Below are 255297 nucleotides of genomic sequence, written 5' to 3'. Positions count from 1 at the left end.
GCAGGGCTGGCCTATTTCCCACATCTTGGCCACTTGGGGACCAGAGGGTGTGGATGTCTGGAGCTTGGAGGAGGCACTGGGTTTGAATTCCAGCTCTGTCGTCTCTGGCCTAGGAGATCATGGCCCTCAGGGACAGAGGAAAGAGCCTTAAAAGATGGCCCTCCTGCCGGCCCACAGAGGAAGGATGGTGGACGGCAGACAGCCTGCCATGCTCTCCCCTGCCTAGACCTAGGTCTCCTGCCTTTCCAGTGGGGGGACAGATGGCCAGGACTTGGCCTCAGTGGCCCATATCTCTCTGGGCAGGCCCTGGCTCTGACCAGCCATTCAGACCCCTGGGCCTGGGGCTGCCGCTCACCTGGCCGTCGCTCAGCAGGTGTGGACCACAGGGGCACTTGGGATGGGGGCACCACCTCTCATTCCTCAGCTTTCTCCCTGGGCAGTCTCCCTGGGCAGCTTCTTCCTCTGGCTACATCCCGACTCCAGCGCCTCCTCCACCTCTGACACCTCTGCCTCCTGGTCAAGCCCCATCCTCCAACTTCTGAATCATAGCCTTTGTGCTGCCCGCCCTTGTGTCTGCCACTGTCCTGGGGTGGAGACCTGTGCCTTTCCTATTCTCATCCCCTCTTGAAATAAGACCAGCAGAGCTGTTCACAACGTGAGGCAGACAGTCTTGACGTGAGTTTCAAAGTAAGACAGAAGCAGTCATACTCATCTGTCTCAGTCCTGTCTGAGCAAAGACCTGCGGGAGGTGGGGAGCGGGCACGCAGCCCCTGGGGAGAGCTCCGGGCAGAGGCCCTGCAGGTGCACACACCCCGAGGTAGCCTGCCTGGCGCTCGGCTGCGGCCCCCTCTCAGAGGAGCCCTGGGCCTGTCCCTGCTTTAACCCCGCGGTTGGGCTTGGGCAAAGGGGCCCAGCTGCACCTGGGGGTCCTTGCTCCTGCTGGTGGGTGAGGCTCTTTGTGGGTTCTGCCCTGGGATGCTCCTCCTGCTCGGTGGGGGGGAGCCAGCCCCTTCTGGGAGGGGTTGTTTTGGGCACAGGCTCCTGTGCCCGGGAGGGGCAGCGGAAGGGGGGAAACAGGCAGCAGGTGCCACTTCTAACAGCCTTGACGGGCTGCCAGTCGCCTCTGAAATCCAGAGCACATCTGCGCTCATCAGTTGGCCAACAGATGGGTCCCGGTTTAATATTTTTGGATTCGGTTACACTGAGGGGCTGATATGAACCATACAGAGTGCAGGTGTGTGAGCAAAACAGCGTCCTGCAGCGGGCGGGGTGGGAGGAGATTGTCCCAGGGGTGGGGGATGGGGACTCGCTCAGGGCAAGACCCCGGAGCCTGGCTGGAGACGCTCCAGGTGCCCGTGGGCGAGGAGCCTCACTCTGCACCTTGGGTTTGATCGCGGATTTTGTTATAAGCTTCTTGCAAACTGCAGGATGCAGTAATTCCCCTGTCCATCCTGGGAGTGAGAGCGGGTGGTCAGCAGGCAGAGAGAGGCCAGGCAGGGCCAGATGGCAGTGTGGTGGCTCACGTTCCCACCAGCAACTGCTTTTGTTACTTAATCATGTCACAGGCAGGAAAGCACCCACCCACCATGCAGAGTATCTCTGGGGCCACCTTCGTGGCTGGCCCCAGGGGAAGTTCCCAGGGACCTAGATAAGGCTGCCGGATGCAGCCTTGGACTTGGAGCTCCAACCGGGACCCTGCAGACAGTGACCCCATGGCGATGTGATTGTTGCCATGGAGAGACATGGAGTGCTGTCCCAGGTCCTGGGGGACCCTGGCAGGAAGATGTCCATCCTGTGGATGAAGTCCTGGGCGAGGTAGCAGCCACCTGCCTGCCCAGCCTGAGCTCTTCCTGCAGAGACCAACTTGCTTCCTCTGACAGCACCTGTTCTCTCGGCTGACCCTGGGGAAACTGAGGCTCAGGGCAGCCAGGGAGCCTGCCCAAACCACAGCCGAGCAGGCCAGGGCTGCAGACCCTGTGAGCTGAGAGCAAAGCTGTGTGCTTCATTGGCTTGTGGTGTTGTGTCCCTCGCAGGCCCGATGGTCTTACAAAAACCAGCTCACTCTGTGCAGATCTCCTTGTCCATAGGCATCCCAGGGCCCCCGAGACTGCAGCTGGGTGTGAGGTCCTCAAGAGGTGGCACTCAGAGAGGACTCCCTGCCCTCGGGCTCTGTCCAGCTGGGAAGGAAGACTGACACATTGTACACATATACACACACACACATGTAACGAGAACGAGTGCACGCAGGCCTCCCAGACCTGGTACAGGGGAGGCTGCAGTTCACATGTTCCTTCCTTCATTCATTCTGTGAGCACTTATGGATCACCTACTGTATGCCAGACCTGGCTGGGACATGGGACATCAGTGAAGAGACAGACGCCTGCCCTCCATAAACACAAAGTCCCTATGTGGTGTGTGAATTAATAGCTAATGGAATCAGAGGACTCTTCTTTTGAAAAGGAAGAATTGAGATTTTCAGGGCAAATAATGAAAGCTAATCTTTTTGGGGGGGCTCTTAATAGGTGGCAGGCAATAGGAGGAAGGCATCCTTCTGTTGGTCTGAGGGTCCTCGTTGTACTGAGAAGGAGTAGAGTCTCCCAAGGGTGCCCGGCAGCAGGTAGTGTCCAGCTGGGGAGAAGGAAACACCCCTGGGCATCGGTCAGGGGGTGCACCTCCTCTGGCCCCTTGGCCAGGACAAGAAGAACATGTCTGCTTTGCAGCTGTGAGTTTGCTCCTCAGCCCCTGGAAACAAGAAGCAACTCACACTTTGTCTACATCCCAGCGGAGCTGTCCTGAGCCACTTGCCAGGACAGGGCCCTCGTCAGTCTAGCTGTCTTGTTCATGTCCAGGTCCAGAGAAGGGACCACGCGCTGTTGTTGAGGCACCCCTCAACACACCCTGGGCCCCACACAGGCCTGAGTGCTGAGCACCAGCAGGACCAGTCCTCCTCCCTGCCCTCCTAAACCCACCTCTGCCCCACCCTCAGGGAAGCTCCTCCTCTCCTCCTGGTCCTGCAAGCCCTGCCTCCTCTGGGCCCTGGCTGCTATCCCCTCCCTCTCAAGTGCACATGGCCAGCTCTTCCCCTCCCAAAGGCAGGGACCTCATGGGATGTTCTCAGCCTCCTTTGCATCTAGGCACAGCCACAGTTTAACCAATAAGCTGGAAGGGAAGAACTTTCTGAAAAATTTCTGAGAAAGATTTTTCTCCCTGGCTCCTTTTCTTCTTTGAATGAAGGGGTCAAAAGTTGTGATGGTTGGAGCTACAACCACCACTGTGGAACTTGAGGCAACAAGCCAGAAGCCAACAAACAAGCCAACACTCAGGACGGCAGACCATGAGGACTGGGAGAGCCGGGGTCCCTGATGATGACATCAACTTACTGCACCTAATCCAGCACCACTTTCTCCAAGTTTCCAGAGAACTAGTGCGTGCGTCTGTTAAACCACTGTTAGCTGAACATCCTGTTACTTGAAGCTGAAAGCATCCCCAGGAAATGCAAAGCATAGAAACTGTGAATTCCCAGGCTCGACCTGGTCCACTGCCAGCCCTGCTTGGAGGCCAGTGGAGAAGAGATAGAACCTGGAGATGAGGACAGGACAGCCCCGCCACTCACTGCCTGGTGACCTTGGGCCAGTACTGAAACCACCCCCACTGGGCCTCTGTTTACCCATTAAAAAAAATTATTATTAAAAAAAATTATTTTTGGCTGTGTTGGGTCTTCATTGATCCATGAGGGCTTTCTCTAGTTGTGGCGAGTGGGGGCTATTCTCTAGCTGTGGTACACAAGCTCCTCATTATGGTGTCTTCTCTTGTTGCAGAGCACAAGCTCTAACTACACGGGCTTCAGCAGTTGTGATGCTCAGGCTCAGTAGTTGTGGCACACGTGCTTAACTGCCTTGTGTCATGTGGAATCTTCCTGGACCAGGGATTGAACCTGTGTCCCCTGCACTGGCAGGCAGATTCTTAACCACTGCACCACCAGTGAAATTGGAGCAGGGCCAGCACCCAACCCCTCTGACCCCAAGCCCCCCTCCAGCATACCCCGGTCTGGAACCACTGCCCTGAGCTTTGCCAGCTCCAAGGGCTTTGCCAGCTTGAATCAGCCGTGACCCCACAACTGTAGCAGAGGAGAGCCGAGTTGGCCATAGGGAGGCAGGTGATGGCCCCTCTAGGGGTGTGGACTTCCTAAAGACTGCCAAGAGCCAGCATGGAGATGAGCACTAGGCAGCTTGATCAGGGCCGAGATGGGAGGGGGAGCCAGGAATGAGTCATGAGTGGACACCCCCACCCCTAGTCCAGGCCGAATCCTGGGAGTTCCCTGACTCCCAGGCTGCCCTCGAGCTTTGCTGGAGGAATCTGGTCTGGTGGTGGGGAGGAGCATGAATCCTGGGGTCCTCCCTATAGCCAAAGAGGCAGCCAAACCCGTCTGCTCCCACGACAGGCCATCTGGTTTACCCACAGGGCCACACCTGGCCGTTCCCCTGGACTAGGTCAGAGACACGAGTGAGGAAAGGTAACCAGTCTGCTGCCCCATCTCACCCTCAGGCCCCCACTGGACAGATGGGGAAAGTGAGGCTGGGGAGGCTCAGATGCCCCAGAGCCAGGTGGAGCCTCCCTCCCCGCCAAGTGAGGGAGGGGGGCAGCTCAAGAGGCGCCAGATGGCCCGGATTCCCGGCTTCTGCAGAGACGCCGGGAACAAGACCTCATCTCTCAGCTACTCTCGCAGCTGAAAATATTTACATCCAAATACGTCCCAGTGCGTCATATTTTTGCCTCAAGCCAGTCTGGGAGTCTGTCCCCACCACCTGGGAGGCTGTGAGGCCTGCTGAGGAAGGGTCTTGACTTTCAGGGGAGCTGATGAGTCTTACCAGAGGCCAGCATTAAGGAACAGGGGCCTGAGAGGGGCCCCAGAAAGGACCTCGGGGTTCTGAAAGGACAACCTGCCAAGTGCCCTGGCCTCGGGGTCTTTAGAAGCAGCTGGCTCTGCTCGAGGGGCTCCCCACAGAAAAGGTGGGAAGAGCCCGTGTGGATTCGAGGGTCTGCAAGGCTCTTGACTTCCTCCCAGGAGATTTGCCAACCTCGAGACTTCGCATCCTCGAAACAAGACTGTCCTCCGCGCCTCACTGCATACGACGTGTTACTTTTACTGTGGTTTCTTGTTTTGCTGTCCTTCCTCTCGAGGTGTCCTCAGACCTGTAAGGGCGGGACCTGGCCTCATTCGCCCCAGCACAGAGAGCAGCATCCAGTTGCAGTAAGTGCTTGGCAGGTGCGTGTGCAACACGTGGACCACCAAATGTGGGGCAAGCTCCTGCAGACCCTTGGCTGCAGGGATGACCAGTGAGGCGGCCATGCCTTCTGGGCTGTGCAGCAGACTGAGAGCGGCAGAACGCTGTCTCCTCTGAGTGCTGGAGGCAGGGAGGCCAGAATCAAGGTGTCCACAGGTTGCGCTTCACCTAGAGGCTCCTAGAGGCTTCTGGGCCACACTGTGTCACTCCGCATATTGGTAGGTTGAAGCCCTGAGCCCCAGTGTTTCAGAATGTGACTGTATTTGAAGATGAGGCTGCTGGGATGGTGCTGATCCAGTCTGACCAGTGTCCTTTTAAGAAGAGGGGACTTGGATGCACAGAGAGATGTGGGGTCTGCAGACACACAAACATGCACCTGGGTGGTTACAGCAGCTTTATTCAGTCCCCAAAACTTGGAAGCAACCAAGATGTCCTTCAAGGTGAATGGATAAAAAGTCTGTGCTTCATCCAGACAGTGCAATATTACTCAACACTAAAAGTAAAGGATCTGTCAAGCCATGAAAAGACAGGGAGGAGCCTTAAATGCAAGTTACTAAGTGAAGAAGCCAATCTGAAGAGGCTACAGACTGTGTGATTCCAACTCTAAGACATTGTGGACAAGGCAGAACTATGAGACTGTGAAAGGATCAGTGGTGGCTAGGATTTGGGGGAGGTGGGGATGAACAGGTGGAGCACAGAGGATTCCTAGGGCAGTGAAGCTGCTCTGCATGCGACTATAATGGTGGGTACAGGTCATTATCCACTTGTCCAAACCCATGGAATGTACCCTACCGGGAGGGACCCTGGTGTAGACTGTGGGCTCTGGGTGATTGTGGTGCAAGTCCATCTGTTGTAATCAAAGTACCACCTGGTGGGAGTGATAATGGGAGAGGCTGTGAGTGTGGAGGGAGAGGCTGTGAGTGTGCAGGGACAGGTGCTTGATTTTTCTGTGAACCGAAAATGACTCTAAAAAGTAATTTATTTAAGAGAAAAAGACCCAGCCCCACAGAACTGGCCTTCTAGTGGAGGGACAGGCAATAAACAACATGAGTGAGAAAATCTCCTCACCCAGAGATGGTGCCAACCCCAAGGCCGGAGGGAGAGGAGAAAAGGGGGCAAAGGGAGGAACAATGACATCTGTGCCCAGTGGAGTAAGTTTGATCCCAGTGGAGTTAGGACCCCACTTCACAGAGGACCCCAGCCCTCCCTGCCTCATACCTGGTCTCTGCTCCTCGCCAGCCCCCACCCTTCTCAACGGGATCAAGCCTGGACAAGGTTGTTCATCTCTGGGGATGGGAAACTGAGGCTCAGAAGGGAAGACTGTCACCTCTGCGTGACCCTAACCCTCCCGGGGACCCGCCCACCTGCCTGCAGAGCGCATCCCCTGAGTCGTGGGGAGCGGCCCACGACTTTAATTCTTTCTGGATCAAACACAGCACCAGATTTGCTGCCTCATGTCTAGTGGGCTCAGAGGAAATGCAGTGAGAGCTGAGTGCTGAGATGGGGGCGGACACGGCTTCTCTGCAGGCAGGCAGCTTGGGGCGTGGGGATGAGTGGTGCCCAGGACACGGGAAACCTCAGCCCACAGTCAGAGAGAAACCAAGACCGGACAGGGCCGACCCCACCCTCCACCTGGGGCTCCTCAAAGGGAAAGTGGCCTCAGGGAGGGGCCTTCCCCTTTGCAGCTTGGCTGCTCAAGGGAGCAGAGTGGGCAGCTCCCCACGACTCAGAGGATGCGCTCTGCAGGCGGGTGGGCGGGTCTCCGGGAGAGTTGGGGTCAAGCAGAGGTGACAGTCTTTCCTTCTGAGCCTCAGTTTCCTATCCCCAGAGATGGACAGCCTTGCCCAAGCTTGACGCTGTTGGGAAGGGTGGGGGCTGGCGAGGAGCAGAGACCAAGGGTGGGACAGGGAGGGCTGGGGTCCTCAGTGCAGCGGGGTCCTTACCCAGCCCGCTCAGCTTCCCCAGCCACTCTCCAGGTCTGACTGGACCCAGCCTGGTACCAGACCCCAGACCCATGCACCACCTGGTGATGTGAGCAGGCTGCTGAGCCTCTGGGTGACAGTGATGGTGAGGGTGCTTGGGTCAGGTGCGGCGCACACCAGGGAACTGTCTCAGCACTGAGTCAGGGTGACTGGACCGTCACTGCTAGCACTCTTGTTTCCATCCTCAGACCCTGTCCTCACTGGGCTCAGCCCAAAGCCCCCGTCCTGCTTGTTGAGCAGGCAATGCTCAGGGCAAGAGGAGCAGTATGGCTTCCCCCACTCCACACCACCTCCGGGCTCAGGAGGCCCACGCTGACCCAGCACAGGCTACTGAGCCCTGGTCCCCAAACTCAGAGGATGCTACACCATGCCTCTACCTCCCAGCACCTGAGCCTGGAGCACCCCTCTAGGGGCCAGGTCTCCAAAGGCAACCCACTAAGGTTCTTGGGCCTCTGGACCCACTTCTCCTGAACTGGTTGGACCACTGGGGTTGGAGGTTGAGGAGAGCTGGTCATTCCTTCTGTCTTCTTCATGCAGGTGGGGAATGGAGTCCTGAGGGCAGATGGAATTCATGCCTGGGAGGTTATAGAAGGGTGGGGGGCATCCAGAGATGGCATGTGCACACACACTTGGCCTTCCATCACACTCAAGTGGATCCTGGGCTGCACGCCAAGGACACAGCCATCACCAAGAAGGGTGAGGTCTCCACCCTGGGGCTGCTCTCCTGCTGTCCACGGAGGCTGGCTCACAGCAACCACAATCCAAGGTGCTAATGCTGTGATGGGGCATCCAGGACTGTGGAGGCACAGGAGGGGCGCTTCCTGAGGGCTCTGAGGGATGTGTAGGAGTTTGCCAGGGGAGGACCAGTCTGTGGGAGGAGCTGGGGAAGATCAGAGATAATGACAGCACTTTGGGGAGAGAAGCAGGTCCTATGAGAGAGACAGCTGTCGAGGGGAAAGGAGTAGAACAAGGTGGTATCCAGGGTCACCTTTGGGATTCATCCTGGGGCCTTGGGCAGCCACTGAAGGTTTATGAAGAGGACTTGGATGACAATCATGTGATTTGGGCAGATCTTCCTACTGCGGTGTGGGGGTGGGAGGCAGGAGCCAGGAGGCTGGGAGGAGGGAGGAGGTCTCTGCAGACGGTGAAAGGGGGGGACAGAGGGAGGTTGAGTAGGGGAGAGAAGCCCTCACTCCCAAAGGGCTTCCCTGGGCAGGGTACTGAGCTAGACAAGCAGAATTCTCAGGGAATCTGACTGGAACTCTGTTCAGGATGAGCTTTCTGGTGACAGCACACCCACAGGGACCACAGCCGACCTTGACGGAGTAGGATCTCCGTGGAGTGGTTTCAATGAACCCACACCACACCCTGTGAGGTGGGCTGTGTGGTCCTCTTGATTTCTAGTTGAGGAAACTGAGGCCTGGAGAGGTTCAGTAGCTGGCCCAAGAGCATCCAGCAAAGACAGCTAACATGAGAGTGTGACCCTGGGGGTCTCTGACTCTGGAAGCCTCTGGCAGGTTCACCAGGGCTAGAAGGCTCTGACTGAAGCACTGGATGGGAGGGGTCCTCAACATGAGCTGGAACAGTGGTTCTTTATTGAGAAAGAGGGGTCCATGAACTTGGATAAGGAAAAGATTACAGGGTTTTCCCTGGTGGTTCAGTGGTTAAGAATCCATCTTCAATGAATGGGATGTGTGTTTGATCCCTGTTCGGGAAACTAAGATCCCACCTACCTGCCATAGATCAAGTAAGCCTATGCTCTACATCGAAAAACCCCACATGATGCAATGAAGATCCTGCATACTGCAGCTAAGACCCAGCACAGTCAAATAAATATATATAAAAAAAGAGATTACACCTATACTTCACTAACCTCTAACCAAAGTGTAGCATTTCTTTTTACCATGAACACAGGTGTGTCAGCCATTCCTGTGAGCTCGGCACGGACAGACTCAGCTGTGTTTGTCACGTTTGTAGGTCAGCAGCAGCCAAGTAGCAGGAATTTCACAGGGTTCAACCTAGCGTCTTGTATTTCGGCTGCTGTGACATCTGATGTCACAGTTCTCACTCACAGCTACGGTAAATAGAGAAGCATTGTGTATTACTACATCAGAAAGATCTTAACAGTTTGGCATCTGTATTTGGATGAAAGGAGTTTCCTTTGTACTTCTGTGAATGTATCCGTGTTCCCAACAACATTGCTTGGAGACGAGGATCATGGGTCTCACCAGACACCAGAGGTGCCCACAGCACCAGAGGGTCGGGATGCCAGCTAAGTCTCCTCTCACTGGTCTCTGCATGGGTTCCAGCCTCTGGCCCCCAAAGACAGAGCTCCTCCTGCCAACAAGTGTGCTGACTGCCTCCAGGAGCCCCGGAACCTGGCCTCTTATCAACCCAGGATGCAAGTGGCCCTTCCCTGTGACCCTGAGTTTGCTCTATGACACTCTGACTGGGGAGTGGTGGGCCAGGGGTCCAGCCCTGGACTGGCTTCACCTGTCTTTCCTGTGTGAGCGCACCACCACCATCAGGCCACATTTCATTCCAGACCTGGAAGCAGAGGTTGGCCACCTGCCAGGCCCTGGGTTGAAGAGTGCTGGGCTGTCCTGGCTCCCCTATAGCTCACATCTCCCCATTGGGCCTTCTCTGGGGCTGTCCTGTGTCTCATATCCCTCTCTGGGAGGCTTTGTGGTTGGGAATGTCACCCCTGTGAGTCGTAGTCCCTGCTCTCTAAAGCACAGCTTACCTAAGATTTGCATAGAATTGTGTTTCCACTGGTCCATCCACCAGTCACTCATCTCTCCCTCCAACAGTCCTCCTGTGAGCCATCCATGCACCACCCACACATCCCTCCATCCACCCAACCATCCTCCTGTGATCCATTCATCTACCCAACTATCCATCCATCCTTTATCTACCCACCCATTCATCCACCCACCCATAAATCCATCTATCCACCTCCCATTGAGTCATTCATTCACCCAGCAGTCATGGGGCTCCTATAGGACAGGAAAGGAGGCAGAAATAAGACACCCATCCTAGTGACTTCCCTGCTCCCTCTGCCCAGTGGCCCCTCACCACTGGCCTCTACTGACCTCCCTCCAGCACGCTGGCCATCCTACAGAATCCTGAAAGCCTGGAGCCGTGACCACCTCAGGGCCCTTCTATCTGGAATGCATTTCCTCTCACCTCCCCAGGGGCAGCTCTGATCCCTGAGACACAGCTTCCAAATCACCTCCCCTGATTGCCCCGTGGGCCACATCTCTTAGGGGCTTATTGGTGGAACGTCTGCCTTCCGAGGGAGAGAAGGCCCCTCGCCCCCTCCCTGCCACACTGGGTGCTGGCAGCCGTGGCCCCCGGAGGGAGCGGCCCCACCCCGCTTACTGAAGCCGCTTCCTCCTGGGCGCCTTATCTCCCGGGCCGCCCAGCTCCAAAAGCCGCAACTAACGTCTGCTTCCCCACAAGACCCAACTGCCCGGCCCGGGGGGAGTGGGGAGCCGGCGAACACTCCAGAGATGGCCACCAAGGGCGGTGTGGCACCCGCTCCCCATTCGTGGACAACTTTCTTCTATTTCAACTCAACCTCTGTCAGCCCCGCTGATCAGAAAACCAGGCAGGATGAGAGGCCCCTCATGAAAGTGGAAGTGTTCCATCTGGGGTGCCCCGCAGGTGCAAGGTGCCCTGAACATCTGCCCAGAGCCAGGGTGGGGACTGCCTTCACAGGGGAGGGGCCTGCGCCTCCCTAAAACCCTCTCACTCCCCAACTTGGAGAGGTCCCACCATCTGCAGCCTGGATATGGGGTGACACAGGGCTCCAGTAGCAGTGGGGGTCACAGCTGCACCGTGGACCATGAGGCAGGCTGTGCCCGGCATCTTCCGCAGTCTCCACCCTGAGCGGCCTGGGAGCTGGGACCACCGTGATCAGGGCGCCACGCACACCAAGGAAACTGGGTTGGGGCGGGGTGAGAGAGGTGGTGGCCAGTGTGACCCTAGATCCCACCCTGACTTGGAGCAGGGCAGACCAGGAGGGGCCGTGAGGACGGCAGAGACGTCGGGGACTGGGCCTTGGCTCCCAGGACCGTCCTCTCCATCTGAACCCTGGGGACTCAGGGCAGCCCGGCCTGCAGGGGATGTGCACGTGGCGGCCCCTTCCAGGAACAGACAGGGTCTGTGCTGCACAGGCTCTAGAAGGATGCCCACCTGTGGAGACAGTGCCTCTGGGGAAAGACAGCAGCAGGGGCATGGATGGGGTTCTCATTGGCTGCCCTGCGCCCTCTGCACTGCTCGGACTGCTCCCCATGGGCAGGAATTACCTAGAAATTCAACGCAGCTTATCAAAATTCATGAGCTCTGGGGCTGCAGGCTGCACACCTCTGGCCAGTCAGAGACCCTGAGCCTACACCAAGTTTGGGTCCCCAGGGATTGATTGACAGGCCAGTGGAGGGCAAGGGGCACGCTGTCTCCTTCAAGGGGTCTTCCCACGGTGGTCACCACCTTCACCAAGTGACTGCATGCCTGTGCACAGCCTCACCTCCTCTGTGCTTGGTGAGGGGTCTGGGACACCCGTGTCTAGTCTGAGAGGTGACCGAGGGCCCTGGCATGCTTTCTGTCATCCCTCAGACTGGGGAGGAGCCTCACGCTCTCGGCAAATTCCACCTGTGAGTCTGAATTGACTGTTCCCCAAGGTGTCCATCAGGAAATGGGGTGAGGGTCTCCAAGGAGACCCCAGCCAGGAGGACAAACTCAGAGAGGGGGTTTCCTTGCCCAGCCCAGTGGGCAGCACTTTCAGGGTGGGTGGGAGCCAGGACCTCCAGGCTGCAGGGGAAAGCCTGAGTGCAGGGGGCTGGCCAGAGTGGCAGGACAAGGATCAGACCAGGGCTGATCCAGAAATCAGGTTCAAGGTTACAAGTGAGGCTCACGAACAGCTGGCCCTGGGAAGACGGCCCTGGGGGAAGTCTGGCTGAGGTCAGGAGAGGGTGGAGACCCCTGGACCACCCCAGGCTGCAGGCTGGGCCAAGCCAGAGGGGAGATAGGCAGGCCGGACTGGGCTGGGAGGCTTGGCCAGGGTGGACATTGCCCTTCTGTTGTTGATCGGTGGGTGCCCTCACGCCCCCCTGCACCACCCCAGGTCAAGGAAGCACGCCCAGCGGGCCAGGCTCAGGGTGGGTGGAGTGTCACCGGCTGGGCTGGAGGAGGAAGTTGTTGGGAAGTCAGAACGGAATTGCCGTGAGGGGAGGCCAGGCAGGGCCGGGCCCAGATGGTTCCTGTTGAGGAAGCAGTGGGCACAGCTGCACGGCTGCTCCCTGGCCGGCCGCACTATCACGGTGACACAGCTGGCTGCCTCGCCGCAGGCTGCAGGCGACCTCCCCCACCGGCGCCTCCCCAGGCCCGCCCTGCATCACATGAGCCCCTGCGGCCGCCCGCCCCTTCCCCAGGCGGCTGCAAGAAGGCCTGAAGCAGTCTGGGGGACAGAGACCTCCAGTTCAGAGGAGCCCAGGCTGACTGAGGCCTGCATCTTTCTCTCGAGGGCCCACGAGGTTGAGAAGGGCATTGAGCGTGAGGCTCACCAGGCTCCATACCGCTGCCCACCACAGGGCTGCCCACCTCCCACCTCAGCAGGATTCAGATTCCTGAACCCACCCTCTGGCTCCATGTCCCGGGCGTCCCCCGTGCTGGACAGTGGGCCCTCGGCATCCACCAGCTGTTCAACACCCCGGGGTCCCAGGAAGGGCGGTCCAGGTAAGGGGACGGGACCGGTTTGGGAGTCAGGGGCGGCGCTGAGCAGGTGGCATGAGGCAGCGACATCTCCTTGCTGTGCTTCCCGGCCTGTTGACTCATGTTGGACATCAGCACAGCCTCCCGCCGGGCACAGACCTGTGCAGCTGGGGCAGGTGGCCGGGGAGGACCAGCAGGTGCCAGGCCTACGGGTGGGTGCCAGGCTTATGGGTGGGCCCCACCCAGAGGCAGACGCTGGAGGTGGAGGCTGTTCAGTGAGCAGGGCCCCAGGAGTCGGCGAGAAAGGTGGTGTGCAGAGCGCTGGGGACCTCCAAGACTTGGAGGTCAGAGGAGGAAACCGAGGCCAGATGGAGGGGCTGGTCCAGGGCCCCAGGAGCGAGTGGTGGTCCAGGACCTGCTCCGCCCCTACTGAGGAGCAACCTGCCAGGGCTCCCACCAGCGGAGCCAGGGAGAGGTGGTCACACAGGGAGGACCTCCAGGGGCTGCTGACTGGGGGGAGTAGGAGGCTGTGGGCCCAAGCTGCAGGATCACCTGCCTGGCTCTCCCGGGACTCAGGGGCCCGCAGAGCTGCACACAGGAGGCCCTGCTCACCAGCCATAGCCACGTGGCCATGGATTATAAACACAGATCTGCAAGTCTCATTGCAGTCGCCTGCAGAGCGCAAGCAGGCCTGAGTCACCCCAGCACCCCAACCCCAGACAGCCCATCTCCCCTGCAGAGGGACCACCTGCCCTAAGCGGGTCCCCACCTGCCCCAGCCAGGGACCTGAGGGCCAGCTCCACTGGGCACTCAGCACATCCAGGACTGGGGCCCCAGGGTGTGCAAGGCCCGCCTCTCCACATAGTCACTAGCTTGCTGCGGGTGATTCAAAGATGTTACCAGGGAGGTGCCAGTCACCGGCCTGGAATATGGCCACCCTGCCCTCGGGCTGACCACAGCCTCTGGTCCCATCCAGTTCTAGCTGCAACCACACAGCTGTCCCTCCTTCCCTGGGGTGGCCCTGCCTGACCCCCACTGTCCTGGGACCACTCGTCGCTCCTCACCTGGAATCAGTCCCTCTTCACCTGGGTCTCAGTTTCCTTGTGTGCCAGGCCCCATCCTTCGGCTCCATGAAAGGATCAAGAAGCAGCTTGTCAAAGCCGGGGAGGGGAGGGGGTAGCGGCCGTGGCTGTGTTCGGATGGATGGCGGCGTGTCTGCGTGGAAGGGGTCTGAGGCTGGGAAACGTGATGCACCTGCTGAGCTCACAATGTCACTCCAGGTGTTGGGCTGCAGGCCTCTGAAGCAGAGCCGCAGCCACCCCATCCGCAGCGCGTCTCACCTAGGGGGCTTCAGGGGGATGAGGGAAAGCAGTGGGCGTTTGGCTTGTGCGTCGAGCTGGGGGCTTGCCTGGGCACGGGGTCCCCGTCCTGGGACTCCGGCTTTTAGGAACTTGTGGCCCATCTTCGCTAAATCACCTGGCCCCATGGGACAGACACAGACACGCAGGGAGACATCCAGCTCCCCATGCCCCCTCAAAGGGGCAGATGCTGGGCTCCCAGGTGCCGGACATCTCTACCACAGGAAGTGGCAGGTGGGCTAGGCTGGAGTTCATCGGAGCCTGGGGGTCCAGGACAGGCCTTGGGTCAGTGGGTCTATCTTGCAGGCTTCCCAAGAGTCTGTGGAAAGCTTTGAGATTCCAAATGTCAAGTAGCACCTAAACCATTAAAAGAATAGTAAGTAATATCTTCTGAAGCTGAGTCTGTCTGTCGGAGAACATGCATGAACTCTGTGCTGCCCTCCTGCTGGTAGGAAGCGGGGGCAGGGCCAAGGGCGGGGGGGAAGACAGACACACGGACAGACCCACCTCTGCCAGTGCGTCCCCGAGGTGTGTGCGGCTGCAGCAGACAGAAAGGAACAATGCTGGTTAGGAGGTGTTCACTGCACTCAGGCTTATTAGGTGCCCGACTTCCCTGGCAGTCCAGTGGTAAGACTCCATATTCCACTGTGGGGGCTAAGACCTGCACATGCCACAAGGTGCGGGCAAAAAAAAGAGCCATTTGTGTGTGCTAGGAGCTGAACCCCACAAATGAGAGGTGGAGCTAGCACATTGGCAGTGGTGCCTCGGGCAAAGGAGGCTCAGGGACGGTGCCTGAAGGGGAAACTGAGTCAGGCTTGTTCATGTCACCTGAGAGGGACAGGTGGGACCCAGGTGGAAGATCTGCAGGGAGACAGGGAGTGTACTGTCACCAGAGGGTCCAAGCGACGCAGCTTCGTGGAGGGCGCCATCCTGCGAGCCTTGGGTCACCTGGTCACAGGGGTGGGGTTCAGAGGTCACCACTGTCACCAAGTGGTCTTGCCCTCCCTCCCCTGTTCCCCTCCTCCTGTCCCTGCCACCCCCCACCCCCAACCACAAGCACTTCTTTGAAACATTCTCTATCTGGAATCACCCTCTCTGCTGTATTCATTTCCTGGGAAGGCTGTAACAAATCACCACAAATGGGTGAATTACAACAGAAATCTCCTCCTTCCGATTCTGGAGGCCAGAGTCTGAAACCAGGAGGGTCGCAGGGCCGAGCTCCCTCCAGAGGCTCCAAGTGAGGGTTCTACCTGTCTCTTCCAGCTCTTGGGGGCTCCAGGCATCCTTGGCTTGTGGCCACCTCCCTCCCATCTCTGCCCCCATCTTAATGCGGCCTCTACTCCTCTTCTGAAAAGGACAGTGGTTTTTGAATCTAGGGCCACCCCATTCCAGGTGACCGAGCTCCAAATCCTGTCTGTGTTCCAGGCGGCAGGACTGGGGCAAACGAGCCCAGGGCCTGAAGGGCCACCTCCGGCACAGCCAGACCCAGGGCTTGGGCTTGTGGCCTCCAAGGGGTCAGGGAGCCTTGAGGGCTTCACTCTGCAAGAGGGGAGCCAGGTTATCAGAATCCTGCGTGTTCTCTGCCCCACTGCCGGCCCGCCACCCCACTTTCCAATCAGCCGAGGCCCTTGGCCACACTTTCAGGGCTGTCAGGAGACAGTCAGCTATGGACACTGGGAGGGCCCAGGGCGTCTGGGATTGGCATGTGCCTGGGCGGACGGCAGAGTCCACAGCCCCTCTGTGCAGTGTGGGACCGAGGACCAAGCCCCACATCCATCTGCGTCTCTGTGCAAAGTACTGCGAGCGATTTGTCCTTTGACTTCTGTACCATTGCCTCACGTGGGACGGCTGTCCTGTGCCTGCTCTGCTCACATCCTGCAGGGCTTACTTCCCTTCCCCAGGCCCGTCTCCACTTCTTGTTGACCACATGGTGCTGGGGGCTCCCGTGTCAGGATATCGGCTCAGGGCTGCTGAGCCCCATGTGAGGTTGTGATTGCTATCACAGAAGAAGATACCAAGGTTCCAAGGGGCACGCAACAGGCAAGAGCAGAGGCAGGCTTGGACCCGGCTCTAATGACCCTACAGAATGGATGCAGGGCCAGATGGGAGTGGGGGCCCATTACGGTGGAAGGAGCCCTGGACACCTGCTAGATCAGTTGGTCCTGGCAGGAAACCGCTTGCATGACCACTGGGCAAGAGTGCGGACAGTTTGAAGAGAAACCACTAACACAGATCAAACAGAGTCGCCTGGCCAGCACAGAACTCTGGGGGACACTCCTTGACCTGAGGGGTGGGAAGGGAGGAGGGGAATGAGCTGAGAGAGGGGCCAGGAGAGGAATGGAGTGGGAGAGCCCTGGAGAGAGGACAGCAGGACAAAAACCCATGTGTTCCCTCCATGCCCATCTCCTAGGGCCTCCTGACCTGCCCCAGGCCAGCCTCCAGAGCAGAGGAGCAGGAGTGCAGCTTGCCCCCATCCCCCCATGCCTCGGGTCAGGACCCACCATAAGTCTGGGGAGGGAGGGCTGCACTCCACCCCAGGTCCTGGGAGGAGTGCATTACCCCCAGGGTAAATGTGGAGCACTCTTTCCCTGAGACCTGCAGTTTCCATGCTGTCCCATCCCACAAGCCTAGGGGCAAGACTTCTGGGGGCAGCCGGCAGGAGGACTCCAGCCTCCCCACACATTAGACAACAAATCCAAACTTCAGAAGACAGAGCTGGGGATAGGAGTGATACCCAGGGGACAGGGTGCAATCCAGGCCAACTTACTGAAGGAAGTGGTCCCTTGGCGGGTAGCTAGAGGAGGCAAAGACTTTCACTTCTCAAAGTGTCTTGACTCAGAAGAAAGGCATCGGTGTTAACCTCTCACATCTTCACTTCCACAACTGCAGTGGTGGAGGACAGGCCAAGGGAGGGAAAAAAGGGGCCACTGCTGGACTCAGGCTTATTCACACAGGTAATGGGGCCAGAGGTAGGGCTGCAATGGCGCTAATCAAAATCTCAGCATTAAAACCCTTTGTACAGTCCCACTGGCACAGCCAGGGCAGGCAGACATCCTGGGGCAGGCAGTGACCAGCAAAGGATGGCCCAGAATGGAGGTGGCATCCATGGTAACCCCATCCAGGGGTCTTCTGGGAGTGGGGTGTTCACAGGTGCTTCTCATGAGGCTTTGGGGAGTCAACTTGCCATTCCATTGTTTACAAGAGTGAACTCAAGAAAAGTCAGGCCGGATCACCTCTCCTCTGTGTTCACGCCCTCTGGGGGCTTCCCCTGCCCCCCATCCCGTGCCCACCCCTCTTCCTTTATCCAGCTGGTGCATGGCCACCCCACCAACACCCCAGACCCCCTCCCGCCCTGGCACTGTTCCCTCCCCATGGGATCCTCTTCCATTCGGCCCCTTCCCATCCCCTCTTCATCTTTGCTCTGGTTACCCTCCCCTCACCCCCAACACGTGTGCTCAGTCCTCCTTTCCTGCTGTTTCCCCTTCACTTATTATCTGACGAAGGAGGCAGTTCCGTGTCTATTTATCCTGTCTCCCTGGTGTGCTGGCTCTGCTGTCTGCTTGCCATGGCACTCTCAGCACCCAGAGTGGTGCTGCCAGGATGCCCAGTACTGGGTGGTGAATGCATCCCGTGTCCAGGCACAGAAGCGAGTGCGCTAATCAGCACAGGGGCCCTGGAGAGTGGCTTGTGTTGGTCTCTAGATGCTAGATCACAGCTGCTGTCAGACAGGAGCTTAGGCCCAAAGACTGGAGTGACCTGCCAGGGGTCAGACAGCATGTGGCCCCAGGGCTGAGTTGGACCCAGGCCTGGGGACAAGACCGGGGCAGCCTGTCCCAGCCCCTCCCCACGGGCACCAGCGTTCCCTCCCCCGCAGCTGGAGGCGTGGACGGGGCTGGACCACCTGCCCTCCCATCTTCTCTCCCCATGTCCTCTACAGGGGGGCACAGGGCCCAGAAAGGGAAAGGGACTGCCAAGCCACAGAACACCCAGGCAGGTGGCTTATAAACAGCAGATGAGGAGACTGGCGGTCCGAGATCACGTGCCGGCAGGTTTGAGGTGTGATGAGATCTCCCTGGTCCACTGTGCCCCACCACCACCAAGCAGCGCTTCCAGGAAAGGCCCAGGGAGGGCTGGGAAAGGCCCAGCGGCCAGAGGGGGATGCCGACTGCAGGGAGGGCAGGCATCTCCTGCCATCCCGGGGGGTCCTGTTACCTTGGAAACACTGACCTGCTAACTATCCTCCGTCCTAGGGATGGAGGAACCTTTTTGTCGACCCCCATCCCAGCACCTACTCAGCCACAGAGCCCACCCAGGCCCATTCGTACCTCACCTATCTGGCCCGGAGGTCTGTGTCAGACACCCAGGGTGCACACACTCCTCCCCCAGTTCCTAAGCGGGAGGGGGGTGGGCCAGATGTGGACTCACCCGCCTGGGCCAACGTCTGAGCGGGAATCCCTCAAACGTGGCCACCTCTACTCTGGGTGGGAGCGCTTGGGTGTCACTGCCGGGGGCTGGGTGATCCTTCTGTGACAACGCAGGCCTGCTCCTCAGACAGCAGAGGCTCGGGGCCATGACCGCAGGGACAGAGGAGGGACCGCCAAGGTTGTTCCCCAAGGACAGTCTGCTCCCTGGAGGAGGAGGCAGGATGGGGGCAGAGGAGAGGGCCGCTCCATTCCAGAGCCCTTCTTGGCCCTGGGCATGGCTTCTGCCCAGTAACTCTTCGAAGGCATTATTGACCTGGCCGCATACATGGAGACAAATCAGAGGGGCCAAGAAACCTACCGAAGGTCACACAGCAGTCCCCAGCAGGGCTGGAGCCTCCCTGTCTGCCCAGCACCCTCCCTGGGGAGAAATGCACTTGGGCGGGGCCTCAGGAAAGGGACTCCCTTGGCACCCAGCACTCCAGTGTGGGAGCCACACCTGGCAGCCCAGACCCTGGGCTGAGCCCTCTGAGAGCCCACGGTGGGGTCTGCTGGCTCCATTCCACGGAGCCCGGGGCAGGTGTTGCCGGCACCCCAGCTGACAGCTGGACAGAGCACCGCCGCTGCTAATGCCTGAGAGCAGCCCACCCCGGGCCACGGGGCGAAGCCCTGTGCTCCTTGCTGCTCTGCAACTTTCAGAAAAGCAGGCAAGCCTGCCCCAGGTTCATGCCTGCCCTTGAAATAAGCTCGGGTTTTCTGAGGGCCACTCCATGCAACTGAGGGCTCATGGGGCAAGGGGGACTCTGACTGTGGCTTTCACCCTGCAGGTGCAGCAAGGGTTCCCTTCCTGAGAGAAAGCTCCAGGGGGCTCAAGCCTGGGGGGCTTACGGCCTGGGGGAGCTGGTGGACGAAGGCACACATGTCAGACGGCAGAGGGTTGGGCCCCACCTGCTCACGGCCACAGGAGCCACACTGATGGACTGTCGTTGCGCTAGAGACATGACCAGTGTTCCCGGTGCCCTTGGCCCGGTGGATGGGGAACCAAGGCCTGGCCCTCATGCTGGCCAGGGGTCAGGGAGGCCACCCTGAAGATGCGCCCTCCAGACCTGTCTGCTCAGGTTGGACCAGGTCAGAACCAGGAGGGGAGGGCCAGGCTGGAAACCAGCTCCATCACTTGCCCAGGACCCCACAGGCCTATCTTCTCGTCTATGACGTGGGGGTGGCAGCCAGACCCCGAAAAGCTGGGGATGGAGGGGGAGGACCCCGGCACCCACCCGGCCCAGCCCACCTTTCTCACCCCTTGCAGGATCCTGGCTATGACCCCCTGTCTGTACCCGCTCCCCGGCCAAGGCCCCTGGCGGGAGTGAATAGGGGCCCTGTGTAAGGAAGTGGGGATTCACCCGCCCTGGGGCTCCCAGCGCTTCCTCCTTTCCTCCCAAATCGGGGTGCATTTTGAGTGCGTGGAAAGCCCCGACCTCACAGGCCCTGGGAGGGGGCAGCATGGTGGGAGGGAGGCCAAGCAGGAGGGGCTCTGGGACGTTTGCCTCCAAGGCCAACAGGGCCCCTCAGAAAGTTCAGGGGCGGGGGCTGTAAGGGTCTTCCCACAGCCGGGTCCTCTTTTGAAGACAAAAGGTCTAGGGTTCCAGCCTCGCTGTGAGCAGAGCGACAGCACAGACGCAGGAACCCCAACACCCAGACTCTAGACCTCAGAGAGATCACACTTTACTGAGGGGTCCCAGGGCCCACCTCCCCAGGACACTGCCCGCCACCCCAGCCCCACTGCTGACCGCACACCCACTCCTGCCAGGCAGCGCCTCGGCCTCTGGGCTAGGAGCCTCTCCGAGAGGCTCCATGCGCACAGCCCTCGCCTCTCCCCTCCTGTTTCTCAGGAGGCCTGGACAGACGGATGCACAGACAGACGCTGTTCCACCCCTCCACCACCACAGTGTTTTCTAGACCCAGGGTCAGGACCCGATATTCTAAAGCAGGTGACAAAAAACTGCAAGTCATAACAGTATCATTCCAGTTCGTAGGCCCCAGGTGCACCCTGCTCTATCCTCTGAGGCCCAGGAGGCAGGACAAGGGACTCTGCTTGGACCTGGCCCCTCGACCAGGGCTTCCTCGTCTGCAGCTCGAGGGGCTGTCCCCACCTGGGGGGCTCTCCAGGCGGGGGCTGCCGCTCGAAGCTGCAGGGCAGAGAGCACAGCTGGCTGGAGGGGAGATGGGAGCAGGCAGCTTCCTGTGGAAACCGAAACTGCCAGGTGCTTCCCTCCCTCCCCCGGGGACCAGAGACAGCTGGACGAGGTCCTGCAGCCCTGCCCTGCCCAGCCACCTCCCTTTCAGGCAAATGTCCACGGTCCAGACTCTGCTTCTCACCGGTCACTACGGCGACGCACTTCCCTGAGCCCCTGACCCGACCCTCAGCACAGATGAGACCAGGTGGCCCTGAGGCTCTGCCACCCCCTGGGGCTGCCCGTCCAGCTGGAGACACCCTGGCATGGGATTTCAAAGTCTTTGGGCAAAAGCAGGATGCAACAGATACCTGAATAATCTCTAACTTGAATACAAGTGAAAATGATAACGTTTCAAGTAGATCAGATTTAACAGATTTAAAGCTGACTTCTCTGTCTGCCAGAATATGAAACATTTCACATGCAGGCCACGTACAGTTTCTACTGCACAGGCTGCTGAGCCTGCAGGACCTGGGAGACAGAGGGACCAGCCTGGTCGGCATCCGCGGGGGGCCCCTGGCATGCTGCCTGCTCCTGCCATCGGCCCACTTTTCATTTAAATTATGAAATAATCTGCCCACATCAGGAAAGCCCCATCCCAGGCAGGGGAAGCAAACTGTCACTTCGTCCCAAAGCTGCTCCCTCACCACACTTCTTCATAAAAATGGAGTTGCTTGTAGATCCAGCGCCCCCTGCCCCGGAGGCTGCCCCTCTGCCCCCACCCTGGGAACACTGAAAGCCAGGCTGCAGGTCCCGGACCCAGTTCAGGGTGCCATGCGAGGTCAGTCCCCCAAACTCAGCTCCAAATCCTCAATGTAAAATGGGGCTCGTGTTGCATGTCAGCACCGGAGTCACCCACCTGTGGAACCGTCCAAAGAACTGTTTTATCTGTGTGTGTCTTTCCCAGATAGGGTGTAATTGTCTGTGTTTTAAATTGCTACATAGAAGTATTGAGTTCTGTGCATCTTCTGCAATATTCCTTTTTCTCCCCACGATGATAGAAAACAAAGCATCAGTGCAGTCGTGGCCGCGTTGCCTGGTGGCCCCCTGAGCCTGGCAGCCAGAGGGTGGGCTGCAAGGTGACCCCTTGCAGCTCCTGTTGAGAAAGGCCTTTTGTACAGTCACATGTCCAGTGCAATGTTGGGCATTTCAGTAGGTCATGAATCCTTGTGGCTGCTGGGGAGGCCCCACCCACAGAAACTAGCGTGGGCAGAGGTGGGAGGCAGGGGAGGGACACTGGCATCTGACCATCGAGCCGGTGGGGGCCTCGGTCCACCTGATCCGACCTTTTCGGCTGTATTTTCTCTACATCTGAACATGGGCTCAGCGGTCATCTGGGTGAGGCTGTGGCAGGGAGTCTGGCTGTTATGAACAGAGGAGAGGCTGGTGCGGTCTCCCTCGCTCTGCACCATCCCCTCCCCAACTCAAGCCCTGCTCCAGACCTTCAACGTGAGGCTTGGGTGGTGGAAAGTCCTGGTGTGGCTGCCAAGCAGCAGGCTTGAGGTCTCCGAGCTGGGAAACCCCACTCCAGGAAGCTAGAAATGGCACTCTGAGCAGCCCCTCATGACGTTAGAAGGAAGAGGTGGCTGAGGGGACTTTGGTATCTGCCTGTTGGCCGCCTGAGCACCACCCCCCGGGCCTTCCCCAGACAGCACCGCACAGAGGTGGCCGTGGCCAGTCCTGGGTGAGTCAGGAGACTGCACTACTGAGCAGACACACCCGTGCACTCCTCAGCGAGGCCAGGAATACATGACAGGCCGTGCTGGAGCCCAGGCCTGGTGGGATAGCTCCCGCTGCGGAGGGTGTGCAGATGGGCTGTTGCAGTCAGGACAGGGCCCGGGGGTAGGGGGGCATTTGTAATAATAGTGGCACATCGCCGAGCTCTCCCTGTTCCCACAAAGGAGACGTGTGAGCACCCCACTTCACTCCCATGGCCCTGCCATGTACTGGACGCCAGGGTCTGGCTTCCAAGCCAGGAGCTCTGAGGCTGGCTCCGTGACATTTGGCTGGCATGTTCCCTAAAATGTTTTTGAACAATCAAGTCCCCTATAAGGTGCTGTTTCTCACAAAGCGGCCTCACCCAGCTCAGTCACACCAGCCCTGGGCTGCTGCTTTTGTGTTGGGTATGAACAGGGGCTGTAGCCGCTACAGAAGCTTTGGAAGGTGACAGCTGGCTTCACCCCACATGCTGGCCGCGAAAAGAGTGACCTTAACACTCCTGCTGGCTAATGCGTGTGAGATGTGCGGTAGCGAGCAGGTGCCCCCACCCCTTGGGAGGAAGCAAGACGAGGTTGCAGGGGCCCAACTGGGGCCTCCGGGTGGGCATCTCACTGCCACTGCTACTGAACCAAACTTGGGTCCCCTCGCCCACAGGCTGCAGAGCCTGTCCCCTGATGCCGCGTTGTGATGAAGGAAAGCACCCTGTTTATTATAGGTGGTGAGCAAGGAGAGCGAGCAGCTCAAGCTCAAAAGACCCAGACTCGCTGATGGCTTTCAGGGAAGGGGTTTCAGAGGCTAGGTGAGGGAGGGGCTGCAGGGTGTCTGCTCAGCTGGTGCGCAGTTCTCAGATTGGTTGGCATCAAGGTGAAGTTCCGAGCATCATCAGTCTTCTGGTTTCCACCTGGTCTGGGATCTATGCACTTGTATCGGGAGGTCTTGAAAACAACTTGAGAATGTGTGTCAGCGTGCATGCGTGTGTGCATGTGTGCTCAGTCGTGTCTGACTTTTTGTGACCCTATGGACTTTAGCCCACCCAACTTCTCTGTCCATGGGATTTCCCAGGCAAGAATACTGGAGTGGGATGCCATTTTCTTCTCCAGGGGATCCAGGGATCGAATATGCGTCTTCTGAATTGGCAGGTGGGTTCTTTACCACTGAGCCACCGGTGAAGCCCATGTGTGTCAGACCTTTATCCAGATCTTTCAGGGAAGTGGGAGTTCAGTGACTCTGCTCTGTGGCTGGTTTATAGTCTAAATTGTAACCAGTTTCCAAGCCCAACAAGAATTATTTTTCTCTACATCTTCATATTTCATGATCATTCGCTCTTGAGTCAGACTTTTGAGACTCAGGGTGGCCTGGGAGACTAAAGCCAAAGTCGTTTATTTCAAAGAGCAGCGATCTTGGGGCCTGTTTGTGATTTCACCAGCATCTTCCTAAGAGTGGGCGATGGTGCCGACTGGCCTGTTTGCAACATCTAACATTGTGTTTAACATCTAACAGGTCGTGTGGTGTAGCGTGTCATGTTTTATGCTGCACATGTGCTCAGGGCTTATTTTCATGGAAACCCTGAGGCTGCGGCTGCAGGTTTAGCACCTTGATTGGTGGAAACGTTGCCCCAAAATCAAACTGTCCAGGCCCAGACAGGGAAGCCTGGCGTGCTGCCGTCCATGGGGTCACAAAGGGTCAGACACGACTTAGCGACTGAACAACAAGACTGACATTTGTCAGCTTTAATTCAAATAAGCATGTTATTAAATGACTCAGCTCGTCTCACTTTGGAATTCCACTGCTAATGTGCATGGATGGATGGCAGACGGGTGGGTAGATGGGGAGAAAACGAAGGAAGCCGGAAGGCAGGTGAAAGCAAATTCTTGAAAAGTTTCTTCTGTGAAGAGGATGTCTATGTCTGGGTCATTGCTGAGGTAGCCGGCTGGGAGGCAAAGGCGACTCAAGGGAGGATGTGGGTGATATTCCATCCCGAGAAGAGAGAATGCCGCCCTGAGACCCCTAAACATAGTCAGTGAAGCACAGTCTTTGCTATGAGCACAAACGGTTTGTAACTTGTCGGTTTCCTGCAAGTTAACACCCAACTTACAGCATCTGGGGCCCAATCGGTGTCAATAGAAAGACATCCAGGCCCGTCGCGGGATGCCCACTGACCGTGGAAGCCTGACTGGACACAGGAAATGAGACCGGCGTTTCTGTCAGAGGAAGGTGAGGAGGAGAGGAGTGTGGCTGGGTTTTTATGCCCTGAGGCAGAGCCTGCAGAAGAGACTGACTGTTCACCGGAGGAGGAGCTCAGGAAAGGAGAGGCAATAGGAGGGAGCAGACCACAGGCCTGGAAGTCGAGGACCCTAGGCCTCCCTCACGCTCCTTTGGCCAGGTCTCTGGAGAATCTTAGACGCATGTCAGTTGGGAAGACCCCAGCCACAGACCAGACCAGACTGCCTGCTATTGTGACATCAGGCTCTGCCGGGCACCTCCAGGACTGAAGGGGATGCTGAGGGCAACCATGCTCTGCGGGCCCAGTGAATGTCACCCCTGAAAGGTGGGTTCTGGAACCTGGACATATTTCAGTCCTGACGTCTGGACCTTCAGGAGCTTGGCCCCTGGCTGAACTGGTTGCAGGTCACCTGGGAGCCTGCACCCCTCTCTCAGCTCGAGGCAGGCATGGCTCATCGATCCCAGTAGCTTTCTGTGGAGCGTGGATGAGGCCTCAGCATCACTCAAACAGAGTGCTCCCAGGGCCAGTCCTGGATGGTGGTCACACACTGTCCATGGGGAACAACTGTCCCCTCATCCACAGCTGGTACTTTAGTCAAATGGGATGAAAATGTCATGACCATGTAAAACTGGGGCAGAGGCTTCCTCCACCAACCATCGCTTTCTCTTTGAGTCTTGTCTTCGGACCACATTTGGTTTGGATCGCTCTGTCCTGGGCGATGGGTCTCCTTTGCACATGGTTTTATGTCAGGTTTTAGGAAGCCCTTCATTGGAAAAGACCCTGATGCTGGGAAAGATTGAAGGCAAAAGGAGACGAGGGCGGCAGAGGATGAGATGGTTGGATGGCATCATCGGCTCAATAGACCTGAACTTGAGCAAATGCCAGGAGGTAGTAAGGGACAGGGAAGCCTGGCGTGCTGCAGTTCATGGGCTCGCAAAGAGTTGGACACAACTGAGCGACTGAACAACAACAGAATTAGGAAGCCCTAGCGTCTATGGGGTCGCACAGGGTCGGACACGACTGAAACGAGTTAGCAGTAGCAGCAGCAGCGTCCCCAGAGCACGAGGATATAGCTACGTCCCCACCCCCACACCGCTCAGGACAAACTCTCAGACAAGATGTGAAAGCTCTCTGGGATCCGTTACTTCATCCATGAAAAGTCAAATTTCAGATAAACAATATTTTCATATACGTATGTCCCAAATAATTCCTGGGAGACACTTATACTGAAAACTATTCACTGCTTATCTAAAATTCAAATTTAACTGAGCATCTGTATTTTTATTTCCTAAATCTGGCAACCCTCCCCATGAAGGATTTCAACCCTATCTCCAACAGGATTGCATTCAACTACAAAGAGCAGAAAAGCCAACAGCAGTAGAAACAGGGTTTGTTTGTCTTTGTCCATGTAACAGAAGCTCAGAAGCAGGTGGTCGAGGCTGGTGCGGCCATCTAGGACACAAACTACTTTGCTCTTTCTATTCCACCTCCACTTACTAGTGGCTTCCTAGCTGCAAAGTGGCTGTACCACCTCCAGGCATCACGTCTGCCTCCCAAGCAGGAAGAAAGAGGAAGAGAGAAGATGCAGAGGACAAAACTGGACCAGCCCCTTCATATAAGGAAAAGCTGGCTTCTGCAGAAGCCCCAGGCAACAGACTTCTGGTTTCGCCTAGGACAGGGGTCCAATCCCCAGTCTGACGCGCCTTCCCAAACCAGGGCTTTCTGACTTCTCATTTCACACCTTCTCTGCAGTTTTCAAACAGTCTCCGCATTCAAGGCTCCACCCTCTCACAGCCCGTCCAAGTTCACAGCACCTGTCGCGTGCCCTTGGAGCCTGGGTGCAGAGCCTGCCCCTTTACGGATGGGAAAGGGTGGGCCCCCATGTGTCCTCTGGGGCTGCACTGGTCTCTCCCCCTGCCCCCACCCTGGTCTCAGATCTGAGGAATGGAACTCCCCCCTACTCTCTCGGGGTCCTTCTGCAAACAAACTAGTGAGTAGTGGCCAGGGGCTCTGAAAATGTGAGTGTTCCCGTGTGAGAATCCTTGCTTGTCCACCTCTGCCACCCTCCCCTCCTGCTTCACTCCGACGCCCCCCAAATAGAACTTCTCCTTTCCCTCGGAGCAGCCCAGTTCCCCATTCGCGGCCACCACACTGCCCTCAGCTTCTCCCCGAAGTTTCAGGTTCTGAGAGCTATTTCAGGTCTTCCTCCCACCCGCCTGCACCCCGGCCCTGCCTCTCTGCATGGACTAGCCACATGGAACTCCCTTCCCCAAGCCTCCAGACCCACGGCTGTCTGTCCCACCTGCCGTGGTGGGGAGAGACTGGACCCCGGCCCTCACCTGCCCCCTCTCCTGGGAGCCAGGGGTGACTGTGGTTCAGAAGGTGCCTTAGTTCTGGGTCTGCTTTGATTTAAAAACAGCTTTCTTGAGATAACTCACATAGTATACAGTTCACCCAAGCAAGGTGCCCAACTGCAGTGGCTTTTAGTCTGATCACAGAGCTGTGCAACTGTCACTGCCATCTAATTTTAGAACATTTTCATCTCCCCTAAAAGAACCCCTGTGCCCCTCAGCAGTCACCCTCACCCACCCCTGTCTCCTCCTGTCTCTCCATCCGCCCACTCTGGACGATTCACATCAATGGGATGCTGTGATGCACTGCCTTTGTGTCTGGCTCCTTCATTGAGCGCGATGCTTTCAGGGCTCGTCATTCCTCTTTCCGGAGAATCCTATTCCGTTGTTTGGAGTGTGTGGCAGCCTGGAGAGAATCCAGCCCACGCCTACACGCTGTGTGTCTCGGGCAGGGAGAGGCTGCCCCTCTCTGGGCCTCAGCTCAGATGAGGTCCGCTGCCTGGGCCTGGTATGAGGATTCCGTGGGGGTCACAGGTGAAGTGCCCCACGAAGGTGAGAAATGACCAGCCCTCCCTGCCGTAAGCATCTGTGTTCCGCCCACTGTATTTGGATCCTGCCCACACCCTCCCTTCCCCAACACCCAACTGTGTCCAGACTCCAGGGTGTGGGTGGGAGAGGGGCCATCTCTAGAGCTTGGCCCATCCTGAGCAGGAGTGTCAAGTAGACCGTGGCTGGGGCTGGGGGGAGAGGTCTGTGAAGGACAGGGAGCACTGGTCAGCACCCCACACACTAGCTCCAGGGCTTATCAATCCCCAGCCAGCCTGGGCCCACACAGGAATGTGGGAACAGTGGCACGTCCCCGGGCCTGGGCGTGGGTTTGTCCCCTTCGGGAGCTGAGGTTTTGCCTCTTACACAAGAGGAGGGGGTGGGGCTGACTGGGGGACGAGGCATGGCCACCTTTGTCTTCCGGCTTCCCCAGGGCAGACCGGGGAGGAGGCAGCATCCCCTCATCTCTGGCAAGAAAGCCCAGCTCTCCCGCAGCGCTAGGCAGACCTGGCTCCAGCTCCATCCAGCCTCAGAGCTGTTCCCAGACCAGCCCTGTGGGCAGGAGGGAGGGCAGCCACACACCGCTCCTGTCAGACCCCTGCTGGGCCAGCCTCTTGGCAGGAAAAGGTCTTTGGGGGTCACATCCCCCTTCAGACTCCTGCAGTCCCAGAAATGAGATGGCCTGAACAGAAACAGCCAAGGGCCTGGCCTGGGCATGGTTCTGCCTCTCTGTGAAATCAGCTCCAAGGTCTGTCATCTGTATGGGGAGCCGCCTCCCCAGAACTGGGGCAGCAAGGGCCTTCTCAGTGCCCTCTGTTGAGGGTCACAGACAGAAGACAATGGGGGATGCCCCAGGACACACTCTGGACAGACTGAAGGACAGAGAGGACAAAGGGGGATCCAGTGAGCCTGGTGGGGGGAACCCCGTCTCCAGGCACACCCTCCTTGCCTCCTGCCTCATCTTCTGTTAGTGCCCCTGGGGGAAGGAGGGAGCGTTTAAGGGATGTTTAGGCACAAATGGGGAATAGGTAGGGTTTTCTCTGTGGGTGAGGGTGGTCCTCTGTCAGCTGCTTATTCAAGGGCAACACAGAAAAGCAGTGTTGGCAGAGCCTGTGTGTGGGTCCTGCATGCTCGTACCCCAAGACAAGTGGGCGCAGGAAGCCACAGCCATGAGTCAAGGGGAGCCTGCCTCCTTGAACACATGAGCAGCTGCGATGGGACTGTCATGGGGGTGCTGGAGGGCATCCCCCCAACTTGGGAAGGCTTCTCGGCAGATTCTCAGGCGGAGAGGAGCTTCAGGCAGGAGGGTCCACATGGAGGGAGCTACGGGTGTCTGAGGGGCCGCGCAGGAGGCAGACTTTGTCTCTGTCGGGAGTGATGGCACCAGGCCCCCTGCAGGAAAAGGCCTGCGGATGCCCCTGTTCCAGGGGTAATAAACACCCGTTTCAGTGGGAGATGTGTGTGGGCTTGAGATGGCCCAGCTGGGCCTGCCCCGGGTGTGGAGCCGCCGTGGGCGGGCTGTTCTCACCCTGTCAGGCACAGAGCGCAGCTGCCGCCAGCTGCTCCCAACACAACTCCCCGTGTGCACGGCCAGGGGCCAGGGCCAGCGGAGGCCAGGGCGTGCAGTAAGGGTGCCAGGTTTGCAGGTAACAGAGACCCCACCCAGGAGCTCAGGTAGGACCCAGGTGTGTTGGCTCAATAACGGGCTTCAGGAAGGATGGGGTGGGACTGGCCTCAGGGGCCCTGGGTCAGCCAGCACATGCTCAGGGCAGGCCCTCTCGCCTCTCAGAGCAGATGGCCCTGGGCAGCTCTGAGAGAGCCTCCTGAGCAGAGCAAAGAGAAAGTCCCCAGTTCAAAACATCCCAGACAAGGATCGTGACTGGCCCGGCCAGGTCACATGCCTTCCTCATGGCCCAGTCTGTGCTGCCCACGGGCCTTCTGAGCTGGGTATGGCCCTGGGGCTTGTGACCAGAGCTGGGGGTGGGCTGAGAAGCCACAGGCCTGGCATGGGGCAGCCATCCTAACCATAACCTGCAAGTGTACTGTCAGAACTAACTGCTGTTTTCCCCGACTTAAAATGCTAAGATAAATGATAAATCCAAACATGCAGATAAGAGAAAGGAAGGTGAAGATGAAACGAGAATAATGAAACCTCTCAGAGAGTGGCATGAAGGTTAAACAAGGTCACGCAGAGTCTTTCAACAAATACTCTTTGAGGGTGTGGGCCTTTCGAGGCCCTGGGGACTTGATAGTGAACAGACAGACACTCCCTGCCCCAGGGGAGAGAGGCCAGGGAACAGGTAAAACACAGGTAAACATGCTGGACTGCAGTGATGGAAGGACAGATGCCTCGTGAGTTCACAGGAGGTCCACGATGCTCCTGACAGAGGCTGGGCCTGGGCACAGGCCTGAGAGCAGGCAGCAGGGGCGCTGAGACACAGGTGTGCCCAGTGCAGGGTGCGTGCCCTGAAATCTGATCGCTATTCGTGTTTTACTGTGGTCAGACCCTAGGCGATGGAATCTAGTGCTTGGGGAGGTTTAGCAGGAAAACCTTGAAAGTGGAGAAAATTATTACATGTGCATATGCTTTTTTCGGGTGGGGTTGGTAACCACTTCTGACTTTCACTGTTGCACTGTGACGTTCATGTAGGAAACATCCTCTGGTACACCAATATGTGTGTAGGGATTGCTGGTCTGTTTACGGCTCTGGGTCATTATGGTCAAAATGTTACACGGCCTGTTTACCAGCACCCTCACCCACACTGAACATGTTTATTTTTTAAAAAATATTTTTAAAAAATTTATTTATTTGGCTGCACCGGGTCTTAGTAACCTCATGTGTGATCTAGTTCCCTGACAAGGGACTGAACCGGGCCCCCTGCATTGGGAGGACAGAGTCTTAGCCACTGGGCCACTGGGGAGTCCCTGGACATCTTCATTTTTCAATGTGGCCATTTCTCCGGGTAGGGAGCTTATCTGGCTCTTTAGCCAGCAGTCCTGAGGTCACCAGTGAGGGTCAGCGTTTTCCTACAGCCTTGGGGTCTGGAGCACTTAAGAGAAAGTCTGTGAAAACCTTCCTTTTCTGACTTCATCGAGAATCCCTCAGAGAACTGGGTGCAGGAAAGAAACTGCTGCCGTGACTGGGTCTGACCCCCACAACAAGAGCCTGCCTTGCAGCTGTGTGACTGATGTCACGCCCCCGGGCAGGATCCACATCTGGGTCTTCCTGGGCCTCCCTCGGTGCTCAGCCCTCAAGAGCCGCCTCCGTCTTGGTTCCTCCCCACAATCTGGAGGCCCATGGACCGCCCTTCCATAGCCTCCTTTCCTATGGCCATCGCCCATGGCTTGGCCAGGCTGCTAGATGGGCAGGCCACGAGGTGGCAGGGTGTGACCGGCCAGATAACAGGGCAGAAGTGAGCAAGGTAGGGCGGTGCAGCGAAGAGGGGCCCAGGCTGGAGTTGGGAGGACTGTTCTACCCCAGCTCCCCCACCACCCTTTGTGGGTTCTCAGCCTCCCTGGGTCTCCTCCTCTGCAGAAAGCTGCCACAGGGGTTGTTCCAGGGTTTGGATGAGAGTGCATTTGAAGTGCCCAGTACTGCCCTGCACAGGTGGGATGCCAGGTGGCTGCTACCCCGCCACAGGAGAGCACCTCTGGGGCCACCTGGCCCAGGCTGCACTTAGCCCAGTTAGGAACTGGGGTTTTAGCTGCCTGGATTTGCACACAGGATAATTAATGGCTTTGCCTGCAGAACTTGTCTTTCCAATTCTCACAAGGTGGCCACCATCCTGATATCTGACAAGGGTTGGCTTAGGTAAACACAGTGACCTGGAGTCAGTGCTTGTGAGTCCCCAGAGGCATCTCCCAGGACTCCAGGACTCTGAGGAGCCCTGGGCCAAGTGGAGGGAGCCCCATGGAAGAGTACAGAGTCCAGCCTGGCAGGGGTCCATCCAGCGTCTCTGCCCAGCAGGCAGCTGTCCTTGCGCCCCGCCCACATCCTCTGTCCCTCCTCGGCCCCGCCCATGCCCACGCCCAGCCACGCCCACATCCCCTTGTCCCCGCTTCTGCGCACACCAACTGGCTTGCCACCATGCGTTCTCACCACCCTCATCTGTGTTCCCTCTGCACCCGACGGGGAGGACGCAGGCGGGGTGATGGTCCCTGGAGCAACGCCGCAGAAAGGGACAGGAGCTGCCGCATAAATCCGTGTCCTCCCACCTCTCTGACCCTGGGTGGACAGCTGCTGCTGCTGGTTCCCTCCCTCCCACTCCCCTGCCCTGCCTCCTGGCCTTGACCAGACACCCTCTGGGGTTACCAAATAAGACAGTGCCCCATTTCCCAAAGCCTGTCTCTCATTCCCAGAATCCAGGGAGGAGTTGGTTTAGGCAGCCCACCTGCCAAGCTGACCCCACCTAAAGGGAAGGCCTGATCCATGGGAAGCCTGCCTGTGCATGACTTGAGACTGCTTTGGGGTCCTGTTTCCCACAGTGTGGCCTTAGGCCACCCCCAGCCCCCCAGCATCATGTGGTAGAAAGGGCAGGTTGGTAGTTGATTAATGAAGGCTGGGGCCTGCCGGCCTTTCTAATCCCACCTTGGGGAAGGAGCCAGCTACGGGGGCTCTGGAGCCTGACCCAAAGGGAGACATGAGTAATGGTGATCTCATCTTTATTTAGAGTTTTGATACTTTGCTCACACAGATTTTGTCGTTATTTCTAATATTTTAAAATATTGGGTTAGAACGTGATTTATTGCAACCACTGAGTGGGGTCTTTTGATGCCCCTTAAATTCTGCCTCTCAGGTCCCCATCCCAGGAGACTTCATTTTCACAGTCACTCCAGGTGATCCTAATGTACATTAGAGACCCTCTGCATCAAGGGTGATACTTAATAAGCCAAAGCAGCCCTCAGATGGCTGAGATCAAGACCGCCTAAAAAGTAAGGCATAAAGTCAGGTGTGTTTCATTGCAAGAAGCAGACTCAGTAAAACCAGCTTGAACAACAAAGAAGTATTATTGCACTAGAGTTCCAGAAGCAGGGTGGGTTTCAGGGACAAAACAGGTTGCTGGTTGATTTGGCAGCTGAACAATGCTCTGACTGGCCCTATCCCCTCTATCTGTCTGCCCCACCCCTGCATCAGCATCACCCTCAGTGCTGGCCATTGGGCCCCCTCCAGACACAGCAGTACCAGGAGCAAGGACACAGCAGGTTCCTCTTGGCACGTGAGAGAGAGGACAGTCCCCAGAACCCCCTGTCTGCACATCCCATTGACTGAAGTGGGTCATAGGCTCACGTCTGAGCCAAGAAGGAGCTTCTTTCTTAACCTGTAGAAAGGCTGGGGCTGGCCAGGCTGGGTCCAGTGCTGGGTGGTATCCTGGAGTCCTGGAGGGATTGTGGGCATGTCAGGACGGAGACCTAAAGTGGGAGCGGGGGAGTTGGGGTCGTACCTGGAAGGTGGAAGAGGAGGTGAGCGACAGCATTCTCCATGGACACCCCAAGAAGGTGTTTCAGACATGGTTGACAGAGCCCCTTGGTGACAGGCAGAGCTGTCCTGGGGGTTGTGAAGGCAAGCACCTCTGCCCCCCGATACAGCCACACCTGCCTTCCCTGACTGTCTGCTGGGACCCTGCACAGCTGCGCTCTGCAGACCTGATGCCAGGCACACAGGATGAGCTCCACGGCCCTCCTGCTTGGCCCTCCTGCTGTGTCTGTGTGGGGCTCTAGGTGAGCCTCCCCTTCTGCAGGAGGAGCCACCCCTGGATCCAGGTGGGTTGGGGAACTGAGAAATGCCCCTGGGTCCAGGCACCTTCCTGCTGGAGCTCAAGACTCTTTCTGCTTAGGCTCTTTCCCTGCCTTTGTGGTTGACTTAAAGCCACAGAATCTGGTGCCCACACCAGCTCAGCTGATGGCCAGGGCAGGACGCCACCCACCTGGGCCCTGGTGCAGTCCCTCTTCCCAGCTTCCTTTGCACAGTCACCCCTCTCTCACGTCCCCAAAAAAGGTCAGTACCCCCTGCTGGGCTTACCCATGATGCCTCTCTGTCTCCCTGCTTGCAGCAAACAAAGCTTCTTGCAATTCAGACTGTTTCCAGTCTTTGCAACAAAATTGACGGAGGCCCATGAATTTGTCAGCTGACAGTCTTTAAAAATCATTCTTGTTTGACTGGTCACCCTGAGGTCCGGGGCAGAAAACTAATGGAAGGAGGCCACGGTGGTGTCACTAGAGCACATGAGCCTCTCGTTATTGTTCAGTGGCTCAGTCGTGTCTGATTCTTTGTGACCCCCATGGACTGCAGTATGCCAGGCTTCCCTGTCCTTCACTATCTCCCAGAGTTTGCTCAGATTCATGTCCACTGTGTCAATGATGCTATCTAACCATCTCATCCTCTGCTGATCTGTTTACTTGTGTAACTGGGGCTTCTTATAGTTTCACAGTAAAAATCCGTATAGGAATGGGATTCGAGTTGTACTCCTTTTCTTGGAAATAAGGAATATGTATGGGTGGATACACACTGCTTCCAAAAACCTGCCCATTTATTAGGCATTTCTAATAAAAAATTTACCTTTTATGTTTAATAATTCTCAAAATGTGTAATAAATTCACATTATTTTTATCAGCTACACACCACTTGTAATTAAAACAATAACCCAATGTAGAAGACAAACTTGAACACAAGAGAATGTTTAAATCTTGAGATCCCAATGTCTTTACATACTTTTGTGTGATACAGGAATCTAAATAATTTCAAACTGAAACTAGGGCAAAATTCTGTTGGGCAGAATAGAAACATACAGTGAGGGAGGGAAGGGGCTATGTGAAAAGTCAGGCATCAGAGAAGCAGAGTCTATATATTTTGGAAAATAGTTCTTTATTGGGTGTGTGTCTTGCAAATATCTTCTCCTATTCTGTGGCTTGTCTTTTTATTCTCTTAATAGTATCTTTCACAGAAGTTTTAAATTTTAATGAAGTCAAACTGACCCAATTTTTCTTTCCTGGATCATGCTTTTGATACTGTATCTAAAAGCTCATTGTGTCAGCTTGGAAGTTGGTGAAAATTCAGATGTTAAAGAAGAGTTAGTTTGTGGATTTTTAAGTGGACAAGGATGGCTATCAAAACATTATCACTACTAGACCAGCAGATGCTCTCTTATTTTGAAATATCCATACTTAACAGTGCGGCAGATTTTATCCTCTTGGCAACTATTTAAACTTCTGGTGAAGATTTCTACGTACAACAGAAATGTATTTGAGGAAGTCCGTCATCACTCCGAATTATTTTGTCTTGTTCTAATATTTATTTATCCTGCTGTGCTGGGTTTCGGTTGCCACACGTGGGATCTTCTCTCCTCCTTGTGGCATTCAGGATCTTTAGCTGCAGCTGTAGGACCTAGTTCCCTGACCAGGGATGGAACACGGGCCTCCTGCATTGGGAGTGTGGAGTTTTAGCCACTGGACTACCAGGGAAGTCCCAGAATTAATTTTACAGACAAGTGGTCTGCAGTGGCTGGATGCCCAGGTTGAACTGGCATGGTGGGACTCCAGCTTTGCCAAAGACCCAGGGGCTGTGCGGAGGCCACTTCTAGGCTGAGAAACCAGCCCAGGGGAGGCAACAGGGAGCCCAAAGGGTAGAGGCTGTGAAGCATTCAGCTTCCACCCATGCAGCCACTCGGAGCCTCTGTCCCTCCACCTGTAACGTGGGGGCTCCAGGAGCATCTGCCTGACAGCTGAAGGAGAGTTAGGTGCTCAGCTCAGTGCCTACCATCAGCAAACCCTCCTCAGTGTGACAGCTCCTGCCATGACTCACCATGACTGTTGACGAGGTCAAACTGGCCTGGCCATCCCTCTGATCACTCAGCGCAGGCCTCAGTCCTCCCAGGCGGGGACTCAGGAGCCTTCGGGCTGGCTCCAGGCCTGAGCGTGTGGTCTCTGATTGCTGTTTTATTCCTGGTGTTTTGAGATGTGCCACATCTCCAGTGGTGTTCAATACCCTGCTTAAATCAGTGATGTTGCAACTGGTAATTTAACACAAAGAACTGACAACCATGTGCTGTTTGCAGGGGATGAGATGCAGCAGACCCCAGGCTAGGCCCAGCTTCTGCTAACGCTCTGTGAGAATTCGGTGTTGTCAGTTGGTCCACCTCCCTGCCCAGCTGAGAGCACCAAGGTGGGCTTCGGGCTGTCTGCTTGCTGCCCAATGCCCCACCTGGCCCACTGGTGGCTTGTTAACTTCTCTGAAATATAGAGGCATCTTAGGATTATAACTGGGAGAGCATTCTCTTTTCTTAATGGTGCATGAAGTGAGGAGTATCTTAACATCAGTGATGCTTCAGAGTTCATGAAATAAGGGAGCTGGTATCAGTGAACCCTGGTGTGGGAAGTCTGGGACTCTTACTTTTAGATCCACATTCTTCTGTGACCCGACTTTGCATGAAATTTTCCTTTGGTATCTCCAGTCTTCTTGAAGAGATCTCTAGTCCTTCCCATTCTATTGTTTTCCTCTATTACTTTGCACTGTTCACTCAAGAAGGCTTTATCTTTCCCTGCTATTCCCTGGAACTCTGCATCCTTTTCTCCTTTGCCTTTCCCTTCTCTTCTTTTCTCATCTATTTGTAAGCCCTCCTCAGACAACTACTTTGCCTTCTTGCATTTCATTTTTGGGGGGATGGTTTTGGTCACTGCCTCCTGTACAGTGTTATGAACCTCCGTCCATAGTTCTTCAGGCATTCTGTCTACCAGATCTAATCTCTTGAATCTATTAGTCATCTCCACACACAAGTTCAGGACCATCTGCTCCACCCTGGGACAGGAGGGGTCCACACCTGATCACATTCTGAAAGTCAGGGGAAGGGAGATGCCAGAAAATTGTGTTCCAAGTAATCCTTCACCACACTTCTCTTCTCTTATCTCCACAAGGATAGAGACGCAGGAGGTCAGGGACTGGCAGAGGCCACACAGCTAGTTGGTAACCCAGAGACTCTGTCCAGTGCCCCTAGGAGTGGCCATGAGGATGAGGCAGGGATGACTCCCTGCCCAGAGCCTTGCATTGTGTTTCCGCTGGCTTCCTTGCCCCAGTGATGGGGGTGGGGGTGGGGGTGTGGCTCACTCAAGGAGAAGGTTGTTTTTTTCTTTTTTCTTTTTTTTTATTAGTTGGAGGCCAATCACTTCACAACATTTCAGTGGGTTTTTTCATACACTGACATGAATCAGCCATACAGTTACACATATTCCCCATCCCGATCCCCCCTCCCACCTCCCTCTCCACCCGATTCCTCTGGGTCTTCCCAGTGCACCAGGCCCGAGCACTTGTCTCATGCATCCCACCTGGGCTGGTGATCTGTTTCACCATAGATAATATACATGCTGTTCTTTCAAAACATCCCACCCTCACTTTCAAGGAGAAGGTTGTTTTTTGGCATAGTGCTGTATTTTTGAACTTGGGAACTGGGGACCTTGGATCTTCACATTCAGATTTATGCCAAACAAGATGTAGATCAGGGCTCTGCTGTTTCGAGTTCTGGACCCTCTGTCTCCTAAGACCGAGACTCTGGGACCCCCAGCTTGTCTCGAGGAAACAGTCTGTGTGGGTTGGGGGAGGCCGAAAGGGGGAATGGCACCGATTTAACCAAAATATACTAACCGGGCGGATGCATCAGATATGCTGCAAAGCACTTTAGGGAAAGACGCAAATAGGTGCCGGGGGTGAGGTACGGTGAGGGCTGCAAGGCAGAGAGAAGGGGGCGCACAGAGGCCAGGGCAGCGGCTCGGCAGTCCTGCAGACTGAAATTAAACGAATGGGATGCAAATAATGCAGAGCACAGGCAAAGGCCCCAGGCCAGAGGCTGCGAGCCCGGGTCCGGTGTCCCCGCACTCCTGCGGGTAACTGGGTCAGCGTGGGCCCGAGGCCACAGGCACTGAGAGCGGGGCGCAGCGGGAGGACGCCCCCTGCCGGCAGAGCGCGGAGGCGGCCCCGACCCGGCCCACGCTGCGGGGGTGGAGGGGGGGCGGCGGCCGGAGGAGGGGCGCCTGCTGCTCTCCTCCCGCCCGGACTCCAGACATCGCGGCCGTAAAGCTGCGAGGCGGGCGCCGCCGATTGCTCCGAGGTGGGTGTGCGCGGCAGCGCGCTCCGCTCCGGGCCCCCACCCGGCCGCCCAGGGCGCGGCCTGAAGAGCCGGCGGGGGTGGGCACGGGCGAGGGGCCCGCTGGCGCGCCTCCCGCGCTCCCTGCAAGGCACCCTCACGGCTTTCCTCACGGCACCTCGCGCTCCCCGCCCACGGCACCCACACGAACACCCGCCACCCGCCCCCCCCGGCCCCCGTGCGTCCCGGCAAGCCACCCCGCGCTCCCGCACCCTCTGCGCTCCCGGCTCCGCGGCCCCCACGCTCCCTTCACGGGCATCCCGCCCCACCGAGCGGCGCGCGTCTCTCCGCACAGCACAGCGCGCCCACCCGGACACCCCGCGCACCCGCGCTCTCCCGACTCACACCCGCCCGCGCGGCTCTCACACTCGCACCCGAGCTGCTGGCCGCCGGCTGCGCCCTAGAGCCTCCGGCCCCCGCGGCTGGCCAGCGCCCTCGGCCGAGTTCTCAGGGCGCGCCCCGGGGTCCGCGACAGCCCGAGTGGCTGGGGCGGCGGCGGGCGGAGCCACTCTCCCGCGCCGGCCCCGCACGGAGCCCGGCGCCCCGGGGCGGAGCTGAGCGCGATGGGCGCCGGGCGGGAGGCAGGTGGCGCAGCGGCGGCGGCGGGGGACAGGAGGCGGAGGCGGGGCGCGCGGGGCGGGGGCCGCGGAGCCCCGTGAGACGCTCGGGCGAGCGCGCGGCAGCCGGAGCCGGCGCCCGCGAGCCAAAGGCGCGGCGGCTGGACCCGGCGCGGGCCGCGGAGGCCGGAGACCGCCCGGGGCGGCGTGCGCGCTTTGTTCCCGCGCGGGCGGCCGGCGGGCGGAGCGAGCGGCCGGAGACCGGCCTGGGGATGGCCCGGGCGGCCGCCCCGCGCGCCACGGCCCCGCCTCGCGCCTGAGCGCGGTCGGCGCCAGAAGACAGCGCGCGGGTTGCCCCCAAGTTACGGAGGCAGGGACCGAGTTCGAAGGAAAAGCCACTTCTGGAACCGGGTCGCGAGAGTGCAATCGCCTCCGGTCCGCCGGACCTCTGGACCGTAAGTGCCTCGTCCGTCCGTCCGCGCTGCCGCCGTTGTCACTCGACTCCGTCCGTGGCTGCTGTCCCGGGGTCTCCTTGAAGCAGCACAGAGTGCATAGGCCTCCTAGGGACCCCCTCCCCACTTTGCAAAGTTGGAGCCCACAGCGGGGTGGGGCCAGCCCACTCAGCGCCCGCCCACTGACCACCCCCGAGGTGAGCTGGAGCTTGACCTGCTGGGGGTGTGGTCAGACCTAAGGTGGGACCTGCGTGTGGAAGGTGAGGAGTCTTGCGGGTTCCCCTGCTTTGCCTGCGCTTCCTGACAAAGAGGGCCTGGGCCAGGTGACAGGGGACTAGTCGGGGGGGACAGTGGGTGACACTCTAAGAGATGGACGTGCCTGTGGCCTGGCTGGGGAGGCGGGCCAGAGCTCCCTCTAGCCCCTCCCCTTCTTGTTTTGATCCCTGGACATGCCGCCCAGCGCAGAGGCATTGAACATTTTTAGGGGTGAAGACTGCCCTGGGGGATGTCCTGCCCCAGCTCCCAGGGTGGGGAGGAGATCTTAAATAACAGCCTCTGGATCCTGTCAGCTCCGGGGCCTCGGGCAAAGCCCGGTGGCAGCGGTCCCACTCACAGGCTTTGGGAACCGTCCATCTGCATGTTGGGCAGGCCCAGAGCCAGGCTGTGGGAACGGCAGGGAGGGAGGTGTGAGCCGACGTGGAGGGACAGATGGCTGGAAATTCAGCCCTAGACGGGCTTACGTGGAGCAGAAGGCAGCAGGGCTGGTGGCAAGCCGCACTCTGAGCCGCCGGCTCTGAACACACAGCCTCAGGCTGTCCCTCCTTCCGGCCCCCCGGAAACTGTGTGTGTGCTCAGAGGAGTGCCAGGCCCCCGCGACCTCCCCACCAGGATAACTGTATTCCCCAGCATTGGGGCTGAGGCTGGCTGACCTCTGGCCTGTTCTAGAGGCCGGGGAGAAAAATATTTCCTTTGAGAACAGAGATCTTGTGCTACTGTGAGGGGTGATCTGAGCAACAGTCAGGCCCCCACTTTGACCGGCAGCCAGGATGCCAAATCATTATGTCTAACTGGGCGTGTGTTTCCTCCCTGGACCCAGAAACAGGAGGTTCCCAGGGCGGCCACCCTCAAAGGACAGGGGTTGGCCGGGGGCAGAGGACGGGCAGCTGTTCTGGATCCCTGTGTTGCTCTCCCAAGTTGCCACAAGGTTTGAGAAACTTCTTCAGGTTGGGCCCCAGGGGGCATCCTTTCTGGGGCAGGGCACATTCACAGAGGGCTGGCACTGCGATGGACACTAGGGTCTTGTGTGTCACCCAACCCCCACTTCTGTCCTCTGCTTGTGTGTCACCCAACCCCCACTTCTGCCTCCCCCCAGGAGGCAGAGGGTTCTGCTCTGTGCAGCCAACAGCCCGGTCCCTAAAGAGCCGGGGTGCGTGGGGCTTGTGTAGCTGAGCCACCCTCATACGTGCGAGGAATGAGGAGGGGAGGGGCGCTGAGCGCAGAAACAGATGTGGCACTCAAGGCTCCCGAGAGCTAGGCGGACTCGGGTGGGAGGGAATGTCACATTAGGACCAGTTTTCTGGCAGAATCCGGCTCTCTCTGGAGCCGCCTTGATCCGTGTGTGACTGGGGGAGGGGACGTGTCTCACAGGCCCACCCAGGGCCCCCCCCTCCCGCCAGGCCAGCGAGCTGGCAGATGTGGGGTGGAGGTCCTTCTCTGAGACCCCCGGGGGTGCCCAGGCCACCTGCCAGCCCTCCCTCTGTCACCAGGTGATCCAAGTAACTGAGTTACCACCTCCAGGAAATCTCTCTGATTTGGCTGCACATATTTTCATTTCTGCATGACTGGAAGAAATTAATTTTCCTTCCTACGCAAGGATCTGGAGACGCCGGCAGGCCGGGTCAGTAATCCGCAGGATCCAAGCCTGCAAGGCTGCCCTGAGGGCAGGGGGGGCTGGCTCTGAGTGCTGCTAGTTCCTGGGCAGTCAGGGAGGGCAGCTGGCATCCAAGGAGGCATTTCCCTACCATCCGGAAGTGCCCTGGCACTCTCGGCGGCCTCCCTCCTCTGTCCAGTTGTGTTTGGGTTGTCTGATTCCTCCCGGGCTTGCAGGATGGTGGTTGAATTCAGCTCATCTGAGTTTCCTCACCAAACAGTGTGTGTGTGTGTGCGCGCACACGTGTGTGCTCAGAATCCAAAACAGGGGTGTGCTGAAGAGCTTGCACACAGTAGGTGCTAAATGAGTGCTGTTCTGAGGAGGGAGCAGGCGCTTCCATGGGGCAGCTCCATCCTGCCTGTGGCGTGGCTCTCAGACACATGGTTCCTCTCCAGCCCCCAGCAGCACAAGTCACCCCGGGGCATTGCCTAGCCAGGCTCTGCACTCAAACTCACCACCCCGAGTCTGTGGGACAGCCCGTGGGGGGACTTTCCCTGTTTCACAGATGCCCAGGGAGGTGCAGGCTGTTGATCCCACGAGAGGAGCCCCGGTCCTCCCTCCAGACAGCAGCCTCCTGGCATCCGTGTCTGTGGGCCTGGCCCCCTGCCTGCCTGTAAGGATTCCTCCCACACCTGCTGGGCACTGACAAGGGGTTAGTGCCCCAGATGTCAGCACTGTTACCTGGACACAGACTCTGGCACGTGGGCACAGTAACAACTGACACCCAGGGCATTCCCTGGGGGTAGGGGCCACGGGGATCAGGGCCGGGAGGATGAGTACCTTCTGCCTTGTCTGGGTTGCAGAGGCCTGAGGCCAGCCCCCTCCTCTTCCCACCCCCCAGGATAGGAGCTGAGGTGGTCGGTGTCCTTTCAAGGCCCTCTGGACAGCATTGGCCATTGTCTGGCTGTTATAACAGGGTATCCAGGCATAGCATTCTGTTGGGCAGCTAGTGTCACTTCCCAGACCTGGGGGGTGGGGGTGGGGGGTGGAGGAGGAGCCTGAACTCTGAAACTGGTAAATGCAGGAATGTGGCCACGATCGAACTTACTGGACCGGACTGACCTGGAAGGTGCTTGTCACCCATGGCTGTGTCACTGGTCACAGGGTCACCCAGGCAGGGGGTAGAGTCATTGTCACGCAGCCTCAACAACACAGGCTGGCTGTAGGCTTTGCCCCTCATTTGACCTCAGAACAACCCCGAAGGTGGGCACCCTTGACATGCCATTCTCCACATGGGAACACTGAGGCCAGAGAAGCTCATGAGAGGTGGGTGCTGCTCCCGTGGCACAGGGGGTGGACAGGCCCCTGGAGCTTTCTGCTGCGTTTGGAAGATGGCCTGGCCCTGTTCCAGGACCACAATGGCAGCAAGAGCTTGGTTTCTGGAAGCAAACTCTGGGCTGGCGTCACCTTTGTAGCCTCAGTGGAAAGACCCAGGCAGAGGACTGGCGCTCAGGATGGAAACTCGGGACAAGGAAAGTGAGTCGTGGGTTCCCAGCCCTTGCTCTGAGTTCACGGCACGCATGTGGCGTGGGGTGATGGCTGAGTGGGGCCTCCGACGACCTTTGGCAATAAAACAGAAGTTGGGACTTCTGCTTGCTGTAACCGGGGACGCGCCGGGGGCCAGATGTCGGCAGGAAGGAAAGCAAAGATGCATTTGGCTGTGATAAGGAAGCTGCCTCCTGGGGCCGGGGCGCCCGCAGCCCTGATCGACTGTCCACCCGCAGGCTCCTGGCCACCGCTGTCCATCCCACTCCTTGTCCACGCATGCTTCTAGCCTCCCCGGGGCCTGGGTGCTCAGACCCCCTGCTGCCCCTGAGGCTGGAGCATGGTGGATGTGGCGGGAGGAGTTTGGGAAGGATGTCTGGCCCTGGGCGCCTTCTGTTTACTTGGGCAGAGAAAAGTCCACAGCGGGGGTAGGGCAGGAGTCACAGCTGCCGGGACAGGTTGGTAGAGCTCCCTGTGTACATGACGGCCCCGGGCCACGTGTGGGACCCACAGGAAGTGCTCACCTGGTGATCCCGACCCGGGAGGACCCAGAAAAGCCAGAGTGAAGTCAGGGAGGAAAGGAGAGGCTGCCGGCTGCAGTGGCCCCTCTGACAGGCAGGCGAGGAGTGTGTTGAGAGGCTGGAGAAGTGGGGGTGTTCAGGGCCAGAGGAGGCTGCAGCCCCCACCCAGTTTGGGGAGCTTCTGCCTTGTGTATCCAGGCTGTGGGGAGGGGGAGGGAGAGGACACCACCCAGCTTCTCTGAGCTGCTGGGATTTGGAGGCTGATTCCCCTCCTGGTGGTGGCTGTGTGACCCTCAGCACACCACTCACCCTCTCTGAGTCTATTTCGATGCTAAACACAGTCTCACTGGCTCCTCCCTCTTGGGATTGTGAGGAGGGTGGATGGTCCTACATATCTCGCCGACGGGTGGCTCTAGACGTGGTTGTCACAGGCCCTCTCTGGGGGACACACAGTGCGTCCTGGGTTTCACTGATGGGTGTGAGTGTCGGGCAGCTCCATGTCACACCCTGTTGCTCTGATTGCAGTCCACACCCGTGTCCTCCTGCCCCAGGTCCAGAGAGATGGGCTGTGTCCTCAGTGGAGCCCAGACCCCTGTGCCTGCTGACCCAGTCCCCACGCTAGGGACACAGCTCAGAGCCGAGCACAGGACCTGAGTGTCCCCAGGGACCATGCTCCACTCTGCGCTCCCCCCCCCCCCCCCCCCCCCGTTCATGGGGGAAACTGGGGCCCAGTGGGAAACCAGGTCCCATGGTTACTTGGTGGCAGAGGTGGGATTCCAACTCGGGAGCCTCCGTCCTCCCCCCACACCTGGGTCCCCAGGTGGCTGTTGTGACTTCTCCCGGGAGCCTTGGGCTTCCCCAGCCTCACCCGGCCCTGCCTGGACTCATGAGCGCAGTGAACCAGGGGCCTTTTCTCCCCACCTCCCTGCCTCTGAGGAGTCAGTGTGGGCTGGAGGGCAGCATTCCGCATCCGAGCTGGCTGCGTGCAGGGTGGTGGGGAGGGCAGCTGTTCGTGTGCTGACACTTGCACACCTGTGCAAGAGAGGCCCTTCTGCCCCTGTGGAGAACTTCGGGGCAGGAGAGCGAAGGGCACGTGGTCCCTTCCACTCCCACGAAGAGCGGTCCTGCCTTATCCCACCAAGGCCCCCGTCTCCAGGCAGGGGACAGGACGACACTGCCCTGCAGTGACCCCATCTGCAGAGCCCGCACTGGACCGGGCAGGCTTGCAGGTATTCCTTTTACCCGGGGCAGATCCCCACTCATGAAGTCTCAGGTTGGGGGTCTGAGACCCTCTCCATAAGGCCCACCGACTGCTGGTCTTGTCCCTCCCATGTGGTCTTTGCCCAGATATCTCCCTGGAGTCCAACTGTGTGTGACAGGGAGTCCCCGTGCCCTGAGACAGACTCTCTACTCTTGGCGTCTCCTTGGACCATTCAGGGGCTTTCTGCAGTTTGGAGCTTGTTTGCTTGGCTTGTGATCTGAGCAGCTATTACTGGGTGGGACTTACCATGTGCACCCTGGGACCCCCAAGACTGTGACCACAGGAGATGCTCTGAAGGGCAGTTTCTCCCAGGATGCATCAGCCTACATGGCCCAGTGAGCCATGCCCACGCAGTGCAGACATTTGCCAGTTAGGGTTGTGGCCATGTGGAGAAAAAGGAGAAAAGGAGAAGGAAACCCACATGATTCTAGTGATATGTGTTATTTAACCTGGTGTCTCCAAAATGTTGTTATCTCAGCATGTAGTTGATTTTTTTTTTTAAGTATTGAGATCTTTTTCAAAAACACTTTGAAATTCCACGTGTGTTTTACATTTGCTTTGAGTCTGAGTTCCGAACAGCCTTGCTGGTCAGCTGGTGACCACCATGTCAGACAGGGCGAGGCGCGGGCACAGGGGGTTCCCCAGTGGCGGCTCTGCCGAGGGGCGCTGTGGTGGCCCTGGGGGTGCAGGCATGTGGCTCTGAGATGTGTAGTTGGGGACGACCATGCAGAGGTGACGAACCACAAACAGGAGGGGCCGGAGCCAAACAGGAGGACCGTGGGGCTGATGGACCTGGACAGGACTCTGGCCTTTGTCCCTGGAGTCTCCAGGGCCCAGGGAAGCCCCCTGAGTGGAGCTGAGTGGTGGGAGCTGATCAGGTTTGCAGGTTTGCATTTTGAGAAGATGGTCCTGGGGGACAGGTGAAAGGGGGACAGGGCCAGGAAGAGGCAACATCCAGACACAGGCACCTCGGAGGGCAAGGCCATGTCCAGGAGAAGTAGGCGCCCCCACCCCCAGCTCTGTGGACTGAGCCTGAGTCCCCGGGATGGGTGGAGAAGCCCCCCAACCATGTCCAAAGGTCTGGGTGTTGGTAGAATGGTCTGAGGCAAGGGCACTTACTCATGAAAGCTGTTCTTCCCAGTGCCCTGCCCTTCCCTCTGCTTGGTGGTAGAGACGGGGGCAGGGCAGCTGCAGGGAGGTCCCTGGGAGGAGGGGAGCAGTTCGCTCCAGGGACCGCAGTGTACATCACCTGCCGTGGGAGCCCTGTGTGTGAGTGTGCACGTGAGGGGGTGCACATGGGGCAGGTAAGTATGTGTGCAAGGCTGTGAAAACCAGGCAGAAGGAGGATGTGTGATTTCCCTGACTGTCCCTAGGGCAGCTGCCCAGGACTCTCGTAGAGGAGCCATGTGACCCGTCTAGACGTCCACACTCTGACGGCTGCAGCAGTGCGTGTTGTCCTGGATCCCACCTACGCGTCCCAGCCCAGCTGCACGGTGACCCCGTGAGCACTTGTGAAGGGTGACCCAGCTCACACATACATAGACAAAGACTATCCCTGAATGCCTGTCACTACACACAGACAAGGACTGTCCCTAGTCACGTGTCTCTACACACAGACAAGGACTGTTCCTGACCAACTGTCACTACACACAGACAAGGACTGTCCCTGGCCACCTGTCACTACCCACAGACAAGGACTGTCCCTGGCCACCTGTCACTACCCACAGACAAGGACTGTCCCTGGCCACCTGTCACTACCCACAGACAAGGACTGTCCCTAGTCGCCTGTCTCTACACACAGACAAAGACTGTCCCTGGTCACCCGTCTCTGCACACAGACAAGGACTGTCCCTGGCCACCTGTCACTACCCACAGACAAGGACTGTCCCAGGGCACTTGTCACCACCACCTGCATAGACTGTCCCAGGACACTTGTCACCACCATCTGCACAGACTACCCCAGGAAGCCTGTCAATGCACACAGACAAGGACTGTCCCAGGACACTTGTCACCATCTGCATGGACTGTCTCAGGATGCCTGTCACTTCACACCTGCATCGCTTTGTCATAGGAGAGCCTCATTCCGGGTGTCAGGCACCCAGGTGGAATCTCAGCCCACAGGCTCACCCTCAGCTGCGGTACATTGTGTGGTTTCTTGGAGCCTCAGTTCCCTCTCTGTTAATGTGAAAACTCCTTTCTGAAATCTCCACGATTGTGATCATTCAATCCCTGGTAAGGGACCAGCACAGCTCCTGGCCCCGCTGATCAGCATGGCCCTGGGGGCTTCAGAGTGGAGGGGACAGGTGGGGTGGTCATGAGGTCCTGGGCCTGACCCCGCATTCAGGAGGCTTTTCTGTGTCTCAAAGTGGCTGAGGTCCCTTCATTGCCACCCGGACCCCTTTCTGGCTGATAATTCTCATGTCACACAGAACATCAGCCCAGTTAGGCTCCTGGTTCAGGAAGTCATTAGGGGAGACCATCCTGAGGCCCCTCTTGGCCTCTGAAGGGTGCACCTCCGGATGTGGGGTGTGCCTTGGAAGGTAGCGGGTCACCGACCGGTAGGGCCCAGCCTCACCATCTTCCTTCCTGGGCCTGCCAGCCCAGCTGGGTTGGGGTCAGCAAGGGAGTAGCTGTCCTGCCCGCTTGTTGGGCTGGGGCCCCCAGGTGAACAGATCACCACGCCTGGGAAGAGGGGCAGGACCCTTCTCGTTAGCCCTGCCTCAGGCTGGCCCCTTGTTTCTGAGATCCATCCATGTTGTCACATGTGTCACTGCTTTCCTTCTTTTTAATGACTGAGATTCAGTGACTCAGATCTGCACATTGCGTGTGTCCATCATCAGTAAAGGGCCGCTGGGCCGCTTCACCCTTGGTGAGAGTGGATAATCTGGAGTGAACCTTCCCGAGCACCTTCTTGGGTGGGTGTGTGTTTTCAGTTCTCCTGGGGTCACTCCTGGGACAGCATCTGCTGTGCTGAGCGGTCATCAGTTTAAGTCACTGTCCTCCAGATTTCAAGGAATGAATTCACATGGAAAGCCTTCTGCCCTGGTGACCTGGCTTCCCTGCATCACGCCCCTGGGTCAGCTCACCCCTTCCACAGGTGACCACACCCTGGCCTCGAGGTGGGGTGGGGAGCACGCAGTTGTCCAAGTCACTGTCTGGCAGAACGCCCCGCCAGGAGCCTGAGGGTGGTTGGGACAGCAGGGTTCCTCTGCCCACAAGCTGTCCTTGTGTTTGGTTCTACAAACACTCACTGAATCTCCCTGGCACCTGTGTCCCAGGTCCTTGGCATGAACAAGATTCTGCACCTGTTCTCTGGCTTCATTCTCCCCACTCCCCCAAACTCAGGGGAAGTAGTTTGGGGCCACCATGTGTCAACCAGAGAGGCCCCCTCCAGGGACAGAGCCAGATTGCCAGTGGCTTCGAGACCACACAGCCCTCCCCCTAAATGTTCACCCCGACCCACCTGCCTTGCTGTGCCGCCAGCACCCAGGGACTGGCAGGTCCCTCTGCCTGTGTGTCCCACCCCACATCCACATGGCTTCCACCATCCTTCTTCAACCCACCTAGCAGTCCCCTCTGCCCTGAGTGCCCCCCATCCCCAACCCCCCATGTCCCCACAGCCCTCAGCGCCCCCTCTTCCTTGCACATCACCACGTTTCCTCCCCAGGAGGTCAGGTCTGTCTGTTGGCCCTGCTGCCTCAGAGCCCAGGCGGGCACCTGGCGCACAGGAGGCCCGGGGGCAGGAACATGTGTCACCTGTGACTGCCCCACCTCCAGGCAGTGACGCCAGGGTCATGGCTGCAGGGACGCCCTCGCTGGGTGCTGGGACAGTGCTGTTTGAACAGCAGGGCCCGCCTGCCTGCAAGCTGTCGCTGTATTTGGTTCCACAAACAGCTATTTCATCTGCTTTCCAGCCCTGGAGTCAGGTCATGCGTCCTGCCTTCGTCGGGGCACAGAGGAATGGACAGCCAGGGTCCTGCCTATGTGGGGGCGTGTAGGGAGGCAGCCGGGGTCATGCCCGCATGGGAGCACAGAGGAGGCAGCCAGGGTTCTGCAGGGCCGTTCGCTGAAACCTGACCCCACTCACTCCCAAACAAAGACTCCTTGAGGGCCCACTCCAGGGCCATCTCAGAGACAGGAGACAGGAGAGGGCATAGCCCCTACTGCTCTGGCCAGGACACCCCAGACTCCACGGCACAGCCTGCCAGGTGCCGGCTCTCAGATTCTGCCCCTCCATCTGGCTGCCCAGGACTGGGGACTCCTCATGCATAAGGAGACTGTGTGGCAGGTCCGGAGCCCCAGTCCTGCAGGAAGAATTATGGAAGGCTTCAGGGTGGAGGAGTCAGGAGGCCCCTGGGAACAGAGACCCCACAGAACTGGGCCTGGGGCAGAAGAGGGGAGGGCAGTGGAGGTCACCCTGGGTCTCCTTTGCTTCAGTCTCCCCAGTTGAGATGTTCCTCCCCACGCCCGTGGAGCCACTAAGAAATTAGGTGTTTCTTTCCCAGCATGCCAGGGAAGCCGAGGCTTTGGGGTCACCGCTGAGCCTGAACGGGACCAGGTTGACACCTGGTGGTGTGCCCATCCCCCATCAGCTGACACAGCTGCTGTCCCCCTGGGCATCCCAGCTGTCACCTCACAGGGGGGCAGGGGGCCAGGTAGGGAGGTCCCTGGAGAAGGATAGGTGGACCCGCCCCTCCCCCAGCCTGTCTGGACACAGGGCAGAATTCGAATACCCAGGTGCTGGTGAGGGTATGTGAAATAATTATATTCCATTTTTCTGCACATCAGAAGACCATGTATCTCTCGATGTATGGCAGAAATTCAGTTCCTCGCTCTTCCTCTGAGCTCCTTGCTGGGGTGGGACTGATGGAAGCCACACGACCCCCAGCTGCAAAGGGGCTGGGGGGCCTGCCTTCTAACTCCAGAGGCACCGGCCACTGCCCACTCGGCTCACATCTGCCCACAGGTGCCCCTTCCAGGATGACCCTCCTTTACAACTGTTGTTTCCCTCCTGGATGAAGCCCAGGAGGCTGACCCCAGAGTAGGGGTCATTGCTGCCTGGCACAGTGCACGCCCAGCGGCTGTGAGGCACCAGCTCAGAGCTGGGTGACACTTAAATGAGATAAGCTGTTGATGAGAACACAGTTGGTTTAGGCACTTGTTCCTTTGACAAATAGCGACTGAGGGCCTGCCATGTGTCGGCCGTAATCCGGAATCCAGCAGATGGACCCGCCCTGGTGTGGCTGCTACTCTGTTTGGGGAGAGATGGACAATAAACGAAGGGAACAAGGAATGGGCAGGGCCTGGGGCTGGGAGGTGGTGCCTGTCCTTGCCAGATGCAGCTTTTCTGAGTAGGTGACATTGAGCTGAGGCCTGGAAAGGAGGCAGCCAGGGGACCACCAGGGCATAGCCCTCTAGTATAGCGGACAGCCAGTGCAAAGGCCCTGGGGCAGGAGCATGCCTGGCACATTTGCAGGCCAGCAAGGTGGCCTTGCAGCTGGAGAGGAGAAGCACAAGGGAGGAGGGCAAGGGGATGGAGGATGGCCTGGGAGCCGCCTGTGGGCCTTGAGGGCTTCAGCTGGTGGAGGTGGTGACATAAATACTAAGGCATGAAAAAGTCTGTACATTTCCTGTGCGCCGCGGGTTTGCACTGAAGACTCGTAGAGCTGATCCAGCAGGCATCCTGGCTTCCCCCAGGGTCTGCCTGATGCCCCCTCACGACTGCACGGCAGTGGCCAGTTTATCCCTGGGGGAGATCCCTGCCTGGAGCTGTGCCTTTGTAGCCAGCAGCCAAAGCCTTCATGCCGGAGCCCAGGGTGAGGGACCCAAAACCGGTCCTCCCGTTTTGCCTGCTATTCTGTGGTCCCACCACTGGTGGGCTTGGCGCTCACTCCATCCTCCTGATCAAGCTGACCACTGGCTCTCCAGCTCCATCTGTCCTGAGGCCTTGGGGGTCCATCATGCGGAAGGAGAGGAAGGAGAGTTGCTTGTCCCCTGAACCCTGTGCTGCCCGGAGAGGGTCAGAAGATGGACATTTCAGAGACCAGGAGGCCCCATGGGCATCCTGAGGGGTTTGGCAACCAAGGGGGTGGAGCCGGAATAGCCCAGAACAGAGCCTGGTTGCCGCTCGGATCAAGCCTGCTAGCTCCCTGGAAGCTTGCTGTGCTGGAGAGTTGCAGGTCTGAACTGCCCGAGCTCACGCACCTGCACCGCCGTGGGGTGTCCCCGGTCAAGGAGGAGCGAGCGAGTCCCGCACACTCGTGTGCCCAGCGCCGGGCACACAGAGGCCGCCCACAGCCTGAGGGTGTGGTTGGGGTGAGGCCTGTGGACATGGAGAGGTTTTCCATTCAAGGCACCAGGGCCTCCTTAGTCTCTCTGTTTTAAAATAAATGTCCTCGTGAAAATGTTCATACTGCATGGGCAGAAGGTGTCATGTGACTTTGGGCACTCCCCACAGCCTCTGAGGCCACCATGGTCTCCCCACTTCTCCGCCTCGGGAAGGTCCCCCGAGGGGAACACAGGAGATGAGGGCACAGCCCTGGATGAAGCGCTGTGGACTCCATGTGTGCCCCAGGGCTCAGGACAGGCCTGATCGAGCCTCCCTGGGTCAGAGGGGAAATCCCAGGGGCCAGCAGTGGCCTCGGTTTTCCCTGCCGTCAAATGGGGAGATGCCTCGCAGCCTTCTCACAGACAGGACGGGAGCCTCCGGGCAGAGCAGGCGGATGCCACGCCCCTCTGCTGAAAACCCCCAGGGCTGTTTTGACTCAGCAGGGCCCCACCCCCAGATCTCCTTGGTGAGACCATGTGGTGGAATGAGTCAAAACATCCAGAAGGTTCCGCCGGGGAGGGAGGCATGGAGCCGGCTTCCCGCTCGCCTCCCCCAGAGCAGCTGCCACCGCGGCTGTACCAGCGCCGGCCCATCTGCCTGCCTGGGGCCGTCCAAGGCGGGGAGGAGGGGCTGGAAGCAGACCCTCTGTTCACCGGGGACACAGCCCATTCTCCGGGTCAGGGCTGAGGGCTGGCGGGCAAGGGCTGACGCTGTGTGACCCCGGGCAGACTCTTGCCTTCTCTGTGCCCCTTAGAAGCGGCACAGTGATTCCCCCTTGGGGCTGGTGTTGCATGTGGACACTCTGAACCTTGGACTTCATTGACCAGTGAGCTGGCTGGTGGTTTCTGGTTTCTGCAGGACTGCCCCTTGTTATAACTGCTGCTCATGGCCTGTGTCACCTCTGAGGGGGTGGGTCCTCCATTCGCACAGAGAGGAGGTCCCTGAGGTTTAAACTCTGAGGTGCAGCCCTCCGTGGGCAGATATGGCCTCCGGGATGCAGGGTCCCTGCCCTTGACTCTGGTCATTGTGTGCCCTTGCCACAGACCTGGGGTGGGGGCTGTACCCGAGGGTTCCTGTGGCCCTTTCCCTGTGGCCGCCACCCTTCTGAGGTCCTGACCAGTGAGTCTGGGCTCCTCCCCACAGCCTGGCGGGCCCTCTGCACCACATGGGACTGCCAAGGATCCCTGCAGCTGGCTTTGCTCCTGGCTGCTCCTCAGCGAGCCCCAGGTGTCTCCGGAGACGTGGTCAGGTGGGCCAGCACGGGGCTCCTCACACCAGGCCCAGCTGCCCAGCATGCTGCAGGAGCTGCTATTAGACATGTTTTGTGGCTCAGACAGTAAAGCGTCTGCCTACAATGTGAGAGACCCAGGTTTGATCCCTGAGTTGGGAAGATCCTCTGGAGAAGGAAATGGCAACCCACTCTAGTACTCTTGCCTGGAAAAGCCCATGGACAGAGGAGCGTGGTAGGCTACAGTCCATGGGGTCGCAAAGAGTCAGACACAACTGAGTGACTTCACTTCACTTCCTTTATGGCTCGAAGTGGCTAAAAGGCCCCAGAGAGAATGGCCCAGAATCTGGATGACCAATGGATGTTGAAAGGGACCCCCACTGGGCAAGGCTGAGGTACAGGCTCCCCAACAGCCTACAGGGCAGGCCCTGACCCACACAGGCCTCGGCCTCCAGCAGCTCAGGAAACTGCCCAGCTACATGCTGGTGTTCAGCCAGGTGGCCTGCCTGGAAGGGGAGGCAAGAGGGGAGCGGTGGGCAGAGAGGCTGGCAGGAAAGCCCCAGTATGCTCATGCCGGTGCTGCGAGGCAGGGTGAGCGTCCCCGCTCTTCCAGGGGAGAATGCTGAGACCAAGCCAAGTGGAGGGACTCGCTCACAGCCTATGGCCAGAAACTGAACAATGCCCAACTCAAACCTGGAGGCTATGCCTGCCCCTGGTCTCTTGTCTGGGAGACTGGAAATCTGGAGGGAATGAGTTGGGTCCGGGCAGCAGGGTGAGTTCAGGCCATGCCTGTGCACATCTGCATGGTGGGGTCGGACCCACAGCCCTGCCCTTTCCACCGTGCGCCCCGCGGTTACTGAACTTGTGAGTTGTCCCACCTGTAACTTGGGTGTAATAACATGTTTTACATTTCACTGTTACTATTAAATAACAGAAAAGCCTCATGGGACTGTTGGAAGGATTAAATGAGCTAATAAACTTTGGATCACTTGGTACTTGCTGTTCCCCAGCCCTGCTCTGAGGTTGGGACAGGATTCCGGGTGGGGACTGTGAGCTGGGACCCAGCCTTGGAAGGGGTTGGCCCCTGAACTCTGGCCTGTCCATCTGTGGACTGTTGACCCATGTCTCAGAGAAGGCTGGTGCAGGCAGCCCCCTGAGCAGGTGCCCACAGGCAGCAGGAGAGGCAGACTGTTCTCTGTTCTGGAGCACTGTTTGTGAACGTGGACTGGATCCTGGTACCTCCCCATTACTCCATATGTGCTGCGACTGGCAGACATGGCGAATCAATCTGCACACTCCAATGGCTGTGGCAGACATCACCAATCAATGTCAGGCACACCTTTCCCTTTCAGTCCACCTGAGGCAGTGGCATCATTCTCACAGAGATGCTCTGCTGCCTACCTCTGATGGGCCAAGGGGAAACCCACCAACCACACCAGCTGGGCAGCTGTGAGGGCCAGCCAGCTCTGACCACCTCTGCTTCTGTAAGCCGTGTAACCTGGGAGGGGGTGGGGAGAGCATCTGTGGGAGGTGGGGGAGGGGGCACCCCAGGGTCCAGCAGCTCCAGCCCCTGGAGACGGCATGACTCCCTAGCTTGGCCTTGGTGATGTAGTCAGTGCAGTAAACACATCCTGGAAGTAGGGCTCCTTCTGGATTCAAGTCCAGCCCCTCACGAGGGCTGGTGTGACCATATGACATCTCAGAGGGTCCTCTCCCAAGCGAACCCTGTGCATGGGAATAATGACACCTCCTCTGTGAGCATCCCTGGATAAGGTTCACTTGGAGACTTATGTTCGGGTGCCTCCTGCCTGCCTGCCCCAGGCCGGGTTCAGGGAAGCCCGCAGGAAAGGGCAGAGAAATTACAATCTGTGGTGAAGGCTGTGGACGAGGAGCCGGGTGATGGGTGGACGAGGAGTGCTCCGGGGGTAGCTCCCAGTCCTGGTGCTCAGGGTGCCGCCATGCAGCATTTGTCGGAGCAGCATTCCCCTCCCCTAACCCCAGGCAGGCCTTCCTGGAGGGGGTGCAGGCCTCCATCTCCACCTGTCCCCCTCCCCTAGCAAGATATAGCCAAGACATGACGGACCCTCTTAAGGTCCCTCCTTCCTCTCCAGTGATGGGGGCGGAGTGGCTGGAGGAGGTGAGAGTGGGAAGGGGGAGGGCAGAAGGGCCTGAAGGAAGGGGCTTCTCACTCCCTGGAGTGAGCTGGGAGCCCCAGCCGGCCCCCATCCAGGGCCCTTGGAGGAGGTGCCCACCCGGCAGCCCCAGATCAGGGAATCCCGGCTGGCACTGCGCCACCACCTCCCTGCCACCCTCATCCACCAGGAGCCAGACACAGCCCGGATCCTTGCCAACTGGGGGGAGGGCGTGCACTCGGCTTCGCCTACTCCCAGCCATCCTTTCTGCTGCCTGCGTGTAATTAACAGAGTAATTAAAAACAGGATGAGTTAATTGGTATTCATTTATGTGGCAGATGTTTTTAATTGAGGCAGGAAACAATTTACCTGTTTACATAAACAATGGCAAAAGCAGGCTTGTAAAACACATTTTTTAAAATATTTTCCTCCCCCTTCCTAAAAAGAAGAATTGAAATCACTCGGTCTCCCCTGCGCCTCCGTGTGAGAGCGGTAGGCCCCGCCCGGGAGGTGCGTGCCAAGAGGAAACATCTGCTTAAAAGGTTTGCTTCCAGAGGACTCTGTTTGCCTTATAACCAGAGGAAGGAGGTTGTTCCCAGGTTGTAAGGACACCAGCTCAGAGGGATGCCTCTCCAGGGGGTCACTGTGGTGTCATCCCCAGGGCCCAAGGGGGCTCTGACCTCCTGGGTGGGTGGGCCAAGGCTGGGGAGACCACCCAGCAGGATGGGAGGCAGGGCTGGGAAATAGCAGGGGACCCTGTCCAGCCAAGCTGGGGGCTCCTCTGGGCAGGGAGGGGGGCTTCCTTTCCACCTGCATTTGTGGCAGCTCCGTGTTCCTCCATCACGTGGCCAGCCTGGGGACTGTGGTGTCGGCCAGCAGGCCCTGTCTTCCTGGAGTCCAACCCTTTGGCCATTGCGAGGTGGGGTCCCCAGGTGGAAGAGCAGAGTCAGCCTCATAGAGGGCCCCAAGGAGGACCTCCAAGAAGCAAGTGCTCAGGGTGACTCCTGTCTATAGATTGGCACTAATTTGGCATTTGCTGTATGCCTGACTGCCGTCTATGCTGGTTATTACTCTCCGGCTCCTGTTAACTCTGGGGGCAGGGCTCATCTCCCCATTTCACAGGTGAGGAGCCTGAGGCTGGACTGAGCACACAGCCTCCAGGTCTCGTCGGAAGAAGCCACAGCTTGTGGAGCTGACATGTAGGCGCTGTGGCTGCCCCTTCCTTGCGAGTACACACACCGAGGGTTATATTCACACGGAAATATCTAGAGGGGTCCACAGACCCGTCAACAGTGGTTACCGTGGGTGGGGGCTGGGGGGGTGGGAGTAGGCCTTTCCCACGTGACTAAAACCCCAAGCTGAGCCAGCTGCCACGCTCACCAGAGGGCACGTCGCTGACTCTGAAAGTAGGAAATAGTGGGGTTCCAGGAGCTGTGTGAGGTGATGGGGTGAAACACGTGGCCCGTGGAACTCAACAAACGTACAGAAAGCTCTCTGCAGTGAAAACGGGCTGCATGGGGCCCCAGAGGCTCCTGGCCCCCTCTGCAGGGGGGGGTCTGGGCCATGCCGTTGGGGTGACATACGATTGGAATTTCTGGAACATTTTGACGGTTCCTGGGGGCAAGAATATGGATTGTTTGGAATCCTTCAAGGAGAAGGGCCCTGGGAAGATGGTGCCCAGAGTTTGGCGCCCAGAGCTCCACACCCAGGACGCCAGAGAGGCTGAGGCTCAGTATTCTCCTTCCGCGTTGCCAGGCCTCTCCGGCATTGCTGTGGTTCAGTCATAAGAGTAACCGCAGGTATCTGAGGTGAGCAGTAGACAGAGATGCTGCAGCCAGAGGTGCTGGTGGTATTCTCAGGAGGTCCAGCCTGCACTAGTGCTGTGTGACCTCAGGTGCAGACCTCAGCCTCTCTGAGCATCCGGGAAGGGAGGCAGTGATGGTCTCCCCAGTGTTGTGAGCTTTGACCACAGTTATGACAATGACATAAATGTAAGCACCCCTGTAGCCTCCCCTTCCGCCTTTACCGAGTTCTCTGCCAAAAGAAGCGCACGTTTTTCAGGGGCCCCAGTCTCGCCCATGAAGACAGGCGCAGGAGGATGGGAGGGTCTGGGGCCCTGCAGCGATGAAGTCTTTCCTGGGCCAGTCTTGGTCCCTGGGTGTGCGGGTTGGGAGGGCTCTGGGCAGGGCCTTCCATGTCCGGGAACTGAGAGCACAGAAGAGGGGTTGGGTGTCTCTGGGCATCTCGCCAGATCCACGGGGGGGTCCGCAGTAGGCACCGAGACACACCACTTCGGGCTGACACTCATCACAGCTGAGCCACACCAGCTCTCAGGTCATCCTTATGAAAGCGGGGTGTGAGAGTCGGAGACGCCCCTGGTCCCCTGAGCAAAGCCTGCCCAGACCACCTCCTCAGCTCCCACTTCAAACCTGCTCCAGCTGGTGCCTGTCACCACTTGGGGTCCCTCTGGCGTGTGGGGAGGATCCTGCATTGATGTCTCCGGTCATGGGTCACCGGGGCCTTCACAGACCGTGTGTACCGAGGGCAGCTGTTCTGTGGCTCGGGGCTGGTGGGAGGATCATCTCGCTCTCAGGGATGTGCTCGGAGGGGCGTGCATGCAGGGTAAACCGCCAGCCCTAAATACTGCTTAGCGTTCGCAGGAGCAGCGCGAAGAGTTTATATTTTGGCAACATTCCTCTGGGGAGTTCAAGGTGACGTGCAGCCAGTCTACATGCTTTCCAACAATGAAAATGCTCTGGGACTCAGGTCAGCCTTCCGTGGTGCCTCGATGCCACCAGGGGAACCCCTAACCATGCAGCCTGGGTCTCCAGAGCCCCCAGCCTCCCCGACTGCTGCCCGCCTTCGTGCACGGAGTTCCCGCTGCCCCGACTTCCCCGAGCTGTGCCTCTGCCAGACGCCCTTCCTGGCTTCAGGCATGCACACAGGTGCAGGTTCTCCTCTCAGGAGCCTCCCTGACTCCCAAGCACCCGATCCAGATGTGTGAGCACCGACGCAGGACTTTGCGCTTCATGCGAATCTGAGCACCGATTGGCCTCAGAGGTGTCCTGGCTGAGCAGTTCCTTGAGTTTTGTCAATTCCTTCTTGAAAACAAGTGATCTGGATGAGTGTAATCTGTTAAGTGAAACTTTGTAGTTGTCTATCTTGGTCAGAGTTGGGGTGGGCACAGTGCTGGTGGGCAGCAGGCAGTTTAAGAGTAAATCAGGAATTACTTTAAGTGCCGCTGGTACAAGAGGCAGGCAGAGAGGAGAGGGTCCTGCTGCCACTCCCCAGGGGCAGCTTCTGTTTCCTTCTAGAGACACTCTGTACATATTGGATCATCTTGTATTCCAGGGGCTCCTGCAGTCTCTTTTGGGGTCACACCCCTCCCCTAGGAAATGCACGTGCCCACATCCTGCCCCGTGTTGCCACAACCCCTCGGGGGACATGTCTTCTGTTCAGACTAAGTGTAGGTGGTCCTTGGCTCTAGGAGGACTTCCCCCAAAGCACCGGGGTGCCTCCTGGGGTCTCAGGGTCCCCCACCCCTCACATCCCTGCCAGGTGTGTATGTGAGCAAAGCAGAGAGCTGGCTTAACAGGCTCTGGCCTGATCCTGACTATGACGTCGGCCCGCGTGTACAGTTGAGGAGACTCAGAGGAGGAAGCCTGGCCAAGGCCACCCCAGTGATGAGGCCACGGCTGGACTCAGGCCTGCCTGACCCCAAAGCTGGGCTCTCCCCACTATTGCTCGACCTCATGGGCTGGCCTGTGTGTCCACCACCCCCACTGCCATGAGCTCTGGTCAGGACGTCACCGCCCCCCACTCATCCACCTACCCATCCACTGTCCACCCTCCTCCCACTCAGCCACCCGTGACACTCTCTGTTCACATGCCCACACCCCTCAAGCCCACCCAGGATCCACTGTGTTTCTCGTCACAGCCCATTCACACTCGCTGGGTGTGCCAGCCTGCAGCTGAGCCACACCCCCTTGGTGGCAGGTGTGCATGGTGGGCAGGAGAGGACCCCGGAGTGCTGGGCCCAGGTGCTGGGAGAGGGGGGCCCTCCCCTCCACTGGCATCCCCCCCCCACACACACACGGCGGGCGGCCCAGATGGTGCATGCCCCCCCCAGCTCTCAGGAGCCGCTCTTGGCAGCACAGCCCCAGCAGCTGGGTGAGGAATGTGCTCCCTCCGGGCGCCAGCCGCGGGGCAAGCAGGGGACATCTGGATCACGTTTGCGGCCGGCGGAGAGCAGGGAGGGTTTCCATTCCAGTCGCTAAGCACACTCCACCCTCCCCACCTCGGAACTCTGCTCAGCGCCAGGGCATCCTGGACCCAGCTCCACGACCATCCCAGCTTGTCTAAGAAGGAAGTCCCACCCCTGCCTCACTTGTTTGGAGTGTCTGTACGTGTCTGCAGCTCTGGACTTCTTGGCCTAACCAAACCCTCAGACCCCTTCTGCAAACACAGACACAGACATAATGGCTCTGACCAGCCTTCTACCAGGAGCTGTGGTCACCTTCCGTTTCTTGTCATTTTTCTGCATGTATGTTTGTTTGCAAGATGGAGTTACATGTGTTTCTACTTCTTTTGGTTTTTATTTGAAGTACAATACACACACAGAAAAGTGCTGTGTGCATGAAGGCTCAGAGTGTGCAGGTAACAGACAACGTTCTCTGACCTGCCCCAGGCCCTGAGCCCCCCTCCCCGGTCACTGCCTGTCGCGGGCCCACCACCCTGACTGTAATGCCAGGTTCTGAACTTCCTGTAAGTGGAGACACTTGGCCCATCCTTTTTGGGGTCTGGTGTCATTCACTCAGCCACGTGTTGGTGACATTTGACAAACTGGTGCGTGGGGTTGTGTGTGTGCTTTTTCCTTGCTGTGTAGTATTCTGCTGTGTGGATCTGCCCCATGACCTCCCAGTGGGCCTCTGTGACAGTGACCAGTGAGTATTCTTATCCTTTCCTGCCGATGCTTGGCTCTTTGCTCTTCTGTTGATTCCCTGCCTGACAGCAAACCGCTGAGCCATGGGTGTGTGATATTTCAGGCTGGTGAGTGCTGAAAAATGGTTTCCAAAGTGAAGGTACCCACCATGTGATTTCAGGCTCTGTAGGGTCCCACTGGGTGGCTCAACTGGGCAGTCCCAGCAGGGCTTGCTCTTGGGTTGAGGTTGGCAGTTCTGCTGAGTGTGGCCAGGCCCTCACACGCCTGGATCCCCAGCTGAGGCAGCTGGACCAACTCGCCCAAGTGAGCCTTCCCATCCAGCAGGTTCAGCAGGACAACCAGAGGTACTGACTGCCTCATGTCCAGCTCAGAGCTGACTGCCATCACTCCTGCCTCATCCTAATGGCCAGAGCAAGTCCTGGCCAGCCCAGATCCAAGGACAGGGAATTGAGCCCATCTCTGGGTGGGAGGAGCTGCAGTCACATTGGAATGGGTATGAAGAACTTCTAGGGGGGAGAACTGAGGACATTTTCTGATGCGTCCACCCCCAGGTGGAGGGTATCTTAAGTTGCCATAACTGAACTTCACTGCTGATGGGTAGACTCAGAATAGCCCCTTGGTCCCCACCCCCTACACATGGGGGAACTGCCCACCGAGGCCACCAGTCAGAGAGCAGGTCCTGACCCAAGCTCCGCCCAGGCTCCCGCCACAGCCTCCAAGCCAACAGGCCAGGGTCCCAGATGGCACAAGGGCAGGCAGGGCCTCTCTGGGTTTCTCACAGGCTGGTCAGCACACCTGCGTGCAGCATCTCGTTGACCACCAGGTGCTGGCGCTGGTCTGGGGTTCGCAATGCACAGAAAGACAAGGCCCGTGTCCTCGTGGAGACAGGACCGCACAGACCGCGATCGCGGGTGCTGACAAGTGCTCCCCAAGAAATTAAGTGGGTGATGCAGTGGGACGGGCAGGGGTCCTCTGAGGGGGGACATTTGAGCTCAATCCTGAGTGAGGAGGGAACAGCCTTGTGGAGCGCAGGGGAGCATCCCAGCAGGTGGAAACGCCCTGCGGCCACCCGGTAGAATCTAGCTGGGTCTCCCAGCCTGGAGGCACAGTCAGGTCAGGAGAGGATGGACCCCTCCTGAGGGAACCCTGGACTGGAGGACGGTGGTGAGACTGGGTCTGGCTCGCTTTCACTGCACCTCGGTGGCGTCTCGGTGGCAGAAGGGACCTTCCTGTCCAGGGGAGTGGCTCCCTCCCATCACTGGGGGGATTCACGATCCCCTGCTGGTGCAGGGGGCAGCCTAGCCACCACGGTGTCCCCTCTGGGGCTGCGAGGGTCTTCCCTGTGAAGTGGGACATCCTCTTGTGGACCTTCCTGGCCACCCCTCTGGGGAGGCTCTGAGGGTCCACAGTGATGACCATGCCTGAGCCCAGCAGCGTCGTCAGCTGGAGCACTGGACACATCTGGACTTTGTCAGGATGAGGGGTCTTAGCACCCAGGCATATACACCACTCCCAGCAGAAGGCAGTCCACCTCAATCAGAGCTGAGCCCTGCTCAGCACCCAGGTCTTTCAGAGGAGCCTCTCGCTGGCTCGTCCCATCCCTCTGTGCCTCTGCAGGGGCTCTGCTCTTGTCCCCATCTCACAGATGAGAAAACTGAGTCCTGGGTAGAAAAGTCAGTGACATTCAGGCCAAGAGGCTGAGACAGGGTGGAGGGAGGCCAGTCAGAACCTCTCTGTTGTAGGCACCATGGTGGCCTTTCCCCTTCTGGTCCATTGTCTAAGACTACCCCTGTCACCTCCCCCTGACCTTGAGATGCAGGAGTTACGGGCCCATTTTATCAGTGGGTAAACTGAGGCCTGGGGCCATGCTGGGGTGATTTCCCCAGTTCACAATCTGTCACAGAGCAGGTTTCCTGGCTTTTGGTCCAGTGCTGTTACCACGGCGACGGGCATCCTTGGTGTTGTCACCCACAGGCCCAGGGGATCACGGGGTCCCTGGGGGCAGGAGGGCCAGGGTGGCCTAGCACTGTGTAGCAGGAAGGGTCACAGCGTTAATGGGCAGAGGGACAGCAGCCCAGTCAGACCCCAGGACTGGAAAGGGCTGGGCAGAGGATCCAGTGGACGTGGCTGGAGCACTCGTGGGGGTGGGAGAGCCGCCCGGACCAAGGGAGGGAAACACTAATCCTTGTGTGTATTATCACTGATTCATCAGGCGGCGGAGGCTGTGATTGAAACCAGATGTGGGCAGCGGCCCAAGTTCCAGCGCCTGGAACTCGTTAGGGCTGCGCCCCCCCTGAAAATTCTCATTGCTTTGCAGAGCATTGGGGATCAAAGACAAGCCGTCCCTGACCTTGGCCTTGGAGGGAGAGGGAGGGGTCAGCCTCCTGGTCAGACCCACCCATCTCGATGTGGGGGTCAACCCCATGTCCTCTGCTTCAGCCTGGGAGCCCTGTCCATCCCTTCTGAGAAATGGCTGCTTCCTGGGGTGCATGCCTGGCTTTTCCCTCCATCCCCAACACACCCACTGGGAGGCTCCAGGAGAGTCCATGCCCCTCCTTTCCCCAGGAAGTTGGCCCTCAGTTGGGAGATTGCCTGGCTTGCTCCAGAACCCCCAAGGTCCAGGAGTACATGTCCCCATCCACCCTCCAGGAAGCCTTGAGGGTGACAGAGGGTGTTCTGGAGGCAGGTCCTCCCCAAGCAGCGGTATGGAGGCTCAGGTACCCCCCAGAAATATCTGCGCTCACCCTCCTGCTAGCTCCTGTATGTGCTGGCAGTGGACCTGTCCCACCTTGCTCAGGCCCCTCAGTGGCTGGTGTGCAGTGGTCAGTGGCTCAGAGGAGGTGAATCTGTCACCGGGGGTAGGGGTGGAGGCAGTGTAAGGAGGTACTTGGCTGGGCTGGCCTTCAGGAAAGACTTGCTGCACCACCCACATCTGCCGTGTTGCTCATGACTTCCAAGGTTGGCCCGACAGTTACACGGCCAGAAACCTGCCTGGGTCCACGTGCGAAGAACAGTGTCCACCCCTCATGTGGATGCAGGAGGATCCCATTGATGCTCAGAGCTCAGGAGGGCCACCCGCGAGCCGGGGGAGCCGGCTTCTGCCTCCACACGCCGTCACTGCCAGGGGACTACGCCCGTGCTGGAGCGCACTGCGCTGGGGTCCAAGGGCCTCACAGGGTCCACCCCTGATGCGTGGGGGTGTTTCCCAGTGGGTCCTGCCCAGCAGGGATGCCCTGAAGCTACACCCTCCCCGAGCGCTGTGAGGCTTGCGTCCCCTCAGACACACCCACCTTCTGCCTCTTCCACGAGTGTGGCATCGGGCTTCTGGAGGTTCAGGGGCTGTCATAGTTAGGAGGGGGCTCTGGGGCTCATGGTGGTGCTATAATAGAAGGTCTAGGAAGAAAGAGAGGGAGAAAGGAGGAAATCTGTAGTCAGGGCTCTGCAGCCTCGCCGAGCTGTGGTCTTGGAGGAAGCCTGACTTCTGCCCCCTGTCCCCTCGATCTCCTCACTGCTTCAGCAAGTGGTGATGCCCACCTGGCCTGGGGCTTGGGCCCACAGAGGAGCCTGGGAAGGTGCTGGCACTGGAGGCCATCGTGGAGGACACAAGGTGGGGCTGTGTGAGGCCCCGAGTGCCATACAGGGAGCTGGGACACTGTGGAAGCCACGGTGGTCTCCGGACCCTGGAGGCCCCTTGCTCTCTGCAACTCTGGGTGTTGGGGTCCCTGTCTGTAAGCCCAGTGGTAGCGGCGTCTTCCTCCAGGACCGGCGAGGGCTGCCAACGGAGTCCCCAATCATGGTCAGGATCCCGGAAGCCCAGGTGCCGCCTTCACGGAGGGGCACCTCCCACGGGCAGCTGTACCCTGCCCCAGGCAGAGTGTCTGCAGGCTGGGACGCCACGATCCTCCCGGGAGTCTGGCCTGAGCAGGACAGAGTGTGCCTGGAGGCGCTGGGGACAGGTGGCCGCCTGCCCTCGCTCGGGACACCTGACACCAGCCCGCTGCTGTCCTGCCCCCGGACCTTTGGAGGACAGGGACGGGGCTCCAGGGGACACCTGACCTGATCAGGGAGGTTCCCTCCAGTCCCTGGCCGATGCTCTGGGCAGAGGAATTGGGACTGTCCTCGGTGAAAGAGCGCCTGTGGGGCTGGGAGGTGGGACCGTCCTGCCGTCCATGGGCCATCTCCCTTCTTGGTCCTGACTCCACAGCATTTATGCAGCACCTGCTATGTGCCTGGCCCTGCCCTGCACACTGTTTCACTGAGGAAGACAGTCACAGTCAGGCAAAGACGTGGGAGGTGAGGGCAGAGAGGGAACGGCCAGTCACAAAGGTCCATGAGGGCACTCAGGATGCCCGCCAAGAGGCAGGGGCTACCCGGTAATGGTCTCAGGTGACGTGTCTTAGGGGTCAACTCGCCCCTCTGCCTCCAGGAGGGTCCAGCTTTCAGCTCACCTTAGCAGGAGCTTCCGGACCTCGGCCTGCTCCCCAGCGCAGGGCGGAGGCCAGGATATCAGGGCTTGGACCGCTGGTGCTCTGTCCCCGCCCCCACCTGCAGCGGCGGAGGCTGCGGCCGGGCAATGTGCCAAGGGGCACACTGGGGCCGGGGAGCAGTGCCCCTCCTCAGGGTACAGGGCTCCCCACCAAGCCTCCATGGGCCTGGGGAACCCTGCCTGCCTGTGGGTTGGTGCCAGGAACGGGGTCTGGGCACGTCACAGGTCATAGCCCAAGACTCCACGGAGAGTGGCCTCTGGGCCCTGGGCTTCCTCATCGGCCGCCTCACAGGCTGGGGGCTGCGTGGAGTGCTCAGGTTGAGGCCGGGCTCACAGTCAGGGCCCTGCCCCCGGAGCAGGGTTACCTGTTGGTACCGGGCCCACCTGCCCACTTCCTGCCGCTTCTGTGAGGGTCAGATGAGGTGACGGCAGAGTCAGACCACAAGAGGCCAAAGCAAGCCCTGCTTCTGCAATAGCACCTGTGGGGGATGGGCTGTGCTGATGCTAAGGGCCCCCTCCCATGGAGGGTTCTAGAACCCCAGGGCTGGGAGCATGGGGCTGTGGCCAGTTCTCAGCCGGGCAGGGCGGGCTGGGAACACAGGCGGACAGGGAAAATGATGGATGGGGTGGCTTGTTCCGGCACATTCTGTGTTCTTTCCCACCAGCTCTGCTCGGCCCCGGAGAGCGGCTTCCTCTGTCAACGGGTTAGTGACATTTAGTGGGAACTGGAGCCACTGTCTGGGAAACACGCAGGGTCCCCAGGGGCCTGGGGAGCACCGCCCGGGTCTGGGAATGTTCTTGAGGGCTCGGAGCCGGGGCCATGGGTGGGGCTGCAACCGAGTAGGCCGTCCCCTCTCACCCTCTGGCTCCTGCACCGCAGCTGGACATCAGGACACCAGGGGGGCCCCCACCCTCCGGGATTGAGGGACGGGCAGTTCAAAGAGGAGCGAAAGAGGGAGCAGCAGGTCTCGGGTGGGTAGGACTCTGGGGCCACCTCCAGCCCCCTGTCGGCTGTGTGAGCTCGGCAGGTCACCCACCCTCTCTGTGCCTCAGTTTCCTGTCTGTCAGATGGAGCAGAACTAGGCTGCCTCCCACGTTGTGTGAGGGTCAGACTCCTGGCTGGGCCCTCAGCGCATCCCTGCCCCCTGAGCACACGGGGAGGGGACCCCGGGGGAGGGGCCGGCACCCCGAGAGTTCCCCCCAACACACACCAGCATAAGGGCCGTTGTTCTGGCCAAGATACTGTGCGGGCTCCTGGGGAGCTGACAGGGACCCTGGTCAGGGAGAAGCCCAGACGTGTCTTCTCCAATTCCACCCCATCTCCCACTTTTTTCTCTATCGGGTCCTGTGGCTGCCATGGCCCCTGACTGCTGATGGGGCCAGTGGAGGCCCAGGAATGCTGAGGCCACCCCGATTCTTCCTTCCTGGAGCTCTGACACCTAGGAAGAGCCTAAGGGAGTTGGGAAGATGGTCCTCGCACTTAACCTGCCGCAAAGCTGGGGCACCCGGGGCGTCACCCACTGACTCAGAGCAGCAAACCCACCCCAGCCTCAAACCCCAGGCAGCCAGCCTTTCCGTGTCTGGTCGGCCCACATGATGTTCCCCAGGGAGCACGAGGTGGCTGCAGAACTTTCTGATCTCCCAGGCGGAGGCGGAGCCTGGGGCTTGAGGCACCACCCCTGGAGAGCCCCAGGCTGGGGCCCTGCTGTCTGTCAGGCTCTGAGACCCTGAACAAGACACTTGCCCTCCCCGAGCCTCAGTTTCCCCATCCACAAATGGGCCTGATGGGGGCCCCTGTGGAGACGCATTGAGTCCTCCTGCAGGGTGTGGCATTCCGGGTTACAGTCGACCCTGGGACCCTCAGTGGGCAAGCTGATGTGCATGGGACACGTGCCAAGCCCTCGCCTGGGGAGCTGTTATTTATATGTTAATCTTATAAAAGTGAAGGAACCTAAAGCTAGACATATGTCCAGCTGCCAGGGCCCCCTCCCTGACCTGCTACGTCAGAGCTCCCTGAAAGGGGCTTGTGCAGGGGATATCCTGATTTTGGGTGGGGGCGTATGTGGGGCTGAGGGTCCCCAACGACTTCAGAGTCAGGAGTGGGGAAACAGACCCAGAGTGGGTATGGGGGGGCTGTTTGAGCCAGGAGGGTGTCCCACGGACCTGTCTCTCACAGGCAGGCACAGGGACCGATGGCGCTTTCTGGGGAGGGCCTGAGTGTGCAACGAGAGGCTGCGTGGACGTGCAGGGCACAGGACCCGGCTCCCCCGGGGCTGGGACTCTTGGGAGTGGGCCCCGGAGGGTGGAGGACCTGAGAGTGGGGGAGGGGAAAGAGCGGCCTCACGTGGCCGGCTCAGGCTTCTGGGTGGAGTCTGGACCTCACCGGGAGCTGTGCCCTGCCGACCATGCTGGCACCCTCAGGAGTCTTCACGGCGGCGGGAGCTGCCCTCCTCCTGGCCCTCAGCACCCCGCAGTGAGCCCCTACCCTGCCCCCACGACCTGGCCAGCTCCTGTTCACGCTGGTTTGTGGGCTCAGGGTCACCCCCTGGGTGGCCCTATGGGGCGGCCAGACAGTCAGTCAGGTTGTGCCAGAGCCCTTGGGGGTCTTGGGCCTTGGAAGGGGTTAGGGGCTGGTCAGGAGGCCAGCACTCAAGAGACTGAGGCTGCCCATCTGGCAGCTTGTTAGCCATGTGCCCTCAGACCGTGCAGGCCGGCAGACGGGCAGGCTTGGCTCCTCCACACACAGCTCGGGGCTGCAGAGGTGGAGAGAGAGAGCAGTAATTAATAACAGCAATGATGGTCCAACCATGGTGGGTGCCCTGCCCTCCGCTAAGCACTCTTCTCCGTCTCCTTTGACCCATGCTGCACTCCGGGAGGTGGGTGACAAGTGTGCCCATGTAGACACGAGGAGCCTGGCTTAGAGGCGGCCACTCATCCGGTGGGTGGGCCTCTAGCCCCCTCACACCCTACTGTCCTCGCTTGGCCAGCCCCAGGGAGGGCAAGTGTCCAGGGTGAGCTGTAGTTGCATCCACAGCCCCCCGGGTCGGCCCACCTTGGGGCTGGGGCAGCCAGGACCCTTGACCTGCCCCCTCCAGGCACTGAGCAGGGAGCCCCCTCCTCTCAGAGGGCTGCCCAGCAGTGACCTCACTCTTGGGTCCTGCCCTGGCCTCCAGCATGTGCACAGGTGGCCTTCTGGAAGTGCCAGCCCAGCCAGAGACCCTGAGGTGGGGGAGGCGGTGGCGGTCAGGAAGCAGGGTCGTCTCAGAGGGGATCACATTCCAGGGGAGCCAAAGACCCTCACTGGGGCACCTCTCCTGAGGACGTGAGGTCAGAGCTGAAGCCCCAGGAGGGAAGGGGAATTGGGGGGAGGCCCCGGGGAACCCCATGTGCAGTGGAAACTGCTGAGGGTTTCAGGCAGCAGAGGTGATGCCTGTGCACACCCTGATGGACTCCCCACTGCCCACCAGCTTCATCTGGATTCTTTGCATGACTAGAGAGAGGCCCGTGCGCTCCCGCCAGCGTTTGTGCTGTTCCTTGCCGTCTTCACACCACCCTTGCTCTTTCCTGAGGGCCTCCATCATGCGCTACTTTGGATCTGGGCCGAGGGCAACCTCAAGAGCAGGGTCCCAGCCCTCGCATTGCTTCATAAACCGTTCCTGATTGCATTGAGAGCTCACCATCACCCATTACAGAGGAGTAGAAAGGCTCAGAGAGGTGAAGTGACTTGCCCTACGTCACACAGCCATCAGGCAATAGAGCCAGACTCAAACAAGATTCAACATATGTGAGGCTTGCTGCACCCGTGGCCCCACCGTGTGCAGCCCAGGGACCTAAGACCCAGCGTAGGAGGTGGGGATGCACCCCCACTAACCCGCAGCCTCCATCCACCTGGGTCTGATTCCTCTCCTGCAAGGAGAGTTCTCATTGATGCAAACCAGTCCTTGAAATCCTGTGGACTTGTGTGCCCCTTGGGGACGCACCCATACGTGCTGTGTGCCCTTGGCAGATGGCTGCACCTCTCTGTGCCTGTAAAACGGGGCTGGAAGCAGCATTCTCTGTGCTGGGTTTCCTGACGATAACAGGAGCCATGAGTCATCTACCAAGTGCATGCATGTCTCCTCCATAGGTGGGCAGCCTGGAGCTCTGCCTTCAGGGCCTGTAGACACCCGAGGGATGGGTGAGAGGCTACATGCGACGCAGGCACACTCGGTCCACCCTTCCCCTATGCCCCCTGAGCCGGGGTCTCTGGTATCCTCCACTTGTGACACTCCAGCAAAGCCCCTGCATGGAAGGACTTGGAAAGGTCGAAACAGGCCATGTCCCCAGCGTCCCAGCCTGGCGGGACAGCCTGCCCCAGGGTGGCCTGGTCAGATGAAGGGCTGGCCAGGACAGGCAGGACTGCACCCCGCAGGGGTGGCCCAGGGCCCGCGGCGCTGGCCACGTTTGCCTTCTTTGGTTGTCAGTGGGGACTGGCCGCCGGCCCTGCAGCCAGGCATGGTGTTGACAGGCCCCCACAGCTGCAGCGCACGTGTGCCCGGCCGTCAGCTCCTGACAGGCGGCGGCAGGGGGCAGGGCGCCCGGCAGGGGGCGGGGGGGGCGGCCACAGCTGAGGGCACAGCAGGTGCTGTGTGGCCCGGTGGCTGCCGGCGACTGGCTGCTTCCCCCTCCGTGGGGACAGTGAGGAGGGGGCTTTCTGCTCCCACCTCAGGGGCCCTGGGGTGCTGCAGGCGTCTCCTCCCAGTATGGAGGACGTGGGGCCAAGGAAGGAGGTCTGCTCAGTCTGGGACACAAACACTATTGTCGCTGTCACTGTCCATGGAGGCGGGCGGCCCAGATCACGTGGGGCCCCTGGGAGGAAGAGGGGAAGAAGTGAATGGGTTGACAGGTGTCCAGCCCAGCCCCGTCACCCCCTGGCCCCCAGTGAGACCCCATCAGGGTTAACAGGATGGGCAGTGGCGGGGGTGGGGGGCGGGCAGGCAGCACAGGCTGGGCCAGTTTGTAACAGGCGGGGACGCCCACCTGTAATCGCAGCCGCCCTCCCAGATCTCTATGGTCGCCGGATGCTGGCTGACGCTGAGCTGGGGCCGGGGCGGGTAGGGGTGGGGGGTGGCCCAGAGGCTCGCTCCCTCCCCCAGTTGAGAATACCTGGGCAGCTGCTGCCTCGGGTTCGCGTGGACGGTCAGTCACCCAGAGGCCTTTTCCCAGGGCCTACTCTGTGGGCCCAGGGGCTCGGGGGCATGTCAGGCTGGGGTCTCTCCTTCACATCTCCACCCTGTCTCCACACCCTGGCTCCTAGCAGAGCATCAGAATCCTTGACACAGTGGGATTCTGTGGAATCTTTGACATAGAATCCAGGGCAGGACCTGCTGCTCTGTGGACCACACTTGGATGGCCAGGCCTAAAATGGCCTGAAATCAAATGTGTCCTTGGCCTGGCTGGTCCCAGGTGTCGCCTGGGCCAGGAAACGGTGAAAATACAGATTCCTGCCTCCCAGTCTCCCCGGGGAAGACCCCCAGACCTGCCTTTTAGCATCTGCTCTAGGATGGATAATGCTAGGGTGTCTCTGAGCGAGAGCTCCCCCTGGGATCCTATTAGGAATGCAGAGTCTCAGGCCAGCCCCGCAGTGGGGAGGTCATCCATACAGGCCCTCCAGAAGCTGCTGATTAAGGAAGTGGGGGCACCACAGCCTCAGGGGGTGCTCCCCGACTCCCTGGTCTGCAGTTGAGAAAACCCAAGCTCCCCAGGGTCACCCCCACAATGAGAACCCCAGGCCTGTTCTGGTGGCCCAGGTTCTTGAAGCTACGCCCTCCAGCGTACCTGAAGTGGGCTGACCCATCCTGCTGTCTGATCCCAGGTGGGTGGGATGCCAGCCACCTGTGAGCACACCTGGGGCTTCTCCGTGGCGGGCTGTGGGCAGAGTGTCCCCCACCCGGGCTCCAGCTGCTTGGGGCCTCGCCCAGGAAGCAGGTGGGCCTGGGCAGTGCCAATCCCTCCACCCCTTGGCCTGACTCACCTGCTCTCTGTCTCTTTCTCCTGGCCCTCCACCCCGGTGGCGTCCACAGCAGACAGAAAGGAGAAGGCCACCGCGATGCCCGACTCCCCAGCTGAGGTGAAGACGCAGCCCCGGGCCACGCCCCCCAGCATGCCACCCCCACCGCCTGCCGCATCCCAGGGGGCCACACGACACCCCTCCTTCACACCCCACACAAGTGAGTAACCCCAGGACTGGGTCTCAAGGGGGCGGTGGGAAGAGTCACCTCTGGGTGGGGGTGTCCCTCGAGCCATTTGAGGTCCGAACTTTCACCTGGACCTGTAAACGACCCCCCATTGGGCCTTTGAGAGGGAGGATCTCATTATGGTTCAGACCCCAGCTCTTTTACTTGGTAGCTGTGTGACTTTGGGGAAAGTTCTTAACCTCTCTGGGCCTGGCGTTTCTCACTGGGAAAGTGGGGCTGGCCATGGCCCTGCCTCACAGAGCTGCTGTGAGGATGAATGAGTTAATAATTCTCAGCGGGGCGGGCACACGGTGAGCCCTCCATCAAGGTCAGGTGCTATACTGGAGCTCAGAGAGGGACGAGGACTTCTCCGTGGTCACACAGCAGACTACTTGCATGTGGGTGAATCCTGTTTGGCCTGGACCCCGTGAAGGGGCAGTTGGAGGCGTTTCTGGCCTTGGAAGAGCCCTGCGGCCAGTCCTGATCCAGGCGTGTGGGTGGGCCAGGAACTGGGCCCATAGACCCTTAGCTGCCAGCAGCAAGGTAGGCAGACCTGACCCCAAGGTGGTGCCTCACGGGCACTGGGCCATAGTTGAGCATCTTGGTGCACACAGCGGGTGTAGGTGGGCTTGCGGAGTCCACAGCCACCCCTGGAGCCCTGGGCCTTTGAGTCGGAGCAGTTGGGAAGGAGACCCCCGGCTTGTGCTTGTGTGGGAGACAGTGTTCCCTGTCCCTAAGACCAGGGGCTCAGCAATGTGTCCTAAGTGTTTCTGGGCGACCCACGTGCCTCACCACCCACACATTCAGAGGTCAGAAAGCCCCACACTAGGGCTCCCTTCCCCAGGCTTTGGACCCAAATGAAGGCCCTCTGTGGAGCAGGAACCTCAGTTCCTCAACCTGGCGGCACCTGGCCGCCCCCAAGTTCCTCAGGCCCCACCCTGCTCACCAGGGTCCATGTCTCTTCCCAGAGCCCAGGCCCCAGCCTGGCTCTGTTACTGGTTGTGAATGGTGCTGGTGCTGCCATCAGAGGCTGGGCAGTGGCCCCCATCTGGAGGAGGGGTCCGGCTAGGTCCCTTGCTGCAGGATGCTGGTCTCTGCTGGTAAACAGGGAAATGCCACCTGCTCCCAGGTGCGGCCACCTGAACACAGGACTGTCTGGCACAAACAGTTCCAGCACCTCTCTCCAGCGGGGTCAGTCTGAGTCAGGGTCCCCACACATGATGCATGAGCCCATGTCCCCACACTTGCCTCCTGTCTCAAGACGGGGCCCTGCCGTCCACTCTGAGTGCCCGGCCTGCACTGGCCACACAGGAGGGGCCAGAGGTGGCCGGACTTTGCTCACTCACTGTTCTCCTGGGGACTCTGGCCAGCCGGTTACCCCTCCTTCTCCGGAAGAGTCAGTCCTCACCTCGGGCTGAACTGCAGGCCGATCTCTGTCCACTGACTGCAGCTGCCCATCCAGCCTCACTGGTAGAGAGGGAAGGCTCCGGCCTGGCTGAGTTTCACCCACATCCGTGCAGCCCAGGGTGTCCACGCAGCCCAGGGTGTCCGTGCAGCCCAGGCAGGAAAAGGAATTTTCCTGATGGGGCAGCAGCAGGTCCCCCTGGGATGATGACGCCCCCACTCTGTTGTCCAAGCAGTTCCAAGCAGGAGAGACCAGTGGACCCTCGGAGGGCCTGGCCAAGGGCTCCGAGCCAGGGTCTCCGATCCTCGTGGGCGTGGCTCCGTGGCCTGCCTTCCTTCTCAGTCCAGGAGCCCGTGTTCCGGAAGGCACTGGTCTGGGAAACAGATGTTCCAGGTTGCGGATGAGGCTGGGGTCAGATGCCACCGGGCCTGGTGAACAGATGTGTGGTGGCAGGGCCATGTGTGGTGTGGGGTCCATTCCCTCTGGCCAGGGTCCCAGCTCTATTCAGAGCATGGAAGTTATGAGAGAACGGGTCTTTCTTCTCTAAGCCGACACCTAGTTCCCTCTGGCCGCTGGGAGCTTTTGTCTGAGTATCAGGCTGCCTCTGGGGTGGCCTCAGGTTTGTTCCCTAACCCTCGGAATTCCCTGAAAGCAGGGTGTTAACATGAGGTTAACATCTCATCTCATCTGTGCACCTGGCTGGTGGTGCCCAGAGTAGACGGATCCTCTGCACTCCCCATGGATTCCTGCCAAGAACCTCCCCCGCTGCCCCAGGGCCGACCTGCAAGCCAAGCTGACCAGGGACTGACTGGGAGCCACGGCTGTGGTTTTTTTCTTGCCCGGTGACTGCCCTGGGCACAAATTTATTTTGGAGTTGAAGCTGTGGCATGGCCACAGGAAGGTGGCAGGAGTGCCAAGAGAACTCTGGGGAGGGATGTGAGGAGCTATTCTGCAGCTGGGAGGACCCTTAAGGGGCAAACACTCCATCTTGCTCTTACCCCCTGCGACAGGGGGCACACTCTCTGTTTTCGGTGGTACGGCTTTTCTCCTTGTGGCTTTTGTCTACTGACCTCAGCTCAGACAAATCAAATCTCTCTTCCTGTTTGGTGCTTCCCCCCATCACGGCAGCTCAGACCTGGCCTTTGTTTTGGAACCATCGTTGGCTTGACTGTCGATGGAAACCCCCAGCCCCTCAGCCCGGGCCCTGAGGATGGTGCCAAATGGGATCACCAGGCACCTTCCAGAAACAGCTGTTTAAGAGCCAGGGTGTCCCACTCATGCCCACGAGGAGCCAGAATTCCGGTCGAGCCCCAGAAGTTCCCACCAGAAGTGGCCCCAAGAGATCCCTGACCTGCCCATTTCACAGACGAGGAAGCCGAGGCCCAGAGAAGGGAGTGGACTGGGCCTAGGTGGTGACAGAGGCCCAACCCCCAAAACGCTGTCGAGAGGCAGGGGAGGGGCCGGCTGCAGACACCCCCCCCGGGCGGGGTCCAGAGCCCAGCCTCCTTCCTCACAGCGTGTTTTTCTTATTTTGCTTACAGATCGAGAGGACGGGCCTGCGATGTCTCTGCCCCATGGCCGTTTTCATGGCTGCTTAAAATGGTCTATGGTCTGTCTCTGTAAGTAAAATAACAAAAACCACTGTTCTCCCAGAGGTCCTGGCCCAGGGCCTACCGCCCTGTCTGCGCCCCCTGCATCTGCCATGCTAGGCCAGCCTCCCTTAGGGAACAAGGGCCCAGGGGCCGACCAGGAGGACTGAGCGGTGGGGTCCCCAGCCCACAGACCAGGTTCACACCCAGCCCTGCCGCCCACACACTGTGACCTTGGGCAGGTGGATGGCCTCTCTGAGCCTCCATCTCCCCACCTCAGAACTGGGCAAAGCAGGCAGGTCCCAGAGTTGCAGGATGGTAGAATGCCAGTAGCAAGTCCGCAGCCTCTCCCAGGGCAGACCCTGCTCTTACCCTTGCAGGCACTGTGTCCTCAGGCAGGGAACCCCACCTGTAGAAAAGCAGTCACAGGCCCAGCGCTGAGGGCAACGACACGGAGCCCCAGGGTGCTGCTGGTCACATCATGGGAGTCCCCGGCACACGCAGGGTGCTCCACAGGTATTGGTCACCAGTGGACATTCCCATCACAGTGCTTGGGCTGCAGCTGGTGCCATAGGGGAGGCTCTTGCAGGGCGATGCTGGGAGTGTGTCAGCCTGCACGCGCAGCGATGTAAGCCCAGGTGTGTGGCCTCGTCCGGGGCCCCGTGCGTCCATGGAGCTGCAGTACTGCCAGGCCTGGGTGCTTTGTGTGGCCAGGAGGATGGTGCCCGAGGGCAGGCTGGGGGCTGGCAGGAGGGGCTGTTTTCGATGCCTCATCCTAAGCTCCCCCCACCCCACCCAGGCTCCGGGCCTGGGGGAGCCGTGGGGGTGCTGCTCCGTGCCCCCAAAAACCTCGGCCGGGACACGTGTGGTCTATCTTAGTAACACACCTGTTGTGGGAATGAAAGCACTTGTGGCCGGGGGTTATTTTCGGCGTCACTTTAGCAAGCTGCTGAGACTGCCCGGCAGCCCGGGAGGGAACTCGGCGAGAGAGGGCAGGCCAGCCGCGGGAGGACCAGGCACCGAGGGCCAGCGGGTAAGGGCGCCACAGGGAGGCCGGGCCAGGGGCCGCCGGGCGGGGGCCCAGGCGGCAGGGACAGCCACAGGTCTTTGAAGCCCCTGGAAGGCCAGACCCCAAGTGATGGCCCAGCTCTGCTGCAACTGGCCAGGAGGCCCTGCTGTGGTGAGGTCCCCATGCAGCAGGCCACCTCCAGCCTGTCTGGGTGACCGCCAGTGGCTGTCATCAGCCCCAGTCGGGGTGTGTGTGTGTGTGTGTGTTGGTGTCCACCGAGGGATCAGTGGAGCTCTGCGGTGACAGAGAAAAGTAGCACAACTGTGGGGTCTTCTGGTCCCCAAATCCTGGGACACGGCTCGGAGGGACAGGGCCCTTCTTGTCTGTGTCTGGAGCTTACCCCTCCCCGGGCAAGAGGGAGTCCCCGGAATGAGGCACATTGTCCTCAGGGTTGTCCCTGAGCCAGAGTGTCACCTGTGGGTTCTAGAAAGAGCTCCTAGGGTCCCCCAGCCCAGAGGGGGCAAACAGAGTTCAACCTGCACTGCGTCTCCAGGGGAGGGAGTGGCAGCACCAAGGGCCCAGTGGGCCCCCCGCCTGCAGCCGGCCCTCCTCAGGACACGCCGGGGGCACGTCTGCTTTGGTGCTGACCCTGGCCTCCAATCAGTGGTTCCCAGACGTCTGTCGAGTGGGGGCTAGCTCTGGACGAGCGATCACCCAGCACATGAAAGCAGTCAGGTCAAGCATTTCCAGCCCCTTCTGGTAGGAGAGGCATGACCTGTGTTCTACAAGCAGGGGCATGAGACGGAGGGAGCCAGGAGCTGTCCTCCCGGCCCTGAGACCCCACCTCTGGCTCGGGCCAAGGGCCATTTGCAGATGAAGAAACTGAGGCCAGGACCAAGTCTCACCCCCACAGCATGTCTGGGCTGGTTTGGGACGTCCACTTCTGACCAGGGCACTTGGGGGGCAGGGCTGTGTCAGCCTGCCACTGAGGAGCGGCATGGTGCCTGGGCACCTGGGAGCAGAAGGCATGCAGGGCGCAGGGACTGTGAGGCCCACCGTCCGTGGATTAGGGGGGTGGTCCCTGACCTGCTGCTCAGTGAGGGGAGGAGAGTGTTTGCAGGTGTTGCTGCAGGCGAGGGGTCATGGAAGCTGGAGATGTGGGCAGAGCCAACCAGACAGCAGACTCGGGGTTAACAGGGTGGGCCAGTTCCAGAGCCCAGGGAATGGGGCTAGAGACAGCGGGAGCTGTGTCCCCTGGGCCTGCAGGGGCGGACAGAGCCGGTAACCGGGACCTGGAGAGCCAAGCCCTGGGAGAGCTGAGGCCCAGGGCAGAGGGGCAGGCGTGTGGTCCCACCTCACGTGCTCCTGCCCTTCCAGGCTGGCAAGGCCAAGACAGTCCGCAGAGGTCACCCCCAGAGCCAGGGCAGGATGGCAGGTCTGCGTGGTCTGGAGGGGCAAACCGACGCGCCCGCTGTCCAAGGTGGCCAAGTAAACAGCAATTATAGGTGATTATTCTGGAGGGGTCACTTCCCAGAGCCCAGCCCGGCAACGTCCCAATCATGGAGAAAAGGGTCGCTGCTCCCTCATCACCAGGGGATGCTGGAGCCTCAGAGAAATGCAGCCCTGAGGGAGCAGCAGCTCTGAGCACCCTCAGAATCCCCACCACAAGATGTGAGCTCACAGCCTCTGCACAGTCCCAGCCAGACAAAGCCTGGCGGGGTGGAGGGGAATGGGGGCAGGGCCAGGCCTGGGAACCACAGCAGAGTGAGTGAGAGGTATGCGTGTGCACATACATGTGTGCTGTGTAGGCACGCACACATGTGTGCTCTTTGGGCATGTATGTGTGTGTGTGCACCGTGCGGGTGCATGTATACGGTGTTAGTGCCTGTGTGTGCACCATGTGGGTGCGTGTGCACCATGGTGCGTGTATATGTGCACCATGCTGACCTGCACATGTTCACTGTGTGGGTGTGCCCAGGTGTGTGCTATGGGTGGGCAAGCACGCGTGTGTGCTGTGGGGCTGCACTGCATCGTGCCTATGTGCACACACAGGTGTACACATGTGCAAGTGTGTATGGGGGAGTATGCTTGTGGTGTCTGTGTGCATGCGTGGGGACATACATACATCTTTGTGCACGTGGGGTGTGCACTATGTCCACATGCACTTACATGTGTGCGTGTGTGTGGTGCATATGGGCCTGTGTGCAAGCATGTGTGTGTGTTGTGTGTGTACGTGTATTCATATGTATATGAGAATGAGTGTACATGTATTTGGTATGTTGTATGAGTGTGTGTACAAAGATGCTAAGGGAGGGAAGGCGTGGGGAATGAAGGGCGTGTGTAAGGGGGTCATGTAGGGAGGAGCTGGCAGGCAAGCACACACAGGCCGAGTATGCGAACTTGAAGGAGCAGGTTACGGAGGTGTGAATGACTGCTGAGTTTTTGGGCTGCGCTGCGGGACTCCCAGAGGTGTCCATGTCCAGAGCCCCCTCCCCTGTCATCAAGGACCCTGGAAGCCCTCTACCCCTGACCTCTGTGCAGGCTCTGAGGCCAGGAGGCAGGTTGCAGGTGGCCAGGCACGGGAGGACTCCCTGCCCCTGGGGATGGGCTCCCCTGAGGTTATGGTCCTGCCCCAGGACCACTTCACAGCACCCCAGTGTCTGTCACCCTGGGACCCACTGTGCTGCTCCTGAGGCCCTGCACAAGCTCATCTAAGACCCCTTGGGTCACCAGCCTGTCCTCTACACACAGCAGGCCCCATGGGCACACATGTCCGCCGTGCAGCAGACCCTGCCAGCATCCAGCCCAGCTTGTCCTGGGGTCCGGGCTCCCTTGGCCCACCCTGAGCCCCGTCAGCCTGGCACTGGGGCCCTCATGCAGGCAGTGGGGCCTGTGTAGGCATTGGGACACAGCCTGTGGCCATGATGACGGGTGTGAGGGTCACTGACCTTCAGGGGAATGAGAAGATGGGCCAGCAGATCCCGATGGAAGGGAAGCCCCTCCACCTGTTCACAGGAGATGCATGGGTGCCAGGCAGCTGGAGGGCCTAGGTGTCTCTGGGTGTGGAGGGCCTGACTGCACAACCCAGAGCAAGGCCGAAGGACAGCTGAGCGGGGGCACATCTGGAGGGTGGCCACGCTCAGCTCCTCCCTGCACCGGGGCCTCAGTCTGCATGTATGTAAAGGGTGTCTGTGGGGCCCATGGTGCTCTGCTGCATCCTCACCCCCTCCCCCCGCAGTGATGAACGGCAGCAGCCACTCGCCCACGGCCATCGGCGGCGCCCCGTCCACGCCCAACGGCTTCAGCAATGGCCCGGCCACCTCGTGCACGGCCGCACTATCTACACAGCAGCTGCCCCCAGCCTGTGGGGCCCGGCAGCTCAGCAAGCTCAAGCGCTTCCTGGCCACCCTGCAGCAGTTCGGCAGCGACATCTCCCCAGAGATCGGGGAGCGTGTGCGCACGCTGGTGCTGGGGCTCGTGGTGAGTCGGGTGGGGACCCGGTGGGTGACCCCAGGCCGGGCCAGTCTCGGCCTCTGCCCTCCCCTCTCCAGGCTGAAGCCAAGTGTCTTCTTCCCCAGAACTCCACGCTGACCATTGAGGAGTTTCACTCCAAGCTCCAGGAGGCCACCAACTTCCCACTGCGGCCATTTGTCATCCCTTTCCTGAAGGTACGGACCAACCCCCTTCCCTACCCTGAGGCCCCAGGAGGCCTGAGTGTATCCTCTGCCAGCTTAGATCAGCCTCACCCTCAAAACTCTAATCTCCCACCCCCTGGGAGAACAGTGCTGACCCGTCGGCTGATTGCTACAAACCCGCTGCTGGGCTGGAGCCGTCCTCTCCTGACCCCAGGCTCTGACATGCAGCTCCCAGGACCAGTCCTGTGGTTAGTGGCCAGGACACTCAGCCCTTTAACAGCTATGTTCTGAGCACCCGCTATGTGCCAGCCGACCTGTCATAGATTTTGTGGAGCTGCGGGCAGGGGGCATTTCAATGAAAAAGGAGAGCGAGGAGCAGAACCTTCCAGGCAGCAGGGAGCATGCCTGCAAAGGCCCTGAGGCAGGGGTGGGCCTGCAGAGGCCCTGAGGTGGGGGGTGTGGGGTGTGTGTGTGCCTGCTGTGTTGCGGCCCTGTGCGTGGAACACGGAGTGAGGGGATTGGGACAGTGGACAGACTACCGACTCGTAAGTGAGCAGACAGATGGGTGGGTGTCAGTTGGGAAGCCACCTGATGTGGTCATCATGGAAGATGAACAGTGGACCAGGGCCTCTCGGCAGGAGCAGTTGATGTTGGGTTGGTGGCAGCTACACCCGGGCGTGTGAGCAATGCAGGCTTCCGGGCCCCGACCCAGACCCCTGGAGTCAGAATCTGCATTGAACAAAGCACTGAGCAAAGCTTCGGCACAAAACCGGGAGGAGTGTAGATGCAGACAGCCTCAGACCCGAGTCTGCCCTGCAGGACTTCTCAGGGCCTTCGCTCCCCTGTGAGCACCGCACATCGCCCAGAGCAGGTGGAGACAAGGTGCTCCCCAAACGTATTTGACCACAGGCACCTCTGCTCTCTCACCTCCCCAGGTCAGGTTCCACAGCGCACTTGGGAAGCGCCCACCCTGAATGTGGCTGACATCCCCCACTCGGGCTCTTGTTTTCTGGGCCACAGTGATGCTCACAGCTGTGGGTTCATCCCTCCATGCATGCTGTGCGCTGGTGGGGCCTGCCTTCCAGGGGACAGGCCAGAGCAGATGTGCTCAGGTTCAAGCCCTAACTTTGCCACTTAGCCCCTGTGGTCCTGGGCCGGGCGAGTCCCACTTACGGAGTGCCTCCATGTCTGCGGCTGTAACTTGGGAGCTATTCTTGGGCTGTTGGGAAGGGTTGCAGGGAGTGATCAGGCAAAGAATTTGGCATGTGCTCCATTCATCTGGAGATTTCAGGGGTTCCACAGACAGGTATCCCCTGAAAAGCTCTTCTGCAGCTGCCCCCGCCAAGCACCCAGCGGCCCTCAGGGGGCGGCACAGACACTGCCACTGTGTCCAGTTAACAGGCAGGGAAACTGAGGCCCCCGCCCGTGGAGGGGTACCAGAATCCATTGACTCCAAGCCCCCCGGCCCGCACAGGGTGTGCCCCAGGCCCGCACCTTCCTCCGAGGGGACCCCACGTCACGCCCCCACATCCGCTGCCTTCTCTCGCCTTCCTGCCCTCCGCCCACACCCTGCTGAGCTCACGCTGAGCTGGGCCCAGGCTTCCCCATCTGGCAGTCATTTGCATTCATCAGGAGCCCTTCCCTCTCCTCCTTTCAACTTACTGCTGACTCCTCGCTCCCCATCTTTGGGGACACCGCGCGCCTGCTTCTTCTGTCAGATCAGATATTTACAGCAGACGCCGCCCCCCGTGTCAGCTGCCCATGTTTGGGAAAACACGACACATCCCTGCTCTCACCCAGCCAGGCCTGCAGCCCCCTGCCCCTTGAGCTCGGCACCCTCTGCCTCCTCTCAGGGGCACACCCAACATGGCACCGCCTGCCTCGGTGTCCCCTCTGCCCTCAGCACGGCCATGGGGCTGTCAGGACTCTGGTGCCCTGACTGCCCTCCCGGGAACAGGCAGCTGGGGTGAGGGACGAGCTGGCCACACTGAATGCCCATGGCCCTGCCCAGGGCCCTAGACCAAGGTGCTGTCAGGGACAGAGTCCATTCGCCTGCCTGACATGGGGCTTCTGGGCAGGTCAGGCCTGTTCCCCGGTCTTGTGAACAAGGCACCGGCCAGAGCCCTGCCCGGGGAGTGCCCCTCCCCTGCCCCCCATTCACTGTAGGACCCTGGCCTCTTCAGAGTGCAGAGTGCTGCGGGGAGCCTGCAGGGTGTGCCGGCCTGCTGGGGGGGTGGGGTGGGCTCGGTTTTCCCACCTGTGACCTGGCAGCCACAAGGACAGTGCCTTCCAGTGAATTGATGGCCCCCCCAGGCCCACCATGGTGCACCTGTGTGGTGGCCCCCCAGGCCATCTCCTGTGAAAGAGGCAGGAGCTGCTTCCGGTCCACCAGGCTCACACCCAGCTCTGCCCTCGGGTAATTGAAACCCCCATTTCCCAGTCCCCTCTCGGGTCCCTGGGGTGTGACCACCCACCTCCCCAGGTGGGACTGGACCAGTAAACTCATAGGAGGAATGGGAGGAGCCACAGCTTCTCGAAGCTCCAGCTGCAGGTGAGGCAGGAGTCAGAGAAGTTAAGTGACCTGCCCACAGTCACACAGGATAGCCAGGGTGGGCTGACACAGGGCACCCAGTCATGCAGGCTGTGTGTGCAGTGGAGACAATAGAAACATCATAAACCCTCACTACATGAGAGACACCTGCTCCACTGACACCGTCACCCACCGGCCTCAGTTCCCCTCTGGGAAGAGGGCAGGGTGGAGCCTTTGATCAAGCAGCAGAACAGGGTTCACATCTCAGTGGTGAGGCATCCCGGGCGCCCTGAGTCCTGGAGACAGCACTCAGGCTGCTGTCTTGGAGGGACATGAGGCCCCCGCAATTTCTACCCATTTCTTCCAGCCTGGGGTCCCCATTCCCCCAGCCCAGGTTCCCAACAGCCCTGCATCCTCTCCTGAGCCCAACACTGTGCGTGGCTGTGTGGTGGGCTTTCCAGGAGCCGGGAGATGCCACCCACCCGGCCAGCCCTCTGCCCAGGGCCACCACTCCCAGCTGGCCCCAGCTGGCCAGGAATCCAGATGTTTCCATGGGTGGCGGGCGGCCAGCGGCCAGCCGTGCTGTCCCCGCCCTGCTGTGCCGGGAGAGGAGGGGGAGGGAGGATGTTTGGCGTCTTCCGATCTCCCGGGACCTCCTTTCCCAGCTCATGCTCCTAACGTGTTCAACAGATGGCGGGCTGGCCCTTGTTCAGCTATCCAAATAGAAAAACAGGCCTGGCAGCCGGCGCTGCTTCACAAAAACGCATCGGCTGCTTGATCCATCCGGGTGGATGGCAGGCGGGGGCTGGGGAGGCAGAGGTGGGAGGGGCTGCGAGGCAGCTTGGAAACACCATGAGAAAGTTGAGGAACTGCATTTATTTACAAATACTCAGAACTCTGGCTGTCCCAAGCGGCCTGCCGCTGGGCCCCCATCCAGCCTGCACCCCTTGCCCAACGGTGGTTCTGGGAAGACCATAGAGTCCCCTGCGGCCCAGCTGGCAGGCCCAGAGCCCGGTGAGGGCGGAGGCTGGAGGACACAGCGGTCACGTCCGGTTGTCGCAGGCCAGATCTGCATTTGAATCCTGTACCCACCCCACACACACCACACCTTCCTGTGCTGTGGTGCCTAACCCACAAATGTGGAGCCAAGTGGTCGTGTCCAGACCACCCCCCTCCCCCGGGAGGTGACCACGTGTCGGCTCAGTGATGTGGGCACACAGAGCCTTCCTTCCAGGCCGGGCTGGGAGGGGAAGTGGGAAGTCAGGGGCCAGCCATCCAGGGCAGGTGTGCTGGGGTCCTGCTCCTCCATGGTGCAAGTTGAGTGTGGGGGCCGCCCCTCCACTCTGAGCCTCACTCTGTCCTCCGAGAGGGGTTCACCCAAGACCTGCTCCCACAGGTACAGGCAGTGGGTCCTGAGGAGGAGCCCTCCTCACCTTCTGATGCCAGAGCAGAAGGGAGTTTAGTGATGGGAAAAAAAACCCAAATCCCCTGGGGGCATGGTCTTGCCCTCATTCCCAAGCTGTAGCAGAGGAATTCGAGGCCCAGAGAGGTCGTGCATCTTGCCCAAAGTCACAGAGCAATGCTGGCCATTGGCCTCCCTGCCTCACGTCTGAGCACCCTTGTGCCCTGACCTCAGCCGGCAGACAGTCCAAGCCCGTCCCGCCCTCCCCACAGGCTAACCTGCCCCTGCTGCAGCGGGAGCTCCTGCACTGTGCCCGCCTGGCCAAGCAGAGCCCTGCACAGTACCTGGCCCAGCATGAGCAAGCCCTGCTGGATGCTGACGCCTCTTCCCCTGTCGACTCCTCGGAGCTCCTGCTGGAGGTTAACGACAACGGCAAGAGGAGGACCCCCGACAGGTACCTAGGGGCGCAGCAGGCAGCGCCCTCCCCTTCTGACTCCTGAGAGCTGCCCTCCTGCCGAGGCTCAGCAGGCGCCCAGTGCCAGGGCTGAGAATGCAGGTGGAAACCATGTTGTGTTCCGTGGCTGCCGCCACTGGGCTGGTCAAGTTCAGCCTTAACCGCACAGGCTGATCACTGGGAGGCCACCCTCTCTGGCCGTGGCAAGGCCTCTTGAGGACTCAGATGCCCATCACCCCACCCCGGGAGGACAAGGGAGAAGGCAGGAGTCTGCCCGACAGGAGTTCCCAACAGGTGTGCCTGAGTGTCCAGCGGCCCGAGGTCCCCAGGTGCTGGGCTGACACCCTCTGCTGGGTCACAGTGCGGGTGTGTGTCCTGCTGCCAGGGAAGGCTGTCTCTCCCCACTCTCTCCAAGAAGACCCAAGCACCCTGACCTCCAAGCCCCAGGAGCCCGCACCCCTGAGAAGCAGGGGAAAGGGGGCGCCAGACCCCCAGTGGGCAGGTCTGTCTCCCACTCGCTCACTCTGTCCACGCCCCTGCCTCCCTCTCTCCCCTCGGTCCATGGCTCGTGGTCCCTTGACCACTGTCCCCACCTGCTCTCTGGACCAGGACCAAAGAGAATGGGTCAGACCGGGACCCACTGCACCCGGACCACCTCAGCAAACGGCCATGCACCCTGAGCCCCGCCCAGCGCTACAGCCCCAGCAACGGGCTGCCCCACCCGCCGCCGCCCCCACACTACCGCCTGGAGGACATGGCCATGGCCCACCACTTCCGGGACTCCTACCGCCACCTTGACCCCCGGGAGCTGCGGGAGCGCCATCGGCAGCTGGGTGAGTGGTGTGGGCAGGGGCCGCCAGGGCGGCTGTGTGTACCTGCAGGCGGGCACCGCCTGGACACGTCTATCTGGAAGGAGGGACCTGAGAACACAATGCAGAGGAAGGATCTGCACCCCACCCCAGCTGGGCTGTGCCGGAAGCCTGAGGGACAGTCATCTTTTGAGACTCTGTCCTGGGGGGCAACCCGACATCCCCCAGACCCAGAAAGACCCCTCCCCATGGAGGGAGGGGCACCATGGCTGCAGAAGTACCTGTCCTGGGGGACTTAGAGCCTCTTGGGGTGCATGGTAGCCAGGAAACACCTGGCACGTGGGGGTCCCCAGGTCATAGGAGCTGTGGCCTCACCTCCAAGACCTGGGTGCCCCAAGGGATCAGCAGAATGCACCACTTATCACACATGGCCAGTTCTGCCCTCTAACGGGATGGGCATCAACACCAAAATACCAGATCCTTAGGAGGTGGTCCCTGAGCAGAGGAAGGAGATGAGAGAGACTGGGTGCTGGAGCCAGACCCCTGGGGGCAGGACTGCCTGGTCCTCTGAGCTCTGAGATTCCTCAGGTGTACCCCTGGGCAAGTGACGGCCCACCCCCGCCCCCCGCCCTTGGCTCCCGCACACCTGCAGCCTCTCTGCTGATTGGTCTATGAGCAGTCCTGCCCTTGGGGCATGAGGGGTTAATAGAGGGCTGGGTCCAGAGTGGGTGCCATCAGGCCCAGCTGTGCTGGTGGCAGGGTGACAGCTCTTGGTGGAAGTCTGGTTGGCACTGTATGCTTTACTGGGCTCCAGAAGACGGCACCCCCAATGTGTTCTGATACACCTGTGTGATGTGTTAGCCCACCCACATCACAGATGGGCAGACTGAGGCCCAGAGGGGTAATGGACATGCCCAAAGTTGTCTAGCAATGACAACCGGCCTTCTGAGCCTCCTCTGTGCTGGTCAAAGAGATGAATAAGACCAGCCTGCAAAGGCTGCCCCTGAGACGGAGGCCCAGAACACCAACCGGGGGCCCAGAGGCAGGGTCAGCAGAGGCCTTGCCCCTTATCAGGCCGTCTCCCCACCTCCTCCCTACGGGAGCTGCCAGGGCCTGGGCCCAGGCAGCAGGTGACAGCGTCTGGCTCCCCACAGCCGGGTCAGGCAGGTGCTAATTCCCATCCGCTTCTGCTAACGCAAAAATAAACGCCAGCTGTCAGGCAGATCTCAGCCACTATTTTGGTTGGGGCGTTGGCGCGGGCCCCAGCTCCACAAGCAACAGGGCAGGGCGGTGGGTGGACAGCGGGCTGTGGCTACCGCCTCCCACCTTGGCTGCAATTTGAGGAGGTGTTTCAGGTTTGGGGACCAAGAAAGGCCTAAGTAGACCCCAGCCCAGGAAGCATGGAACATGCTGGGTCACAGTGAGGGTGATCGTGTTGGGTATTTCAAGCAGTATAAGAGGAGAAGCTATGAGAACGCCAGATGCTGCCCCTCTGGCATGAATTTCTCGGCTCATGGTTGTTTTGTTTCTGTTTAGGGGGTGGGGGCATCCCATTGTTTCAGTCCCTGGAGCTGTACCAGCCAGTGGCTAAGAGCACAGCCCCAGCACCAGTTGACCTTGCTTGACCTTGGTCAACATGTCCCCTTAACCAGCCTCAGTTTCCTCATCTGTAAAGTGGAAATAACGACATGACCCCCTCCCGTAGAGGATGAAGCAGGGGTGAATGGGTAAAGCACTAAGTACAGAGCCCTCCTCTATCCACACCAGGGGCTCTCCCCTCCCACTAGGGAGGCAGGGAGGCTGGGAAACTGAGGCCACAGGTAAGACAAGGGGCCCAGACCCCATGGGGAATGAGTGCCAGGGCTTTTGACCTTTTCAAGCCCCACTGTTTCCCAGGAGACCACACTTGGAGCTGCTTATTTGAGACCCAGCAGATTAAGCCATGCACCCCTCTTACCAAGCGGGAGCTCAGCCCGGGAGCTCAGCCCACAGAGGGGAACAGGCCTTGCCAGCCCTGCCCTGTGGACTGACACAGTCTGCTGGGTGATTGAGAATAAGCAAGGAAGCACCTGTGATTACTAAACAACCAGAGATATACAGGGCTTAAGGGAATCTGGGAGCACAAGGCTGCTGAGGAGGAAGGAGCCTGCCACCTGGGCTTTGGAGGGTGCATAGGAGTTTAGCTAGCTCAGGAAAAGCAGTACAGTGTGAGTTGAAGCCAGGCAGCCACAAGGAGACCCTGAGCAGTGGAGACGCCCCTTAAGTGAGGTCCACTGCCATTTCTCTGGCAGCAGGGGACAGAAAGAGAGAGTGGCTGAATTTGGGGGAGGAGAAGGAGTAGTCAAAGCGAGGGATGGGGACACTGGTTTCTTCCTCTCAAGCATGAGTAGAGGAGAGGCCTGTTCCTGACCCACTCCACCCAGGGCGGTGGGCAAAGAGAGGGTCACTTACCCTAGGAGGGCACAGCCTGTGGGCGGGGCCTGGGTGGGGGCGTGAGCAGGGGCGTGGCTTGATTGGCAGGGGCGTGGCCTGAGCTTACGCTCCCTCCGCAGCAATGCACGGATCCCGGCCTGAGGAAGTGATTGACCACAGGCTCACGGAGCGCGAGTGGGCGGAAGAGTGGAAGCACCTCAATAACGTGAGTGTCCAGGCTCAGGCCACGGGATGCCGCAGCCACTCCCAGGCGCCCTGCCCAACCTGCAGAGGCTGCAGGGGCCCGCCGCTGTGCCCTCCCTCAGCCCTGTGCCCAAGCCTCTGCTTCTGCACTCCTGGCCAACCCTCAGAACACTCCCCCCTGGGCCGCCATGGACTGTCTCCCTGAGGAAGGTCCCTTGGCCATGAGGGTTGGAGCCCTTCAACACCATTTTCAGGTCATGCCCACCCCGTGTCCTTTTGGGGAGGGGAGCCCAAGAGAAGGGTGGTCCCCAGAGCAGCACTGACCCCTCTGCTCCACGGGGCAGACCACAACTCCAGGACTGCAAGGAGAGCTCCAGCTCTGGGTCCTGGACAGTCTCCCCACCAGTGGGAGCCCTGGGTGCCTCCCCAGTCCTTGCGCAGGTGCTCAGGGATCTTTCGCAGCAGCAGAAATCGGTTTTCCAGCCAACGCCTCAAGAGCTGTGGGCAGGCTACACAGTCGGGTGGACGGGGCTGGAGTGCGGGACAGTGTCCTAGCTGTCCTCCTCTGCGTGCGACTCACCCACCCTGGGTGCCCACAGCTCCTAAACTGCATTATGGACATGGCCGAGAAGACGCGGCGGTCGCTGACCGTGCTGCGCCGCTGCCAGGAGGCTGACCGTGAGGAGCTCAACCACTGGATCCGGCGCTGCAGCGACGCGGCAGAGGACAGCAAGAAGGGCCCTGGGCCGACCGCCCGGCCCCTCAGCAGCTCCACAGGCACAGAGGGTGCTCAGCTAGGTGCGCTGGGGGGCACGTGTGGGGCCGATGCAGGGGGACCAGGGGCCAGGCCATCACTGATCATGGCCCTGCAAGGAAATAGCACCCAAACCACCCCACCTGGAAAAGAAGGGTCTTCTGCTGCACTGACACTGCCTGACCTGCGGGGATGCCCAGTTCTTGGTTCCGATGGGACAAGGGCTCGGCACTGGGAGGCCCCCAGGGGCCTGATGACTGTGGAACCTGAGAGGCCATCTCGTCGAAGCTCCCAGTCAAATCCAAGGCCCATTGCCCCTGACAGTCTTCCTTCATGACATTGCCCTGTTCCCCCCTCCACCAGCTGCAGAGACAGGGTTTCCCCCATGTGTACCTCAGGAACCCCCAAGGTCACTCCCACGCCCTGCCCCCAGGGCCCAACCAGGCGAGGCCCCATCTTGTGTGTGACGCTGGTGTCCCTGTGTTTCAGACATCCACCGGGAGTTCATGCCTCGGACCCTGTCTGGCTACATGCCCGAGGAGATCTGGAGAAAGGCGGGTGAGTGGGGATGGCCTGGGGCCCCAGACTCTCCCACCCTCCCCGTATGCTGGAGGGGCCCAGCAGGGCCTTCCCAGGCCTGCTGACCCACTCTCCACCCTCCAGGGCGTGGCACTCTGCACACAGTAGAGGGCAGGCTTTGGAGATTTCCCCACAACCATGCCTGGCTGCCCGCTCCGGGGTTGTGGGCAGGGGAGATCCAGTTGGACTGGCCCACGAGATGAACAGCCCGAGGTGTCCTTTTCAGAGGAGGCGGTGAACGAGGTGAAGCGGCAGGCAATGTCAGAGCTGCAGAAAGCCGTGTCTGATGCTGAGCGCAAGGCCCATGAGCTCATCAGCACAGAGCGGGCCAAGATGGAGCGGGCCCTGGCCGAGGCGCGGCGGCAGGCCTCCGAGGACGCCCTCACCGTGGTCAACCAGCAGGAGGACTCCAGTGAGGTAGGGCCGCCCCCCTCCCCCGCCCCCAGTCCAGGGCGCCACCCTGGCTCTACCACCTCCCGGCCACGTGACCTTGTGCAGCTCCGCCCGGGGCCTCTTGACCCCACGTGGCCTGGTGAGCTGGATCCTGTGGGTGTCCCGATTGTACAGATGTGGAAACTGAGGCCTCCAGAGAGTGGCTGGCTCACCCCAGGTCACTCCCCAGGAAGTGGTGGGACTGTTGTTCAAACCCAGGCTGGCTGACACCAAAGCCCACGACCTCTCTGACCCCTGAAAGCAGAAGGGTGTGCAAGTCACCATGCTGGCGCCCGTGTGTCTGGGAGCTGGACCGGTCTGGTGGGGCAGGTGGGAAACTGGGTGACCACATACATTCTCTCCTTGTCTGAGAATGGCTCAGAAGGCAGAGAGGTGAAGAGGAGGGTGCAGCCTTCTCCAGGGGCCCCTGAAGTGTCTTTAAGGAGGGCACTTTTCCAAAATCCCCTGGGCCTGCCTGTGCTGGGCCGGCCCTGGGAGGGAATGAGGAGATGACTCCCAGTCAGGTGATGCCCATGTGCATCTCTTTTCCACTGCGCTCTCAGCTGGAGCAGACAGACCTGACGGTCTGAGGGACCAAGGGAGAGGGGACGCAGGAGGATGGCCTGTGCAGCTTCAGGCCATGGACGCGCATGGGGGGGAGGCTACCTGGGCGGGTGGGCCTTCCTGCCAGGAAGGCTCCCACGCTGCTGCCTCCGGCCTTTGGAAGGTAGAATCCCTGCCCACCTTCTGCTCACGTGGGTGGCTGGGGTCATTGCTTGTTCCACAAAAAAGGAGCAGAGGCCCAGAGGTAGGGAAAGGACTTCAGCAGCTGTGGGCACTCGCCACCCCTTTACTCTGCCCAGGCTGTGACATTCTGGTATCAAAGCCCTGGCAGTGCCAGGAGGGATTCCTGAAAGAGAGGGAAGGGGCCATGGCACACCATGAACCTGGGGTGGGCTGGGGTGGTGGGAGCCTGTCCCCCCAGAGTGGCCCAGCCAAGGGGCCATGTCTGCAGAGGGTCACCTGCGAGCCTGGGAGTGTTGAGTTTTCTTCTCTTCTTGCTCTGTGATGCTGTGGCTGGGTTTGAGCCGGTGTGTTTGGAGCATGTGCCTGGTCTGCAGCTGGGTGGGTGCTCGGGGGAAACAGGGGGTGAATCTGGGCCACCCTGATCGTCCCCCCTCACCTCCAGAGCTGCTGGAATTGTGGGCGCAAGGCCAGCGAGACATGCAGCGGTTGCAACGCAGCCCGCTACTGCGGCTCCTTCTGCCAGCACAAGGACTGGGAGAAGCACCACCATGTGTGCGGACAGAGCCTGCAGGGCCCCGCGGCTGCTGTAGCCGAGCCTGTGCCCGGACAGTCCGACACTGCCACAGGCCTGGGCCCCTGCCTGCCCCCGGCCGCTGCCAGCCCCAGCGAGGCGGGCTCCACTGGGCCTTCCCGCCCTGGCTCTCCTGGTCCACCCGGCCCCCTGGACGCAGCGCCCCGCTGACCCGCCAGGACCTGATGCCCATCGAACTGCCCAGCCCCGCCCGGCCCGCAGGACGCGCACCCAGCCCTGGGAGCCGACCATGGGAGTCACCGCTGCTACTGCTTCTCTCCAAAAGAAAACAGAACCAACAAGACTGCATCCACACGACTTCCTCAGCTACCTGACGATCACACCTCGACCTCTTCCGAATCCTCAGAAACCACCCGCTGAACTTGAGGCGGCGGGCGGACGCCGGCCAGAGGTGACCGGCTCGTCCACACCCACCTCTCCCCCCTGTCTTGCTCTCTGTCTTGTTTTTCTCTCTTTATGACTTTCACATACTTTCTCTTCAATGAAAAAATAGAATTGTTTGGTGGCTTATATTTTCACTGAAGAATTTTGGGGGACTTTGTAGCAAGAGAGCTACTCAGAAATGGACAAAGAAAACTGAGGTTTTCTCCCCTTGCCTGATTCAAAAGGCAAAAGGAAAACTGTTCTTTCATAGCCGGAGATCCAAGCCGCCAGTTCACGGAAACCGCCCTAGGGGTGTGTGGCCAATGCGGTGAGGCTGGTGAGAAAGATGTCAGACTCAAGTCGTAATTTTTCATTTCAGAATTTTTTCTCCTTTAATGTCAAATTCTTTGGCTTTAAGTAGAAATCCAAAAAGTTTTTTTAAAAAAAGAAAAAAAAAAGGTAAAGGAAGCATGCTGCAGTCCATGGGGTCGCAAAGAGTCGGACACGACTGAGCGACGGAAATGAACTGAACTGAAAGGAAGCATACCTGTAAACTACCTTGCCAGCTAGCTAGCCAAGGACGCCGGACACACCTCTGCTCCAAAGGAAATCCAAAAAACATACACAAGAAGTCAAAATCCAAAATTTTGTTGTCACTGCCAAAGGATGTTTTTCACTGTTTTCCTCCACGCCTGGGCTTGTTCCAATGTCCGTCTTTTCTCTTGCTTTGATTCTGTTTGGGGGGCGATGGGGTATTGGGGTTTGGAGTGTTTTGTCCAACAGGAAGCAACTTCTTTCTTTTCAACTCCATGGCAGCGCCTCCACTGGGGCCGGGTGGGGTGGGCAGTGAGGCCCTCGGCACCCACACGTGTGTGCAAGTGTGTGTGTGCATGTGCGCTGGGACACACCCAGCATGCATCTGCACACGCGCAGGAAGGGTATCTTGTCCATCCTCACACCCTCTGTGAATTTCCATCACATTTCATCCTTTCCACTTGTGAAAAAAGTGCTAATGTGTCCTTCCGAGAGAGAATATAATTCCGAGACAAAACTGTGACAATCTTTCGGGTTGATTCTCGACTGCTTTTCCGAGCACGAGGAGACAGCCACCACGCCTTCCACTGCTGCTTCTCCTCGTCCTCCTCTACCTCTGCCGCCCGCTACACGAGCCTGCCGCCCAGCTCGTCTCTCCGTCCCAGCCCCTGTGTTTCCTGCAGCCCCTCTCCTGTCGTCACACTTTTGCAGAAAAAGGAAAAAAAAAAAAACCCACAAAGAAAAGCAATTTGCCCTCCCTGCACCTTCTAGAGACTTGACCAGCTGTATATAACCCTGCATTTTTGTCCAGCTCTTCCTCAGGGGATGGTCTCTCTGAAGTCCCCGCCCCACGCCTCACCCTGACCCCCATCCCACTCGCTCCCCCAGCGATCTCAAGGAGGAAATAAAGGAATAAGGAAATTCTGATCTGTACTCAGTGGGAGAACAAACAGCAGACACAGTCTCTGATCGGGGTTTTACTGCATGGCTGTAAGAAGTTCCAGGACTGGAGTGCAATAGTGACCAGCTACTGAAACCGAGAGCCCAGGGGCCTGCCGAGAGGCAAGAAGTCAATGGTATATGATAATGTGAATGTATATAGTCCTTGCAGAGGTCCAAATGATGATATTCATGATGATGATAATAAAGAAGAGATGTTTGCCAAATAAAAAATTAAGAGAAACCATGGAGGTATGTAAAGCATAGGAACTAGGTTTTCAGAGAAATCCGAACTGTGGTCCTCCAGGCAGCAATGTGTGTGTTGATCACTGTTACTTTCCAGAGTTGTGAGAACTCATCCTTTGAGTACTGAGAGGAAGGACTCCTTCCAGTCGCCACAGACGAGGTGCTGTTCAAACCCCACCTGGCAGGAGTCCTAACTCTGACTGCCCAGCTAGACCTCTCACCCTCCAGAAAGCCTGTGGGCTACGCAGGGCTGCCAGCCTCTCAGAGGCTCACTTCTGTGGGTTTCAGAAGAGCAGGGGCCACGTGGGATTCAGGCTTTCGTGAGGCATCTGTCACACGTGCAGTATGCTCTCTTACAAGCGCTGAACCTGTTGGAATGGCAGTTTTGCACATGCTATGATGTAGGCCCACCTCCCCTTGGCCTCTGTTCCTATGAGGTTGCTGGTAGGCGGGCGCGGGTGGTGCCCAGGGCAGCCTGGGGTCTGGGGTGGGGGGAGTGGTTCAAGGCCCTGATGTCAGGACTACTGCAGCCCCGCGGGTGGGCTTGGCTGGCCTCTGCTCCTCTTCAAGGACAGGCGGGCACACCAGGGGTGGTAGCATATTGGCCAGCTGGTGGCATCAGTCCAGACCAGCCTGCAGGGCCAGACCACAGGCTGAGGGTCTGAGGTGGGGCAGTCCCTCCCACCCCAGTTGTTGGGAAGAGGTCGCTGCAAGCCCCCTGGGAAAAGCTATCTTCCTGGTGTGACCCTCCACACCTGTATCTCATACACCAAGACCTGCCACTGGCTGGGCCTGCAGAAGCCTCACGTGAGGGGCCGGCCACAGACCGACAGACAGAGCCCCTGCCGGCAGAGAGTGTCCACAGGGTCAGAGGGTGGTGGCCGGGTGGGCAGCACAGTCGAAGGCTGAGGCCCAGAGTGGGAGGGAGGGGGCGTTCCCGTGGGCGCCGTGTCAGCAGATCCCAAAGGTGCGGGCCGGGTCACACGAAGCAGGCCTCCTCCGTGCCCTGGGAGCCTGTTTCTGTTAGTCACTGCATTCAGGCCCTGCTTGAAGAGGCAAACTCAGAATGAGTAGCCCTGGGAGCCTGTTTCTGTTAGTCACTGCATTCAGGCCCTGCTTGAAGAGGCAAACTCAGAATGAGTAGCCCTGGTGGGAAGGGGACTGGGGGTCCGTGTTTTCCCGCAGTTTGCATCTGCGGCAGCTGCCTTTCTTAAGCAAAGAGGACGTCTGGACAGAAGGGGTCCCGCCTCTTCTCTCTGCCCTGAGGCTGTCCTGCCCCTGGGCTCTCTGTCGGTTGGTGCATGTGTGGGGATCCCCTCCCAGGAGGCCCAGGTTCGACACGCTGGTGACCCCAAAGCTCTGTTAGATGTGGCTGCTGGCAGAGCCTCCCTCCCTGCAAGTCAGGCTGAAACAGCAGCTTTACCCCCATTCTGAGGCCAAAGTAAGGATAGGAGGGCAGAGAGAGGTGGGCGGCAGCCACAGCTGCCAGCCCACCAGGCCACACCAGGGAGGATGGAAAGACCAGGGTGGCAGATGCTGGCCGGGGCCCCCTGACTCTGTGGAAAGCCCCTGGTGTGAGGCCCTTTGACCTTGCCCACCCACTGTGCTCTCTGGCTGTTCTCCTAGGATGTGTCACTGTCCCCACCTAGTGTCTGGGGGTATTCTGTTGGCAAAAACCAGTGCCCCCCATTCCCTGTGTGGACAGGCTGGCACATCCCAGACCCTGTCAGAATTAGGAGGCTTCCTATCCCTATGGCCCACCAGGACCAAAGGAAAGCCTTGGGTACTACAGGGCAGAGAGAGCTGGAGAAAGCCTCAGGGCCAGGAGGGTATGGGCTGTAGGACGGAGGAGCCGGCCTTCTGGGAAGGGGCCAGGAGAGGGGCCTTCCTCCTGGTTTCATCCCAGTGACACTGTGGAGCGAGGTCAGGACCGGCCCTGACTCCCTCCTGTTTGCCGGTTCTTCCAAATACATCCTCAAAAGGACACCAGAGTCCACCCACCTTGCCTGACCCAGTTCTATAGCACATGTGTCTGCCCATTGTTTTGCCCATCTCTTCAGGCTATCTGTAAATTATCTATTGATTCTTTTATCAGTTCATCCTTCTGACCAATCTGGTCACCTCTCTGGCCATCCAGTCTCTCACTCATCCGTCCATCCATCTGTCCGTCTGTCCATTACTCTTTGTCACCTGGTCCCCCATTCATCCTTCCACCATCCGCCCGTCTGCATGCCATGCATGTGTCTCCATCTAACCCACACAACCATGCCTCAGCCCATCCCCAGCCAGGACCCAGTGTAGCACCAACACCCTCAGTGACCCAAAGCCACCTTGGCCATCCCCTCCCAGTGCCCCTCCCATGAATCCAGGCCTGTTCCAGGGACAGACCAGGTTCCGCTACAGGCATTGTAGGCAGATTGGACCGACACTGTAGCAACAGCTCTGGCCAGTCTGAGCCCGCCTGGCAAGTGTGGTGGCCTTGGACCAGGAGAGGTGCTGGAGGCAGCCCACACAGCTGCTCAGGGGCCCTGTGACCAGGGCCATCCATCAGGGAGGCACATTCCCTGGCAAGACTTGGACACCACTGAGGGTGGATTGAGGGGGTCGGGCGCGATGCCTGCTGCTTTCCTTGTCACCAGGGGTCACTGCCCAGAGGTGTTCCCAGGAAGGGAGGGAGACAGAGCCCCAAGCTGGCTGGCACCAGACACCAGGGCTCCCAGAGCCCCTTCTCCGGGTACTCATTGTTGGCTCTACCTTCCCTCCTCGCCTGTCTTCCATCTGGGGGTCCCAGAGCTGGGAGTGAGCCCCTCAGAGCTGGAGAGCAGAGAAGGAGCCCCACCCAGGCTGATGAGGCCGGCATTCCCAGGACCCTGGAGGCCTAGTGCAGCCCCCACCTCATCTTTCCCTGGCCCCTGCGGCCACACAACTGCCTCCAGGCCCCCACGGCCCACAGGTATCTTCCAGTCCCCCCTCCCCCCACCAGATTTGTCCTGCTGGCCCAGGAGGAGGCGGCGGAGTTGAGGGGCCTGGACAGCCCACACGGAGGAGGGCTGGGGAGCCGAGTGTCTGGAGCAACCCATATGGTCCGAAGTGTTCAGAAAACTCTGTCTGCCTGCTTCCTGTTCTTTTCATTTCAATTAAGTCAGCCCCTGGGGCACCTCACCAGAGACCCCCTACAGCAGTTACACAACATAGCGGGCTCAATGGGAGCCCGACCTTAAACGTCTGAATGTAGGGCTAGGGGCCCAACCAGGCCGGCCTCTGTGGGTGAGGGGCTCGGGCAGTGGGAGCCAGGCCTGGCACAGCCACACACAGCTTGGTGGGGACAGACTGACTGTCCACGTCCTCTTCTTTTTATCTCACGCTATGTTTTAATTCTCCCAAAAGAGCCAGGCCGTCTTCCTCCGTGCTGGGCGGGGTCCTGGCAGCCACCCTCCCACACCCCCCATCTCTCTGTTCGAGGCCCCGTGGGTTCTGTGTCATGGAATAAAGCCGCCGTTCGCCAACACTGGCTCCACGTCTCCTTGAGTGTCCGGCGACTCCGTCTACGCCCACTTCACACAGATTTGTGTGGGGGCCTTCTCGGGGCCAGGCAAGAGGGACAAGACCCTGCCCCATGAGGGTGGATAAACATGTGATGCAGGGTGGGAGTGTCAGCGGGACGGGGCAGATGACTTGCCTCCTGAGTTCTGGCCAAGGGGCGCGGGGGTGGTGGTGGGGGGGGCGGTGAATGCTCGAAGGTGTGTCCTCTAGTTGGTTGGGACGACCTTGACTTCAAGGCTTCAAGGGCCCAAGCACCCCTCCCTGTGGCCATGTAGGCACCATCCACAAGCTCTGAGGGTGGACGCCGAGGGAAGGGACACCTTGACCCCAAAGAGCCGGGGTGTCCCTGCCATAGTATCCCAGCTCACAGGGCAAGTCCTGCCCAGAGTGGGTGTCCCGGGCTAGGGCTCTGGGATTGGGGGCGGTCCTGGGAGGAGGCTGTTATTAATACTCCAGCCCAGCCTGGAACATGGTGTATTCTGAACGGCGTCATTGGAAAGGCCAGCGTGGGGGCGAGCCTGTCCCCACGCCAGGCGGCTGGCGGGAGCCCCAGCGGGCCTGGTGTGTCAGCAGTGCCGGCACAGAGGGGATGACAGCAATTTTCCATTGCAGAGGTCTGAGCTCAGAGGAGCCTGCCGGGCCAGGCCAGAGTCCAGCCGGCCCTTGGCTTGGACACAGCCGCCATGCTGTCCCTCACCCATGTGGAGGTAGAGGGAGGCGCCCGGGCCAGAGCCCCTTCATGGAGTCTTGGCCCACAAGTGAGGGGAGCTGACTGCCCTGAGCTACGAGAGACCTGCGGCAGCCGCACTTCTGTCCTCATCCACCAGCCTTGGGCTGGGGCCATGTCCTCCGTGCTGCCCTTGAGGCACTCTGGCCAGCTGGGGTGGGGGGAACCTGGGGACATATGCCTTACACAGGACCAACAGAGGCCTGGGCACTGTGGCCACAAGAGGGAGCAATCAGGAGGGCTTCCTGGAAGCAGCAGCACACTGGCAATAGTACCCCGGGGGCCTCAGACATGCAAGTGCATGAAGTCATGTGCAGCCAAGGGGAGAAGAGCTGTCGCAGGCAGGAGGGCTGGGAGCTAGGAGGCCATGCCTATAGGCTGACAGCCAGCTCAGGTCCGCTCCTTTCCCTCCAGGGCCCGGGGGGTGGAGCGGGGACAATGCAGGCTTAGTTCAGCTTCTCTAGAGGTGAGAACAGAGCCAAGAGGAAAAAGGCAGCCACTGCGGGCCATACAGCACATGCCTCGTCCTCCCACCTCTGGCCCCCAAGGTCCACAGGCTTCAGCTCTCCCATCACCCAGCTCCATCCCAGGAAAGAGACCCCGAGAGGTCCAACGGGCACCTACCAGCTACAGCCTAGAGGGTGTGATATGTGCTGGGTGAGCAAACACTCAGGAGGATGCCATACCAGGGCACAAAGAGGCCAGAGCAGCTGCTGGGAGGGGAGACCGGAAACCAAGGCACCCAGGGACACAGGCCTGCAGCCGCCCTTGAGGAGAATGACGGGAAGAGGCCAAGATTTGACAAGCTGCCATCAAGCCCCTGGTATCCAGGCCTGATCTGCACAGGCCTGCGGTTTCCTCAAGGGTTCCAACCTAAGAGCTAGGGTTGAGGGGGGAGGGTCCGTGGGGGATCCATGGGGGTCAAGAGGAGGGATGTCTCTCCTCTGGCCCAGAACCCCACTCTGCAAGACCTCTGACCCCATGGTACCCAACCCCCACCTCCAGACCTTTGTTCAAGCTGTTCCCTCCACCCAGGCAACGCTCGCCTCAGCTCTGCCTGACCCAATCTGTGAAGGCTGGCTCAAACGCCACCTCCTCCGGGAAGCCTGCTCTGACCCCCATGCCCCACTTTCGCTTCTGCATACTCAGGTAACTTGCTCGTGCTGGTGTCATCCTAACGGTGGTTGACCACTGGAGGCATGACATAGCAAGGCGTGTGACAACAACCCCATAGACAACCCCGTGGACCACTCCTGCATCCTGACAGGTGAGGCTGAGCTGTGGGGGAGTAGACCTCTGAGCCCCACCTCAGCTGCACCCTCTCCATCTTGAGTGTCCCGGAGGGGCCGCCCTGCAAGGAAGAAGGGCCCAGGGTGGGGGTCTGGCCTCTAATCCCTCAGGGCCCAGAAGCCAGAGTGGAGGCTTGGCCCCAGCCAGGAGACCGCTGAAGCCTCTAGTGGAAACACCTGGCCTGGGAGGGTGGGCTTAAAACCCAGGAGGGCGCAGGCAGGTGCTGGCGTGGAGTGAGCCCGGAAGCCTGGCCTGCCCCATACCCCTGCCGCCATGTGGCCCTTCCTCAGCCGCGCCCTCTTCCCTCCCCCTACTGAGGCCTGGCTCCAGAGGGCTTCCTCAGACCCCGAGGCCCAGGGCTGGGGGGCCTGGAGCCCGGCCGAGAAGACCCGTCTGGGCCCGGGGGCTGGCGGGGAGGAGGAGGAAACGGGGGAAGCTGAGGAAGACGATGAGGAAGATGCCGGCTTCCTGCTGTCTCTCTTGGAGAGGGAGGGCCTGGCTGAGTGCCCAGTGCCTGACCAGGTAACCACTGAGTGGAACGCCTAGGGGAAGCCAGCGGGATCTTGGGCACCGGGAGAACCTGGGGCCAGGGGATAGACTGCTGTAGCTCTGCCTCCAGGGGTCAGAGGGCCACTGTCCCCCGCCTGGAGGAGGGTGTAGGGATGGACACCCGCCACACACAGGCTGGAGTGGCCTCTGTGTGTTGGGGTGGATAAAAGGGGCTTCCTGCAGGCCCAGGTCCTCACCGCTTCCCTCACCCCTCCGGGGAGCCCCCAGCATGACCTGAGGACCGGCAGGCCCATCCCCTCTGTCCTCGCTTCAGGGAAGCCTAGGGGCCGTCCCACCTCGAGGCTCAGCCTGGGCCATGTGCTGGCAGGAGCTAGAGGCCATCAAACTGAAGCTGTGGGCCATGGAGCAGGCCCAGGGGCCGGAGCCGCCCATGGTGCAGGAACTGGATGAAGGAGAGGAAGCTGCTGGGGCCCTGCTGGCCAGGCAGTTACTGAGTCCCGAGACAGGTAGGAGCCAGCGGACCAAGCCGACCACTGTCCTGAGCTGCGGGTCTGAGTCCTCGGTTGCATGGCTCTGAGCCCCCTTTCCTGGTAAATTGGGATGACTGCAAACTCCCAGGGAGAGGCTGGGGTTTCCATGAGGTCCAGCCTGGCAGTGGGGCCTTCTGGATAAGCCCCAAGGGGTGGTCTTCCCCAAGAGTCCCCGAGAGATGCGGGTGCACCTCTTCCCGGAGGAGTGAGGACTGAGCCACCCAGGTGGGGTGCCTGTCCTTAGCAGCTGCCGGGAGCCCCCTGCCCAGGACAAGCCCCTGGCCCTGAAGCCCCTCTCTCCACAGACAGCCCCCTGGAGAAGGCAGCGGCTGACCACAGATCCGTCTATGTGGGCAATGTGAGTGAGGGGAGGAGGGCAACTGCAGCCCCCTCCTGGCTGAGAGGATTAAAGGAAGGGCGAAGGGCCATGTTTCAGGGGCAGACTCCAAAGCCACACAGGCCTGAAAAGGAGAAACAGGAGGGGCGAATGATGAAGGGGCATCTCCAAGAGGGAGCGGAGACCCTCTGTGGTCAGACCCACTGTGGCCTGGGTTGGGGATCCAATGAGGGGGCATCCGCAAGACGGAGTGCGGACTCTTTGTGGTCAGACCCACTGTAGCCTGGGATTCAGGGTTTCTACGTGCAGTCTCCGGGTGAGCAGATCACTGGCAACAAATTCCACTCAGAAAAGCCACAACCCCTGCCTAGGCCAGTGAACTTGGGGAACGTTCCTCTGGGTAGCCAGTCCCCTCCTCCAAAAGGGGTGGGGGACAGAAGCCCAAGCTACTACCCCCCACACTGGGGCCCAATCAACCCCTCTCTACCAAGAAAACGTGCTGCAGGAGCCCCTGGGAGGGGGAGGCCAGCGTACAAGGCGCCCCACCATGGCCCATGCCTGGCAGGTGGACTATGGGGGCACGGCCCAGGAGCTGGAGGCCTATTTCAACCACTGCGGGGAGATCCATCGGGTCACCATCCTGTGCGACAAGTTCTCTGGACACCCCAAGGGGTCAGTGTGGGGCCTTGGGGAGGTGACCTCAAGGAAGGGTCTGGTGCCCGGGGAGGACAGCTATGCCTGGGTAAGCATTGCCCTCACTGGCCCCTGCTCCATCCCAGCTATGCCTACATAGAGTTTGCCACCGAGAGCTCGGCCCAGGCCGCTGTGGAGCTGGACAAGAGCATCTTTCGAGGCCGGGTCATCAAGGTGTGTGTCACTGCAAGACGAGGGGGTGGGGGTGGGGCAAGTGGCAAGGACACACAGCTGCCCCAGCCTGGCCCTTTGCCAGTCTCTGGTGTTTGGGCACATCTGCTGGACTGCGGCTTCCTTCCTGACCCAGACTCCACCTGCAGGGGGAGATGCTGGCTTGACTGAGGCTGTGGCTGGACTGTTGTGGCCTAAGTGGGGATCTTGAGATGACTGGGACCAGGCTAGGGTCTGATGCCTCAGGCAGCCGCATGCCCTGGGGCCACCAGGGCCTGGTGGGTGCTGGGGCCTATGTTCACCTGCTTAAGAGCCTTCAGCAGGGAAACCCCGGAAGGCAGCTTTAGTCTTCCTCTCGGCTAGGGGTGGGGAGGAGGATATGAGAACAAAGATCTCAGGCGGACTTGGCCTTTGTTTCCAGGTGCTGCCCAAAAGGACCAATTTACCAGGGATCAGTTCCACGGACCGCGGAGGCCTTCGAGGACACCCAGGCGCCAGAGTGGGATCCTTCCCCCACAGCGGCCTCCAAGGCGGGGCCCGTTTCAGACCACGAGGGCGGAGCCGGTGGGCGGGGCCCCGGGAGGGCGGGATCCTATTGGGGCGGGGGCGGGGCCCGGTGGGCGGAGCTCTGGAGGCCGCTCACCTCCCATTCTCCTTCCCGCAGGGGACGCGGAAGATTCTCACCGTGGTTTTCTCCGTATTGAAGCGAGGACGGGATTTTGAGAGTGGGGTTTGCCACTTGGTCAGGAATCAACAGCGGTGCTCCTAAGAATAACTTCCCCTCCCCCTTCATTCCGCTGGAGGACTGCCGGACCCCACCGAGGCCACCGTGCACGGAGCGGGGCACAGGGTGGGTCTGGCGCGGACGCCAGTCAGGGCTGTGGAGGGCATGGGACGAAGCTGTGGGCAGGTGAGGTCCGGGCACCACGGGGTCAGCGCCGGCTCGACTTACTCAGGGATGTTCCACTAACGTCTTTTATAGAAAAGTAGAAATACGTGTCTTATTGGTAAAGTATAAATTATTAAACTTGAATATTTTTTAAAGGCAAATGGCAACAGTGTCCCCTTTATTCGCCTCACTTGGCCGCTGTTTCCTCAGGTGCAGAGAAAGCAGTTGCTGGGTGACTCAATCTGAGACGCACGCTAACAGCCAACGGGCAGCCCCGTCACACCGTAGGGGCAAGCTGTTGCTGTGTCTTCACCCCAGGTCCTGTGGCCTCCGGGACACATGCTCGGCCCATGACGAGTGACAGAGGGAGGGTGCAGGCCCGGCCCTGGTGAGACCTGAGTGCAGAGGTTTCCATGCTGGGCCCCCTGCCTGTGCCCTGCACCTCCCCCGTCCCGCCCCCCCCCCCCCCCCCACTCTCTCCCTGTGCACTGATTACGCTCAGCTCAGAGCTGAGGAAGGAAGCTATGGGTCTGGGCTGCAGACACACATGGTCATGGCCTTAAGTAACTAAAAAACCTCTCCCTGGGCTTCTCTAAAGAAACCCTCTTTGCCTTGTAACCTTTCAGTTATCAACTACTCAAGTTTCAAACACAGCTGCTCTGGGGCTCCAAGCCCCAAAGGTCCCCAGTCCCCAGTGTCCCCTTTACAGCACCAGTGAAGGCAGCATTCTCTCGGGAGGGCAAGTAGGCCTCTGCTCTCCATCCACGTGTCCATCAGGCCAGGTTCACATTCCCCTGCTGATCTGGGATCACAATGGTCCTTATAGAGGCATGAATGACAACCCCCCAAAATTATGTCTGCATCATAATCTCCAGTGCTTGTAGATGTGATCTTATTTGGAAAAGGGGTCTTTGCAGACGCAACTAAGCGTCAGCTGCGTGGCCCTAAACCCAGTGACACAAACTGGGTATGAGACACATGGAGAAAGCAATGTGGAGACAGCAGAAGTTGCAGTGATGTGTCCATAAACCAAGGAGCCACAATGGCTGCTGGCCATCATTGGAAGCTGGAGAGGCTGAAAAGACCCTCCCTCAGAGCCTCCAGGATGAACCAGCCCTGCCAACCCCTCGGTTTCTAACTCTGGCCCCCAGAACCGTGTGAGAGAATAGATTCTATTTCTACACACGCACCAGCACGCTCACACATACACACCACTGCCCACCCCTGGAGAAGATGGGTGTGAGGGGCTGAGTGGCAGGGCCCATGCCCGGACCCTGTGCACTTATGGGGCTGCAGAAGAGACAGGCTGCCTGCACCGCACCCTGGAGCTGAATTTCATGAAGCACCAGCTCCTGCGGCTCCACACTTCAGGTCAGTGCCCTCCTTGGCAAGCAGGCTACACACTTTCACTGTGCACATTGCTTTTCTTTTTAGAAAATGTGTATTTCTTTGGCTGTGCTGGGTCTCAGTTGTGGCATGTGGGATCTGTTAGTTGCAACTTGCAGGATCTTTAGTTATGGCATGTGAACTCTCAGTTGCAGTATGTGGGATCTAGTTCCCTGACCAGGTATTGAACCTCAGCCCCCTGAGTGGGAGTGCGGAACCTTAGCCACTGGGACCACCAGGGAAGTCCCTGCAAGTTGCTTTTCTGTAAGTACCTGCTGACAGGCATCTACCCCAAGGAATTGGTCCCTTTTCAGAAGTACCTTCTTAATCCCTTCTGTATGGCCACTTCAAGGAGAATGGAGGGAGGATGGGCCTGAGGCAGCAGGGGACGCAGGCAGGTGGCCTTCATTGAGGCCAGCCTCATGGTATGAAGAAAATAGAAGTTAAGGTGAAAGCACTATCTGAGATTTCTGTTGGAAAAGGCAAGCATGTTACTTCTAACCCTTATTTTCTCAGGCTGAAAATGGAAATGCATGTGAAAACCCTTAAATGTAAAGCCATTTATGGGTTGGTCTGGCTCCACCTACAGGAAAACCCAAACAACAGTGGCTTCAACAAGATAAGGGTTTTATTTTTTTCATTAAAAAACAATGCTGAACATTCAGGACTGGTATGTCAGCAAAGACCCAGACCTTGCCTAGTTTTCTGCTCCCCATCCTTAGAGGATGAATCTTGTCTGCATGCTGTCAAGATAGCGTCCTAAGCTCCAGCCATCACATCCAAGTTCCAAGACAGAAGAAGGGAAAAGGTGAAGGTACTGCCAGCTAAATCCCTCTTTTAAGTCTCTTTCCTGCAAGTGTTTCCCAACATCATCCACTTACATGCCACAATGACCTACCCATGTGAGGATAAGGAAGTATATTTTGTCTGGCCAATTGTCTCCAATAACACTGGGGATCTATTAGTAAAGAAACAAGGCAGAATGGATGTCAGCTTAACAAACTGCAATCCCTGCTTCAGTCATTTCCTCAGGCAGGAGAGATTACTAGTAACAGCTCAACCAGAGATCTGAGGATGGACTGGGGAGAAAGCCCATGTGAAGATGGCTGCATCAGCCCCATATCTGCTGATCACACCTCTTGGCCCTCGTCTAGGTCCTGTGATTCCACGTGTGTGTGTGTGTGTGTGTGTGTGTGTGTGTGTGTGTAGGCTGGTGGTGGTGGGGAACCTGGGACTTGTGCCTTTCACATACACTCTGAGCTGACTTTTTTTTTTTTAATTTCTGTAATTATAAAAAAAATTTCATCTGTGCAGTAAACCCAAAGACAAGCGGAGCAGAATACACCCCAGATCTAGCCCTGGGCTGCCAACACTCACAGATCACAGCTTCCCCACTCCCAATGAGTCTAAGCCACCTTTCTCCTGGCCAGAGACCCCCTCCAGAGTAACTGAGGAGGCAGAAGGGGGACTCTCAAAGAGCGCTCATTTGGTGTCCACCAGCAGTTGGTGGATAAGATGATAGGTAAACCGTCTCAGGAAGGCAGCCTTCCAGGGTGGAGCAAGACCAGAAAGGGGAAGCCCCACCCCCAGGGGAAGGTGTGCAGGCCATCCCACGTGCCCCTCTAACTGGGCTCTGGGCACAGGAGGCTGACCCCTCCAGACAAGCCCACCTTCTCAGTCACTGGGGGGTGCAGCCAGGGCATTGACGCAGCAGGGTGGCTGGTCTACAGGTCTTCTGCCCCTCCCTTTGCAGCCTCTTCAGGGCTCCAAGCTCCAGGAGCTCTTGCCACCAGGTTCTCCCTGCCCGGTGGGAACAAGAGTTCCTGTTCCATCTGGTCCCTGATCAGCTCTGTCCCCTGTAAAGTCCCACGTAAACTCTTTTTCTGGGGTGTAGTACATAGATTGCAGGATCTTAGTTTCCCCACCAGGGATCAAACCTGGGCTCCCTGCAGTGGACGCTCAGAGTCCTAATCACTGGACCACTAGGGGAATCCCTAAACTCTCTTTAATTAAAGCCTCTGCTGTCTCAGAAGAAAAAACCCAAAGCTGATCTCACAAGACCTTTAGTCAACATGCCCCAAGCATGAGGCCCTGCCCCCAGCAACCCCCAGGAGAGGCAGGTGAGATGAACAGACAACTGGATAACGCGGTTATGTACAGAACCATTCCTTCCAGCCAGGGGCTGCAGAGCTCTGCTCAGCAGACCTGGATCATCATGGAAGTCACCATGCCATCGAAGGCCCTGTAGAAAGAAATAGACCAATCAAAGAGGCAGACCTACACCCACCCTCCATCCCTGGCTGGCAGAGACATCAGTCTCCCAGGTCCAGGTAAGTGAAGCCGGCTGAAGCCCGCGTGTGCATCCTCCCACACTGGGTGGTGAGAATCTGAGTCTCCTGCCTCACTCCTGTGTGACTTTCCACAGAGCTGCCCTGGCTGGGTCTCCAGTCAGGGGTGGGACCCCGGATGACCTAAGACAGTGTCACCACTGAAGGGAGGTGCCACAGGAAGGGTCTGGCTGGAGTCACCTGTTGGGAACGCAGGGAATTCCCAGGAGCAGTTCTGGAGCACATACACATGAACGCTTCTTTGGGAAACATCTTTTTTGACGTTCCAGTGTTTTGTCTGTGTTTACCTGAAGGCTATTTGGAAGATATCTGTAATTTAATTTTCTAATCATCCAAGTTCAATGTCAAAGACAAAATCAGCACTGGCAAGAGAACGTTTTCTCCCGGAAGGCTCCTGTCCACATGCCTGGGCCCTCACTGGGATCTGGGGAGGCGCCCCAGTACCTGCTGGGCGCACCTGGAAGACCAGATGGATGAGCTCTGCCCCCGCCCTGCTCCCCAACTCCCCTTCTGTTTAACATGTTGGAGATCCATGTAAGTGTTTGTTTGGGAAAAGAGGGTTCTGCCATTTCACAACAGTTGCCTTAGAGGCACAGTGCCTGTTGCTTTAAAAGACCTTCCCTCTCTCCATCCCTCTCAGAACTGCTGCCTCTCAGCAGGGCAGGGGTTACCAGAGAAGGCGCCACGCCCACCTGGACTGAATGCGGTCCCCCGGGTTATAGAAGGGGTTGCACATTACGTCTGTGTAGGAGTTGTGCAGCTTCCGGAACATCTGAAACAAGCAACAACATGTTTACTTCACACAGATGCACAGCTGCCACCATGCTGGGGGCTTCTCAGCATTTCTAAAGAAACACGGAAAATCAAATCACCAGTCCCCACACTCACACTACGGATCTCGTTGTCTCTGAGCGCTGTGTTGGAGGAATCCACTACCATGACAAACTTCACCTTGGAGTTGGTCACATAGCCGTATCTGCACAGCTGGTTAGGGAATTCGCTCATAACACAGGGACTCATCACTGCAGAGTCTGTGAGCGCAGGGCCATCTGCACATGTCCCCCAGCTCCTCAGCTGCTCTGGAGGTGCATGACAACCTGCATCACAACACCAGCCCTGGGCTGGGCCTGTCTGGCAGTGCCAGGAGGACACAGGGCCACGCCGGGTGTGACTGGACACTTGCTTATACAGTTTTCGGTGCTTGCTGGAGGAGCAGAGGGCAGGCAACTAAGGCCTATCACAACTCAAGTCCTGGGGCGACCTGCCCAAACCCTGGGGCACCTCGCCCTCTCTGTGCATCAATTCCCAGCCCCAGAGAGTTAACTGCAAAACCAGAGGTTGCACAAACGAGGTGCAGTCTGCCTAAGGTACCCACACCTCTAAAGGCCACTTTGTCTTGTGGACCAGTGGCTCCCAGGCAGTGACACTGGGAAAACTCATTACTATTAAATACTTGTTGGAATGTCTTTGAACTCCATGGGTTTTGGAGTAATTTGTCCTGGTCAAGATCTTAGAGTGACAGGTGGGGCTGAGCCTGAAAAAGAGATGAGTGAGCGATGACCCCTGGCTCAGGAGGTGGTGGTCCTGCTGGGACGGCACAGGAAGGCGTCCTTGCAGGCATGACGCTAGAGTCCCCAGTCCCTCCACAAACTCCAGGGACAAGTGAGGACTGTCACAATTCTCCAGACAACTCAAGCCTGGCTGTTCCCACATCATCCTCTTAACTAAAGAAAAAAGGGTATGAAGTCCTAATTGGTCTCAAGCTGCTCCAATTCTCCATTGGTCAAAAGCCCACATCTTTTTCCTTTCCAAGTGATGTTATAAGATGCTTTTCAAGGGAACCTGATGCTACAGTGCACCCCGTGACTGCAGGAAATCCCGACTTGAAGTCGCTGACAGACACAAGGATACACCTTGTAGTCTTCTGTAGGATAGAGCAGGCCCAGGTAGAGCTCCCTCTGGTCCACCAAGGCCTTCCCCATGGCAGAGATCTTCTCATCCACCACGTCCAGGGATGTGTGCACCATGTAGTGGAACTTGAGCTCATTCTCCGTGGGGACGCTGCGGATGTAAAGAGGATAATTCTGCAAGAAAAGGATGATGGTGGCTGAAGTGACGAAGATCCACCCTGGGTGCACAGGCCCAGAAAACAAGGCCCCACCCTAGCGGGTGCCCTTCTCCTAATCCCATGATACTGGCTGTTTCCCAAAATGCCAACTCCTGCAAATGTCACCTGGGCAGAGGCGCTGGCAGACTCATTCTAGACCCTTCAAGGCTCAGCTCAGACCTCCATCTCTGCAGAGCCATTTTGGAGCAACCTAACCCTGGAGTTTAAACAGCATCTTCCCAGGCTGCCACAGGCCTGGTGCTGCACAGATATAGTGTGCACAACACTGCCTCTACCCTGACTGATAGGGATGACATCGGGTGAAGGAGACAGTCCACAGACCCACCAACAAATAATGCAGCACGTGCTAGCACAGAGCCCAGCGTAACAGGAGCTTCACGGGAGAACAGCCTCAGAAGCCTGGTCTTATTTTTTTTTTTTGGTAGAAGCCTGGTCTTAACAAAAGGTAGTGAGGTTACCAAGGTTCCCTGTAGTAGGGGCGGGTGAATGGCCACGCAGCTCAATCGTAGGATTTAGAAAGAGCTTTCTACAGAAAGTGAAATCTATGGTGGCCTGTGGAGAGAACGGGAGTGGAAGAGAGGGAGGGAGGGATCCCAGGTGTAAAGACCCAGTGAGAGAGCACAGCCTGCCAGGGGAGCTGCAAGTAATTCCGTTGGTTGGAGTGAAGGATGTCACTGGTATGGGAGGAAAGTTATTCAAACGTGATCCTAATGAGAAGCCACTGTTGAGATTTTTAGGCAGGGGTGTGCCACGGTACATTTGTGGCTGCCGAGCGGAGAAAACCGAGTCAGTCGTCTGGGGTGGAGGGTGAGCGATGGCCCGGCCGGTGGAAGCGCGCGGCGGAGCACGACGGACCGAAGTGGACGGCTAGACTCCGGAGCAGGAAACCACAGAGCCCGCCGACGATGGCTGGGCTGAGCGGGGACCGGGACGGAAGCGGTCTGTGACGCTCTGGCAGCGGCAGGTGTAGGTCTGGGCGGCGCCTACCCCGGGCCCGCCCCGGCCACCTAGGCTCGGCAAAGTCCCAGAGCCCACCCTCTGGAGTCCCCGAGGCAAGGAAGGAGCGAAGGCGGAGAAAGAAGGTGACGCTGGAGCCCGCGTACGCACCTCCTTGGCGATCACCGCTACGCACACCGCCATCTTGGGAGCCCGACCGGCCGCGTCACGTGACGACGACGCCGGTCACGAAGCCGGCCAGGCCCCGCCCCGCTCGCCTGTCTTTCGGTCGGCCGTGACCCCGCCTTTCCTGTCACTCAGCCGACCTTGCCCCGCCTCTTCTGGTATTCAGTGGGCCTGACCCCGCCCTAACCCCCCCACTCTAGTCCAAGAGTCTTGACCCCGCCCCTCCTGTCACTCAGATAGCGTGGCCTCGCCCCATCGCCAGGCCGGAAGGACCTCTCGCTTCGCGGGTCAGGCTCCTGCAGCTTCCCGGGTCAGGCTCCTGCAGCTTCCCGGGTCAGTGGCACTTGGCCTGGTTGCCATGGCGGCGGTTGCTGTGGCGACCAGGTGGTGGCTGCTTCTGGTGCTAAGCGCCGCGGAGCTGGGGGTCACGGGCGCCCCTCAGCCCCCCAACATCCTGCTCTTGCTCATGGACGACGTGAGTGTCCGCGCGAGCCGGGATCCGGGGAGGGCTGCTGCGCTCGGCGCGGGGTAGGAGGCAGGGGAAGGGCGGCCAGCGGTGTGGGGGTCATGTCTGGCTCTTCATGAGTGAAGCTGAAGTGAGGTGGTCGTTTGCGGGCCGAACCAGGAGAAGACCTTTCTGCCCTGCGCCTCCACTGCCCCCTCCCTGCCCCACACCGCGCTGGAAGGTCTGAGCGGCAGCCCAGACCAACTGTGATGCTGGTCACGTGAGGACCAGGTCTCCAGGACCTATGCTCACCCGTTGCCCTCCAATTCTCCAGGCGTTGGTGGCAGAAAAAGAGTGCAGAGCTGACTGAGATCCCGTCCTGACTGCCCTGAAAGTCCCTTCTGCTGTCTTTGCTTACTGGACCAGCGTTGCTTGGTCTGGCTGCTCTGCCTCTGCTGGGATTTCTGGCCAAAGGTCAGGTCTTTGTGGGGTGGTAAAGAACTGAACCAGAGGAATGTCCCCCGTTGAGCATGTGTGTGGCCCCAGGTCACCCTGGTCACTCTGGTGAGCCAACCCTGGGGTTAACCCGAGCCGTTCCCAGCTTCTTTATGACTCGGTCCCTGTCCTCCTTCCCAGGAAAGCCAGGAATGTATTTTGGGTGAGTGAAATGGAGGTTTCCACACATATTTAGTGTCAGAAGAGTCACGAGTAAAAATATCTCAAAGTTCCCCCAAAAGGCCAGCAAAGACACTCCCAGTAGTCCGGGCTGAGGCCACGAGCCTCACATTGCTGCTGGACGCTCCTGGCTTGTCGGATTTGCAAGGTGCTGTGTGTGTAAAATGCTCAGATTTCAAACATCTAGTACAAGAAAAAGACATAAAATATATATCATGCAACATTTTTTATTATCAAAGTAATTCTTTGGAGTGTGTAGCTTATCCCTTCCACTGTGGATCTTCCCAACCCAGGAATCAAACCAGGATCTCCTGCATTGCAGGCGGATCCTTTACCAGCTGAGCTATCAGGGGATCCCTAATTCTTTATTACAAAAAGCTAACAACATTCAGATAAGCTAGAAAAGATCGCAGAGCCACCAATATGTAGTGGCTCCTCTCAGAGGTGAGGTAGAATGTGTTTCAGTTTAGTCACAGGTGTTCAGACACCTTGGCTCCCGAAGGGGCCCCAAAGCTCCTCTCCTTGGGAGCCCGTCTGATGGCTGGTTAGGAAACTTTGCTTCATAACCAGTACGTGGATCTTGGGAATGCTTGCTGTGTTGCGGTCAGCCTTTTCAGAGCTCAGGTTCCCAGGCAGGAAGGCTGTTTAAGTACTTAAGTCATCGAGGCTGAACCAAGCTGAGCCCTTAGTCTCTCCCACTTCTGCCTCTCCCTTCCCCAAGGTGACGGTTCATTAGTGAAGACTGACGCTGCAGGCTTGTTGAGATGGTCGTTTCCTGGATTTATGGGGCTAAAAAAAGAACCTAGAAACTTCCCTGGTGGTCCAGTGGCTAAGATTCTGCACTCCCAATTCAGGGGGCCCGGGGTTCATTCTCTGGTCAGAGAACTAGATCTCACATGCCGCAACTAAGAGTTCACATGCCGCAACAAAGAATGAAGACCCTGCGTGCTGCAACTAAGACTCGGCACAGCCAAATAAAGTTTGTTTTTTTTTAAAGATTTCAAATTATGCAACAAAGATGGAAGATCCCATGTACAGCAACTAAGGCCCCGCTCAGCTAAAACAACAAAACAGAACCTGCGCCCACACCGACTGTTTCTCTTTGCTTGTTACCGGGGCTGCTGGGTGACAGGCCTAGCGGGTGGCTTCCTGGTCTTTCTTGCATTCCTTGAGCGGTGGAGGGGGACCGATGCTGGGCACGTCTTAACTCAAGGGGGCTGACCGGGGGACTATCAACCTGGGTGCCCAGGGTGGGCCCCAGGAACCAGGAACAGCAGGCCAAAAGACCCTGGTGACCCCCACCTCTCCTGTGTCATCTCCTCCTGTGACTCTGGCAGCTGAAGCCCGGAGAAGTTGGGGAGATCTCTGTCCTGGTCAGCGAATGTTAGAAAACATTCAAAGCAACTTGAGCATTAGTGGGGAACACGGTTCTCCAGACCAGACAGGCTTCAGGCCCCCCGCAGTCCTGTGTCCTCACCCGGCCTCACCCCTCCAGTCATCAGGCCTGGGGGTGCCCCCCAGCAGGTCCTCAGACGCAGGGCCAGTAGGCTTCAGCTCGTGGAAGCCCTCAGAAGATGCTGAGTAGCTTTTTTCAGTGGTGCTGGCTCACCTCCGTTCTCTGTGGCTGGTGGGCTGGGGCAGGGCGTGGGGGCACAGAGCTCCCTCTTGCCCACCTGGACCCTAGCGCTGTGTGTGTGTCTGTTCTTTACTTGTAAAACAGGATTAAGGAGGCCCCCATGACTCCTGAAAAGTGTGAGGCCGGGCTGTATAAACACCGGCTCTGTGTCCCCACAGTATCCTGAATCTCTAGGGCCTCCTCCCATGTGTGTTGACGTGGACACACACATGTACACGCATGATCATTCCTCATAGCCGCGTGTGGCCCCTGCCCAGAAGCCCTGAATGTCCCACTAAGGAAAGCAAGGCAGAGGGCAGGAAGGGAACTGCAGGGCCGGAGTCTGGTTGACTTCTGCACAGGTGTAGGCAGGCTGATACATCTATGTTCCAGATATGGTTATGTTCACAGGTTCTCAATGGAAAGAAACTTGAGGGGGGCCTCTGTTCACCCCAGTACTGGGTGGACAGACCATGTTCTGTCCACTGTTGATCAGTGATGGACTCGGGCGTTTCCTTAGGGCTGTCGGGAGTCCTGCTGCTGTGGACATCTGCCCCATGTCTGGGTGCAGGCCGGCTCAGTTCTCTGGGTGGCAAGCTCAGGAGGGACTGCAGGTCTCAGGGCCTCACTGGGTTGGCATTCTGGGCCCTCACCGCTGTTTTCAAATCTGAGTTTGCCCCGTGGAGTAGGACAGCCTCCGTGTCTCTGTGGAGGGCAGGGGAGTCTTGATGCTGGTGCCCTGTGAGCATGTGGGCTGACATCTGCACCAGGGAAGCATCAGACTGTGTCCTGGCTGCACTTGGGGCACCAGGGGCTGCAGCTCTGGCTGTGTTCTCACCTGACCTCCACATGCTCCTTCCTGCAGATGGGGTGGGGCGACCTGGGGGTGTATGGAGAACCTTCCAGAGAGACCCCGAATTTGGACCGGATGGCTGCGGAGGGGATGCTCTTCCCGAACTTCTACACAGCCAACCCCCTGTGCTCCCCGTGTAAGTCAGGGCTGGCTCAGGCCACTGGGGCGTGGGGGCAGGGGGCACGCATGGAGCAGGGAGACAGCAGTGAGGTGAGGCAGGGTGGGGGGACCTGCAGACCAGGAGATGGGACACAGCGGGCAGGCATGGGGATGGGGCAGGGGTGTAGAGGGGCAGCCTTGACTCAGGCGTCCATCAGATCCTGGCACTGGGGAGCTCCCAGGATCCACCCCGTGAGGGACACGGGGCCACTGGAGCTGTCAGAGGTCACCAAGGGTTTGGAGCATGTGGGGACCTTGGCAGTGCCTGTTCATTCATGAAGTTGAGTTCAGCGGCTCGTTCAGAGGAGGCACTGGGCTGGGGAAGTGGTTGTCAGCCAGAGGTGCGGGGGCCCTACAGGTGAGGAGAATCTCTGATCTCAGGATGAGGAGTAATCCTGGGGGTGTTGGCCATGACCCACAGGCTGTCTCAGGAGCTGGAGAGCACAAGGCGGGAGGCTGTGCGCCCACCTGGCTCTCCAGGGGCTTCTGGGACTCAGGCACTGCAGGGCCAGCCTCAGGCTGGATGTGTGACACACGTTTCTGTTGTGTCCCTTCTGCGTAGCCAGGGCAGCTCTGCTCACCGGACGTCTGCCCATCCGCAGTGGCTTCTATACCACCAACGGGCACGCCAGGAACGGTAGGCTCCAGGGCGGGCTCCCTTACCTGTTGGGGTTTCACATGGTCCTTGGAGGTGGGTGTGTTCCAGAGACCCCAGGGGTGGGCCCTCTCCTGAGGTCCGGACCCTGCCCCCGGATGTTTGCCCGTCCCACCCTGGTAACAGTGCTGACAGTGAGGCGTAGCTGGAAGACCTGAAAAGTGCCTGGGTGGTGCCACCCCCACCAGGGCTCTGCCCCTCGATCCTCACAGTGCATGGCCTCCCTTGTGCCCGGCTCAAGGGCTACGTTGCTCCACAGCCTACACTCCGCAGGAGATAGTGGGGGGCATCCCGGACTCGGAGCTCCTGCTGCCGGCGCTGCTGAAGGGGGCCGGCTACGCCAGCAAGATCGTGGGCAAGTGGTGAGTCCCATGCCCCACCAGCCAGCTCCGTGGCAAGGCTGCGGTGTCAGCCGCACAGCACCACTGAAGCAGCCCCATCGTTGCACACACGTGCCGTCACGGAGGACACATCAGGAGGCTCCGTCTCGTAGTGAAACCAGGAAGCAGGCAGGGGTGGAGGGTCATGTGGTTGGGTCATTGGGGTGACGATTAGGTGGCTGTGAGGTGTCTCCTCTCCTGCTCCCCAGGGACGCCCCCCTGCGTGGCCCTGGAGGTTGGTGCAGAGGTCGGATGTCCTCTCTACCCTCCTCTGATTGTTGGACCCATCAGAGACCAGGCCTGCCTTCCTACAGGAAGCCTCCCTTGCTTTTCCAGACCTGACTGTGTCTTCTTTGCTGCTTCTGTGCTTCAGACCCTCTCCCCTTCAGCCCCTTGGCATGCACCTTCTCAAACACCTCATCTGCACCTCTTGGGGGCCCCTGTTCAACCCAGTTGTTATGGTGGCAGGGGAGTCTGCAAAAGCCAGGAGAGGAGACTCAGCAAGTCGGGGAGCCTGGAAGAGCAGGAGCACTTCCTCACTCCTGAGACCAAGCGGAAGCCATCCTGCTGAGTTGACGAGCTGGGAGAGGCTGGTGGCTGCAGGGCGGAGCCGAAGAGGGCATGAGGGTTGTGGGAGCCTGCATGGCCCTGGCAGAGATGGGAAGGCCTGGGGCAATGGTGGCTGGGCCACGCCAGGGCTGTACCCACAGAAGGGGAGTGCCTGTGATGACTGCTCCTCCCTGCCCAGCCTGGCAGCTCAACCCTGGTCCAGCAGTCTTCCGTTCATGGTCAGTGACTCTGGGCCACCCCAGCTGGAGGGGGAACCTGTCCCCACGAGCTCTGGAGGCAGGCGGACTCTGGAGCAGGCAAGGGCACAGCAGGGCCTAGAGAAGCAGCCGGCATGGACTCGGGGAGGTGGACAGGCTGGGGTCAGGATAGCCCTGGCCAGCGTGAGGATGGGCTCTGCAGACAGTGCTGACCCCACAGCTGCTTCGGGACCGGCTTTTTGAATCAACAGCTTCACATGAGCTGGACCTTCAGGGTTGTTTCTGTTCTGTGAAGTCCATTTGGGCTGAAGGACTCAGGCCCAGCCCTGCTGTGTAGCTGCGGCCCAGAGAGGAAGCACCTCTGCAGAGAGCTCAGGGTGGAGCCAGTGCGAGTGTCCCCCACCCCGCCCCGCACAAGGGCTGCAGAGGCTGGCAGCCGTCTCTTGGAGGCAGAGCGGGTCAGGACCCACAGTGGGGGACCGAGAGGTTTGCCTAGGCACTCAGATTCTGCTGCCAGCCAACTCAGCTCTGGCCCTGTCCTGCCCTGGTGCCCCGGCCACATGCATCCTGGCCAAGTGACCAAGCAGTGCGGCGAGCTCATGGTCACCTGGGGTCGGCCTGTGCCAGCAACCCTGCAGATGTGACTCTAGGAGACCTGTCCACTTCCCAGGGTGGGGGCACCTTGCCCCGACACCACTTCCCTAAGCCGTACCTTCTCAAGGGTCTCTGGCAGAAGGACCCAACGTGGGAAGGGGCCCTTGGGTGGGAGCAGGGGGTGGGTCCGAGCACAGCCTCAGGAAACAGCTGGGCTGTCACCCTGCAGGCATCTCGCCATGTTCTCTTGTTGTCCCCACTGGCTCCTGCCCGGGCATCGAGCACAAGCACCAGACCTGGTCCAGGCAGCCCCAGGGTGTGCTCCCCTCTGCTGTTCCTGGGTGGCCAAGCAGGGAGGGGCTGCGGCCTCAGGACGCCAGACTCAGTTCGCCCTGGGCTGGCTGGACCTTGTCTGCTGAGCTGTTCTCCGAAGGCCAGGATGGTTGCACTGTGGAGCTCCCTGAAGTGCCCTGGGTTACTGTCTCCAGGCACCTGGGCCACCGGCCTCAGTTCCACCCCCTGAAGCACGGATTCGACGAGTGGTTTGGATCCCCCAACTGTCACTTTGGACCTTACGATGACAAGACGAGGCCCAACATCCCTGTGTACCGGGATCAGGAGATGGTTGGCAGGTATCGAGCCCTGGTCTCCGCTCCACCAGCTCCTCCACACGCACAGACTTGTCCTGTGAGCCTTGACTGATAAGCGCGCCACCTCAGGGGCTTCTGACTGTCTCAGGAAATGTGCTGGGAGCTCCAGATGCTTTACTCGGCTTCTAGGGTTCAGGCCCAACCCCTGAAGCGGCCAGGGGGCTGCATTCCAGATGGTCAGCCTTGTTCCAAGCCACTGTCCAGGGGCCATCAGCTGCAGGACCACCTGTTCTGACCATCAGGCGGCTGCGGGGCGGGGTTTGGGTTAACTTCCCTTTCTTTGTTCCTTTTTATTATTTGTATCTTGTTGGAGCTCAGTACACGTCAGTGCACCACACAGCTGGGCAGCTCACCCAGCACCGCCCCCCTGCACCCCAGAGAGAGGCCCTGCGCCCGCCACAGCCCCGGGGACCCACCCCTTCCTCTCTTAGTCCTGCCTGTCTGCCAGGCAGGGGTGCAGCCTCAGCCCCACCCCGACCTGGTACCCCAGGATCTGGGACCTTCCAGGCTCTGACTTCCTCCAGATCAGGGATGGGGCTTCCCTGCACTGAAGGCTGATCTCTGTCTGGGTCTGTACTGTTTTCAGATTTTATGAAGAATTTCCAATTAACCTGAAGACTGGAGAAGCCAACCTCACCCAGATCTATCTGCAGGTGACGGCCGCCAGTGCTGCGCGGGCTCTGGGCCCAGGAGGGGGTGGTCTTGGGCGGGATGACGGGGCTGGGTGGGCTCTGGGCTGGGGAGGGGGGTGGTCTCGGGCAGGGACGACAGGGCTGGGTGGGCTCCGGGCCAGGGAGCGGGGTGGTCTCGGGTGGGGATGACCATCGTCCTTCTCCTCAGGAGGCGCTGGAGTTCATTCAGAGGCAGCAGGCAGCCCACCGCCCCTTCTTTCTCTACTGGGCTGTCGATGCTACACATGCGCCAGTTTATGCCTCCAAGCCTTTCCTGGGCACCAGCCAGCGAGGGCGGTGAGCCCTTGGCCCCAGAGACCTGGACCCCCAGGGTGGGAGCGGGGAGGGTTAGCTGTGTCTGATCACCTGCTGGGCAGAGTCACTGTCACAAGTGACCATCAGCTGTGGATGGTGAAGCATCTGTGCCTCTTCCAGGGGGTGGATGGAGGGCTCGGCGCTACCCCGATTCCACCTGAGACTGACCCGTGTGCCCCTTCCCCTCCAGCCCTGAGGTTAGGCTCCGACCGCCCTCGGGTCCCGATGCCGCTAGCCCCCACTGACCGCCCCATCCTTCCCGCAGGTACGGGGATGCCGTCCGTGAGTTGGACGACAGTGTCGGGAGAATCCTGCATCTCCTCCGGGACCTGGGCATCGCAGAGAACACCTTTGTTTTCTTCACATCTGACAATGGTGCTGCCCTCATTTCTGCACCCAGACAAGGCAGGTGCCCCAGCAGACGGGGTACACTTGGGGCCCCTCAGCCCCTGGCCCACTGCAGGCCTGCTCAGACGCCTGGCTTCCAGGCCGCTCAGGTCTGAGGCTTTTCCACATCGTGGAGGGAGGTTGTTACACCTGGTTTTTCACAGTCCCATAAGGGTTTCACACCCCTGTGGTGACGTGTCTCTCTGTCCTTTTTTTTAAAAAATGCTGGAGGCCCCAGGAGGACCTGAGTCATTCAGCTCTGTAAGGAAGGTCCCAGACAGCAGGAAACCCTCCAGGGCTGGGCCTGCATAGGGAGGCCCTGGGAGACCCTGCAGCTGTGAGTCCTGGGCAGAGAGGGGCCTGGGGATCTTCAGGGATGGCACCAGAGCAACTGGCCGAGAAGGAGCTGCGGGAGGAGGACAATACGGTGACAACCGTGTACCCACCCGCAGCTGGAGGAATGGCCTTCATCAGCCACTGGCCAGTGACCCTTGCTGGCCCTGTGCCAAACAGTGAGGGGGCTTTGGGCTGCAGGGAAGGGATGAGCCACGGGGTCGCTGCTGGAAGAGGCTGCACTGCTGTGCTCATCTCCCCATCCCCGGGGTCCCCAGGGGGCAGGAGCCTCCCTTTGTCATGGGCAGTGTTAGCCAGGACTGGGCTGACTGCCCTCTGCCCAGAGGTTCAAGGACCGCCTGCTCAGAGTGGGGCATGTCAGAAACATGGGGTCTGCACCCCTTAGAGCCCAGTGCACAGGAGCTGCTTGTGCACACTGGCATTTAAGGATCCAGCACCTGCCAGGCTTGGGGGTCTGACTGTCTCACATTTCACGTCTCACCAACAGTCTACATGCTCTGTGCATCCATGGTCGCTGTCCACAGGGGTACCACCTTACAACCACAGCTCTAGGTCACAGCCATCTCCAGGCATTCTGACCTTGAACTTGAGGCCTGAACCCCAGGGCTGGTCCTTTGTCTCCAAGGTGACCTTGGTGCTTCAGCTGTGTTACCTCTGAAGGGCCGGGCAGGGAATCAGGTGGACACAGTCACATCCCAAGGTCAAGTGCCTGGAAGGGTGTGTGTGGCCCTGGGGACTCAGGCACATGGGCTGATGGGCAGCTGTCTCCCAAGGTGGCAGCAATGGGCCCTTCCTGTGTGGGAAGCAGACCACGTTTGAAGGTGGGATGCGGGAGCCTGCAATCGCCTGGTGGCCTGGACACATCCCTGCCGGCCAGGTGAGTCAGAGTGGGCCTCGTGCCAGGCCTGCAGTCATCCTGGGCAAGAAGGCTCTGTCCCCTCCTGGCCTGCTCCTTGTGCTCACCAGGCCACACGTCCGTGTCATCGGGCAGGGACTGCCTTTGTTCTCCATGTGTGGACACGCTGCAGGATGTGACCACATGGGTCTGTGTGTGTGCACACGTATGTGTGCATCTCATTGTGCACATCTGGGCAGCATAGGGCCGTGTGCTTTGCAGGTGAGCCACCAGCTGGGCAGCATCATGGACCTCTTCACCACCAGCTTGTCCCTCGCAGGCCTAGAGCCACCCAGGGACAGGGCCATCGACGGCCTGGACCTCCTCCCCACCATGCTACAGGGCCACCTGACAGATAGGTAGGTATCCTTGCCCAGAGGGAGGTGAGATCCAGGGGACTTGGGCATGCAACGCGTGGTGGGGCCGAGAGGCCTTGCTCCTCCCCGTGGTGTCCCTCACCACCCTCTGCTCATGTCTACCTCCTGGGCGCTGTCCAAAGTCATTTTCTCCAGCTCAAGACCAGCTGCTGTTGTGCTCAAATAAAATCAGTTCTCCTGGCTGCTGTGAACAAGCATAGCTGGAGCAGGTTTATGGCCGGGAGTGGACAGCTTGCTCCCTTTTCTCTGTCTTAAAAACCTGCCATGAGAGCTTGTTACCGCAGGGGCAGGGGGTGGGGGTGCCAGCCGCCATGGTCCTCCCGGCCAGGCTACCTGCCAAGCCCAGACACCACCCCCTCACTCCGCTGCTGGCCTCCCTAGAACCAGGGATCATGGGCCTGCCCGGGGGACCTCCCTCGAAGCCCAGGGACCATTTCTCCTGACCCTGCTGGTCCCCCAACAGGCCGATATTCTATTACCGCGGCAACACACTGATGGCGGTGACGCTCGGCCAGTACAAGGCCCACTTCTGGACCTGGACTAATTCCTGGGAGGAGTTCAAACAGGTGAGAGGTCTCGGCCCCATGGAGCCATCTTGGGGAGGGCTCCATACCCCTGGCATGGTGTCCTGGGAGCCATCTGAGGGTGTCCTGGGTCAGTTACTGGGTGCTGGACTGATGGAGGAGAAGGGCTGTGCCTGCCAGTCCCCACCAAGTCCATGACCTCCCCTCCTAGGGTGTTTGATGCCTGGGGGTTGAGGCAGGAGGGAGGGTCTGTGTGTTCACAGGATCTTCTGCATTTATGGACTAAACCCACAAGGTTAGCTCAAGGGCAAAGCTCTGCTCTATCCTTCCCTCCCTCCACCCTGCCCTCCAGAAGCCAGTGCTGTGCTGGGTGGGTCTCCCCACACCCCTCTCTGCCTGGCTGGGCTGCGTGGTGGCAGTGCTCAGCTGCAATGCCCCCTGGGCAAGGCCTCCCTCCCGAGAGCAGTCGTAAGAGAAAAATCCAATGCTAATTAGTGGGCTCTTAATTAAATAGCTTATTTGATTTGCATCCAAATTATAATTTGTGTCTTCTGTCTAGACTTGGATTCTTCTCCATTAACTGCTCAGCTTTTTTACACTGAACTTGGTTGTTTCTCCCACCATTAAATCCATTTTTGTTTTCCAGCTGATCTGCTCCCAGAAGGTCAGAGGGTCACCCATTCAGGACCCACCTGGGTGTCCATGCTCACCGCTCTCAGCAGCTTAGACAGACTCTGGTCTATGGCTTGGTGCAGACAGTGGAATTTCTTAGGCTCCTGGGCTCCTGCTTTACTGAACCACAGAATACTTGCTGACTGGCTGGCCAGGAGAGACACATGGGTGCTGGGAGGGTCGCCTGTCAGAAGCAGCAGGGAGCACCACTGTGTCCCCAGCCCTGTTTCAGGATTAACATGCCCAGTCAGGACTCCACTCCAGATCCTGTAAATGATGTCCAACAGTGGCTGGAGACCACTGTCCAGCAGCTTACGGGGCCCCAGTCCTTCCGGAGGGTTGCCCTGGCCTCACCTGACTCACCCAGGATAGCAGCAGGTGGTTCCCTGAACCAAGTCAGGGAGCCCTGGGGGGCAGCCTTCCAGCCTGGGGGACTCACTGGCATAGGAACCCCATCTCACACGAGCATCAAAGGCTGAACCCAAGGGCAGAGGCCACCTGGAGGGCGTGGAGCAGGGCTGGACCCTAAGCCTGGTGGAGCAGATGCTCCAACTCCTGTTAAAGGCGGGCGTCAGGATCACCTGTGTTTCCTCTGGCTTCAGGTCTATAGTCCCTCCTCCTCAGCCAGCCAAGGGGTCTTGGACGAATGCTGGCTGCCATGTACCTCATTGCTACAAGGCCCATAGGGTGGACATGAGACGCTTTGCTCTAGAAATTAGAATGTGGACTAAAATATTTTTAAGAGACTCACCCCTCCCCACAGAAAAGTACCGAAGCCCCAGGGGACGGTGCCCGGGGCAGGTGGTGCACCTCTGGGCCGGGTGTGGGAAAGCTCCGTCTGTGGTTCTCACTGGCTGCTGCTGTCCTGTGACCTGCTCCGCTTCAAGGAGCCCCATAGACAGAGCACTCACCTGCACGCCCCCCCACCTCTCGTTTCAGGGCATTGATTTCTGTCCCGGGCAGAACGTCTCAGGGGTCACCACCCACTCACAAGAGGAGCACACGAAGCTGCCCCTCATCTTCCACCTGGGCCGAGACCCCGGAGAGAGGTTCCCCCTCAGGTGAGCCAGGGGCTTGAGGGGCCCAGGATGCTCGCACAGGTGGGGAGACCGAGGCTGGAGGTTAAAACCAGGCTGAGGTGGCCTGGGAGTCAGTGTGGAGCTGAGACCCGGCAAGAGCAGATGGCAGGCCCTGTACCTATGGGGCCTCTGGCAGCCTGACTGCCCTCTGGGGCCACCCAGAGGTCAAGGCCAGTGAGTCACTGGCCCTGCTCTCTTGCACCCCATAGTTTTCCATCCACTGGGCTTTCCCCTGAGTCACATCCCAGCACCCACTTGTTGTTCCCAATGTTTTTTCCAGCCAGGCCATGGCAGGGGTGGGGCACATGATCCCACCCCCGGCAGCCCCCAGGCCTTTAGCCCGCCTCACAGATGAGTAATGTGGGCCTCCAGGTCTCCAGGTGGAGTATAAGGAGAGACATCATCTGAGCCCCACCCTGGATGGCAGATGTGTGTGTGTGTCTGTGTGTGTGTGTGTCTGTGTGTGTGTGTGTCTGTGTGAGAGAGGGAGGGAGATATGTGACTTCCAATACAAGTGCCTATTAGATGGCGGCAGCAGCAGCGAGCCCTGCCCCTTGCTGGCTGTGAGCTGGCCAGATGGTGTCCCCTGAAATTCGAGGTCCCAGGGAACACACCTGCCACTGTGCCCCCAGGAGACCCCACCATCACTGTCAAGGTCACTGGCCCAAGCAGAGGGCCCAGCATGGATACCAGGCTCCCCCAGTGGGGAGACCACATGACTTGCATGGAGTGACTTGGGGGACAGAGCTCTGGGCAAGAAGCCCTTGGAGCTGCCGCCTGGCCGGGAAGTATGCAGGGCTGAGCACGCAGTCTCCCAGGCGTCGCCCCCGATGCTGTCACACAGGATCCTGGGGAGACGAGCTGGTGGGACGAGTGCAGCCAGCAGAGCAGGACACCGAGGGCCCAGGAGCCACGTGGGCTCGGTCCAGTCAGGCAGGGCCAGTTGCCCCAAGAAAAAGGAGTTTGGGCCAGAGGATTAAAAGAGACCCTGAGAGAGGAAAGAGCCCCCCGATTCTGGGCAGCACTCCCGGGCTTCCAACTGAGGAGCAGGTTGAAGAGTTGCGGCCACTGTCCTGGGCCCCTGGCTCTGCCCGAACCCTCATTTGTGGGGCGGCTCCCTGGATGCCCACCTCTCAGGGAGGGCAGGCAGGACAAGGTGGGGCCACAGCCCCAGCCTGTCTTCCTGGCAGGTTGCTGGATGGTGGCACCTGGAGCAGGGCTGTCCCCTCGGTCTCCCCACACCCTGATCTACCTGAGTGGGCTACAAAGCTTGCTCTGCCCTTCCCCCACCTCGTGACCTGGTGCCTCTTGCCTGCAGCATTGCCAGCATCGAGTACCTGGATGCCCTTCGCAGGATCACCCCGGTCGTCCAGCAGCACCAGGAAGCCTTGGTCCCCGGACAGCCCCAGCTCAACGTGTGCAACCGGGCAGTCATGGTGAGTGGTCTGTACATGGAGTGTGGGGGCGGCCCAGGGCCGCGTGCGTGCTGAGCTGTCTGCCTCAGACATGAGCCCCGCTTCCCTCCTGCTGCTCTGGTGCCAACCTCACAGGAGCGGCACGAGGTCTCTTGGCCTCTCTGCAGGTGCAAGACGAGCCAAACCCATGTGGGATGTGGGTGTGGACAGGCTGGGTGGATAGCCTGGGGTGCGGCCAGGCTGTGAGCCCCACTCCTCGCCCACCCCCACCAAACCCTGCTGGAGTTGTGAGGATGGATGTGCAGCTCAAGCTAATGCCTTGAGCTGGGTTGGGGAGGGGGAAGAAAGCTAAAGGATGTTGAATATATTCCCTAGTGGTGAGGAGTACCTGGGGCAGCTGGCCTTGGGGGTGGCCTAGTCACTGTGGTCCACATCCAGGGCTCACAGGGAAAGATTCAGTGCAGGGGCCAGCAGGGCCTCCCCGTCCCTTGGAAGGACACCAGGCTGGCATTCTGGCCCCTGGACTCAGCAATGGAGCAGAAGAGCCCCGTCTCGGGACCACCGAGATCCCTCAGGTCCCAGTGGCTCAGAGGCCCCTACCCGGGGTGGAGCCCCTGGTGCCCCCTCCAAGCCCGTCTCGTCGTCTTGGACACGGTGCTGTCCCCACCCCAGCACACGGTCTCCTGTGGGCTGGGTCTCCAGGTAGCGGCAGTCGCCAGGTGGCTCAGAGACCAAGGGTTCTTGGTGACAGTACCGGAGATGGGGAGGGGCCAACCTGAGGGGTGCTGCCGCCACCTCCTGGGCGCAGCCAGAACTGCCATGGCTCCCAAGTGAGTGAGCAGTGGGGGTTGGGCTCGGACTCTGAAGCGAGCACTGCCACGAGGGGTTCAGCGGCTTACACACATGTGGGCACGTGCATGTGCGCGCCAGTGTGCAAAGCGCTCCCCAGCCTCCACACTCTGCTCCACCCAGCTCCTCTGGACCAGTGAGTAGACTGGATCGTGCCCTCTGCTCTCAGGACAAGCAGCTCGCAGCCCATCTCCCTAGGGCCTCATCAGACACTCTCCCCGACCCCCAGGCACACAGGCCGGGGCCAGAATCTGCTTTTGCGTGCACCCGACCCCTTTCTCTGCCCTGCCTCAAAGGTTGGGAACTGCTCCCTTTCCTAAACCTGGCCCTGCCAGGTGGCCGTGCATCCAGAGGGGCTACCTGACGGTGTTCAGGGCAGGGGAGGCTTAAGCTGCAGTTCTCACTGGCACTGATGCTCCAATTCAGACTCAGGGTCTGAAGGGGGCGAGAGTGGGTGGAGTGACTCTGGGGAGGGCACACTTCCTGTGTCAGGGGACCCGGCAAAGCCACAAAGGCTCCCTCTCAGGGATGTGAGTATCCTGTTGCCAGGAAATCATGGCCGCACAAAGCAAGTCTGCACAAGAAGGTGCAGCCGGGCAAGCCTGCAGAGGCACCAAGGCCACCGCCTACATAGCTTATGGGGAGGGAGGAGTCTATCCCAGCCACGCCACCACCACCCGGGGGCCTGCAGAGGCCATGGTGCCAGGCAGTTAGCAGACTGTCCCCTTCAGTGACAAGCAGGCCCTGTTAATACCGGTTTGCCGCAGGGCAGTGTCTCCTGTGCCAGCCTCGGGCACAGAGCTGCTTCCAGGCCAGGTAGAGATGAGACAGGTGGTTCCACACTGTGGCATCCATCCGTCAGGGTGGGGCAGGTCACAGACCTGGGCAGGGCATGAGTCTGGACAGTACCGAGTCTGGAAGTGCTTGGAGTAACTGTATGTCCTCTTTCTGAACTTTCATTACCTAGAACTGGGCACCCCCAGGCTGTGAAAAGTTAGGGAAGTGCCTGACACCCCCGGAGTCTGTCCCAGAGAAGTGCTCCTGGCCCCACTAGAGACAGCCTGGGTTCAGGCCAGGCCCAAGCCCCAGGCTAGGAAGCCTCTGGTCTCAGGGCCCTCGGCTGGAAGAGCACCAACTCCCTCTGCCCTGCCTGCCTGCCAGACGGACGTCGCCTGTAGCCAGCAGCGGGACCTGCCCGAGCCCAGCCCTGGAGTCTCTCGCCAGCCGGCCTGGCCCGCATGACTGCTGCCTGGGGCCCACAGCAGCCCCTGAACTGGAGGCTACCTGCCTCATGTTCCCACCCTGCTCCAGCTACCTCATGGCCGCCTCGTCCAGGGCCTGAGTTCTGTCCCAGGACCCGGAGGCCACGATGCAGACCCTCGAGGATTGCGGTCCTGGTGTTGCGGCTGCCTGCCCATCCTGTGTTGCCCCTTGGCTTCTGCACAGGGCCTTCCCAGTGCCTCCCCCGCGTTCCCCATCCCCATGGTGCAGGGGTGTGGTGTGAACACGATGGGGGTGGCCAAGGGCCTTTCTGACCCAGAGCCTCCCTAGTCCAGTGGGGACTGCTGATGCCAGCACCTCCCTTAGACATCTTAGATACTCTGGGGCTTGTCTGTGCCTCAAAGGTTCCCCGCCCGCCCTCCCTTCGTGGAGTCCAGGGTGGCAAAGCTTGAAGATGAGCTTGAGCCAGCCTGTGCATAGCTTCCAGGGGACCCGCCCTAAGGGCCTGTGGGCTGCTCCCATTGGGTGGTTTCCGGTCTGCAGACTACCCTGCTAACTCTACTGTTAAGACTTGGGGAATGGTGAAGAAAACGGGTTTAGAATAAAGTAACAGGCATTTAGCTTTTTTAAAAAACAAATTCTGTTTAGGGAAGGTTGCCCCCTGGGTGCTAAGGTCGATGCTGGAATGGGCCAAATGCCTGGACTTCCACCTCTGGCTCGCCCCTCCGTCAGCCCTGAGTCTTCTGAACTGCTCCCCTTCAGGCCCTGCTCTGAACCCCTTCTTGCTCCGGTCCTCAGGCACCGGGGGCGGGGGCGGGGAAGGCCCCCTTGTATGATGCTGCCGGAGCTCAGCCGAGACTCTCTGGGAGGAAAGGAGAGTGGGCAAGGCCGGTCGGTGCGGCCACAGCTGAGCCGAAGACCTGCAGGCACTCTCGGCTCGGCCGAAACCGGGCAAGGATTTCCCCGAAACTCTGGTTGGGCCTGCGTAGACAGTGTACTCCATCAACCCGGACTCACATCTGGGCCCTGCGCGAACGTCCTTGAGGCGGGGACGCCTGTGTTCTGGGCACAAGAAACAAGCGAGCGTCTTAAAACCGACCGTACTTAACACTCGATGAAATACGGTACCTCCTGCGGGAGGAGGCGGCCAAGCTCCTTGGGGCCCCGCCCCTCCGCCCCTCCCCTCCCACGCCAGCGCGGAGCTGCTGAGCCAGCCCCTAGCGTCCGACCCCGCCCTCTGGACTCTGTTCCAACCCCGCGCAGGCGCGGAGCCGCCGAGCCAGCCCCTCGTGCCCGCGACACGCGCGGAAGTGGCGATGGCGGATCCTGAGCTGCAGCTGGTGGCGCGGCGCATCCGCAGTTTCCCGGACTTCCCCATCCCGGGCGTGCTGTTTAGGTAATGGGCGGCGGGAGGGACTGACGGGGCCGCGCGGCCAGGGCTGTCGGGGCGCGGTGGGCTCTGCGTGGGTCCGGCAGTCACCAGGCCTATCCTCGCGTGCCAGGGACATCTCGCCTGTCCTGAAGGACCCCGCCTCCTTCCGCGCCTCCATCAGCCTCTTGGCGAATCACCTGAAAAAGACCCACGGTGGCAGGATCGACTACATCGCGGGCAAGTGGAGCGCCGGGCGTCCGCTGGGTCCCCGGACCCTCCCCGAGGCTGCGCGCATCCGCCACGAGGGCGCAGTGTCGAGGGTTCTTTACTCTGGGGAGGGTTTTGGCGGGGGTGGGGGCGACCTGCCGGACGCCCCCAATGAAGTTTTAAGAACAGACCCGTTGCCCTACCCTGACTTCACAATCCTAAGTGGGGCAATAGGCCCCTTCAGCGGCCTGGGAACGGCTTCTTCGATGGCTGCCGGCGGCGGGCTGAGGATAGGCACCCCGGTTTCCTGCCCCAGCCCTGGACCGATGGGGCTCCCGGGCTGACTTTACCCAGCGGGTTTCTGACTAACTTCCTTGTTCTTTTACTGCTGCGTATGGAGCGACTGCCCTGTGCCAGGCCTTGTACCCAGTGGAGGGTTTTAGGAAAACCCAGGAGATCCGAGAGGACCCTGGCAGGTCATGTGTCTCCTTAAGAGCCCCATCCCTGACCCTCTCTTGACTCCTGAATACCCTAAGGGGCCACTGCTGGGCCTTGGGACTGGGAGGGGCTCCAGCTAGCAGAGGTGGAGTCTTTCCTCCAGAAGCCTCCCTCCCTAGCCAAAACTCCCAGGTGGGGAGGAGACCCTGAGCTCCCCCAGAAGGGCTCAGTCCATCCCCAAGGTGGCCGGTGCAGTCACAGCCTCTCCTTCTGGACTTGAAGTTCCTAGAGCAGATGCTGAGCCATCTGCAAAGGGCTTTTCAGGTACCACCAACCAGTGGTGAGCAGCTGAACTTTGGAGAGAGGTCAGGTGATTTACCCCAGGCCACATGGCTATTTACACGGCTGTGTGGAGTGGCACCTGCCCAACTCCTGACTTCTTACTTTCCAGCAAAGAGCAGTCCTGGGGTGATAGGGGAATCTGTTAACATCCCCAAAGTTGATGGGTGTTGTTGGGCTTTCACCTGGAGCCAACAAGGCCATATGTCCTGTGTCAGGATGGTTACATGTCACTATCCAACCCTAACCTATAGGGACCCCAATGCTGCTGTAGCACACGGCTTCCCCCAACACCCCAGGTCTCGCCTACAGGCCTAGACTCACGCGGTTTCCTGTTTGGTCCATCCCTGGCCCAGGAGCTGGGCTTGGGCTGCATTCTTATCCGCAAGCGAGGGAAGCTGCCAGGCCCCACCGTGTGCGCCTCTTATGCGTTGGAATACGGGAAGGTGAGAAGGCTGGGGGCTGCCTCCGTGGACCGTGCATTCCCAAAAGGAAAGCCATGGACTCCAGTGGAGCCGCCATGGTTGGAGTGGACATGGGAGCTCAGAGAGGCTGAGGAGCCGGGCCAGGCTGACACAGCCAGGAGACAGGGTGGGTCAGAACTGGGCCTAGGAGGTGGCCCTTGTTAGTTCCCTAGCTGTGTGTACCAAGGCCGTTTTGGGGACGCTTAGAGGTTACATGTCCACTTTCCTTTGCAGGCTGAACTGGAGATCCAGAGAGATGCCCTGGAACCAGGGCAGAAGGTGGTGGTTGTGGACGATCTGCTCGCCACTGGTGGTGAGGGTCTTTCCCCAGCAGAGTGGGCCTGGTGCGGGGCCTGGTGCGGGGGTGGGAACAGGCTTCAGCTCTAGTTTCCTAGGGGCCGTCTCCATGGTACCTTTCTTCCCCCACCAGGAACCATGTGCGCAGCCTGTGAGCTGCTGGGCCAGCTGCGGGCTGAGGTGCTGGAGTGTGTAAGCCTGGTGGAGCTGACCTCACTGAAGGGCAGGGAGAAGCTGGGGGCTGTGCCCTTCTTCTCCCTCCTGCAGTACGAGTGACCCCAGCCCTAAGCCACCTGGAAGAGAGGACCAGCATGGGCAGATGGAGCAACCCCCACTGGCTACCAGGGGGCACTGGCTGCCCACCTGGACTTGCTCTGTGTCTGTGGCTAAGTGACTTTCTTCAGGGTGGGGCTGCCCCTGAGGCCCTGCTGGGGCTCTGGAAGCCCTGTGGCCAGGCGCTGCCAGCTGGTTGATAATGGAATGAGAATAAATTACTTTCTAGAGCAGAGTCTCCTTCCCAGTGACTGGGTGAAAGGGCCTACTAGGCAGGCTGAGCACTTTCTGACGTTAGTGTTCGGTGGTTCTCAAGCCCCGTGAGCTGTCTGCACATACAGGGGCAGCCCAACTTGCCTTCCCCTGTTGCTGTAACTCATCACACAAACATGCTGACTTCCAACAACTTTATCTGACAGTCTAGAGACCAAATACAAGATCCAGGGGGTGGGTGGGCACAGCTGCTTCCTTCTGGAGGCTCTAAGGAGACTCAATCTCAGATTCTGCATCGGCCTCCCTCTGTGGAGAACGTGTGTGATACCGGGTCCTCCAGGAGCTCCTGTGGGCCCCTGAGAGGTTAACTCTAGCTGCTACACTACCCTCCCCCACCCCCCCCCTTTTCCCTGCATCGTATATACAAGGTAGGGGGCCTTCCACCAGAGACCCTCTAGCTCAGCAGCCCAAGTCCAGGCCAACCTGGCCCTCATGAGACTCAGGACAGGGAGATCAAAGTGCATCATTTTCCAAAAGGAAGTAAGACACAGGCCTGGCACGTGTCCACCGGGCTCACAGTGTCTCCTCCGCACGGGCCAGGCGGGCTAGCTGCTCCATGACACCTGCCAGGTCGGCGGCCTTGTCCAGCTTGACGTAGGTGTCCGTGCGGATGTGGTGGAGGCTGAGCCAGTCAGGCAGCAGCTCAGAGAGGAGCTGCAGGTGCTTCTCCATCTCCCCTGCAGAGAGAGGGGAGTGTGAGGCTGGGCGCCAGGACCCTGTCGAGCCTCCCATAACAAGACAGGAAAAGATGCTGGCAGGGACCTCGCAGCCTCGCCCAGCAGCTCGCACTCCCACAGAGACCCCACCATGGGCTGCCCTGCCTCAAGGGACCAGAGGCCTTGAGAGAACAGGCAAGTCCCGTGGGGCCTCAGGTGGTGACACCAAGGGTGCGGTGCCAACCCTCACTCTGCACTCACCAGGGCTCATGGCTGCTCGGTAGCTGCCCACCATCCTGGCACAGGCCACCTCCATGGTGAGTGCCGGCTTGCGCTCTGACACAAACACGCTGCGCAGCACCCGAGCCAGCTCGGGCAGCCGCTCGAGTCGCTGCAGCCGCTGCTCCTGCTCTGGGCGCCGTGTCATCTGTGCTAACTGCTTCTGCGCCTCCTTGGCCCGGATCTGCGGTGGGCATGGGTGTTCAGGGGCCTGTCTCTCTCTTACACACACACACACACACCCCCACCCACCCACCATGGAAACGCTGAACACTCACTCGCTCCAGCAGGGCCTGGGACACCCCCTTCAGGGCAGAAGGCGGGGCAGCAGGTGGAGTGGCTGGCTGTGCCAGGCTGGGGGACCTGGGGCTGCTAGGCTCGGCTGTGCGCTGGGCCAGGTCACTCAGGGCCTTCTCCATCTGTGACAGGTAAGGAGAGAGATCAGGAGAAGCCTCCCCCATCCAGCTGCAGGGGAGGCCCCTCATCCCATCTGTATGGAGCCCCCAGGAGCCCTGTATCCAGCCCAGGTTCATTTCAGCACATCCAGGGCCCATGCTTGCCTGCCCAGGGCAGTGCCTGCTGGTGGGTGGTGCTCCACGGTGGGAAGGGCACGTCCACCCACTCTGAGGCCCATGGCCAAAGGGGGAGCCTGTCAGACACCAACATGGGGGTCAGGCCATTCCACCCCAGCCTTACCCTGGGTGACATCAGGCTGCGGGCACGGGCCAGGACCTCTTGGGCGGTGGTCAGCTTCTCCACAGCGGGCGGCTGGGGCAGCTCGGCCGGCTCGATGTCAGGCACCCCATCCACGTTGAAGCGGGGATGCCAGCGTGTTAGCTGGTCCTCTGGCACCTCCATGGGGGGGTTCAGGGAGGCCAGGAAAGCCTATGTGAGAAGGGGGGCACCCAGTGACCCTGGGCACATCTGCCCAGTTCCTGTCCCAGTTAAGCAATGGGCAAGTTACTTCACCTCTGAGCCGCAGGGGCTCAGCTAGCCTGGGGACAAAGCAAAGAGCACCCAGAAGCATCTATGGGACTCCTCCTAAGCCTCCGGGGGCCAGAGGCTGCAGCCCTGAGTTCCCAGTTTGCCCAGCCCTACAGCCACTCACGTGTAGAAGACGGCCAGGGAAAGCAGTTAAAAGAACTCTAGGATTCAGCCTTGGGAGGAGCCCATTTCCTGTGGATCCGATGGGACTGCAATAGCAGGGACAACTAAGCACTGAGGCTGGGGCACCTGCTCACCCTGTGATGCTCCCGGACTCGGGCCACCAGGTTCTGGCTGAAGACCTGGCGCCGCTGCAGCAGGCACGACGCTGTAAGCTGGGGGACCGCACTGCCAGCCTCTGCAGGAAGAGTCAGGGCCTGAGCCCTGGGGCCAGGCCTACCCAGTCACCCAGCCCACACCTGCAGTCTCAGAATGAGGCCCACTGCCCGCCGCCTCACACCCATGCTCAAACCGGGCAGCGTCCCAGGCAGGAACCCGAGGCCTGGTACACTCACGGTGGTCCAGCAGAGGCTCAATGGTGAGCTGGTAATCGGACCTTTTGATGCCATCCTTGAAAGTGGGGACGAAGCGCTCCTGGCGGAAGTGGTAGGAGCCGGGGTACACAGTTTTGATCTGGCCCACGTTGCGCTCCTCAAAGCGTCTGTGGGACGAGGGTGCAGGGGTCAGAAAGCCGGGGCCAGAGGGAACACAGACTTCAAGGGCAGGGCGAGGCCCCGGCTCCCTGCTCACTTGCGCATCATGTCCTGGACGCCCTGCTTGACTCTGGCGAAGGTCACAGTCTCGGAGCGGTTGTAGAGCATGCCCACGATGGTGTCCATGCTGCGGAACATCTCGGCCAGCACCTGGTACTTGTAGGGCAGCACAAGGCCCGGGGGCCCCGGCTGGGCCAGGGCATGGAAGCGCTGGTAGGCTGGCGTCTGCTTTCCACTGCAGGGAGGGAGCAGGGCTGTGAGAGAGGCACCAGACCCACCCCCTCCAGCACTCTAATGGCGGGCAGAGTGGCGGGGGAGACCCCAGAGCTGGGAGTTCTGCCCCAGGATACACTACACTCCAGTTTGCAAAGCCCCAACATGCCTCCCTGGCACGACTAAGGGACAGAGACAAAAGCATGGCTTCAAACCCAGCTGTCACCCAGGGAGGTCTGCAACCACCTCCAGCCCTGGCTATCTTGCCTCTAAGAGGCATATAATAACCACATGACCTGGGGGTGGGAGACCAATATGCAGCTGGGCAAAAGGTACCCAGTAACTGGCCCCTCTCACAGACAGAGGCTGAGACCTGTGGACTATGCTGACCCCTTGGAAGGAGCAATCCTGTCCCTTTCCACCCAGCTCAGCCCAGCTTCATCAGGCCTCCCACCAACTGAGCCTTTCCCGGGGAGTCTAGCCACCCAGGCCTCACCAGGGCCCCTCCAGGCGTCCCTCATCCTCTGGTGCACTGGGTTCCCCAGCGTCCTTCTGCGCACTTGCTTTCAGCTCCTGGACCCGCGCCCCCAGCTCCTGTGCCCGCTGCAGGCACGACTTGAGCTCAGATGGGGTGACCTTTGAAGGGACCTGTGGACACAGGGTGCGTCAGCCCACCTGTCACCCCACTCCAGTCCACCTACCCTGCCCTTGGTCCAGCCTCCTCACCTTGTTCTCCTGGGCTGCCAGGCAGGGTCGCCCACCAGCTGAGCCGGCAGCCTTCTTTGTCTTCTTGCTTTGGGGAGAAGGGTGCTCTGGGGAGCCAGGGGCAGCCGGGGAACTGGGGCCAGAGACCTGATGGGGAGGACCCCAAAGGTGATGAAACCACAAGACCCTGGGGTGCACCGTCTCCCAGAAAGCGTCTCTCCAGTCCCCTCGATTAACCAGGAGACGCCCACTCACAGCCAGGTCGAGTCATCCAGGCCCGACCCCTCGCCCAGTCTTGCAGACGAACCTGGTGTTAACCAGCCCCCTGGCCCTCTTCCAACACTGGTCAGACCCGGCATCCCCGCCGTCTCTGACGTCCTCTGGGAGGACCCCGCCTACCAGGTGCACGTGACCTGGCCCAGCCCCTCCTCCCACTGGGGGTGGATCTAGGTTCACCCCGGGCTTCCAGACCCCCCGTCGGTGCCCTCCTCCAGGGCAGGTCTCTCCAACAGCCCCGCCTACTCCCCGCCCGGCACCACTCCCCTCTCCACGGGTTTCCCTCCCGTCTGTCCGTCACCCCGGCCTCAGTTTCCCCTTCCCCTCCGCGCCCCGCGCTCTCACCGCGTCAGCCGGCAGCCTCAGTCTCTTGCGCGCAGGCGGCGCAGGCTCATCGCGCGTGGGCTTGGCAGGCGGGCGGGCGCGCTTGCGGCTGCTGCCGGGACCCGGAGCTGCGGCGCAGGGCGCGGATTTGGCAGGGCTCGGGGTGCGCCACGCCGGCTTGGCGCGCGGCAGCGTGGCGCTGACCCCGGGACGGCGGCGCGCAAAGAAGTCAGTGAGGCGGCGCTGCGCCATGGCGGGAGCGGCGGGATCAGGAGCAGCAGGAGCACCTTGGTGGGCCGGCGGGCGGAAATGGAGCCGCGCTTCCCTCGGATTTTCGCGCCGCGCTCTGGCTCCGCCCCCGCCATGGGCGGGACCATCGGCACCTCGGCCAGGGGAGTTGGCGCGAAATGGACGCTCCCGGGCGCGTGCGCTCTGGTCCTCTTGCGCCGCTCTGGCTCGGGCTGCCCCTGCCGCGCATGCGCCGCTGAGAGGCCCTGAGGACGTTGGCGGTCCCTCCGCTATCTTCCAGGCCCTGGCGGGGTCTGCGGTAGGCGGCGCAGATCCGGGTGGGCTCCAAGCCAGTGCTGTCTTGGCAAAGAGGGGAATGGTACGCTGCTTCCAGGGGAAATTTATGCTAATACGGTGCAGTAAAGCTGGCTTCAGGCTGCTCGGACCTGGAGGGCGCTGTGCACGTGGGGGGCGCGTCCTGGGCCAAGCCTGAGGCTCAGCGTGTGGACCCGGACACTGAGGCAGGGGGGTGCGCCTCTCGGACCGAAACCACTGAATTGCACACTTCTTTAAGGGTGAACGTGATTATCGGGCTATCTGGCAGGTTCCGTGTCTGTGGAATTCCCATCACAGAAGAATGCAGTTAGCCCGGTCCTGAAGTCTGACCGCAGGTCTTGGAGGAAACTAAATCACAAGGGTTGTCTTTGGGAGGGGGTGAAAACTGAGACTACACTGGCGTTTTACTTTGCCATCTTTGCCAAGCTTTGTGTAAAGAGTGTGAATTGTGCCTTTAGAAAAGTTAAAGGAACAGAAACATCTGTCGGGCTGCTGTTTGCAAAATGACAAGAGTGAGAAAGTTGGGAGCCACCGAGACAGGTGGGTATAGAAGCATCGTTTCCCATATGTAATAAAGGGTGTCCACAACTAGGTCCATATTTTGTTAACAGACAGGAGCAAGCTATTCGTGGGCCGAGACTATAAGGCTACATTTTGCTACAGTTTTGTTTTGGTGTGTGTACTCTTGAGCCACCCAGTAAAAATTTCTAAATTTATTTTATTGAAATATAGTTGCTTTACAGTGTTGAGTTAATGTCTGCTGTATAGCACAGTGATATTTTACACACACACATATATATATACACCCTGGAGAGTAGGCATTTGGGGGTGACTTCAACCCTGGGGCCAGTTCCTTCTCAAGAGAACTGCCCACCCCCCTCAGTGATGGAGTGTCAGCCCTCCCCCACATGGCCCTCTGGTCTGAGGGGCAGCTGAGCCAATCAGAACCTCTTCTGGGACCCAGGACTCTGGAGTTGGAATCCCCTCTGTCTCCTCTGATGACAGAAAGTGAGATGGAGGAGGACCGCCGCCTTCACCGTGTGTGTAGAGACAGAGTAAGGGCCTTGTGGCCCCATAGAAGAGCTAACTCAGATTGTTGTTAATACTTTCCATTTTGATCTCTTGTGAGACCCACATTTTTATGAGGTAGCCTTGATTCCGTCCCACACATCTGCCTCTTTTGCTTAAAGTGCCTGGGTGGATTTCTGTTTCTCCCCACCCAAGGAATCTTGGGGCTTCACAGGTGATGCAGTGGTAAAGAATCCACCTGCCAATGCAGGAGATGGAGGTTCAATCCCTGGGTTAGGAAGATCCCCTTCTGTGACAAGTTTCCACCTGACATGTCAGGTTAGTTTGTAGGTGTGGAATACTCAGAGAGGACAGTCTGGCTGAAATGCTTGGACAGGAGAGAAACCAGATGGCAGAGAGGCCAGGGTCCTTGTCTGTGGATGTTTACCCTGCAGAAACTTGGAGATCTGGAACTGTGCCTTCAGTCATTTGATCAACCAGTGTTTACTGAGTGACGAAGGACCACAAGGAGAAGGGACTCAGGCATTGAATATTAATGACCAAAGTGTGTGTGCTTACCATGTGCTGGGTCTAGTCCTGAGAGCTTTATACATACTGCTGCATCTGATGCACACAGCTAACTAGGACATAGATTCTACAGATATGCCCATTTCATGGATATGAAGACTGAGGTCAGAGAGGTTGAGCCACTTGTTTCAGGTCACAGACCCTGCAAGAGACCAAGCTGAAATTCAAACCCATGCCCCCACTGCTGGCCAGCCCACCCATCTGAGGCGAGCCAGAGCCCGTGCCCACCCAGGTGACCCCCATTTGCTGAGTGGAGTGACTTAGTTTAGTTCCTCCACCAGCTCCTTAAGAGGCCTGTGGACTTAATCTCTGTCAGCCAGGCCTGTTCTGGATCTACATACAGGAACATCACTAGTTGTGGGCTGACCTAAACTTTCAACCTGGAGGTTGTCCAGGGGGACTCTCATGGTCTCCAATTTGCTTTTCCTGCAGAATTCCTCAGCCCAGGGTTTGGTTTCATCAGGCCACAGCTGAAGTTTACAGACTCGGGCAATCTGGTGCTGTCACTCCCTCTGTCACTGTGCCCTGGTCCCAGACAGCATCCCCAATGTGAGGCTGGATTTTCTTCATATGCTTTGACCAAAACAGCTCATCACAGCAAATTGGATGTGGAGCAGCTGTAAGAATCCAGCTACCTCCTATTCAACCAGACTTTAAAGTGACTGGCAAAAAGTAAAAGAATGCTACTCTTCCACTAACATTTTTTGTCTTGGAAAGTACAACTCATTTTCATTTTTTTAAAGTGTGGTCCATCACTGTCATTTTTAATGATCTAATACATAGGCTTTTAAAGCCTCTATTTTAATTTTTAATATGGCAAATATTGATAGCTATAACCCACATCGACAAAAGCCCCTAGGGGTCCTCAGTAATTTTTAGAGGTGTTCAGCTGGGGTCTGAATGGGTGAAGGATCTGTAGTCAAACAGCCCAAGTGGAATCTGGCTATGTGACTCCACTGGACAAGTGGCTGCACCACCCGAGCCTCAGTCTTCTTATCTGTAACAAGAGATGGTAATACTACTTGGCCCATGAGAATTACTGTGAGTGAAGTGTTCAGCACAGTGCTCAGACCACAGCCAGTTCAAGCAGATGGGGCTTGCCATCATCACCATCACCACCATCACTTTAGCCACACCCCAAAATATGAAGAGTTGCAGTAGGTTCCAAGTTTGGACCATGGCCATGTCTGACCTCCCTAGGATCCACCCAGCCCTACTGCTGCTCCTGCCAATCTTGCCACCTTAGTACCTGCATCTCTGATCCCCAGTGCTCTACCTTGGCACCATTTACACATCACAACAACTACCAGGGGTGTGTAGCCACTTACAGATTTTACCACAGTTTCAGAAAACAAAACTAGGTGGCCTCTGCTGAGGTGTGCTGTGTGCAGGCCCTGGTCCCTGTGACCGCAATGCCTTATCTGTCTCACCCTACAAGTGGAATCCCGTTTTGGGTGAAGAAACCGACTCTCCCAGCACACAGCAGGTGCACTGTGGAGCTGAGTATGTATCCCTACCTCTGCCTCTCAGTCTGCTGCTCTTTCTTCTGCAGTCAGAGACTCGTGGTGGAATTCAGGCTTCTGGGGACTCCCATGGACCTGGCCGAAAGCCCCCACTGGCAGCCACCAGGGTGTTTTTAGTGGTCTTGGCTTGCCACACGAGGTCCGTGGCCAAGTATGGAGGCAGTTTTCACCTTCAGTGAAGACATTTGGCTCTCAGCCAGGATCCATCTGCACTTGGCTCACTGTCCACCAGGCAACGTTGGGCTCCATAACAGGATGGGACAAAGTGGGAGCCACTGGCTCCAGGGTGAGTGACCCAAGAAGTCTCCCCTTCCTCCCTCCCCAGACCTGGGTCTCCTCATCCATACCAGGGGGACCTAAAGGGAACCTGGTGTCAGCAGGCTAGTGTGAGAATCATGGAAAAGGGAACTGAGCCTGAGACTCTCACGTGATGATGACAGATACTGTCACCAGCACACTTGGTTTCAGAGCAGGTCGGGGTGGGGGTGGGGGACTCTCTTGCTCCGATGTCACTGTCTACCACAGTGCTGTCCAAAAGAAATGTAGCTGGATCCACAAGTGTAGTTTAACTTTTTTAGTAGCTGCATTAAAAAAGTATAAAGGATAAGGTGACAGTTGTGAGATAAATTTTTACTTTGCCCATATTTCCAAGATGTTATTTCAACAAGTCAATATAAAATTTACTATTACCATCATCATCATCACTAAGTACTAACCACTAGTACCAATCATATAAAGTGAAGCCTGTATTTTACACTGACAGCACATCTCAATTTGGAGAATGCTAAATTATCATGGAAACACTCTATATTTTGAAATCATGAAACTGGAAGAGTGGAATCACGTGCCCAAGTTATTGTAAGTAGACTTAAATTTTTCCAATAAGGGCAAAAAGTGTCAAAAATTAGCTAAAAGTAAATGCAAGAGCAGGCCAGCGGCCCCCCACTGCGCACCGGCCTGTGGAGCCAGCAGCAGGCAAGAGCGGTGTGGACGACCAGGGGCCTGATACAAGGAAGAGACAGTGCGAGGGCCCTGCGACGCAAGAAGAGGCGGCCGGAGGTGAGGGCCAATCCCGGGTGCAGCCCTCGCGTGGACGCGCACCACCCGGGACTAGAGAGGGACGCACCCTGGAGCTGCCAATCTCGCAGGCGCGCGACTAGTGGGGGCTAGGCTAGGGGCGGGGCCTGGTTGTCCGTCACGTGGCGTTGCCCACCCAGGCGGTGGGAACCACGTGATGGGCGGGGCGAGCCCGCAGGGGCGTGGCTGCCTCCAGGGGCGGGGCCCCACGCCAAAGCGGGAGAGTTCCAGGAGCTTCCGAGTTGCCGCCTGACAGAGTACCTCAGCCGCGGCGCCGGCCGCCAGGGGGCGCCAGGCTACCTGGTCACCGCAGCCCCAGGGTCCTGTCACTCTTCGGCATGCCTCCCCTGACCACCTTGTGTCCTGTCACCTGCTGCCCTCCCGGTGCACCGTTTGCCCACCAGGGTGGCCCCACGTGGCGAGACGTCCTAAACCTGCGTGAACAACCTGAGACAACAGAGATGTTCCTGAGACCGAAAGGCTTGTCTCCGGAAGCCAGATGACCCCAGCGTCTGCCCAGCGTGGATCCTTCCTTTCCCTGGAGGGTGGCGGTGGGCACCCCTCCTGAGGTAGCCGCGGCCCGTGGACTACCCCCGAGGAGCTGTAAACGTCCCTCCTCTGACGCTTTGAAGGCCTGCCGCCCGCCGCCCCCCAGGTGAGCAGGGGGGGTGTCCTAACTCTGAGGGCTCAAGTCCAGCCGAGTGGAAGGTGAGCTGGTGCTGAGAACTGGGGCTGGAGTGAGGCTACCGTCTGTCCAGCATTCGCGGAGCGCCGACTGTGCTCGGGGTACTGAGCCCAGGGGACCTTGGGGAGCCGCCAGTGCAGAAACATACCTTGAACAAGTGTATAAAGGGGCCCCTGGGAGAGCCGGACCCAGCCGAGGTGGACTGGGTGCAGTGACGCCCGGGGGTGCTGCCGCCGTGGGCTCTGACTGGGCTGGGGGCCCCCGGAGCTCAGGCAGTGAGGGCGAGGTGCTGGTGGAAGAGGGCGGGCTTGGCCTCAGAGGGCATCTGGTCTCTCCTGAGGGCAGTGGAAACCACGTGCTGGCAGGATTTTCAGACACTGTCCTGGCTGGGCAGGAAGCCTGGGTGGACTGACTTGACGCCAGGCAGGGGTTGCTGCAGGCACCTGGGCACAAGCCCCTGGCTTTGGATTAGAGGAGTGGGCAGCCCAAGATCAGGCCACAGGCCGACTCTCCCACGCGATGCTGTGTGCCCTCGGGTGGTTGAGTGCACTGCCCAGGAGGGCATCCTGTGTGTCCACGGGGCCAGCAGGCAGGGTGCTGCCTCTAGGGCGGTGCTCGGGTGCGAGAACTGGTTGGTCACCAGCACGGGGCAAAGCTGGCACATCCAAGGACTGGATGAGGAGGGCCCGGCCCACAACTTTGGGTGCTGAAGGCAGGACAGACAGTGTAGCCAGGGCAGGTGTGACCACCAGCCCACAGAGGATGCAGAATACTGTGAACAAGTTTGAACTTCCTCCAAGGCTGGTGGGGAGGAAAGCGGCAGCAGATCCATATTAACAATAGACCATTCCATTGCCGTGCAGAGGACGTTGTGGGGCAAGAGGCTTGGAGGAGGCTGCGGCAGCCTGGCTACTGAGATCGGACAGTGTGGGAAGGGAGGAGGGGTGAGTGTGACCCAGCAGGACCTCCAACTGACCTGCTCACCTGGTGATGCTCACCTTGTCCTGCCAGGCTCGGGTTGGAGTGCCTGGTCGCTGAGGCTGCCACATCCTGGGCAGCCCCTGCCTGCTGCTTTGCCCAGGGGCGGGGGAGCTGCCCTGGGACACCCTGGTGGTCTGCCCTGGGTTCCTTTAGCATGTTGATGGGGCAATGAGAGCTCAGAACACACCGCCGTCTCCCCAACAACCAGGGTGAAGAAGACGCAGAAGTGATGAGAGACACTGTCCTCTGCCTGTTAATGCCTTACTCAGCACAGCCTGAGTGGGACCTGAGGGGACAGGAGTCCTCTGCTCAGAGAGGCCCTGGAATCCTCAAAGCCAGCCTGAGCCTCCGCTGCATCTGGGACATGGCAGTGGGGGGCAGGTCGGTGCGGACTGTCCTGGGGCCCGGCAACCCCTTACCTGAGCTCAGTTTCTTCAGGTGTTAGAAACACTTGTGTTACTGATTTTTTTTTTTAAGATTTATTTATTCAGCTGTGCCAGGTCTTAGTTGCGACCTGTGTAATCTTTAGTTGGGATATGTGGGATCTAGTTCCCAGACCAGATTTGAACATGCCCCCCCGGCATTGGGAGTGTGGACTCTTAGCCATTGGACCACCAGGGAGTCCCCAGTTTTCTTTAGAACCACAGGTGCAATGTTGACCCCAGGCGCTAATCAATGAAGGGGTGACAGGCCATCTCACTCTTGCCCCACAGTCACCTGCCTCCTCTGTTTCCTCAGTCACCTGCTTTGTGCAAGTTTGGTGCTGGACATTTTTCACAGCATCCCTACTCTCATAATCCCAAGAACTATCTGATGGTGGAAATGACCCCAGTTCATGGGGATGGTGGAAATGACCCCAGTTCACGGGGATGGTGGAAATGACCTCAGTTCACGTGAAGGGCTGTGCTTCAGCCTCGCCTCTGCCCCTGGCCACCCCCTCTCCTTCGCCAGTGCCCCCTGCTGTTTGCATAGTCCCCGTCCACCACCCTCCCAGGCGGAGCAGGGGGCTGGGCAGAGCCGTGAGTCTCAGCCATGCCTGTCACCTCTGTGAGGCCCCTCAGCCTACTGTCCCTGTTGGCCTGTCAGCCACAGGATGCTGGGCGCTGGCCCAGTTTGTCGCTGCAGCTGGGCAGTATCTGCCGCCTGGGGCCGGGCTATCAGCACCACCAGGCCATTCTGGCCCGGTTCCTCTGTCATCCTGTCTAGCTGGAGTCCTGTTTGGCTGCTGAGATGGGGGTAGGGAAACCACTGACCAACTTCTGAAAGTTGGCTTCACATGGAAAACGCAGTTACTCACCAGGCCACCTTTCCCACAGTGCGGGTTTAGTGCCCACACAATTCCTGGTGGTGGCTCGTGAAGGGCTTGTGGCCACAGGCCCCATAGGCATGTTTCTGTGTTGTAGGCGCCGATTTCCAGCCTCTGGACTCAGCTGGCCCGTGCGGTCAGCAGGCAGATTCCAGACCAGCTGGGAGCATTGAGTTCAGAACCAAGCATCAGAGCTGACTCTGGTCCAGTCATGTCCTGAGCCATGGGCTAGGCCTTTGGGGAGCAGGGAAATGGGGTTTTGACCAGTTCCAGGTGGGCAGGTGGATTGGAGGTGGCTCTGGGGGGACGTGTCCTGAAGAAGGAGCCTGGCCTGGGATCCACTGACAGGAGCACAACTAGGGCTTATTTTCTTCTGATCTATTCCTGGTCTTGTTTCCAGGAAAGGGGTCTGGGGAGATTCAGTGGGAATGTCCTCGGGGAAATTAAAAAATAATCCCCAATCTCATCAAGTCTCTGGGCAGGAATCAGGAAAACTACATCCAGAAGAAACAGACAACTTGGTAGCCTCTAGAGAAACTCCTGGTGGAGGAAGCCTCAGTGTAGGCTACAGGGAAACCTTCTTAGCTACATGCAAATCCCCCACATTAGTTGTTTAAAGTGCAAAAAATCCATAATACAAGATGTATTATTGTAACCATTTTTAAGCATGCAATTGAGTGGCATCAAGTACATTCACATTGTTGTGTAATTACCACCCCTATTTCCTGAACTTCCTCATCATCCCAAAAGGAAGGACCATACCCGTTAAGTAATAACTCCCCATTCCCTCCTCCCCTCAGCCCCAGGAACCCTTAATCTAGCTCCTGCTTTTATGAATTTGTCTATTTTAGATATAAGTGGGACTGTGTAATACTTGTCCATTTGTATCTGACTTCTTTCACTGAGCAGAATGTTCCCAGAGTTTATCCAGGTTGTAGTAGCAATAGGACTTTCCTTTTTATGGCCAAATAATGTTTCATTGTGTGGAGGGATCACATTTGGTTTACTCATTCATCTGTTCATGAGTATCTGGGTTCTTTCAGAAATAATTTGTAAGTATAGAGACAGGTAAGGATAACTGTGATCTCCTTGGGGAAAAGTTAGGCCTGAATGATGAAATCCCCTCTGATGATGCTCTTGCCCTGGACCTTCCTCTCTGCATGGGGGACCTGACAGTTCCTGCTCTTCCACGATTAAAGTACTATTTTTTAAGTTTAATTTTTATTTTCTTTGGAGTGTAGTTGATTTACAATGTTGTGTTAGTCTCAGGTATACAGTTGTCAGTTATACCTACATATACCCCTTCTTTTCCATGTTCTTTTCCCATATAGGTTATTACAGAATTTTGAGTAGAGTTCCCTCTCCTATACAGTTGGTCCTTATTGTTTACCTATTTTACATATAGCAGTGTGTGTATGTTAATCCCAAACTCTTCAAATTTATCCCCCCTACTGTGTTTCCCCTTTGGTTACCATGAGTTTGTTTTCAAAGTCTGTAAGTCTGTTTCTTCAAATAGTCTTTGTAAATAAGTTGTAACTTATTTAAATAAGTTCACTTGTATTTTTTGAGTGATACCATATGATATTTGTCTTCTTCTGTCCTGGTGTGATAATCTCTAGGTCCATTCATGTTGCTGCAAACGGCATTATCTCACTCTTTTTATGGCTGAGTAGTATTCCACTGTATATATGTACCACATCTTCTTTATCCATTTCTCTGTTGATGGACATTTAGGTTGCTTCCATGTCTTGGCTATTGTGAATAGTGCTGCAGTGAACATTGGGGTGCCTGTATCTTTTTGAATTGTGATTTTCTCTGGACATATGCCCAGGAGTGAGATTGCTAGATCATATGGTAGCTCTATTTTTAGATTTTAAGGAACCTTTATACTGTTCTCCATAGTGGTTAGATTTCTGTTTTAATTAACAAGTGTGGTAGGACCCCAAGCCATGGGGTGGTGGGGCAGAAATGGCTTTGGACTTGGAATCAGGAGCCCTCAAGGCCTGGCATGGCCTTTGGCAGCTGACGTCCCCCGTCAGGCCCCTGTGTCCTCCTCTGCAAAAGATTAGAACCTGTGTTACTGAACAGCCAGGATTCCCCCCACCTGACACTTGGCAAGTTGGCAGGTGGGGAAGTTCTTCTGCTGAGAATCTGTCCCCACTGTGCTTATATAAAATATATTGTGTGAATAGATGATACATGTGTGCAGCAAAAAAAACAAAACAAAACACACACACACACACACACACACACACACACACACACACAAAAGGGCATTTCAGCAACCTTTGTTCCTCCTATCTGATAGCAATCCCCCAAGCTTGGTTAAGGCTTGTATGCCTCCCAGAGAGTGGAATATCTGCTGCAAGCTGGGTCCCAGGCCACTGCTTTCCCCAGTTGTAACACTGTATCTTAGGGATTGTTCCATGTTGATACACAGAGAATCGCTTGTGTCTTTAACTGCTTTGAAGTCTCCACTGCAGGATACACTGTGATTTCTTTAAGGGCTCCTAACTTGGCCAGAACAGCTAGTTTTTTCCCAGTCTTGCTGCTCACAATTCTTGGAAGCATACCTTGTGCTCCTTTGCAGGCAGAGTTCTCGCTCTGTTCTGGAGCCAGACTGGAAGGTGGGAAGTGCTGTGAGCCAGGTCCCTGAAGCCGTGGTGGGTCTGGGGGCCTGCTCGCCCAGGGCTCTCCTCCCCTTATCTTCATTTTCTGAGTCCTCCTGCTTCTCTCTCAGGCTTTGCTCTTGGGACAGAGTCTAGAACCTTGTACCCCAGGCCTTAGATGGACTCAGCTTAAGGGATTGATTTTTAAGCTTTTTGTTGTTTTCACATTTAAACCCTTTATGCAGCAAGGCCCTGTGTCCCAGGTCCCGAGAGGGGCCCTTGGCGACCCCTGGTCATGCCGAGGGCAGGCCAGGCAGAGGACAGGGCTCGGGGAGCCCTGACCCTGATGCTGAGTCTGTTCTGCCCATTTCTCTGGGCAAGCCCCACTCCCTCTGCCCTCTTCTCTCCAGACCATACCCCAGGAAAGAAGGATGATGGAAGGTCACCTGGGGGTTGTTGGTGATCCCTCAGGGGTGTGTGTCACTTCACATCACTTTTATGTGGCCTTGTCTGAAATCTTCACAGTTTTGCAGCTGAGCCCCCACCCCAGCTCACGGATGTCCCCTGAGGCTTGGAGAGGTGGGTGGCCTCCTGGGCAGAAGGCCGGCATCCAGGGGAGCTGCTGTGGGCTGTCCTTCAGTTTTCTCTGTTGATGCTGGTGCTGCTCAGAGACGCTGGCCACCTCCTTGCTAAGGGACGGCTCTGGTGGCCAGGTTCCAGCCATCTCTAGAGGCTGGGAATAGGTAGCACTTACAGGCAAGCCTGGCACTCTCAGTTAGCTCAGCCCCATGTCCCCAGACTCCTTGGGGTTCTGACCTGGGGAGGAACCCTCAGGCTAAAGTCTCAAGGGGTCCAGAAAGAGTCCAGGGTCAGACATGACTCCAGGAAGGAGCAAGCAGAGAGGCAGGGAGAAATGCGATCAGCACTGAAATCCTAGATTTCATGAAAGTCCACTGAAAGTTTCTGACTTGAAGAGTGGGAGGGTCTGGGCCTGTGTTGGAGCTGGTCAGGCAGCACTGGCTTCCTCAGGTGTCCTTGGGTCCTGAGTTCTGCCCCCTCCGTGGGCTCTGCCTCGCACACTGGGTGGCTCTATTTTTTTCTCCTTTCCCAGCCCAACTCAAGGTGGAGAAGGCCAAACTGGGGTGGCCAAGTGAAGTGCCTGTGCAGCCTGGATTCAGACCCTGGCCTATTGACCCAAGGGCAGTTCTCATTTCCTTCTTATGGCAGGGCCCATGGTGGTGGTGGTGGTGACAGGCAGAGGCGCCGGTGGAAGCGGCCCCCAGTCCTCGTTGGACCTCAGGGGGCCTCCCACCCGAGCCCCAGCCCGGCTGCGGCCCTGCGGGCGGGGCCTCCGAGCCACTCCACGGTTTCCAGGGGGCGCTGCGGGCTGGGGGAGCGAGGTTTCAGCTGCTCCTGCCACCTGGGGCGCACTTGCGAGTGGGTGCTGTCCGAGAAGCCTGGGGCTGGGGCACCTTTACGGAGCGCTCCGGGCAGCGACGGCCAGGGAGGAAGCTGCCCCCGCCCGCACCCACGCGACTCCGAGCGGCCCCGCCAATGCTGGCAAGGCTGTGGGGGGTCTTCTAGGGAAGTGCGCCGAGCGGGGGTCTCCGACCCCCACTGGCCACCCCGTACCGTGAGGGCCAGTGCGGGGCGCGGGCCGCGTGGAGCCGCAGAGTGGGTGCCGGGGCGCGCCGGGCCGTCGGGGAGGCGCGGGGGCGGGCACGCCGGGAGGGCGGGGGCCGAGCTTATAAAGGCCCACGGGCTGGCCGAGGGAGGAGGGAGCCGCCGAGCCGCGTCCCGCCCTGCTCGGCCTCCGCGAGCCGCCGAGAGAGTCAAGAGCCGCGCGCAGCGCTCCGCCGCGGGGCAGGGCTGACACCGGAGCGAGCGCGGACCCCGGCCGTCCGCACCGGCGGGGCGCTGCGGACCCCGGCCCTGGGAGGAGGAGCAGGAGGAAGCGGAGGCGCTCAGGTCCCTGCTGACCAGCCGGGGTCCTGGCCGCGGCGCGCGGCACGTGCGGCGACCCGCCCTGTGCGCCATGCGCTGGCCGGGGCTCCCCCGCACCGCCCCTTAGCGCCGCGCCGGCCGACCGACCCTAGCTGGCCCCTGAGCCCCTCGGGCATGGAGCCGCACGTGCTCGGCGCCGTCCTGTACTGGCTGCTGCTGCCCTTCGCTCTTCTGGCCGGTGAGTTGGGGCGTGCGCGGCGGGCTCTGGACTGGGACGGGGTCTGCGTCCCCGCTCCCGGCATTCCGGCCGGGCCACCCGGCGAGAATGGTCGGGCCGAGGATGGTGCGCGGGCGGGCGCGGAGATTCCCCGGGACGCGCGGCCCTGGGCGCCCGCATTCCAGAAGCATGAGAGCGCCGGGCCCGCCGGGAAGGCCGGGGCCCCGTCCGAGCGCCAGGCTGGGAGGGCGGCGGCGGGGTGGCGGGCAGATGGCACTCTGGCGCCCACGAAGGCCGGTGGCGAGCGCCCCCCGGAGAGGGCGGCGGGTGTCTCGGCCCGCGGCGCTGGGGGTAGGGACACAGGGGCAGGGAGGAGGAATGTCGGCCCCCATGGGAGGGGCTGGGGCGTCGGTGAGTGGGGCACGAATCTCTTTTTCTCTTTCGTGTTAAAAAAAAAAAAAAAAAAAAAAGCGCAAACTTGCATCACGACTTCCTGACCAATCTGGGAGAAGGCGGGCTTCCTGCCTGGAGCTGTTTAATCTGGAGCCTCTGGAGCAGAACTAACGTCGTTGTGCCCTGGGCTCGGCCCCCCTCGCTCTTCCCCTTCCCGTCCCCACCCCCGGCCGGACTAGGGCAGGCCCTTGCTCTGGAAAAAATAGTTCGGGTTCCTCCCTGCTTTCCCGGTGCCCTGGCTCCTCCGCTGGGCTCTAGAGCTGCGGGAGGGGCCGGGGGTGGCTCTGAATTGGGCTGGGGGAGAGGGTGACCCTAGAAGACTCCGGTCTTGGTGCCAGAGCTGAGGTCCCCACCCGGGCATCAGTGTCCCGGCTTGTGCTGTCATCTGCACCCCTTCCGGAAAGCTCTATCTGTGGTTCTTGTTGCTCAAGGCCCCTCCCCTCTGCACCCCTCCTAGCCTCCCTGTGCCCAGGGCACAGTGCCGGAGCCTCCTTTCACCCTTCACAAGCCAGCCCTCCGTCCCCAGCTCCCTCCTCTGGGGCTGCCTCTATTGGATGTGAGCTGAAAAGTGGTCTGATTAATTCAGAGAAACAGGGAATGGTTTGCACTGTGAGTCTCTGTTGGGTGGAAATCCATCAGACCATGGTGGGTGTTGGTGGTTTTACTCTGAAAGCCTTTGCACAGCCTCTTAAATCTCTCCAGGTGGACTCTGCCCGCTTCTGTCATAGGTGGGCGTGGGCTCCAGTGGGCCAGGAATGTGGGGGCCTGGAGCAGCCAGCACCAGCTCCCACACAGACTGTTTTGATTTGTAGCAGAGAAAGGTGGTGAAACTTGGGAAAAATTTCAGGACAGGAATCAATGAAAACCATTGAGGTCAGGGAGGAGGGTCTGAGTCAGCCTTGTGTGGACAGAACAGCCCAGGATGTGCTGGGAAGAGCGCAGGGTCAGCCGGCCTGTCTTTCTCCTCTCGCCTCTGGAAAACACGCGTTAACAGGCCAGCAGAAGAGACCCAGCTGGAGGTCGGGCTCAGAAACCGGTAACCTTCTCACTGCAGGCTCGCCTCTGACGGCCCCACAGCACACCTGCAGCCTCCTTAGCCTCTGAAGACATGAGGGGAATCGGGTTGGCTTGTGCGGGAGGGGCCTCCCTCCTGAAGGGCATGCCTCCCCCCATGGTGCAGTCTCCTTGTTATAGGGTCGGGAGACATTTCTCTGATGAGCTGGATAGTAAATATTTTCACATCATCAACTCTTCTGATATTTTTTCCAGCCATTAAAAAATGTAAACACCACTCCTAGCTTGTGGGCTGCAGCAAAACAAGTGGAGCCAGGCTCAGACCGAGAGCTGGAGTTTGTTGACCCGAGAATTAATCTGTGTTCTTCGGGTCCTTGGCTGCAACTCAAGTGGGTGATGGAGTCGGGGGGAGGGTAGGTCTCTAGTTCTCTGGATGCGGGGTGGAGCTACTCAGGGTTCCCACCTGGGTGTATTGGTGTCTCCTGAGAGCTTTTCACATCCTGATGACTAATTTTTTGTGTGCTTGGCTCAGATTTTCTGTAAACCTGAAACTGTCCCCCAAAATAAAGTCTATTAATTAAAACCTGGATACCCAGGCCACACCCCACACGGATTCTGTGTCTGGGTGTAGGACTTGGACTTCCATGTTTTTTCTTGAGCTTCAGGGGAGGGTGATGTAGAGCTGGCCGAGAGCCCTGCCCAGTGACACCTGAGAGGGTGGAGGCTGGAGGGTGGAGGCCGGAGGCCAGCTCTCGGAGCCGGGTAGCTCCCGAGGAATCTTGCTGTGCTGCTGGCTGGAGGTGGGACGGTTGCCCTGCTGCCTTCTGAGCACCCCTTGCTCTGTGATGAGCTTCGGTAGAAATGGTTAGTTTGCAGTGTTTTCAAAGTGAGTGGTGGGTGCTGGATGAGGCCATCTGAGGGTTTGGGTTATCCTAGGGCACCCCTCACCTCCCAAAATCCCACTTCCACTTCCTCATTACGTCAGAGACTCCCCAGTCCCCCGTCCCAGGAAGGGTGACAGCCTTCATCATTTCACCTGTTGTCCCTGCAGCCCTGGGGGGCGTCAGGACCCAGAGCCAAAAGCTTCTATAGAGACGTCAGGACAGAACACTTTGTGATTTCTCTGGGAACAGCCCCGCCCCCAACTCTTGACCTAACGGGACAGGGGCAGCCTGAAGGAAGCACTGTAGCGGCGAGGCAGGTGGTGAGAAGGTGGTAACTGTATCATTGACTGGCAAACACGTGCAGGGCGGCAACATGGCTTCCTCCTGTGGGATGGGGCTCTGGCCTCTCGGGCACGCCCACCGCACACCACGTCACCTGCCAGCCTGACTGTCGCTGCTGTGTCACTGTTTAGAATGGGGACACTTCCTCTTCTATGTAGGGTATTCACCATCACTGTCTCAACACCGCCCTGAGGCAGGCAGGAAGGCAGTGGGAAGACAGCCCTAGGATGGGGGCCCCTGTTAGGAACGCAGACCTGAGAGTTCACCTCAGCTCCCGGGCTGCCAGGCTCTTGGAGCCAGCAGCGAGCCCAGGCTGTCCTGTTCAGAGATCCCCCAGAGCTGGGGGTGGGTCTTGCTCTCCTCTGCCACCTTAGGGAGGAGACTCGGCCTTGGCAGCCCCTGCCTGCTCCCAGGACTGATTACGTTGCAGGACTCAGGTGTCTAGCTGATGGGCCCCGAGGAATCAGTGTGATCAGGGAGGAGCTGGGGTCAGCCCAGGAGCTGAGGACAGCCCCCTGTGGTCATCGTGCCGGCAACCACCCCACCGGCATCTGTGCCAGTGGGAAGGGTCCTGCAGAGGAAGTGCTGACAGAGCGGCGGGGAGCGTCTTGGGTCCCGGCTGTGGGGCTGCTTCCCGGGCAGTGTCACTCCTCTGACACTCTCAGTGCTCAGAGAGGGAGAGGGAGAGGGGCCCCTGCTGTGTGTGCAGCCGCAGGGGACTGCCTTCTGTGGCAGGGCCACCGCAAGGGTTGAGGGTATCCCCTGGGCCTGCCCCTTATCTTTAGGGCCCAGTGTGAGCCGCCTCTTACAGGAAGCCACTCTTAACCACCCTGGTCCAATGAAATATTGGTCTTTTCTGTGTTTTCTATTTTTAGAAATATATAGACTTTTTTTTTTTTTAACAACTTAGTCTTTTATTTGCCCAAGGCCAGCTGCTGCAGGCACTGAGGCCCCAAGACTTCCAGGAGGGATGGGGGGTGGGGCGAGCCATCCTGCCCCCTGGTGCTGCCTGCCCCATCCTGCTTCCTGCAGGAGATGGGAGAATAGATAAAGTATACATTTGTGCCATCAAGCATCTCCTCAATTTTGTGTGTGTGTCAGTAGCTCAGTCATGTCTGACTCTGCAACTGCATGGACTGTAGCCTGCCCAGCTCCTCTGTCCAAGGGATTCTCCAGGCAAGAGTGTTGGCGTGGGTTGCCATTTCCTTCTCCTAGACATTTTTTATGTAGACTCTTTTGTATGTGGACTTCTCTTTTCTGGTTACCAAAGCAGTTTTCCTTCCTCCTTGGGGTACAGGCTCCAGGTGTTATAGAAGCAGGTGAGAAGGCTGCCCAGAGCACCTCCAGGAGGTGGGTCAGTGCCTCTGTGTGAGCTCCTCCCACTCTTGACCTTTGAACCCCTCTGAGTTGAGCCTGTTCTCTGGATGAGGATCATGGGGCTTGGGGGATGAGAACACTGGCAGGTTTTCCTTCCCAGGGCAAGTGAGTTGCGTACCTATTGGCAGGTGTTACCTGTGGGAGAGCCCAGAGTGGGAAGCCTCAGGGAGGCTGGGGGCTGGCTTTGTGGGACAAGCTCATGGGCGGTGCCAGCCTCCACCTTGCTTTGACTTGTCAGGCCCTCACCCCTCTTTCTGGGCCTCAGTTTCCTCACCTGTAAATGAGACAATAAAAGCTTGAAGGCCAATGCCAGGTCTCTGATCTCTTGGCCTCTGGATGGGGCAGGGCGGGGCAGCCCTCCCTTGCACAGTGTTGGGGGTGCCAAGTGGGTCTGCGGCACACAGGGCTGCCCGCTGGCCACAGGTGGTTTCCAGGGCAGGAGGTGTGTCCAGGGCCAGCCCAGCCACCCTGCCCACCTGCCTGCCCAGACTCCTGTGCTCATGTGGAACCTGTTCCCAAGTTCATTCAAGCATCGTCTTACCAGGTCTCCTGAGACGGAGCTCCGGGCAGCCTCCTAGGCTCTGATTCAGGGCCCGTGGTGGTGGGATGGGAGGGGCTGGGCCCACTCTGCTCTGTAACCAGGCTGAGGTTTCCTTGCGTGTAAAGGGAGGTGTGGATCCCCCCAGCTTCCGGCACCTTGGTTCTGTAAGTGCCTTTTCCGTGTTTGTTCATGCTGTGCTGAGTCCAGATGGGAAAGAAACATGCTGCCGTCAGTGACGCCATCCCTGGGGGTATCCCCTAGTAAATGCCATACAGATCAAGGTCCGGGCTAGGAGGGGCTGGGGGGGGCGGGGCTGGGCACCAGACAAGACCAGTCTGCCGGAGGGAGAGAGGTTGTCTGCCATGCTGGGCAGGGGGCAGAAGGGCAGTTCCAAGGTGCCAGACCAGTGCACCCAGGGCCAGGCCGTCTGTGGAAGGAGGTCAGTGAGTGGCCTGCAGATGGGGGCTCAGGTCCCCTGGGTGGCCAGTTGGAGGGTTGAGGTGGGGTAGAGAGGGAGGGGCGGTGCCCAGTGGACAGTCAGGCAGGAGGGACTTGATCCCTGCCCACGTTTTGATCTGTATTAACTGTTCATTACAGAAGTAAAGTATGAATAGTTGTCATAAAATAACCAAGAGTTAAATCTGATGAGAGTTAAGTTTCTTCTTCTTTCATCCTTTCTTCTCCCTCTCATCCAAAGCAAGGCCCTGGTCGGCAGTGAGGGCCTGAGGTTGCTGTGTCCCCACTCCTGAGGTTAGGTGGCCCCCGTGTTTGTAGCCATGGCAGTGCCCCGTGGCTGGGCTTCTGTGGGTGCCCGGGGTCGCCAGCCTCTGCCCTGGGGAGGACACTGTGAGGCAGCCCTGGAAAGCCACCAGCATGCGATGGGCAGTGCTGGCCCAGACCAGCCACCCCAGGCACCTCAGGCCGACGTGCGTGGCCTCCCCCTTCTGTGCGGTGTCTCGGGCCTTTGCCGAGTGGGGCGGGTCGATTTTTCTGGTGTGTTTTAATCACATAATTATAGGGAGTATTTTTAGTTCCCTGTAACGGCCGGCTGTTTACCAGGCTCCGACCTGCGCTGTTTGTCTCCCAGAGTATATATAGTTAGGCCTCCTCTCCTTCCCTGGGGTCAGGCTAAAGTGGGACCATGGCCACCTCAGCCGCCTCCTGTGGTTTCCTTTGCCAGTGAACAGGCGGCTGAACCAGGCCCCGTGGCTTCCGCAGAGCGGGAGGGGCCTGGGGGCTTCTGTCCTCGAGAGCAGATGGGGGTCTGTCCCAAGTCCGGAACTGCTGACCACGCGGTGGGCTGTGAGGGATGCGCCTTCTGGGCCCCATCCAGGTTCAGCTGTGAGCCTGGCGGTACCCAGGTGTACTGGCTGGCCCGTTCCCTGGCTCTCCCCACCTCCCCTGCCCTTCAGTGGCCTCTGGTGGATCCTCTGAGGGAAAACAAAAGAACAGAACTGCTATGTGCACAGATTCCTTGGGCCTGCATGAGCAGCCAAAGGCCTGTGATTGTGGCCAGGACTGCGGCCCAGTCTGAAGGGACCAATCAAGAGAGGACAGGGCCTGGGCTCCTGGGCAGGGGCCTCGGAGCAGAAGCCTCACCAGCCTCAGGCCTGAGTCTATGTCTCTGTCACCTCCAGGAGCCACCAGGCCTGTGAGCTGTTGGCTGGGCCCTGTCACACCCCAGCCTCCCCCTGGGACCCAGGCTCCTGTTCTGCCTCCATCCCCCCCTCCCCAATCTCTCCCCTTCATTCACCCCATCCCTCTCCCTCATTCACCCCCCCCCCCATTCCATCCTCTCATTCACTTGATTCATATTTATGGTTAAAACACGGAAACAACACATCATTACAACAGCATTAACAGGTGCTTTTCAAAGGGAAGCAGGGTCTCCGATTCCACTCCCCCCTCAGCTGCTTCATCCTCCCCTTCTGCCCCTCCCTGTTGATGGCCAGGGGTCGTAGTGACCAAGGGCATTCCTAGGAGCCCTCAGAGGCTGTGTGGTATGTACCTGGCTTCCCTGCTGGGGGTGTGTCCCTGGGTTGTTTCATGGGGGAACGAGTCACCTCATGGCAGAGACCCTGGCTGGCTCCCATGGGCCCAGGGGCAGCTGGGACAAGGTTTGCACAAGTTGCCTTTGTGATGTCGCAGGGCAGGTCCCCAGGCCCCTAATCCCCGTGTGCCTGTGTGGGCAGCCGGCACTGACCATCTCCTCCGGTCATGTGGGCACACAGCTCTGCATCATGTCTCTGCTTCAGTGTCCACTCACCCCCCCCCCCACCCCAACCCTGCAGCCTCCATCCACGTCTGCTGGCATCATAGCCTCTACTTGGACAGCCTTGGGGGCCTCCGGCTCCCAGCTCTGCTCCCAGATGCGTCCCATGGCCAGGTGACCTTCCCAGTCATTCGAGAGCTGTCTGCTGCCCACCATGCCCTCTCTGCTGCATTCACCTGGCTCGGGGCCCCCCAGGTTTCTAGTCTCCCCTCAGGATGAGTCTCCACTCACTTTCCTGCTCCTGAGGGTGGGCAGTAGTGGCCCTGTGTCACAGATGAACACCCAGGGCCAGAGTTCTGGCCATGACACCCCTGCCTCCCAGGAGCCCCCTGCCCCGGCACCTGTCAGCACACAGGTGACCCCTCAGTTCCTTCCTCTGGCTGCACCTCTTTCCCTGCAGAACTTCTCTCTGGCCCGCTAACTCCCCAAATCTGTCCTCACCCTGGAACCTGCCAGCTGTCCCCCTGCCGCCACCTCCCATGGCCTCCCCTCTTGCCCCCCCGACACTCGGCCCAGATTTAGGAAGCCCTGGGGTCCCCACAGAGCCCCCATGGGAGTATGGCACAGCCCACACATCAAGCTGTCCATGGGGACAGCTAGAGCTCAGGGTGAAGGGCAGACCTCACAGCTGAGGTTGGGTTGACAGTTGAGTGCAGCCACGTGCCGCCTCCCCAAGGACTGGGAAAACATTTCTGCCTCTTGCGCTGCCCGCCCCGCCCTGCTCTGCCCTCAACTTGGTTTTGCCTGCTCTGGGGGTCCATGCTTGAGGGACCCCTGGGGGCGTGTAGTGCTGTGTCTGCTGTCCCCTCAGTACTGAGTTTGTGTGATTGTCTGTGACCGTGTGGCGGTGGTCCCTTCTGGCTCTGGCTTGTCCCCTGAAAGCACTGCCACATTTGCTTATCCCGTCACCCATCCTGCCTGGCAAGTAGGCGTAGGCTGCTAGCTGGCGCATCTCTACAGACACACTCATGCATTTCATTCACTCCTGGGCATCAGGTTGCCGGGTCATGGGCCTCGATTGTCCACCACAAGTAGGCTCCGATCTGTCCTCCTGGTAGTCATCTGGGGATGTTCCAGGGCGCCCCACCCTTGCCACACGTGGTGTTGGCCTCTGATTCCAGCTGGTCTGTGGGTGTGAAGTGGCATCTCCTGAGACTTCAGTCTGCGTTACTTTGATGCCAGTGATGCTAATCACCTTGGTATCATCTCTGGCGTGTGTCTCTAAGAATCTTTCACCCATTAAAAAAAATTGGATTGTTTATCTTTTTATTTCTGACTCGGGGGGGTCTTTGTGGACGTGAAACTGTAAGCTCTTTATCACCCTTTTGTACTGCATGTGGTTTTCCCTGTCTGTGGCTTACAATCCTAATTGTCATCTTTATGGTGTCCGGTTAAGAGCTAATCATCTTTATGGTGTCCGGTTAAGGGCAAGTGTTTTTAGCTCAAAGTCCCGTGAACTCGAATGTTGCTGACTGGGACATCCTCTCCTGCTCCCCCAAGCTGGTGGCGGGGTCTCTGAGTGTTTCCTGGCGGGTGGGCCCCTCCACTCACTGGGCCGGACCTTCCTGCTTCCCCCACACCCTGCCCATGCCCTTCCTGCACCCTCTGCTCGCCCTTCGGTCCCACCCCCAGCCCCCCCGCTGCCCACCTAGGGCTCTGCCGGCTCTCAGACCTCCTCCAGGGCCTCTGTCCTGCCACGGCAGGCTCTCGTCCTGGCATCACTGCTGCCGCTGGGACCCTCACTCTGCCTGTCATGACGCGTAACCTCCCACAGCCGCTGGTTGCATGAAGTGGGTCTATTTCAACTGCTGCAGAGATGGTCTTGGCCTCCTGACCTCCAGTGCTGTGGTCCCCATAGACACGGTGACCAGCTCTTGTTCATTGGCTTTCCCTCCTGACAGTTCCCTGCCCTCCAGGATAAGTCCCCCCAGAATCAGACCCCCAAGTCCGAGGGCAAGACAGCCTCACTGTCGGATGCACACTCTGGGGTGTGAGTCTTATGTGACCCTCTAGGGAGGTGGTTGGTCCTGGGGGCCCGTCCATGTCCAGGGTGGCCGACACCCTGCCTCCTGCCTGCTCCTGCTTCCTCTGGGCCCTACCCAGCTCGGCACACACTCAGCCCGCCTCTCTGCCCTGTGTGGAGGCGCCCTCATGGTTCATCTCCACCCTTGCTGTTGGGGTGGTGCCCATTTGTCCCTGGGCGCTTGTTTCCTTGTCACTATTGCTGTGGCCTGGCCAGGGTGGGCCCGTGCCCAGCCCTGCGAGTGGGAAGTGGTTGAGGCAGAGGCCCCGTGGGCTCTGAGCCCTGCCTGCTCCAAGAGCATCCTGCTGCTTATCAGTGGTGCAGACCTTCCCTGCTGGGGAGAATTGGCCTGTCAGGCCCTAATCTCTGGAGGTCAGGGGGTGGGGGGCACAGGCAGGGGTGTGGGTGACCTAGAGACAGGGGCTTGAGGCCCTGTGGGGGCCCCTGAGTGGTCCGGAGAAGGGGCCCTGGGTTGGGCAGTGTCACCAGGTGACCCCGGCAAGGGCCTCTCTTGCCTCCGAAACCTTGTCCTGACAAATGGGCAGATAATGTGACCTCAGGAGGCAGAAGCAGCTCTGAAAGCAAAGTGCTGGGGCATCTTCTGGCCTGGAGGCAGCTCTGGGGTGGGGGGAGGGCCTGGGCCCTGGATCCTCTGTCCTGGTGTTCCCTGCTCCCTGGGGGCCACACCCCGGCTCTGTGGGGCTGTTAGCAGCTGCTCCATCAGACTACAGTCCTTAGGAACTGGGGACCTCTGGGTGGGGGGTGGCTTCTGTCCTGGGGTGGCAGGTGGAGTCTCTAGCTGGGGGGTCCTCTGTCCAGGCTTTCACTGAATAAATGAAACCTGGGCCACCCAGGGAGGGAGAAGCCTCTGCTCCACTCCCCAGGGGGCAAGCCTCCCACCTCACCCCCAAGTGGCCCCTTTGCCCTCACCATCGCCTCCCTCACACCGTGAAGACTGGAAGGGTGACCGACCACACAGGGAGGGCAGTGCGCACGCCACCCCATCCGCTCCCTTCCTCGCAAGAGTGAGGCATGAAAGGCTGGGGACAAGGGTTACTGGGGAGGGGGGCGCCCACGCTGAATGGAGGAGCCCTCACCCTCAGGGGCCTGGAGGGCACACAAGGCCGACGGAGAAGGAATGGCTGCCTCCAGAGGCGGCTCCTGGAAACTTCTGGGCTGGACAGGCTGTGTCACATTCCAGAGCCTGAAACACTTCTAGGCGTTTGGTGGGTGTGTGGAGGGGGGTCAGGGGGAGCCCACTTGTGTCTTCAGGTGAAGGGTGCCTGCGGGGGCTGGGTCTTGGGCCGGGGCGCTGGGACTTTGGAGATGAAGGGGCCCCGGGGATGGTGCTGCTGCGGAGGGGCGGGGTGGGAGCAGGTGCGCCCTCGCAGGGGTGACCTGAGGACCAGGGCCGCCAGCGTCCCCCCTCAGGCAAGGAGGCGGCAGGCACTGGAGCCACGGAGGGGGACAGAGTGGAGGCTGTTCTTTCTCTCCTGCCTGCGGGTGAGGGGCCTCGTGGTGTGAGTGAGGCTGCCAGGAGTTAGGCGTCCAGCGCCCATCTGCTGGTTCCTTGTAACTTGAAGCCGCTTTCCTCTCTGCCCTGCGTTCTCTCTGGTGGCTCCTGCCATGGCCGGGCTACCACCGTCCACCGGGCTCTCCTTGTGGGAAAGGGCCTATCATCAGCCTCCTCACTTGCCACCCGGCACTGGGTTCTGGAGTCACGTTGCTTCTTCCTCGTTCTGACCGCAGACCTGGAACGTCAGGTCTGGAGACACACGATGCTGGACCCAGAGGTAGCAGGCAGTCGTGCCACTGCTCTGCTTGGAATCCAGCCTCCTGCTGGGATGGTCCCAGGGCTTTGGGGGTGTTGATAAATGGGTGTTTGGATGTCGTCACCCCTGTGTCACTCCTGCGCATTGGTGCCCTGCCTGGTCCTGTTCTGCGTGCGGAGCGTGGGGGCCCGCCAGGGCTGTCCTGGGACCTCAGGCGGTCCCCGTCTGGTCCTGAGCTCTGTCACAGGGGGCTGCCAGGCCAGGGCTCAGGCCCCAGGGTGTGTGGCCACAGTGTGCCCAGCACCTGCCAGGCGGGACTTTAGCGTCCGTGCTTTGAGGCCGCACGTTCCTCCCTCTGCCTTCTGGGTGGCGGGTGCCTTCAGAGCAGAGGAGTGGGGTGGAAAGACTCTGGGGACAAGCTTCTGTCACCTCTCCGCTCCCAGTCTCAAGCTGGCCCAAGCCCTGGCTCTGCTGCTGGGCACCCTGGGGAAAGTGACTCAGCCTCTCTGGGCCTTGCACTCCTTACCTTTAGAAGCAGGACACACTGCTGTGGGGAAGGCCATCCAGAGCGGAGCCAGGGTGCGAGGCTGCTCTGTGCCAGGCCCCCGCATCTCTGCACCTGCTTGTCGTAACCTCTAGCTGTGAGACTAGCACCTACCCTGCTTGGCCCCACAGCCCTCGGGGTGACCTGCCAGGTGACGTGGGTGGAAATATTCAGTTGAGTCTCTGAGTGCGAGGCTGCCTGCCACCCCGCCCACACCCCCAGGTGCGTCTCAGGAAGCCTGGCTGCCCAGTGCTTTAATCAAGGTGCCCTGAGCCTCAGGGCATGCGGCGGCCTCACCAGGGGGAAATCTGGGGCAGAGTTGCTGGTGACATCCTGGCTGAGGCGGGGGCAGTGGGGTGAGGACACCTCACTCAGGCGTATGCAGTGGAAGCAGCTGGGTCTGAATAAGTCACAGCGGCCAGGCACTCCCCTGGGACAGCAGCTTGGACACCATGTGGCCGGCCCTGGGCTGCTGGCGGAGGCTGGGAGGGAATGGAGGATGTTGCCTGGAGCCCGAGCCTGGGTGGGGGCGCCTGGGGTTCCTGGGGCTGTGGCAGCTGGCCGTGTTTCCTGGTGCCCCCACCCCCCCACCAAGAGTCTGTCTGCCTCAGCCTGACCTCTGAGGGAGCGGGAGAGAGTCTTGCAGCCCAGAGAAGCTGAGCTGGTTCCCAGTCCCAAACTGGATCCTCAAAACCAGATGTCAGCCGGGCTGTGACCCATTCAGGGGGGGTGGGTGTGCGGTTGGCATCGGGGGGCACAGGGACGGGAAGTCCTGGCATCAGGTTCCTGCCCAGGCTTCTGAGGGATTCGTCTGATGAGGGTGCGAGGATGGAATTGCATACTCAGCTGGCAGAGGGAGTGAGAAGGCGCCCTGCTGGTGGGCATGTCTGTATGGGGGACCTCTCTGGCCTCGGGAGCCCCTCTGGGTGGAGAAACACTCTGGAGGGCATTGGGAGCGGGCTTCTGTGGGCCTCCTCCAGTTTTCCGGCCTCCCTGCTCTCCCACCACTGGCTGCAGCATCTGGATGGGACATAGACCTTGCGGCCTGTCCCAGTATAGCAGGTACCCCATGGGGCAGCCAGGTTGGGGGCGGCCTCCTCCCTATGATGACTGGAGCCTGCACATTCCCGAAGGCTTGGCCCTGACCCTTAGGGGCAGGTGGGCCTGGGAGGGAGTCCAGGGTCAGGGGGCAACAGCGGTAGGAGGTGACCTGAGGCTAGGTTCTGGGCCCAGGGCCCCTGGGCTGTGGGCAGGTGGACCAAGCACAGGTCAGGCCTCTGGCGAGCATCAGCAAGCTTTCTCCCTGCTGCTAGAGAACCACCAGCTGATAACCACCCATGAACCAGCCTCTAGGATGGACGGTCTTGGTGTCCCTGCCTCACAGACCCCAGCCCAAGCTGACTGGACTCCTGAGCCAGAATCCTGTGACCACGAGGCCACCAGGCCTGGGAGCTTGTTCTTGCAGCTCAGGGCGTCCTCGTCTTTTGTGACCCTTCCATCGTGGGTGGCAGCCCTGTGGTGACCATTGTCCATGTGCTGACCAGTCAAGGCCCTCTGGAGCAGGGCCAGCTGAGACTAAGGGGACGTAGACAGGAGCTGGCCTGCCCCTCACTGCCAGGGAAGATCTGTCAATCCCGGCCTCCCTGGGGAGTCAGGGGTGCTGGGATGGGGGCTCTGACCCTGGGGGTGGGGCTGGTCAGGGGTGGGTGGCCGCCGGCTCCACCTCACGCCTTGTGGGGGCCTATCCATCAGGTCCCTGGGGACCCCCGCGGATGTCTGCTGCTTGCTTTGCTGTCAGGAATTAGATTAGTTTTCCATAAAAACAGGATGTGGTGGGTGAGAGGCAGTGTTCGATCTTTTTTGTCATGCCTCTTTTTCCAGGAACTGAATGTATGGCTTTGGCCAGGACTGCCCTGTCCCCACCCGCCGCCTCCCCCTGCTCTTAAGTGGTTGCTTCTTCTCTGTCTAGGGAGCTGACTCCATCATCAGGAGCCAGCAGGGACACTCCTACCATGTGGTCTGAGAGCCGGGCAAGTTGGAGGGGGTTACCTCTCGGCCACTCTGGACATCTGGGTCTGTGATGCTGGACAGGGGGAGATGGCCTGGCCTCGGTCTCTCGCGCGACAGCACAAACCCTTGGGGGTTCCAGCCTCAGTCTGGAGGGTCCATTGTCCACAAGAGGTGGTGAAGAGCTCAGCCAGGGGTTGGGCAGGCCCTCTGTGCATGGGGAGGGGTGTGAGTCTCATGGCTAGTTCAGGGAAAAGCCCAGGGGTGGTGGAGCTGTGGGTACAGCTTGGGGGGGCTGGGGGCACAGTACGGAGCATGGACTTGTCTGTGGGTGACAGGAGCCACACAGAGGAGCTTGTGGAGCAGGCGTCGCCCTGAGAGGACCTCGTGAGAGGGCTGCTGCTTCCCGCTGCGGAGAGGCTGCCTCGTACACAGTGAAAGACCCGGCTTGGTCACTCACTGGCCCAGCAACCATGGTCGCTTGTGACCCGCAGGACTCCCTCCTCCGTGAGCAGACAGCAGTGGGCTTGTCCTGGCGCCTTGGGTGAGCGCTGACGGCCTTGCACTTGCAGAATCTGAGACCAGGGAGCCAAGGGGCAGGGGTTTCCAGCACAGCCGATCACTGCCCCGACCCCTCCCTTCCTCAGCCCCTTCTCCACAGGCTCAGAATTCACGCCTCAGGAAGCTTCAGCACGGATTTAAAAGGGGAGAAAGCCCCACACTGGCTCAACCTTTGTCGGGCAGGCTGGCAGGGTCCTCTGGGTTCTGGTCTCCTGGGAGGCAGGAGGGGAGGGGCCCCTGAGAGCCTGGGTGAGAGTGGCCCACCCTCCGTGGTGGGCCTGGGGCCTGGCCCAGGGGGCCCAGCATGCCCAGGGCTCTTTTGTTCTTTCTGGCTCAACACACCACAGCTGCAGGCCCAGATGCCCCCTTGGAAACCACCCCAGATGGAATTCCAGAGCCCAGAAGTGCCTCTTTCCTGGAAGGATATCCTGAAATTCATGCGTGTTTTTTTCTCAGGGCGGGGAGGGGAGGCCTGGGGAGATGAGCAAAGGACACTCAGGCTGAGGGTGACGATTGAGGGTGACGTGTGACCTGGTAGGACGTGCTCTGGCAGCAGGACCGTGTGACAGCCAGACCGCAGGAGCGGGAGGAGTGGAACTCACTTGTTTGTTATTTCTGTGCTTCTCCGCATCTAAAAAACTTCTGTAAAGGAAGGAAAGGAAAGTGAATGTTCTGTGAGCTGGTCAGCACCCTTTCCTGCCCAGGGGAATAGATCGCCCATTCCTGGCCTGACAGAGCCAGAGTTCAGGCCTGGGGAGGCCCTGCCCCGGGGCCATCCTGCCCCTGGGGGTGGGCTGTGTCTCTGCCCCGGGGGCTGGTGTCCTGGGGGAGAAACCAGGCTGAGCCGCCCTGCCCAGGCTGGTTGTTAGGACTAGATGGTGTTGGTTTCTCCCTCAGTGACTCTGAGCTTGTTGCATTTCCAGAGCTTGAGTGGGGCCCTGACACCCTGTCTGCCCCAGCCCTGCAGCCACCTGGGCCCAGACCTCAGATACGGGCAGGTCAGCCAGCGGCTCACAGTCTAGAATCCCGAGAGCTGGTGGATCAGTCAGGGTTCTCCAGAGAAACAGAGCCAGTGAGAGAGGGATACAGCGGTGTGGTGTCTTACGGAAGAGGCATATACATACACTCATGAGAGAGAAAGGGATTTGTGTTAAAGAATTGGCTTGCACAACTGTGAGACAAGTCAAATTTGCAGGGAGCCCAGCAGGCGGAAATTTGAACAAGCCTTGGTGTTGCAGTCTGGCATTCAGATTCTGAAGGGGCTGGAGAATTCCTTCTTCCCTGGAGGCCTCAGGCTTTACTATGAGGAGGTGTCCGCCGTCCTCCAGCTTCTGATAGACACGAGATGAAGCACCTTACAGGCCTGAGGCCCATTGCAGAAGCTCTCAGCCAGTCTGCCTCTCTAGGAAAAGAAGTCTGCATGAGCTGGTTGGCATGTGATATCTCTGGTCACACCTCCAGGCCCTTGGGCCATCCCCTGACCTCAGCACCCTCACCTGAGTGAAGAGGGTGGCCAGGTTCTCCAGCTGCTCCCTGCTGTTGGCACCCACTCAGTCACACACTTGTGGGGTGCCTTCTGGGGTCAGCACCATGCTGGGGCAGCCATCTCCTCAGAAGCAGGATGGTCATGGGGCAGAGGGCCATGAATGTCCCCTTTCATCTCCTGATCACACACACACGTATGAACAGGGCCTCCTACCTAAATGCCCAGGCATGCCCCAGTGTTGACAGCAGCATTATTTACAATTGTCAGACCATGGAAACAACCAAAATGTCCAATGACAGATGAATGGATAAAGAAGATGTAGTGTGTGTATATACAATGGAATACTACTCATCCATAAAAGGCAATGGAATTGGGTCATTCATAGAGATGTGGATGACCTAGAGTCTGTTATACAGAGCACATTGGGTCAGAGAAAGACAAATGTATATTAACGCATAATGTGGAATCTCGAAAAATGGTGCTGATGAACCTGTTTGCAACACAGGAATAGAGACGCAGATGTAGAGAACGGAGCTGTAGACACAGCAGGGAAGGGGCAGGTGGGCTGAAGTGGGAGAGTAGCAGGGCCTTATATACACTACCATGTGTAAAACAGACAGCTAGTGGGAAGCTGCGCTATAGCCCAGGGAGCTCAGCTTGGTGCTCTGTGGTGACCTAGAGGGGCGGGATGGGGGGTGGGGTGGGAGGAAGGCCCATGAGGGACGGGATTATGTATTGTTGTTGTTCAGTTGCTAAGTCATTTCTGACTCTTTGTGAACCCATGGACTGCAGAATGCCAGGCTTCCCTGTCCTTCACCATCTCCCAGAATTTGCTCAAACTCATGTCCACTGAGTCAGTGATGCCATCCAACCATCTTATCCTCTGTTGCCTGCTTCTCCTCCTGCCTTCAGTCTTTTCCAGCATCAGGGTCTTTTCCAATGAGTCTGCTCTTCATATAAGGTGGCCAAAATATTGGCACTTCAACATCAGTCCTTCCAGTGAATATTCAGGGTTGATTTCTTTTAAGATTGACTAGTTTGATCTCCTTTCAGTCCAAGGAACTCTCAAGAATTTTCTCCAGCACCACAATTTGAAAGCATCAGTTCTTCGGCACTCAGCCTTCTTTATGGCCCAACTCTGACATCCATGCATGACTACTGGAAAAACCATAGCTTTGACTATATGGACCTTTGTTGGCAAGTGATGTCTTTGCTTTTTAATATGCTGTCTATGTTTGTCACAGTTTTTCTTCCAAGGAGCAAGTGTCTTTTAGTTTCATGGCTGCAGTCACCATCTGCAGTGATTTTGGAGCCCAAGAAGATAAAGTCTGCCACTGTTTCCATTGTTTCCCCATCTATTTGCCATGAAGTGATGGGATTGGTTGCCATTTATCTGAGCTTTCTGAATGTTGAGTTTTAAGCCAGCTTTTTTACTCTTTTACCTTTATCAGGAGGCTCTTTAGTTCCTCTTCACTTTCTGCCATTCGGATGGTGTCATCTGCATATCTGAGGTTATTGACATTTCTCCTGGAAATCTTGATTCCAGCTTGTGACTCGCCCAGCCCGGGATTTCACATGGTGTACTCTACATACAGTTAAATGAGCAGGGTGACAATATACAGCCTTGACGTACTCCTTTCCCAATTTGGAACCAGTCTATTTTCCCATGTCTGATTCTAACTGTTGCTTCTTGACCTGCATACAGTTTTCTCAGGAGGCAGGTAAGGTGGTTTGGTATTCCCATCTCTTTAAGAATTTTCCACAGTTTGTTGTGATCCACTCCTGCTTATTTAACTTATATGCAGAGTACATCCTGCAAAATGCCAGGCTGGATGAAGCACAAACTGGAATCAAGATTGTCCGGAGAAATATCAGTAACTTCAGATATGCAGCTGACACCACCCTTATGGCAGGAAGTGAAGAGGAACTAAAGAACCTCTTGATGAAAGGGAAAGAGGAGAGTGAAAAAGTTGGCTTAAAACTCAACATTCAGAAAACCAAGATCATGGCTTCCAGCCCCATCACTTCATGGCAAATAGATGGGGAAACAATGGAAACAGTGAGAGACTATTTTCTTGGGCTCCAAAATCACTGCAGATGGTGACTGCAGCTATGAAATTAAAAGACGCTTGCTCCTTGGAAGAAAAGCTATGACAAACCTAGACAGCATATTAAAAAGCAGAGACATTACTTTGCCGACAAAGGTCTGTATAGTCAAAGTTATGGTTTTTCCAGTAGTCACTTATGAATGTGAGAGTTAGACCATAATGAAAGCTGAGCATTGAAGAATTGATGAGTTTGAACTGTGGCATTGGAAAAGACTCTTGAAAGTCTCTTGGACTGCAAGAAGATCAAACCAGTCAATCAGTCCTGAATATTCATTGGAAGAACTGATGTTAAAACTGAAACTCCAATACTTTGGCCACCTGATGCAAAGAACTGACTCATTAGAAAAGACCCTGATGCTGGTAAAGATTGAAAGCAGGAGGAGAAGGGGACAATAGAGGGATAAGATGGTTGGGTGGCATCACCGACTTGATGGACATGAGTTTGAGCAAGCTCCAGGAGTTGGTGATGGACAGGGAAGCCTGGCATGCTACAGTCCACAGGATCGCAAGTCAGACATGACTGAGCGACTGAATTGAATAGTCAAAGACTTCAGGATAGTCAATGAGACAGAAGTTGATGTTTTCCTGGAATTCTCTTGCTTTTCTATGATCCAATGGATGTTGGCAATTTGATCTCTGGTTCCTCTGCCTTTTCTAAATCCAGCTTGTGCATCTGAAAGTTCTCAGTTCACGTACTGTTGAAGCCTAGCTTGAAGGATGTTGAGCATTACCTTACTGGCATGTGAAATGAGTGCAATTGTATGGTAGTCTGAACATTCTTTGGCATTGCCCTTCTTTGGGATTGGAATGAAAATTGTTGTTTTCCAGTCCTGTGGCCACTGCTGAGTTTTCCAAATTTGCTGGCACATTGAGTGTAGCACTTTTAACAGCATCGTGTTTTAGGATTTTAAATAGCTCAGCTGGAATTCCATCACCTCCACTAGCTTTGTTTGTAGGAATGCTTCCTAAGGCCCACTTGACTTCACACTCCAGGCTGTCTGACTCTAGGTGAGTGACCACACCATTATGGTTATCTGGGTCATTAAGACCTTTTTTGTACAGTTCTTCTGTGTATTCTTGCCACCCCTTCTTAATTGCTTCTGCTTCTGTTAGGTCCTTACTATTTCTGTCCTTTATTGTGCCCATTTTTGCATGAAATATTCCTTTGGTATCTCCAGTTTTCTTGAAGAGATCTCTAGTCTTTTCCATTCTGTTGTTTTCCTCTGTTTCTTTGCATTCTTCACTTAAGAAGGCTTTCTTATCTCTTCTTGCTATTCTTTGAAACTGCATTCAGTTGGGTATATCTTTACTTTTCTCCTTTGCCTTTCATTTCTCTTATTTTCTCAGCCATTTTGTAAGGCCTCCTCAGACAATCAATTTGCCTTCTTCATTTCTTTTTCTTTGGGATGGTTTTGGTCACTGCCTCCTAAACAGTGTTACCAACCTCCATCCGTAGTTCTTCAGGCACCATATCAGATCTAATCCCTTGAATCTATTCATCACTTCCACTGTATAAGCATAAGGAATTTGATTTAGGTCAAACCTGAATAGCCTAGTGGTTTTCCGTGCTTTCTTCAGTGTAAGGCTGAAGTTTGCAATAAGGAGCTCATGATATGAGTCAGTCAGCTCCAGGTCTTATTTTGTCCAACTGTATAAGAGCTTCTCCATCTTCGACTGCAAAGAATATAATCAACCTGATTCCAGTATTGACCATCTTGTGATTTCCACGTGTAGAGTCGTCTCTTGTGTTGTTGGAAGACGGCGTTTGATTATGTATATGTATAGCTGGTTCACATGGTTGTATAGTAGAGACCAACACATCATAAAGCAGCTTTATCCCGATTTAAAATATAAACTGATTGAAAATAAATAAATGCACAGACAAGGACACCCTTCTCCCTCAGTTCCCACCTCATGGGAAGGGCAGGGCTCTGAAGGCACTTGTGGACCCTCTCTTGCCAGCCAGCCTGCCTCCTCCAGCCAGTAAGCCCGCCCTGACCTGCCAGCTGAGGTGGCTGGGTGGCATTCCTCAGTAGGTGCCAGGAAGGCCCTGGAGAGTGCGGGGACTGTGACCAGGCTCTGGAGCTGTTTGCACTAGCCAGACCGGAGAGACTGAGGGACTGGGGTGCTGAATCACAGGGCGGGCGCTCTGAGTCAGCGCCTCAGCCTTCAGAGGCCCCATGGCCTCGGCCCCGGCTGCTGAGGCCAGCCTCATGGTGGATGTTGCCTCCACTTGTGGGAGATGCAGGGCTCGGGGAGGCAGCTTATTGTTCTCCTGGGGGCACTTGGGGGCCACTCTTTGCCGAGATGCCAAGGGTCAGGCTAGGCTGCAGCAGGGGGTCCCACAAGTAACTGTTTTGTTGGGAGAACCACGCACCTGCTTCTTTCCATGTCTGGGTAACCTTCTCTCTGTGGGCAAGTCCCACAGGGCTGTGTCACAACATGCAGGGCTGGGCAAGCCTGGCATCGCTGCCAGATCCACAGGGGACGTGATGGGGTGGCCTGGGAACCCACTGGGAGGACCACGGCTCTGTAGGACGGGTTCTGCCACATCTGGTCACAGTGAAGAACTTTGGGGAGGATGTGGGCCGCTGGCTGGAGAGCCCTTGGAGCTCTGTCTGTGCAGGATGCCCAGGTCCAGGGCCCGCCCACCCCAGAGGGGAGGCTCTGTCAGGACTCGTGTGAGCATCACCTCCCATGGCTTCACATCTCCCCGGTTCTCCCCACGTTCTCTGTGACCTTATGACCCGTTCAGGTTGCTCGGGGATGGGAGGCCCTGGCTGAGGCTTTGAGAGGCATGCTGGTGGCTGAGGCTACCTCAGGCCCCAGTGCTGACATGCCTCAGTGCTGGCTCAGGAGGGTCCCCTGTATGGCACTGCCCCTCCTCACCCCACTCCTGGCACTGTGGACAGGGCATCTCAAGGGGACCCCATGCCAGGGCCACCCCTGTAGGAACCCCATCATATCGATTGGCTTGGGGTTCGAGGTGGGGTGGGAGTGCCCAGATCATGAGCGTCCTTGTTTATGCAGAGCTGAGTACCTGGGATGCTGTCCGTCACCACGACTGCTTCTGTCTGCATCCCTCAGGCAGGCGCCTTGTTGCAGGGGGCACATGGGCACTCTGGTTGTTGGGGGCTGCCTGTCCATCCCCTGTGAGCTGGTACATGGGGTTTGGGGTGCTCCTGGGGGCCTGGGGGACAGGGTCTGGGAGATAGCAGGTAAGACCTGGCTGAGTGGGGCTGGTGCATGGAGAAGGTGGTCAGAACTTGATCACAGGAAGAGCAGCAGGCTGTGGGAGGCCCTGAGGTCTGCATGTGGGCCCTGCTGGGCCTCAGTTTCTGCTCCTGACAAATGGCCAGCAGGAGGCCCTTGCTGGTACAGGGGCTGGCTGTCCCTGGGGAGTCCAAGAGGGCGGGAGCCATGCTCAGAGCTGACCCATGTGAAGAGGCCAGCAGAGCCAGTCTGCCCTTGTGGTGGGTGGGTTCCTCCTGCTGGCTGCTGGCCTTGAGGATGCTGCTGACCATCACCTGCCCACTGTGGCCCTCTGTGAAGCCCCAGCTGTGACCTACGTGTCTGCCAGGCCCTGGGCTCCAGGCGGTGGGGAGGGCCGCATGGTCAAGCCACATCCGGGCAGAGGTGGGAGGGGAGTCTCTGTCCTCCCTTAGTGTCCACCTGCAGAGACTGAGATAAGCGAGGTCTCCTCCTGCCCTGGGGAGGCTGGGGGCCCGGCAGGGGTTCTCTGTCCCTCCCTGTGGAATGTGGTTCCCACCCCTGGCCTGGAATCCGGCCTCTCCATTGTGGAGGGCTAGGCGGGCTGGGAGCCCTGACCCTTCCCAGCCACAGTGAATACCTGAAGCTCCAGACACAGACCAGGAGCACAGTTGTGTTTTGGGGCAGCTGTGTGGCCCTGGTCTAGGGAGGCCGGCTCATTCCCAGCAGTGCTTGAGGGTCTTCAGGGAAGGCTGAGCTCTCGGAGAAGGGGTCTGAGAAGCCTTTGGGGGCACAGGTGCCAAAGTTCCCCTTCCCCATGTCTCCCTGGCAGAGAATGGGCTGAGGGCGGCTCTCCTTTGAGTCAGGAGGCCTGCAAACAGCCAGCGAGGCCCATGACTGACCTCCAGGAGCAGCTCTCTCAGCACCCCTGACCCCCGCCGTCTCCCCTAGCCTGGGCCGTGCTGGTTGGAAGTTTGGTCACCATGCTTCCCAGAGCCCGTGCTGTGAGGAGGGGGTGGCCACCTGTGTGCTCAGGTGAGTCGTGAAACCTGGTTTCTTTGACACCGAGCTTGTTAAGCCTGGACGCGGTGGTGGTTAAACCCTCCGCCTGCCCTGGGCGCCCAGGCTGCTGGCAGGGCTCCAAGTGGGTAACCGTGTCCCGTGGCCTCTCCTGTCCCCTCGCCCCGTCCTGCACCCCTACGAGCCCACAGCTGTGTCTGTGGCCTCCTTTTGCCTGCAGCCTCAGCTTCTGCTGTGGAGGGAAGGGGACTCCTGTGAAGGTTACTGAGGCTCCAGGGCGTTGTGGGCCCATCCTCCTCAGTCCCCAGGCTGGAGGAGGCTGCCCTGCACTGCCCTCTTCCCTCCTGCCATGCAGTGTGCCCCCGCCACCCCAAGGCTGGCCGTGGAGGGGGCATCTGGATGCCTGTGTGCGACCCTCCGGTGGGCGGGCTCCGGCAGAGGTGGTACCCCAGGGGTGCGGGGTCTCAGGTGGGCGGGCTCTGGTGGAGGTGGTACCCCAGTGGGAAGGGGTCTCAGGCGGGCACATGCTGGACGGAGCATGGGGCAGTCACTGGGCAGTGGAGGAAGTGTGGCCGAAGAGCCCAGCATCTTGGCCACAGGTGGGTCTGGGCAGCAGGGCCTTAGCTCCCCTCTCCCCCCAGCTGCCTGCACACCCTCTGAGGGGCCCTGAGGTGCCACCCGCACTGGCTGTGCTGGCCCTGGGCTCCTGTCCCCTGAGGTGGGGGGCACTGGGGGCCCTCAGCCAATCTCCTTGCCCTCTTCTTCAGAAAGCCGGGTCTGATCTAAGCCTTGGTCTTCTCTGGGTTGGGGCCTGGCTGGTGGGGAGTGGGGGGGATGGCAGGTGCAGCAACTGAGTGCCGTGGGCACTGCCATGGGCGCTGTGAGGCCTGGCTGCCCATGCATCCCCACAGATGGCAGGGCACAGCCGGTGCCACTGTGTCTGTCTCCCCTTTTCTGTCTTCCTCTTCCTCCTTCGCCCCACCCACCGGCCCCTGGCCGAAGCGAGCAGGGAAGTGTTTATGGGTTTCTCCTCCAAGCCAAATAAGGCAGAATGAACAAGCTGGCGGGAGATGCAGCAGCCTGGGGGGAGGGCAGGCTCGGACGGGACCCCTGCCCTGGAGGCTGTCGTGGCCTGGCAGCGGTCCCCTGGGGACTCTGAGCCTCTGGGCCCTGCCCAGCCCTGCCCGGAAGAGCTGGCAGAGAGGTGGTCCAAGGGTGCCCATTGTCGGGTCAGGAGACCCTGGGCCTAGTCCTGCCACCGCCTGGGGACTCCAGTGACGCACATCCTCCCCAGCCTCCCGCCCCGTCTGTGACCGGGCAGCCTGGGCCTGGGGACCCACTGCTCTGTGGTGTGTCCCCCAGTCTCACCCTCTTGGTCACACTGCCAACAAGCCCAGTAACACACCCCTGAGGAAACTCTCGGGCAGGCAAGGTCCCTCCTCTGCAGGTAAACACTGGCTCCGCTGGTGTGGCTCTTCTGGGCATTTGTGACGTTTACACGTGCGTGTGTCTGTTCTCACTTAAGTTTTATACAAGGAGTGGTGGTGGGTGTGGCTACCGGCTGCGGCCTCTGTCCTGCATGGTGCCTCGGGGATTGGCTGGTTTTCTCTGCTGCCCATCTGGCTTTGTCCCCACGGCAGCAGCCCCTCAGGGGGTGGTTTTGAGCCCCACCCCCACCCCCACCCAGTGGCTGGGGAGATGGCAGCCCGGAGCGGCCTGTCTCCTGCAGGACTGGGTCTCCTCCAGTCGTTTCTCAAGGCAGAATTTCATGGTCTGGCGTGCAGGCTCTGTGCTCCTGAGCCACCTCACACCAGAAGTGATCCCCAAGCAGAGGCCCACAGCTCTTCTCCCCTTGACCTCGAGCAGGAGCTCAGCGGGGAGAGTAGGAAGGGCCAGGGAGCTGCAGCCGCCCCGGACTCTGGGCCTCACGCCCGCCCATCCTCCTCCCTGTATTTCTGGGTGCCACGGTGCTGGCCGCCCTGGAAGGGGCCTGGTGTCCCCAGCCTGGTGGAGGATATGGGAGCTCTTCCCGGGCCCTGGTTTCCCACGTCGGGCCTTCTGGCCGGGTCCCCTGTCTGCAGCTGACCCCACAGGTCTGCCAGTCCTGGCCCAGCCCTCCTGCCCCATCTGTCCACTGCTGGCTGTCCTCCAGAGCTGGTTCAGCAGGTCCTAATGCCTGGCCTGGAAGTGACCCTCACCCACCCACTTCTACACCCTGGGCCACCTAGACCCACACCATTTCCCCAGTGGGGAGTGCTATCAGCCCCTGTACCTGGGACTTGCTCTGTCTCCTTATCTCTGAAGAGGAAATGCCTGGACAGTCATGGTGGTGGCTGTGGTGTGTCCCCCACTGCTGGCCTCCAGGGTCTCTCCCAGTTTTTCTGTCTTTCCAACTTGGATGCTGACGCAGGTCTGTCATGACCTCTGAGCCTCCTCCTGCCATCCCTGCTGGCCCCCGGGGTCACCCACCCGTGCCATCCTGTGTGCGGGTCCCACCAGTCAGGTGGTGTGCTCAGGCCTCATTCATCCTGGGCCCCCCTGAAGATGGGCTGAAAGACCCCTCTGAGGATAATGATGAGGACCCTGAGGGTGTGTGCTGAGCTGTAGCCCCACCCACTTTACAGGCAGGGAAATCAGGGCTGGAGTGGGAGCAGGAAGGATGGGGCCTCACTGTCCATGTCTCTCAGCTGGCGGGGAGGGCAGGTCAGACTTGGGGTTGTGTCATGGCACCACGGGGAGACCTGTGGTCTCTCAAGTCCAGCCCCCAGCAGGGACCCCAGCTCCCTGCAGGCCAGACTGGGGGGTCCAGCTCTGCACACAGTGTCCAGGTATCTGTGCTCTCCACGCTGCCTCCCCGCCTCCCTTCCTGGCCAAGCACCAGTGAGACCAGGACTCCATCTCTTCCCCCAGGCCTCACTTGCCTCACCTGCAGGATGAGGGGCGGACATGCTGGGGTCTCTGAAGGGTTAAGCAGTGGGGAGGGGTAGCAGGGGCCTTTCCTGCCAGCACAGCCCTGCAGGCACAGCCCTCCCCCACCCCATTGTTCCTGCTCAGGAAAAGGCATATCTCCCCCATGAGGTCACCAGCCACCACCGGCAGCTCTCGAAGCTCTCACGGGGAGGTGGGAGCTGCCTGGGCAGAGCAGCCTGTCCCCCTTCTCAGAATGTCCCCACCGCCTCCCCAGCTGAGCATCTTCCTTCTCTGTGGAAGCTGGGGCCGACCCAAACCTCCCGAGTCTTAGTTGGCCTTCAAGACCAAAAGCAGTGCCTCCTCCTCCAGGCAGCCTGCTCAGATGCCCTGAGTCTCCTGGTCATAGAGTCACAGTGAGACCATGTCCTTGGCATTTAGACCAGTGACTCCAAGGGCGGGTATACAGCCAGGAGTCTGCACCCAAGTCCTGGTGTCCCATCTGAACACCCTTCCCCCTGGGCACCTGATTTTTCCTTTGAACAAGGGAGCATGCGGGAGCCAGCCTGGCTTCCCCCAAGAGGCCAGTTTGCTTCTAGTCCCTGTGTCCAGGCTGGCCCTCTGTCACTCTTGCTCTGCTAGCCTCTCGCCCCAGGCCCTGATAACAGGAAGGGGAGGTGGTCTGGGAATGTGACCTCAGCCTCTCTCATCCTGGCTCAGGGCTGCCCTGCTGGGGCTGGAGGCCAGTGGGTCCACAACCCCTGGGCTGCGTTCCCAGCTCACGTCCCCTGGGTCAAGTCCAGGGCTTGTCCGGGCACCAACTGCCTGTGGTGCCAGTTTCCTGGTGGGGCACCATCTCTCAGCCCATCTCTGCGGGGCCAGCAGCCAGCTGTACTCCTGGATACCCCAAGGTCTCTCCTCATCTGTGTTGGCAGTGCATGATGCGTGTTAAGTCACTTCAGTTGTGTCTGACTCTTTGCGACCCTCTGAATTGGCCAAGCACCTCTGTCCATGGGATTCTCCAGGCAGGAATACTGGAGTGGGTTGCCATGCCCTCCTCCAGGGGATCTTTCTGATTAGGGATGGAACCCGTGTCTCTTACGTCTCCTGCATTGGCAGGAGGGTTCTTCACCACTAGCACCACCTAGGACACTCTCTTTCTCTAGCTCTCTGCCATATCCCCATGGACACAGGACTCCCCCTGGGCCGACAGCTCTGCGTCTAATTAATGAATGACTGAGGGGTCCTTGTCCCCCGCTCCAGGGCAGGCCCTATGTGAACTCTGGTGCCTGGCAACCATCCCAGGGTGGGGCAGTGCCCGGCAGCACCCACATGGGTGACCGTGTCCGTCCTGTCTTCCCATGCCCTCCCTTCTGACCCTTCGTCTCTGATTTCCTGCTTTTGGCAGAAGGAGCTTCTAGATTCTTTTCCTTCTGCTTGGGCTGGGGAAGGGGCAGAGGCCCAGCCCCGCATGCCTTGTGGCCCCACTGGTGGCAGAGGAGGGGCGGCCCCTGTCCTTCTGGTTCTGGTCTGAGATCCTTCACTGATTTCTGGGACCATTTATTCTTTTATTTTGGTAAAATACACATAAAATGAAATTCACCATCCTAACCATTTAATTAACTGATTTAGTTATTTGACCACACCGTGCAGCATGCAGGGTCTTAGTTCCCCAAGCAGGGATGGAACCCCTGCGCCCTGCATTGGGAGTGCGGAGTCTTGACCACTGTACCACCAGGGCAGTCCCCTGCTTAACCATTTTCACGTGGACAGTTCAATGACTTTAATTACATTCTCAGCATTGTGCAGCTGGCACCACCACCTCCAGAACCTTGCGTCTTCCAGGCTGCAGCCCGTGTCATGAAGCGCTGACTCCATCTCCCCCAACACCATCCCTCCAGCTCAGGGTCAGCATCAGAGCCAGGAGCTCCCCGGGGCTGCACTGAGTTAGCCCCCCATCACTGGCCTGTGCACACCTGTCAAAGGGGCTCGAGTGCTTGCCCAGCGCTGTTGTCCCTGGCGGATCAGAACAGGAACACCTCAGTACAGAGACCACCTTAGGAGTGGATGCACCCTTAGGAGGAAATTTACCTGGTCAGATGGGTGGACATCACTTGGCTGGTGCTGTGGGTGCAGGGGGCAGAGCCCAGAGGGTAAAAGTGTGGCCCTGGAAAACAGAACAGAATGTTAGAAGCCTTTGTCATAAATGCTTTTCCCTGGTCTTCTCAGGCCAAATCAGATTGATTTTTTGTTTGTTTGTTTTTTATGCAAATGTGTGATTGTGAGTAGCTTTAGACTTTGACTGAGCCGGTCGCTATGGCTAGTGGACCTCATGGAAAGAGGCAGCTTAGTGTCAGGGCGCTCTGTGGAGTGGGAGAGCATGGTGGTGTCCAGAAAGGAGGACTGCTGATCAGAGTTCAGGGCTGCAGCTCTTCCAGTATGGTTCTCCAGGTTACCTTGTTGCTGGGGTGGTTGGAGGGCTTGGGGGCTGAACACCCCATCTGGCCCTGCTGACTGCTCTGGGGAGATGGTGTGGCCGGGTTCAGGTCAGCTAGTCTTGGCCCAGGATGTCCAGAGGGCTGTTAAGCAGAGGTCCAGCTGTTGCTGGGTTCATGGTCCCCACTTGGGGGCCTGAGGGGCTGAGAGTGGAAGTGGGATAGCACCCCCTGGGAGGCCAGTCTGGGGGTGAGTTTACCCCTGTGCCACTCTGCTCAGTCTCGATGACAGGGCCATGAAGCTGGACCATCTGGGGGTGAGGTTGTGTCTGTGGTGGGTGCTGGCACCCACAGCATCAACTCTGTCCTGGGCTGCGGGGGTGGGCAGGGCCAGGTCACTGGGGCCCAGTGGATTGAGGAGCAGAATGGGCAGAGGTGGCTCCAGGCCGGGGGCTGCTTTCAGGGTTACCAGTACCCTCTGGGCTGCTAGCTGGGCTTTCCTGGCCCAGCTTCCTCTCAGGCCCCTGGGAAAGGCTGAGAGGGCTGGTTTCTGGGTGATGAGCCCTGAGCTGGGACACTTGGCATTTCCCCAGCCTCTCCAGTCCCAGCATCTGCTGCACTCTGTCAGGATGGCGTTGGGGAGGCTTCCAGGAGTAAGTTGTGGATGCGTGCCGTGGCTTGAAGGGATGCGTGCTGTGGTTCCCCTGGGAGACATGATGGGGGACATGGCCACCGCCCCAGTGGGTGTACAAGGATGTCCAGGAAGTGGAAGTTGGGCAGGAGGGAGGAGATTTAGAGAGCTAGACTGCAAAGTCAGCCGTGCTGTGTGTTGACTGGAGACATAAAGTCTTACAAAGGAGAGAAAACAAGTGGGGAGGTTGTCATGACCTCAGTGTTGACCCTGGGCAGGGGGTAGGGGGGTGTGGGGGGGCGGCTCGGCAGGGCGAATCCTGTGACACGTGCAGCACGAGAGCCCCCTGCTTGGTGCAAACAGAGCCCGTCGTAGGTCAGACTCGGGGCTCCCGGGGCAGGTGACCCGTCCTGCACTGAGCACGGTTGCTCACGTGTGGAGGGAGGTGGGCAGCCTCCTGAGGTGACAAGCGCCGCACCCGTGGCGGGGAGGCTCGGGGCAGTGGCCAGGGTGTGGGGCTGGCTGTCCTCGCTCCCCGAGCGGCCCTGATGACTGTCCCGTCTCCTCTGCAGCCTGCCTGTTCCGGGTCAACGCTCTCTCCCTGGTCTACCTGCTGTTCCTGCTGCTGCTGCCCTGGTTCCCGGGCCCCTCCCGGCACAGCATCCGAGGTAAGGGTGGGCAGGGCTCGGTGGGGGTGGGGTGTGGATTCTGGGGTCTCAGAGCTCTTTCTCCAGATGCCCGGGGCAGGGGAGAGTTGGGGCCGTGGCTGAACTGGGCAGGGATTATGTTCTCTGTGGTTGAAGAGCCACTGGTGAAGGATGAGTGGTCCCAGGTTCATTTTTCATGGTGGACCCTTGGCTGTTTCAGATCTCTGTTCTGATCTCCTGTTGCAGGGCCCATGCCATGTTCCCCTGGCCATGGGTTGAGCCACCTTCCTGCCAGGTCCCTCCCCTGACCCCTACCCGGTCCCAGCGCTGACCTTGCAGCCCGTCTGCCCAAAGCGGCTCTGGCCAACCCTTAAGTCCAGCCACCTTACCAGCGCCCCTGCCCCACTGTGGACTCAGGCTCCATCCATGTGTGCTTGGAGCTCTATGGGGCAGTGGCTTTGCTCTGACCACCTTGTTGTCAGGGTAGCTGGGGGCCCGGTGGTGCCCACCTAGTTCTGAGCTCCTGGAGGGTGGCCTTTGAGTCCACTAGGCGGACAAGATGGGTGGGAAAACCTGTCAGGGTGCCTTTGCCCCCAGGGCAGTCTACACGGTGGGGCCCAGAGAACTGGCTTGTCTGAGAGGAGCTGAGAGCGGAGAGGATCCCCAAGTAGGAGGGCACCCTGGCCCCTGTCCTGTGGAGCAGGACAGGTCCCTGTGAAGGGGGACACAGACCTGCAGGCTGACAGGGCGGGCACGTGGTTGAGGAGCCCCTTCAGGCCGGGGTCCCACCGGCCGCTCTCTGGGTACTTCTGGGTCAGCTTTTGTTCTGGCTTTTCAGTAAGGACAGGTGCAGTGGATGGCTCTGTGCCCTGTGGGCAGGGAGGCCCTTAGGTTTCCCAGAGTGAAAGAGAGAGGCCCAGGCTTAAAAGAGGGTTCCCAGGGAGCAGGTTGTCAGTGGTGTGACCCCCACCCTATTCCTGACAGAGGTTATGGAAGAATAGCCTGGTGGGCCAGGGGATTGCCAAGACTGCTGTAGGGAGCCAGGCCCACGCCTGCTGCTCCTGGGAGGTGCTGGCAGCAGGCTGGCTGCCCGGGACCTCAGGTGTGTCCTGTGGCTGCAGAGACCACCTCACACCGAGCAGCCACCCGCAGGTCCCTGCTCCCAGTCTGGGGGTCAGAGTCCAGCATGGGCTTCTTGGGGTGAATACCGGGCTGGTCCCTCCTGGGGGATCTGGGGAGAATCTGGTTCCTGTTTCCAGCTCCTCAGCTCAGTGCCCCTTCCCCATCATCCAGGTTAGCAATGGACAGTTGATCATTACCCCCGGTCACTCTGGGCCCTCCTGCCCCCTCTCCACGGTTGGGACCCTGGAGTGAAACTGGGCCTGCCCTGGGTGGGGGTGGCCAGGAGCAGCCCCTGTTTAAGATTAGCTGCTTGGCACTCCTGGTTCCCCTTTGCTGCATCAGGAAATGTTCACAGGGTCCCCGGATTGGGGTGTGGATTCTCCTGGAGGGGTGTCATCCTGCCTCCCACAGGGTGACAGGTCCCCCTCCCCAGCCTGTGGTGTCTGGTGGGAACCCCCAGGTCAAGCTCTCTGCTCCCATGGGCACTGGTATGGGGGGTAGGGGTGGGGCGGCCTGACTGTGGAGTGCAGGGAGAATTCAGGGAGGGGCCCCACACAGGTGTAGGGCTGGGAGCCACGGGGGACCCCAGGCCACACCCGTCCACGGCTGGCTGTCCCAGCCCTTCCCCAATCCCCAGCTCAGGCCAGCCTGGGGAGACTGCTGGCAGTCCAGGCCCTCCCCTCCTCTGTGGACCCTGTTCCCAGGGTCTCAGCTCTGAGCTGTTGGTTCCATCATATTTCATGCCCTGCAGTGATGGGGAACACTTTCTTCTAATTGGCACTGGGAGAAGCACAGGCTCTCAGCCAGGGCAGGAGTCCAGAGTGGGGAAGGGTCACGGTGCTGGGAAGACATGCCTGCTGACCTTCCTCTGTCCATCTGTCCGGCCTCAGAGGCCCTTCAGGGTCAGAGAGGCTGCTGGGTTTTTCCGGGTGGGAGAGAGGAAAATGTGAGGCCCGTCCATGCCTCAGTGCCTGGCCACAGGGTCACGGTAGTGTTGCAGCTGGGCCTTGGCGCCGGCTCTGGGTGGAAGGTCTGAGGCTGCTTGGATCCCCTGTGGGTGCTGATTCCTGGCTCTATCCTCATGTGGGTGTCAGCTTAACACCAGCTCCCTGTGCCTGGGCAGAGAGGTGCCCAGTTCAGTGCGTCCTCAGGAAAGTTCCAGCTCTTCCTCAGTCACGTTGCCAGCACCATGGGCTACGTGTCCCAGCAGGGCACAGCCACAGCAGAAGTTTCAGGGAGTCCCGAGGGTCAGCTCCCATGCCCTGATTAACAGGGACTTGAGGAGCCAGCCCCTGCCTTAGAGTAACACCTGGCCCTGCAGCTGCTGTCCGGAGAGGGTGACTGCCCTGGAGTTCTGAGCTCTGCTCTGACTTGGGGGCCATGGACAGGAGGGCCTGGCAGGCAGGCCTCATTCATGTCACAGAATGGCGCACCGGGAGGACCCTGTGCTCATTGGACGAGGGGATGAGAGGCTCTGTTGTCCTCCCGAGAGCTGTGCCCTCCTGCCTGTGGGCAGACAACGTGCTAGGCATGGCAGAGCAGATTCCCAGGGCCTTGAGCTCAGGCTCTGACCTCCCCTGGCCCTGTCCCTCTCTGCCCCCCACCTCCAGACCATCCTCCCTGTGACAGGGCCTTGGACGAGTAGGGGACTCCTCTTCCCTTGGCATCCTTCACCCAGTTCATGTTGGGAGGGTGAGGTCGACCAGCAGCTCATTGTGGTGTCAGAACTGGGCCCAGGTGGGCACCGCAACCACAGGGGTCCCAGGCTGCCCCAGAACAGGGTCGTGGGAGTGGGGCTGTCTTGGAGTATTTGGAGACTGAGTGGTTAGATCAGGAAGGTTTGGGGCTTGAGCCCCAGTGCCCACTCTGGTCAGATGCTCTCTGCACCCCAACAAGTTCCCTCTCCTCCATGCCAGAAGCCCCAGCCTCCCAGCCCCATTTCCTGCTTTTCCAGAGATTCTGGTCTGAGCGGAGCCCTGGCTCCTTCAGGAGGAAATGCTTCTGTGTGACCCCGTCCCCTGCACAACAGAGGTGGGGGTTGCCTGCCCACAGAGGCAGGGCTCCATCCTTCCACCACTCTCCCTGTGCCCTGCAGGCCTCACATGACCCAATGAGTGACCCCAGATTGAGGGGAGGGGCAGGCAGGGCTTCCAGCTACTGCAGTGGGTGGCCCAGGACCCCCACATACCGCCCCACCCTTTCAGGAGCCCCATACCAGCCTGACTGCCCTCCACCCTCTGAAGTTAGAGCTGCCCCCTGGCCTCACCCAACACTGCTGTCAGCCATCCCACTACCCTCTCATTCTCCATCCATCATTCCATTTATCCACCCATCCTCCCACCTACCCATTCACTTGTATATCCATCCTCCACCTGTTGATCCATCCTTCCATCCATTCAACCACCTCTCTATCCTTCTATCCATCCATCCATCCATACCCATCCATTAATCTCTGTGTCCTCCTATCTATCCATCCATCGTTCCCACCATCCTTCTTCCCATTCATCCATCTCACCATCCTCCCATCAGTTCCTCATTTACCCATCCATCCATCTTCTCATCCATCCAATCCATTCGTCTGTCCATAATCACAGCTGCCCATCCATTTATCCAACTTCCCATCCTCTGTCTTCTCATTGACCTTCCACCATCCATCCCTTCTCTAATCTATTCATTCATCCATCTATCCATCTCCCATCCATTCCTGCGATACATCCTCTCATCCATCCAGTGTATCTTCCCCTCCATCCAGCCATCATCCATCCCTCCGTCTGTCCCTCCATCCATCATGTGAATTCCTGGGGTACAGTCGCCTCTAGGAATCTGAGGCTTTGTTCTGTGGGTAGGTTTGATAAGCCATGTGGTTGAGTGTTGGGCAGGGTCTTCCCTGCATGGTGCATGCTTTCAGCCCACATTGGGGGTGATGCATTACCATTCTGCCAGGGCCAAGTAGCAACACAAATGTTTGCTGGATACGTGACCAGATCTGAAGGTGGCCCCCAGCGTGAGGGGGCCTTTCCTTCTTGCGCTGGCTCTACCCCTCATGCCCCATGCCCCAAGTAGGGGGCGAGACTCAAGCACTGGCAGGCTGGGTGTGCTGTACTCCACTGATTCCTTGTTGTATGACTATGGGCAAGTGACTTCATCTCTCTGTGCCCATTTCTTTGTAAAGTGAGGTCGTCATAGTCCGGGACCATGGGGCAGCTGTGAGCGGTCAGTGGGATGGTATGGGAGGGGTGTGCTGCCTGAGTTCTCTGCTGACAGACCCTGGGTCCATGCTAGGCTGATGGATACAGCCTGGCTCAGGGCTGACAGCCAGGGCTGACTGGCCTTGACTGGTCTCCCCCTCCCCATACCCCCGCAGACCCAGCTGTGTGCTGGCCTTACCCCTGCCCACTCTGCCTGCAGGTCACACTGGCCGCCTCCTCCGAGCCCTGCTGGGCTTCAGCCTCCTCTTCTTGGCAGCCCACCTTACCTTCCAGATATGCCTGTATACTGTGCCCCGCCTGGACCAGCTTTTCCTGGACTCACCAAGCTGTGAGTCACTAGGGGCCTGGGGGGTGCTTGAGGGCAGCAGGCCTGGGGAGAGCCAATGGTCTCCCTGAGCCAGCAGAGGGCCTGGGCAGGGCTGGGGAGCCTCACACTCTTTGGAAAGGTCATCCAGCCTCAGGGCCACCCAGGCTTGTTCTACCTCTGAGTGTCTATCCATTGTTTATACCCAGTGCAAATGGGCCCAGGTTAACTGCCCCAGCGACAGGGGCTGGGCTGAGCACTGGCAGCACTGAACCGAGCCTGGTGTCTGGCTCACCGGACAGCCCTGGTCTTCTCAGGCCCCACCTGCTCACATCTTCCTCCTGAGCCTTTGGAGGCATAGAGGCTAGGCTGGGGGGACAGGGGTGCCAGCAGACCCGGTGAGCTGCCTGCCCACCGTCCTGTACCCTTTCACCCTGTGGAGATTCTTCTCCAACTGGCACCCAGCCCTTCCACCTCCACTGACTCCAGCACCCCAGTGTGCAGATGAAGGAGCCCTGGGCTCCCATCCCCACTGCTCAGAGAGGGGTTTCCCACCTCCATGTCCCACCTGGATTGTGGCGGGCAGGATATCCCACCCAGCTTCCCATTTTCATTCTGTGAAGATCATGTGTCTCCCACAGCTTAGAGACTGGAAGTCAGGTGCCTCGAGGGCCCTCTGGTCCTGGTGGCTCTGAGACCAGGCTTCCCATGTGGGCCCCCCTGCCTCCCAAGGAGCGGTCGGCTTTGGCCAGCAGACCTAAGAGCCCACCACAGACAAACAGCTCCCAGCTGTGCTGTGAGCCCCATTCTGCCAGGCAGAACTAACAGGCCTCTGACCTATCAGACTTTCCCTGGCTGGGCCTCAGTTTGCCCACCCAGCATAGGCAGCATTCTCGAGCATCCCTGAATACCTGGGGACCTGTGGCTTGAGGGATGGAGGGCCTCTTGGCCACAAGGAGGGGGTTTCTTGACATCCACCTGCCTGACCTGGATCCCCCACATCTCTCTGCAGGCAGCCCCTGGGACACCATCACCTGGGACACCATCTCCCGGCATATTGGGGTCACGAGGTGAGAGTCCTCAGTCTCCCTCGGGGATTTCCTGGGCCTGAGGTGGGGGTCTTCAGCTCCTGGGATGCCCCCACCAGCCCCAGCCCCCCTAAGCCCACCATGGGCTCTCCCTGCCCTCCACAGGCTGGACCTGAAGGACATTCCCAATGCCATCCGCCTGGTGGCCCCTGACCTGGGCATCCTAGTGGTCTCCTCCCTGTGCCTTGGGGTCTGCAGGCGCCTCACGAGGACAGCCCGGCGCAGCCAGCATGTCCAGGAATCGGTGAGGGCTGTGGGGCACCCCGGGTTCCAGCCATTTGAGGACCGTTGTATGTCCTCTTTCTTTCTTTTCTTTTCTTAAACAAACGTGGACATTTTAGTTGTAAAAGCCTGTATGTGCCCACTGTGGAGAGACATGACACCAGCGGAGAGGTCAAGTGCGTGTCTCAAGGGGCACTGGCATCGCAGCGCATGGTCCCAGCACCTGCGGGAGATGCAGGCAGCATCTGTCCCAAGAGCTGCTCCTATGGAGGGTCTTCGAGGCTGCAGGCCACAGGGATCAGTGGTGCTGGGAGGCCGTGTGTGCTGGCCAAGGAGCACCTGGGGACTGATGGATGGACTGACAGACGGATCTTTGAGGAGCCCCACCCACAGCAAGGGCATCGGTGGGCTTGTGGACGGGGCAGAGGCTGTGTAGCTGGAGACCTAGAGCAGGGCCCTGCATCAGAGTCCTTTGGGTCCCACCCTGGGTCTTCCCTCCGTGTCCTCTGGTTGAAGGCTCCGCTCTCCTGTTCCTGCACGGGGGCTGAAGTCTTGAGCCCTGTTTGGGTCCCACACTTGGCCTCAGCCTCTGTCCAGTAGGACCTGGTCTCCAGGACTGGGTCAGGTCTGTGATATAGGGTCCCTGCCCAGGAGGCGGTGGGGGACACAGGCTCACACCCTTAGCCCCAGTGTCCTCTGGTCAGGCTGCTGATGCTTGTGAAAATGAGGGCCTCAGTCCCCAGAGAGGGGGTGCTTCCCATTGTGGGCTGGGGTGGGGCTCAGCCTGCAATTGACTGTCCATCCCCTGAGTCCTGGGGGGCAAGGCTGGCACCCCTATTTCACAGAGGAGATGGGGCCTGGAGGTCAAGCGGCTCTTCCAGGTACTTGTGGGGGTCGAGTGGGGGCTGGGGCAGCCCCCTGACTGGCCGGCTCCCTCCATCCCTATGGTGCATGGCACTGGCGGGCACAGGGGCCAGAGCAGCCTCTGGTTTCCTCGTTAGCAGAGCCAGGGCTTCCAGGAACAGCTCCGCCGGGAAGGGGCTGGCTGGTTCCCCATGCCTGGGGCAGAGGGAGGGGCCAGCCCCCCACTCCACGCTTCCCATCACCCCTCGGACCTCAGAGCAAGGCATCACAGGCACCCAGCATTTAAGGTCTGAGGCGGAAGCAGGCACAGCGCCCCTTGTGGACGACACCACCTGGCAGGGCCATAGCGCATGCAACCACGCACATGCGCCCATCCCAACTTGGCAAACATGTATCCATGCCTGTCCTGCATTTCAGATGGGCTGCGGTGAGGGGTGCGGCCTGGGGGCCTGGGGGACTGGCTGAGGCAGGCTGGATGCTGATAGCGGCCCCCAGCACCTGTCCTTTTGCCCAGCAGCTGCTTCTGTTCTTCCCACACCCAGAAGCGCTCATTTTCCACAGCAGCTTTCCCAGGGCTGGGGCCAGGCTGTGGGTGGAGTGAGCTCAGGCCTGGCTACAGTGCCTTCCAGGGCTGACCCCGCACCCTCGTTCCAGGACATAACAGGGGGACCCTGGGTACTGCTCTGACCACAAGGCTGGGCCTCCTGCCCTGGCCTGTCCCCTCCGCACTAACAGACACGGCCCAGCAGCACTCCCTGGGGCCTGCCCAGCTCCCCACCTACGTTTGACAGGCAGAAGATGGATTCAGAGAGGTTAGGGGGCTTGCTGAGGCTGCCCAGCTGGGAGATGTGGAGCTGGGGTGTGACCAGGGCTCCTGGCTCCCCCATGCTCTCAGCCTGGATGCCAAGGGCTGCCTTGGCCATGGCAGGTGAGGCACAGGCCAGCGCCCATGTCACAGGTAGGGACCCAGGGCCTGGGCTTCCAACACAGAGGCTGTTCTTTCTGCCTCCTTCCGGCTCCCCGATTCCAGGAAACAGTCTGTTCTGGGAAACCTTGAGGCAGGGCCAAGGAGACAGGCCCTGCTGGGTCTCCGTGCCTGCGGACAGGTGAGGCCGGAAGGGCTGGCCAGGGACACCCAGGAGGCCCACCTCACTCTGCAGAGTGAGGGCAGAGAATGCCCACAGGCAACAGAATGAGGGTAGACTGTCCCCTGGGCGTGGTCTCCCCTGGCAGTATGACCTGAGTCCCCCCACCCCCAAGCCTCCATTGCTGTTCTTATAAGGAAAGTGCTGTGGGCCAGGAGTAGGGTGTGGAGCTGCTCTGTGACTGTAGAGTGAGGGGCACCTGTGGCCCTGCCATGTGTCCCCGCTGGGGCGCTCTCAGGCCAGGGGCATGGGGCACGGATGCACGAGCCTGTGGGCGGGGCTGTCCTCGGGGCCCCTGGCACAGGTGGGAGATAAGGAAGATGCACCTGAGGGGCATCTGGGTCATCTGAGTGCCAGGCCTTGGCAGGAATGTGTCACTGCCGCAGTGGGCCACCTCCAGGAAGGCCTCCAGGGCTGTGAGGCCGTGGGAAGGTGGTGGGCAGACCAGGCATGGAGGGCAGCACTGCTGGACACAGGCTGGTGGCCCTGTGACCTCAGAGGGCCAGCAGTGGGTGTGGAGGGGGGACAAGGAGATGGCCACGGGGGTGGGCTCCTCCCCCTCCCCTCTCCCCCACCACGTACCTGACCTTTGCTCTTCCCATGACCTTGGCAGGATGATGACAGTGAGGAAGCAGACGCTGGCTCCCTGGGGGAGCTGCAGGAAGCCCCTGCACTGTCCCCCACGCGGAGATCTCGCCTGGCTGCCCGGTTCCGGATCACAGCGCACTGGCTGCTCGTGGCAGCTGGGCGGACGCTGGCCATCGTGCTGCTCGCACTGGCAGGTACCCAGTGGGCAGGGGGCTGGGACCCCACCTCTGACCACCACACTAGGAGGGGTCTCAGCAGCCAAGCTCCCCACTGGCCAGCGAGACGGTGGTCAAGCCACCCTCACCAGGAGTGACCCTGTGTGCCCTTGCCTGGCCCGCAGGCATCGCCCACCCCTCAGCCTTCTCCAGTGTCTACTTCCTGCTCTTCCTGGCCATTGGCACCTGGTGGGCCTGTCACTTTCCCATCAGCCCCTTGGGCTTCAACACACTCTGCGTCATGGTGGGCTGCTTTGGCACTGGCCATCTCATCTGCCTCTATTGCTACCAGACGCCTCTCGCCCAGACCACTCTCCCACCTGCCAGCATCTGGGCCAGGTGAGGGCTCACCCCAGGCACCGCCCTTCCCTTGCCCTAGCCCTGCCCACCCGGCACCCGTGAACCCCTTGCCACAGTCACCAACATGCCTTTTCTGGGCAGGGTGTTTGGTTTCAAGGACTTCGTGGCCCCCACCAACTGCTCCAGCTCCAACGTGCTGGTCGTCAATGCCGACCATGACTGGCCCGTGTATGTGAGCCCCGGCATCCTGCTGCTGCTCTGCTACACGGTGACCTCGCTCCTGAAGCTCCACGCCTGCCAGCCTGCAGACCAGGTGAGCACCCAGGCCGGCGCCCTGCATCCCCCACCCCCTCGAGCCAGGGCGAGCGGGCTGAGCCTCACCTCTGGTCTCCACAGAGGAAGGAAGCGGCCGGAGACGATGACGCACGGGAGGTGGAGTTGACCGAGGTGGACCAGTGGCCCCAGGGTCAGGCCAGGGTTGTGGCCATCAAGGAGGAAGGGGCTGCCCAGGTGAGGGGTCGGGACTGAGAGATGGGGCCGGCACCCCCCTGCCCATGGGCTTGGCTCATGGGCTTGGCTTGTCTACAGCACACAATGCCCGCTCCCACAACACCAGACCCCGAGGACAACTGCATCGTACACGACCTCACTGGCCACAGCGCCGTCCAGCAGCGGCCCTGTAAGTATATGTAGCCATGCAGTGCTGCCCCCTGGTGGCCTTTCCGTGTCAGCCTCTCTAGCTGCACCCCTCTTTGGGACTGCCCACAGACCTTCATGGCTCAGCTGGTAAAGAATCTACCTGCAATGCGGGAGACCTGGATTCAATCCCTGGGGGGGGAAGATCCCCTGGAGAAGGGAAAGGCTCCCCTCTCCAGTATTCTGGCCTGGAGAATTCCATGGACTGTATAGTCCATGGGGTCAAAAAGAGTCGGACACAGCTGAGCGACTTTTACTTACTTACTCATTCACTCACAGACCCAAGACCCTGCAGGGATCTCCCATGCCTGTCTGCCTGCCTCTCAGTCCCAGAGTTATTTGCTGCTCTGTTTTGGGCTGGCTCTGTGTCCCCAGGGCAGGTCTGGGCGTTTTTCCTGGGTGCTTTTTCTTTCTTTTCTTTTGCCCTAAGCCTCAATTTCCATTTTACAAAGCAGGGGATGAAGCTGCTGGCCTTGGGGGATGTGGGCACTCACAGAGCTGGAGGGACTGAGGCCATCTTGTCCACCCCATCCCTCTAGAGTCTTGAAACCAAGGCCGGGAGGGGGGCGAGGATGGGCCAGGGTCCCACGATGCATTGGGAACAGGGTCAGACAGGAGCCTGGGCCCTTTTCTGCCCCCAGAGCCCCTGTGAGACTGTGCTGAGCATGGCTCCCCCTGCCCCCACCCCAGGCTGCGGCTCCAGCACTGTCTGCACTTGGGGGCTGAGTCAGGTGTGGGTGAGGGGCTCTGGCCTAATGATGTTGGAGCCTCCCCAGAGGGGGTCCTGCTTCAGCTGTGACCCCTGCCCTCACCCTAGCATACCCCCGACTGGTTGAGCCAAAGGAGACGTCTCCGCTGCATGGCCTGGGTCACCTCATCATGGACCAGAGCTACGTGTGTGCCCTCATTGCCATGATGGTAAGGGTGCTGGCCTGTACCAGCTGGGGCTGGGCCTTCCCACAGGCTCCCACGGTGTTCCAGGAGAGGATGGTGGCCTGGTGCCTTGTCACCAGAAGTGGGTGGGACTGTGGCCTGCCTGCTGGGCCACAAGCCGTCCAGGCCAGCCACCAGCCACATGGTTGTGTGTGTGTACATGTTTGTGTGGTGGGTGGGTGGGCCAGCAGGGCGGGTTTGCTTTCCTGTCGGGGGCCCCCACGCCGTCAGCCTGGGGAGCATGCGTGCAGCCCTGCTTCGCCCCGGCCCACAGGTGTGGAGCATCACCTACCACAGCTGGCTGACCTTCGTGCTGCTGCTCTGGGCCTGCCTCATCTGGACGGTGCGCAGCCGCCACCAGCTGGCCATGCTCTGCTCGCCCTTCATTCTGCTCTATGGGCTGGCGCTCTGCTGCCTGCGTTACGTGTGGGCCATGGACCTGCAGACTGAACTGCCCACCGCCCTGGGCCCCGTCAGCCTGCGCCAGCTGGGGCTGGAGCACACCCGTTACCCCTGCCTGGACCTGGGCGCCATGGTGAGTCCTCGCGGCCCTCACCTGGCTCCCAGTGCGGTGGGCATGCTGCAGCCCAGGGCCCGCGTCAGGCTATCACCAGGACCCCCTGGCCAAGCCCAGCATAGTTGCTCAGTTGGTGTTTGTCGAGTGAATGAGTGACGACCTCATGTTGCTGGGGGCACCATCCTGTGTCCTGAGACGGGCTCTGTGAGCACCGCATGTGGTCCTGGGTCCCAGTGAGTTTCTGTGCCCTCATGGTGTCCCCTTGTGAGACAGGTCACTGCACCTGGACATCCATGCCACCGCTGGCCACATGGGAGGGCTGTGGGCTACACCTCACTATGTGAGTCTACGGGCATGCAAGCATGCAAACACATGTGAGCCTGTGTTCACCTGTGGGTCTGTGTGCACACAAGATCGTGTGTGAGTAGGAGCCACCATGTAGGAGTGTGTGTGCATTTGTATGTGAACTTGTGCCTGCGAGGAGGATGGCAGGTGGGGGGACATCTTCCCACTGCAGTCTTGCCTCCGGCTCTCCTGCTTGGGCCCCTCAGTGATGCTGCCCCCCTCTCCCCAGCTGCTGTGCACCCTGACCTTCTGGCTCCTGCTGCGCCAGTTTGTGAAGGAGAAGCTGCTGAGGAGGGCGCGGGCCCCCGTGGCGCTGACGGAGGTCACCGTGGCCGCCACAGGTGAGTGGGTGGGAGGGCTGGGTGACTGGGGGGGGAGCTCCTTGCCCACCTGCCTGGTCCTGACGCTGTGCCCCACCCACTGCAGAGCCCACACGGACGCAGATGCTGCTGCGGAGCCTGGGGGAGCTGGTCAGGGGCATCTACGCCAAGTACTGGATCTACGTGTGTGCAGGCATGTTCATCGTGGTCAGCTTCGCTGGCCGCCTGGTGGTCTACAAGATCGTCTACATGTTGCTCTTCCTGCTCTGTCTCATCCTCTTCCAGGTGTGGGGACACGGGGCGCAGAGTGGTGGGGGCGTGGAGTCAGGGGGCTGGGGCCTCACGGCCAGCCTCACCGCGCCCGTTGGCCGGCAGGTCTACTACAGCCTGTGGCGGAAGCTGCTCAAGGCATTCTGGTGGCTGGTAGTGGCCTACACCATGCTGGTGCTGGTGGCCGTCTACACCTTCCAGTTCCAGGACTTCCCGGCCTACTGGCGCAACCTGACGGGCCTCACCGATGAGCAGTGAGTCTGGGGCGGGGCTGGGCGGGGGTCGGGGGTGTGGGACGCCGCTATGGGGGTCGTGCAACTGTGCTGACTCCTACCTCGCCTCCCCACCCAGGCTGGGGGACCTGGGCCTGGAGCAGTTCAGCGTGTCTGAGCTCTTCTCCAGCATCCTGGTCCCCGGCTTCTTTCTGCTCGCCTGCATCCTGCAGCTGCACTACTTCCACCGGCCCTTCATGCAGCTCACTGACCCTGAGCACCGGCCGCTGCCCGGTGCCTGCATCCCACGCTGGGTTCCTGGGTAGGCCTGCCCCCTGGGGCTGGGGGTCTGCAGAGGCTGGTGGCATCAGGCAGGAGACCTGGAATAGGGGTAGGGCCTCAGCCGTCACCTTTAGGTGCCCCACTGGGGTCACAGGGGTCAGGAGGTCAGCAGGCCCCATGCTCCCACCTGGTGGCGGCAGCACCCACAGCCGGGGTCCCAGAGCTGGGGTGGGGGAGGCAAGAGAGGAAGGGGCTACAGGGCCACCCCAGGAGTGCGGGTGGGAAGGACACTCCGGGACCCTGTCCTAGGCAGGACGCGGTGAGCCGGACCCCCCTGCTGCAGCAGGAGGAAGAGGAGGAGGTGCCTAGGGACGAGGGGCTGGGCACGGCCAGCCCCCACCAGGCCACACAGGTCCCAGAGGGTAAGTTCAAGGTGTCCGGACTTGAGCCCTGGAGCCCCATCTGCACGGGACAGAATGGCCCGGGCCCCTCCTCCTCACTGTCCATCCCTCCAACCCCCCCCAGCCAGCAAGTGGGGCCTGGTGGCCGAGCGCCTGCTGGACTTGGCCACCGGCTTCTCGGACGTCATCACCCGCGTGCAGGTGCTGGTGCGGCGCCTGCTGGAGCTGCATGTCTTCAAGCTGGTGGCCCTGTACACCGTGTGGGTGGCTCTGAAGGAGGTGAGTGTGGACATGCTTGCATACCCGCGTGGGCCCCCCGGGTGCTATGGGGGGGGAAGGGGCCTGTGGGGAGGGCGCTGATCCGGCCACCAACACCCATAGGTGTCAGTGCTGAACTTCCTGCTGGTTGTGCTCTGGGCCTTCGCCCTGCCCTACCCACGCTTCCGGCCCATGGCCTCGTGCCTGGCCACCGTGTGGACCTGCATCATCATCGTGTGCAAGATGCTGTACCAGCTCAAGGTGGTCAACCCCCACGAGTACGCCAGCAACTGCACGGAGGTACGCGCCACAGTGGAGGGGCAGGTGCAGAGGGCCTGGGTGGGGGTCCATCCCAGGGGTCAGCATGCAGTGTCCGCCGCTCCTCTCCCAGCCCTTCCCCAACAGCACGAACCTGCAGAAGACGGAGATCCGCCAGTCCTTGCTGTACCGCGGGCCTGTCGACCCCGCCAACTGGTTTGGAGTGCGGAAGGGCTTCCCCAACCTGGGCTACATCCAGGTGAGTGCAGCAGGCAGGTGGGCCGGGTAGGGGCGTTGCGGGGCGGGTGAGGCCTGACTGCCCTCGCCCCTCAGAACCACCTGCAGATCCTGCTGCTGCTGGTGTTCGAGGCCATGGTGTACCGGAGCCAAGACTACCACCGCCGCCGGCACCAGCTGGCCCCGCTGCCTGCCCAGGCCGTCTGCGCCGAGGGCACCCGCCAGCGGCTGGACCATGACCTGCCCAGCTGCCTCAAGTACTACGTGAATTTCTTCTTCTACAAATTTGGGCTGGAGGTGAGGCGGGGGTCAACCCTTGCCCCTTCCCTGGGTAGGGGCTCAGCCACATGGGTCCTTGCCACCGTCTGTGGGGCCTTTGCTGAGCAAAGGCTTGAGGGGATGGGGGGGTGGGGCGCGCAGACCATGGGGACTGGGAGCCCCAGCTGGAGGTGGGCTCGGGCTTGGGCTCAACTCTGCTGCAGGACCCCCACCTCAATTTCCCCAGCATGGAGACATATTTAGCCTCTCTGCTCCTCCAGGAGAGTGGCCTGGGCTGCTGCCCCTGTCCTGGGCACAACACCCTCTGCCCCCCAAGGCTGCCCAGAGGCAGAGCCAGGAGGAGCCCCCCCCCAACTGCCACTGGCTCACTGTGTCCTCACCCTGGCCACCCCTTTCCGCTCTGCCACCCCCAGGTCTGCTTCCTGGCGGCCGTGAACGTGATTGGGCAGCGCATGAACTTCATGGTCATCCTGCATGGCTGCTGGCTGGTGGCCATCCTTACCCGCCGACGCCGGGAGGCCATCGCCCGCCTCTGGCCCAATTACTGCCTGTTCCTGGCGCTCTTCCTGCTGTACCAGTACCTGCTGTGCCTGGGCGTCCCCCCAGCCCTGTGCATCGGTGAGCGGGCTGCCGGCCGGGCACATGCTGGGCGCCCTGGCCCCTGGTGTGGTGTCAGGCGCCTTCCACCTGCACCCCCCACTCCATGGGCTCTGTGGGCCGCAGTCATTCCAGCTCTAGGGGGCAATGCTGGCCCTTCGTTCATTGGTCTCCCTGAATCATTGTTTTCTTTTTGCCAAACATTTTATTTTGAAAAGTTTCAAATGATCAGAGAGGTTGAGAGTTTGGAAAACAGTCCAGGGAGCAGCCCTGCACTCCTCTTGGCTAGTGGGGGCTGTCTGGAGTTCACGTCCAGTATGCCCAGAGTGGAGGCCTCTATGTGCAGGGCAGTGACCACGAACGGCTGCCCATCCCTGGATGACACCTTGGTCTGGTGTGCCATCCAAGCTCAGTGGCCGCATCCTCAAGGCCATGTCCCTGGTAGCTGCTGGCTCTGAGCAGGACCTGACAGGAGCACTTGGCCATCTCCTTCTATTGCCTTCCTGTTATGACCTTTCTGGAGTCAGGCCACAGGCTGGCAGAAAGCCCTGATCTTGGAATTGTGGACTATGCCCCAGGCTTAGACACTGGTGAACACGTGGGCAGGAACAGCCCACAACGGGGGGAGTGAGCAGCCATCAGCCCTGCATGCTGAGGGGCTGGTGCTCGGTCTTGTGTGTGCATGCCCACACCTGCAGACTCTCCCTGCTGCAGGCAGGCCTGCATGCAATGGAGGTTGTTTCCGACTTCGGTTACTCCTGGCGCCCTTGTTAGTTGGCTTCTCTGTGAGAGGAGCTTGGGTTTCTCTCCCTCCTGCTGTTTCCTGTGGTCCACAGGTACAGGGGTTTCTCTGGATGCCTTGTAATGTCCTGTGCTTCCTTTCACATTTGGAGTATCTCAGCGGTGCCCATGGAGCCCCCAGGCAGGCCCTTCCTCCCTCAGTGTCTGTGGAAGGCAGATCCCTGGCCCGTGAAATGCCCCTTTTGGTTGACAGTCTGTGAGTTTTGACAGAGAACAGCAGAAGCACAACAGAGTTTGTAAACATCCTTCACTTAGTTTCCCTGATGTGAGCGTCATTCTCTGACTCCACCTGGCACAGTGACCCAAGTTAAGAACCAGAACAGGTGCAGGGCCCCGACACCAGGCAGAGCCACAGGCTGCCATGGCCAGCCGTGATGGCCCCTTCTCCAGGCTCTCTGTCCTAGGCCCCTGAACAGACCCCAAGCTGGCCCCACGGTCTTCTTGGGCTTCTCTGTCTCTTGTCATATTGAGGCTTCTGGAGCACAAAGCAGTTGTCTCTAGAAACTCTCCACGCCGCACCGTCACGGTTTTCATTAGACCAGTTTATGCGTCTTTGGCAAGAAACATGCAGCTGTGAATAGTCCATCTCAGGGCGTCACATTGGGGCCAGTGTATCCCATCGCAGGTGGCGGCCTTCCACCACCGGGCCTGACACTGCTTGTCACTGTCATGTGTGTGGTTGTGGAAGAGACCTTGGGACCTGACGAGGATCTCGTTTCCATGTAAGCCCTCACCCACTCAGGGGATCCATCCACAGGCGTGTCTGGTTTTCTTTGTCCCCTGTGATGCTCAGTTGGCATCTTCTCTAAGAGAGCTGTCCTCTCACCCTGCTGGTCTGTCCAGCTGTTTCCCTGTCCAAACAGATTCTGGGCCTTCATTCCCGGGCTTCTGCTCCTGCCTGTCACTGGGGCTTTGAGTTCACACAGTCCCTGCGCGGCCCTGGGACATGTCCTCACTTGGTTCTATGAGGTGCTGCCACCACAAGAGACCCCCTGCTCCCCCGCCCCAGGAAAGTGGCCGCTGCCTCATGGAGCCTGGTTCCTTTCACTGGAGAGTGAAACTCAGAAACCAAGACAAGGGCCCTGGCTGTGTTGTTGCTATGAGTGTCGCTGCTCCAACACCCTCTCGCTGGACAGTCTTTAGTTAAGACATCATTTCTGAAGTTACTCAGGGTGGCTCCATTCTCCCCCTGCCCCCCACCCCCGAAGGTGTGTCATGCACACCTTGTCAGGTTAGACCCCTTGTCAGCCTGCGCTCTGTCCTGGGCTCCCCCAGCAGCCTGTAATGTAGTAAAATTCACTCTTTGGTGCTGACCAGGGCAGGAGCTCTGTATGCCCCCCAGGTCCCCGCCTCCCACCTCCTCTTGCCATCAGTCCCTCACCCTGCTTCCAGCGACCACCGTGGTCTTTGTCCCTGTGGTTTGCTGTTTCCAGAACAGCATGTGAGTAGGATGGTTTAACCTCGGGCTCTGGCTTCTCTCATGAGACACTGTTCAGGGTCAAGGTGCACTGGGCTGTGGGCTGGATGCCGCTTGGCTTGCGACCCCTTGTAGGCAGTTTTCCATGCTTTGGATGTGCCAGAGTGGGCTTGACCTTTCACCCTTGGATGGCATTGGGCCTTCTCCAGGTCTGAGATGTCGGGGATGAGGTGCTATAGAGGTTTGCTCATTCGCCAGTGTGCAGGTGTCTCTGGGGCCATGGTTTCTGTTTCTCTGGGGTGATCACCCCAGGTGGTCCTGCCGGTCCCCTCTGCTCTGGTACTGGGCATCCACACTGTTTTCTTTTAGCCATTCTGACAGGTGCACAGTGAAGCCTCATTTGGGTCTACCTAGGCCATGGCCCACACGCAGGGGGCCTGCCCCACTCCCCTCAACCCCTGTGCCCCACCCACATCCCCCAACCCACCCAGGGTGCCTGGAGCTCATGTCCATGAGAACTGGGCTCCCTGGGCCTGTGTGCAAGACAGTGTGTATGAGTGACTCCGGGGGTTACTGGGGTTGGAGGTGGGTCAGGACAGTGGGTGACCACACCTTCTGCCTACAGACTACCCATGGCGCTGGAGCCGGGCCGTCCCCATGAACTCCGCGCTCATCAAGTGGCTGTACCTGCCTGACTTCTTCAGTGCCCCCAATGCCACCAACCTCATCAGTGAGTCACCAGCCCCTCACGCACACACGCCACAGCCAGCCTATGCTGAGACTATGCAGATGCCCATGGGATGGGCAGCGGGTGGGCACCGACCCTCCTCTCCAGCCAGCAAGGGGCCCATCGCCCAGGCCTCACCAGGCAGTCCAATCCTGCCATTCCCTGTGGGGTCTGTGTTCCATGAATGTACCCCATCCCACAGGCACATCTCACGTGTACACATTCCACCACACAGACACATGTCTGCTCACTGGTGTGGGCACAGGTGTGCATGCAGGTGTGGACATAGGCGGACACGGGTGTGGAGACTGATGCCACATGGCATACAGTCAGGCTCACGTTGGCCTCATTTCCTGATGCGTGTGGTTTGTGTATGTAGATCTACATGTACACACAGAAAATGTATGCAGGCATGTTCTCCAACACCCACGTGCACATCCACACGGTGTGTAGATGCTGGCATAAATACGCATGGATTTTCTGCTCAGCTGCCCACACACCCCATCACTCCAGGATAAGGGCTGAGCTGTCAGGAAGTGGACTGCACTTCCCAGGAGTGACAGTGGCCTCCCATTTGCCCACAGGTGACTTCCTCCTGCTGCTCTGCGCCTCCCAGCAATGGCAGGTGTTCTCGGCCGAGCGCACGGAGGAGTGGCGGCACATGGCTGGTGTCAATACTGACCGCCTGGAGCCGCTGCGGGGGGAGCCCAACCCCGTGCCCAACTTCATCCACTGCAGGTGGGGGTCTTAGAGGCTGTGGGACTCCTGGGGCCGTGGTCCTGGGCTGCCGGGGAGGTGGTGGTGACCTGGGTCCACGGTGACATCCACCTGGCAGGTCCTACCTCGACATGCTGAAGGTGGCCGTCTTCCGCTACCTCTTCTGGCTGGTGCTGGTGGTGGTGTTCATCACGGGGGCCACGCGCATCAGCGTCTTTGGGCTGGGCTACCTACTGGCCTGCTTCTACCTGCTGCTCTTCGGCACCAGCCTGCAGCAGAAGGACACGCGTGCCCGCCTCGTGCTGTGGGACTGCCTCATCCTTTACAACGTCACTGTCATCGTCTCCAAGAACATGCTCTCTGTGAGCCTGGCCTGGCCCCGCCCCAGCCCACCCACCTGGCCCCGCCCCACCTCCCTGGCTCCGCCCCGCCCTGACACCCAGACTGACCCTCCTCCGCCCGCAGCTCCTGTCCTGCGTCTTCGTGGAGCAGATGCAGAGCAGCTTCTGCTGGGTTATCCAGCTCTTCAGCCTCGTATGCACCGTCAAGGGCTACTACGACCGTGAGTGGGCAAAGCGGGCGGCCGGGGCCCCGGGGGTGCTCTGTGACATCCGGCTTACCGGACCCTGACCTGGACCGTATCCGTCCGCAGCCAAGGAGATGCTGGGCCGCGACCAGGACTGCCTGCTGCCCGTGGAGGAGGCGGGCGTCCTGTGGGACAGCGTCTGCTTCCTGTTTCTGCTGCTGCAGCGCAGGGTGTTCCTCAGCTACTACTTCCTGCACGTTCAGGCCGAGCTCCGGGCCACCGCCCTGCAGGCCTCCAGGTGTGCCGCCCCTCCGTGACTTGACTTGTCACCTAGAGGGAGAACCAAGGAGACAGACCCCCTGGGACCTTCTCAGGACCGTGGCGATGCGCGGTCTCGCCCCCCTCTTGGTTGCTGGCTGGACTGAGGGCGCATCCCCGCTGGAAGGCCTTCCTCCCTAGCCCTGTGCTTTGGCTGCTCCTGTTCCCTCTCTCCTACCCTGTGATACTGGAGGTTCTAAGAGGGTCTCCCTCTCCCCACAGCAGGACAAGGTGGGTGTGGGTGGGTAGGACTGAGCCCCCTGGGCCAGGCTGTAGCTAATGCCCAGCCTTGCTGCCCTACAGGGGCTTCGCCCTCTACAACGCTGCCAACCTCAAGACCATCGAGCTCCACCGCAGGGCGGAGGAGAAGTCGCTGGCCCAGCTGAAAAGACAGTAGGTGCCGTGTGGGCAAGGCCAGGGCTTTCCCGACTTGCCCAATGCTGAGCCACCCCCATTTCTGCAGGATGGAGCGGATCCGGGCCAAGCAGGAGAAGCACAGGCAGGGCCGGGCCAACCGAGGCCGCCTTCAGGGCTCCCCAGACCCCGGCCAAGAGCCAGGTGAGTGTGGACAGAGCCTCAGTGCCCACATCCCATGTGTCCACACCCGCTGGAGCCGTGTTTGTGCTGTGTGGCGTCCCACGGGGCTTCTGGCCCATCCGCCCTGTGCTGTGTGGTCACTCTGTCCCTGCAGGCCACATGGCCGGACTGTGACTATCCGTCTGCACTTGTGGGCTGTCCTCCACCCCCCGTGGCACTTCATGTAGCCCCTTCATTGCCTAAGGGCTCCGAGTCTGTGTCCGCTGAGGGGCCGCCTGCGCCCCTCCCCACTGGCTCATGCACACCCTGCCCCTCCACAGGGCCCGGCAGTCCAGGGGGTGCCTCTCCGCCACGACAGCAGTGGTGGCGGCCCTGGCTGGACCACGCCACAGGTACTGCCCCCACCCGGCCTTCCCTGACCACCCTCTCAGGGCCGCTGTGACTAGGCAGACCTCCCTCTTGCCCTGCACTGACCTGGCCGGCACCTCCCGGGAGCCCTGCTCTCAGGCTTCACACTGAGCCTCTGGGTCATCAGGGGCCACGTCCCCACAACAGGCTCTGTGTGTCTTTTGCTTTCTAACTCTTGGCCTCAGAAGTCTGAATCTTGGCTGCTGGCTGGCAGTGTCCCTCCTTCCCAGTCCTGCCCGCTCATGTTCCTCTCGTCCAGTCTGGTCTTGTCCCCCTGCTCTTGCTTGTGTCCTGTGCATGTGCCACTGTCCCCTGGCCTGACACTCCCTGGTTCTTGCCCATGGCTGTCCCTCGGGAGGGTGGCATGTGGGCCTTTGCCGCAGGGTCACGGGCTGCTGAGGGGCTCAAGCTGGCCAGAATAGCCAGACTGTTAATGCATCCATCCCAAACCAAGGAGATGAAGTTGAGGGTCTGGGGGGAGGAGGGAGCGTGGCTGGCTCTCAGTGCCCCCCTTGCCTGCAGTTATCCACTCCGGGGACTACTTCCTGTTTGAGTCGGACAGTGAGGAGGAGGAGGAAGCCCAGCCTGAGGACCCCAGGCCATCATCACAGAGTGCCTTCCAGGTGAGCATGTGGGCCTGACACTCCCTAGGCCTGGGGCACCTACCCAGCCCATTCAGACCTCCTGCACTCACATATGGGGGGAAGGCAGGATCTAGGGGTACAGGTCATGGGCAGCTGTGTGCCCCTCTGCCCACCTCTCCGGGCCCTGACTGACCACCCAGGCCCTGGTCTCTTGAGAAGGCTCGCTGTTTGCTAGACACGCCCTTCCTGTCCACCTTTGGGCTCCTGTTCTTAGCATGGGGACTGGCGCTGAGTGGTAGCCAGGACGTGCTGGGTGGGCTCATGCACCAGCCCCGTCCTCCCACCGCAGCCCTCTGGGGATCTGATGGCCCCCACTCTGGCCTCCTGACCCCAGGCTGCTCCTGGATGGGAGGCAGAGGTGGGTAAATGGGGATCTGATGGCCCCCACTCTGGCCTCCTGACCCCAGGCTGCTCCTGGATGGGAGGCAGAGGTGGGTAAATGGGATCCCATGGCAGGGGCCGCGGGGTGCTAACCCAGGGCCCTGCCTGCAGATGGCATACCAGGCGTGGGTGACCAACGCGCAGACGGTGCTGCGGCAGCAGCGGCAGCAGCGGGCCGAGCAGCTGCGCACAGGTGAGTCTGCTGTGGGCAGGTTGTGGGGTGGTCGGGAGGCAAAGCGCTGATCAGATCCCCTGTGCCTAGGAGGCGACCCAAGCCAGGAGGCAGGGCCGGCAGAGGGCTTGGAGGACGAGGTGACCGGTGAGTTGGCGCCAAAGCCTGGGGTCAGGGAGCGGGGTTTACCCGCTGACCGCTCCTTTACGCCCTCCTGCCCCACCCTCGCCGCAGGCCGCAGCCATGTGATGCAGCGAGTGCTGAGCGCTGTGCAGTTCCTGTGGGTGCTGGGCCAGGCGCTGGTGGACGGGCTGACGCGCTGGTTGCACGACTTCACGCGGCACCACCGTGCCATGAGCGATGTACTGCGCGCTGAGCGCTATCTGCTCACGCAGGAGCTGCTCCGGGTGAGCGGGTTGCCCCGGCCCAGCCGTGCCACGCCCCTGGGTCCGCCCCTACACCAACGCCCCGCCCACAACCACACACCCCGCCCCTGCACAGACACCTGCCACGCCCCCCCCTTTTGCCCAAGTCGGTTGACCTGAGCCCCTGGCTGCCCTGCAGGGCGGAGAGGTGCGCCGGGATGTGGTGGACCAGCTGTACGCCAGCGAAGCCGAGGCGGCCCGTGATGCGCTGAGCACAGCATCGAGGTAGGAGCGGGGGCGGGCGGCTCAGGACAGCGGGGACCCACCTCACGCGGCCTGTCCAGTCCCAGCGCCTGAGCTGCTGCACAGGGGGCGGTAGCCGGCTGGGCCCTTGTCCACCAGAGACCCAGAGGCCCTCCAGGACTGCCCCAGAGCCCCGGCAGAGCGCAGGCCGCCTTGTGAGCTGCCCTCTCCCGCAGCGGGCTGGGGGTGGAGGAGCCGCTGAGCAGCATGACCGAGGACACCAGCAGCCCCCTGAGCACCGGCTACAACACCCGCAGCAGCAGCGAAGAGGTGGTCACTGAGCCCGGGGCTTCTCTGCGCGGCTCTGGGGAGCTTCCCGCCGGCGGCCGTGGCCGAATGCGCACGGCCAGCGAGCTGCTCTTGGACAGGTGAGCAGGGAGGGGTGCACAGCGGGTAGCCCCCGAGGCTACGAGCCTGTGCAGGTGCTGGTGCCGTCTAGGCCTCTGCACCAGGCCTGAGCCTGGTCCCCCGCAGGTGCGTGCACATTCCGGAGCTGGAGGAGGCGGAGCAGTTTGCGGCAGGGCGGGGTCGGGTGCTGCGGCTGCTGGAGGCCATGTACCAGTGCGTGGCCGCCCACTCGGAGCTGCTGTGCTACTTTGTCATCGTCCTCAATCACATGGTCACTGCCTCAGCCACCTCCCTCGTGCTGCCCGTGCTGGTCTTCCTGTGGGCCATGCTCTCCATCCCGCGGCCCAGTAAGCGCTTCTGGATGACGGCCATCGTCTTCACCGAGGTGGGCGTCGCTGGAGAGGTGCGGGTGGGGGTGGGTGCAGGCGCCACGCTGACCTCTCTCCCCTGCAGGTCACGGTGGTCGCCAAGTACCTGTTCCAGTTTGGCTTCTTCCCCTGGAACAGCCACGCAGTGCTGCGGCGCTATGAGAACAAGCCCTACTTCCCGCCGCGCATCCTGGGCCTGGAGAAGAGCGACAGCTACGTCAAGTATGACCTGCTGCAGCTCATGGCACTCTTCTTCCACCGTGCACAGCTGCTGGTGAGTGGTCACACACACCTGCACACATAGGTCGACATATGGGAACACACACACACACGTGCACACGCACAGCCATTTCAGGAAGCAGGCCGGACACAGTGGGGCCCGAGGCGGGCCTGGCCATCTCACCCAGCCCAGCGTGGCCATGCCAGCCTCACCAGCCTGCCTCCCTCCACAGTGCTACGGCCTCTGGGACCATGAGGACCCCCCACTGTCCAAGGAGCACGACGGGGGCAGTGCCAAGGAGAAGGTGGCTGAGGAGGAGCCAGCCCTGCCCACACCCCAAGAGGAGCCAGGAGGGGCAGCCAGGCCCCCTGCTGAGGACAACAGCCAGGCGGAAGCGAAGGGTGGGCCCCTAGAGCCCGGCGATAAGAGGCGCATTAGCCTCCGTTTCCGGAGGAGGAGGAAGGAGAGCACAGAAGCCAGAGGACAGGCCATTGGTATGAGGGCCCACCCGGTGGAGCCACTCACACCCCACGTCCCTCACACCCTCTGCTGGCGACCCTGGGGAGGTCCCTGCACTCGGTTGGTCTGTTCAAAGTGGGCTGGCTGCGCTGGCAGCCCCTTTGGGCCTCCTCGGGATGGCCAGGAGTCTGAGCTGGGCCATCCTGTGCCATGCGGGCTCCATCAGCGGCAGCTGTTCCCCACAGAAGGCGAGGAGGAGGCGGTGGCGGTGGCGGCGGCAGGGGCAGCGGCCTTGCGGAGAGAGAAGCGGAGTCGCCCCCGGGAAAGAGTGAGGGTGCTGGGGGTCCGGCTGCAGAGCTTCTGCCTGTCCCTGTGAGTGCCCGGCTGGGAGCGCCCCGATGAGGGTGGGAGGGAGGAGCAGGGCCTGGACTGAGCCCACCCGCCCACAGGGCCCAGAGCATATACTGGCCCGTGCGGCGCTTCTTCCAGGACATCCTGCACACGAAGTACCGGGCCGCTACCGACGTCTACGCGCTCATGTTCCTGGCCGACGTCATCGACTTCATCATCATCATTTTCGGATTCTGGGCCTTTGGGGTGAGCTGGGTCTCAGCCCTGGTGAGCACAGGCCCCGCGGCCTCCCCAGCACCCCTGACCTCTGCTCTCCCGGCCACAGAAGCACTCGGCAGCCACGGACATCACATCCTCCCTGTCAGATGACCAGGTGCCCGAGGCTTTCCTGGTCATGCTGCTGATCCAGTTCAGTACCATGGTCATCGACCGCGCCCTCTACCTGCGCAAGACCGTGCTGGGCAAGCTGGCCTTCCAGGTCGTCCTGGTGCTGGCCGTCCACCTCTGGATGTTCTTCATCTTGCCCGCCGTCACCGAGCGGTGCGTGCCAGGGTTCAGGCCCCGCCCGGACACAGGCTTTGTGGTGCCTGGTGGAGGCAGGGTTGGGGGGTGGGCACCCCGACCTCTGACCTGGCCTCCCGGTCCCGTCCAGGATGTTCAGCCAGAACGCGGTGGCCCAGCTGTGGTACTTTGTGAAATGCATCTACTTCGCTTTGTCCGCCTACCAAATCCGCTGCGGCTACCCCACCCGCATCCTTGGCAACTTTCTCACCAAGAAGTACAACCACCTCAACCTCTTCCTCTTCCAGGGGTGAGTGTGGCCAGCCTGGGGTGCTGGGCGGGGGAGGGCTGTCCTCCCTCCGGCCCTCCTGATGGTGCCCCTGCCTCGGGCAGGTTCCGGCTGGTGCCATTCCTGGTGGAGCTGCGGGCGGTGATGGACTGGGTGTGGACGGACACCACGCTGTCCCTGTCCAACTGGATGTGCGTGGAGGACATCTATGCCAATATCTTCATCATCAAGTGCAGCCGAGAGACCGAGAAGGTGCTGGGGTCCCACCTGGGGTTCACCGCCCACGCAGCATGAGTCCAGAAAGCACTCTCCTAAAATCCTCCTGGCAGCCAGAAAGGGTTCCTCCCAGGGGACGGTGACTGAGGCTGCCTCAGGGGTGGCCCAACCGCAGAGGGGCTGGAGCCAACACTGGGCAGGAAAGGCCTGGCCTCTGGGCCCTGGCTCACTGTCGTGGGTCATGGTGTGAGCACTGACCTATTAACTGGGCTTTTGTGCTTTCTCATCTGTTTTATTGATAAAATTCACACATCACCGGGTGGATGGTTTCTAGTATATTCAAATCTCCATAAGCACCTGCACAGTTAAGACCACATTCATCATCCAGAAACCCCAGCCCCACCAGCAGTGGGTCCCCGGCCCTCGGCCCACATCCACCCTCTACACGGGTGTGCCTGTTCCTGTCATGCCAGCTGCGTGGACCCACAACACATGGCCTTCCACAGCTGGCTTCCCACAGCACAGTGTGGCCCAAGTTTATCCATGCAGCTGTACCACAGTTTCTCATGGCTAAGTAGTAGTTGACTGTGGTTAAGACTTGTGTATGTCCTAAAAAAAAAAAAAACGCCTCCACGGCCTTTCATATCTCCTGGGTGTGCACTTAGGAGTGGAACCCTGTGTCTCTAGGGGTGCCTTCCAGGCCCTGTCGCTGTGGTGTGGCAGGGACACCAGCCAGCTTGCCCCACACCCTCACCTGTCCTGGCAGAGTAGGGAGGTGTCTCACTGTGCTTCTGTTTCACCTGGCGACTTCTGTTTCCCATCAAGCATCTTTCCCTCTGCTTGGTCACCTGTGTATCATTGTCTTTGGAGAGACAGTCTGTCCAGGTTTCTCCCTGGTTCTTACTTGGGTGGTTTTTTGTCATTGTGAGGGTTCCTTATGTATTCCAGATACTAGACCCTCATCAGATAGATTTGCCCTGAAGGCATCTACTGCTTTAGGTCTCCTATGAGTTCATCTTTGTCAAGCATGTGGGTGACCAGCGCCCTCTGTGGCAAAGGCTTTCCTTCCCCACGGCCTCAAGGTGAGGGTCTGGTTCTGGCTTCGGGCCCTACTCCCTGGTCAGCTGTCTTCACCACTATGGCTTCAGTTTCAATGTATAGTCAAGGCTTGGCTTTGTGGGCTCACAGGGGAGCCTGAGACCACAATGCCTGCTGCCACGGCCCGCCATGGGGCCAGGTGGTTGACCTGTGTTTACCCCCCACCCCCAGAAATACCCGCAGCCCAAGGGGCAGAAGAAGAAGAAGATCGTCAAGTACGGCATGGGCGGCCTCATCATCCTGTTCCTCGTGGCCATCATCTGGTTCCCGCTGCTCTTCATGTCCCTGGTGCGCTCTGTGGTTGGCGTCGTCAACCAGCCCATCGACGTCACCGTCACTCTCAAGCTGGGAGGCTACGAGGTGAGCATCGTGAGGGGGCCCGGCTTCACGTGGCTGCTGGCGGCAGGACTGGGGGGCCTCTCCGGGCGCCAGGTCACTGTGTCCCCACCGCCAGCCCCTGTTCACCATGAGTGCCCAGCAGCCGTCCATCGTGCCCTTCACGCACCACACCTACGAGGAGCTGTCCAAGCAGTTTGACCCCCACCCGGTGAGTGGCCCCCGCATGTGTCTGCCTGGGATGGGAGGGGGGCCTGGCTGCTCCCCACTGAGATGCCGCCCTGCGCCCAGCTGGCCATGCAGTTCATCAGCCAGTACAGCCCCGAGGACATCGTCACGGTGCACATCGAGGGCAGCTCCGGGGCGCTCTGGCGCATCAGCCCGCCAAGCCGGGAGCAGATGAAGCGGGAGCTGTATAACGGCACAGCCGACATCACCCTGCGCTTCACCTGGAACTTCCAGAGGTGCGTCCTGGGGGGGCACCCCACCCTACGCTTCACCTGGAACTTCCAGAGGTGTGTCCTGGGCGGGGAGCAGCCCCAAGGGGTCACACACCCCACCGGGTCACACTGTGCCGCTGCCATAGGGACCTGGCCAAGGGCGGCAGCGTGGAGTACACCAACGAGAAGCACACCCTGGACCTGGCCCCCAACAGCACCGCCCGGCGGCAGCTGGCCAGCCTGCTGGAAGGTACCTCGGACCAGTCAGTGTGAGTGTGCGAGGGGCCTGGCGTGGAGGGAGGGCTGGACAAGAGGGCTGGACCAGGCCTGACTTGCCACTTCTCCCCACAGGGTCATCCCCCACCTCTTCCCCAAGTACATCCGTGCCCCCAACGGGCCTGAAGCCAACCCCGTGAAGCAGCTGCAGCCCAGTGAGCGGGGAAGGGGTTCGGGTGGGGGTGCCGGCTGCAGCCGCAGCCCTGGACAGCTGGGGGCCCTGACACCTCCTGGTTCCCACCTAGACGAGGAGGCTGACTACCTCGGCGTGCGTATCCAGCTGCGCAGGGAGCGTGTGGGCACAGGGGCAGCTGGCTTCCTCGAGTGGTGGGTCATTGAGCTGCAGGACTGCCAGGCCAACTGCAACCTACTGCCCATGGTCATCTTCAGTGACAAGGTCAGCCCACCCAGCCTGGGCTTCCTGGCCGGCTATGGGTGAGTATGGCGGGGCCAGGGGGCGGGGCGGGGCCGGGGGCGGGGCGCAGGCCAGCAGCAGCCCGAGGCTCACTCGCCCACCCACCTGCCCCCAGCATCATGGGGCTGTACGTGTCCATCGTGCTGGTCATCGGTAAGTTCGTGCGCGGCTTCTTCAGCGAGATCTCGCACTCCATCATGTTCGAGGAGCTGCCGTGTGTGGACCGCATCCTCAAGCTCTGCCAGGATATCTTCCTGGTGCGGGAGACGCGGGAGCTGGAGCTGGAGGAGGAGCTCTATGCCAAGCTCATCTTCCTGTACCGCTCGCCCGAGACCATGATCAAGTGGACACGCGACAAGGAGTAGAGCCGCCGCGGGTGGAGTCGAGGCCCCGGCCTGATGCTGCTGTCACAGGAAGCCGCGGCCCGCCCGGCGCAGGACTGCTGGCCCTTCCCGTTGTTCCCCACCCCCACGCGTACTGTAGTTTTCTAATTAAAACGTTTTTATTTATACAAACGGGCAATCACATGCCGCCTGCCCGGCCTTGCCTGTCTTCCTGCTCCCGGGGGGGGGTCTCCTGTCCCAGGCGCTGGTCCGCGAGCTCAGCTCTCGCCAGTCCCGGTCTCGTCTTCGCTGTCCCCCAGCAGGTACTCTCGGACCCCCTGCTCGACTGTAGCCCTGGGGGAACTACACGGTAGGAACCCACACCCGGAAGGAACCCCCGTGCTGCCTCCCCCCGGAGAACAGGCAGTACCTCTGGCTGCGGAGCTGGGCCTCGGACAGGATGTAGGGTGGCAAGGGCTCCAAGGAGGGCTGCAACAGAGTCAGCACGGGCGAGGGGCCGCGTGGCAAAGGCTGGCCAGCGCCCCCCTGTCCCTCGCCCGGCAGAGGTGGCCACTCACCAAGTCCTTCATGTTCACACGGCAGCCGTAGCACAGCTGCTCCATCACCTGGGCCCGGGGGTCCTCTCTGCAGAGACAGCTGGACTAAGCGCCTGGCCCGGCCCCCAGGGAGGACCCCCGGGCGCACCCACACTGTGCAGCCCCCAGGCGCCGACCACAGCGGGGTGGGGGGCACGACAGGGCGAGGCAGGGACTCACCTCCTGTGGCAGCCGGGAGCCCCGCCCATCCCGGCACAGCAGCAGGGCCCGGCAGCCGCCCCGGCCTGCGCGACAGGGGGCTGCATCTGGGGGAGATGTGAGGTCTGAGCCCCAAAAGCTGTGGCACTGTCTGCAAACACAAAGGAGCTGATGGGACCTTGGGGGCCACAAAACCCCAAGAGCACTCACGGGTGCCCCACCCCAGCACCACACCAGGTGAGGACGGACCAGCAGTGTCGACGTCCAGCGTGCACATGCAGAGCAGGCAGCGGGGGCCGGCGGCACAGCCGTCCCTGGGGGCCTTGATCAGCTTCTCGCTTGTCCTGGGGGTGGGGACAGGGCTCTAAGACACTGCTGGCTGGGGGCTCTATCCCACCAGCGCCCCCCCCCCACCCCTAGTACTCACACACACACACCTGTACACGGTGCTGATCGTGGAGGGGAACTGGGCCTGCAGTCTGAGGATGAAGGCCTCCATCAGCCGGTGGATGCTGGCCTTCTCGGGTGCCTAGGAGCAATGACACAAGGGGGCAGCTGTGGGAGGGGCCCCACCTCAGAGGAGCGTGGACCCTGGGCTTCTCCACAGCATCACTTGAGAGTCTGTTGTGGAGCAAGCCAGGCACCCCACTTCTAGAGCACCCCCGTTCAATCAGGCACCCTGACAGAGCCTATCTTGCCCCTCACCCCACCCCATAAACCCCCACTCCGGGAGGGCGGGGACGCCCCACGTGGGCTCCACTACGGTAAGGGGTGTGCACGCTGCCCACCTTGGTGTCCAGGGCTGGCGTGCAGATGGAAGGCACAGCAAACAGGTGGTTGTAGAAGGCGACCTCCTTCAGCGTGTGCTCACGCATAGGCCGTACCACCACCACGTCACCATGTCGCTCGTCTGAGAAGCCCTGGGGGCGGTGAGGGGGACAGTGTTCCTCGCTGCACTCGGCTGCTCCTGCCCACTGGCAGGGTCCCAAGCTCTCCCCGCCTCCTGGGCGACCCCTGGGCAGCTTGTAGGCACACCGTGTCCCAGGCGAGGAAGGCCCCTCTCCCCAGCGCCAGGCTGGTCATGAGCTTGATGGCCAGGCGGGTGCAGCTGTCCCCCGTCATGACTTTGGAGTAGCCGTGGTTCCGGGCCACGTGGAGAATCAAGTGGGTCCTGTGGATCGAGGAGGGAGGTCCCATGAGCCCAGGCAGGCAGGCCCAGAACTCGGGGGGCAGGGCGAGGCAGACTCACCGCAGAGTCTGCAGAAGCTCCTCCTTGGCAGTCAGCGTCTTCACTGAGTCAAACAACCTGGACAGCGCCTGGCTCTGGGCGGTCGTGGGTGGCCCAGTGTGGCTGTGGGGGTCCTGGGAGCAGTGCTGGCTCTGCTGCTCCACCCCGTCAGCCCCCAGCACGTGCCGCTGCTGCAGGAAACTGTCCACGGCAGCCTTGTAGGCTCCCTCTGTCCCCGCTGGCTCCTGGGCAGAGAAGCGCAGCACGGAGGGCGGCAGGTTGAACACCTGCGGGAGGAACAGGGGTGTGAGGCTCACCCCACGTGGGGGAAGCAGACCTGTGCCCCTCAGGGACACCCAGTGCTCACCCCCAGGCCCTCTAACAAGGATGGCCCGCCCACCTCTTCCAAGGCCACAATGTGCCATGGGAAGCCAGTGGTCTGCAGGACCAGCTTCACCTCTGCCAGGGTTTTTGCTCTGTTCTCGGGGCTCTGGCCGCAGGCAGCTCCCTCTGAAAACCGCAGGCAGAGAAGAGAGTCAGGCTTAAAGAGATGCAGACAGTGGTCAGGACCAACAGCCCTGTGCCCTGGGGGCAGCGGTCTCTGAACGCTGACCTGTCTCCTTGGGGGGCATTTTCAGAGTGGCTGCTGAGTTCTCTGGGCATGGGGTGGAGGCCGGAAGGGCAGGTCCCCTCAGGCAGTGAACTCGCCCTTCTCACTCAGTGCCCTGGACCCTGGGGTGGACACTCAGCAGACGCTCCTGCCCAACCCTGGACGGTCTGAGACAGGACGGCAGCAGTGCTGTCCGCTGAACACGCTCACTGTCTCCAGAGAAACGCCCCCAGGAGGGCTTCCTGTGGGCACAGTGACAGCGGTCAGCAGGCCCACCCGAACACCAGAGCCCAGGAGGAGACGTACCATCAATGTAGACAACCCCTGGCACGAAACGCAGCCTCTTGGCAGAATCTCGACTCAGGCCCTGGGGGGATGTGACAGGGCCTCAGCTCCAAGGCCAGAAGCCACCGGGCACTTTGCTGCAGAGACTCTGCTCCTTCCAGACCAAGGGCCCCCAGGAAAGGGCAGCAGTGTCCCCTGTGCTGTACCGGAACTCCATGCAGGCCCACAGGGAGGAGGCACAGCCCGACACGCTTCAAAGCGGCACTAGCTGGGGTACCTCTGTCCCCCTCCAAGTAAAACCCACCCTCAAAGCCTGTCTGTGCCTCCTGGCAAAACCCCGAGAAGCCCCTGCCAAGCCCCAGAGCAAAAAAAGACCAGGACAGTAAGGCGCCTCTGGTCACGGGGAAGAGCACCCACGGGCGTGGGCTCGGGGGAGAGGGCTGGTCTCACATCCTCTGGCCAGGTTAAGGGGACCGGGACGCAAGAGCAGAAAACCAAACACAGAAGTGCCACCTCCAGGAAGCCCTGGTACAGGCCACACCACCACCCCTTAGAGGGCGCGCAAGGCTCTGGGTATGTGCCACACGGGTCAAGGCCTCCCAAGCGCCCCAGGGCTACCAGGAGGAGTCCCACTGCCTCCAGTGCCCAAAGCGGGCCTGTGGATGGGCCAGAGCACAGCCCCCATGCCCCCTGTCTCTCCACTGACAACCCCCGAGACCCTGCCCCTGCCTCTCCGAGACCCCCCTTAAACTGCTCAAGAAAGCCACCCTGACCCCTGCCAGGACCGAGCCCATCCAAGGTCCCTGGGGCACCTGCTCTTGCTTCACTGTCTTGTTCTGGGCACCCTCCCTGGACCAGGGGAATGTCCCTGGTGCCTGGTGCTGTCCAGCAGACATGTCTGCAGTCAAGAAAAGGGACAGGGCACTAAACCCAGACACGGCTGGGCACTCCTCACACCACTCCAGGGCCGGCGTCCACGTGCCCACATCTAAGAGCCCCGAGCAACCTGGCTGGGGAGGGGACCTTTCTCTCCAGCCCCAAGCAAGAGTCCCTTGGTGCCAGCCCCCACCACTGGATCCTGGCTAGGCGTGGCAGGAGGATGGTGTAGAGACATACCTCAAGGACCTGCCAGACCATGGAGCTGGATGAAGCCCCCCCAGACCACGCCAAGAGCACCTGCGGAAGAACGAACATCACTGGGGGCACCGCACCTCCAACGTGGCCCCTCATCTCTGCCCACAGATGTCTCTAGATGTGAGTCCCCCAGAAGTCTGGGTGTGCACCCGTGGGAGAAGCTGGCACGATGCGGCTGGGACAGGCCGCCTGCGAGGGGGGCGCCACACCCTACCTTCTCTCCTGGGAAGATCAGCCGGTTCTTCCCTAGCATGGCTCTGAACTTGTGGACGTACAACGCCTTGAAACAGTCCCTGCAACACAGACACCAGCAGCTGCAGCAACACAGCCCCGACCACCCAGCAACACTTTGCAGGCTGACAGCCCGAGAGTCCACCAGGTTACATTTTCTTTCAGCCACTTCCACCCTCAAAAGCAGTGTCTTGACATTAAAAGCTTCACCCAAAGATGGGTGAGGATAGAAAGGGAAAAAAAAAAAAAAAAGTGGAACAAAAGAAAGCAAAAAGGAAGAGAAAGAGACAGAAAGGAAGAAGGGGAAAAAAGGGAGGAAAGAGGAGAAAGAAGAGAGACAAGCAGAGAGAAAGCAGCTCCCTCCCCAGCAACCCAGCAGGCAGCCAGGTGGAGCAGAGGGGCCCAAGCAGAGGGGAGTAGAGGGACCTGAGCGGAGGGGAGCAGCGCTGCCCCGGACAGCGGCCAAGCCCGGGCTGTGCCCCCACAGCATTTCCTTCTTCCTGCTTGGATGATCTAGTGTCACAACAGCCCCCAACACAGAACAGGCCCTGCCTATGAACAGCCGACCAAACACCCCATGGAGGCTTTGTGGACAGTAACTCAACAGCAGAACACTGAGGCTCCAGGGACTCCCGGGGATGTGCCACCGGGTAACCTGGAAGGTCAGGACCCTGGGAGGTTCCTTGGGCAAACACGGATGCTCACGGTGGCAGAGAGGACCCTGCAGCTGCCATAGCCGTGCCCCCTGCAGCACCATGAGGCCCCTGCTCTCCCTCTGGTCAGGCGAGGCAAGAGCTTCCTACATGCTGACCTTCTCCACCAATGAGGAACTTGCTCAAAACCCAGACTGCCAAAATCTGCAACCTGGAAGATCAGCCTGTCACCTCTTCCCAGAATAAGCAAGCAGGGGAGGGGAGCCCTGGGCCCAGAAGGAGTCGCTGTGGCCTCTCTCCTCCTCATCAGGGAGCTCTCCAAGCAGACTGGAGAGACCATCATTTCCAGATGCTCTTATGTGGTTAAAGCAGTGACTTTAGTATCTAAAACATATTTCATGACAGCACACAGCAAATCTACTTGGCCCCCAAAAATGGGCAACTGTGAGAAAGTTTGGAGAAAACAACTTATTTCATCCGTTTGTCTTCTTTTTCAGAAACTTAGTAAGTAGAGTCCGATACTCTGGGAGACCAATTTAAAAATGTGGGCTGGTCAAATAACTCAACGTGTTAGTCTGCTATGCATGCCACGTCACCAGAATTTCATAAAGCAGGTGACAAGCCTGACCCCTGTGGAGCTATGGACACTGTGAACATGACCAGACACTGAAAAGTTATGATTCACGGGCAACGTGACAGGGCCACAGACAGCTTGAGATCAGACAGAACATGCTAGGCCTCTCTGGGACCAGCCCCTGCTCCTGTCCAGAGGTCCCCCCCCAGATTGCCCTGGTGGTCCAGTGGCTAAGAGTCTGTGCTCCCAATGCAGGGGCCTGGGGTCCATTCCTGGTCAAGAAACTAGATCCCATGTGCCTCAATGAAGACCTGATGGAGCCAAATAAAGAAAACAAAAAAAGAAACCAAAAAACCTCCAAAGGTGCCCCCACAGCTGGGTCAGAACCCCCCCTTCCATCCCCCTCTCTCTCTCTCTCTCTCACAATACAGGCAACACACAGAGCACCTGCCAGGAAGCCCAGGGTGCTCCAAGCTGCCCCTGAAGAACTCTTCTCGCCTGCACCACACTCCTCTTCACCTTCGCTCCCAACTCTCTCTGTAAGAGACACCCGGACCTTCCTGCCACCTGATGCATGCCTGGACGATGGGAGAACAGCACTCACACAAGAACCGACACCCAGAGCCATACACACACACCCACCCACCCCTGGACATTAGGAGTAAAATGCTTTCAAAAGCAAGAAATAAAGCCACAGAAATGGAGGCAGTCCTGGTTACTAAGACTGTGTGTGCCGAGTCACCTCCCACCTCCAGGCCTCACCTGCAGAAGGCGTCTCCAGCCCGGATCACCACCACAGGCAGGCCTTCCTTGCACTTCACACACTTCTGATCCCGGGTTCTGAGGCATTGGGAGAAGAGAGACCAGGACACTGATTACACGCGCTCAGGGGCTTCAGAAAGGCGGCAGCCGGTTTCTCATCTCAAGCTGTTGTACCAGAGAAGCCATGGTGGGGTGGGGGTGGGGGGGAGCCCGCACCTCACAGACCGGACCTTGTATCTTCTCCAGACTACCCCTCTGAGGAAATACCAGGGCCCTAAGAGGATTTCAGTTCGTTAAAGCTAGCTCAGTGGGCTCTCTCAGGGCTGGCACGAGAAGGGAGACAGCTCGCTTTGGGAGGTCCTGGAGGGGAGAACTGGAACCAGAGTGCAGAAGCGGCCGGGAGGCCGACTTTCCTCGCCGAGTAAGGACAGTTTGGTCAGAGGCGGAACCATTCCACTGGCTACAAAAATTAGAGGAGCGAGCGCGCCAAGTGTTCACCACGGGATTGCCAGGCACTCCCTGGGTGCTGAGGAGCGAGGTCCACCCCACACCAGAGATTGCTGGACTCCCAGAACCCGCCCTAGGCGGTCTCCGGGCTTCCCGGAGCGTGGCTCCCGAGACTGAGCGCAAAGCGCGCACAGGCTGGCCCTCGGGGCAGAGCTCGCAGCCTGCCGGAGGGTCGGAAAGAAAGAGGCGGGTGCAGCTGCCCAACTTTTACCCAAGCCGTGGCTGCGGCGGCCCCTTGGGGGCGGACTCCCGGTACTCCTCAGACATCTCGCACATGGCTTCGCCGTGCCGCTTAGCAGACAGCTTCGACGGCAGAAGCAGGACGCATCCTGACTACGTCACCTAGGCGCCGGCGCGAGGGGTGGCCGCTCCCTATGACGTCAACACGACGCCGACGCAGCCGTGACGCTCGAACCGGGGGCGGGCGCTCCTTCTGACGTCAACTCGGCGCCGGCGCGGCCGTTACGCTCAGGCCGAGCCGGGACAGGGGCGGCGGCGGCGGCCGGCCGAGCCCGGGGATGGCGATGTTCCGCAGCCTGGTGGGCTCGGCTCAGCAGCGACAGCCGCCGGGCGGGCCCGCGGGCGGCGACAGCGCCCTGGAGGCGCAGTACAGCTGCCCCATCTGCCTGGAAGTCTACCACCGGCCCGTGGCCATCGGCAGCTGCGGCCACACGTGAGTGCGCTGGCCTCCGGGAGGCCGCGGGGTCGGGCGCCGCCGCGGGGAGGTCTAGGCCACCCCAGTGCAGTCCCAGCGCGCGAGGACTTGGGGGGCGAGGGGCTTCACGCGCAGCGCCGTTTCTGCCCTCTGGGCACGTCCATCCGCCTCAGCCCAGCGTCCTGCCCGCCCGCCCCGGGCGCTCGACCCCAATCACCCCGTCGGCAGACAGGGCCGACCTGCAGCTCTGCCCGATCTCGGGTGCCAGGAGCCGCTGACCGCCTCGGCGGGCCTCCCTGGGAACTCAAAGGGCAGCGGGCGCGACATCTGTGCCGGTCGCCTTCCACCTGGTCTCCTGGAGACTGGGGTGGGCAATTGTAAATAAATGCTTTATGGCTTTTGCTGTCAACTATTTTTTGGATCCGCTGTCAGCTTATCGTGACTGCAGAGGAAAGGAGTTCCCTAAAGTTTGGACAAATGCTTGCTTGGAGTCTGGTGCTGTTTTGTTGTGATGGAGAACTTGGGTCACCATGGGGCACTGAGCAGCCAGGCAGGCTGGCCCTCGGTGGACCAGATGCCACACATCAAGCTGCGCCAGGGCCAGTTGTTTCAGGAACACAAACCGGAGGATGTGGCTCTTCTCCCAGCAGAGAGCTGCACTCATGTCTTCTGGGAGCTGCCAACCTGGTTGGGGGGCGGGGGGCGGGCTGAGATCAGAGTGTGTGGTCTCCATTTCTCCAGAAGGCTGAATAACATAGCTCTTGAGTGAAATTAAAAGGGTGGGAGAAGGGGGCAGGAGGGCTTGGCTGCCCGCAGAGCTGCTGAGGAGGTGGGGCCAAGGTGCACCCAGGATAGCAGGAGGCCCCAGAACATTTTGCAAACAAAGGCAGCTGGCCTAGGAGGTTCTTGATGCAAAGAGGAAACTGGAACTGCTAGGTGTGTATGCTGTGTATCCTCAGGCTGCAGGACTGTGTCAGGAGTCGGGAAGCCTTTACACACACACAGTGCAGGCGGCACAGACACCCACCTGCGCACCCTGGGAGAGTGCTGCTGACTAGTCCTGAAGGCACTGTGCCTCACTTTTTCATGCTGTTTGTGACATTTTGGCAGGGGCAGCTTTTGAACAGCACCTCTCTCGTCAACACACACCAGTGGGTGTTGTCACAGTGTGTTCAGCTTCTTCCAGCCGATCATTGAGAGAGCTGCAGAGCTTGTCTTGGGGCCCAATTTTAGAAAGCCTTTCCTGGGCTTAGGATTTCTATCAACACTCGCCCAGCCCTAGACACAAGGCTTTTTTCCCAAATAGTCTTTTTAGAATACAGAACTACACAAACTGCTGTGAAAGCATATTCTTCTATAATACCCTCTCCCCACACTTTTCTTGGCAGAATCAGACCCCTCTTCTCCTATTCCTGAGGCTGGTCCTGCAGCAGCCTCTTCTTCAGCTTCTGCCTTAGAAATATTTTCTTCCTGACTCTACCTGCTGATGTAAACCTACTGGCTGTTTATCTCTGCTGCTTACTTTCCATAAGTTTCTTGTCCGATGTTTTGAAGGCGTGTGTACAAACAAATATGAAAGATTTAAAGACACACCTTTCCTTTTAAAAAGTCTGCTGGTGGTCTGGTTATTTGCCTCACCCCACAGCTACCTGACTAAGCAGTTTCCTTCCACAAAATAGGTTTTCTGGATGTGACAGCAGCCCTGCCTGGGCCTGGATTACTGCTCCAGCACCAGACAAAAGGGGACAGGTCACAGGGAGAGCTTTCCAGCAGGAGCCCAGAGGCAAGGGGGCTCCTTGGTAGAGACTGTGGAAGCACTCCCAGGAAGTCCCCAGAGGAAGCCAGTAATCTGTCACACTCAGGGGATGCCCTGGGCAGTAAGCCGCATCTGGAACCAGAAGCCACCTGGCTGTTTCTAATGCTCTGACGAAGCCTCCCCTAGTGCCAGTGTATTTGGGCCAGAGTTCTGCCTGGGCTGCCTCCAGCCACTGTGCCTCTTCTGTCGCCCTCTCTGGTCAGTGCCATCACACTGTCCCCCACTTAAGTGTCCCCACGTGCAGTCTGTTAATGAACAGAAGTTGTAGAAAAACTAGTACACTCATGCATAAGGAGATCCATAGGGAATGGTGGTAACAGACATTTTCTGAGTGCTCCCTGCTTGCAGAGTCCTGGGAGACAGGTGCTGTTCCTCTTCCTGTGCAAGGAAAAGGAGATCACGGTGACCGAGGGCAGTTCCCAGGTGCGCAGCAAAGCTGAGGCTGGAGCTCAGGCTGCTGGGCCAGGCCAGCCTCTCAGCCCCTCTAACTGAGGCCTCTTCTGCGGCCACAGCCCCCAGCACCCATGGGCCAGTGCCTGCAGAGACCTGGGACTGCTAAGCATATACTAGCCTGGAGCGGGCTTCTCTGCTCAGTTTGCAAGGCCTCTGTCCACCAGCTCAGTGGCCTGAGAGGCTTGGGTCCCAGGCGGCTCCCCTGTGTTGTGCAGGGGGTGACCAGTGGGGGCAGCACTGGAGCGATGGGCCCACGCAGAAGAGGCTTCGGCCAGCTGACAGGCTGCCCCCAACGCCCCAACCAGGTCTCCATGTGCCTGTGAGGGCAGGGGCCACGCTGCACCTCGTTCTGTCCCCGGCTCCTCAGGGAGTAAGACACGAGATGGCAGTGTGGCAGGCGGGGCTCGTCCTGCTTCTGGAACCGCAGCTTCCCTGCCTCCCCTCCCCACCAAGCGCCCCTCTCCTGACCCGAGGCCGGTTTGTCCTGAGCACACCCTCAGCCTGGTGCTCCGTGAGCTTCCTCCAGCTCCTTGAGGCTCAGGGGACACATCCCCTCACTGAAAGCACACACAGGTGGCTGCATGGAAGCCAGCATGCAGGAGAAGGGCCTCTGGATCACCTGGGGTGCCTCTTCCTGAGAAGAGGTGAAAATCTGAGGCGGAAGGATGGGGGCCTGTGCTCAGCCGGGCCGTCTGTGCCCCCAGAAATGCCCGCAGCCCCACCTGCCTGACCCCCGCGGGACAGGGCACACCCCGATGCCCGGCAGGGTTTGTGCAGGCCGCCAAGCTGCCACCTTTCTCGCGGGGCTAAGCCTATGGGCTGTGGACGAGGCTCCAGTCTGCTGAGCAGACACCTCGACACTTCCTACAAGGCCAGACTGAGCTGGTCCTGAGATCAGGCTCTTGGTCCCTCTTGTCCCCCAGCTGAGAGTGTTCGACCTGCGGCGTGTGCTCTTCCGCAGCACAGGGCTGGTTATGAACATGAGCTGCTGTGGCCAAGCACCCTCAGGTGCAGAACACGGCATCTCCAGAGACATGGCTAAGAGCTCAGAGCCAAGAGGAGCCTGGGTGCCTGGGCACAGCCCCTCTGCCACCCTGCCTCTGCTCAGGCCGGGCCAGAGGCCTGCTTTCCTAGGGACAGGGCATGTCCCAAGACTGGTGACGCTCTCTGGCCAGCCTTGGCCTTGCTCCGTCCAGTGAGTGCTGGGCCCTGGGGCCCTGTGGTTTCCTCTCAGCACTGGGGGTTAGTGATTTTACCCCCAGACTTAGTGGGTGGAGGGCCTCCAGGGTCTCCCACGCTGTTCTGGAGCCCCCGAGGTATTGTCATCACCTGTTGCAGTGAGATAGGCAAGGTGGGCCCTGGCCCTCCCACAACCAGTGCTCTTGCTGGGACCAAGTCTGGTGGCTAGCACAGGACAGGGGGTCACGGCTGCAGCTCAGGAGCCCATGATGGGGCAGGGACAGGGCCATTTTTCAGCCAGATGGTGCCCACCCCGCCTGCAGGCCCCGCACAGAAGCACCCGCTGATGTAGGGGCGTGCAGCCCTCAGGCCCGTGTCCCCCCTGCAGGTTCTGTGGGGAGTGCCTCCAGCCCTGCCTGCAGGTGCCGTCCCCGCTGTGCCCACTGTGCCGCCTGCCCTTCGACCCTAAGAAGGTGGACAAGGCTGCCCACGTGGAGAAGCAGCTCGCATCCTACAAGGCGCCCTGCCGAGGCTGCAGTAAGAAGGTACTGGCTAGGGTCCTAGCAGGTGTGCAGGGGAACCGGGCGCAGGCCACCCCCCAGTCCTGTTGAGCAACCTGCTGCTCCACTCACTTCCCGAATGTGGCCTGGGCTCTAGGCTGTGGCTGATGCGGGGATGGGGGCTGAGCTGAGCCCACCCTAGACACAGCCTAACACACCAGTGACCCTCGGACTGCAGGCGGTGACTGAGGCAGGCCCAGGCCCACCAGTCCCTGCAGCACCCGAGCTCCCCAGCCTGCCCCACACTGCTTTTCCTGCAGGCAGGCGCACCACCTCGCAAGGGACCCAGCCTGGGAGCAGAACGTGAAGTGAGGTTTTCAGATTCCACAATTGCTCAGGTTAACTCTCCTGAGTTACCACAGTAGGAAGCGGCCCTGGTTGCTCTGTCCTCCGGGTCAAATATCTGAATGTCCAGGGGCCTCCTTCAGGCTCTCATGCCCCTCCCTCCCAGCCTAAGAGCAGCGTGAGGCACCCCCGCCCTTGTTCTGTGTTGTGGTTCTTTCCACACAAGTGGGATCAGAGGGGCAGGCCTCATGCAGTGTCCCCAGCCCTGGGCAAAGGGGGGCCAGGCTGGTGTCAGGAGGCCCTCCCCTGTACCTCTGGCTCCTGGTGGGCACTCCTAGAGGCCCCTGCCCTGGAGAGCGAGCACTCCCCTGCCCTGCCCTGTTCTGAGCCAGTTCCGCCTCTGGCCAGAGTGGGCAACCTGGTAACCGAGAAGGTTGTGTCACGTTTGCTTTCCTACTTCTTGATAAGGAGTTTTCAGCACATCTGACTGCCTAGAATTTTGTCTGCTGGCTCCCGTTATGAGGGGTAACTTTTCACAAATAAACACCCTCCCATGGGATCCCTGGTGGTCCAGTGGCTAAGACTCCACGCTCCCAATGCAGGGGGCCCACCTTCGGCCCCTGGTCAGGACACTAGATCCTACAAGGCCCAGCTAGAGATCCCAGTGGGGCAACTAAGACCCAGAGCAGCCAAATCAATCAATCAATTAAACAAACAACCCTCCCATGTCCCCCAGCTCCCCAGGGGCCCCGTCAGGGCTGCTCCCTGAAGGCCCCCTGCATGACCACAGCGTGAGCTGTGAGCGCCTGCTTCTGGGTGCAGCTCCGCAGCCCTGGGTGCATCGGCCTCCTTCAGCCGGGGTGCTGGCCAGGGTGTCAGGAACCAGGGGCCCAGCCCCCACCCCCTGACCCTGCCCTTTCTCTTCCCAGGTGACACTGGCCAAGATGAGAGTGCACGTGTCCTCCTGTGTGAAGGTCCAGGAGCAGATGGCCAACTGTCCCAAGTTCGTCCCCGTGGTGCCCACGTCCCAGCCCATCCCCAGGTAGGCCCCGCACAGGTCATCCTCTGTGGGCACTTTCTGGCCTATGTCACAGGGTGGGCAGTGTGGCTCCGCCCTGAGGAGGTGGGAGGGCTGCTGGGCCCCCTGCGGAGGGCCTCAACCCCTGCAGGAGGGGACCCAGGAGGGCCTGGCCCAGCCCACCTGTCACCCCCCAGTGGGGAGCGCAGTCCTTAGGCTGGGGCCGGACAGATACCACTCTGGGCGCGCAGCCTCGTCGAGGAAGGAGAGACTGGGAGTTACTAGATGGGAGCTCCTGGTGGAACGTGCAAAGGAGGGCAGGGGCTCCACCACAGCAGGGCCCACGGTGTGGGGGAGGGCAAGCCGGCTGGGCCGTAGGAAGGGGGGCAGCGCCACTCACCCCCCGCCCCGGCCCAGCGCCGTCCCCAACAGGTCCACCTTTGCTTGCCCTTACTGTGGCGCCCGCAATCTGGACCAGCAGGAGCTGGTGAAGCACTGCGTGGACAACCACCGCAGCGACCCCAACCGCGTGGTAAGCCCGCCCGCCCCTGGGACCCTGCTCCCCACACACACGGCCCCATGGACTCACCCCCCGCCTCCTGGCTCTGTCCCAGGTGTGTCCCATCTGCTCGGCCATGCCCTGGGGTGACCCCAGCTACAAGAGCGCCAACTTCCTGCAACACCTGCTCCACAGGCACAAGTTCTCCTACGACACCTTCGTGGTGGGTGACCCGCCTTCCCCCTGCCCTGCAGTGCTGGTGGTGGGCGGGTCTGCAGGGCCACTAGAGGCAGAGGTCTGGGGGCTCTGGGCTGTGCAGAGTGGGCCCCTCACCCACAGGCCAACCAGCTCTCCTCACTCGGGGCTCCTCTGGGGGAGGTGCCATCGTAGGGGCACCATCTCCCTGGTTTTGCACTGAGGCCTGGGGACACAGACCCTCCTTGGAGACAGGCCCCTCCGAAGCCCACTGGGCAAGAGCCACATCCCACCTGCAGACACTCCCCTCTTGTGCGCCCCCAGGCCTACTCTTCCCGTCCCCTGCCAGCCTCCAGGCACCCGGCCTCATAGGGTCCTGCCTCTGCTCCGCCCACACTTGGTCCTTGAATCTGGGGGGAAAGGACAGCTCTTGTTACTTGCATCCACCGTGCACAGTCTGTCCAGCCCTCCATCACTGGGCGCAGTGTTCTCAAGGCAGTTGCTGTGTGGACTTCAGGGCAGCCAGACCATCCCCAACTGGTTGCCATGAGGTGCCCGGGACCCATGACCGTGAGGGCTGAATGGCGGCAGGGCGGGGGGACTGGACGCCGGTCTGTCTGAGGTGACCGGGCGGGGCTGGCCCTGAGAGACCACGGCGTCCCGCCCAGCTCCGCCCCTGTCTTCCAGGACTACAGCATCGACGAAGAGGCCGCCTTCCAGGCCGCCCTGGCCCTGTCTCTCTCTGAGAACTGACGGTGCCACCACTGGCTGAGCCTCCCCACCTCCAAGGACAGAGCCCGCCGGCTCCTGCGCCCAGACCCGCCTGGGAAGGCGCCCCGAGGGCCGGGCAGAACCACATCGCTGCCAGAGGAGAGGCCGCGTCCCCACCGCCTGCGCTCCTGCTGAGCGCCACTGGCTCCTCGGTGCTCGGGCTGAGCAGGTGGCCTCGCGGGGCAGCCACTGGGGCAGAGTGCGGCCCCTGTCCGTGTCTCAAAGCCATGCTGTCCTCCCTGCCGAGAGGACCCTTCAGGCCCCTCCACGTCCGCAGGCCCTGCCACCCAGCAGGGATGCACAGGGGCCTGGCCCAGCACCTGGCAACGCTTCCCCCTTGCGCGCTCGGTACTGGCTTTTGTGATACCTAGAGGTTCCGCACTTTTCTATATTATCCGGTGTGATGACCTTTTCACGTTTTCTAGAGCAAAGACAGAGCAGTTACCCTTCATATTGCAATATCTGTGTTTGACTAGGAACAATAGTATTTTTATGGAACATTTACAAAATTATATTTTTTAAAAAAAACAAAAACAGTTGTGGGATAGGTGGGGGAAGGAGAGAGACAGGACAATGGCTGTGCGTGGGGACCAAGGTGACCACATCCCCAGGTCACTTCGCTGTTCCCCAGGGTCCCAGTCTTCTGGCTGGTGATAACAGCCAGAAGAAATCCCAGTGCCTGGCCACTTGCGGAGGCAGCCGGGTCTGCTCCTGGCCTCCCACCCGGTCCCGGCCTCAGCCCCGCTGTCACTGTTCTGAAGCTGACCACCTCCTGCCCCAGGCAGGGCCACCCACAATGGTGGCAGGACGCGGGGGCCGGGGCAGTGGCTGGTCAGGCCAGAAAACGCTCACTAGCACCTTCGTTTGGTTTCTGGCATAAATTATTGCTGTCTTTAAAAAAAAAAAATTTAAATAAAACGTTTCAAAGCATCTCAAGCGGCCTGACCAGTGCATTTCCTTCAGCAAATATTAACAGCAGAGGGCTGGAGTGGGGTCAGGAGACCGTCCTCTGCTGCAGGCCTGTGGGCACATGTCCGTCCCCAAGGAGTTCCACCTCAGAGGCTCCCACGGCCTCCCCAGGCAGCCTGCCAGGCTGTGCCCTCAGCATGTGCCCTCACTCCCCAGCCCAGGAGCTGGCCCTCCTCTCAGACATCCATCCAGGGACGGTGGTCTCAGGCCAATGTCAGTGCCAGGACCCCCTGCTGTTTCCAAGTCACCACAGGCCTTTAAAACATAACAAGCACCCCGTGTGGTCAGGGTCCTGGTGCCCTGCCGAGCTGTCCCTGCCTGCCTCCCCTGCCTGTGCCCTGGACCCTGCCCCTCAGGAGAAGGTGAGGCTCCCGCAGACTGTGGTAGGGCTGACAAGCAGAGGCCTCCACGAAAGGACCGTCCTGCCTGGGGCACAGTTAGCCGCTATAGAAAGCCTTCCTCAGAAGCCACCAGCACCCCACCCCCACTGAGCACCCTCTGACCCCACTGGCCACGGATGCCACCTGCCAGCCTGTCCTTCTTGCTGCCTTCCGGAAGAGGCCGTGACGTGGTCCCAGGGGCCACCCAGGCCCAGCCTCAGCTTCCCCAGGGCTGGCGGGAAAGGAAGCGTGTGGCCAAAGTCCCCCTCCTGCAGGAGGCCGAGGGGCTGGGATTCAGCCCCCTGTGTGCAGGTACAGGATCCTCGGGGTGGCCCTGGCCAGTCCCCTAGGGCATGGAGCCAGCGGGGGCAGCGCAGGGACCACCCAGCTCCAGAGGCCAGGTGCAGACGCTGCCCCGCATCCTCCCCCCACCAGCCCAGTGCCTTACTCCGCCTTGACCCTCCCCTGCCCCCGGCAATCAGCAGTGCTGACCCCTCTGGGGCTGGCCACCCTGCCCCCGTCCAGGACCTGTCGCTTCCACCCCACCCCACCCGCCCCCCCCCCCGGAGCTGCCAGCACATCGTGTTCGGGACACATGTGGTTCTGGGGTCACTGGGCCCATGTCCCAGCCCCAGTTCAGCTGGCAGCAGCTACGTTCTCCCCTCCTGGACACAGCCAGCCTGGTCAGCCACCCACAGGCCGCCTGGGGAGGACGGAGCTGCTTTCACGTGCCCGTTACGACCCTTGGTGCCCACAGAGTCCCAGGGGCAGCCTTGGGGCAGCCTCAGCAGGTCGTGACGTCACAGTGCCCTCGAGGAAGCGACGCCCAGGTGTCTGTCCCCAGGTCTCGCCCTGTAGAGGTCTCAGCACCCACCATGTCAGCACACGACCAAGGGCTCCCAGCCACAGCAGGCTGGCAGTCCCCGGGGGTGATGCCCAGGCTGCAGCGCCTCCTTCTGGACTCTCTCCGACATACCCGAGCACCGCACGGCTGCCACGAAACGTACTCCCTGGAAGGAGCTTTGAACTGCCTCACCACAAGACGGCGGGGACTGACAGGCCCAAAGACACCTCCACACAGTGGGCCTGAGAACACATCCCCAGCAGCGTGTGATCGACACCTGCCGGCAGCGAGCTTCCGTGCCCAGAACCCGTGATGAGCCCTGTTCTCTGGCCCAGCCAGCTGCCAGAGCCAGGACCCCGGAGGAGCTGCCCTCGCGATCACAGAGAAGAGAGCCATGCCCCGTGGCCCTCCAGCCTCTCCCACAAGCCGCCAGGAACGAGGGCCCAGATGGGGAAGGGGCTCTGAGAGAGTGCTGTGGAGCCCAGAGTTTGGAATTCGGCTGTGCACCAGCAGACACTCCCCTGCAAACCCCGGCCCACCTGTGGAAGCCCGACTGCAGTGACACCCGGAACAGCTCCTGCAGCGTTCCTCGTGTGCACGCCAGAGTGCAGGCCTGCACACACCTGAGTACTGACACATGCACATGTGTGTCCCTCCTCAGCCCCACATCGCCTGTGAGGCTCAGCACCTGCAGACGCACCTACTGCGGGTCACAGCTGTGTGTGGCCAGGTCCCCTCCCAGAAACCCCACGTCACACAGCGTGTGGGCCCCTCCCCCCACTCAGGAACCAGTATCACCTCTAACAGCCTGCAGCTGTCCGCAGCTGTGAGCCCCTTCTGGGGGTGGCCACACACACACTGGCCACCAGCCTGAGCCACAGCCCTGGGTCCGTGACTTTGGACAGCCACGAGGATGCTCCAAGGCAGGCTATCACAGTCAAGCCCTTATGACAAATACGCCACACACCAGCACAGGGGCCACGCCACCAGGGCAAGTGCCCTGAGTGCTGGGACAGCCGAGCCCCAGCTGCAAGGCCAGGTTCTGAGTGTCATTCTGAGCCCCAGAGCCAGGCCCACCGCGGGGCCAGGTACCTTCATCCAGGTGTCTACACTCGAGAGATCCCCAGGGAAGGGCATGCCTGGACCACACCTGACACTTTTCCATGTAATCTGACAGGTACTGCTGAGCCCCGACCACAGACCCAACCTCACCCAGGTGCTGTGGGGGAGGGCGAGAGCGTCCCACCTCTTCAGCCCTTGGGCTGCATCTAACATGGAGGGGCTTTACACATTGGGCCAGGAAGCCCAGTTAGTAGAAAATCCAGGCTCAACGGAATACAGATGCACAAGCCCAGAGTCACATTGTAAAGCACAGAAAAGAACAAAACATACCTGTAAAAGAAAGAAAACACCAATGTAGAAGGAATTGTAACAATCTTACCTGGGCTCTGCTGGCTCAGTGTCTGATAGAGGCAAGCGGGCAGGTGGCCACAAGCAGACATCTCCAAGTGTCAAGGGCAGACCCTGGGGTCCCTGCAGGTCCTGCTCTGATGGGGAGTGCCATTCCAGGAGGCTGGGGGGAGTGGGCTTCCGACAGCGCAGCATGAGGCCTAGCTGCAAGGCAAGGTGGCCATACTGAAGACAGAGGACACAGACCAAGGTGAGGGGGTACTGCCACCGACCTCCCAGGGCTGCACAGGGGCAAACAGGGCCGGCACTCGGGTTTTCCTCTGAGTCCTACTCCAGGCTGGCCCGGACACAACCCTGTGAGTCACAGCGAACAGGGAGTCTGTGTGACCACAGGAGGGCAGTTCTGAGCAATAGGCAGGGACCTCAAACTTCCCTTTGGGTCACTGCTCATGGCAGCCCTCGGAAAGGAGCACCCCCACCCCAGAGGTGCTCTAGGGTCCTCGAAATCCCTGGGGCATTTCTTGGATGAGATTGGTCGGTTCTCCATGGGAGTGCGCGAGTCCCTCTAGGGACTAAAGTCAACCTGGGGCAGCCACACAGTGGTTTACTGGGCAAGGAAAGACGGTGTGGGTCCAGGGCTGGTCCGGGTATCTGCAAGTGTTATCTACGTCTGGGAAGACAAAAAGGAAGGGAAAGTACACACGGAAAGCTTGAGGCCATGGGAGAAACACACAAGCAGAAGGCAGCCACATGTTCTCTGAAATGCATGCGAGTGGCAACCCGGTGGTAAGCCAGGTGATGGGAGAGACAGACATCTTCCATCTGTGCCCCACCTGTCTGTTTTTCCATGAGCCCTAACCAAGCAACAGACACCCTGAATGAGGCCGGAAGTGCCGACCCCGGTCCCAGTCCCACTGCCACCTAACTCAGCATGTTTTCTTTTCCGCAAAACTGAAGGCATACACGACCTGGTGTGACTCAGGCCTCCCTCCCCATGTCTCTCTGAGGCTCCTCTGTGGACTCCTCACCAACTCCACTCACCCCCAGGCTCCTGGCTGGCAAAGCACCAGGCTGCAGGTGGTGCCTGCACCTTTCAAGGCAGGTCTGCTGCACAGACAGGGAAGTGCCTGGCGGTTCTCAGGGGCCTGGCAGTGTGTTCCTCCACCCCCGCCAGAGACGGACCCCTGAATTCATCAAATGTCCACATCAGAAGGTACCAGACATGCAGGCATGGCCGGCTGTCGGTGGCACTGAAAACTCCAAAAGACACAGAAGGTGAGGCTGCCTGGACCACACAGTCTGGGCTGCAACAGTGGGTGCCCTCTCACCCCACTTCCCACAGCTGCCTGTCTGAGCCCTCGGAATTCCAGAATGCCAGGCAGTGTCCTTCCTCCCACCAAATGAGCTTTCTTGAGCCAACTGCTAAAGTACTGTCTCTTCTGGGCCCCCTCCCATTGGGAGAGGGACAGTCTCCCCGAGGTCGGTCGAGCCCCTGGTCACCACTCTAGTGGGTCAGCAGGGTCAGCTCTGGAGTTCGGGGCTGGCGCTCATCAAACCTACCTTTGCGGGTTTACGCAGGAGGCGGGGCGGGTTTATAACTGGCTGGAGCAGGTTCTCCGAAGCTGGACTCGGCTCACGCTCCCACCACAGGGTGGACTGAGCCCAGCTCGGCTTCCGCCCAGCCCTGACCTCCGCCCTTCAGTCCACGGCGAGTGGGCGCGCCAGGTCTCGGGGTCGGCGTGACTCACGGCGCGCGCCAGGGAAGTCCCGTGGGCTGGACACGCAGCCACGCGCTCCCTCCCCCGCGGCCCGCGCACCTGTCCTGGGCGTGGCCCGCGGCCCCGCCCCGCGGCCCCGCCCCGCCCCGGCCGCGCCGCGCGCTGGTTGGCCGAGGCGGCGCGCTATGCTAATAACCTGACCCTCCAGGCACCTGCGGGCCGCGCAGCCCGCGGGCGCCGGCGGACGCTCAGCGGCACCCGCGCGAGGGCACCATGCCGCGCTCCTTCCTCGTGAAGACGCACTCCAGCCACAGGGTCCCCAACTACGGGCAGCTGGAGACGCAGAGAGGTAGGGGCTGCGCGCTTCCCTGCCCCGCCCAGGGCTCGACTCCCGAGGGGCAAGAGGGGAGACGCCTCCCCCCCACCCCCACCCCCACCCCCGGGAGCCGGGACACCTGCCTCAGGTGGGAGGAGGGACCACGGGGATGAAGGTAGGAAGGTGTCCCGCGGGAGCCTTATGCACTTTAGGAACCTCGGCCTCGCGTCAGGCAGAGTGGGTGAGGATTCTCTGTCCACTTAGATAAGTTTCCAGGCCCCTAGTCACTCTGAGGCTCTTCGCTATTGCCTGGCATGTTCATCCTAGCAAAGCGGACCCCAGGGCCATCTTCCTGGGGCAGGATATTTGAGAAAGCCCCACAGATATTGCGAAGAGAGACGACGAGGCTGCTCTCCAAGGGCCCCCAGAGCATCCTGGCTTGGGTGGTGAGCAGAGAGGGCGGGAAGAATGACCCAGGGGCCCGTGGTGCCAAGGCCCAGCTCGCCCAGTAGTCTGCTGGGCCCTCTCCAATGCCTCCTCACCCCTCCTGGAGGTCTCCTTCCTTCCCACCTCCCCTCACCCTAGAGAAGGTTGCCCAAGATAGGGTGGACTAAGGGAGGACAGTCCTCACCCAGGTGGGGAAACGGGCATCCAGCAACCAGGCCTGGGCACTCATCCCCACTGCCTTTACGGTCAGGACACGTGGAGGTCCCAGGGCAAAGGCCTCTCCAGAGTGGTCAGAGATGCTCCCAGCTCCACAGCTTCTTGGGGTGAAGACCCTCTGGGGTACTGCTGTCCCAGAGTGGGGAGGAGGGACATTGTGGAGACTAGAGCACATAGTCAGTGCCCACTCAGGACTGGCAGCAGGGAGAGAGAGTCCAGGCTGGAGGTGGGGGGCGGGTGCTGCCACCAGTGGGCAGCGTTTAGAACTGGGATCCTCAACTTCACATTTAGAAATCCTGTTGAGTCACCACCAGCAACTTTATAAAATAAAAAAGAACTGAAACCATCAGAGTGCAATGCAGACAGTAAAGGAAACTTTTCTTTTGGATATACATGTATGACAGAACACATAATTCACATGGGTCATGGCTTTAAAGGCTGAAAAACCATTGTCTAGAGTCCAGTGTCACAGGCACCCCACTTTACATCAGTGCAGACCCCGCAGCCACCCAAGGCCCAGTGACTGACGGTCAGGGAGCAGCCTCAGAGCCACCAGTGCTCTGCTCCCCACCCCCTCCCTCGTCCTTGTAGCACCAGCTTCCTGAAGCCAAGTGGCTGTGGTGATCCTCTTTCTGTCAGGCAGTTACCCTAGCATAGACCTGAGATGCTGGATTTGGGGTCCCCCATTCTTTACTTTTCAATAAGTGCCCTTTTAGGCCTCCCCAGGGAACCCCTGAAGCCAGAAGGGAACTTAAGTCTCTTCTCCCAGGAATCTGAGCTACAGGATGAATAAAACAATCTAGCTAACCCAGGACATATGGGGAAACATTTAAAGTATTAACAGAGGGACTCCTCTGCAGTCCAGTGGCTAAGACTCTGTGCTCCCAATGCATGGGGCCTGGGTTCAATCCCTGGTCAGGGAACTAAGACCGCATGTGCCACAACTAAGACCCAGCACAACCAAAGTAATTAATTAACTAAAAAGAAAAGTATTAACAGGAGCATGCAGTCACAAGCACCCAGCAGATGGCTGCCTCTCCCCTGCCCTCCCACTGGGGTCAACACTGGCCCCCAGATAGGGTTTGGCTCCATGGTGGCACCTGGGGCCTGGGTAGTGGCTGAGCCTCAGAGACTTAAGGTGACTCTCTTCCTATACAAGGGCCCTTAGACTCTCTGGGCACCCCAGTGCTGTCTCCAGAAATTCCTTGGACTTCACCTCTTAGCTGGTCACTGTCCAGCCTCCATTTCTGGAAGGACAGGAAACTGGTGTGTTGATGTTATCACTGGGAAGACTGCAGTGGAAAACCGGTGAAGTCAGGAGAGAGTGGAGGGTGGGAAATTTCCTTCACTTTTCCATTTCTCTGCATCCTCATCAACATGTCTAATGGTCTATTTTTAATTCTAGCCATCCTAGTGGGTATGATGTGGCACCTCACTGTGGCTTTAACCTGCATCTCCCTGCAGGCTAAGGACATTGAGCATCTTTTCTGGCACTTATTGACCATGTGTATGTCTTCCTTGGAGAAGTGTCTATTCAGATTCTTTACCTATTTAAAAAATGGATTATTTGTTGTTTCATTGTTGAGGGCAAGGTTTCCCTATATGGTCCCGACTCTAATTCCTCATCAGATATCGGATTTGCAAATATTTTCCCCATTTTATGGTCTGTCTTTCTCAACCCAGAGCAATAGCGTGGACATAGAAATGGGGCCAAAGATTTATTTCAACACATGAAATAAGAAATAGATTGAGAGCTGTTTGGAGATTTGATCTTTGGGGATGTGTAGAATTGAACTCTTACTTTCCTAACTTGTTTACTCTGGGGGCTTTTGCCCCCTGGGTCAAGCATGAGGCATGCTGGCCCACAGCCTGAGGGCAGGCCGACCCAGGAGGCAGCGGACACCAGCTGGAACAACCTGTTTTGACCCAGGAGTGTCTGCAGGAGGCTGTGTGCACCTGTGTTGCGATGGGCAAGGGGGGATCGGGGGTGACTGGAGGCTAATTAGCTATTTTACACACATCGGCCTGCTGCCAAGTGCTGTGAATTAATGCTGCGTGGGAGCCCACAGGACGGAGCTCCGAGCTGACCCTGAGCTGGGGTAGGGGCTCAGAGACAGGGCCTTTCTTGCCCAGGGTGTCAGAGGGCCTCCCTTGGCCCCTGAGGGATGTTCTGGGACCCTGTGAGATGTTTCTCTGTCCATGTTTTTAAAGAGGAACTGAGATTCCTGCTCTGGCCCAGTGGCCCACACTTCTGTCTGGTGAGGACCTCCTTTGCGCAGGGCTGCCAATGGCCTGGTTGTGGGATTGGGCCAGGAAGGCGGGTTGGAGAACTTGCAGCGCTGGGACGCAGACTTCACCGTGCACTGTCTCCTCGCCCTGCTTCTAGATGCCAGTGGTGCCTGTTCGGCCTGCGGGGGGCTGGTGGTGCCCTTCGTGCTCCCAGACAAGGCAGCCCCGCCCACATCTGGCGACCCTCCCCGGCCCTGGGACTTCACCTCTGTCGTCGCCCACGTCTCCCTGCCCCTCCCCACGTTCCTGTGTAATGAGGAAGCTGGCAGGGCCTCAGGGCCAGGCCCCCTGGAAGTCAGCCTGGAGGACCATCGGGCTGGCCGGGCCCCCAGCGCACCTCTCAGAGACAGCGTGAACCACCTCAACCTGCCCCCACTGCTGGCTCTGCCCACGCGCTGGCCCTCGATCCTGAACGCAGACGGGGCCCAGGTTCCGGGCTGCTGCCTGCCGGGGGCCGAGCGGGCCCCCCACACCCCGGGGGGCTTCCCTTGCCATAAGTCCTTCCATGCACCGGCCGCCCTGGCCGGGCATCAGCAGCTGCACTGCCACCTGCAGGCCCAGCGCTGCTTCACCTGCAAGTTCTGCGACAAGGAGTACGGCAGCCTGGGCGCCCTCAAGATGCACATCCGCACGCACACGCTGCCCTGCCTCTGCGCCGTCTGCGGCAAGGCCTTCTCCAGGCCCTGGCTGCTCCAGGGCCACCTCCGGACCCACACAGGTAGACGTGGGCCCCCGAGGGGCCAGCTGGGGGCGGGGTGAGGCCTGGCTCTCAAAGCGGGAGGTGTGGGGGAGAGGGCTGGTTTCATAAGCAAGAGGATGGATGCACACACAGTGCTTCTACTTCCCCGTGTCCTGAGGCTGCGGCTCAAAGGCCCACACCCCCAGACTCACAGGTACCCGGGTTTAGGACACAGAGGCATCCTTTTGAGGACATTCCTGTCTCCAGAAACAACTCATACACCTGGTGGGATGCACAGGGCGTCCGCGGGGCCTGACTTCTCATATTCTGTGGCCTTTCCACATTCTGGAGGAGCAGGAAAGGAGAGGAGCCAGAAAGGCCTGGCGTGGGCAGGAGGACCCCAGGGGGTCACACAGTCTGTCTGAGGGACAGAGACGGGGGGCTGGGAGTTACTCTGGAGCAAACCCACCACTGGGTGAGAGGGTGGCCGCAGAGCACACGTGCTGCAGAAGAGGGGCGGGCGGGAGGGGGTGTGGGGCCGGGAGCCGCGTCTCCACTCTCTGGATTACAAACTAAACAGCCCAGAAAGAGTGCGCGGGCCCGGCCCGGCCCGGCCCGGCCCTGGGGAACTCTTCCTCTCGAGTCCAGGGCTTCGTGAAGCACTCGGTCAAAGAGAGACAGGCACAGAGAGGCAGCTGCAGGCCTCACCACACACTGTCCTAACTGGGCCTCCCTCACCCTCGGTCACAGCCCTGTGAGTCACACTGAGTGAGGGACGGGAAGGAGGGCTTCGTAGGAGCCTTTTCCCAGGCTGAAAATCCATCTGGTTTTCCCTGACCACTCACTGAGGATGTCCCCCTCCGGGCGCCCCGTCACACCGTCAAGGGTCAGCGCCCTGGTCTGGGAACACGAAGGCCGGGCAGCGGGAATGTGATGCTCTGGGCCCCGCAGGACTCTCCACACAGACAGAGCTGAACAGAGGACTCTCACTGACCTTCCTTTTACACCTGTTGGGTCGGCCTAACAGAAGGTCCCAGCAGAGGGACTCTGTCCAAATCCCTGGTTGCCCTGACTGGAGGTGGCCTGGAGGACACGGGCACGCTCCAGGTCCTGCATGCCCCCCCGTGCACGGCCACCTTCATGGTTTGGGAGGGAGGTGGGGGGCGGGTACAGCTGCCAGAAGGCTCGCATCACCTCTCCCGTCCAGGGTTGGTGGCAGGGGTCCCGGGGAGCTCCAGCAGAAGAGCCATCTCGCCAAGGTCTGTGTTTTAGCTGCTGAGGTCTTGCCCAGGTTACCGGGCACGTGACCCCTCGGCCGAGGGCAGGAGTGGAGAGGACTCCCACCAGTTATCTGGAGGGAGGGGGCGATGGGGAGGAAGGCATTGGAGTCCCTGTGGGGGTGCTGAGCTCTGGGTGGGGCACAGCTTATTCACTTACGAGGCAGGGGCTGCCCTCCTCAGTGTTCTGGCTGCTGCAAGCAGGGTCACTCACCAGTGTCCCCTCTGCTCCCCTAGGTGAGAAGCCCTACACCTGCCCTCACTGCAGCAGGGCCTTCGCCGACCGCTCCAACCTGCGGGCCCACCTGCAGACACACTCAGACACCAAGAAGTATCGGTGTAAGCGCTGCGCCAAGACCTTCTCCCGCATGGCGCTCCTGGCACGGCACGAGGAAGCTGGCTGCTGTGCGCCCTGAGAGGGGAGGGGCATCCTCGAGGAGTCCGGCGCCCTCCCCTGCCCAGGTGAGGGGCTTCTCTCCAGGGAAGACACTCATACGGACGAGAACCTCTGAGCTGAGCCGGCACAGATGACCCCCGAGCAAGGCTGACGATGCTGGGGCTGCCCTGGGTGCCCTCCGCTCCTGACTGACAGGTTGACCTGGGCCTAGCACATCCCTGTGGGCCACCCGTGGGCAGAGCTACCTCGAGGCTCACCTCCACCTGCCTGGGGGTGGGCCAAGCTGTCTCATGTCACATGTGCACAGGCTCACACTCACGACCCGCATCCCCCTGCCTCCTCCTCACTAGGCTGTCCTGAGGAGGGAGCAGCAGGAGACCCCGAGGTGGGTGGATTCGGGGTGATAAAGAGCCCACACTCCTGATTCGCTGGCCTCTGAGGCTCACCCAGTCCCCCGAGTCCGCGGAGGAGGCTAAGCTCTGACAGGCTGCTGCAGCTGCAGGGTGCCTGGATGATCCGGGCTTCTGGCCAGGGTACGGGAAACCGAGGGGCAAGGGCCTTGAGCTATGTGGTGCTTCCAGGGCAGCAGCCCCAGGTGAGCAGGGTGCCTTCCCTTGGAAGGACGCAGGGACAGTTCAGTGCAGACGAGGGATGGGGTGAGGGTGTGAGAGGGCAGCCGAGGCCGCCTGTCTGCGGTGGGCATTTATCTCCTCAAAGTCTAACTCAGAGCACAGTCCATCCTGTGCCTGCAGCATCTCTACTGACCACCACGGACGCAGTTTTACTGCAGCCCCCTGCCCATGGCCCGAGCCCGTCACTCAGCGTCCAGACTGCCTCCTGCATGTGCCCTCCTGAGGCTGCAGCACCCTCAAACCAGCGAACAGCTGATCTTTGATCCCACCCAGACACACAGCTTCCCAAACTGACTCAGACACTGAGACCCCATCTCCTTGTCATGGGTGGCCTTCCCTCACCCCCAGACCCCAGGCGGTCACCTGCTGGGTTGGCCCGGCCTCTTGGCAGCTTGTCTGAGTCATCTGTGCCAGACCCTGGAGAGTGGCGTTCAGGAACCAGGAAGGAAGCCTGAGTCTGGCGGAGATGGGTTGAGTCCTTGACACCAGGAGGGGACGCCTGTTCCTCTCTGCAGGAGGGCTGGTCCCGGCCAAGGGACAGAGTTAGGCACCTCGGTCCCGCTCCCAGAGTGAAATCACACGGCAAGTGTCAGAGGCCCCCGCTCTCAGCCTTGAGCCACTGGACCTGCTGACCTGCTTCCCATGTCCTGTGTGACAGGACCACACCGCCCCTGGCTCTGCACACACAGACCCCAAGGACACGTCAGGGGGCAGACAGGCCCCAGGTGGCTGGTTTGATGATGGCCATCAGAAGGTACCTGGGGACATGCCAGAGGAAACTGGACCTTGGGCTTCTTTGGACCAAGGGTGACCCTGATGAAACTAACCACCCAGGAGAGCCCCTGCTCCAGCCTGAACCAGACTGTATCTGCTGACAGAACACAGACCCTCCTGGAGGAAGCCACATTTGCGTTCCCAGGCCCACTGCTCCCCTCACAGGAATCAGCCTCCCTCGAGGGACAGATGGCAGGAACCAGACGCTTCACTTGAAGGAAAGGTGCCCTTTGCTGGGGTGGCCGTTACAAACTCACAGAGCGGGGCCCTCAGACCACAGAGAATGACACCCCCACAGGCCTGGAGGCCGGAAGTCTGAGGCTGAGGTGCCGGCTGAGCTGGTCCCTTCTGGGGCCCCAGGCCTCTCTTAGCTCCTGTTTTGCTGGCTCCTCTGACGTTCTGTGGCTCGTGGAAGCATCACCCCCATCTCTGCCTCCGTCTCCCCGCGTGTGTGTGTCTGTCTCTGTATCCAGATTTCCCCTTTTTATAAGGACACCCGTCAGACTGGGCGAGGACCCAGCCTGATGACCTCCTCTTGACAACATCCACAAAGACCCGGTTTCCAAATGAGGCCATGTTCTGAGGTTCCTGGGGGTCAGGACCTCAGTATGTGAACGGGAGGCACCGTTCACCCTGTAACAGCTGATGACAACACACGTTTACCTAGAGATACCTGGTGGGTCCCTGTTCCCCTCAGGCATGAAGGGTCGAGGTGGCAGCCATCTCACAGCCAATTTACTGGAAACACCTCGCCAAAGGCGGCCTGAGCCCACCCCCGTGGCCCCCTCTGGAGTTTGCTGGTGCCTGACCCCACCTCCTCTCCGCTGTCCTGGTCAGGGCCCCACTGTGGGTGAGAAGGGGCCTCTGGCCTACAGGGCCACCCCACCCCCACCCTGCGCTGTCTCCTGAAGTGCCCGGGCTGCTGCTGGGAGGGGTGGGCAGCCCAGGGCTCGGGAGCCTCTGCTGGTTCCTGGCAAAGGCTGAGCTCCAACTGCACTTGTGTTTGTGTCCGACCACCACACTGGACGGCTTTTTTTAAAATGGCATCCAGATGCCTGAAGGAAGCTATATTGTAAATTGTGTTCTATTTCTGAGCACCAATATCTAAATGAAGCCGATGCACCTGTTGGGGATGGAGGAAGGGAATTTCACAAGCCTAAAATAAAGTCCCATGTTTGCCCTTCTGTGCTGGCCCATGGAAAATGCTCTTATATTTATATCTGGGCTGGCGGAGGGTGGGTTGGCAGGCAGGGTGAAGACAGGCCTGGGCACCTGCCAGGGAGCCAACGTGGAATGAATGGGGGAGATGTTCCCCTCCGAGGAGGGTGGCTGCAGTCAGCACACCGCGTCCCTGCCATGGGGCCACGTCCCCGCTGGCCACTCAGGCCTCACAGCTTCCCGCCTCGCTATTCCTCGTGGTTCCGCCTGGTCAGCAGCAGCACTGACCCAGGAATCTCGCTTAGTGTTTGGGTTTCTGGAGCCCACTCCCAATACCCACGGGTGGGGATCAGGAAGGGGTCCAACCCTCACTCACACTTGTCCCCATATGAGGTGGGGCACTGCAATCTGGGTCCCCTGCCCCCCACCTACAGGCTTTCTTTTCTCTACCCAGATTTTTATGTGTCACACTTTCTCTTGTCTCCCTTTGGAAGGCCTTTTGATCACATTGCTCCACACACACTGTCAGTGCCTCTCTCTAGGGCAGGAGACCGGGTCGGGGGACCGGAGGCCCAGGACCTGAGGAATATGAAGCAGGTGTTTCGGAGGCGGTGGGCTGAGTCTGGGCAAAAGCAGGAGCCTAAGAAATCTGCAGCATTCTGGACAAGAGAATTGGGGTGGGAGTGGCATCTGCACTGTATGACAAGTGCTCCCGGGAGGCTCATGAGGGGCGGTGGACAGAAAACCCCTGGGGTTGCCTTCTGACTGGGATGCTTGCACCCAGCTCATGGCTCAGGTCCCAGGACAGGTGTGGGAGGGATGCCCGGCCTCCCGGGGGCCTGGCTGCCCCCCACTCCCTGTTGAGACCTCTCTCCTGAAGCTGAAGACACACTAGGGAGCCCAGAGGCTTCCATAAATATCGGGTTGGCCCAGAATATTCCGGGGGTTCTCTGAAAGTTTGAAAATAGCCCACTGGTTACTATCTATACTCAGAGAGCCCACTCCTGGCCTCCACTTGGTGGCTAAGTATAGCTCCCTGGCAAAGTTCAGTGGAACAAAAGTTTCCAGCCTCCATCACCTTGCAGATGGTGGAGCATTCCAGGGAGAGCACCACAGCAGCCAAGACCGAGAGGTGCTAGGGAGAGGCTGGGACATAGGCGCGGCGGGCGGCACCCCCTCCCCGAGTTGGGGGTCTGCAGGCCTCTGCCAGCAAACGCAGAGTCCTCGCCAGGTGAGCAGTGAGGCGTGCTGGCTCCAGCCTTGTGGCTCTGCTGGGCTTCACTCCACTACGATGCCTTGGTGTCTGCGATAAGGAAGTAGGTGAGCCTCTGCTAGAGCTCAGGAGGGGCCAGGGAGACATGGCAGCCAAGGAGACACGAGACGCCAAAAATACAACACAACTGCTCCCCCTAGGGAGACCCTCCACCCTTAGCCTCTCCCGGATGCTATGTCCATTCCTGACCACCAAGTTCCAGCTCCAGCCCACCTCTCCTCCCAGCTGCCTCCGCCCGGCCCACTGAGCTGCGGGGGAGGTGGTCTGGCAGCTGCCCAAGCGTCCATCCCCAGGTACCCACAGAGCGCTGGGCAGAGCTGGAGGACAGGAGGGCAGAGGGCGAGAGTGGAGGGGGCCACCACCAGGGTCCATCCTCGGGTATCATGTGGAATAGACAGCGGTCCTCCCATGGGTCAGTCAGAGCCCCCGACTGGGTTCACAGCCCGCTGTCCCCAGGCTAACCCCTCCCCCGCCTCCGCCCCTCAGAGCTGCTCTCTTGTCCCCATAAGGATGGCCTGGAACTAGTGCTCAGGAAGATGCAGAATCACTTCAGTCCGTGCTCGCAGCTCAAACACCTGCCACCTGTCCTCCCCTGGGGAACAGGCCTGGGGCCCAAGACACAGTCACAGCTGCACTTCAGAAATGGGAGGCTGCAGGAAGGAGGGTCATGGAGCCCAGGGGCCCTTCCTTGAGCGCTGCAGAGCAGCCTCTGAGACGTAGCGGCTTGGACCAGTCAGAAAGAGCCCGAGAGCGAGGACAGTCAGGTGACCCCGCTGGGCATCGCGGAGGCACGGCCGGCCGGCTGCTCAGCTCTGGTCAACTTGGGGGTCATCTCCCGCCTTCTCTTGCAGAACCTAACCCACATTCCTATACCAGCAGTTCTTCAGGTGGTCAGCAGACCAGGGGCTGCGCTGGGGGAGGCTGGTTACGGTCACCATAGCTGTGGACAGTGCAGAAGCTAGGGGGCCACACTGCCAGGGGCTCCACACACACCAGGGCACCACAGTTCACCACCGCCCACCCACACAAAGCTCATCAGCTTCAGGACATCTTCCGTCCCCGAGTCCTGGTTCCTCTGAGCTTCTGAGTGAAGAAGTACACTTGCTAGTGACAGCATTTGTGCTTTTGAGTAAAAAAATGGCCATTTTGGAAATGTCTGTCTTCCCTAAAAGCTTGGCAGTTCCCCAAGTTTAAAGACTTTTCAGATGAGAGTTTTTGATACTATAAAATGAAACTCGTCAGCATTTGGAAGCTCTGCTTAGTCAGTGAAGCAGTATTTTCCAAATGACCAATGTAGATGCCACAAAGCCCTGCCTGGACCGAAGACAAAGCAGCAGACAGACCAGCAGAGCACAGGAAGCTCACTGCCCAGCACCAGGATCAGAGTGCACTGGAGGAGATCTGGTCCTTCCCAATCAGAGCCGTGTTGGCCAAAAGTGGTTACAGTGCAGCTCACCCACCAGGCAAAGTGTCACAAGGAGGATGTTCGTGGGGCCAAATGTGGAGACGTGCAAAAACGCCAAACACCACCACTCTCCTCACTACAGCTTTGTCTCAGAAAATAGCTATTGTTCACAAAATGTTAAGGTGTGATGGGTTTATTATGATTATTTTTAATAAATTTAATAAACAAAATCTTTAAGAAACATAGCACATTTAACTTCTGAAGCAGGTGAAAATAAATGGGAGCCTCCCCCCACCACACACACACTCTCACTCTTTGGGATCCTCAATTGTCTGTGAGGGTGTGAGGGTCCCTGAGATGCACAGCGTGGGAAACCCTGTCCCTCGTGTGACCCTGGCGTATGAACGTGAGCTCTCGGGGCTGGAGTGGCAGGTGGGCAGCCCCGGGAGGAGCTGGGCAGTGGGCCCATCGCTCCATGGGAGACACTGGCTGGGCACGTGGGGGTGATTCTGCCTAGATGCTTTCTGCTTTACTCACTGACTCTGGGAACAACTCTGAGGCCATGTGACTTCCTCACCCCTGTATTCACCTTCCTGACCCCACAGTCACCCAGTTCCACCTCCCAAGTCTTTCTCAGACCAGATCTTCACCTCGACCCTCGTAGCCTTCACCATAGTCCACATTCTTGCAATTTCTCAGGCTGACAAGCGGAAGAATCTTTCTGGCCCCCAGGTCCATCTTCCATCCAGCCTCCACCCTGCATGCCGGTGCAGCTCCACCACCCTCTCACCCAGCGCTGCTCCAACCTCAGACAGGCTGTCTGTCTGTCCTGAAGCCTCGAGTTCAAGCCCGACATCCTCGGCAGCACATATGAAGCCATATTCCCCCATGACCTCCACCGCGTGGTGGCAGCCTGCATATCCATGCCTGACCTCTACCAGACCCTGGACAACCATCAAAAGAAGAAAGGAATAAACGGAATAGGGCAACCTCGACGTAACCAGACTCTCCTCCCCTTTTAATCCAGCTATCGGGGCTTTTCCCAGCCTTGGAGAGGGGTCTGCTCTTTTTAGCACAAATGGAATAACCATCATCAGCCCCAGGAGGCCTGCAAAGCAGTCTCCTGGGTTATCCAGGCCACAGGAATCAAGCCCCAGATCTATTTACAGGGGTGGCTGGGGTGCTGGACCACACGTGCGGGCGTCTGAAAGCAGGTGAGCTGGGTGCATGTGTCCCTTGATGAGGGGAATAGTTTCCACAGGCAGTGGCTCAGGCGGGGAGGCAGGAGCGTGAGCAGATGCCAGCTGCCTGTCCCGGCTGGCCAGGCCTCCCTGCCTCGTGCATACAGTACGTGATGCCATGTCTGGAGCTCTCGCTTGGGAAAGCTGGAAGTGATGGACTCCGTGTAACTTACTCCTGATTTAACCAAATGAACAGTTTCTCTGAAGGGTGACTGCACTTACCTGAGAGCTCCTTTGGGGACGAAGAGTGACCAGCAGTCACTGCAGATGCACGTGGCGCAGCACCGACATGACCTCTCTTGTGTTTTGTCCCCTCTGACAGAGGATGCTGGCACAGAGAGCCTGAAGCAGCTTGCCGGGAGTCACACAGTGGGCCCGTGGCAGAGCTGGGATTTCCGGCTCCAGGGTCCTGCTCCCAAACCACACTGCTGCTCAGTAAGCAATTTTGAATTTCCAATTTCCTTTTACTTGGAAATCAGAAATAAGGCACTAGATCAGAATGTCAGATACTATTTTTAACCTGGGGCCACAGCATGGGGTGAAATGGTCAGAAGGGGCTGGGAGGATGTGCACGGAGGGGGGCTCTGGAAGCCACATGGGAAGGGGTACCCTCGTGCCTGGCCGGGGGAGGAGGAAGGGCTTGCAGAGGGAGGCAGGCCGAAAGGAAGCTACTCAGAGCTGACCAGAGTTTGGGAAACAAGACAGAGAGGCAGAGGAAAAAGAGGAGAGGAACGTCGGAGTGACAGGTCCGTGTGTGTGTGTGTGTGTGTGTATTAGTTGCTCAGTCGTGTCCACTCTTTTTGACCCCACAAATTGTAGCCTGCCAGGCTTACTCTGTCCATGGAATTCTCCAGGCAAGAACACTGGAGTGGATTGCCATTCTCTTCTCCAGAGGATCTTCCTGACCCAGGGATCCAACCCAGGTTTCCTGCATCGCAGGCAGATTCTTTACCATTTGAGCTACAGGGAAGTTCTAATTCACAGGAACACCTTGTAATTAAAGAGGGTGATGGGTCCATAGAAGAGCTTGAAAAGATCCTGAGGCAGGTGACTGTGGGCTGCTCACAGCGGGCGTGGGGCTAAAGGGACGCAGGGAAGCGGCCCATGGCACCGTGCGCACAGCGGGGGCTCCCCGCAGATGTGGCCAGCTCTTGGCTCTGGGCCACTCCACCCAGAGCCTTTCCTCTGGATGGGAATGTCCCCAGGGACTCATAGAAAGACCCAAAGCTGAGCACAGAACATGATCAGGGATGATTATGTTTGTGAGCAGGGTCAGTGAGCCATGGCCCAGAGGCCAAACCCAGCCCTTCCCACCTACTTCTGGACAGCCCATGAGCTGAGGACGGTTGTGTCCAAAAAAAGCAGAAGACACAGCAGCATTTTTCACAGTGGTCAGCAGGCGGATGAATAAAGCATGGTCTATTGGTACAAAGGGACACTCCTTAGCAATAAAAAGGGAGGCAATCGTGACACACACCCCATGGGGGTGTCCCCTGAGGACATGACGCTCAGTCACATAAACCAGACACAAAAAGGCACGTGCCGTACGATTCCACTGATACAGGGACCTAAAGGAGTCACAGCCACAGAGACAGCAAGTAGATGGTGGCTGTGGGGGGCTGGGGAAGGAGGGTTCTGGGGAGGGAGGGTTTAGTGGGAAGAGAGTCTCAGCTTGAGAAGGCAAGGGAGTTCTGGAGGCAGACGGAAGTGATGGCCACACCACAACGTGAATGCTCCTAAAGCCTCTGAACTGTACACTTAAAAATGGTTACAATGGAAATTTTTTAAAATTCTGTTAAAAAAAAAAAGTATCAAACAATCAAAAGATTTTGTGGCCAGAAAATATTCTATGAGGGCCACACCTCCATGTCTCTGTCACGACCCATGGAGACCTGCTTGGTGTGCAGGCACAGAGAACAAATCCTGGGTCTTTGGAGATCACCAAGTTCAAGGCCTTAATCTCCAGGGCCAAGATACTAAGTCCTGAGGAGTTCAGGAGATGATGAAAAGGACAACAAGCCAGGAGGTGGGAGTGAAGTCTGGGGCACTGGGCCCTTCTCACTCTGAACAGGTGCTCCCAACCAGTGCACAGGAGGGTTTGGCCGCCTGCTGGCTCCCAGCTCGGCCTGAGGAAGAGATGGACTTCCTCCTGGAGGGATGGCGTGCTTCTGTTCAGCCCTCCCCGCTGCCTCCGCCCCCAGAACGTCCCTCCCACCTCCTGCTGGCACACCGCCCCACTTGCATCACTCCTCGGTGCCCAGGCCACCTCAGCTCCCACTGCCGACTCCTCCTACACACACTCGCCCCAGCCCACACTGTGGGCATCAGCTGTGTTACCTTGCGGTGGAGTCTACCTGCACCTCTGTAGAGTCACCTCTTCTGTGAGTGTCAGATTACCCCCGCCCCCAGGTAATCTCCCAGGAGGGAAGACACCCTCCCTTTCTGTCTCTCACTGCCACGCTGTCGTGTTTCACCCCCAGATGCCAAAAAAAACCTCGCTGCTGAGGGTCTCCAGGGTGGACTGAATTGAAATGAAAGGGCAATAAAGAAAACTCTGCACATCACCTTTTCAAGTCACCTCCTGTCCATTAATTCCCTGGAGGGAGCATTGCTCTGCTGTAGGGAACACTTATCTGTGGCTTGGAAAGTTACATACACACAGGGTTGGTCTGACTGCACAGCCCATGTGTGTTCTGCGCTCTTTGTTACTCATGGTGTATCCCTGGAACAGCAAGCTTCTGCCCTCAACACCCAGGACACTGGCTACACAGGCAGTCTTCCAGACCTCCTGACTCAGAATCGGCATTTCAACACGCTCCCTGGATGACTGGTACTCACACTAATGTTTGAGCAACGCCATACCACGCGCTCTCTTAGCAACACTGAGAAATCACTGCAAATGGAAGGAAATCTGGGAATGCACATCAAAACCACAAGGAGACACGACTTCACACCTCACGGCCATTAGGGAGGCTGCGCAAAAAAAGGAAGGAAAGGAAAGAATTAGTGTCAGTGAAGACACAGGAAATGCAAGCTGGGGACGTTGGTGGGGAGGTAACATGGTGCAGCAGCGTGCAAAAAGACTGAAGGTTCCTCAGAAAATTAAACACAGAACTACCGCGTGACCCAGAAACTCTACCTCTGGGTGTGTACCCCAAAGAACCAAATAAGAGGAACTGTAATAAGACACAGTGGACACCCACGTTCATAGCAGCGTTACTTGCCAACAGCCAAGGGGTGGAAGCAACACAAATACCCACAACAGATGAATGGATAAGCAATATGTGGTCCATCCATACAATGGAATATTACTCAACCTTAAAAAGCAGGGAAATTCTGGCACCTGCTACAACATGGGTGAACCTTGAGGACATTATGCTCAGTGAAATAAGCCAGACACAGGATTCCACTTACATGGGTCCCTGGTGCAGACAAATTCAGACACAGAGAGTAGAAGAATAGCTGCCAGGGGCTGGAGAAGGAGATCCACACTCAGTGTTTACTGATCGTAGAGTCTCAGTTTGGGAAGAGGAAAAAGTTCTGGAGACGGACCTGGGATGACTGCACAACGATGTAGTGCACTTACTGCCACTGAACTGCACACTTGAAAATGGTTAAGACTCCCCTGGTGGGTCCAGGGGTAAGACTCTGTGCTCCCAAGGCAGGGCACTTGGATTCAATCCCTGGTCAGGGAACTAGACCCCACATATTGCAACTAAGACCCAGCGCAGCCAAATTTTATTTTTTTTAAAGGAAAAGGTTAAGAAGGTAAATTTTATGTTACATATTTTACGTTAAAAAAAAAAGCTTTGAAATAAGACAGGAAGTCTGAGGAAGACTGTAAGACACGCTCCGGGCTCCATTCTTGACACTTCAGGCTGACTCCCTGAGGTGTCAAGGCACCTACCACATCTCCATGAAACACATTTTAATGGAGCAAATCAGAACACGTGACCATGTGTAAAAGCTTCTGTCCTTTGGTTTATCACACCCACCATGGCAGAACAGGCATTAACCCACATCTAGTTAACAAAAAGCCCCAGAAATAGAGGCCCTGTGATGAGCTTATCTTCTACATGCTTGAAGGCTGACTGTTCAGAGTGGGGGCTGATGGTGTCAGCTTGGGGTCTATGCCCAGCCCTCTTTCAGGGGGCTTGTTTGTTCAAGGTTCCCCACTACACAAAGGCACACTGTCAGGCACTTACACCTATGCATTCAACTGTGAGCATGGTTCACCTGATCATAACGCTGAGAACATTACCTGTATGAGGGAGGATGGATTGTGGTGGGGATAGAAGACAATTCCTCATTTCTGCTTGGTGACAATCAAAAGATGCCATCGAAAATGATAATAAAGGAAAGAGAAAAAGAAAGAGAGAAACAAGTAGGCTGTTTAGAAACATGGAGGAAGGGGCTTCCCTGTGGTTGAGTATCTGTCTGTTAATGCAGGGGATGCAGGTTCAATCGCTGGTCCAGAAGATCCCACATGCCATGGGGCAACTGAGCCCATGTGCCACAACTACTGAGCTGGCACTCTAGGACCCATGCTTCACAAGAGAAGCCACCACAATGAGAAGCCCATGCACTGCAACTAGAGAGCAGGCCTCGCCAGATGCAACTAGAGAAAGCCCACACGCAGCAATGAAGACCCAGTGCAGCCAAAACAGTCAATGAATTAAAAAAGAAAAGTAACATGGAGGAAAAGAACAGATTTAAAAGTGGCTGCCTTTGGACTTCTGGTAGTCCAGTGCAGGGGACACAGGTTCCCTCCGGACACGGGTTCCATCCCTGGTCTGGGAAGATCCCGCTCCGGGGCAACTAGGCCCGTGCTCTGCAACAAGAGAAGCCATCAAAATAAGAAGACTGCACACCATGACCAAGAGTGGCACCCGCTCGCCACAACTAGAGAAAGCCCTCGCCCAGCAATGAAGACCTAGTACAATCAAAATAAGGTAAAAAATAAAGTGCCCACCAAACCTGGGGGAGGGCATAGAAGAGTGTCTGATAATTCACTCTTTAAATCAAGTACATATAATACTGTCTTTGTCTTAGTTTGTTCAGGATGCTGTAACAAACAATACCACAGACCTGGGGCCTTAAACAACCACCCTTGAGTTCTCACAGTTTGGAAGCTGGAAGTATGAGATCAAGGTGCTGGCAGACTTGCTGTCTGACAAGAGCCCCTTCCTGGATCATGATGGTGCCCTTACCTGGAGAAAGGGTGAGGAGCTCTGTGGGATCTTTTATGAGGGTCCCACCCCCATAACCCCATCACTCCCAGAGGCCCCCTTCTAACACCATCATACGGGGGTTAGGTTTCAACCTGTGAGTGTGGGGTGATGCATTTCACTCTATAGTCAATATTTAAATTATAAACAATAAAATGAAGTCCCCCAGGTGAAGTCCCCCAGAGTAGGGCACCTGGCACAGTACTTGGTGCAAAACAGATGGCACCATGAACGTGTGAGATGTCCCTTCATCACTCCCACACACTGTACAAATCACTGAGATTCATAGGTTGACCTTGCTTCTATAGTTCAGAGAATACATTGCAACCACCGTCCAGAGAAATGCACCAACAGCTCTTCAAAGGAAGTTTTAATGGCTCTGCATGAAACAAAACAGTGATTCCAAGAAAACAACCATCAGAAACACAACTGAAAACAGTGAGATACCATTTTTCACAGGTCAGGTGGACGGGGAGCCGCTGTGCTGAGGAAGGTTCCAGATCCTTTCCTTTGGCGGCTGAGATCAATGGAACTTCCGGAAGGAACTTGCCAAGAGCTATCAACTTTACTTCAAGTACATCCTGCTAGGCCCAGCAATTCCAATTCCAGGGATTTATCCTAAAAAACGACTCAACACTTGCGCAGGAAAGCTGCTTGTGTCCAAAAACTGGTAACAACTTCATTGTCAACCAACAGGGGACCAGTTGGACAAGTTATGGCAAATGGAGATCTTCAGGATGGTCTCCGAGAAACACCTCATCAGAAGAAAGCTATTGGCTGATACTTGTAGGAACAGAACTGGAGGGCTGCGCTCTGTTCTTCACTGAAAACAGAATCATCTTAAAGCCAAAAATAAATTTTTACAAACGGAAGGGGGAAGCTGGGAGTTATTGTGTAAGGAACAGAGTTTGACTTTAAGAAAATGAAAAAGTTCTAGAGTTGGAGAATGGTGATGGTTGCCCAACAATGTGAAGGTACTTAATGCCACAGAATCGCACACTTCAAAGTGGTTAAAATGGTGTATTCTACACCAGTAAGAGTCATTATAAATGTGGCAACCCACTTCAACAGGGAAGCCTGGAGTGCTGCAGTCCATGGGGCGCAAAGAGTCGGAACACGACTGAGCGACTGAACTTCAACCCTGAAAAGAGAATCCCTGCTGGTACGGAGCTTTAAAAGAGGTGGGTGGGGCTGGAAAGCCCCACCTATTCCGAAGAAGTTCCTCCCTTAGCAGCCCCTCACCCAGGAACTGGTCGGTGAGGGGATGGGGAGTCTGTGGGAACCCCGGGCGGCGGGGTGAGGGGAAGCTCGGGTGGCGTGGGGAGAGAAAACTCGAGTGAGGCGTGAGGAACCTCGGGCAGCCGGGCTGAGGAAAACTAGGGAAACGGGGTGAGGGAAACCCAGGGCGGCGGGGCGTGGGGGACCCAGGGCGGAGGGGCGCGTGTCCCGTGGCGCTGAGCGCGGCATTCACCCAGAGTCTTCACCGGGAACCCTCGGCGCGTTTTGGGGAACGGCACCACCACGCGCAGGCGCAAAGCTCGCGCCTGCGTGGACTTCGCGTGAGTGTCAGCGGAGGGCGGTGGAGGCGAACCAATCCCTGCGCCTGCGCAGAATCGGAGCTCGTCTTCGGGCCAGAGGGGGCGGGCTCAGGGTCGCCAGCCTATCTTCCGATGCCACTCATTGGCTGAGAGGTGGAGCAATAGGCCGGGCCCGCCTTTGATTGGGCGGCACGCGAGCAGGTGGTGCGTTGAGGACCAATCGCCGGCCTCGCTGCGGCGCGGGTCTGGAAGGCTGGCGGCGGTGTGTTGGGGTCTCTCTGTTCTTCGGCCATGGCCTCAGAGAAGCCGACAGTGGTGGTGACTTGCACCGCGCCCGTCAACATCGCGGTCGTCAAGTACTGTGAGTGGTGGGCTCGTGAGGCGCAGGATGTGGGGGCCCTGCAGACAGGGAAACTGAGGCTGGGAGGGGCTTGTTTGGGCGGTGGACCGGGTCCCCGGCCAGCGGCAGGTGGGCTGGGCCCTCGTGTGGACGTGATTGTGGGTCCGCGTGCAGATGTGGGGACCCTCCCGCGGTAAGATCGTGGAGCTGGGCACCACGTGCAGCCAGGAGACCTGGGGACGTGTTTCATACAGGACGCCGGTCCCCGTGGGGGCTTGATTCCCACGGCCACGCCCACCCTGCCACCTGACACCTGCTCTCGGTGTCTGTCTTGTTCAGTTCTCAAGAATGCTCCCGGGATTGGCTCTTCTCCCTCACTAGTTTCTGGAGAGTCACCCGCGTGAATCTTGGAGTCCCCAGGGGGGAGGGGCCACAATTTGCTTGGCAATATGCCTTTACAAGGCAACTGGGCTGTTTCCACTTTGGATCAATTATGGAAAAAGCTGCTGTAAACTTTTGTGTACAGGTTTTTGTGTCAATGTAAGTTTTCATTCTTCTGGATAAATGCCCCGGGAGTACAATTGCTAGGCCATGGAGTGGTTGCATGTTTGGTTTTTTAAAGAAACAAACTTTTCCCATTTGGCTGTACCATTTTTCATTCCCGCCAACTACATATAACCGTATGGGTGATCCAGCTTTCTGGCATGTGTTGTTGTCACTAGCAGTTATTTTAGCCATTCTGATGGTGACATCGTGCTGTGGCTTTAGCTTGTTTTTCCTGCTGCTTGGTGATGTCGAACAGCGTTCTGTGTGCTCATTTTCTCTCTGTGAGTCTTAGGTGAAATGTCTCTTCAGGACTTTCATCCATATTCTAACTGAACTGTCTGCTTTTTACTATTGAGTTTTGAGAGTTCATTTTGTATTTTAGATAATAATCCTTGCTACATACAAGGTTTGCAAATATTTTCCCCCACCGTGTAGCTTCTCTTTTCACCCTCCTAACAGAGCCTTTCAAAGGGTTGAAGTTGTTAGACGGTGGTGGGGGCCAATGTGTCATCTTCTCCATCCTTGGTAGCAAGTCAGAGACGTCGTGATCCTAGCCCTTCATCCTGAGGAGTGTTTACTATGCTTTTTCCTAAAAGTTTTAGGCTTTTACGTTTTAAGTTGAAGTCTGATCTATTTTGAGTGCTTTTGTTCAAGACATGAGACTGAGGCGTGGCTGTGTCGGGCCATGGAGTGTCCAGTCACCCAGAGGCATTTTCAGAAGGTTTCATGCCACACACCTCCTCCAAGGAACTGCTTTTGCACTTTTGTCAGCAAGCAACTGGGCATGTTTATGGAGGATCGTTCTGTGTTCTCCTCGATTACCTACCAGGATTCGTCCTCATGTTCTGTAACTGTCCGCCACCCCAAAGACGAATATGGGGCCCTTTCGTCCCCACCTGTGCCTAACAGTGGATCTGAAATTTTGGACTTTCTGGAAGGTTTCCCGTATTTGCTGTGATGTGCAGGAGTGGAAGTGCCCAGCGGAAGTGGGGATAATTCCAGAGCGTCTCCAGGGGTATAAGCAGGGAGATTTAAGGAATTTTCAGTAACTAGGACTCCTTCTGTTTGGGGGGGAAAGGGAAGAGACTTAAATCAGAGCACTCAGCATCTGGCAGGCACTCCAAGACTACTTGCTGAATGAGTGAAAAACAAAACAGAAGCAGTGAAGCAAGGGGATGGACTGGCCACCATCTCTGCTCTCAGGAGCTAAGTGAAGTGGGGAACAATCGATGAGGGATTCCTGAAGGTGGGGCACAACAGGAGGAGGACTTAGATTGTGCAGTGAAAGAGCAAGAACCAGGCAACTTGGGAGCTATGGGGTGGTGGTGGCGGTGGGGAGGGGCAGGGCATTGGTGGGCAAGAGCAACAGGGTGCCTGTATGTTGGGCTGGGACACTGACTCGCTTTGTGGTGGGCCGTCTGTTCCAGGGGGAAAGCGAGATGAGGAGCTGATCCTGCCCATCAATTCCTCTCTGAGCGTCACGTTGCACCAGGATCAGGTGAGCATGGGCTGTTCATATACATCGAAAAAATATTTACAAAACCCCTGTTTACAGATGGTATCAGTACATCCTCAGCCAACGAACGCCATCCGTCCCATTGCCCACAGTGAGGTGTGCTCAGCACATGGGCATGTACATGCTGGGCCCTCCTAGGAGGTCCCTGCCCTGCATTTTCTGCTGGGAAGTGGGCATGTGGGCCCTTCCCTGTGTAGTGGACACCCACAGGGCATCCCCACCGCTCGAGCCTGGCCTGCCTTGGCCTCCACCTCCACTTCCCTGTTCTCTAGCAAGGCCACTGCCCTGAGCGGGTGACCAAGAGGGACCAGGGGAGGAAAGGCCCCACAGAGAGGGGGGCTTGGCTGGTACCCACCACTGAGGTGCTCTGCACTTTATTTCCCAGTTAAAAACCACCACGACGGCCGCCATCAGCAGGGACTTCACGGAGGACCGGATTTGGCTGAACGGCCAGGAGGAGGACGTGGGGCAGCCTCGCCTCCAGGCCTGCCTGAGGGAGAGTGAGTAGGGGCCTTGAGGATGCTGGGGTTAGGACAAGCCCGCCCCTACCCCTGCACCGCTTCCTCGCGCTGGGCGGGTCTGAGCATATAGAAGGTGCTGCCATCACCTGCCCCCTCTCCACCTCCCACACCTTAGGGGACTTGTCAGCCTGGCGAGGTCTGGACCTGGGGTCTCCCAAGAAGGGGGGTCTGTATAAGGAGCTCAGGCAGAGGCCAGTCCCCCTGTGCTGACCCAGGCGTTGCCTCCCATCCCCGCAGTCCGCCGCCTGGCCCGCAAACGGAGGAGCGACGGCCTTGAGGACCCACTGCCTCTCAGCCTAAGCTACAAGGTTCACGTGGCCTCGGAGAACAACTTCCCCACGGCCGCAGGCCTGGCCTCCTCGGCTGCAGGCTATGCCTGCCTAGGTGGGTGCCCCAGGACAGGTCCCAGTGCTTGGCCCTCCACGCGAGGCCACGGCCTCAGCCATGGCGCACCTCTGAATGCTGAATGCTGAGATATTCTAGGGGCTCTGAGGGGAGGACCCGGCACATGACAAAATCCCCCACAAAAAACTAAGTGGGGGTGATTTTTTGGCTTATGTAGCAGAACCCCAGGGCTGTGGCCGGATCCAGGCTCTCAGATGGCCTATTGTGAGCCCATCTTGCTCCTTTGGAACCCCTGCTCTGCCCTGCTCTCCTGTGGCTCACTCTCTAGCAGGGCCTCCCACCCCCAAGCTGGGGGCAAAGCCAGTCACCACAGCAGTGGGTGGTTGGGTCACGTCCTCCACGTAGCCCTGAGACCAGTGAACCAGGGCAGACAGATTGCCTTGTGGACCCCCCCAGGGCTGCATCCCAGCATCATGCCCTTAAGAAGTCCTGGCCTATGTCCAGCACTGCCAGCAGCCCCAGGCCTCCTAGTCCCCAGGGGGCTCCTCCTCCCAGCAGCTCATGTACCCTGAGGGCCGAGGCTCCATCCCCCAGGTGCCCCCCTTCTCTGGCACTGAGCACAGGCCACCCCCCCACCTCCAGCCTATCTGAGCCTCCCCCACCTCCACCTGCAGCCTATGCCCTGGCCCGGGTCTATGGGGTGGACAGCGATCTGTCGGAAGTGGCGCGCAGGGGCTCGGGCAGCGCCTGCCGCAGCCTATATGGTGGCTTCGTGGAGTGGCAGATGGGGGAGCGCCCTGACGGGAAGGACAGCATTGCCCATCAGGTGGCCCCCGAGTCACACTGGCCGGAGCTCCGAGTCCTGATCCTCGTGGTAAGTGGGGGGCCCAGCTGGGGTCAAGAGGGCCTTCCCAGGCTTCCTGGGCCGCGGGCACGATAAAGGCCTCCCTCCCTCACCGCAGGTGAGCGCCGAGAGGAAGCCAATGGGCAGCACGGCAGGCATGCAGACCAGTGTGGAGACCAGTGCCCTGCTCAAGGTGAGGCCAGCGGGTGACTGGGCGGGCGGCTCCTCAGGGGTGCTCAGAAGCCAGGCTCCGCGGCTCCACTCAACTCATGGGCTGGCCGTCTGCCTTGCAGTTCCGGGCGGAGGCACTGGTGCCAGCGCGCATGGCTGAGATGACCCGCTGCATCAGGGAGCGTGACTTCCAGGCCTTTGGCCAGCTGACCATGAAGGACAGCAACCAGTTCCACGCCACCTGCCTGGACACCTTCCCGCCCATCTCCTACCTCAGTGACACATCCCGGCGCATCATCCAGCTGGTGCACCGCTTCAACGCTCACCATGGGCGGACCAAGGCAGGTGCGGGGCTGGGCGCCCCATGTGGGCTTCACAGAACCTGCTTTGCTGGGGGCTGTGTCTCCATCTCACTCTCACTGGTGGTACAGCCCCCATGTTGGAAAAACTCCACTCCCCATTCCTGAGTGGCTGGCCTGTGGGTCCTGGAAGCTGGTCTGAGCCCATCTGACTGCCCGGTTCCAGGTGGCATACACTTTTGATGCGGGTCCCAACGCTGTGATCTTCACCCTGGATGACACCGTGGCTGAGTTTGTGGCTGCCGTGAGGCACAGCTTCCCCCCTGAGTCAAACGGAGACAAGTGAGTTGCAGGCCCCCATCCAGAAGGCCGTGGTGGGCAGCAACTGTGAGGACCACAGGCAGTGTCCCCATGTGTATGCCCGTGTGGCTGTGGATGCTCATCCGCTCAGCCCAGCCCCAGGGGCACATGCCTGTCTCCAGCGGCTCCTGTGATGCCAGGGGCATCTGAATTTCTCCCTCCCAGCTGTTTAAGGGGCCCTGTTCTCAGTGTGGGGACACTTGACCCACTAGGGATGTGAGAAGCGTGTGTGGGTTCTTTTTATCTGTCACCCTAAGGGGGCAGTGAGACTTCTGGTAGGTGGAGCTGAGTACTGCTCCCACTGTGCATGGGATGAGCCTCATGATCGAGGATGTGGGGGCTCTGGACTTATCACCCTGGTTACTGCGGGGGTAGTTTGTAGGATTAAGCTTGAACTGAGGCTGTTTCTTAAGCTGTGTCCCCACGGGGCACAGCAGCTCGGTGGGCAAGGGCGAGGGGCAGTACTATAGCCTCGTGGAGGTCTCCTAAAGCTAGGCCTCTCAGAGACAGAGCTAGGCCCTGGCTTTCTCACTCCATGTGTGCCTGTACTCACCATTTAACCACCTCAAGGTGTGCAGCCCAGTGGCGTTAAGAACAGGCTGAGCATCTTTGTTCATCAGCCCCAAAGACCCTGACCCCACTGGCAGTCACAAACCCCAGCAGTCCTGCATCTGCCTGTGCTGCACACTTCCCACCCCTGCCGTCCTTGGACTGCGGTCCAGCCCTGCCTTCTTCCCCTAGGTTTCTGAAGGGGCTGCCCGTAGAGCCCGTCCTGCTCTCAGATGAGCTTAAAGCCACGCTGGGCATGGACCCCATCCCCGGCGGCATCAGATATATCATCGCCACCCAGGTGAGTCCTGGTTGCACACTGCACGCGCCCTGCAGGCTCGCCCCAGGGCATCCACTGAGGGCCAGTGAGGTAGCTGTGACCCTGCTCCTTGGTTTCACAGCACCTAGTGTTCCCCTCAGTCACTCACAGAGAATATTTAAGGACTGATGGATGCCTGTGGTGTGCAGGGGTGGGGCTGGACTGTGGGGTACCCTCCAGAGCAGGTCAGGGTCCCATCTGACTCCCAGACCTGTGACCTATGCTCCCCAGGCCTTGGCCTCTGCCAACGGCCCTGGATTTGCTGTCCACTCCATGTCTGCCCAGAGGGACTGAGCCTCTGCCTGAGGATTGGGCCCTGGGCCCAGCATCACCAGGGTGTCTGACCTGCCTGCATTTCCTGGAAGGGCAGGTGCACCTTGTCCCTCCCTGATGATAATTTCTTAACCCCGCAGGTGGGACCTGGGCCTCAGGTCCTGGACGACCCTGGCGCTCATCTCCTGGGTCCTGATGGTCTGCCAAAGCCAACTGCCTGACCATGTCTTCGATGGGGCCCAGCCACCGCTGGGAGAAGGGGCTGCTTCACTGGGACTGGGAGCCGGGTGTGGTGGTCAACAGGCCACGCTTGTTGGGATTTGTGGGTGACTGCCTGCTCTGGGCCGGGCCTTGTGCTGTGGCCGAGTTGGGCAATGGAATGATGCCTGCGGCTACCCAGGTGATCAGGGGCAGCCCCCCCAAGTGCCTCACCTTTCCCTGACCTGCACCCAGAGCTTGCTGAGATGGAGACCTGGACCCTGATCCAAGACGAGGGGACTGAGCTGGCAGGGAGCTGCTGGTGCATCGATCATGAAGGGATCTTGGATCCTGGACTCATAGCCACCCCACTGCCACAGGAGGTGACAGCATGTCGGGGTACCCCTCAGAGCTGGAAGCCATGTCACCGTGCAGGAGGCGACCTCAGGACAGCACCATGAAGTGCTCCCCCAACTCTAAGCCCAGGCCCCTGAGCGGGTGCAGTGTTGTGTCTGCGGGACAGGGGAGCAGTGCCAAGGCCAAAGTAAAGGCAGTTCGAGGACTCCACCTGGCCTGGTGTGCTTTCTGCAGCCCTCACCCAGGGGGCTGGGCGGACACTGTTGGGGGCAGGGCTGGGACCGCCCCGCCACGGGTGGGATGCTCAGCACAGGCAGACCCATGGCCACAGCCATGCAGTGCTGGGTGGACCTGGTCACTAAGGCTGACAGGCTGGGAAACGGTTCGGGTTTGGCTTTAAGCTCTGTCTGTGTGCCCCTTTCAAGTGAGTTCCATTCTTCTCCACTGTCCTAACCCAGCTGAGGGGAATAGGGGGAGGGCTTCTGAGCTCTCTGACCTTGACCCTAAAAGGGGGTCCAAGGAGGGAGGTGACAAAGGACAGGGCCCAGCACTGCTACATTCTGGGTTTTCTCAGAAGCTTCCCACACTCACCCGCCCTCCCCCCCAAGTTAGTCCAGGGTTAGCAGTGGGGCCAAGGCCACCACACCTGCGCTAGCCCAGGGCCTCCAGGGAGGCTCCCCACGAGGTTCAGGGGCCTGGCCTGAAGCCCCGCTTCCCCTCCAGGAGTCCACCGAGGCCGGGCTGGCTGGGCCTGCAGGGGAGGAAGACCTGAGGTCCCGTGGAGGGGGTGGGGAGCAAGGCTCCTGGGACCCCACCTGCCGCCGGCCTGTCCCCTGGGGAACCGGGCTGGGGCGGAGCCAGCGGCGGGGCGGGGCGGCGCCGGAACTTGGGGAACTTGGGCGGGGCCGGAGGCTGGCAGAGCTCTGGGGCCGCGGGGTCTGAAGAGTCCGAGCCGCGTTGGAGCCGATCTGCCGCCATGGGGCAGATCGAGTGGGCCATGTGGGCCAACGAGCAGGCGCTGGCGTCCGGCCTGAGTGAGTAGGGGGCGCTCGCACTTGGGGCAGGGGCTGCAGAGGGGCGGCTGAGCCTGGGGGCCGGGCGTCGCGGCAGTGCAGGGGGCGCTGGGGCTGGGGAAGTGGGGGCCTGGAGACCCCAGGCTGCGAGAGGTAAAGGGGGAAGGGCAGGCTGGAGAAGGGGCGGGAGCAGGGTCCTGAGGAGCCACAGACACCCGGCTGGAGCCTGGGGTGGGGCCCCGAGCCCGGAGGCTCCAGTGGGCGACCTGCAGCGCCGACGGTAAGGGGGCTGGGGGCCTCTGTTGGGAGCAGGCTGCAGCCGCCAAGAGGAGCCTTGGGGCTGGGGAGGGGGATTCGGGGCCCTCCTGCCCCTGCACCCCGTGCACACCCACACCCCCATCCTCTGCCCTCCTCCCCCCGCCCCCTCCGCCGCACACACACAAAAAGAGGAAGTTCAGTTTGGGGAAGAAGCGCTTGCCCCGGTGGTTTCCGGAGAACTCACCGCCCAGTAGGGCTGGGAAAACCCAGCATGACCCACCCCTGCCTGGAGTGACCCTCCTGCCCTGGGGTGGGAGCTCCCTCCCTAAGGCTCCTGGACTGCGGAGGTAGGCTCCTCCTGCCTCCTGGCCAGGGGCTTGGTCCATGGAGCTGGGTGACCGCTCTGTCTCCCAGGGCGCAGCCCTGAGTCTGCTCTGAAGGACAATGCACAAGGCAGCTGGCGACGACCCATGTGACCCCTCCCACCCAGCTCCCAAGGCCCGCTTCTGGGTAGGAAGGCGGCCGTCCCCCCGCTTCCCTGTGCTCAGGCGCGGCTGCAGACAGTGCGGTACGCACTTGGACTCAACTTCTCAGGAGCGGGTGGGGCCTGAGGCTGGAGGAAGCCGCCCGTGGCTCCGCCCCTCCCAGGAAGGCCCCGCCCACAGTGGGAGTGGGCGGGCCGGAGGACCCGGGGATGAAGTGATGAGGAGGGTCTCAGCCATCATGGCTCCCTGGAACCCACCCTGAGGCCCCCACCGCCAACCTGGGGACTGAAGGGGAGGAGCCTGCAAAGCTGGGCTGGGGGTGGGGAGGGAGCACTTTAAGGTCACGTTTGGGGGGTGGGCAACTTTGGAGTGCCAGGCAGGGCAGCCCCCTTCTGGCTTCTAGATGGCGGAGAACCCAGCGGGTCAGTACGTGGTTCTCCTTGCTTCTGCCCAGTGTCTTCTCCCCTTGCTGTCTACCCCTCCCCATCACCACCACAATGACTACTGCTTGTCTTCCTCCACAACCTTCTGGCTCTGAATTCCTCCTTTTGCTAACTCCTGACTCAGTACCAACTACAGGCCCCATGAGCATCTCAGCCCACCAGCCCTTTATGCTGTAGAGAATCACATCTGTTCAGATCATGGTCCCTCTATCTCCCACCACTCTGCCCCTGCCCCTCTGGCCTCAGGGGCCCACCACCCTGGTGTTTGCCACAGGACTGGCTCCCCCCACTTCACCTCTCTGCCCACATCCACCTGCTCAAGCAGAGAAATGTTTCCAGAGCTCCCAGTCCGACAGCCACGGCACCCACCTCATTCACCATGATATGAAGTGTCTGTCCCCATCAAGAGACCCCAGCCTCTCTGGGAGCTGAGGCTCCCACTAATGACGCAGGCTCAGGCCAAGGAAATTACATGCCCAGGTCGAGTGGAGGAGCCATGGCCTGAACTCAGGAGCAATGGCTCTTCCCTCCCCCAGCACAGCAAGGGTAAACATGACACCAGCAGAAGAAGGCCAGGGTTCAGGGGCTGAAGGGAGGGGCGGGGGGTCAGAGCTTTTACCTCGTGGGACTCTGAGGCCAGACTGCGAAAGGCTGCCTGAACAAGAAACAGACCAAAAGATCGTCCCCTCCAAGGAGTTGTGTTATCTGCCACCACAGCCTGGACAAAGAAAGTCACAAGGAAGACAAAACCGCTGGAAACTCAGGCCTGTGCTACACATGGGGAGGGGCTGCCCTCTCCCACTCTGTGCCGCAGGGACCACTGACAAAGCTCAGGTCATCAGAAAAGAGTGCTTTAGGGTGTGCTCCAGCCAGAGCGAAGCTGGATCCAGAGGGAAGATGGCTATGCCACTGTGAAGACACTGACTGTAAATAATTAATAATTGTGGCTAATTTGGGGTGAGATTAAAGATAAACCTTCTAAAGTCCACATGTAGTTCAGGAAGAGGAATTTTAAAATTACAGTTTGATCAAGTCAGTAGAAGGCAGGAGAAGCAACAAGAAAAGCTTGTTCAAGAGGAAACCCAAGTAAGATAACAAAGTAAGTTATCTGCAATCACAGTCAATAAAATGTGTCAAATTCACTACCAGATGGCTTAAAGGATGGAGAGTTTAGCTCTATCAGCTGATTCATAAAAGCCCAACACTGGAAGCAACTGACATGCCCCAAAGGCAGGAGAATGCATAAATAAACTGTGGGAAACTACCTGATGAGACAAACAGTGAGCTGGAGCTCTCTGCAAATCACCCCAGGAAGGGCCTGGACCAACCTTCTGTCCAGCAAAAGAAGAGCCCCCAGAAAACCTGGGGTGGGTGAGAATCTTGATTTGGGTGGAGATCACATGGTGGCGGTCACACGTGTTATAAGTCTGTGCACTTTATGTAGTAGTGATACCTTAGTAAGTGACTGGAACCCTGAGGATGGGTGACCGTGATGGAGCAACAAGTGAGAGCGTGCTTCACGCCTCTGAGCGGTACACTGACGCTACCACCATAGATGAAAGTCCCTGGGGAGGAACTGGGGCGATGCATGTGTTCCCAGCAGGCGGGCTGCGATCGGGCGCGCACAGGGCTGGGGAGACCAGACCCACCCAGACCCGGCATCACACAAAGCACATGAACAGGATCAGCCCGCACACCCGAGGCCAGGAGAGAGGGTTCGCGCAGCTGGTACAAGGTCAACCACCAACAGCGTGGTCCTTAAATGCGTTGAGCAAACGCTCAGGGTGCCGTGGGTTACAGGCCTCGGGGCTGTGTCCAGGCTGAGCCAGGCCCTGCCTCCCTCTCAGCAGCTCCTCAGCCCCCTCTTTGCCTCAAATGCTGCTCTTGGGGAAGGGTCCCAACGCCCATCCCTACAGCCACCCCCGTCATCTCCCAAGGTCTCCCCCGCCTGGGTCCCCTTCCTGGGCTAACACGGGGGCCGGCAGGGCAGCTCTGTGGTGGACTGGTGGCCCCCCTTTGGGGAGAGGGCCCTGGGGAGGTGGCCAGAGCCCCTGCAGGGATGGGATGTGGCATCTACTAACCTCCTTCTCCTCTGCCCACAGTCCTTATCACCGGGGGCATCGTGGCCACGGCCGGTCAGTTCACCCAGTGGTACCTGGGCGCCTACTCCATGTATCCTCTTGCCACAGACCCAGGTCGGGGTCAGGGCCAGAGAGGCCGCTGCCCCTTAAAGGCAGGAGGCGCTCCGAGCAGGGAGGTGACAGAGCCTGGGGGCCTGGGCCCTAGGCCCTGGCAAGGGAGGGAGGTGTCCATGGCACCCGAGGGCTGACACTGAGGCCTGAGAATGCTCGGGGTCCCTCTGCATTCCCTTCTATCAGTAACCCTCCCCAGCTGGCCCGGACTGTCCACCCGTGGACCGAGCCCCACCTGTCCTGGCCAGTCCAGCTGTTACAAGCCCTCCAGAGGCCAAAGCAGGCATGGGGAAGGGAGGCTACCCGCACTGTGGCCAGACCTGTTGGAATCCTGTGGACCTCAGGCAGTGGCCACACCTCCCGGTTCTCTCATCAAAAGAGCTGACTCTCTGGGCCCTCTCAGGCTTGATCTGGGCTGTTCCTTAACCTCTGCTTCAGAGCAGCGGGTGTATTGGTCTGCATGCTGGAGTACCCCCGGGGGAAGAGGAGCAAGGGCTCCACCATGGAGAGGTGGTGAGTTTCTCACCTGGCTCTGGGCACTCCCCTCCCCCCAGCTGTCACTACGAGGACCCTGTCGCTCCTGTCTCTCTGAGGCTCCAGCACTAGCCCAATCAGGGTCTGCCCTGCCACTGGACCTGAGACCCCCTCCCCTCCCTGGGACGAAGGACTGGGTGGTCTGAGAGGCTGGGGTGGGTGGAGGGTGACACAGCCTGTCTCCCCCTCCTGCCTAGTGGACAGAAGTACCTGACCAGAGTGGTGAAGCTGTTTGGGCCCCTCACCAGGAACTACTACATCCGGGCCTTCCTGCACCTTGGGTGAGCCTGCGCCCACTTGGGACCCCCCAGTGCCACCGGCAGAAGACTGCTGGAGTCAATCAGGCCCCTCCCAGCCCAGAACCCGTTCCAAACAAAAACCCAGGTCCCAGCCTCTGCCAGGGGCTCCCCAAACCTGTATCTGTCATTAACACTTCACCCCAGCCTGATAGCTTAATGCAGGGATAATCGGTGCTCCAGGGTTGATGGCTCAGCCGCCCTGGTGAGTCTTCCAGAGAGACCGCCATGCCCGGTGCCCCTGCAGCTGCCAAGAGACCTCTTTCCAGGGTGGTGGCTGGGGGCCAAGAGCTCTGTCCCAAGACTTGGGAAGGTGCAGACCAGGCAGAGAACAGCTCAGGGTGAAGTTAGAAGTCCAGTTGTGCAGCACTAGGCCTCCCCTCCGTTCAGGGTCCTGTGATCCTATGCTGTCTGACCTATTTCGGGGGTGGGGGAGTTGCGGACCCCCTCTGACCGTCCTCTGTCTCCCCTGTCCCCTCTGACTGCCCTCCACCCCTACTCCAGGCTGGCGGTACCTGCTGGCTTCCTGCTCGCCACCATCCTGGGGACAGCCTGCTTGGCCATCGCAAGCGGCATCTACCTGCTGGTGGGTAGCATCCTTGCAGTCAGCCTCAGCCTCAAGGCTGGTCCTGCAAGCCGAGCCCGTGTCCTGGCTTACGTGTGGGGACAGTGACAGTGTGGCCTCCACGTGTGGCCCATCTAACGTGCTAGCCACTCCCCTGTATCCTCCTGTAACCCATGCCACAGCGCCTCGACAGGGGAGGAGGGTCCCCACTTTATAGACAAGCAGCAAAAGCTCGGAGAGAGGACATGGCTGGCCTGCTGGGTGCTGCTTGGATTGGGATCCATAGCTCAAAGTTTTCTGTCCAGTTCAGGATGCTGCCAGGGGCACTTCCCCAGGACTCATGAGCCTGGCTGATGCCACAAGCTGCGCGGGGCTGGGTTTGCCTGGAGTCCAGGTTATGCAAACGGCCCCTTAAGGCCAACTTTATAGCAGGGTGGGGAGGCTGGGAGGTGGGGAGGAGGGGGCAGGGAGGTGGACAACAGTGGAATGGGGAGGGACGAGGATCCCTGTCAGGCACAGGTTGCTGAATGCCCGCTGTTCTCCGCATGTTGCCTGCCGGCTGTCAGCCTGCTAAGCCATGGGTTCCAACCCAGCCACAGCCTCCAGCCTCCCAGAGTCAGTTTCGACTTGATTGCTCTACTAATTCCAACCCCGGGCACCCCCCTCATACGTCGCAGCTGAGTCCTTCTGTGCCGCTTGTTCAGATCTTTCCTCCATTTTTCTGTTGGGGTTTTGTCTTGTTAGTTTGCAGAAACCGCATGTGTGCTTTCATTGTGAACCGCTTGTAGGTTTTAGCTTTTGAGGATACTTCCTCTCTGTTAGGGATCCACCTTTGCCCGTGGATTCTTCACTGAGCAGAACACAAGTTTGTCGTCTAAATTGTTTTTCTACTTTGTGCTTTTTTCTGCCTTTTTTGTGCTTTTTAACCCCCTGCTGCCTGTCTGCTGTATTTTCCTGCATTCTCTAACTTTCTAATTTTAGCTTCTGGGATAGAGTGTTCTAGTCTTTAACTTAGGAGGTGTGATTATAGAACTTCTTTTCATTCTTATGCTTCATAAATTATATGCTGTCTTTTTTTTTTTTAATCAACTATTACGGGATACAAAGTTAGAGATACACATTTCTAGGTCCACTTGGCCTGTGGCCGTGGGGTAGGCCCAGGACTCTGCATTTCGGCAAGTTCACTGGGCTGCAATCTCCCCCCTCGACATGCCCGGGCCCCCGGCCTCCCACACTGCGCCTGCCACCCCACCCCCCACCCCCGCCCAGAGCTGCTGGCCTCGGTTCAGCATCATGCCCCTTAGGCCTGGGCTTCTGTCCTGCTCCCAGCCCTTAGTCCCTGGGAGGAAGTCTGGTTTTAGCATCCAGGGGTCATTCAAAAGCCCCCGGGTTCCACTGTCCCCCTCTTGAGTTGTGTCTCCTGGCTGGTGAGACAGCTGAGTGCTGACCATGTAGCCTCAGGCCTGGCACATAACCTTTCTGAGCTACAGCCCCTCAGGTCTGGCTGAGTTCGGGCCTGTTCTGGACCCTGGCGGGGGTGGGGGAGCACAGGGATGGGTAGGGGGGCAGCCCGGGAGGACCCAGGTCTAGCCTGTCTATGTCCTTCAGGCGGCCATCCGTGGGGAGCAGTGGAGCCCCATCGAGCCCAAACCCAAGGAGCGGCCACAGATTGGGGGCACCATCAAGCAGCCGCCCAGCAACCCTCCACCCCGGCCTCCGGCCGAGGCCCGCAAGAAGCCGAGTGAGGAGGAGGCGGCGGGGGTCTCCCCGGGTGGCCCCCAGGAAAACCCCATGCCAGTGACCGATGAGGTCGTGTGACCAGAACCTCAAGCCGCTCCGGCCCGCTGAAGCTTTGAAGGTCCTTCCTCCTGTGGGCAGGCCAGTGGGTGGGTGGGGGTATATGGCGCCCAGCCAGGGATGCCCCCTTTCCTGCAACCTCCTTGGGGTTCCTTGACAGCAGGGCTGGGGTCTTGGTGCCTCACCTGTTCCATGAATTATGTATCTGGAATTCCCTGTGTTTGTGTTTCTGCTCTGGAAATGAACGTCTCAGGTCGGGGGGAGGGCCTGTGTCCCCCCAGACCTGCGATCTGCCAGGACTCACCTGCTTGAGCACCCCTCAGGCCACCCTGGGGTCGATGTGCCACAGGCAGGGTGCCCACACAAGAACTTCCACCTGCTCTGGGCCGCAAAAACTGTTACCAAGCCAAATGCAGGTGCCCTCACCCCCAGGCAGCAAAGCCAGCTTACTGACTTGGGTCGTGGTGAAGGAAAGGGCAGTGTTATCGCAGGCGCTGAGCCAGGAGGCCAAGCGGCTCACACTCAGAAGAACTCCAGCCCCCTCACGGCTTTCGGGGAAAGGTTTTTAAGGACAGTGAGGGAGGGTGGGGGGTAATCAACAGACAAGAGACCCAAATTGGTTCCGTAACACACACACACACCACACATGTCCCCTGCTTACTCCCCCAGCACACCACACACACACCATACAAGCCATGGAAGGGGCCCCAAAGCTCATCAGCTCACACCTCAGCCTGAGAGGCCCTTCATTCCTGGATATCCAGTCCCCCAAAGTCTGGGAAAATCCTTCAATCACTGGCTTCCTGTTCTCACAGTTTCAGAATAGGGGTCTCTGGGACCTCTGGCCTGGAGGGCACACTGCCCATCAACCAACACTTTGTCTTCAACATAAATCCAGTCGGCTCACCGTTCCCCGTCCCCTGGCCACTCCCAGCGCTACCTGGGCCTGCCCAGTGCCCGGCTCAGAGCCCAGAGACTCATAGGAGCACATGGCAGACCCCACCCCGTCACCCTGCCCACTGGCCTCCAGCCACTGGACCTCCCTTGACCTCCCAGACACAGCCTCTGCACGGGCTGCTCCCTCTGCTTGGAGCACGGGGCCCTGGGTGGCCACTCGGGTCGTCCTCAGGTGGCCTGCACTGCAGTCCCTCTCTTCCTGATCTTTTCACCACCGACAGGCCAAGTGCTTTGCCGTGGGTCCTGTGGCTGCAAGTCACCCGTGGGGCAGGCGGGCAGCTGAGCGTTTTGTCACTGCTCTGTTCCCAGCGCTGCGCACGTGGCCGAAACTCAGGGCGTAAGTGCTGACTGAAGACTCCTTCCAGGCTCAAGACATAGGTCACCTCCTCCAGGAAACCTTCCCTGAGACCCTCCTGCCTTCCTGGGCCTTACACACAGTAGGTGTCAGTCATTGGGTGAAAACGGCAGGGGGCTGCAGACAATCATCCTGCAGCCCCGCGGCCCAGCATCAGCCCTCGAGCCAAGGTGCATCACGGGTAGCAGGGAGACTGAGCCAGGGCGCTGAGGCTGTGCACTGAGCCTCTAAACTCACTGCCTGGAACATGCTCTGATCCAGAATATCCTGCCATGAGCGGGCGGGCAGTTCCCAGGTAGCTGACTGAGCTTGTTAGCTTGGCTGCCCCTCTCTGGCAGGTCACCTACAGTAGACAGAAGCCCTAGGGGGTGTCTAGAGTTTTCTGGTACCCTGTTGGGGCTGGGGGGGCATGACTCAGCCAGGTTAAAGACATGTCCCTCTGAGTTGACCACTTGCCCAGAAGTTACCCTAAGGACACCTGTCCGTGGGGTGGGGAGGTGGTCCCCAGGGACCACAGCCATGTCTGTGAATAGAGGGCTGGGCTTTGGGAGTGTGGCCCATTACCAGGCCCAGGAGCCACTGCTCATCCATCAGGGCACACCTGGACTCCTCTGTTGAAACCCACCCCGCCCTGGGTGCACCTGGGTTCATGCACAGATCTTTCTAGAAGGACACACCACACCAGTGGCTGCCCCCGGCGGGCAGTGGTCAGTGACTGCCCCCTGGGCACCAGATGGGTATAGAGGGCCCGGCGGGGGTGAAAGTGAGAGAGGGGCTTCACCCACTGCTCTCTGTGCCAACCAGGTCTGTGTTCTGGGGGTGGTTTATCAAGTAAACAACATAGATTCACATGGAAAATAAATAGCTGTTTTAGAAACACAGGGGTACTTGTTCCTCCCGAGGGGCTGCGGTGAGGGGTGCCCAGGGGCCTGGAGGTGGAGGCAGCCATCAGAACACAGTTTCCCTTTTCTGCAGGTGTTTTAACAAGTCCTAGAACAGCGAAGATGTTCCTTCTAGCCCGGCTGTTTCTGTGAAAGGGTAAACTGTGTCTTTCGAGGTGGGGGCTGCCCGGCGCAGGCCCCCGCCGCCCCCCTCCAGCCTTTTCTGGAGCCAGCCTTTCCTGGAGCCTCGTACCTGCCCAAGACCCCAGGGGCACATAAATAACCAATAAATACACATAAATAGGAGGGCCTCCCTGGAGGCCAGTTCAGGAGCCAAGCAGCAGTCACCGGGCTGACCTGGGCAGGACACAGGTGCAGCCCACGGGCACACGGATGAACTCAGCGTGGAAGGCGAAGGCCCCGGGTGTGGGCACCCCCGTGGTGTCCCGGGAGCAGGGCCGGCGGCGTAGCACCAGGAGGCTCTGGACCAGCGGCACCGAGTTGAGTGCAGCCGTCTCGCGGCCCGTCTTGGCGCTGATACAGCCCCGGCACAGGCACTCGGCGAAAGCCAGCTTCTGTGGGTAGCGGCTCTCATCCGTGTCCACGCTGCAGGGACAAGCAGGTGTCAGAGAGCCTGGAGGACGCCTCCCTCCCTGCCCATGCCCCACGCCCACAAGCCATATGCACTCAGGGCCCAGGGCCTGCGGTGTGGGGCGCTGAGAGCACGTGGCACACAGCTTGTGCCCAATTGAGTGCGGGTGTGCACGTGCCCCATGGCCTCCCAGAGCATGGAAGTCTGCTCTCTCCCCACCTGTCCCAGTCTCACCCCTGCAAGGGCTCAGATAGGGGCCCCCAAATAACCCAGAGGACCCTGGTGTCCCAGGTCTGGGCTGCAATTGAGACATGGGGTGAGGATTGGCTCACGCGGAGCTTCACCCTTGCCCTCATGGAGCTGGAACCGCCGGCCGGAGGTCACGGGGAGAGCACCCAGGCCTCGGGAGCCCGCCCTCACCGGTATCTCCAGGGTGAGATGGAGCGCTGGTGGACGTCAGCTTCCAGCACCTCCCCTGGCTGCAGCACGGGGCACTGAGTCCCGGCAGGGACCCCCTCACGCCTCCTCCTGCGGCCCACCGCCTCCAGGCTGGACACCAGGGCCACTGGCAATGCCTGCTCCCACTTGGCAGCTCGGGCCAGCAGGTGTGGGGGGGCGTGGCCCAGGGGCAGCTCCTCGGCAGAGTAGCAGTGCGGGGTCCCAGGGCTCTGGGGGTGGGGGTGGGCCCCCACCCGGAGTGAGGGGCCATGGCGAGTCAGGCTGGCGGGAAGCCAGAGCAGAAGCAGGAGGCCAGGGAGGAGCTGGTGGAACAGGCAGTGGGTGGTCAGGGGTGGTCAGGGACGGGACCCTCCACTGCCACCCGCGGGCTCTGCTCCCGGTGGAAGGATGGGGTGGGGGAGGTGTAGCCTCCCTCTACAGCTGAGGGAACAGGAGGTCCAGAGGGGCCAGCCTCTCAGCCCAAGCTCACCAGCGAACCTGGCATCCAGGATCCTGGCTCCCTTTGACCCCGAGATCTGATGGGTTTCCTGGACCCCCCACATCCTCAGCCTGGGGGTCAGTGAACCACCAGCCCTTCGGGGCCAGGTGGCCCCATGCAGGTGGGGGTGCGGGGAGAGGAGCGTCTTACCATCGCAGCAGGGGCTGGGCTCTGGGCTCCCGGCTCCGAACACGTCCCTGGTGGTTGACCTGGCGGCGGCTGGCCTGTGGCGCCCTTTATACCTGGGGCCACACCTGGGGAAAATCCGGGCACCGCTTCCTCCTCGGGAAGTGCCTGGCTGCGCTTCCTCCTTCCCTCCCTATGACCCTTCCCTCCCCCCACAGGGTGGGCCCACTTCCCACTCCTCCCTCCTCTGCCACCTCCACCTCTCCCCCTTCCCTCCCCAGCACCCCCCAGGGGGATCCTGCCTCGGGCCAAGCACTTGCAAATGTGGCTGAGAATGAAGGGTCTTGTCTGTGACACTCTTGAACCTTCTGTAAACTTGAGTCCTAGCCACTTGTATGTTTCTGCGGTTTGGACCTGGTGCCCTGGGGGCGGGGGGCTCCTTCATTTTGCGCTGCTGTCTAGTCTCCCACCAGGCTTGATTCTCATCCACTCCTCCTGCTAGAGGGGAGGTTCCAGAAGGAACAGGGGCCGGTGAGCATCTTCAGGTTTCTCTGTTGGGTTTTTGTGGTTTTATCAACAAAGTGTAAGTCTAAGCGTGAGGGGGTGATGATGCCCTGGAAACTTTAAGGTGCAGGGTGCCCTAGGAAGGTTTCTAAGGAGGCCCCAGGAGCCCACCTGTAGCAACTCTGTGCAGCTGGCTGGGGGTGCTGGGGTGGGGGGCTTCGTTATCCTGGAAAGGAGACGGTTTGGAGCCAGACTCTGCAAAGTTTTGAATGCTAGGTTTGGACGCCATCCTGGGAGGGCCCATCTGCCCTGGTCTCTGGAATCTGTACCACATATCCAGCTGAGGAGGGCCTCGCCGTGGAGGATGGGGTCAGCTCTCCTGGTTTCCTACTTGCCCACAGGAGGCAGAATGTACACCATCAAGGCACCAGTCTGAGTTTGGAGGCCCAGACTCAGTGGATGGGAAGACCCCTGAGACGGCGCTGGGAGAGGCGGGGTAACACCTGGGCCCTCCCAGGGCCTCTACTGGGCAGTGCATGACTCTGGGCCTCCAGTCCACCCTCCCTCCCTGCCTTGATTTGGAGTAAACATTCCCGAAGCAGGCGCTGCTTCATAGCTGTTCTCCCGGTTTCTTCCCATTAAATGGATGGACACATTGAGTCCCCAGGCTGTTCCTGCCTACCACGCCCCTGCCCATGGCCATCCACCTTCTGCTGATACACCTCCTGCAGTGGGGAGCTCACCACCTGTATTCGTCACAACTGGGGGCCTTAAGAGAAGTGTCTTTTCTCAGGTCTGGAGGCCAGAAGCCCCAGGTCAGTGTAGGCAGGGCCTCTCTC

General features: G+C 59.4%; 13 protein-coding genes and 1 long non-coding RNA gene across 18 annotated transcripts; 9 read left to right on the top strand and 5 right to left on the bottom strand.

The window, feature by feature from the left end:
• The first annotated feature begins 12545 nt into the window (after positions 1 to 12545).
• CBFA2T3 (CBFA2/RUNX1 partner transcriptional co-repressor 3) lies at positions 12546 to 93629 on the top strand. Of its 2 annotated transcripts, XM_061138369.1 has the most exons (12): positions 12546 to 13003; positions 69344 to 69490; positions 72443 to 72520; positions 76738 to 76979; positions 77078 to 77167; positions 81339 to 81520; positions 82130 to 82353; positions 84882 to 84967; positions 85545 to 85743; positions 86189 to 86257; positions 86505 to 86695; positions 87900 to 93629. In XM_061138369.1, exons 1-12 carry the CDS (start codon positions 12667 to 12669, stop codon positions 88197 to 88199), a joined length of 2145 nt encoding a protein of 714 aa, XP_060994352.1. In that variant the 5' UTR covers positions 12546 to 12666; the 3' UTR covers positions 88200 to 93629. The 2 variants fall into 2 exon arrangements, with proteins under 2 accessions (XP_060994352.1, XP_060994353.1); XM_061138370.1 differs by lacking the exon at positions 72443 to 72520.
• Positions 93630 to 95556: 1927 nt separating this feature from the next.
• Positions 95557 to 98965, top strand: PABPN1L (PABPN1 like, cytoplasmic). The gene is made up of 7 exons (XM_061134300.1): positions 95557 to 96213; positions 96569 to 96707; positions 97037 to 97089; positions 97634 to 97740; positions 97848 to 97935; positions 98354 to 98496; positions 98597 to 98965. The coding sequence occupies exons 1-7, from the start codon at positions 95965 to 95967 to the stop codon at positions 98634 to 98636; spliced, it is 819 nt and encodes a 272-aa protein (XP_060990283.1). The 5' UTR covers positions 95557 to 95964; the 3' UTR covers positions 98637 to 98965.
• A 1852-nt stretch (positions 98966 to 100817) lies between these two features.
• TRAPPC2L (trafficking protein particle complex subunit 2L) lies at positions 100818 to 105919 on the bottom strand. Its single transcript, XM_061138368.1, has 5 exons — positions 105791 to 105919; positions 104467 to 104639; positions 103444 to 103531; positions 103248 to 103327; positions 100818 to 102449 (listed from the first exon to the last, which is right to left on the bottom strand). The coding sequence occupies exons 1-5, from the start codon at positions 105821 to 105823 to the stop codon at positions 102404 to 102406; spliced, it is 420 nt and encodes a 139-aa protein (XP_060994351.1). The 5' UTR covers positions 105824 to 105919; the 3' UTR covers positions 100818 to 102403.
• A 132-nt stretch (positions 105920 to 106051) lies between these two features.
• On the top strand, positions 106052 to 121977 carry GALNS (galactosamine (N-acetyl)-6-sulfatase). Of its 2 annotated transcripts, none has more exons than XM_061138366.1 (14): positions 106052 to 106280; positions 109406 to 109529; positions 110115 to 110189; positions 110467 to 110569; positions 112437 to 112580; positions 113185 to 113251; positions 113439 to 113566; positions 113850 to 113989; positions 115099 to 115202; positions 115443 to 115579; positions 116061 to 116163; positions 117733 to 117854; positions 119191 to 119308; positions 121104 to 121977. In XM_061138366.1, the coding sequence occupies exons 1-14, from the start codon at positions 106164 to 106166 to the stop codon at positions 121188 to 121190; spliced, it is 1569 nt and encodes a 522-aa protein (XP_060994349.1). In that variant the 5' UTR covers positions 106052 to 106163; the 3' UTR covers positions 121191 to 121977. The 2 variants fall into 2 exon arrangements, with proteins under 2 accessions (XP_060994349.1, XP_060994348.1); XM_061138365.1 differs by having other exon boundaries at positions 110449 to 110569.
• A 643-nt stretch (positions 121978 to 122620) lies between these two features.
• Positions 122621 to 124977, top strand: APRT (adenine phosphoribosyltransferase). The gene is made up of 5 exons (XM_061138367.1): positions 122621 to 122753; positions 122860 to 122966; positions 124026 to 124159; positions 124412 to 124490; positions 124608 to 124977. Exons 1-5 carry the CDS (start codon positions 122674 to 122676, stop codon positions 124748 to 124750), a joined length of 543 nt encoding a protein of 180 aa, XP_060994350.1. The 5' UTR covers positions 122621 to 122673; the 3' UTR covers positions 124751 to 124977.
• A 162-nt stretch (positions 124978 to 125139) lies between these two features.
• Positions 125140 to 129459, bottom strand: CDT1 (chromatin licensing and DNA replication factor 1). Its single transcript, XM_061138364.1, has 10 exons — positions 129192 to 129459; positions 128592 to 128717; positions 128362 to 128513; positions 127690 to 127887; positions 127455 to 127600; positions 127197 to 127297; positions 126652 to 126840; positions 126234 to 126374; positions 125938 to 126139; positions 125140 to 125697 (listed from the first exon to the last, which is right to left on the bottom strand). Exons 1-10 carry the CDS (start codon positions 129420 to 129422, stop codon positions 125534 to 125536), a joined length of 1650 nt encoding a protein of 549 aa, XP_060994347.1. The 5' UTR covers positions 129423 to 129459; the 3' UTR covers positions 125140 to 125533.
• Positions 129460 to 141356: 11897 nt separating this feature from the next.
• PIEZO1 (piezo type mechanosensitive ion channel component 1 (Er blood group)) lies at positions 141357 to 197723 on the top strand. 2 transcript variants are annotated; one of them, XM_061138360.1, is made up of 51 exons: positions 141357 to 141693; positions 169832 to 169927; positions 174437 to 174565; positions 175554 to 175611; positions 175735 to 175873; positions 178474 to 178642; positions 178789 to 179002; positions 179105 to 179276; positions 179360 to 179473; positions 179552 to 179642; positions 180477 to 180577; positions 180867 to 181127; positions 181684 to 181795; positions 181881 to 182059; positions 182150 to 182298; positions 182396 to 182578; positions 182848 to 182960; positions 183064 to 183218; positions 183321 to 183497; positions 183589 to 183714; positions 183789 to 183989; positions 184385 to 184589; positions 187412 to 187516; positions 188098 to 188251; positions 188349 to 188592; positions 188696 to 188792; positions 188883 to 189054; positions 189378 to 189467; positions 189538 to 189632; positions 189932 to 190003; positions 190542 to 190642; positions 191156 to 191237; positions 191307 to 191363; positions 191451 to 191623; positions 191781 to 191866; positions 192061 to 192252; positions 192359 to 192617; positions 192686 to 192874; positions 193053 to 193314; positions 193525 to 193651; positions 193729 to 193876; positions 193956 to 194170; positions 194283 to 194441; positions 194525 to 194672; positions 195906 to 196094; positions 196189 to 196281; positions 196362 to 196534; positions 196657 to 196779; positions 196862 to 196941; positions 197032 to 197221; positions 197317 to 197723. In XM_061138360.1, the coding sequence occupies exons 1-51, from the start codon at positions 141630 to 141632 to the stop codon at positions 197564 to 197566; spliced, it is 7533 nt and encodes a 2510-aa protein (XP_060994343.1). In that variant the 5' UTR covers positions 141357 to 141629; the 3' UTR covers positions 197567 to 197723. The 2 variants fall into 2 exon arrangements, with proteins under 2 accessions (XP_060994343.1, XP_060994344.1); XM_061138361.1 differs by lacking the exon at positions 189932 to 190003.
• CTU2 (cytosolic thiouridylase subunit 2) lies at positions 197322 to 204617 on the bottom strand. Its single transcript, XM_061138362.1, has 16 exons — positions 204475 to 204617; positions 203757 to 203834; positions 201751 to 201829; positions 201519 to 201578; positions 200424 to 200484; positions 199908 to 200017; positions 199529 to 199794; positions 199315 to 199450; positions 199068 to 199199; positions 198717 to 198808; positions 198529 to 198623; positions 198301 to 198430; positions 198103 to 198169; positions 197955 to 198013; positions 197749 to 197878; positions 197322 to 197455 (listed from the first exon to the last, which is right to left on the bottom strand). Exons 1-15 carry the CDS (start codon positions 204537 to 204539, stop codon positions 197803 to 197805), a joined length of 1506 nt encoding a protein of 501 aa, XP_060994345.1. The 5' UTR covers positions 204540 to 204617; the 3' UTR covers positions 197322 to 197455; positions 197749 to 197802.
• A 104-nt stretch (positions 204618 to 204721) lies between these two features.
• Positions 204722 to 212624, top strand: RNF166 (ring finger protein 166). 2 transcript variants are annotated; one of them, XM_061138359.1, is made up of 6 exons: positions 204722 to 204936; positions 208755 to 208911; positions 210141 to 210253; positions 210662 to 210761; positions 210844 to 210951; positions 211611 to 212624. In XM_061138359.1, the coding sequence occupies exons 1-6, from the start codon at positions 204782 to 204784 to the stop codon at positions 211674 to 211676; spliced, it is 699 nt and encodes a 232-aa protein (XP_060994342.1). In that variant the 5' UTR covers positions 204722 to 204781; the 3' UTR covers positions 211677 to 212624. The 2 variants fall into 2 exon arrangements, with proteins under 2 accessions (XP_060994342.1, XP_060994341.1); XM_061138358.1 differs by having other exon boundaries at positions 204726 to 204936; positions 210647 to 210761.
• A 2710-nt stretch (positions 212625 to 215334) lies between these two features.
• On the bottom strand, positions 215335 to 217096 carry LOC133050152 (uncharacterized). Its single transcript, XR_009691541.1, has 3 exons — positions 216858 to 217096; positions 215881 to 215967; positions 215335 to 215501 (listed from the first exon to the last, which is right to left on the bottom strand). It is a non-coding gene; the product is annotated as an uncharacterized LOC133050152 (long non-coding RNA).
• Positions 217097 to 217288: 192 nt separating this feature from the next.
• SNAI3 (snail family transcriptional repressor 3) lies at positions 217289 to 222655 on the top strand. Its single transcript, XM_061134279.1, has 3 exons — positions 217289 to 217364; positions 220381 to 221001; positions 222477 to 222655. Exons 1-3 carry the CDS (start codon positions 217289 to 217291, stop codon positions 222653 to 222655), a joined length of 876 nt encoding a protein of 291 aa, XP_060990262.1.
• Positions 222656 to 236087: 13432 nt separating this feature from the next.
• Positions 236088 to 242733, top strand: MVD (mevalonate diphosphate decarboxylase). The gene is made up of 10 exons (XM_061138357.1): positions 236088 to 236246; positions 238199 to 238269; positions 238673 to 238787; positions 239046 to 239192; positions 239828 to 240027; positions 240116 to 240190; positions 240291 to 240509; positions 240694 to 240809; positions 241569 to 241677; positions 242109 to 242733. The coding sequence occupies exons 1-10, from the start codon at positions 236177 to 236179 to the stop codon at positions 242187 to 242189; spliced, it is 1203 nt and encodes a 400-aa protein (XP_060994340.1). The 5' UTR covers positions 236088 to 236176; the 3' UTR covers positions 242190 to 242733.
• A 665-nt stretch (positions 242734 to 243398) lies between these two features.
• LOC133053904 (cytochrome b-245 light chain) lies at positions 243399 to 250317 on the top strand. Its single transcript, XM_061138356.1, has 6 exons — positions 243399 to 243557; positions 246825 to 246894; positions 247353 to 247427; positions 247646 to 247729; positions 248249 to 248330; positions 249918 to 250317. Exons 1-6 carry the CDS (start codon positions 243500 to 243502, stop codon positions 250125 to 250127), a joined length of 579 nt encoding a protein of 192 aa, XP_060994339.1. The 5' UTR covers positions 243399 to 243499; the 3' UTR covers positions 250128 to 250317.
• A 2240-nt stretch (positions 250318 to 252557) lies between these two features.
• IL17C (interleukin 17C) lies at positions 252558 to 254747 on the bottom strand. The gene is made up of 4 exons (XM_061137525.1): positions 254630 to 254747; positions 253979 to 254070; positions 253312 to 253652; positions 252558 to 252905 (listed from the first exon to the last, which is right to left on the bottom strand). The coding sequence occupies exons 1-4, from the start codon at positions 254745 to 254747 to the stop codon at positions 252644 to 252646; spliced, it is 813 nt and encodes a 270-aa protein (XP_060993508.1). The 3' UTR covers positions 252558 to 252643.
• Between the last annotated feature and the right edge of the window lie 550 nt (positions 254748 to 255297).

The sequence above is a fragment of the Dama dama genome, chromosome 4 (assembly GCF_033118175.1).
Source record: "Dama dama isolate Ldn47 chromosome 4, ASM3311817v1, whole genome shotgun sequence".
NCBI lineage: Eukaryota > Metazoa > Chordata > Mammalia > Artiodactyla > Cervidae > Dama > Dama dama.
The sequence above is the reverse complement of the archived record's forward strand: the minus strand, read 5'-3'. Positions and strand labels throughout refer to the sequence as shown.

Bases quoted from the DNA above. Each gene is read 5' to 3' on its own strand.
- CBFA2T3 (XM_061138369.1), top strand. From the start codon at position 12,667: ATGAGCCCCTGCGGCCGCCCGCCCCTTCCCCAGGCGGCTGCAAGAAGG. The intron at 13,004-69,343 runs GTAAGGGGACGG...TGGCGTCCACAG, and splicing joins TCCCAGGAAGGGCGGTCCAG to CAGACAGAAAGGAGAAGGCC. The intron at 76,980-77,077 runs GTGAGTCGGGTG...CTTCTTCCCCAG, and splicing joins CGCTGGTGCTGGGGCTCGTG to AACTCCACGCTGACCATTGA.
- PABPN1L (XM_061134300.1), top strand. From the start codon at position 95,965: ATGTGGCCCTTCCTCAGCCGCGCCCTCTTCCCTCCCCCTACTGAGGCC. The intron at 96,214-96,568 runs GTAACCACTGAG...ATGTGCTGGCAG, and splicing joins AGTGCCCAGTGCCTGACCAG to GAGCTAGAGGCCATCAAACT. The intron at 97,741-97,847 runs GTCAGTGTGGGG...GCTCCATCCCAG, and splicing joins TTCTCTGGACACCCCAAGGG to CTATGCCTACATAGAGTTTG.
- TRAPPC2L (XM_061138368.1), bottom strand. From the start codon at position 105,823: ATGGCGGTGTGCGTAGCGGTGATCGCCAAGGAG. The intron at 103,532-104,466 runs GTATCCTTGTGT...CCAGCTGTGCAG, and splicing joins CCTACAGAAGACTACAAGGT to ATACGGCTATGTGACCAACT. The intron at 103,328-103,443 runs GTGAGTGTGGGG...TGCTTGTTTCAG, and splicing joins GAGACAACGAGATCCGTAGT to ATGTTCCGGAAGCTGCACAA.
- GALNS (XM_061138365.1), top strand. From the start codon at position 106,164: ATGGCGGCGGTTGCTGTGGCGACCAGGTGGTGGCTGCTTCTGGTGCTA. The intron at 110,190-110,448 runs GTAGGCTCCAGG...GCCCGGCTCAAG, and splicing joins CAACGGGCACGCCAGGAACG to GGCTACGTTGCTCCACAGCC. The intron at 112,581-113,184 runs GTATCGAGCCCT...TACTGTTTTCAG, and splicing joins GATCAGGAGATGGTTGGCAG to ATTTTATGAAGAATTTCCAA.
- APRT (XM_061138367.1), top strand. From the start codon at position 122,674: ATGGCGGATCCTGAGCTGCAGCTGGTGGCGCGGCGCATCCGCAGTTTC. The intron at 122,754-122,859 runs GTAATGGGCGGC...CTCGCGTGCCAG, and splicing joins ATCCCGGGCGTGCTGTTTAG to GGACATCTCGCCTGTCCTGA. The intron at 124,160-124,411 runs GTGAGAAGGCTG...TTTCCTTTGCAG, and splicing joins ATGCGTTGGAATACGGGAAG to GCTGAACTGGAGATCCAGAG.
- CDT1 (XM_061138364.1), bottom strand. From the start codon at position 129,422: ATGGCGCAGCGCCGCCTCACTGACTTCTTTGCGCGCCGCCGTCCCGGG. The intron at 128,514-128,591 runs GTGAGGAGGCTG...CTGTGTCCACAG, and splicing joins TGGCAGCCCAGGAGAACAAG to GTCCCTTCAAAGGTCACCCC. The intron at 127,298-127,454 runs GTGAGTGTACCA...CTCTTCCTGCAG, and splicing joins TGAGCCTCTGCTGGACCACC to AGGCTGGCAGTGCGGTCCCC.
- PIEZO1 (XM_061138360.1), top strand. From the start codon at position 141,630: ATGGAGCCGCACGTGCTCGGCGCCGTCCTGTACTGGCTGCTGCTGCCC. The intron at 182,060-182,149 runs GTGTGGGGACAC...GTTGGCCGGCAG, and splicing joins TCTGTCTCATCCTCTTCCAG to GTCTACTACAGCCTGTGGCG. The intron at 188,793-188,882 runs GTGAGTGGGCAA...ATCCGTCCGCAG, and splicing joins CGTCAAGGGCTACTACGACC to CCAAGGAGATGCTGGGCCGC.
- CTU2 (XM_061138362.1), bottom strand. From the start codon at position 204,539: ATGTGCGAGATGTCTGAGGAGTACCGGGAGTCCGCCCCCAAGGGGCCG. The intron at 201,830-203,756 runs GTGAGGCCTGGA...TCTGTGTTGCAG, and splicing joins GCTGGAGACGCCTTCTGCAG to GGACTGTTTCAAGGCGTTGT. The intron at 201,579-201,750 runs GTAGGGTGTGGC...GTTCTTCCGCAG, and splicing joins TGATCTTCCCAGGAGAGAAG to GTGCTCTTGGCGTGGTCTGG.
- RNF166 (XM_061138358.1), top strand. From the start codon at position 204,782: ATGGCGATGTTCCGCAGCCTGGTGGGCTCGGCTCAGCAGCGACAGCCG. The intron at 208,912-210,140 runs GTACTGGCTAGG...TTCTCTTCCCAG, and splicing joins GCCGAGGCTGCAGTAAGAAG to GTGACACTGGCCAAGATGAG. The intron at 210,762-210,843 runs GTAAGCCCGCCC...GCTCTGTCCCAG, and splicing joins GCAGCGACCCCAACCGCGTG to GTGTGTCCCATCTGCTCGGC.
- SNAI3 (XM_061134279.1), top strand. From the start codon at position 217,289: ATGCCGCGCTCCTTCCTCGTGAAGACGCACTCCAGCCACAGGGTCCCC. The intron at 217,365-220,380 runs GTAGGGGCTGCG...CCCTGCTTCTAG, and splicing joins GCAGCTGGAGACGCAGAGAG to ATGCCAGTGGTGCCTGTTCG. The intron at 221,002-222,476 runs GTAGACGTGGGC...CTGCTCCCCTAG, and splicing joins CCACCTCCGGACCCACACAG to GTGAGAAGCCCTACACCTGC.
- MVD (XM_061138357.1), top strand. From the start codon at position 236,177: ATGGCCTCAGAGAAGCCGACAGTGGTGGTGACTTGCACCGCGCCCGTC. The intron at 236,247-238,198 runs GTGAGTGGTGGG...CGTCTGTTCCAG, and splicing joins CATCGCGGTCGTCAAGTACT to GGGGAAAGCGAGATGAGGAG. The intron at 240,191-240,290 runs GTGAGGCCAGCG...TCTGCCTTGCAG, and splicing joins AGACCAGTGCCCTGCTCAAG to TTCCGGGCGGAGGCACTGGT.
- LOC133053904 (XM_061138356.1), top strand. From the start codon at position 243,500: ATGGGGCAGATCGAGTGGGCCATGTGGGCCAACGAGCAGGCGCTGGCG. The intron at 243,558-246,824 runs GTGAGTAGGGGG...CTCTGCCCACAG, and splicing joins GGCGCTGGCGTCCGGCCTGA to TCCTTATCACCGGGGGCATC. The intron at 248,331-249,917 runs GTGGGTAGCATC...TATGTCCTTCAG, and splicing joins CAAGCGGCATCTACCTGCTG to GCGGCCATCCGTGGGGAGCA.
- IL17C (XM_061137525.1), bottom strand. From the start codon at position 254,747: ATGGCGTCCAAACCTAGCATTCAAAACTTTGCAGAGTCTGGCTCCAAA. The intron at 254,071-254,629 runs GTGGGCTCCTGG...GTGTGGCCCCAG, and splicing joins GCTGCACAGAGTTGCTACAG to GTATAAAGGGCGCCACAGGC. The intron at 253,653-253,978 runs GTAAGACGCTCC...CTGTTCCACCAG, and splicing joins GCCCAGCCCCTGCTGCGATG to CTCCTCCCTGGCCTCCTGCT.